Here is a 288,358-nt window from a genome sequence, read left to right as displayed (position 1 = left end):
CGAACAACTGTACAAACATAACATTTAACGTATTGGGTACATGACCCGTAGGTCTTACAAAAAATGTAAGCCGCCGCACATTTCTAAAAGGTCTATACTAGTATCACACTAGAACTACACTCAAGAGGTATACATAAGTTCAGTAACAGTTTTAGAAGAAAAGTGCGAAAAATGTTGCGTTCAAACTTATCATTATGGTTTGGTCTCGCTACCATAATGCTAATTATTTGTATGCTTTCACATAATATCGAAATGAAAATGACCAAACTTCATATGGGTATTTTGGAAACTCGTCCTGAATACCTGAACAACATGGAACAGGTTCAGTCGGGAGGAAGCGCACTAGAAGAGGATGAAGAAGGCTTTGAACGGCTCCAGTGCAGCTATGCCTTAACTGCATTGTATTACATGATGTTAATCGAAGAATTACTGTACTCGTATAGAAAGTTTATTTTCATTGATGAATATGACCACATAATGTTCGATGTTGAAGCCGCTTTAATGTTAGTAACCGTTCAAAGTTTGCCCTTCTATAATTACGCGGTGAATACTCCTTGGACATTATGGTTTTACTTGGACAAAGTACGTAGATTATTGGAAGCATTCTCTGAAGGTGTAGTAATTAATCCACAAAACACTCAGGTTATGACTAAAGTTCATCAATCCATTGTGGAGTCTCTACGACTTTTTGTGGAATCTAGAATGGGAAAATTTCAAGACGTGCAAAAAAAACTGGATGAAATAGATAACGTGAACACTAGTAGAATAGATATTAGGGCAACCATTTCCAAAAATAAACAGTTGCTGAACAATCAAATAAAATTCAACGAACAGTATGGATTTTCAACTGAAGGTATAAAACATCTAAAATTTAAGACACTATCAACATTCGACAAGTTAGAAAACTTAAAAACTATTGTTGTCGAATATTTGGGCACAACATACTGGACCTTTGTTGAAGTGAAATTTCACGAATTGTATGCTATCGCGACAAATGTGAACAGTACGATTAGCCAGGTGGTTACATACCTCTGGCATATTAAAAACGGAGTAAATACAATAATTAAACATATCCTATTGAAATTTATCGAAAATTTATTTAGTGAGAGTGATTTAGATGCTACATCAGAAATGACATTTACTGATAAAGTCGATGCCACGAAGCTCGTGTTAATGGAATTCTGCGAGTTTATTGGCAGACCGTCTGATTGTGACGGTTTAGTACTTAAATTCCTAAATGGTTATACTTCTCTAGATGTCATCAAAAAATATTTTACATCGGAAAAAGAATTTCACCCTTATTTGTATTATAATATCAAAAATAAAATGATTAAACGATATTATTTGCTCCTAGTTAATGTAAGAACAAAGGAAATATCGAATAAAATAAATACGTGGACAAATGTAGACTTTTTTCGCGAAAAAGTTAAAGATTTCTTTTCTAACGTCAACACGAATATTTTGAACGCTTTTTATAAGGTTCCTTATACCAGAGCATTCAAAAAAGTTAATGAAATAGAACACCCACGAGATTAAATCATTTTAAAGCTGTTATTGAAACTATTTGTTAACTGTTACATTTATATAGTTCAAGAGTCTGTTTGTATCTGTTGAGTCTGTTAAGAAATTTAATTTTTTATATGTTGCAACTAGTTTGCAATTTTTCCAAGAAAATTGTACCTTACTATAAGCTGTTATTAATTTAAAACATTATTTATATATTACATATTTACTCATTTCGAAATTTATTAATAAAGTTTATTTCAATTGCATTTCAAAAATATTTAGTTTTGTAATTATTGTTAATTTATAAACACTTTCAAGGTAGTATAAACAATTCTACCTTGTTGGTTCCTTTTTTTTCTACTCTTGAATTAAGATTTTTACAATAGTTTAATGATTTTATGGTATAACTAAGTAAAACTAGTTAAAATATTAAGAAAATTGTTTGTTACCGTTTAAGTGTCTAAGTCGGTTGAAATATGGATAATCCTAAAATAGTTAAACATTTAGTAATTTCATAATATTCTAACATGTATTTATGTAAAAATTTATTAATATTTAAAAAAATTTCACAAAATTGCAATTAGTTTTGTTGAGTATGCCACGTTATATGTATCACCCTGTACATCTCAAAATGGTGTCACACCGTTTAGTTGCTACGAAAAGTGATTGACTCCGCTTGTAAGCGTAAAGCGGTTATTTTGTGACCCAAAAAAATATATTTTTGGTAAACTTGTGTTTGAACGAGAGTAGTGCACGATATGACTTACACATGTATGTGCCTGAAAAGCTGACATTAAATCATTCAAATAAACGCATTGATGGTAGGTTTAGTAAATATCGACAAAAAACAATTGTGAAAGCTAAAATGTGCTTAAGATTTTATTTATATTATTAAGATAACAATATTTCATACACATTAATATGGTTTTTAAGTGAAATTTCTATGGCACGAGATTGGAATAATGTATCTACACTTGAAACATACTATACTTAAATAGTATAATTTCCATACATACAAAAAAAAAATATATCATTACTTTTTTTCAACAAAATTATAAATCGTATTCAAATTAAATTCGGTATTAAGTTCGAGCAATAGTTATTTTAGCTTCGATGCGAAGCAGGGAAGGTATTGGTTTTTTTCTGGCGTAGGCTTTTTTTTGTGTCTGGTAACACTGTAACTTTTTAAATACTGGTCCAATTCGTCCGAGTAGCTACTCTATAAATCACAATTTTTATCTTGTTGGTACTTTAGGGGGTGGGGGGGGGGGGTAAAAGTTAAAAAAGTTTACTTCTTCATAGTCAAAATTTGAAAAAACAAAAAAAAATGCAAGTTTTTTAATTAGAACTCTAATATCTATATAAGGGCACTTAATTTTTTTTAATTTTCCCACTAATTATAAAGTCGCCGACATCTTAAATATTTTTCAATAGACATCTATAATTAATTGTTGAAACATTTTTTTATAACAAACAAACAAAAACTTCATCATAATTCGAAATGAGATGCTAGTATCTTTTTTAAGATATTTTTTTTTTCAAAAAATCAACTCCATGCTGCATTGTTTGTTTTATTCCTAAATCAAAAAGAAAATCAAATTTTACCAAGACAAATATTGTTTTTCTTTATCTTATTTTAAAACTTATAATCATTTTTTGTATCAATTACATAGACATTTTTTTTTTTTGAAAATTTAATTGGTTTAAGTGTCAAAAAAAAAAGTTTTATCAATTTTAAAAACGTCTACTGCTGTGTATTCCACTCTATTTCTAAATATTTAAAATGTCGGTGACCAAAATAGAAGGTAGACAATTTTAACAAGTTAGGGGTCACATTTTAGGCCAATACAAACCAATGAGTCATGATAAGACATAATGATAAGACAATGACTTAGGTGTATAAATTATTGGAATTGTTGGGAAGTGAGGTTTTTCTAGAATTTCACACACTGGCACGTGTGTTTCAAAAGAAAACGATGATATAAAAATATGATTTACTATGAAGCATTATTTATGGAATTCTCGCCTAAGCGTTAACTCGAAAACACAATTTTTTTTTACTATAGAAAAACACTAGGGAGTTTTGATAAGCGTTTCCATTTCCACTGTTTACATAAACGAAACTATACGAATCGTTTTTTGCACGTTCAAAAGACATCAAGGTTTTCAGAAATTCATGCCCAACACACTTATTGACGATTTTCTAGATTAATAAAAAAAAAAACCTATGTGAACAATATTTGGTTTTTTTTAAATACACTGTTATGTCAAGGTCATTGTAATTTTCTCCCCTTGGGTAAAAGGACACAGGGAGGGGTGATTTTATAATCTCTTATTAAATTTTAACGACTTGTTTTAATTGTTCAGTTTGATAAATTGGATTATCATTTTTTAAACATAAATATCCACGTATGAAATCTTTTGGTTAAACGACGGTTTTGTTCATATCTCTAACAGTTTCGATTTTGTTAACTGTTTAAAATTCACTTGTTTATATTTACTGTAACTTAAAACTAATTTAACTAAAATATAAAATAAAACCGACAATGTAAGTGTTACAAAATATATATTTTTTTAAAATTCCATCAACATATTAAAACTGTACGACCACTACAGGGAAAATATAGGACACGCCTCAATTATTGTATTATTTTTCACATTTTTATGGCGACTAAATAATTTATTATTATTTTTTATACAATCTAATAATTTTTAGTAAACATTTGGCGTTCTTCTTAAAAATAGTCGAATTAACTCCAAATTTGTGTGGAATTTAAAAGGTTTACAATAAAAGGAGTAGAGTTTTTTTTTCATTTTTTCAAGCAGTTTTGAGTATTTAGGTCAGGGTAATTAGGCCAAAGGTAGATCTAGAATGGAACTATAACATATACAATTTTCTCAATGAAATCTTTGATCAAATTTTTTTTTTTATGAAAACCCCCAAAAAAGAGGAACATTGACCTAGTTAAATTATTTTAAGTCTCCGACGTTAAAAAGATTCTGATTATTATTATATTTTGGGTCCATTGATTTTTTATCTATTTATTTCTACATCACTCAAATAATGTTTAAAAATTAATATAAATGTTTAGCTAACAAGATGGATTATACAAATATAAATATTGTGATATAACATTAAAAAAAACCTCATTTTTTGTTATAGAAGAAATCCTTTCATCGACTAGTATGTAATTTATAACATTTTAGACTGGAATTTCGATAAAATTTATTCTTTTGTTTTATTTTTAAATAATACAGGTAGCTTAGAAAATCTAACTTGTGACATCACTAAGTGAATATAGCTACGGATGCGACGCATTACTGAATAGGACCTTTCACAGTATACACTTATAATTGGTATAGAGAAAGCTAAATTGGGCATTTTATACAAATTAGGAAATATCAATTGCTCAAAAATTACTTTAAAGGGAATAAATTCAGGAAGATTTTAAGAGGTTTTATACAAATATACATAAAACATCATATTTTATAGGCAATATTTAAGAAAAAAGAGATTTTAATATATTTCGACCATGTCAGTTTATTTTCCGGTTAATTTGTATAAGTCTTAAGATATAATTTTTAACTTGTACAATTTTTTCTACAAGTAAACGCCATTTTGTTTCTACAAATAAAGGAATCTAGACTTAAAAGCCTGAAAAAATTACGCCATCAAGAATGGCAATACATTACTTTCACTTAAAAATATACATTTTTATCATAACCCTTTTTTGTGACATACGACAAAAAAACACCAGCCTCAAATAACTTACATTTTGGCCCACTATAAAAGCTCAGCATCAAAAGCATTAGTGAAAATAATTAATTATTTTTTGGCAATTTATTGAAAATAATAATTAACTTCTCAAACATGTCAAAAGCCGTTATTATTTTTTAGGATGTACTGATTACTTTTTAACGGTAATATTATTATTTATTTTTATGGGACTAATAGAAAAAAATGTATTCAATACTCTTTTATTTGTTAAATAACATAATATATATTTTGAAACATTTTGGTTTTTTTTTACAATGCACCATACTGCTTATATATTTTTTTTGGTTTTGGTTTTTACTATCAAAACCGTATATTGTGGGTGGTATTTTTAGAAAAGGTTCTCAATTTACAGTATAAAATAAAAAACCGATATTTTATCGATGGGTAGGTTTTAAATGAAAAATCTATTCATGTACTGTTAAAACGGAATTGTTTTTGTGTTTTCTGCGGTTGTTGTTGTAACTGTTCTTATTTGTACAAATGCTTGATATTATGCAAAAATATTTCACTGAACAACAACTTATTTTTTTTCGATAAAGGTCGATATACATCTATTAGTTCTAATAACTTTATGCAAATTGTTGTTTTCAAGTTTCCACAATATGTTTTGTCTCTGAAAATTATTTTTCTCTTAGAATACATATAAAACCAATTTTACATGTAACAGACTTACACTGTACTAAATATCTTGGTTACCTCTAATTTAAGTCGAATTTTTATTCCAAAATCTACGATTAGGAAAAAAAACATATATATAGAACATTTTTCAGCCACTTTTATGGAAAATGATTAATTATTAATCTCACTTTTTTTCAAAACAAATATGCTTTTCTTAAAAGATAATTAAGTATAATATAAGTCAGCACTTTACTATCAAAATGTAATCTATAATATATACACTATCAATAAACTTCAATAGCAGTTATATTGTACACCAAATCTACACTACTTTCTCATATTAATTACACAAGCAAACAATTTTTTTTTTGTGACATTAAAGTTCCATAAACTCACCTGTTGTAAAATATAGCTTATAAGTATATAACTAACAGTTACTATAATATAATGAAACATAGCTCAATACATATATAATAATAGAGGAATGCAATTTTTTAATTTGCTTACTAAAACTTGAATAAAATATTTATTACACTGATTCTAAAAAAAAATTAACCTAAATAATGGTTGTTATTTTTTAAAAATAAATTTAGAAAATATTTTAATTGTAGTAGCAGGTATACGTCAAGTACACGTCGCATTATTACAAGATTTAATGTTTTATTAACCAAACTAAAAAATAAAATATGTAAACATTATTTTATTGATTACTGTAATAAAATACCTAACACAATTATACTTAAGCTGTTGAAAAAACAAATTATTATTAAAAGCTTTAATGAAAAACAGCTCCTCGCTTCCAAGCAGGTGCTACACCGAATAGGGAATTGCTTATATCATTTTACTCCTAAATCAAAAGGAAAATCAAATTCTACCAAGACAAAGTTTAATTTTATTTTTGTATTATACTCCTTATGAATATCAATAACATAAAAATAAATTGGTTTGTTAATTTAAAAAATGGCCATTATTTTGCCTTGCACGTGGACATTAAAAGTTAGTGGAACATTTTCAAAAAATTAGAGCTCTCATTTTATGTCAATACAAACCAATAAGCCCACTGGTTATCAGAATCCCAAGGGTTGTTCTTAATTTTCAATTTTTTCTTAAACCATAAATTATAGAAAGTCGATTCTAAGCTCATTTCAATGAGCTTGTCAATAAGACACAAAATATATTTACTGTTAACAATTTGACAAACACTACAATATATTATGGGGACAACGCTTACAATTTCTTGTAGACAGACGACCAACCCTAATGTCGCATCCACCCTAATACTAAAAATATAGTTTTAAGCACAAATTGTCATTGCAAGTGCCATCTCCGTTATTTGAATATGCATACGTTTTTTTTTTTGTATGTTTTTAAAAAATTTAGTATATTATAAGCATAACGGTTTCAAGTACTTTCGGTTGTTTTGTTCAAAGAATCTACAAATATTTATGAAACCTAAATTTCACATGCCGGAAAGTTTCGCCGTTTTATTTTTTCTTGCAGGCAGAAAAACAAAAACACATACTGTCGTCGATTCGACGTGATAATTTAAAGATAAGCAGCTCAATAAAAATATATACCTACATGTTTTTTCTTAAATATTAAAAATTGGTCGAAAACATAAATTTTATCCACCAAATGCATACTTAAAAAAAAATACTCTATTTCCCATCAGTTTTTATTGTTAAGATTTGAAGTATATCTTAACCATGAAAAAAAAACTATACTAATCTGCCAAAACAATAGTTCTTAAAAAAAAAATGATTTGGTCGAGAAAACGAGTGAAGAACAAACTATTTTGCTTTCAATCGACCCGTTTTATTTTAATATTACTTTGTCAGTTTGGTTTTTTTGTAGACAACCCTTTTTTTCTCTCTCTTGTTTCTTTTATAATACTTCAATTAGGTACTTCCTCAGTTTACTACAAGATTGATTTCAGTATTATGTTGTGGTTTTATGTTAAAATCGATTGTTGATTTCGAAACCTATTATAATGTCAAAAACCAGCAATAATCTTTAGAAACTAAAACGGTATAGATAAAAGTGATAAAGTTTGTTGAAACAAATTATTTTACACATAAAAACGTCAAATCACTTTTCTTACAGTATTGAAAAATATAGCAAATATTCATATTTTCCCAGAGAATGAGTGTCTTACAACAGATGGATCACTCTGTATATGGATGTACAACGTCAACAAATGATTGTAGACGGACGACCAACCCTAATACAAAACTACAATTTTAAACACGTTATTTGTATGTCACCATATTATAATTATTTTATTTTCGGCCATTTTTCTTTACCTAAACAAATTAATTGATTATCTGGACACTTTTCGCAGGATCGCAGACAGCTGTTAATTATGGTCAGCTATGTATACATAAGATCAAGCCCGGCTAACCAAACGATGGGTGATTTGGTAATTACTATTACCGGCTTGGGTCGACGCCAAATTATCGTTTTCATATCCAATGGAAATGATTATACTATTATTATTGTTATACGGAAATGAACATAACATAACATAACACATTATCAGCTAGTTAAACAATGACTAATTGTTATGGATTTGTGGTGTCAGAGGAAGTATTTATAACGTGCGTCATACAGGGCGACTACAAAAGAATAGCACAACTTTCATTAAACGAAAGCTGTGGTGTGCTGTTACAATCACTCTGTATTATCCAGCGTACACATTCAATACAGCCGTATGCGACGACATGCGGTGATTCGCCGTGGACATACGGTTATTCGCCGTTTTGCCCATTGTTCGCCGGCGGGCCGCCCAGCTCTCGGTCGGGGCAGGGGCGAGGAGGCCCCTGCGGGCTGGCGGCGGTGCGTGCGTAAATCGATCGTTATAGCGGCGTGCGATGCAGAACGGGACGGCGGCGGCGGCGGCGTCGGCAAGGCCGAAGATACGCAAAAGTCGGGGCGGCGAAGGGACGAAAAGCGCGCAAACGCCGCCGGTGGCCGCCCGGCAGCGACGGCGACGACGTCCACCGCGGCGGCGACGGCAGCAGCAGTAGCACGCACGTACAGCAGTCGGTCCGTCGACGAGTTTGGTACACACACGTCGTTGTCGTCAACCGTCAAACAAATATACCCGTCGTCGTCGTCGTCCCATCGTCCAATCGTCCCATCGTCCCATCGTCCCATCGTCCCTGCGCCGTCGACGGGACGCCACCGCCGCAAGACCCTGTTGGTGGACCTCGACCTAATCGCGTCGACACACGGTTTAATTCACGAGCACGGGTTTACGCTTTTATAGGGGCACGGCCGTTGCCGGGACGGGCGCGCGTAGGGCGTCGCCGACCGACATGGAGCCTGTCACCACTTCGACGACGTGGGTACGTATTCTAGCATCTAGACCTGTGTAAAAGTCCTCACCGCACTTGGCCTCGCCTAGCCTGACCAGGCTATGGCGGTGGTGATGCGATACACGCGTGATTAGGGTGAATAGCAAACGGTACAAAACGGGCTGCGGCCAAAAGTACAGATACATTGTACAGAAATTAAACTGAATTACGAATAAACAATACAAAACTTGTAAGTATAAACGAAGGTGGTATAAAAAAGGGACGGGGACGACGAGAATGAAAACTAGGCAACTAGGCTCAGTAATTCGGCACAGTCGATTCAGGACCTCGATCCTGTAGGAACTTTTAATTCGCAAGTTCACGCCTATCTGCATAGCCGACGGGCTCCGCTTAATCACATCAACGCGATCAAACCACCCGACTGACCTACATACTATTGTCTTTAGTTGAGCCTATTCTCGTTTGTCCAGCGGTACAAGTCCGCGATTTCGATCCAACGGTGAAACCAAATAAGGAACAATCCCATTTTTTTTTTAATCCAATAGTACACCGTTATCACCTGATGTATGGGTTCCTCCGTGGCTTAGATATACTAGGTTATTGTATCTTTACCCCCTCTGCATTGAACTGTTCAATGATAAACAAAAAATGGCAGCGTAAGGGTCAGCCAATCAAATTCGTTTATTTTATACAGGTATTATGTATATATTTATCAAAAAAAGCACAATTTGCCCTTATGCTGCCATTTTGTGAATTGATAATACAATACAATGGGGTTATGCAATAACCTAGTACACATTTAAGCCATGGGTTCTTCGATTATACTCTTAAAGTGGTATAAATGCATCTAAAAGGTACGACTTATCTTTAAGCCATTCATTGGGAAAATATTTGTATCTTAGGCCACAAAATTCTCAGCCATAATCTTAAATTCGGCCAAGTCACATGATCGATAAATCTAACATAAACCTAACCTAACCCCCTAAACTTACTTTGGAATTTTCATAGCAAGGTGGTCACCAAAAAAGCATATTCTATGTTAATTATCTATCCATATATATGTATTATTAACTGTCTAATTTGGTATCAACCAAAAATGTCTTAGAACAACGACTAAACGATAACAGCTGACCATCCCGTTTGAATCTAAAAATGAATACTTTCAGAAATAATTATATTTGTACGTTTTTTAACCGTAAAACATGCGATAATACGGTATTTAACCATTTTATCAATTGGTTTTTAAAATATTTACTGTTTAAGTAAATTCAAGTTTTACTCAACTTCTCTGTAAACATTTTAATATGCTCCAAAAATTAGTATTATAAAGCAATATTTTGTTCTTCTTTCTCGCCGTATCATAAAAGAAAGCTCGGTCACCCTTATCCTCTGCTTTCACATTTTCTGTCTCTTTTTTATTCATTCCGTATCCATTATAAAAAAAAAACATCTACTGTGGTAACTTGTCGCATCTCTGCTACTTAATTTGCTTCTCTTCATTCAATACCCTTCTAGCTTTATACTTTTACAGTGACGGGGGCGTTTTTGGCCTTCAAATATTTTCAAGTACACTCTATGGAATTCGTTTTGAAATGAATTTTTCAAAAACGCCTTTGACAACCGAACATTGCTGTGGTGGACGGCAGTAAATGAACGGCGATTAACAAAAATGAACCATAAATCAAATTACAGTTTCCAGCAAACAAAATTCACCGCGTGACATGAAAATTATATAGAAAATGTACAACTGAATTGCCTTGGCGTGACAAACAAAAATCATACTTTAAAAAAAAACCACAAACAGTTATGCAATTACATTGTGCAAACATATAACAGCTAAACAATAAAGCTCTGGCATCGTTCGGCCAGCAATAAATTATAATTATTGAAAACCATTATTAAATTATAATGTTTCCAACTTTCAACTAATAGGTTTATTTATTAGACTGAATATTGTTACTTAACGGTTTTCTATATTTAAATATAAGCTTAGTTTATATAAAAAACACCTGACCAATACATTCTCATTAGCATTGAGTTTTTTTCAAATGTTATATCTTACATAAAGAAAAATAAAACATAATTTTTTGTTTGTTGATTTGGGGAACTATTACTGGAATATGACGTTCCTTTACAGCATTCCTATTTAATTAGCCGCCTTCGTGGTTTGAGATGAATATGATGTTGCATTTTGTATGGTGTTAAACGTTTTCACATGAGACTATAGACTATAGTTAATAGTTATGGAACCAACTAGCTATTACTACTGTTATAAATAATTTAATTTAAACAGTCGTTAAATGTAAAATCGCGTCCCTTTGGATAACTCGATACAATACCGATACACCCAAAAGAATATTAACATTGAAAACTTTTCAATAAAAGCCAGGCTTTGTGACTCGGTAAACGGTCATGCAAGTTTATGAATAATAATAATGGTTGGGCAGACTCCACAATGTGTATTTACAAAGGCAATTTCGTGACTCAATTAATAATAATACTAAGTTCAAACGCACAGCTTCTCACGCCTAAGATTAAATCTTCTTAAACGGGTCTTGTGACTTTTTTAATGCATTGAACAAACGACAAAAGAATCTGAGAAAAAATGTAAACGTCTCATTTAAATGATTTTACAGCTTAATTTGTTTTTGTAATGGTAGTATATAAATAAGAGAATCCGCATCGAAGCTGAAATAATAATTTTAATCGTTTTTTACCGGACAAGAAGCCAAATTATTACAGTTGTAGGATAATAAAACGTATAGCACATCATGACACGATACATGTGTACAACAAGTGAAATTAACTAAAAAAATTAGTTTTAACGATGCAAGCCTGCGACTGTTGCCAAAAAGGCTGGCAAAAGTTGTTGGGTAAAAGGTCGGCCTTTACTAGCACTGGCTGGTACATTATATTGGCGCCAGTAATGGACTCACTGACAGTGACAGTGACTCGGGGCAAGACTAATTGCTGTGTTTTTTTTTTTAGGGGAATTATCGATGGTCCCTGTAAAGTATAGAGAGACTTTCTATGTGCTAAGGTCACAGGTTTAACACCTTTTTTTTAAACAGGTACTCCGTCGGTATATACATAAAATACAAAAACATAGGACTACCGTGGACTCTGGGGATGTTTATTTAGTCCCAAGATTAAGGTGCCTCCCTCGTTTACCACCTTATTGATAATAATTGTCAAACACAAGTACACAGAACATGAACATGAGCCATCCTGTAACGTTACACACTCTCGATTGTTGTCTGTGTCAAGCGGTGTATTCAAAATTTAATTTATTAGCCCAGACACAATACGAATATGCATATTTTAATTATTATTATTATTATTTTACATCGGTTCAAGGCTCGCAGTGGCTCGCAGCCAAAACGGAATTAAAAAACAAGCATGTCTTAAATTGTCTTCTAGTGTATTTTACTTCGGTCTCATTGATGTCAGACATGCCAACGCGGGTAATCCGTTTGAATTTTATGTAAATAATAATAATAATAGTCAAGTAGGACCAGACCTAGTTCCGACACGTTTCCGGTATTCTAATGCAAATTGCGATAAAAATAAACAAATTAATTCCATTCGCTTTTGTCCAACAAGACTTTTATCAGCATACTAAAAACACAATGAATCTTGTTCAACTTGATTACATACCTAAGTATCCGTGTCTTGGGAGGAATATGCTTAAAAACTTAGGTGGAAATGGAGAGGCTTATTACATCCCTCTCCCTCAAATATTTCTGTAGGTCCTTCAAACTGTTTGCATTGAAGTTAGTATGTTTTTTAGTGTACTTTACTTATATTAAATACATTTAATAGTTTAGGTTTTATAGAAAATATTCTTACTTTTACTGAAGTTTAGGCCTTCCTGAAATTATGAGTCAATCCTGTCAATGTACAGAAATATCAATTGAACGCATTGTATTTTACACATACGGTTGTGACAAATTCTAAAAAAGGTTACACATGAAAATATTGGAAAACCTTGGGAAATTATTTTTGGACCGTTAAATGTTTACTGCAGTCGAATGCAGGAAATTATTAGTCTTTGAAAATATTACTCGTTACTAATCGCCAATGAGTCAGCTATCAATAGTTTGTTGGGAATTTTCTACAGTCCCTCCACGGTCGATTATGTTGTAGGTTGATTTCAGTAAATATATAAACGTGAGTCGACAATCGATATAGCTTGCCAATATATTAGCCAGTAGCCAGTAATAAGTATGACCCAGAATGACCATTGCAGTCTTCAAATGTCCATTGTCCGTGCTCAGACAAATTCATTCAACCCATATAAACAATCGCTGTATACATGTTTTATAAAACCCCAATAAAGCTTTTAATGAGATATAGATTTTTTTATTAGTATTTTTTTTTTAACAGAAATAAAACGTTTAAACTGAAAATTGTTTGAATTATCAACAGTCATGGGTCTTACTATATATATATAACTATAAAGGATTTGTAAACCTATAAATAAGCGACAGGCCATCAAAAAACAAAACTAGCACGCATGCCAATACGCCCATTTTCTCCATTAAGTAGTTTTCATTTTATATTTATAAATCAATTGGCTCTCGCAATAGTATTCGACCGGCATATATTTTGCATAACTTTTTTTTATATGTATACATATATACGCGTTATGCATCAGTTTCTTACAAACACAACTTGCAAAATTCATAGCAGTATGTGTGCAGTGCCCGTGTATTAAAACTCACATATGTCAGGTATTTTGTCACAAGGAAAACTAATAAATCACTTCTTCTCTAGTTCATAAATAAAAAATAAAAAATATATTTATTCAACAGGATGTCATGCTCCATTTTTATTAAACAATACTGTACAGGCAAACGTTTGCAAAATATTATTTTAAAGCTTAAACGATTATGTATATTAATTTGTATGTATAGTCATGTCCGTTCTTTATTGGTAGTTAATTATTTTATCAGACCGTTACAGCGCCCTTTAAGTTTTACTTGCTCTATGAAAACGTTTAGAACAAAAAATAACCCATTACCATATCAAAAGTAGATGACATTTCAGAGAAAATTACATAATATCCTTTTTCAATATATTCATTATTTACCATCCCAGTCCCAACCTTAATGACTGTATACCTAAATTTAAAGCGAAAGCTAACCTAAAAAAAACTATTACCTATTTGATAAGGAAGGCTTTAGACAAATAGTAAGAGAAATTATTTTTTTGTGTTATAAAATCGTTATTCGCAACACTTGAAACTATTTTCGAATTTGTTTGTATAACATGAAAGAGATTTCCTGTATGTTTTACAATAAATCATTTCTGTTTCGGTGCACAGCAGATTACCATAAAAGGTGGTACTTTATACTTTAGGTATAACATAATATTTAACGCGTTTTAAACATATTATTCGATGCGATTCTGACTTGAATACATTACCGAAGTGTCAACTTTGAACAGAATATGTGGTATAATGTTGAATAATGTACTAGAAAATGATTTTTTAAGCTTTAATAGAAAAGACACTGTTTGGTTTTATCGGATAAACGGTGCATTTGTTTGGAATGATTTTGCATCTGAGCGTGGCAATTAGATACATATAAAAACTATTTGCAATTTAATAACTCAAAACAACAGCAGATCATATCATACATAAATTGTTTTTATCCAATGTATACATTTTATATTTCAGAATAGGTTGTTTTTGAAATATGTCTGTAGGTAAAATGTTCTAATAGCTGCTCATTTAATTTTGATACAATGAGTATAATAAAAGAAATAAAAGAGATTCCACATTTTCTTTATCATTTTACTGGGTTTGTTTTTTTGTTAGGAAAAAAACTCACCAGTAATGGCTGCCTTATAAAGTGCCCTAATAAATTACGGATAGCGTTCATAAATATATATATATTGACATCCTTCTTAAAATTAAAACTCATTTATCATGTTTTATAAGAAGTTAAGATTACGGTACGATCATAAGAATGAATAACATTTATGTAATTAAACAAACGAGCCAATTTGCGAGTTAATAATATATAAATGCACAGAGTGATTCATTAAGGATAAGAAACCCATTTTCTCTTCATAATTGGACTACCTACCATTCTCTTTATATTTTGGACACCCTTTATTTTATGCTGTTTTAAATATTGAATAATATTAAATTGTTTATCTTTTTTATAGTTTCTTCCAAAGCTCTATCAACTTTTAAAATTGAAACGTCATCGTATATATTTAATTAACTTTTTAAATTGAAAAGAATTTGCAGAAAATGTTGACTGATCATTTGGAAATTTTCAGCAAATCATTCTTAATTTAAAAAGTTAATTCAATATATAACCCATTTAAGTTTCAAAAGTTGATAGAGCTCTGGAGAATACTAAAAAAAGGTAAATATTTAGTAATTTTATAATGTTAAAAAATAACATAATTAAAAATGTTTTCAAAAAGAAACCCTGTAAAACTTTAAATATTTTAAGAGATACTGAGTGTCTTATTCTTTATAAATCACCTGTACATGTAGAAAAACCAAGAAAAGCTCTTACCGTCGCCACGGTTAAGTATAATAGCATAATATCCCTTCGTGATAAGTCTATTATTATTATAGTATTATACTTATAAAGTCAATATTACTGTATAAAAATAATGTAATGGTCTAAAGTTAGGCCACTCAATGAGTGCTAATAATATAATATTTTAAGTGCGATGGATACCATGTTATTATAGCCATGCTAGACATTGAAATGCATTTAATAAAAATTAATATAAGTATAAGTGTACAAAACAAACCAAAACTGTTAATAGACAAATATTAACGCCGAATTTAGAATGGTCTGGAAGTTAACAAGAATTATTGTACAAAAAAGCTGACAAGCACTCTTGACTTACAAAGTGATGTCTTAAGTACGCTAATGGCTATTATTTATTATATTATAAGGAACGCTATCGACGATCAAACCGTGTATAAAATTATGATAAATTAAAAACTATATCCATTTTGAATTTCATAGAAAAAAAACCCAGTGTTATTCTTCGATAGTATTTTTTCAAATGTACAACCTGTATAGTTAAAAATTATTACAATAATAAAGGTAAATTTGCTGTGTATGGCGTGTTTAAAGATATCATCCAATGATAGAGCTCCAATGACTGGAAGAGTGGTGTTATTTAGGTCAGCAGGTCTCTACACCACAATTTAAACGACGGGGTGGATTTTCAGGGAGATTGTTGGAAGCTAGGTCAGAAATCAAAGGATTAGGATGTCCCCAGAGACCATTTCTCTCGTTAATTAAGAACCATAACAGACAAAAGCGCTTAGACCGTTAAAATGGGAAGACCTATGACCTTACCAGCAATTATGAGATCAAACATAAAACGTAAAATTTAAAGTTTGGTTATTAGAAGTAAAAACTAAGCTAAGGATGATCCTCCATTGATTTGTTTTTCTGATTTTTTCATTAACAACGAATCCTTAATACTGTGTTGAAATGTGTTAACAATAAGTTGAGCTATAAATTCAGTTAAGACAAATTTGTTTCACTATTGCAACCGTGTAATACAAAACGTATGACTTATCAGTTATCATACTATCACTTTATCATATTTTAATTCGAATTTATTTATGGCTCTGTATAGTTAACGTAAGATAACGTTGCAGTGTTTAACAACCAACAAAATAAATATTGATTTTTATTTCAAGTGGTCACACTGTCGCTCATATTACGGGTATAAATATTTATGAGATAATCGAACAGGACTTTTAAAATATAGTTCTCTAATCGCAGTTTTTTTTTTTTTTTAAATAAGTTTTCAATAAAACCGACGTTTTTCCGTTTAAACCAAACCCCCTTCAAATGTGTTTAAATAATATTAACAATGCTACTATGGAATCGCGTGCCCGACACACAAAATACACATGTATGCTCAAATCTAATACAATAGTGTTACTAGTTTTTTTTTTGTTATCATTTAAATATTGTAATTAAACGTTCAATTAATATTCATGTTGGCTGTTAGAGGTTGTCGTTACACATTACACCGGCGAATTTACATGCGTTTTCACGCTATCCCGGGTTATGCCAACGTCTGAATTATCCCTTATCGACCGGGTCGACCGCCGACCGCGTTGCAAACCTTTCTACCGCCGAGTTCTCTCCACTGGTGGCCGAATAATTACAATTTAAAACACAACATTATTTAGGTAATGTACTTATTTTCCGTGCTATTTCGATGATTTTATCATAATAAAGTTTGTTGGGAACATTGTGCTATTTAAAAACCGGTACGTCAACAATAGCTCGTGTAAGAATCACACTGATAACAATTAACGCGGGAAAGCCTTTTCTTATCACACAAAAACCTGACGGCCATCTTCTTAAAACTACACCACTAGATCTGTACATTATTATTTTTAGTTGAGTATAGAAAAAATAAAGTAAAAAATAAAGTCACATATTATAACACTATATTAAAATCAGGGAGTAGCATAATACATAATACTAAATAGGTCTTTACAAAACGGTCGTCATTATTTTGTTTACATCGCTTTTATCTATTCTGCGGTAACATCGTATTATAATGTCTTGTACTCAGCAGCGAAGTAATAAAGAAGGCGAACGACAGTGTGGCCACTTTAAATAAAAATAAATTATTTATTTTATAATTTGTTAAACAGTACCATCCATATGGCCTTATCAACTAAATATTAGGCTAGATATTAGGATATTAGGATTAATAGATAAATTTTAATTTCATACGACAACATGAAAATGTGATTTTATGATGATTCAAATGTTTTGTATTTCATGGTTGTAGTAGTGAAACAATTTAAAAACATGTATTAGAGAAATGTAATTTCGTTATTCTGGCCACTCTGTAGCTCGCCTTTTCGCTTACTTCATAATATTTTACTTATGCTACTCCCTGATTTTAATATAGTGTTATAATATGTGACTTTATTTTTTTCAAATATTTCCCAGAGTACAATGGAAGAGTCAAGTGTACACCACAGTTCAAAGGAGACGAGTAGGGCGACTGGCCTCTTTGAATCAGCCAACCTTTTTTTTTTTTATCAAAAAGAGACTCAGCGTTTTTCCGGACCTTGTTTGCTTCTGGAATTTCCCTGTTAAATAATTTGTAAGTTAACAAAGGAATTTTCTCTGTTGGTCTATGTCAATATACAAATAATGTGTGCTTTTTAAAAAAGAAAACCGAAGACAGACTTGACTTTTTAAGACTTGTGCTTTCATGCATATAATATTTGAGATAAAACAGAGTAAATGTTGAAATTTCAACTACAAAATATGTAAAATATTAAACAGTGCATACAACCAGCTAAAGCTTAATAATTGTATCGACTGAATTTGGCACAGTTCCTCAACAATGAGATTATTGACGAAGGTCTAGAAAACCCCTACAAGAGTTCTAAGTTAAACTGTATCGACAGTAAACAAATATATTATATACTTAAATATATTTTAAGAGCGAAAAAAAACAAAAATACTCGTAGAATTATAAATTAAACTGTAAGGTTTCCCGGTCAAACGCACTTGTTTTAAAAGACAGGCTTTTCAGCGACAACAATAGGGTCAATTATTCTTATAATGGTGCCATCTATCTTAGTATCAGGATCGGTCTAGTTAGACATAGACTAACAGTGTAACTGATAGAAGCTAAGAGGGCTTTACACCCAAACAGTATTGTTTTTATAAATTAGAAAAGTAAAAATATGCTAAGAGACAATTTTTTCCAATTTAACTCTCGTGACGTGACGACTTGAAACCGGCCAAGGGTTCCATTTTTTAATTAAAATTCTATAGCGGGACTACAACCTTATTTATTTTCCATACTGATATCACAGATTAGATAAAACCAGATAGTGCACTTTGTCATTTACTGACAACCAAAACCCCCCTCGACTCAGTGTGACCACGTTCTGGAAATAAAATTATAATATATCGCAGATAAAAATCAATTCAAATTGCTTAGTTCTGAACACCATTTAAGACAATATGGTTGCCCAACGGCCAACGACAATACTCATATTTTACGGCGACAAAGTCAATCCAAAAGAACATCTGTTTCGATTAACTACTAACAACCATATCAACTACTAACAATCACAGATTAAATAAAACCAAATAGTGCACTCTTAAACAAAATTGAAAAATATAAACAGGCTTTAATATAATCTGAGCTCGGTGTGACTAAAAATGAAAAAAAAATAATCCTTCTGTTATACAGTGTGGTCAAAAACATTTTATCAAATATCTGTAATGTTATCACCATCAACCATTGTTGATCGACTACTTGCTATGTGCACAATACGTTCGGCACATGTAATTTGGCCCCACTGCATTGAGTTTCCGCCATTCAAAAGTGGTTATTTTAAAATGTATTGTTTTACTACAAAGTGCCCCGTCTGGTTTTGTTTAAACTGTGATAGTTTTTTTTTTTTTGTAGCCACCCGTTCCTAGGGTGCTTGAGCTTGGTTTGTATTAAGTGGGTACCGCCAGGAAGAAAATACGGGAATGTGACTTTCGACGTTTGTACTCGGTTTTTGGATAGGTCGAAATCGAATCGGCGAACTTGAAACGTCCGCCCAGAGAATAGAAGATAAGTTTGTTATATATTTTTTCGCGCTGTCAATGCTTTGGTACAACACATATTATTCGGGTCGGCTCGTATAGGAACCGTAAAGTTATTTATAAACTTAGGCGGCGGCCTTACGAAGCGAATCCGTTTATTAATGTCAGAAGCGGGCACCAGCAATAGCAGCAGCTGCAGGTACCCCGTGTGTGTGTATGTGTGTGTGTGTGTGTGTGTGTGTGTAAATGTGTTGGTATACTTATATATATATTTATACAATATATAGTACATGTGTATGCGTAGTGCGCGAAATGTGGCCGAGTTGTAGGTCGTTGTTGGGCCTTTTTACTGACGTCGTATCCGTCGAATCGATAACCCAATGCCACCGCCGCATGCCTATAATAATAGTAGTAGCACACACAAACACAGCTCCCTTTGGCCGACAGTTCAAAAGCCTATATTAACTACACATAGTTGCTGTTTAAAGCAACCATTTATTTATATACAATAGGTATTCGTGTACAGAGTTGTGCTAACTTCTTATTGGAATAATATTTTTGAAATTTTTCGAATAAAATAAAATTGTTCCTTATAATATATAAATAATGATTTTATACATTTTTTAAACGTAGTACATAATATTATGTTTAACCGAAATAATGTTTTTAAAATAAATTCCTAAAAAAGATATACTTATACAAACATACAAACTATTTTAATAATATGTTTAAAAAGTATTCGAATTTTTCGTTCAAAATTGTTTGAAATTTGAATAATTTTTTTTTTTTTATTATTCAAATAACTTTTACTTGAATAATGTGTTACCTAAATGATTATTTAGATAACTTTTTATTCGAATGATGTACATTATATTTTATTATATTTTTTTTTTCCTACGACTGCCCTTTAATCTCAACTCCAAGTATTTCACGTGAATGTTTTTTTTTTTACATTTGATTATCATTTGAAATTTTAATTGTTCATTAAATAAAATTCCAACTTTAAAACTTGTCAACATTTGTTTTCAATTTGAAAAAAAAAATCTCAAATTTGTTATTTTTTAGCAAGTTATCAATTTTTATCGAGAATTATCAGGGCGGTGATTTTGTAGTGTCATATCTCAGCTTTTAGAATCTGTTTTTTTAATTGACAGCATTTTGATTATTTCAAGATTTTTTTTTAATGAAAAATTAATATTATCTATGTGTGAATCAAGAGCAAAAAAAAACCCAGTAAAGTAAAAACACAAATTTTTTAGTCAGTAACATACAATAAACAAGTGCTTCAAGTATCAGATAGACTCTATACACACAATAAGCGTAATCAAATGAGGCGTCTAGTTTCAAAACCAAGAAAAAAGACATTTTGAAAACGTGTTTTTTTCCCTAAGTGGCGACACTGTATTACACGGTATGTAAAACTTTTATTGGATGTGAAATAAAGATTTGATAACTTACTCAAACCGTGTTGGGAACAACTTGGTCTGAAGAAACTATTTGTTGTTTGTGAAAACTATTTTCAAAAACTGCTTTTATTAGCTGATTTTGAAACCGGACGCCTCATATTATTGTAATAAAACAGTCATAATGGTAAAAGTTGTAACGATGCTATTGAACAGTATTATCTTATATATCATTTGGACTAATGGTTGACCGACAGTGAATGACAATATTTCTATAATAGCTACAACGCCGGTAAGTGCAAACAATGTCAAAAATCTAAGGTCGAAAATCGACTGACGGTGGTGGAGTAAACGTCTTAAATAGCGACAAAAACGTCTCAGCCGGTCTTTGAATTCGCGTCATTAAAAGTTTGCTTGAATAACGTTTACTGTGACACTTTGAATCCGGTCGTGCGTGTCACCGACAGAATGATTTAAAGGGTATACAATAGTGTAATTTATTATTCACCAGGACATAGCCGGTATTACTTGACAAAATATCCGGATAAGCAAAATACGGTGGGAATTTTAATTTTACGAACCAAATATCTCGCATCGTGTTGCTATACAGGGTGATCCATCCGTTGCAAGACACTCATTTTCAAAATATTCATATTTCCGATTGTCTTCTGATGCAGTTGGGTCACCCTGTATTAACCGGACGGCTGGTATATTATAATTTATATGGCCCAATGAAATCCCATGAGAACCACCGGTGTAATTTAATTAATTATACAACATTTTATGATATATTAAAACCTGTGATAAAAATTGTTTGTTTTTCACAATTTATTTGCTCTCAACACGAATACAAAAAATACTGATAATAAAATTATGCATCGTATATAAAATTATTACTGTTGATGAGTTCAGTCGACGTAATAAAAAAAAAAATTTATCTGATTTTTGTGAAATTATTCAGATAAGTTCCTGGCATTCCAAAATGCCTACTGGATTATTCAGTTAAATAACACAAAGTCTTCTTTTTATACCGAAAAACGTTTACAAATCATAACAGCATTGAGGAAACACTTTGGCTTAATTTAATATTAACAACATAATTTTCAAGAGTATATTGTTATTGTCTTCAACTACCAATTTCGTTTATCCGCGTTTCGTAACAAACGACAAATATTAATTTGGCTTAAGTTTTGCCATGTTGACAATTACCAAAACATAGAAAGACGAATGGCCAAGTGGGTAAGGCGGCAATGTGTTGCTACTTGGCGCTCACTTTCACTGGGCTGACACTTAGACTGTCTAAACTCTGAAGAGAGAAACTTCCATCCTCCTCCGAGATGACCTAACTTGCGCGGGTCTTTAAAGCTACTTCCGGTTAAAATAAGCCGATAAGTTATACATAGATAGATAAACAACATGCCTCGAATTATACCTACTTTGTCTATTTTATAATATGCTAGTTCATGTTTAACTGGAGTTTGAATTTTACCTTTACATTCGGTCTCAAGTAGATTTTAAATTGCACTCAAGTGCAGGGACGTGTGCGTTGTACTCAAAGGCAAGGTTACCGATCACTGGATAGATGTTTGCAAGCAATGTTTGACTGGTTAACCGGTGAATAATTTCTTTGGTTTCTCTTGCAGGCAACCGTGCCGTTAGTGTGACATGGACAAACGTGAACACGTGGGGAAATTGCCTCCGCTGGCCTCATCCGAAGACCTCAGTGAGGATTTATTATTAGACAGTCCAGACGCAGGTACCATCAGCAAATGTTTAGAAGATATCCAAGAGGTGCCCAGTACGCCAGCCAAGTCGCTGAGACAACAGACAATATGTTTGGGAATGCCCAACACCCCGAGGATAGATATTTCTCGAGCCAGTAGTTCTTCGCACCACGACGACAGTAGTCCTGAAAGAGAATTGTTTGTCGGTACGTACTGTCGGTTGCCATCGGTATTACATAATTTATTTTAATATAAACAGGTCTAAACCCAGTACGACCAGTAAAGTACATAATAGAACATTTTGATTGCAACATTGTTATTTAGGTAGTGTTTATCGCATTCATTTCAATATATTAAAACAGTATACCTATACAGTTGAGTACGTTATTATGTATATAAGAGATAAAGAGAAAGATACTAAAGTGAATCTGACTATTGGGTCAAGAGAAAGGTGGGACCTTCGTTTGCAAAACGCATGAGACAAGACAGATAAGCATTAGCGTCATAGTTACAAGAAGAAAACGGGATTAGAAAAGGAGTATGTGAACGTGAAAGATAATTAGAGACAAAAGAATGGGGCAATCTAATTTGTTATTAAGGAGATTAGAAGTAAAAGAAATATTTGCCGGGGTCTAGTCACGAGGAAATGAGAGATAGTATTTTTAAAAGCAATGGACCGAGCACATTTTCTTTGTATCTGTTCAAACATTATACTAGCAGCTGCAGTAGAAAGGTTCTAGAGAACTGAGCCATATTCTTAAATAGGTTGAACCAGAGAAGATAAGAATTTGAGAGGAGCAGATAAATGGAACTCGCGTGAAATACGGTGAATGAAACCAAGGACTTTTAAAAAATTGTAAAATATCTCAATAATCAGTGTATTTAATCGAAATAAGCAGAAGGTTTTTTATGTGATACGCAAGGGAAGTAATTAATTGCTTACGAGAAAAAGACATAACTTGACATTTAGGAATACTGAGATTAAGTCCAAAACTTTCATCTCAACTAATCAGACGATTTAGATCATTGTGTAGTGAGAAAGAATCGCTGATGGAGTTAATGCGAAGAAAGATCTTCACATCATCTACAAACATTAACAGTTTGGCGTGGCGAAGAACGGAGGAAGTGGAGTTGACAAACAGCACTTTGTAGAACCCCAGATGGTGGAGTGAAGGAACCCATTTATTGTAACCTATTGTTTGTTGTCAGTTAGATAGGAATTGAATCAGGATATCAGAGGATCACCAAATCCGACAGAAATGAACATTTTAATCAGTAAAGAGTGATTTACACGGTCAAATGCTTTTTGTAAAATCCTTATAAATCCCACCAACCTGACTACGCAATAACTCATTTCAATTTTTAATTTTTTGTGCATGACGTGTGGCCATTGTCGAGCCAGTTAAGTATGGTTTAGAGCAAATTTAGATAGTGTTCGTCTGTGGTGCGGTGTAGGCAGTTAGGGTATTAAAAATGAAATCTTACCTCATTGATTTAATGCCAAAACACAGCTCAAAGTTATTCGTTCGAATCAAAAGCAAAACATCGACCTTCTCTGTAATTAAAACGGTTTAGTAGGCTAGAGTTAAAAATAATAAAGCTCAAACGTTTACAGAACGAGGCAGATTTTCAGACATTTAACAGACTCGTTTAGCAGTCAGCTCTAAATGTTTATGCTACCGCGCGTGGACTTGGCAATCTTGAAGCATCCAATTAAACCGAAATATGCTTTAAAAATTGCTCGCATTTAACTACGGTTTTATTCTGGTTCAATATGTTAAAAAACAAAAATAACAAAGTGTTAAATATATATTTAAACAAATTCCATTTGCAGTGGCTTTAAATTGAAATTAAGCAAAGTATATTACAACTGAAGTCATACGTGTAAACAAATTATTCGCAAATTTAAACCGACTTTAAGATGCATCTTTTTTCTTTATTTTCATTTTAACCGGGTATGATATGTTTTTTTGTTTTTAGACGCCGACGGAAAATCAGTCGAATCAGTGAGATCCGGCTTCGGTTACACCGAAGAAATAATACCTGACCTTCACAGCAGTACCGAAGAATTAAATTTCCACGACTTAACTGAATCTGAAATAAGGAGGCGGCGATCAAAATTGCAGCCTCAATACGCGGTACAGTTTATCTACTACACACGAATCATAAAATAAACCTGAACTTTTGAAAACGCTTCGTTGCAATTGTATTAATAATTTTTTTTTTTTTTATCTTTAAAATATTTGTCATGTTATTATCCAATAACACAAATGGATATAGTCACGGCCCAAGAAACGACATTGACTGTTTCAATTAGTTAATTCTTTCACATTTAAGAGGACGTCAAACCCCGTATTTATTAAGGAGTTAGATAGAGAATTTTTTAGGTCAAATTTTAATTTAAGATTGTGATGTGTAACTATTAATTCAGTGATTAGGACTCTTTTTTTGGTAGTTTATTTTTTGGACTATCACAGCATCTTTGACAGTTAATTAAAAAAAAATGAATTTAAACAAAAAAAGGTCCCCTTCAAAGTGATTTTATAGATAAAGCACCTATAATAATAAAGACACAGGGCAAGATTTTCTAAAAGTACTAAGTATGTCGTATGTGTTTGGATTATCTACAACTAAGTACAACTTTTTCTCTTTGGTATTTTGAAAAACGCTAACGTGGTTCCTCGGAAAAGATTTCCGGCACGATGCCCTCTATCTTTTTTACCAGAAGTGTTTTACTCTAAAATCACTTACGCTGTACTTTTATCTGTTTTACGTAAACATGTTTTTACCATTGAAAATCATCGATAAGACGACCTCTTAATATGCAGCTAACAGTTGTAATTATACAGTTCACACGAATTGGATTCACTTGTGTCGGGTATTTATTTTTCGATTAAAATTATTTTCATACCACCATTTATTACATTGTTATCGGAAAAACTTTTATCTCGTTATCAGTCTAATAAAATATTATATTTTTATTTCGATGTATTAAAATGTATTTAAATTTTTTATTTAGGTCTCTGATGCTACTATGGATACGGATTTCGCGGCCGACCGAAGGGATACAGCTAGCGAATCCGGTTTTTTGTGCATAAGTGGTCGTAGCAGCCGTGTGTCTTCTGTAGGCTCTATACACTCTACTGCTTCCATAGCATCAGCAGCATCTCGATTATCCGCCGCATCGAATTATTCCAGAACTTCCAGGGGTTCCTCGCCACACAGAGTTCTCTTGGAGACATCATTCTGCGGACCAAAATCACCTGAACACTTCTCCAACCGTCAGCTACTTTTCAACGACGACGAAGAAGACCTTAGCGAGCCAACGGTTAAGCCCAAACTAGCAGACACGGAAACCCAAACGGAGCCTAGGCCCAAGAAGGTGCATTTGGAGTCGGTTAAAAGAGAAATTAAAAGCGAACAAGTCAAAGCCAAAGTAAAGAAAACGTCGAAGCCAAAAGAAAAACGCGTCATGGAAGAATTACCAAAAGAAAAGAAATCAAAGACAAAACCTTCGTCGAAAGTAAAAGTGGTTTTAGACAACCCTAAAACTCAGAAATTCGTACCTCTAGAAAGTCTCGACGACGACGATGTAGAAATCATTCAGGGCAATGCGCCCAAACAAAATCCGGTTGCCATATCGTACGAGCAGCCGAAGACGCAAGCGAAGAAAATAAGCGGAGAGAATCAAATTTACATTCCACTAAAAGGTGATCCGAACGAAGCAGCAAATCCTACAAGCCCGAAACGCTTGAAACCGTTTACAAACCCGACACTGTTGAAGTTCATCAACAGAGACCCGGCTACTATCGAGTCGTCCAGACGGATAAGGAGACCTGTGAGATCAGGATCACCGGGAATCAGGGAAGAGTTCCAAAAGTTTATAGCCTGTGCCGACGATGAAGCCGACGGCGTACCGGTCAATCCCGTGAAATTGCGAAAACAACTGAGCATCGAAATGACAAAAAGAAAATCAATAGACCAAGACTGTTCTTCCAGGTCCATATCGCCGTCGATATTCGAAGAATTTCAAAAGTTCATAGCGGAACCAGAAGACGGCGACGTCAACGTAACCCGGCTCGAAAACAAAAACCGTTCGTCTGCCATATCCATCACAAGCCGTGAGGTCCAATCAGTAGTAGGCTCGGGGATTGCTGCCACAGACAGTGCGAATATCGGCCGGTCGTTGTCTCCGTCCATCCACGAGGAATTCCAAAAGTTCATGGTGCAGCCGGACGACGAAGAAAAAGGCGTTATCCACAACGTGTTACCCCAGTCGGCCTACAAGATCCCTATTGAAGGAAGTCCGTCGCTGTCGGCTTCCGGCGTCAACATCCGGTCAATCTCGCCGAGCATCTACGAAGAATTCCAAAAGTTCATCGTCGAACCAGAAGGCAACGACAATTTACTACCGCCACCGCCGCCGAGGAAACACGACCAAGATCAAGATCAACCGCGCAGCAGGTCCGTCAGCCCCGGGATTCTCGACGAGTTCCAGAAGTTCATCAACGAACCCGACGACGACCTGACTGGTAGGAAAATATGCGATCCTCCGCCGCCGCCCAGAAGCCCCCAGCCGGTAAACGTGCAAGTCCACGACGCCCTGGCCTACAACTCGGTAGTGTCCACCAAAAACGGAGATGCCAGACCCAAATTTGATCCAAATCTAGTGAAAATCGTACCGCTAAAAAGCGTAGACGACCCGAACCCGACCGAAACAACGGTTACCGCCGCATCGTCACCGCAAGATCAGTACCTCAGGAGGCGATCCGAGTCTTCCAGGGAGGCCAGACCAAAAACCGGTAACCAATAAAAAAAAATACCCAAAAATCGGTTTTTGTTTGGCATCTTTTACTTGTTTTTACCTGTACATGACCTAACCAACCATATTATAATAACCCAGTGCTTTCTTAACCGCAATTTTTAGTGAGCGAGTAACAAATTAATATATATATTTTTTTCAAAAGCTAACCGTGATATCGTAAATGTAGCTATAACACTTGTTAATAAAGCAACCGATTTGGTCACATAACCATTTACCTGGAAGATATTCGCCATAGTAAATTTTCAGTCTATCAATTTTCGTAGTACCTATGTAGCTAGCATATTGCTAAATAAATTTTTAAATCTGTCAATAAAAACAATCTTACTTCTATAAGTGGAATTACTCATGTAAAAAAGTATTTTAAGCATTGACTATATTTCTTAAAATCATTTTTTGTTAACATTACGAAAAAAATGAATATGTATTTTTTTCAAAGCCCAAATTCTCCTTCATATATTTTCTATGAAAACAATAAATTTAAAAAATAACAAACAATACATTGTAACAATTATAGTAATTTTAAAAAAGATGTATAAATTTCTCGAATATCGCAAATTATTTCACGTCTTGTAAGATAGCCCATTGTAGGAAGACTAAATAGAGATGTGAGATTTAAGATAGTATTTTTATTTTTTATGTACACAAAAAATTTGTCAAGGAATAGTGGTACCTGTAAATAATTAATCATTATACATACGTAAACTATAAAGGCTGTCCATTGAGCCTTAGACAAGCTTTAAATGATGACTATACGATAGAATAACATGTATATTTTGTTGTATAATATTGTAATTATGTATCGGATGTAAGTCCTCCTGGGGTGTCGAAACGCTAGAGGATCCACCGAAGAAGAACGCTGTTCGTTGAAGACGTACAGAGGTCTACTCGTCCGTCATCCCAGTCGGTTTTTTTCCGTGTGTTATTTACTATTTAACTATTAACTGTCTGTGTGTGTATTCGTCGTGGCCGCGTCCGGTGGCGTTCTAAACGGTTCCCGTATTTTAGGTACCGTGGAAAAATCCGCCAAAGAACGGAGGGGCTCCAGCCGTTCGTTGTTCGGATCGCTACTGCAACGGGCCAGCAGTTTTAGGGGATTAAACAGAAAGTCCCCGAAGCACAAGAGCACGTCGGATTTCGCGGACATCGATCCGAAGTTTACAAACGTCGAGTTCAAATTCAGACAGGAAGTGGTAAGTACAACTAGTAGCTTATGCCCGTTTTCGACTGACAAGACATAGTGTAAATTCATTAGACGGAAAACGACTCCGTCATCATTCCTTTACATTCGCCCAACGACAGTCCTGACGAGCTGAGCGATTCGGAATCAAACGTCACTAAAGCGGTCGTTCACGTGTCGTACAATCCCAACCAAGAGGAAACGGATAAGCAGAGTACTCAAAACTCGCCCACTGCCTCAGGGAAAATTCTTCAAAGAGAATTTGCTACCGTCGTCAGTTGTCCTGTCGATATCCAAGTAGGCGACTACTCCAAAGAAATGACGTTAAACCCGAAACCTTTGTCACCGCTGTCATGCCTACCAAACAGGTAATGTTTGCTTCCAAACCCACCAATTACATTGCAAATGTTTGTCCAAACGTATCATTTATTTGACTAGTCCAAATCGCAAAAAGAAACATTTCCTTATCTATATCGTCATCGATCCTAACTAATCTCTAGTATTAATTTCAGCGAAAAACCTAGATTTTTATCAAGATTAATTAATTAACCAAGTCAATCGACATTACCCATTTTATTCGTCTTCCTGCTCCTTTCACAATGTCTGCCACTCCCACTGATAATAATTTAATTGACGTATGGCATTTGTATTGTAGATATAATTGAGTATACTCTTTTTAAGGTCGGTGGATCTGGTGAAATCCAACGATACATCACCTGATTCCGAATCCACGTTGACCATTATCGGAACCGAAGAAGAAAAGAAAAAATTGTTTGGTCAACCCGAATCGGTCGAAGAAGAACTACCCATCGTACCGACAACTCTTCCACAAGAAAGGTTTGTGTAATTCACAGTCCTCAATGTTAGAACTTAATTTGAAATTTAGTTTGAAAAGTCAAGTTTTCACTTATTACAATGGCGGTATAATTTTATAAAGATAAATTTGATTTACTTTGAACCTAAAAGAACAAATAATATTGGCTATCCTTCTTTCCTAATATTTCTCTTTAAAAAAAGTGTATATAATCTAATCATGGCTCAAGAATAAACGTTTGGAAAAAATTAACTGTGGTCGATATTATTTTGTGGGTGTTGATTTGAATACATTTACTTCTTCTCCATTCCTTTTGATTAACACCGAGTTTTTACACATTTTGCGATTACTTCCTCTTGGATAGATTACCTGGTCTAATTATTATACTTGCACATTCCATCTTCAGAGCTGTGGTTCGATGTTACTCGTACCGTGGTTTCCTGTAGACTGAGAAAAAAGCTTTCGAGGGCGTAGGTTATATTCCACCCCCCCCCCCCACCGCCTTCCCTGCCACCCCACGTCGTTGCAAGCCGTTTTCTTCAGCCACGCCTCTTCGCCTTGGCCGTCTATCAAACAGCCAAACATATATTTTATCGCTTAGGTCTATGGCCGCACCCATCGTACCCGTCAGACACCGAACCGCTGCCCCGAAGACCTGCTCGCTGGAGAGACCAGTCAAGTGCAGTGTACCTAAAGTTGACTTATCCGTTGGGCTGGAAACCTACGCTGTTTCGGCTGCATTCGAGGAGGCAACCGTAGTTTCGGGGAAACTTCAAATCAAACTTCCACAGTGAGTATCTTTTAAGTATAGAACAAACTTAAACTGTCCATTTTTTTTACACATTCCTTCTATTAGAACATATTCTGAAACGACTTTGAGTGAGAGAAACATACTAACTTGAGTTAGTTTATGGTTAATACCGTCGCTTAAGATGCAACACCTCATATTTCATTTTCCACAACTTTACAGGAGAACAAAAATATCAGTTTCAATTACCAGTCAACAACCAACTTGATATGGCCAAAAAAAAGAGATATGAGGTGTTGCATCTTAAGCGACGATATGGTATTTTACGATTAGTAATAAACAAATAGCACGATTTTTTATCACCATGTCAGTATTGGCAATCAAGCACTGTTTTCACTTATTTCACACAAAAGCTTAATTTTTCCATGCAACTATCACCTGCTATCGTTCTCTCTTGCTCAATACACAGACTACATGAAAACATATAGGTCGCGAAATCAATGTGACCACAGTTTCAAGCATAAAATTTCATAACAACATAGTCGGCTATCGTTTAAATCTTATGATCGATAAGGAGTTTGTACAATCATTCATACATTTATCTTCTCGCGACCGATTAGGGAGTCTTTTTAAAAATGTCAATTGTATTCGGCTGAGGCCTGAGCTATCTCAGTTTTCATATAGTCTGTGCTGAATACGTCTATCTCCGATATATCTCGCTATCACTCTAATAACAATGTCCATAGTCCTTATAGGTCATGATTATCATGACACCCTATGGGAAAAAGAGTGGCAGTGTGCGCTCAAACCGTAGACATAAAAATCCTACTTTGTTTTTTCCAGAAAATCGTTAATTTCGAAGATACACAAGTCTCCACGTTGACAAAAACGACGTACCTAATGTGTCGACCACCCAGTATTGTAGACAGTTTTTTAATTTTAAAAGGTACTTTCATTAGCTGTTATTGACAAAACCAATTTTGATATTACTCCAAACACTAATGATTACACTAATGATATTATACTTGTTTTTGATTTGTGTTTGTATTATATATAGACGAATAATTAATTAATTTCTATAGTCGCCATTTATATTTGATTTTAGTTTACCATTATTTAATAATACCTATAATACGATGTGCGGTGTTTGTGTTTGTATTTAATTGATTTGCGGTGGTGTTGATTGCTTATTTGTTTCCCGGCCAGGACGCGGTTGGCTCCAGCATGAACTCAAACGCTTAATATTTATATATATATATATTATATATATGTACACATATCTATCGCCTACGTTCGCCACACAGACGTCATAGGAAACATACGATTATAAATCACATGTACAGGGTGTCCCACAAACATTTGACAAATCAAGTAACTTTTGTTCTAGTGAATATTTTTAAAAAATTTAAGAATTATTTAAAACCCTTAAGAACGATACAAACCGTGGTGTTTATTGCCCAAATGAGTATTAATTTTAAAAAAAAAATTCTTAAAAATATTCACTAGAACGAAAGTTATTTCATTTGTCACAAGTCCTTGTGGGACACCCTGTATTTATATGTATGTATTTTTTTTTTAACTAGTATTGCCACCGACGTTTCTATAAATAATACTAGCGTGAGCTTGAACTTTACACGCACCACCGCCGCCGCTCGGTCTAATTTCAATGTGTATTTGTGTCTTTTTAAAATAGGTCCTATGTGAAGTTAGATTAAAATCAGTATGTTCTTTTGAATCGTAAAAACTATCTACATTAATAATTATAAGACCAGTTCTGAGTTGGGAAATTAAAATTGAACAGAAAAAAAAACTATTAGAGATAAATTTTAGAAAATTTAATGATCATACAGAAAACCGGTGTTTTAAACACACAAGTAATTAAAATGTAAACAGACTTGGCAAGTGATAGAGGAACTTTTTGAGGCCCGATACGGATTAAAAAAAAAATCATTATATTTTTTGGTTTTATTTTTCCAAAAACCAAAAATGTGTCCATTGTACAGTGTTTTTTTTTTTAATCTTTAATTGAAGTATTCGAAATACTTAAATGATAAACCATTTTGTCTTTGTGTGTGTTTGAAGGTTCAAAAAAACGCCCGTCCAAGTGATAATGTCGACGTGTTCCGTTGTCGTGGCCGCAGAAGAGCCCGTCGCTGGCCGTCGTCGAAGAGCCCGCAGTATGAACGCGGCGTTCACGTCGCCGCCGCCGCAGCCGCAGCAACAACACTGTGGCCGCGGCCGCTACTACTGGACGGATTTCAGCGACAGCTGTGGCGACAAGCCCAAGTCGCCGATGAAAATCACCGCCCTGCCCGCGTCGCTGCAGCCGCAACAACGCAGAACGACGTCGCACACCTTGGACGGGTCCGCCGGCGGACGGTGCGGGTGCGATTGCCACCACGACCTGTGGCCTGCCGTCTCGAGGAACCGAAGCGACACCACCTAAATGGGTGCATTCGGACAAACACCACTTTTGAGTATTACCAAAAAATGTACCAAACAGATACAACAAAAAAAAAACGTTAATTACCTCTTCAAAATCGTCGTCCCTATTTCCATTTATTTTATTTTATATTATATACATATACATATATATATATATATATATAAATTATTATTACATTACATTTGCAAGTAAAAAAATTTAAAAAAACGATTTTAAAATTCCATTTTGTGGTCATTTATTATTATAAAAATTGGGTCACGTTCAAACTAACAAAAATACAAAAAAAAACACTGCCAATCTTAAGTTTAAAAAAAAAAAACCATTTTATAGCTAAATATATATATTATTATAAAAACAGAAAGAAGAGCGGATGACGTTTTGTAAAATAAAAAAACATCTAATACACATTTTTATGTGATAAACACATGAATACACTCGTACTTACTCTTCCTGGTGGCAAATTTTCACGTTATCGACGTTGAGCCTATATTTAAAACGTTTGTACTCGATTTGGTTAATCGACAAAATTGGTATAGTTATGTTAACTAACAACATCTCTAATAAAATCACAAATTGTACAAAATATATTGTAATAAACGAATACATACATACGATTTACGTTATTACTTATTAAACAAATTGAATGTAATGATTTCATAGACTTTTTTTGTATAATAATATAATGTTTTAGACGCATATTAAAGGGAAAAAATTCATCCAATAGTTCTTTAGGGGCCATCGCGAAAAGAACTAGTTTTTTTTTTCTTTTTTGTATTAATGTATTTATTCTAAAATAATAATACAATACCAAGTGCTATATTATAATGTTAAGTGTACACGCTTGTATTCCAACCGGAAAAATTATTGTAATTTTGTTTGTTTTACAATAATATTAGAGTTTATTCGGTTTTTTTCATAATAATAATATTATATTATATTGTAATATTTTCTACATTTTATTCCCCATAGTTTTTATCTTTGCTCGTACGTTGTTGTTGTTGTTATTGTTGTTGTTGTTAAATGCATTTTACCCGTTAAGAGTTTCCGGTTTAAGAAAATCACATAAATTCCAAAAGGGGGTTGACTACAATACATTAAGGAGGGTCAGGGGTTGACTATGGTATAAGGCGTGGTCAATATAAATTCACTTAATTGGTTTTTCCGTTATTTTATAAATTATTATTATTATTATATTCTTAGATGTTGTAATAGAAAATATAATATAGAGTTGTGTGCCTACCCAAACGCTCTTTAAAATAATATGTAATTTTATTATTGATATTTTACTAATAATAACAATTTGTATTATTTTGTCGTTAAGTTTTTTTTTTTTTTGCATTCTAGACTTTCTAAACCAAAAGTAAATATACATTATATGCCTAGAACAATAGACGTTGATTAATTAGGACGTTAATTTTGTACTTGTTTATTATATTATTATAATAGATTTAGTGAATAACCCATTTTCCCTTGATTTACTATATTGTATTGTTATAAGTTTTTAATATGTAAGTTATTCACGGAAATACTTGTTGGTTTTTTTTTCGTTCACTTTATGAAATGATAAATATTATTATAAATAATAATTGATTAGAAGCTGTTGCGGGTGGCAAACCTCGCCTTGTATACCTACTATAAAATTGTGCTTTCACTTATTTTTCAATTATTTACTATGTAACCGTATATTAATTGTTATCTACTGACAAAATATTTACATGAACAGAGCAAAATCAATTAGAAATTCAGTGGCGCCCTTACAGATAATTAATTATTTGCAATGAATAGTTTTTTTTTTTAAGAAATTTGGCGAGGTAATATTATATTTTGTATCGTCACTTTTCTATTCTATAAAATATAAAATCATATTGTCTATGGGCTAGTACAAACAGTATTATGACTATCTATAATGATTAGTTTAAAAAGAGAAAAATAAAAGGCTTGTAAATCGAATACCTACATTTCTATTGTGGCACGCCCGAAGTAGAAATAAACGTTGAAATTTAAACTACACAAAATGCATCGTTGTAGAAAAATCGATTACTGATAGATAATAATATCTATGTGTATGTAATTGTAGTTTAAAAACTCAACATTTGTTGTAGAAACGTTGATAAGATGTGTATTATTAGAGGGAAATTGTTTAATGAAAAATAAACCCTAGGCGCCACTGAGGTCTTAAATTTGTTTTCCTTCTAATTTTAATCATTAATGTATTTTTTGTTATTCGTTTTTTAACTTACCGAAACAAAATGGTTATTGTTGGAATCGTCAAGCCGCTTCGCTGTTGACGGCGACGTGCACGACTGATTTGTTTCCATTTTTTTTTTTTTTAAACCTTGTTACGACGAAAAAAACCCTGTTATTTTATACTGTTGTTATTAATAATTATTATATGAATTACGTACGTGGAACATTATACAATAAAGCAAAGAAAATCTACTTTGACGGTATTTTTTATTGAAATATACCTAATTTGATCATTATATATAAAAATTAATAAACTAGATTGCCAAGTGTGGTAGGTACATGCCGCCAAAAGAACTAATAATTAAAGTTACCATTTTCCGCCATCTTTGTGGTAACTAGAACCTTATCACATGTTTACAACTGTTATCACTGATTATAACAATAATATTGTAAGTCAAGTTGATAGCACAATATCACAGATTTAAATTATGTTATTTTATACTCGCACACATAATTTCGGATTTCCACACAAATGTTTATTATACATACCTTTGGGTACATCTAAAATGTATGTGAATCCTAGTAAGCACACAATTGGAATTGGAAATCCAGTGAAACTTTCTGGACATCCCCGTGATAGAAGTCCTCCATTTGATAATCTATTACTACTTAAGCAGCTTAAGTAAAAATATTTGGAGCTTAAGTATGGCCTCAAATGCCTTACACCAAAGAGCTCCGTTCGTAGAGAAGCTCTGTCTGTAAAGTAACTCCCAAATAGAATTCAAATTTATATTATAAATTAATTATTCAGAAAACTGGTACTTATATCATTAAGTTTTAACATATGGATCCTCATTGAAATACTTACCTAGATCATAATGGCGGACCAGCAATTATTATTTGTTATTTCCAATTTTTAATAATATTTACTTCAGCAGAATATACATATTAAATTAACTATTCATTAACAAATTTTAAAAATAGTACTCAGTTCAGCCCGAAGATTAGCCCGGACAAACAGACAAACTAATTAGTAAATGAATAATTTAGAGATGTAGATAATAAATACTGTTAAACAAATCTTCAACTTTGATGAAAAATATCATTATAAATAGTTATTAAATAGTAAACAGCTAAATTTGACAAAAATGTGTAACAGAGAGCACCTATTACATGCTGAGTAGAAATAAAATTCTGCTTTTAGCAGCTTCCCAATTATTGTTTTTTAATCAAATTTAAAATTGCCTGTCTAGTCAACTTTGAAAATTACTTTTACTTGATCAACAGTTTATTTTCAAAATTAAGTATGGTTTATTATTAAAGTTATAGTCTAAACTATTCTTTAATGTTAACCCAATCTTTTATAAACGGCTATTCGTTAAACAATATAAAAAAAAAAACAAAATTCGGATATTTAAACAAAAATTATAACTATGTAATATTAAATTAAAACAACAAAATCAAAAATGCAATTAGAATATTAGGTGAACATATTCATGGTGCATAAGTATAAAGATACATTTTTGAAAACAAGAAACAACATTTGCTAATTTGTCTAGTTCATCACAGGCATTGAAACAGCCGCTTTAGTATCGGTAGCGTCTGATTCTTTCCAAAGCTGTGTAACAGTCTTTAATTCCGTAAAGAAATGATAGCCCTAAAAAAGAATAAAAAACAACAATAAACAATTTTCAAACGTTTTTCACAAAAATTAACCTGTTTTCCGTAAAAATGATTTTGTCCTAAAAATGAGGCTCTCGTTCCGGTAAATGAAAACATTGGTAGCGGCACTGGAATTGGAACATTGACCCCAACCTGAAAATTCAATAAAATTTGTATTATTTTTTAACTATTGTACACTTAAAGTACTACAAAATGTATCTTACGTTTCCACATTGCACTTCATGGGTGAACTTTCTTGCTGTCGCCCCGTTGGTGGTGAAAATAGCTGTTCCATTACCATATGGATTCGAGTTAATTATGTCTAAAGCTTCATCCAGAGTATCGGCAGTTAAGCACACCAATACTGGTCCGAAAATTTCTTCCGTATAACATTTCATATGGGGCTTTAGCAAAAATAATCATTATTAATTTCAACTACAATAACAGTAACGCAAAATGCAATCAATACCTTGACATTGGTGAGAATCGTTGGGCCAACAAAGTTTCCATTTTCGTAACCCGGAACACTAACGTTTCTACCGTCCAAAAGTAATTTCGCTCCTTCGTCGACACCAGATTGGATGAGGTCATGGATTTTCTTTTTGGCTGCAGGCGATATGACAGGGCCAATATCAGTATTAGGAACATGACCTGCACAATTAAAAATGTGTAATACATTATTCTGTAATTGTCTTAACGTATTATTTACGACATACCAGCATTGACTTTTAGAGCTTCAGCCCGTTCCTTTAATTCTGGAAGCCAATTTTTAGCTTCACCCACAAATACTGCAGTGCTTAATGCCATGCACCTTTGTCCGGCTGCTCCGAAAGCAGCACCGACCAAGGAATTGAGCATACTAGTTTTGTTTGCGTCGGACATAATGACACCGTGATTTTTTGCACCCATGTTGCTCTGTACTCGTTTGCCATTCTTCGAACCACGGCTGAATATATGTTCGCCCTACGTACAATTGATTGCAACAAGTTTTATGTAACTTGTGAAGTTAAAACATTACGACGTTCAATGTATTAATATTTAAGATGATCAATAATTACAGCAGGATTGGCTCCGACAAATGAAATTGCTTTAATAGCTGGAGCATCGCAAATGAAATTGACTGTGTCGACACTGCCGTGAATAACGTTTACCACGCCGGGTGGGCAGCCCGCTTCGGTTAACATTTCGACGAGCATCATGCAATTTCCAGGAACTCTTTCGGATGGCTAAAGGGATAAAGACAATAATTACAAAATATATTAAACATTTCAAAACAAAATATAATAACGATATTTTTACTTTAATAACAAAAGTGTTTCCACAAGATATAGAAACGGGGAACATCCATAGAGGTATCATGGCAGGAAAATTAAACGGCGCAATACCAGCTGTAACTCCGAGTGGTTCGCGATACGAATGTATGTCCATGTCGGTAGCCACTAGAGGGAGAGATTCACCCATGATGGAACTAGTGAAGTTACAACAGTTTTCAACGACCTCTACAGAAAATTTAAAAAAAATGTATTAATATCATGTGTTAAAAATTAATAATTGAAATTCTTACGAAGTCCACGTGTAACATCACCCTCGGCATCAATTAACGTTTTCCCTTGTTCTTTGGTGATGTTTTCTGCTAAATTTTTCTAAAATCACAATTATTAGATAAAAATACAATTACAAATACAACTGTTCAAACAACTAACCATATTAGTTTTGATAATTTCCTGATAACGAAACATAATTTGTTGCCTTCTCATCACTGAAGTTTTTGACCATAACTTGAAAGCTGCTTTAGATGACTCCACTGCGTGTTCCATTTCATCTTGAGTACATTTAGGTACTCTTGAAACTATCTATATTTATGTATAAAAATAACATTAAATACGTTCATATTTTTTTAGTGCAGTAAACGATGAGTGATAATAAATTAACATATTAATATGTTAATGTAAGTATTGTACTTCGTTAGTAGCAGGATTGTGGACATCAATCCAGTCATTTGTTTTTGAGTCTACAAATTTGCCATCTATATACATTGGCACATTGTAAATGGTACTACTGAATCGAACAGCTTTCCGAAGTACATTTTTCTAAAACATAAAACAAACATAGCGTAACAGTTTTAATATTTTTGTTTTTATTTTATTGATAAATGTAGTTCATTATCATGAGTGCACTTTGGTCTTGGATAAAGGTACCATTTTTTATTTGTGTAAATATATATATATACGTCAATAAAAAGATAATATTCAACAATGATAAGTTTTCCTAACAATTGATCAATATTACTACAGCACATTTAAATAGTTGTAAATGCATATTCAAATTGAACAAAATTCTTTAAATCTAAGAACAGGTGAACCCCGTGGAGAGGCTATACTTAAGTGATTTTAGTATTTTAATAGAAATTTGATAATGTGTGAACCTTGAGTCTCTTCTTAAGAAAGAAGGATTTGGTAGATTAGTAGTTCGGCAAGTTTCTAACAGTAAATTTACATAAGATGTAAAATCAAAGTTAATCCAAAAAGTGTCAATGATCCTGATTTTTTATTTTGTGTTAGGTATAACAAAATAAGTAATAATAAAAAATGTATTTGATCATTTAATTTATTAATTTTAGTTTAATGATTACGTTTTTATACTTATAACAGTTTGCAATGAAACTGCATACAACTTAAAAGTGTAATTATACCTTCTCTAATAGTAAACATCAATCGTAGTCATAGTGTTTTTAATTATGTACATAATAATCATTGATTAGTTTGCATTACAAGAGGACCCTTGAATTAAATAATAGTGTGTACGTAATTAACACAACAATGGCTATAATAAAAAAACATCACATTTGACAAACCCAATCATAAATAAACATAATACGTATTTGTTTAAAGTTGTTTACATTTTTTTCTTTTCTAACTTGGTAATTTACTAGTTTTAAATACACACATTTTTTCGGTTACCAACAATCTAACAATTTTCATATTTTAGTACAATAATTATTGGTACCCTACGAGTTTGCCAATTAGAAACTTGTTTACTGAGTATTAAGTTGTTGTCCACAGATGTGTAATATTGTAAACCAGCGATGATTACAAAAACTTATTATTTTCCGACCAGTAATAAAATATTGGAAAAAGAATTTGATTTTTATCATTCTGAAAAATTTCAAAAATTGGATTTATCTGATCCTACTGTTCTAAGCTCTTCGATTAGATTTTAGAATTTTGATCATTTTCATATTATTGTAATTATACTGCTTACGTGTACTAATAGAATCTACCTTTCTGTTGTAATTTATAATAATATTTTTATATAGGTAGTTTATACCTGTATTGTATGAAAAACAAATAAATCAGGTAAAAAAGAAATCTTAAAAGATTTAAAAAAAAAAATTACTGTTCCCAACTCATTAAGTTTTACAGTTTATATTCAATTTTTTTTTTTTTATGAGTTACATTAAAATAAATGGCAGTTTATTCAAAATAGTGGCTATTTTATTATTACACATCTTCACTAATGGCTATAGATCATCTATGATCTTACTAGGTATGAATAGTGATGTAAAAAATAATATTATTATTTTAATTAATTTATGCCAAATGTAAAAATGTTTGGAATAAATTCTCTACGATAAAACACATATCTAGGTAGTATTCAATTGACGAATGAATAATTCAAATGTTAAAAATAAAATAAAATACCTGTAGTATGTTTGTTCGCATCATTTTCTCAGGATTAAATAGAACTCTAAATATGTATAAAAATAATTTCTGTAAATATCAAAATACCTAAATTAGTTAGTTATTTATAAAAAAAAATTGTAATATCACATATAATAGTATATTTTTAAAAATAAATAAATATAAAATTATTATAATTTACTAGTTTGAAGCAAACTATTTTCAACAATTGACTAGTTAAATAAAACTTACCAATTATTAACTATAATAGTTCTCAATCCCACAAGCACCGGCAACGTAACAACAGGTTGTAACGGATATCACAAATTGACTAATTGAAAAAATAAAATAAAAATTATCCATACAGCAAAAAGATAACAATCGAGCAAATCCAGAGCCCTTTCTTCAAACTAACATAAACAGCGCTCATAGCGGTATGACTAGGTACTATGGCTTGGCCCTAAACATTTAATTTAAATGTATGTTTAACAGTTAAACATATATAATATAGTTAAACTATAACAATATTATACTACACTACTTAATAGCCACTACACAGTAGTCCACACAGCGCCCATTGTTTAAATTGGTTGTACCCCAGCAATGCTCTATATTCTGTAATTTTAGACAAGAACTAATATTTAATTAAAAATACTTGAAGGATTATATAAAAAAAAAATCCAATAAAGATGCCCCCAAATAGGATAATATTGTAATCTGCCACACCGGTGAAAATTGTCTAGTCCTGCCACTGTACAAAAGGTCAACAGAGTTCATCTTCCAAAAGTTATCATTTAGACAATGTTATAACCTAGACCTTTAAAAATCGGTAGGTACTTTTACGGTCTGTACGATAAACACCGTGGAAAAATGTAACGGTACATTGTTAACAAAGCGTCTTTTAACTGGTATCGTACTAATTAATTTATATTTTTTGTTAACTAATCAAATGAAATCAAATTACTTAACTTTCAATTATTGTAAGTTTGCCGTGCTATACATAATTTCTTATTCAAAATCTTAAGCCACAACTCAGTAAACACACAGACATCTATAAAATATTAAATATATGTCATTAATTAGATGCTTAAACACCATTTTACACGTATATGTATGATACATTGAATAATTCATAATATTTACACTATGACCCTAATTACAATTAGATGTACGTAGAGACGATAGAAGGTATAAAATACATGATTTTGTTACTACTAAGGTATGACTTAAATGACATTTTAAATTACCAACAATTAAAAAATATAATTAAAGCTATTTAAATGTATTGTCATTCATAACTACCTAATTAGAGACAACATAACCCAACTTTTGGCTTTTTAAGGATCAATAAAAAATAACAAGGCTAAAACTAGTATACAAACATTAAATTTAATAAACAAATAATATATTAACATCAATATGTTTTTTCTTTGTATAATTTGTTATATTATACAAAAAAGGCATAAGCTATCAACATGTAATTGTCTTATTAAGGAACTGTACAAACATATTTATGATATTTTCTTGATCGTTCGTTGATGATGGATGACTTTTGGCATACGATAAAAATTGTCTTCTGGACTTGGCGAGCTGTATTAGAGATATGTTTTTGTCGAGCTTACATAAATATTTCCCTTTGAAATCTGGAATTTCAATGTTTTCACCTTCTTCTCCTTGCTTTTTCAATGTTATTATAGACTGAAAAAAAAAATGTTGTTATTTAATATCCAGATAGTTTTTTTAAACATTTAGCGTAATCCAAGTTAAATAACTCTTGGCATCAAAAGCATCTAAGCCAAATAAATAAGCGTTAACACTGGATTATAACAAATTGGTTTAAACCACGCACTAATTTTGTTAATAGATAAAATGTTAAACTCACATTAATTACGTCTTGAGTTTTTTTATCCAAATCGTACAAGTATGAAGTCGAACTTAAAGGTGTCTGTTGAAAAATTAAAAGGTAGCAATAATTAAAATTACAAACTTAGAACTAAGACTAATAGTGTTGGCCAACATTATTTTTTATTAAACAGATAAATATATATTGTTTTAATTTTTACAATACTGATAATCAAAAATTCAAAATAAAAACTGGTGCATTCTTAAAAATGAGATTCAATAATCGGTTCGATACCACTATAAGTCGTTACCGATATTGTTGGCCAACACTAAAAAACATTATTGTATTTAATGTTTAAAAGTGTAACATTTAAAAACAAAATTCTAAATAGTTTATTTGTAGCTTTCCTATGATTTTTGGGATTTACTAACATTTATAGTCGCCTGATTGGGTTTAGGTGCGGCAACATCAAAAATAGCTTTCCGTATATCTTCTGAAGGCAATGTATCGTCCAACTGTAAATTTATTAAAGGTGAATCCCATCTAAAATCAAATTACGAAACACTTAAATTAGCTATACAGCATAAAATTTAGAATATGATGGTTCAAAAAAAACCTAACATTATACATGTTTGTTACGTACCTAATAAATTGTAATAATTATTATCAAACAAGTTAAACCTTGCTTACCTATTTGAATGATTGGGTTCTTCATATCTCATTACGAGATCATTGAACGTTTCTTGTTTATATCGATCATTTTCAGGTCTATTCTCATTTAACTGCCAAGCACGTGTTGAAGAAATATCACACACAACTAAACATTGTGGAGTACTTAGACTTTTCGATGAGCAATATAATTCATATCTGAATCCTGTAAAAATATCAACTAATTAATTAATAAAGTTTTACATTAACCAGTAATTAGTAACAAAGACGTGATACCACAAATTTACTAGAGGCGTATCGAATTACAATTTCTTATTGAAGAAATTAGGAATAAAAAAGGTATTTGTTTCTAGTCCTTATGTTAAAAAATAAAAAAGTTTATGTCATGTGATTTAACCAATGAGAAAGTAGTTATGAAAAGCCAAAAATAATTGTTAACAGCAATACAAACCAAGTATAAACTTGTATAGACATATTTCAATTAAGAAATTAAAATTAAATGTGAATTTTAGTACTTTATCACTGGTGAAATCACAATGTCAACTAAAAATATGCTGCCACAAACATATGTATTAAAGTACAAAAACATTTTAAACATTTTTATACGTAGGCATCTTTACTGAAAACCTTGTCTGAGCGGTAACAAATAAACTAAGAAGAACAAACCTTTTATAAAATTTCCGGAATCTAATATTACAATATTTTCTTTTGTAAGTTTCCTAAATGGAAAAATTATACATTAGTTAATAAATCAAAATAATATTACAATAATCATTTTAGAAAACTAACTTACTTAAGAGCTTCAGAATGTAATATTGAGCGTAGCTGTTTTTCTTTTTTCATGTCTGCAGCAAGCAATCGGTTTAATTAAAATTGTAGGTGTTTCATATAAAACATATCATATTATATTTATTGTATTATAGCTTTACAGTATGTGGCTTCACACAGAATAAATGCAAATTTATAAAACATAATATTTTTTAAGAAAGGATAGATCTCAAGCCAGAGCAATTAAATCATTAAAAAAAATAACTGGAAATATACAAATTAAAAGGATATTATAGTAGCTTATATGTAAAAAAGATTCAAAAGAAAAAGTTTGATGGAAACTATAAGGAATTTTAAAAAACAATGCACGTAAATATTGTAAGTTTCTAATACTATTGCCAAAATAGTTACTAAAAATATATACAGTAAGAATAATAATAATAATATGTACGAAAACCGACACCGGTTTCCGTTGTTGAGTGGAGTATCTTATTATAACTTTTAAGAGAATATTGCCATCCGAATTATTACTAATATTAGGAACATTGTTTAATTGTTTACCTAGGTAGGTACATGAATATACTTTTGGATAAATTAGTAAAGAATGTTTGGAAATATCAAATTTTTACCTAAAAATAAAATATTTTTGTCAACATCCATGTGTGAAATAATTTCATTATCCGATATCAAAATAACATCCTTGTTCAACTTTTCAGTAAAATATTTTTGAATCTCGCCGGCCCTAGTGGTCTTACCACTACAAGGTAATCCGACCATCAATATTAAAGGCATGTTTAATGCGTTTATACAAACAAATTTACCAGAATGCTATTGTATTAATTTAATACGAATTTAATTTAATAGTAAAAATTAAAATAAACGAGAAATGAGAATAATAAATATTGAATAATAAACATAAGATTATGGTCTTATCACGATTCTAGATAGTACTATCACGGATTAAAATGTAATCATTTAATAATTATTATTGGGATAACACCACTCTTACCAAAGTCTACAACATTCCATGGGACAGCTGTCACTTGTCCTAATTCACATTATTTCCCCCATCAGTAAGGCCCACCACAAAATGCCAGAAAAAAATCAGCCAGAACAATAGAAATTCAGAAAGTATTTTTAACAGAGTTTAAAAATTGCAGCATATAAGGTTATCCGTTATGGAGATACAATTACAAAATAAATTAATTAGGTACATAATATACAAAAATAAGTAATTAAAATTCCATAATTTTTTTTACACCGAAATACATCTAGTGGAAAGTATAGTACATAGTTGAGAAACTATTATCATGGACCGTAGAATTTTAAAAGTTTTTTAACTTGACTTTAAATCTGTAAGCTCCTCCTAAGACTTTGTAGTCTGCAAACCTAGCGAAGCCGTTTTCTTTCAGTTCTTGTTTCAAAATCATGTTTTATAGTATTACTATAAAAAGTCCATAATAATTACAATAGGCTAATTATGTACTGCATAAGAAATATACATACATTTTATTCAACAAAATTAACAATGTTTTTATAATACACAAAAATTGGTTCTACAAGTTACTATTATATATTAAACAGTTTTGGACTATATAATTTGGACAATAAATATATTCTTAGTACACCAAAAAAAAAAAGTTAACATAAATAATAACAATTATCAATATTTTTTTATGTGTTACTTATTAAGTATGGCTAAAACTTGAGGTAAAATAGGATTAAAGATTTTACGATAACCCAACTCTGACGGATGCAGAAAATCTGGTGCATCCTTTTCACTTAACGTACCATCTTTTTGTAAAATGTCAGGAATTATGAGATTTACTCGAGGAGTTTGCTTCACTTTTTCACTAAGAACTATGTTCACTTGTTCAGCTTTTTCTCTAAAAGGATTGGGATGTGGCCCACATGGTAAAATACCCTTATAACGTAATCAATAATTTGGCAATTAATTATCATTTCATACAATTATTATTATTATACTTATTATAACATAGAATATTGTATTAGTCCTTACTATAATAAATATATTGCATTCAGGAATTCGTGATGTTATTTCTTTTGTAATTGTCAATATTCCTTCGGATATATCAACAGGAGAATTACTATCCAAATTATTTGATCCAACATTAAGAATACACACCTAAAATAAAACGAGGGTTATTTTAATAGTTAAGGTTAAAATAATATAAGAGCAGAGGTTTGGAGTGTAATATTAACATATTTTTATATATATAATATAATTTACATGTATAATTATTAAAAGCACGTCTTATAAACAGCTTAAACAATATGTTAAAAATTTATCTTTTATTAATTTATTTATTTTTTGGTTGTTTACTACAAAATTATCAGTTATTCGTTAAACATTTTTAATGTTTAAATAATAATAATTTTCAATGCAGGAGCAGAGTAAATGTCTTTTTACAAACCTTAGGCTTTATATGGTCAAGAATACCGTTTTGCACTCTCCACAAAACATGTTGGGTGCAATCTCCTGAAATGCCAAAATTGACACTATTTAATGGAACAAACTTTTCTTTCCATATTGGACACCATTGAATACATTCTATTATTGATGCACCGATCAACAAGATATCGGGATTTTTTGATTTGGCTTCGGCCACATGAGCTTCGTGCTTAAAATTAACAAATGTAATTACAATATAACTAATAAAGGTGGTACCTATACTAATTAAATAAAACAAATTGTAGGCAAAATCGATTGAGTTAGGCAGTTGTTAAGTACTACATAAATATATAATATGAATAATTAATTTAGTTTACAAAGATACTATTATATGCGTACTTGATTATTAGTGACTATTTTTTTTTTATTTATTACATTTTTTTATATAAAATTTACCCACTTGCATTTTCCAACTTTCAGAGAATTCTGGTACAACACAAGGATTCATTTTTTAAAAAATATAAAATCCTGCTCCAAATGTGTTATAATGCTATAAGAAATTGTATGCTAGTATATTTAATATGGTTGGTCAATGTACTTATTGAAATTAAAATTAACGAACAGAAAGTAAAATCTATAGTTTCTCAGGCAATATATTAATACTTTGTTTTGTATTTTATCCTATTAATTCTTCTTATCGTCTACCATCCGGTAAGATAAATCTGATAAGAAACTGGCGATTGGAAAAAATGGTCTTTGGTAAAGTACGCAATTTGGGAAAAGTGGTGTTATCCCACAGTCAGGTTTTGAGTTTTAGACCTATAAAGGAATATTTTTAGGTCTATGATATTGTATGCATTTGTAGAGGTTTTTATCGATTATGTTACTATAGAGTAACTAAGTCATGGCTAATTGAACTTTGGATTTTTCAAAAACTTATAATATCTTTGTTGCAATTTGTTTTATTAAAAACCCCATATAAATATGTAAATAGACCCTTCTTATTTTTGTTTGCGAGTTAAAACTGTTCAGTTTTACAGACACACGTTTTATACAACAAAAAAGTGATTAGAAACTCTCTTCGGATGATTCGATACTGACCATTTTTTAGGCTTTAAAAAATAATCACTGTTTTGAGTATTTAATATTTTAAAATTGAAATATTAATGTAGTTAACTCAATTGTTGCAGTCAAATAAATATATTCTTAATAGTTTTTACATCTAGAACAATTAGAAATAAATAATGTATCGTCAGGATTTAATATAATAGTTCGATGACTACAGTTGTACGGAGTATTTGAGAAAGGCTCCATGTGCACCGATATCCATAAAGACTTGCCTGAATTTTTCATAAAATTCCTATGACATAAAAATTCAATAAATTAATTATAGGTACTTTGTATCAACGTTTCCATGGAAAAATTACAAAAACAACATTAATGCAATTTCCAGGAAAAGGAAACTAAATTTTTAATTCAACTTTTTTGTAACTTATTTACTATTGTAGTCATAAGACACATTATGCAACTTTAGAATTTATCTAATATGCTAAAATAGTACAAAACCTTATATCCCAGTATCAAAGCATCATTAAATAAATACATTTTAATTTGATTTGTACGCCCATATTAGTTATCTTAACAATATTTTTTTTGATTTAAACATTTGTTAGAAAAATTTGTCATCCACGTTAATATTGTAAAAAATGATAAACACAAAAATGTTGTTTACAACCTTTTGCCTTGGAGTTGATAAATAATTAGTATTGTATGTCTCTCGTAAATTACAAAAGAAAATTACAATCACATTTCAAAATTACCTCAAAGTATTTAACAATGATTTTACTTTGCTTTTAGTAAAACACCCTGTCCAATTTATTTGAATTATTTGGCTAACATAATTTGAATTTGATTTTATGAGTTTTCCATCTGGTAGTATACAGGCTGAATTATCGTCATCTCTAAACAATAATACATCAACAGTTTAGTACATAATTAATGAAGAGCTAACAAATACATTGACATTTTTAGTGGCACGATGTTATGAGAAATAATATAGTATCATCGGGTTCTTGGGTTTGATTTCTGCAACACTATACAGAAAGGAATGCACAAGGCCGAAACGCCCCCTGACTATAATACAGTCTTATTAATACTAATTTTGGATACAATTTGTGTAAATATATTGAAATTAAAAATATTTACTCAAAAAGTAATTAAAAAATCAAAACTGAATGTCTCAACTCAGTGTATATCGGATATCCATAGGTATAAGCGCTTAATTATATAATCATGCACGTAGATATGTGGCTACATCAAAATATTAAGTTTGCTATACTAGCAATAATACTTGATACAATTTTTAAATGTTTTATAACCTTACATCTTTATGTCTAAACTATAATATGATAACCAAGTATCGAGTAAGGTAGTGTCTTTGCCATTTGGTACAGTCATATTGTATTTCCTTTTAACTGTCGACCGAGGAAAACATTCTTTAACAATCATTCCTTTATCGTGAAAATAAGACGCTATTGATGAAGGACAAACATCACCACCTGGAATTTATATATGAAATATCATAAATAATAAATTTAAAATATTTTTATTATACTCTATTGTATATGCTAAAATAATATACAAAAATTTGTATATTATGAAAAAATTATAAGAATCGCTAAACCCCTAAAAACAAGATTTTAGACAATAATTTTTTCCTACACATCTTTTAAGATTTACTATCATCCTGTATCTAAGTATTTTTTCGAGTATGGATTTTTGTTTTTTTAATACATTATTTACTATTATTTTTTTATTCAATTTTACGAATTTGAACTGTACTATTGTTCACCAAACACCATTTTAAAACTATAGATACAAATTATAAGTAAATAATTACTTATAAAACAGAAAATAAATAAATGTAATAAACCTAGGGAAGCAAATCTGAGAAGGTATTCATTTTTTATTTAAAAATGATTAAATATAGACTATCTTCATACCATTATACCTTCTCTCTGAACCCTATTTGATGATCTATAAAATCCAGGCAATCCTTACAATCAGTAAAACAAAATAGTGCTTACTATGAGGTTCCCAATCGATAAGAATATCAAATTTAGTCTGACTAGCATCAAAACAATCTTTAATGCGTTGATAATGTTTACTATTCACTGATAAGTCCTTGAGGTTGAGAACTATTTCTGTAAACATATTAATTTAAACCAAATTAAAATTATATATATTTTTTAAAAATAAATACATCATAAAAATTGGTATATTAATTTTTTTAATAGCCATATTGTTACAACAACTATACCAAAATCAGTTGTCTATTATTTTCTCTTTACTATTTAGTATATTAATTCTCATGCTATATGATGCTTATGAATAATTGTTCTTGTTGTGCATTTCACTTCACTCTTTAAAAAGTCAAATTTTTAAGACGTTTTTCTTACTCAAGCATTATAATTTATAGCCAATTATATCTTTTTAGTTGTCTTATCACATTTTTACACCTTTTTTCATCGTCACAAAAAAAGCAACATTGGCTATACTTAACAATGCTGCTTCTTGCTATATAGTAAGCACACTTAGTATAAAAATATATAAAATAAAATAAATATCAAATATTATATCACATCAATCAAATATGTATCAAAATTAATTTTTAAAATACATTACTTACTAGAATCATTAACTGGTAAACAAATACTTTGGTAGGAATTTTTCGTTAAGGACATATGTAAAAAATTATCGTTTGTAATTGAAATACAATCATCAAGTCCAATACGAGTGTTTAATGAAATAGCTTCCACATTACCTAAACAATAGAAAATAAATATTATATTATACTATATTTAAGACATAGGAGATTGTATTAAACGAATCACCATTTTTAACAAAGGATTGAATAAACACTGGATCGATGATTGAACCTAATGTAACGTTTTGTACAAAATAATACTGGCTGTTATTTGAAAATACGGTTTCAAGATCTTTCGGAATGTTAATAGTGTCAGTTAATAGAACAGAGATCTAAAAAAGAAAAGTTACATTATTTAATACTGTGATTAATAACTGTAGTTTACTTACAGAATGTGTTAGTTCATATTTTTCAATGTCAGCAAACTGTTTATCCCATTGTTTCTTCAAGTAACTGTGCCTATTCAAGGGTGGATTAAATTTGAATAATTCTGGCTCAATCATGATCAATTTTTACGCTGTTTGAATTCAGATTTCACTTTATTGTAGTTAGTAGGTAGTTTATTTATTTGGTTTCAACTATATTTATATTTATGCCGGTATAGTTATAATTATTATTATTATAGTTATAATGAGAAAAGAATTGTAAAGTGATAACTATTATCACCTAAGCCTATATAACCCTGATTTTATAAATAACCTGTTAAATAATATGATTTTATGAATAAAAAAAATCACGGAAATAAGTCTAATTTGCATGTACATTGCAAGCATTTTTCATTCCTTGTTAATCAAATAATATGTACCATCTGGGGCAAAAAAACAAACTAAGGCAAACCGCATAGGATGCTGCAGCATACATATCTGCCACTCTACGCATGTTACCATTTAATTTTACTCTAATTTGAAAATACTAATGTTCCAACCTATGTATTTTATTTAACGTGGACATATTAAAAAATTAATACAATTTTGAAAGGTATACCTACTAAATTACAAGTATAATGGCAAACACGGTGTCAGAGAAAAAATATATTGTTCTCATTATTAAACAACCTTTGTCCTATGTATCTCAATGATTCATGCTAATAGTATTCAACTATGTTGACAACAAACCTTACACTACTTAGCATGTTTTTTTTAGTAAAACGTCTAGACTATAGTTAAAAAAAGAAAAATGTTGTTTGGCAGCATTTATTTATAACAAAATAATATACTTGGGTACACAATTTGTTTTTTGGAAATTAATATAAATTCTGAATTAACTAATATTTACTATAAAAATATATTGTATATAAGCTATTTACAATTACATTTTTGTTAAAACAACAAATATATTTGAATAATATTAAATACTTGTATTGAAAAAAAACCCCAACTTATTTTTGAAAGTTACATATGTATAAATAATATAAACGAACACATTCTAATCAACTGTCAATACATATTATATGTGACCTTTTTCTTTTAATTTTGCAACTAAACTATCTACATCCGGTAAAATTGACCCTGCTTGTCTTGTAGGCGGATCTTCAACACTCAGCACTTGAAGCCGCGGGGAAATATCTACGCCCACATCGCCAGGAGTAAGCTTTTTAATCGGCTTCTTCTTGGCTTTCATAATGTTGGGTAAAGTCGCATACCTCGGTTCGTTCAAACGTAAATCTGCGCTAATCACTGCCGGTAGTTTAACTTTGATGGTTTCTAAGCCACCATCGATTTCTCGTTTTACAGTTACATCGCTACCTTCAACCTTGACTTCGGATGCAAATGTCGCTTGAGGCCAATTCAATAAAGCTGCGGTCATTTGAGCCGTTTGATTAGAATCGTCGTCGATTGCTTGCTTACCAACAATGATTATGTCAATTTTTTCGTCTTGTGCAATCTTTGCTAATATTTTCGATACGTGTACAGGTTGCAAAGTATCATACTGCGCTTGCGGCACTTCTACATGAATTCCCCGATCTACACCCATAGCCAAAGCCGTTCGCAATGACTCTTGGGCCTGTGGTAGACCACAAGACACTGCGATCACTTCAGATGCGAATTTTTTTTCTTTAAGGCGTACGGCTTCTTCGATGGCGATCTCGTCGAATGGATTCAGACCGTGCTTGACTCCATCGGTCACAACGCCTGATTTGTCTGGTTTCACTCGAATTTTCACCGCATAATCAATTACTCTTTTGACTCCGACTAGTACACGAGCCATAATCAATAAAAAAAAAAGAAAAATCTAACTAAACTAACAGATTCAATTTAACAAATTGTTTTATTTGTAATAGCTTCAACACACTTTGCCTATAAAACAAAAATAAACCAACGGCGAGATTCAGGAAATGAAAATTAAAATCCGTGTCAATGTCCAATGACGATTTCGCGTATCGCGGGTAAGAAATTATCAGTAAATCATTCGTCTTATCAGAAATACAAATCTAACAGCTGAGTAATTAATGTGTGAACATCCAATCAAAACGCACTTCCTGGTTCCGTCACTAATAATGTCTATAATACTCTAATATTAGGTATATTTTTTAAAACATTTTATAGTACTTCTGAGTTCTGTAACGAAAACCCATATACAATAATAATATTATACAGTAGCCGTGTCCCGGTTTTACAGACAACAGTACAATGTGCAACCACATCAGGTAAAACCACGATTATAGATAAAATTATAACCCGACAGCCAATTAATGTCTATGCTAATCTACAGCAGTTAACGGCTGTACAAGTTCTTATCAAAGCTATGCAATACTATATATGCAATACTCGTGGATTATTCCTAGTAGTAAATGTAAAGTAGTATAGTTGTTCCTAGTAGTAAAATAAAAATAAGGGGATTGCACGCGGTCTGTTTTTAAGGAGTTTTGTATAGGCAATATTTAAGAAGAAAAAAAGGTTTTAATAAATTTCGACCATGTCAATTATGTCACCGGTTAATTTGTATATGCTTCGGGGTATTATTTTTAATTTAAATAATTTTTTCTATGAATAATAGCCATGTCGGTTTTTTTTTTACCAAAAAGCCATACAAAATTTCGACTACACAAGATGGTCCAATTACAATTCTGTAAAGAAATTCGTGTCTTCGGCTATTTTACCGTGTTATGTTGGAATTTGAAAGTTTTTCAATATTGAAACCCAACTTTTTTACATAAAAAGAGCAAAAATCTGTTTCCTGCATAACTTGGTAAAGTTGCCAAAAAACTCGTGTATCTTTACAGAATTACAATCGGACCATTCTAAGTAGTCGACATTTTTTCTGGGTTTTTGGTCTAAAACGTCAAAAAACAGACCGCATATTACCACAATGTTCTTACCTAAATCAAGTTATAATGAAGTAAAAGAAAAAACGTTTAAAAATAAACGCAATTTTTAGTGAAGTTATTAATATATTATTTATTTGGAAAATTAAATTATTTACTTACGCTGTTAAAGCTGTTTAACATAAAATAATAAAAACATATTATTATTAACACAATGTTCATATATCAAGTTGTAATCAATGTAACATTGTAATTAAAGAAAAATATCGAAATATTGGTTTACAAGTTCTTATTACTCATTCGCAAGTCAATTAATTAAGTTGAAACGGTTATAATAATATAACTACTATAATATACCTACATGCTCTACTAAGATTTTATTCTAATATATAATTATGATCTATAGTCTTCCTCCTCTTCAAGTAAATAGCGTGCTGCTTTGTCGGCATTCCGTTTTTTTATTTTTAACCAATCGCGAGCATAACGTACTCAATTTTTCACAACACCATGCATAGTAGTGCCTTTAGGCGACACTTGTAATATTGAATCTGAAAATTGTGCAGATAATTTCAAAATTAATCATCAGAAATATTTTCCATGGAAATGAATGCCTATACTCGTGAATTATTTACCCAAAACTAAATCATGCAGTTCGCAATTTTTGGCAGCTTTACCTGGTTTGCTTTGGCTTGTATTGGTTTCCTTTTCTTGTAATCTATCATTTCTTGGCCTCCTGATGCTGACTATACAGGGACCCCAATCTACTCTTATTACTTCGTTAGCTTTAACTCCTGCGACTTCTTTGCCGTTGATACATAACGCATCGCCAATAAACTCTAGGGTTACACTCCCTTGGGTATAAGCCCAATGTCCTGAAACGTTTTCAATAAATAAAATGTTATATAAGGTATGGAAATAATTCGACCCTGAGGCCGAATTAAATTTACTTGAATATTCACTGCCATTATATGTAGTGATGCCTACAATTACGTCTGGCGTTCTTAAATATGTTTTTTTGCCGACCTTAATGAGTCCACCTTCACTGGAGTCTGCATTTAAATTATGATCTCCTAAATGGATTAAACTATAAGTACTTTAAACAATATAATACAATGTGTCATTTTTGCCATAATAGCATCAATTTAGGATTTACTCAAAGATTTCTCAAATTTCTAAAAAATAAACAATTTTTTAGTGTGAACTAGTAATGAAATTCATACAGCTGTGTACGTGCGCTGTGTTGAAACAGTATGAATGTATTTCTATAATGTTTAAACAAGTTTATACAGCGCTTAACATGGACAAAAGTGAAAAAAAATTTCCTAACTTTTCTACTTCAAAATCGAGAATAATACATTAAAAAATGTACAACATTTTCAATCTAAAATTACGGAACGCTTTTTGAAAAATGATTAATGGTTTAATTATGAGGGATAATTTTTTTATAGTACAACTGAAATACAGTAAAATATTAAGGAAATACCGTTTACACTTTACCCACAAAAAAAATGGACAGCGTTGACCTATGCCGTTTTTTTCAAAAATCTATACCAAAACTTTTTTTTTTATTAAGAAAACTAAAATAACTGCTAAACCCGGATAACAAAAACACAATAACTCAATAATAAATGGTTGGCTTGTACTATTTAGATTTATATTAGTTATTTTCATTGATTTTAATAATTTTATTATGTACAGGACAATGAATTGCAAACTTCATATTTTAGAAAAAATTTGTATGGTTATTTAGTTGTAATTTTTCTTATAACATTATAATAATATACACCCAATCGACCAGTTCTATCTTTCAGTAGAATATTCTCAAAAAAGTAACTGACATGCAGAATAGAGAACTTTTAGTTTTATACATTTAATCTAATAATACAAAATAAAATTAGTCGTGAATAAAAAATTCACTTTTTGTAGGTATATACAGTACGTAGTATCAACTCTTTTATTATAAGATATTATTATAGTTACCTTCTTCTTTAGGTACTTCACCGGCATCACACCTGTAAAGCAAACGTATATATTTAAAATAAAAATGAATTCACGAAAACGCTATATTTTATGAACTATTTCCAAACGGTTCTTTTAAAAAGAAATAGTTAGAAAAAATACTTACGCCACGAATGCTGCCACACTGAGCAAAAGAATACATTTAATATTTATCATATTAACTGTTATAATATACGGTTTAATTCTACTGTACTGTGTTACGACTGAACTGTGAATATTCAGTGTTTTCAGTACTTAACAGACCAAAGTCAACGATTATGTCTACAATTTGGCGATGCAAATGGTTTTAAGTTTGTTTGCACAAATAAAATACATATTAATACGAGAATTTTATTGACGTTCATTGCAGTGTAAAAATATTACAAAAAAAATTGTATTTGCTTAGAGCATACAATTTTTGCTATGAATTTTTAGTCAGAAATCGTGCCCAAAAAGTACTATGAAAAGCAAAAAAAAAAAATTACTACTTTCTTACTAATAGTTTAAAATAGATAGAGATTTCAAAATACCTTTGTTTGTATACAATGATGTATGGTATAAACGTTTCAATAGTTATGCGTTGGCTTCATAACGTTTTTGTCTTTTTAAGTATTCTAGGATAAGTTACAATTTGATATTATAATAGGGTTACTCTTATAGTGAGTTCACTGGAAAACTGGCTACACTAAAAATCCCCCGTTATGTTGATTCCCCTGGACGTGTTGTAAGTAAACCTTTCCAAACTATTTTCTATAATAATCGTGTTCAGGACGTCGGCAAATAATAATAAAACAATTAATACAGACAGAGACTAACTATCTTAAAATAATTAGCTAAATTCGCCTGTACATTGCAAGCATTTTGCATTCCTTGTTAATCAAATAATATGTACCATCATTTTTTTTGGCTATTTGGTCCAAAACGTAAAAAAACAGACCACATTTCTTAATACCACAATGTTCTTACCTAAATTAAGTTATAATGAAGTAAAAGAAAAAATGTTTAAAAATAATTGCAATTTTTAGTTAAATGCAGGCATGTTTTTCTGAAAAGAATAAATAATTAGTACACCTGACATAATATACTGCGAGTTAGATGGAAATAGCACACAAGTCCATTTAATTGGCTTATAAAAAATAGTTATGTAAGATCGCCAATCGAAAATTGGTACCAATTTATTTTCAGAAAAGACATTGGTTGGAGCGAAAAAAGTTATTATTACTAGCTGATAATAAAACAAGGTGTAAATAACGACAGAGTATGAAATTGCATAATATTAATGTAAATTAGGATACAAAAGTTTATTATAGGGTTAAAGGGTACAAGCTTTTATTTATTTAATCCCGACAAGTAATCAATTAATAAAAATATGATGGTCATTGGAAACATGGCGTATTTGAAAATTAAATATTATTTGAAAGATGCCAGTTTAATTCAAAAAGGAAAACTATAGTTTTTTAAATTTAACAGTGAAAGTAAGAGGTTTTTTTAATTAATAAGAAATACTTGTTGACCTGTAAGATAATGTAAAAGTGCAATTCTCACACAAATTCACCCTTATACAAAACAGTATTCTAAATTTGCTTGAAATTCTTGAATTTATGATTTTAATCATAAATGCTTGTTGATTGAAATAATTAATTGAGTTGATACATCTCCGTCTAAAGATTATATTTTAGTTTCTTGTGCATTTACTTATTTTTATAAAAAAAGAAATTGTTAGATTTATTATTACGAATCTCTCAAAATGTCCAAATTGTTCACAAACTTAAAAAAAATTAATGGGTCAATGTGTGATTGAGTGATGGTAAAATTTATCGAAAGAATAATCGCCTGCAGGGCTAGTAGGGGGGGTCATTGCCCGATATTGTTTTTCACTGTTAAACCTAAACTTCTCCTGAAGAGAATGATATATTTGTTAAGTTTTTTTAAGAGAAATAAATTTAATTTATAGCAGATTTAAATCCAGCGTTCTTTTTGAGACACCCTTTACTTAATATTTATGTCGATTTGAAATATACTATGTCTAGCTACTATATTATACCATCAAATGTTGTATATAAATTAACGGTCGTCACGACGGCCGTTGTTTTATTGTTACCATCAACTTGTCTTGTTTTTACTGTTTACATGTTTTGTCTTAAGATTTTTGTGTTTATCAAATTCAACTTGTTTATGTAATATTTGCCTTGTTAATTAATTAATTATCAAAAAGCATATCACCAATGGCAGTGTCCCGGCCGAGGAACAGGTACGGAAACCGTGCTTACTTTGCTTCTCTAGGGAGAACATTGTGCATGCATTCAGGGTTTGTCCGGAAATGATAAATATATTGTTCCTATTGAAGACGGCAAGTCAATTTTATTCATAACCATCAAACGAATCAAACAGCTCAAACAGCTGTGTTAAAGGTCGAAGAATATAATTTAAATAATTTTTTTTTTTAAGTACACTAATAATGTAAGTATACCTAGATACTTTTTTAAAACAATTTAATTAGTCGGTCAAGTAGATACATAGATACGAAATTGGCCAAGTCTGTTTTATGCCTCATCCAGAAAGGTCATGTTTCATTTACATGGTATATTATATACACGTTTGTATACTTACTTAATTGAATATTGTTGTTTTCAATAGCCGTACAAACGAATTTGGTTGATGGAAGGAACAGGAAACGTCTCCATGTGGAAAATTGTACTTGAAAAGTTCAGATTACACGCCGGTCGCAATAATGTTCAAGTATAGTAAGTATACATTTAGGCGACCACCTGAGTTGACAAGCTGCCGGTAAGTGTATTATTAACCAAATATTTAAATTAAAAATTATAATCCATATAACATAAAATACAATACATTGATACTAATTAAAAATACAATCGCGCAATTATTGTCGAACGAACAAATTAGGAAACGACCGTTCGCTCGGTACTACAGAAGTTTAATGGTGAACCAAGTTTTTACTTCATTGTTACTGAAGTATGAGTAGATTATGCGAAAAACAATACTTGGGAGCCGAGTACTGGAAATCAACTGTGATGGACTTGGTTCGTTTTTGCTCTGAACCTTTCACAATTGTCATAAACGATGTAATTTAACTGAGTTTTACTTATTTGCATACGGCGAAGTTAAAAAAACCGTATATTACATACTATTATTATCTGTACACAGTAATTACAATCGGTCAAAAGGTTGGTATTTTCCCCCTCAAACTAAAACCGTTTAATATAAACGATTTTCAATTTTTTATATTTTTTTTTTTATTACACTAACTTTTTAACAATTAATACTATATGTTTTATGTACACTAAAGATATTTGCTGCGGTTTCCACGACGGGTCACTGTGGCTACGTGACGTTCAATACAGATAACTACTTGTGTTCAATTTACTTTTATATGCATATATACATATCTGCGGTTCGTAATGAAATATATATTTATTTCTATATTTTTAATTTATACTTGGTTCATTTTTGACATGGACATGTCTTGTCGGCCAAGACAATTTTGTATCCATATGCTCCTATGTACTAGTTAATGGTTCTTCTCTAGGCAAGAACAAAATAGATAGAGTGCATGCACCGAGCACTGTCAAGCGAGAGACCAAAGCCCGTGCCGAATACAAAATGCGTTACTGTAATGTATAGTATGTTACTTATTGGCCTTGCTTACTTTGCTTCTCCAGGGAAGAACGCAGTGTGCATACATTCAAGGCAATGGCGGCGCAATGATGGGTCACCGGCAAGAAACGGGCAACGTCTTAATGTGGAAACTTATAAAGTTCAACTTGTATGCCGATTGCAATTATATTCAAGTATGGTAAGTATACATTTATTTTAGGCAACCACCGGACTTCACAGGCTGCCGGTAAGTGTATTGTAAACCAAATATATAAATTTAAAATTATAATCCATATAACATAAAATGCATGTATACTAATTAAAAATACAAGCGCGCAATTATTGTCAAACGAACATATTGGAAAACGACCGTTGGCTCGGTACTTTTGAAATGATTGAAGTTTTGATAGTGAACCAAGTCTTTACTTCATTGTTACTGAATACATTATGCGAAGAACAGTATTTGGGAGCCAATTACTGGAAATCAACTGAGATGGACTTGGTTCGTTTTTGCTCTGAACCTTCCACAATTGTCATAAACAGTGCAATTTAATTGAGCTTTACTTATATGCATATTGTGGAGTTAAAAACCCATGTACTACATAATATCATTATTATCTGTCCATAGTAATTACAATCGGTCAAAAGGTTGGTATTTTCCCCTCAAACTAAAACCGTTTAATATAAATGATTTTTCAATTTTTTTTTTTTTTTTTTTTTATTATACTGTAATTTTTTAACAATTAATACTATATGTTTTATGTACACTAAAGATATTTGCTGCGGTTTCCACGACGGGTCACTGTGGTTACGTGACGTTCAATACAGATAACTACTTGTGTTCAATTTACTTTTATATGCATATATACATATCTGCGATTAGTAATGAAATATATTTATTTCTATATTTTTAATTTATACTTGGTTCAATTTTGACATGGACTTGTCACGTCGGCCAAGACAATTTTGTATCTTAAGACATTTCCATATGCTCCTATGTACTAGTTTTTGGTTTTTCTCTAGGCAAGAACAAAATTGACAGAGTGCATAGGTATACCGAGCACTGTCAAGCGAGAGACCAAAGCCCGTGCCGAAGACAAAATGTGTTACTGTAATGTTTAGCACGTTACTTATTGGCCTTGCTTACTTTGCTTCTCCAGGGAAGAACAGTGTGCATACATTCAAGGCAATGGCGGCGCAATGATGGGTCACCGGCAAGAAACAGGCAACGTCTTAATGTGGAAACTTATAAAGTTCAACTTGTACGCCGATTGCAATCACATTCAAGTATGGTAAGTATACATTTAGGCAACCATCGGACTTCACAGGCTGCCGGTAAGTGTATTGTAAACCAAATATATCTAATTTTCAACTATTATTAGCGCGCGTGCGTTTGTATTGTATCTTAAGAAATATACATGTCCCTTTATAATTCCCCTATGTACTGGTTATTGATTCCGGGGGCGTCACTTCTTTATATGTTATCAGCTATTTATATATTTGATTTAAAACCATCGTGTTCAGTGTAACCTAATCATCTTTTTTTCTGATGTAAAAATGTCTACTTGCAAATTTTCTTCTGCCATGCAATTTCAACAGCACGGAATAAACTCATTTACGGCATGGTGTTGTAAAAATTCTACTAATGTAAGTATTCCTAGATATTTTTTTAATAACATTTAATTAGTCGGTCGAGTACAGCAGCGGCCAACGGCAAATGTATTAAATATATTTCAGACGTAAGTAGCTCTTCCAGCTGCAGCCACGGTACCAACACCGTCGCCACTACACGTTGAATATTGGCCTTAGACTTGCTTAGTTTGCTTCTCTGAAGAAGAACAGAGTGCATGCATTCAGGGTTTATCCGGAGTCGATAAATTGATTGTTCCTATACTGAAGACGGTAAGTCAAAATTGTATTCATAGACATTAAACGAATCAAACAGCTGGTTTACAGGTAGGAGAATATAATTTAAACCTTTTTTTTTTTAATACTCTAACTTTTTATAATGACATTATATATTGTTGGGCTGGTTTTTGCAGGTTTCCACGACGGGACACTGTACCTACGTGACGTTAAATATACATAAATACTTGTGTCTTGTGTTCAAAAAGTATCATTAAGTATACATTTAGGCAACCACTGTGGACTACATAAGCCGGTAAGTGTATTATGAACAAAATATTTTTGAACAAATAACGTGTTCAGTGTAAACCTAAATTGTAATTTATTCACCTAAATGTTTTTTTCTGGCGCGAAAACGTCTACTTGCTAAACGCAAACGATTTAAATTGAAATGCAGACTTACAAACGAACGTGTTAGAAGCAAGGCAGAATAAATGTCAAAATTCAACAACACGGATTTTACCCATTTGAAGGTATCATTAGTAAAAATTCTAAAAATGTAAGTACACAAAAGCTGCCTATGCCAAATGTATGTATTTTATTCGTAAGTAAATATAGTGTGTGTGAGTGTCTACCACACAAGTTAAACCAAATATTAACCAAAATTTAACTTAAAAATATTTTAACTGTATTAGGGAAAAAATAAAAGAAGTGCTTTCCTCCAGCAACAGATGATTCAGACTTGACAAAAGTAAATTTTTGTTGTTGTTAAAGCAAAACCCATATTGACTAATACAACAGTTTATTCGTTTCCAGAGTTAGCAACCGATGAAGTTTGCAATCCTTAATAAGCAAATTTATTAGTAACAATAAGGATATTCAAGACATCAGGTTTCTAAAGATCATTTCTAAAGTGTGTAATGTATATAATATACGGTAAGGGCAATATATGGAATTTAGAATATATAACACTTTTTTAAGTAAATTTAAATAAGCTTAGCGAGCTAAGTGTCCGACGGTCAAGGCTTGAAAACAATGAAACGATTTGATGTCAAGACAATATATCTGGAGTTTATCGATTTTACTGTTCCCATTGAAGACGGTAAGTCAATTTTATTCATATAAAAATGTCAAACGAATCAAACAGCAGAAGTAAACGATTTTAAGTATCTAGGTGCCAACATAAGCAACATAAATCACTGACCAGTGATAATGTGAAATGTGGGCAGGAATATGAGAAAAAGCCAGCTGTCATGGAGAGAAAATTATTAGAAAGACTGAAAACAAAGATGCTGGATCGACAAAAGCAAGAACAAATTAACGCAGTTAGGGATAGACCATTCTAAGTAAAATAGCTCACAGGACAGAGAGAGAGAGTTGGTTTTATTTATTTATAGTGACAATATATACAGTAAGTATTTTAAAAATGTATAGCAATAAAACTAAACAAAAACTATAGTAATATAATTTAAAGTTGAAACATTTTAATGATTTAATCGTTTTGCAGCTAATGGTCTTAATGGTGGCCTCTAAAGAATAGAAGTAGATTTTATTCTACACTTTCAACGAAGAAGTTATTTAATATAATTCACTATTATCAATTATCTATCAATTGGACACGGTGGTAGAAATAGAATTGAGTGGAAATTCAAATGTAAAAACTTACCATAAGAGAAACATCAGCTAAGGCTTTCAAGCAACGAAAACAGGTAAGGACGAACAGAACACAGTCGTGGTGAGTAAAAGATGTACTTGTCAAGTTCAATCGAACACGGTCAGTACTGCAAGAAATATTTAGGTATAACATTATTAATTTAATTGAAAACATAAACATTAACGTTTAATTTAAATATATATATTTTCACAGTCGTGGACTAGGCCTTTTTAGAGACGTTTTGAGCGACACGCCGGACGTGAAAGTTAAACGTTTGGTTTGTCGGCAAAACTGTTCTAAAAGGGGAAACCACGCCAAAAAAAAAACGAGCCTTGTACTCTACCTCAAAGGTGGTTCGGAAAAGAGTATATAATATTAGTATTACACACAAACACCTCAATCATACAAGTACTCTGTAAGTAAGTCAGTCAGACTTAACAGACGGGCATCACCTATTTGTAAAATAGATTACTAAACAGACTTATACAAGGACGGGCTGTGGTTTGCTTGGTGTAACAATTGTTGCCTATACTTGGCTCCTGAATGGAGTAGTATATATTTTATTAGATATAACAAAATCGTAGGAACGGACTTGTGATGTTAAAAATAAAACACTTATAAAAGTAAAATTATAACTACCTCTTATTGATTTGATAAGTATAAGTAAACTGTGTAATCTTGGCAGTTCAGAGAAAGTGAGCGGTACGCTGTATTTTTTATGAATAAAATTGTTAATATTTATTTGTGTAATAATGTATAAAAAAAAATTGTTAAAATTTATTGTATAAAAATCATTATGACCATGTACAGTTAAGCTGATCCTAATCTAACCGGCGAACAGTTTAAACAATCTAAAATAAATATTCTGGTCATTTTTAATACAGGCACCAAATTGAAGGATACATAAACTGTATAAATTTTGCCCTTTGTTATAACTGTTTAATAAATTCGTCTTGTAATTTTTGTGTCTAAAAATATTCGATTTTTATCTATTAAAATTAAACTAATGTGTGTATAATAATTATTTTTGTATTCGATTTGCCTTGTTAATTAATATTGTCAAAAATCATGTCACTGAAAAAAGTGTCCTTTGTACACTCGTATCGTATTGTATTGTCATTTTTAAGTATTATACAATACTATAAAAATGTACGTCTAATTTGCAAAAACAAAACAAAAATGATGTAAATTATAGTGTTGTATTTGAATAAGAATTAATAATTATCATCATTAAAATCATAACTATATTCTACATATATTATAATGTATTATTATTACTACAATATGATCAAAAACTTAAATTTAATAAAATAAATAAACTATTATAAATATTGACAAGTGACAACAGTTACTGCTAATGGTAAACCTAGGAATTTGCAAAATCGACAAAAAAAAAACTGTAAAAGTTTAATATATTTTGTGTTGTAAATAATAATTAAATGATATAGAACAGTAGAAATTAAAAACACAATAATACATCTGTGTGTACAAATCCTAAAACAAATTAAAAATAATTCATGTCGATCAATTGTAGAAAAAGAATAATTATTACATTTTGTCTTTGAAATACTGTATCGACACACTGCATGGTATTATAGTCGAGTCAAATATAGTATTCTATTATAACAGTTGAATATTATACCTGTACGATATTAGATTTTATGATGAATATCAAGATTATTCTTTTACTTAGTCTTGCAGCGTGTGCTTCGTAAGTATTTTTTTTAAACATTATTTCTAGTTTAAAATTTGTCTTAATAAAATGAGTTTTTGTGTGTTAAATATACACAATGAAAATTAACGTTTACTTTTCAGGTGTGACAAAACTGTATCTTCGACAAATGGTAATTAAATATAATTTAGTTGTTGGTTAGAAAAAAACAATACGTTTTATTTAAATTTGATTTGTTTGGAAATAACATGTTGGTTGATTGAGCAGACAAATAATAATGTGTTTATATCACTATATTATTATATTGTATTACTAAAATGATAAAATTAAAGTTGAAAGTTGGAAAACCGGCAAGTTTTCGGCTTTTCCAGGTTTTTAAAGAAATTACTGTATTTACAGACACAAAACAAAATAATTTAATAACAAATCCGATTTTCAAATTTTGAGCTTCAGAAAGTGTAATCTAGCATTAAATAAAAAAACCCAATTACCGGTTTTAAGTTTTTAATTCAGCAGTACTTACAAGATGACCACACTATTTAAAAACTAGTTGACTTTTAACGCTAATAATATTATCGGACCCATTCAGCTAAATTATCCTAAGTTTTATGTTTCTAATGAATTTTAAGTTTCATGTAAGTTATCTTATCTTAAAATTCGAAGTAAGTATTCTGCATTACAAGTTAACTATTTGTGACATATTAAAAAAAAATTTAACTATGAAATAATTTTAGTTATGTTTTATTAAATTATTGGTAGTATTGTATTATATTTTTGTAGTTTTTCACATATTAAGTAAAACGTTAATATTAATACAAAATGATTATTGAACCTAAGTAACTACCATGCATAATTTATTATTTGAAAAAAATTGAAATCCACACAATATTTACACAGTGATTTTCTCTGTATATTTTACACGAGATTTATGAAAAGTTTAATATATTTAGTTTTGTAAATAATCAAATGTATAGCGCAGTAGAAATAAAATTATAATTTTTATTAACACACATCTGTGTATACAATCCTAAAAAATTATACCTGATTCGCGAATATTGTCAACTTAGTATAACCTATAACAGATATGCAAACATTATGTATTTAAAGTCAGATTGGCAAATGTACAATCACCTAATAAGAAGTAAAAAAAACATAAATAGTTGGTCTGACTAATAATAATAGTTCATGATTATTGTTTTCATTACAACATAATAAATGTTATGCTGGTTTTAGTTTGTTTCTCAATTCTTTATAAAACAGGCATTCGAAGACGTTAAAAATCATTATTGGTTTTGTCTCACAGTTTTTAAATTGGGCTTATAATTCATAGAATAATGCAATGTTTTTCAAGTTCTCTATTTTGTTGCTATCTTTTATTCTAGCTGCCACCTCTATTAATCTAGGCCGGCATCAAGTTTTAAGTTCTGCTGACCCTAGAGCTTCAAATTCAGCTGATCCTAAAGAGAAAACCGAAGCTGAGGTAATAATAATACTATTGTCTTAAAACTATTATGTTTTTGTCAATATTTTGCCGAATTATTAATGATATATAAATTTTAAAGTTTTCCTAAATAGACATTCTTATTTAGAAAACTATTATTATTTTAGTTTAAGGGAACGGAAAGTGTCAATATTTTTTTTTACAAATAAAGACTGAAACGCAAAATCACTTTCTGTGTAAGTGTCAACCGATCCGATTTGAACAATTTTTTTTTTTTGCTATTGAAAATGACTTCTACGAAAGTCCAATTTTTATCGAATTTTCGCCCATAACTCGAAAAGTAAAAATTTAAAAAGTATCAAAACTAGAATAACCTAATCTTGTATCATCTAAAAATTAGTCGGCATACTAAAACTGGCTGCTATATTTTGTTCAAATATTGCTATTCCTTTGCCTCTTAATAAAAAGCGCTTTCCATCCCCTTTAAATTGTTGTAAATATTTATTATCAAAATAAGTTTTTAATATTGTTTGTTAAACAGTTTTTATATTTTAACTAGGTTTTCTTTTTTCTTCGCCGGCTAAAGTATATTTCTGTTGCATTATAGCAATCTATAAAATAATGGTTATATTGATTTTTATTATTTACTTTGTTTAATAAAACATCAACTCTTGTGTAATATATACGACGTGCACTTGGCATACTTGCTACTACAGTTAAAATATTTTCTAAACTAATTTGAAGAAAAAAAACAACCGCTTTTTTTTGTACAGCTTATTAATTAGCGTGTAAGATATACGCATAAAATATATGGGTAATTCAATTGTATAATTGCATTTTCGACGGAATTAAACTTTGTACTGTGATGTACAATTTTCAGATTATAGAAGATGTGTTCATGGATTGTAGAAAATTGGTCAGCATCTCTTACAATTTCATAGTTGATACTATTCGAGTGTATGACTTTTGCGATTACATGAGTGACAACGATACAGATTTTGCTATCGCACACAAGAACTGCAAGATCCCTCGACAAGCATCGACAAATTGTAAACATTGACTACAGGCGTTACATAATATACCTAATTTGTATTTAATTTGAAAATGTTCGTTTTGTTTCAGATAACATAGATTTAAAAAGGTTTGGGGAACATTTCAAACACCATTGCAGAAAGTTAAAAATATCCATTAGCGAATGCGCTAAACAGAGGAAAGACGCTGCCATAAAAAAGACAAAAAAAAGAGTGGCCGAATGGGAAAGGACAAGACTGGGATCGAAATATTAAGCTGAATATAATATAATTTGTTTGAAAAATGTTTAAAAATACCTTAAAATGTGATTAAAAAAAATGTTTAAAATGTAAAATACTTCTTAACGACTTTTATGACTTCAAAATGGCTGTTTCTTGTCAAATAAACACCGATTACTACTAGTACATTTCGTGCAGTATTATTTTTATTTGTAAGAAACAAGAAAAAATTACTATAATTTTATTAGTAATATAAAAAGGCACATATTTGAGCGACTTTTTAATAGGTATAGCATTGTTAAGTAGAAAGTGCCCTTGCAGGAATTTAGTTATCTAAATGAACGTTACCTACTCCTATGTGCTCAGTATATTGTGATATATTTATCATAGCCAGTCATTAAATGTCAATCATTAATCATTGTTAATAGTGTTAATATCACTCATCACTCTTACCATCTTATGACTGATAACTCATAAAACCAAATTTATTAAATGTTAAATCAAATAACGTGTAAAAATTGCATAGGTAAAATAATTAATTCAATGTGCGCCGTATATCTTTATTTTGCGCACATTTTTTTTTATTAAAAATTTAATATATTTAATTTATGAATATTGGCATGTATCTCGCGAATGCTTAATAATAGCACTGTCAAAGTATATACTTTGCAAAAACTAATATATTGAGACATTTTTTCATCGATATTAACATTTAGTAAAAACATATATTTTGTTTTAGTTTAAAAAAAATCACCAAATCAAAGGTGATAGACATAAGGAATAAATTATTTTATTTAAAAGTGGTATAATCATTTTCAAACAGTTTGTTTGAAAACTGTGGATACAAAATTAACTATTCAATAAAAACTTTTAAAAAAAAAATACTATACTTGAAGGTTTGGTGAAATTTTGGTTGAGGTTATTGTGGCCTAGAGTATTCTTTCTATGAGTCAAAGCCATTTTGGTGGTACAAGAAATCAATTTAGACCTAAAAGAGCCTGATAAAATTACAGCTACTTAGAAATATCGTATTTGAATTCTGTAAACATATTTGATCTTATCGGTCTTTTTACCAAACCGATTTTTGAATAACTGTTTTATTTACCTAAAAATAAAAACAAGAAATGGCTCTGAATTTTTTCAAATTTACCCAAAATATTTTTGTTAAGACAATTGCAATAAAAATAATGAATTGTCGCTCGTATTCTGTTACCAATGATAACAGCGCAATATTATATTATAATATTACGCATGTAGTTTTGCATTATATATTATATAATTATTACATAGGTTAATAACCAACGCATCACAATAATAAAATTATCCGAGGGTCCGTGATTTTGCTTTATATTATGAAGGGGTCAGTCATTCAGAAAAGGTTAAGAACCACTCCTCTATAGGAACTATAACATAAATATACCAGAGTAAATTTAAAATGTTTAAGTAACTACTGAGCTGAATATTTCTAAAAATAAAGAATACATTTTGTTTTAATTGAATTTTATTAAGTTTACATTCACTTTAATTATTAAAACAAGTTATACATTTTTAGTTAACATCTATAATTATTAATGACGACAAATAATTTATAATAATTATTAACGAGGCATGTGCTTAAGGTCATATAAAACCCAAATAGGAACGATTAGGATTGAACCAGATGCTGCTCCTCCAATAAGCAGTTGTTTCTGAAAAAAAAAAATAAAAGGCCATTTATAAATTTGATCAACAGATAATAACATTTTTAATTTGAAATTAATTTACATCACAAATAACTGATTTCTGTTTTGTCTAAAGCGTAATCGTAACAAATGCGAGTGTATTTTATGCAATTTCATGTATTTAAAAGTTATTGAAATTATTAAGATTTTTAAAAATACGCATATTAAACAGATTCAATTAAAAAAAATATTGCTGATATAAACTTTAATAAAGAAGTGTTTACAGGTATCATAGATACATAATTATGTTTATATTATAATAATGAACTAACAAAAGATAATTATCATCCATAACATCAAAATAGTAAAATTTGTTATACAGGAGACAAAAGAAATTAAAACAGTTACTTACTGTATACATCAAAGTCAGAGAAACTATGGATAACTATGACACTACCATTTTTTTTTAAATATCTACATACTATCCATTGAATGAACACATTTACCAGAGTTTCACATTTCATGTATCACAAAGACCAACTTGTATGTAATTCAAACTATACCTGTATTTGTTTATGTACTTGTAGTACCTTAAGTATGTTAATTAGATGTGTAAATTATGAATTTCTACAAATATTTGTCAATTATACAAAAATAAACAAATTTACGTGACACAACGAGAGCTATGATGAATACACACAGAAGTAGTATCCTAAATATTTTCACGTCACTAAGAACATATTACTTAAGCATGAAACTCATGCACACAAATATAATATCTTATATTTTGATTTTAATATATTTTATAAACTATACCAGAGGATTAGTCTTACCCATTTTGCCATTCTCACTTGAGGCGGTGCATTTATAGCAACATTTGTCCTTTTCGGAATAACTTGTAAAGCTTGTCTGGCCAATGGCTGAGCTAATTTTGACAATCCGTACATAATGAAAATTTAAAGATGCCTTACTGGTGTTCAACAAAAAATGTATAAATAATACAAGCGATTTTTACAGAGTACAACCCTTTTAATACTTTAACACTAATATAAATAATTTTAACCTTCAGCAAGAAGTAACCTCATGAATTTATTCTATGGTATCAAAAGTAAAAACTCCCAAACATGTAGAATAAGTTTATCAAATGATTTCCAGATGATATTACAGTGTAGCCAGAAAGACGTTTACATACGTATAGTTTTTATCACAATATTAGGTAACACTGTTATCTTAATTTGTGTGTATATTTCAGAACCCTTCTTATCATGCATGTTAGGGTATTATCATCTAAGGCCGTGTTTTGAAATTAAATTGAAATGATAAAATAGTAATCAAATTCAATAATATTTTTATTGAAGACAAAATATATTCACAAATGTACCTACCTAATTAATTTAATTGATAAAATTTCAATCATGTTGGCATTTGAAATTTAGAACATTCGAATACCATTCAATTTATTTTCATGTTAATGTCGATTATTGGTTGTTTTTTGTTTAAATTAACAGTTTAAATAATCGTTATTAAAATTGTACCTAATCCAATTTGTTAACATGTCCAACTATTTAAACGGTGGACGTGTTAACGTAGGGCAGCTGCAAGAAAGTGCTGCAAAAAATTTAATTTTATTACTAGATAAATGCGATGGCCCAAAAGTAAATAATTCAATTTGATGATAATATGTTACTTGTATGTATTGTTTATTTCACAAATTTGTTTTTATAATGTATAGGTGATTATTTTGGATGAAGGTTTAACTAGGCCCATAGGATTAATTGCTACTTACAGTTTATTAAGAGAACATGACGTAAAAGAAGTATTTATTCTCAATGCAGGGAAATTAGGAAGTTTTCGAGAAAAAGTAAAAAATGTAATATTTATAACTAGGCCTTTTTTGACACACATGGATATGATATGTGAAAACATACACAAGTAAGATGATGTTAATTTAATAATTGTTTCAAATATTAGTTATAACCATAAGCCACGTTTACATTTCATCTTGACAACAAATGATAGAAACTAGAGTCTTTTTTAAAATCATTAACAGTGAATGAAATACTTGTAAGGCTATAAGTAAAATAAATAATAATTACACTTTAATCTTAAAGAAATTAAATCCAAATCAATGATGTTTCGAATATTATGTTCAAATCATTGATCAATTAAATTAAATTAAATCCAAATCAATGATGTTTCGAATATTATGTTTAAATCATTGATCAATGATTATTACTATTATATAATAAATGATAAATTAGTTTATAATATTAATTTTGGATATTTCAATATTTTCTGAGGTGGTTTCTCTTTACTAATAGTTAGGTACTCTCTTTAAGTAAAGCTTGCACATGCTATTTATTGAGAAGTGGTCTTTGTTTTTAACTATATTAATTTAGAGAGTATGTTTAATAAAACAGTACTTAATGTCTATTTTATCTTAGAGAAAATCAAGAAGACTTGAAACATAGAGAATATCATCTGTTTTTTGTTCCTACTCGAAGTTTATTATGTGAAAAACGTTTAGAAGTGAGTTTATAATTTGTTTTATCTCATATTGTGTAACAATTAAAATATATATAATTGTAGAATTATAGATCAGTGGTGGCATAGTGAACAATTATAGACAATGATACATTAGTATCCATCCTTGTATGAAGTCAATTTTTTGTGGCACATTTTTTGCTTTTTCTACCTGAAAATTGGTTATCATAACACCAAAATGTCATAAAAACCACCATGCCACTTATACCTAATAAGTACATAATTAATTGTATTTTTATCAACATTTAATTCTTCCTTTTATTTTATTTTTCAAGAGAAAAGGTGTATTTGGAAATTTTGTGTTGATTGAGGAATTTCGATGCTTTCTATTTCCCTTAGAAAATGATCTTATGTCTATGGAAATGAACGACTGCTATAAGGTGCAAAAAACATTTAAAATTTAACTTTTTTCTCCATAAATTAATTAACTGAAAATTTACATTTTGTCGTATTATATAAAGGAATTATCGTTAGAAAAAGATCCTACGTGTTTATATCGTGTAGCCCAAGCTATCGTAATGTTGGAGGATATTTACGGTCGAATAGGTCGTATATCTGGCAAAGGCCCCACTGTCAAACAAGTGTGGGACTTGGTGTCTAAAATATCGTTGGAGCCTCGTGCACCAAATTCTAAAGCCACCCGAAATTATAAGACTATTGATCATCTTATAATATTGGATCGATCCGTAGACTTGTTGACACCTATGGCAACTCAATTGACATTTGAGGGCCTTATTGATGAACTTTACGGAATAGACTGTTGTAAGAAATCCTAATTAAACAGTACACAATATGGTTTATTTTTGCATTAATTGTTATATTTACTTTGAAGGTACTGTCGAGTTGCCTGCTGACAAGTTTGTTTCCGAAGAAGGAAATTCAAATGTGCTATCGCATAAAAAAATTGTTCTAAATTCTAGTGACGAAATATTTGCTGAAACTCGGTAAACGTATGTATGCAACATCATATGATAAATACTAAATTGTTTATATCTGCAGGAATAAACATTTTAATGCAGTTTTAATGAATTTAAGCAAAAGAGCCAAACATATAACATCGGAGTATGACGAAACACGTAATGGTAAAACTGTTCAAGAAATGAAACAATTAGTGTCAAAGCTTCCGTACATGCTGACGCTTAAAAAACAACTTTCCACATGTAATCAGTTTTGTTTTTATAGTATTTAATCATTGCTATATTTAAATTGATATTTATTCTGTTGTTTTATGTTTTTTAAATAGATACTACCATAGCTGGATTAATTAAAGAATTAACAGATAAAAAAAATTTTCGTGAATTTATAAATTTACAACAAGAGTTAATTTTAGGAATAGATTCTGATAAAATACTACCTCAGATAGAAGATTTAATTGCTAATAAGCATAATATTATTTCTGTAAGTATGTGTGGTGTAATTTGACACGGAACTGAGAAGGTATTGTTTTTACAATGTGTTTTGATTTTTTGTGACTGGATTAACTTCTAAACCTCTGAATCGATTTCTTCATGTAACAAATACTTGAATGGTACTTAATTTTGCCAAAAATTTGAAAAGAACCTCTTTTTGTTCAAAATCAAAAAAAAAAACCCAACAATTTTATTTATTTTTTCATTTTAAAATTACGGCGCACTATAACTTCTTTGAAAATAGTCCTAATTAATTCCAAGTTTGTATGGAATATTCTTCTGATGATGTACTATAGATAAACATTAAAAAAACAACACCCCTTTTGTGTAGAATGGGTAGAAACTTTTTCTTTATTTCTCTTTTTCCAGCAAACATTTAGGACTTCTGGCCTGAAAATTAAGCTGAAGGAAGATCTAGAATGGGGCCATGACATGTATCATTTTCTCAAAAATCTGTAGACAAACGTTTTATTACAATTTGACTGTAGTCAATTTCTATGTTGCTGTGTGTGTGTAAATACGTGAGTCAAGAGGTATCTGAAAAATATTTTTGATTACGATATGTAGGTAACAACGGCAACAAATCATTATTGACAGACAAACAACCCTAATCGTATCTACCCTACTTCTAAAAATTCAATTTTAAGCTCATTTTTGTCATTAAAATACTCTTATCAATATTTGTATTTCACAGATTGGCATCACAGTATTTATTTGAAAGTGATTTTATTACTTTCAGTTATAATTCAAGCGTACTTCCTCGCCCCATCACCACTACGCCTGACCCCACTAAATGGCTTTTTTAAATTGTATGTGTTAATAACTTTGTATGTTCAAACAGGTACTACGTTTAATATGTATGCAGTCCTCTGTCAATTCTGGATTGAAACAAAAAGTCTTGGATTATTATAAGAAAGAAATAATTCAGACATACGGATTTGAGCACTTGGTGACAATGGCCAATTTAGAAACGTCAGGCCTTATAAAAATACAAGTAAAATGTATGCAGTTATAGACGAGTACAATTTTTTAAATATTATTTTGATTTTTTAGTCTAGTTCGAGGAGCTACGCTCTATGTCGCAGATTATTGAAATTAGATGTTTATGAAATGAGCGAAGTCGATCCAGATGATATTAATTATGTTTACGGTATTTACGCCCCGCTTAGTGTGAGATTAATTCAGCATATATCAAAATCCGATAGTAAAGTACTGTCTGACGTGTTGCCGATATTACCTGGACCTAATGTTGAGCATGTTAACTCGGCTATTGACCAAAGTAATTTTTTAATTTGTAGGTACATTGTTTAATAGATTCTTAACTAATTTATCTTAACTCTTTCAGCATCCAGTATGAGTTTTTTGGTAGACTCACAAAAAGTTGTTTTAGTATTCTTCATTGGGGGTTGTACTTTTGCGGAAATATCTGCTCTTCGTTTCTTATCAACACTTGAAGAATGTTAGTAATCAAAAAATATATAGTCAAAATTAACATATTATATAATATGTTAATTATTTTACTCGAAATGACAATTTTTTTCAAATTACAGGCACTACAGAATATGTAATTGCTACAACTAATATTACGAATGGTAATAGCTTCATTAAGTCACTTTTAATTCCAGAAATAAGTAAAAGTTTGAGTAAGTAAAAGTGTTCGACATGAGTGCTATGATTAATATTTACTAACATAAAAACTGTAAGCAAATTTCAATTATTTATTACTATTATTATTATTTTTTTTATTACATGTATAAACAATTTATTATATATTTATTTGTGTTTTATTGGTTATATGTCCAAAAATCAACACATGATTAAACAACTGTGTATTTATTTATAAACGCAATACTCGCTCTCCGACATTGTTTATACACATTTATAAATGCATCCATACCGCGTTCATAGTATGGATCTTCAATGATATCACCTCCTTCCGGATCATAGGACCCAAACAGTTCGACTTTTGCTTTACAATTTTTAGGCTTCATTGAATTTAATTTTTTGATATTTTCTTTATCCATACCAAGTATGAAGTCGTATTTTTGAAAATCCTCTGGCTTTACCTGTCGGGCGACATGTCGGTAATTGTTAATCTTGAACTTCCCGAGTACCGTCAAGGTTCGTTCATCTGGCGGACAACCTATATTATAACTTGAAGTTCCAGCACTATCAACAAACCACCTGTTGTGAAAGCCTTTTTCATGAGCTATATCTTTGAATACAGCTTCAGCCATTGTGGAACGGCATATATTTCCCAAGCACACAAACAAAACGCCAAGCTGATCATTATTCTGATCAGTCATGTTAGATTTAAAAAAAAACTATAATATTGCAAATTGAAACTGAAGTCGTACGGTTTTCAACGACTTAAAAGTGGTATATTACAATGTATTATTAATACAATTAGATTACTAAGTTTTATCACAAGGTTATCAGCTATTGATCAAATTAGATAACAAAATATAAACATAAATATTGGTGAGATAGTGTATAAATGGTGCACGTTGTATCACTGGATATACTGCGGTTATAATTTGTTCCCTGGTTTTGAAATTTTTATCCACTTTGAGATATAGTTTGAATAAAATTACTTGTTCTTTTTTTTTTTAAATATTTCCTAGAAAAAAGGTTTTTTTATAAAAAAAAAAAAAGTAAAATATTATTATGTTTTTTTTTCCAACATAAAATATCAAGCCAAATACTTGGATCTATTATCGAAAAACGAATACGACATTCTCAACAAAATATCATCTTTCGATTTCACAATAGGTATTTTTGCTCTAAAGAATACAGATATTATATTCATAGGCGGAGATTTCATTAATTTTTTGGGGGGGCTAGCATTTTTCTACCTAAAATGACCAGCAAGGGATTTACACTCCTAAATTATTAATATATAATACTATATAACATTACAAATGTATAAATAAAAATCATAATAAATATAATATAATATTTGTATATTATTTAAATAAATACATATTATTTTAAGGCAATGTACCTATTCTTAGATCCAAATATATCAATAATTTTTTCTACATCAATATTTAAATAGTTTTCAATGTATAATATGGATGAATTATTAAACCTGTCTTGCAACCATGTCAGGTAACCATGTCTTAATTTTGCGCATAGCTGAAAAGCTGTGTTCGCATGTAGCTGAACTAATTGGCAAAGACAAGGCGACTTGAAATAATTTGAATAAGCTGGGAAATACATTTAGGGTTGGAGCCTTTTGAATTTTATCAATATTTATTGCGTTTTTTGAAAAATGTATAACTTTATTTAGCACTTGAATTAAAGTTAAATGATAACATTATCAAAAACATTGTTATAATGTTTTGCCGTTTTGGAACTGAAATAATTTTCATAATTTATTCTTATTAATAATTTTAGTTTTTACTCCATTAATTAAGGAATTTATTACTTTGATGAGTGATCAAATAATTGGGGGGCTATTGATTATTTTGGGGGTGCTAAGCCCCCCCCCCAAGCACCCCCCAATCTCCGACTATGAATTTATATTATAATAATCTTGTAATTTACGTATGATATCTAAACAAAGGGAAACAAAAAGAGCTTAATTGTATACAAATAAAAACTATAACGCTGTCACACTCCAATATATATTTTTTTTTTATAAAGTTTAACATCTCTATGGAGAGTAAAGGTTTTTCTTGAAAATTATAGATACGCCAAAATGTCTGCACTTTCACCATAACTCTAAAAAAAAGAATTTTTAAATTAGTAAACCTTTTATTTATTTACCCATAAATTAGTTGTCATATTAAGAAATGGCTCCTAGAGAAGTTTTATCAAATATTATCTGTAATTTATCCCTTAATACTAAACCCTTTTTTGTTTCTCTTAATATAAATAAATTTGTATCGATTTTATGTTTATTGTATTATAATTTTTAATAAATGTCTAAATTTTAAATTAGCAATTTTAGTGTCGTTTTGTTTTTTACCACAAATGTTTATTTAAAAAAATTCGGTATAGGCTTTTTTCATTACAAAATCTTAGCTTTAAACTAAAGTTATATATTTATAAATATATTAGCACATTAATAAGAATTCTCTATTGGCAAACAAAAAGTAGCCTAAACCTGTGTATAAATATTTTATTTGTTATGAATATTTTTTTTCATCGTTTAGAATAGGATTTCATACTATGCCATTACACATTATATTACTTTTTTTTAAATTATTATCTAATAATACTCATTGAGTAAAGACTCTAGACTCCAGAGTCACATATTTATTCGTATTACCTATCTTTTTCAACGACAAACAACAACCGATAGGTTTTTTAAAGCTCATACCTATATAATATTTAGAACAAAAATATTACCAGTTAAACTAAATGTAACTCATGTTAATAGGTATTTAAACTATGTATTAATTTAATGAAACACCTTGAGTTTTCGATAGTACTGTATAGCAAATGAAGAGGACACTAAACATAAACCAAACGTCTTTATCATTTTTAACAAGTGTTTATTATTAAAATATTTGAACGAATTTCATACCATTACAATATAAGTAGCTGCGGCAAATTGTCATATTTAGGTACATCCATTGAGATTATAATAAAACAATTTTAATTAACGACACATATATGATTAGGTACACATAATAATAATAATAATAATAATAATAATAATAGTCATATTAGTCAAACATTAGGTTTTCTTGTGTTTATTTATAATTATCACAAAAATTGTTTAAAAAAAAAAATCATTATTAGAATTTAGATTGTATTAAATGGAAAGTATAAGTGCATAATAATGTATGATTTATAAATTGAATGTGGGCCCATTTTATGGAGTTGGCCAAATTAATGCTGCCACACAAGCAGCTTCGCATACACCAAAAGCGGTGTTGCAAGCGGCTAATGCTGGTGTAGCCGCTATTACGGCTCCGGGTACTGTCCCAAAAGTGAATCCGGCTGCAGCGAAGCATGCTACAGTGACTGAAGCACACCCTGCATAGCAGATCCCTGCTGCGATTGGGCCAGCTTGGACGACCGATGAAGATATCAGTGCCACGAAAAGAAGAAGTGCTACCTTGGCGGAAGCCATTTTTGCTGAAAACAGAACAATATACAATAATAAGTAAAACAAGCTAAATGAATATTAAACTTTGAGGGAAAAAAACATTTACTAGGAAAATTTATTTTTGAAGTAAATAACATAAAAATATGTAAGTAAAATGCTCATTTAAAACTATTGTGATGAATAAACCTGGTCTTTTTTTTTTTTTTTAATTATAAATAACAAAATAATTTTCAAAATAATAATTAGTCATTTAAATTCAATTCTTCATAGCAAACGTTATTTTTATAAATAAATATTTGAAATACATTTTTATTTACTGTTTTAAACTATAAATTATTTTGTATTTAAGTTTTTGTTGAAATAATTTCTAGGTCCGAGTACCTTAAGTGAATATAATTTTAAAATGTAATTTTTACTGTTGTATTGTTTATTTAAACTCTATATATTATATGTGTTTTAGTAAAAAAAAATGCATTGTATTTTGTAATAATAAATGGAAAAATTTCTATACCATTCTACTTTATAAATTGTATTTAAATAATGTTGTCTGCCTGAAAAAATGTTTGTATTTACCGCAATTATTTGTCTTAAATTATTTTGTCCTCAGTTAGTCTTAAATATACATTTTGTATTGCACTAAAGGGAATTACAATAATTTACCGACTCTACTGAGTGAACAAAAGGTCCGAAACATAATATACTACAACTAGGTAAAAGATCATTTATATTTTGAAAAATTAAAGACTTGAAATATCTATACTGAACAATAATAAATGCACAAATTAGATTTGGTTATGGGTTATGCACACAAAATAACTCCAATAGAATTCGTTTATTGTATTTATATAATTTTATAATGTTTATGAAATATGAGATTATAACTTTAAAAACATAATATTTTAGTTTTATATCAAAATATTATTTTGAAATATTTATACGATATTAATAAAATATATTGTAAAATGTAACAAAATTTATAAAATAGATTAATCAACTTTTTTTTGCTGTCTGGTATAGCTGCATCTATTAAATATAAATAAATGTAGCTAGGTAATAAGAAATTTGATTAGGTTACGTTATTTAATACATTCATTAATAAACTATATAATATATGTTTCAAAACATTTATCGATTAAGCTGTAGTTTTTCACTAATATTTCTATAATTTTAAAATTATATCCGAAATTAACGTACATATTTCTAATAAATTATTTAATGAGTTAAACAGCAATTATTTTTATATTAATAATATATTTTACAAAAAAAAATAAAAAACGTTGATTCTTATTAAAATTTGAGTTCATTTTTAAGTTATTAAGTATAATATTATAATTAGAACAATGTCTGACAGACACTATATTTATTTGTTTCATACTCTCTACACAAAATAACTTTTAATTGTTAAATATTATGATATGATAATAAGAAAAATGCAAACCAACACCTTTTATTAGGTATACCTGTACATAGATATAATAGAAAAATCAAAATTTACTTACAAATTTATGGTTTTAGACGAAGTTCTCTGTATACATGTTGACCAATGAATTTCAGTGATTCGACACCACGACGTTGGACGATTGAAATGTGTGTAAGCAGACTAATAGTGTTCTTGGTGGAAATTATGTCCTTTTATAACTGCCTGAGTTACAAAGGTATTCTTGAAAGGAGGGGCTAAAAGAGTGAGAGGACTGAAGCTAATATAGTGTAATGTACACACATATTATAATCGTCATTGACTCAAGTCATTAGTAATCTCTATTATTATTATTAATAATATCACCATCAGGGGAAACCATAAGACTAATTGAAAAAGCTTTAGATACCTAGTTATAAGAAAAATAATTAATATTATTCTACTTGAAAATCGTATATTTTATCTGTCGTTTAAATTGATATAGTAATCGAATTATTGTAAATAAATACTACGCAGTTCAATAAGAAATTAACAACAAAAATGGAACTATAATATTATGTAATTTATTTCACTATTAGAGGACAAACATTGTGTTTATTAACAAAAATAAACATTAAATTGATTTTAATGCTAAAATTCGTTTTTTTTTCTTTAGGCCACGGACAGATAAAGTTAGGTCAAGTAATTGTAAACAACAACAATAACTAATGTCTCCAGGCATTTAATTTAAGGGTTTGTATGAGGTCTGTTTTTAAAAAGTTTTGTATTGAGGCAATATTTAAGAAAAAAGATGTCTTAATAAATTTCGACCATATCAATTAATTTGTATGAGCTTCGAGGTATTATTTTTAATTTAAATAATTTTTTCTACGAGTAAAAGCCATTTTGATTTATTTTAGACAAAGCCAGACAAAATTTAGACTTCATGGCATGGTTACAATTTCAATTCTGTAAAGAGATTAGAGTTCTTTGGCTATTTTACTATGTTATGTTAGAAGCCAATTTTTATTTAAAAAATTCAGTTTTTTGTAATTAAATAAATTAAATTTGCAATTTTTTCAATATTAAAACCTATTTTTTGAGATAAAAAATCAAAAATGCTGATGAAACTTTTATAATATTTTACACTGCTTTGATTTAGGACTTATGTGCATTATTTTTAGAAGATGGTAAATTCCTATACAAAAACACAGTGTTTTTTATTTTTAATAATTTTTGTTATAATAAATAATGTTTGAATAATTACAAAGCTATAGCCTATATAAAACTAATTTTAAAATAACGAACACACACATTCTAACCGATTTACCAATAAAATATTTTGATAAACAATAATTAAAAAATGATTTGTATTCTAAGCTATATAATATCAGAGTCGGTTCAAATCACCTTATAATGCCACCTTGGTTGTATCTTATGGGGTTTTTTTTTCCAGGAAGTCAAATAAAATAAGTTTTGTCACAGTAATTCAAAAGCAGAAAATAAATGTTACATTTGAACGACGACATACTGCATACAGTGTATAGATTATTTTATCATAATATTAATTATACAATGTGAACAGCGGAGAATACCAACGGTTTTAGATGCTATAAATACAGCTAAATGCTAATACTCATTATAAAATAACAACATTTGATATAAATGTTATGGCATAACGAAAAACCAAACACTCAATATTATAATATGTATATACCTGTATAGCTAAAATAATGAATTGTAATAATATTTCAACGATGATAAACTTTCCCATTTGGCGTACCTATAAATTGTAATGTTATTTTTATCCTACTTAGTATTTTTCCATATTATATCAACTTAATTAAATGTTGTTTCCAAATTCCACGTAGAACATAAATAACAGCTATTATAATGTATAATGTAAATTCTAAAGAACCAAATTGTTTATATATTCAGCATGTTATAATTGCATGATGCATTTATAGCAAAATTTGAACCACATTTAACTTCTCGTTTAGCTTAAACGTAGTCATTTTTATCTTGTTTTTATCTTTATACAATAACAAAAAAACACCTAATTAAAAGTGAATGACATACACTTAACAATAACAGTCACTTTAATATTATAATAACGTTGGAGTATTCCTGTTGACGGGACTTACAATTACCAATTGCATCAATCTAGTATAAATGTTCAGTTGACTTTAATTAAAAGTTTAGTTAAACCCTAATACTAAAAATATAGTAATAATTTCTTTTTGAATGTGGTAAAAACAAACAAAATATGTGAAAAATTCAGATCAAATTGTATAACACGATGAAAAAATAATTAATTTCTTATTAAACCATATGACATATTGATTGTTTAGCGATAAAATGATCACCCCAGTATATATATTTATTTGAAACAAAACAATTCAATTATGCTGGCTTTTAGCTTAGATCTGCAGCTGAGAAGGTACTTAAAACCGCCCGCGCTCAATCCCCTTTGGCAATTGATATTTCCTAAGTTGTACAAAATGCTTGATTTAGCATTTTCTCTATACCAATTAATAGTGTATACGGGGTGAAAGGTCTTAATTTTTTTTTTCCATTTATTTAACTATAAAAAACATAGTTTTAAAATGATTTTCTGTTACAACTTTTATTAAGTTACATACAAAAATGTAGGTAATAAATTCTGCAATACGCCCTGTAAAAATATTTTATACCGTCAAACTACCAAGACGTATAATTTCTTATTTGTGTAGTCAGTCGTCGCAGATGTATCGATCAAAAGATTCCCTTTCAAAAGTATGAATAACTGTCAACAAATGCCACCAAATTTTTCCACTGTCCTATACAAATTTCACAAATTTCCACAATCGTTACACTAAAGAATAAATAACCAAACCGTGTATCGCATGAGAATTGTTATATTTTCTCTGCATTTTCGGCTTTCATAATTTCACACCACAGTCGTTTTCTGTACATTTCCACGGGATTTTTGAAAAATTCAATATATTTTGTTTCGTATTATTTACAAAATGGTATAGAGCGGTAAAACGAAAACGTATTAACACATGTGTGTATACAAATCTTAAAATCTAAAACTTGAAATGAACCATGTCAATCAATTGTAGAAAAGTCCATTTTGTCTTAAAATTACTGTAGTACCACACAGTGTGATTTTGCAGTCGAGTTTGACAAGTACATCGTTACAGTTGAATATTATACCAGTATCATATTAAATATGATGAATACCAAGATTATAATTTTACTAAGTCTAGCAGCATATGTTTCGTAAGAATTTTTTTAAACATTATTTCTGGCTTAAAATTGTATACAAAATGTAATCAAACTTAGAATTTGGTATTTAAAATATAATTTTTTAAATAAATTTTAACTTTTCAGGTGTGGCTTAAATGATTTAGCGGGAAGAGGTATTTATATAGAATTTAGTTGTTGGTTAGAAAGAAAACGTTTAAAACAAATTTAATTCTAATATAAAACCTAAATAAATGTTATCAAAACCTAAATATGTTACCTGAAACAGGCCTGGGCATTGTTTGAAAATAACCTGTTATTTTATTATGCAGTAAATTATATATTATATTTGTATATAAACATTTATTTTTATTTATTAACATATATTTTTATTTATATTTTATGTTTTAAACTATCTTGAGATGTTATTATAAAAAATGTTTCAATATACAATAAGTCTTAACGAAAAATGAATCCAAAATCGCTGATACTTTTCAAATAAACACCGATTACTTATATTTTGTGCAACATTATTTTTATTTATGAGAAAAAAGAAAAATTACTTTTCAATAGATTAAGTACAACATGTACTTGAAGGAATTTGGTTTTCTAAATGAACGTTATCTGCTTCTATCTGCTTAGTACTCAAAGATTGTTATACATTGAGATATATTTATCATCGTCTGATAGGTGTCAATTAATAATCATGGTTAATATAACTCATTACAATACCGTTTATTTTTAATTAATTTAATTATTTTCTGAACTATTTAGCTGTGTCAATAGCATGCTATAGCAGTCATGACCGTCAACGGGTTAATGTGTTTTCACAAAAGTGGCATAAACATATTCTTTGTTTGTTTTTTTTTTATTTGGAGTGTTAGGAATTAAAATTAGACTTAACTATGATGTAACTAAATAATAGTGTATAAGATGTAAAATTGGTTTAATATATTTTATTCAAACGGAAAAAAACCATTTAAAGAACAAAAAGTACTGTTACTTGAAATCAATGATATGTATGTGATAAAAAAAAAATAGTAGTATATCGACTTGTATCAAACAAAAAATAAATTGTTTTTCTGTGAAATATTTTTGTATTCGAAAAATGTGTACAAATAAGAACCACGACAACAGCAGAAAACACAAAAATAATATCGTTTTAACTGCAAAGGATTTAAGTTTTAAATTCGACTCTACGCGTCTATAAAATATCTGTTTATACTTTTTATTGAAAATTGAGAAAAATATACAAAAATACTTGGCTCCATGGGACCGATGCGATGGTAGGAATTATTATACTTGTTAGAATTCGGAAAAGAACGTACTATGCAAACGCCTTTTTACGATATTTACATGAATGTATCGAGTGTTTTTAGGTCATATACTGAACTTTTTATACTGAAGACTACAAAAATATTGACACATTTCCTAGCGTAGCATAAGGTATAGGTGTAATACATAGTATAGTATATGAAACCCATTTGAAAACGGTTAACGTCGTGTAGGTAGATTGTTCAATACATAATCGACTCACAATCCGTTTAGAAATCTACTACTGAAACTCAAGTCCAAATTGGATTTTAAACCGAGATTTAAAATTCGAAAGCCTAAAATATAGGTTAGATACATTATCAAAGAGGATATTTTTTTTTACAAATCCATAGGCGTAACTAGAGGGAGGGGACTCTTATCCCTTTAGATCCCCCCCCTATCAGTTTATAGAATAGTCAGCCTTAAAAGCTGAAAGTCTACACAAAAAAAATGTCACGTATTTTCTATAAACTTCAAACTTAATTTTTCTATATAACCAGATGGAATTAGTGGTTGCTGGTTAGTGGTTATACGATTCATGGTTATATGAGCTTTATTTATCAACAATCTTGATTGATCTGATTGATGGACTGATAACCGTGCAATAAAAATGTACTTATATTAGACTTTGAAGAAAACGCTCTTAAGTCGTATTGCTTTATATTAGCCAAAACTGTTGTAAAAATTGTATTAAGTTCAATTCCAGTGAATATCTTTTGACTGACTTTTATGGTATTGAAGTGATCAAAATATTTATAATACCTAATTTTGCTTATATAATAGCTAAGTGTAAATAATTATCAAAATTTTGCCATTAAAATTATATCAAGCGTTTACATGATAATAGGTCTAGTAATTATGTCTATACTCTACTCACTACTGTACTAGTCCTCTCGGATAAAATCACTTTCAAATTAACGCTTTGATGCTTATTTGTAAATACAGCACCTCAATTTAATACTTTCTAACTTTGCTGGTTTATACTGTGCTTGGTTTGGACTGTACTGGCATGAAAATACTAACCAACGATTTGCATCGAACATCACTTTCAAATTTATTAATTTCTGTTAACCTATGACCTCCTCATTCCCACTATGCCTTGACCACACTGTACTGGTTTTTTTATACATTTGGTAATATAGAAATAAAAAGTATTTTTTATAGCTAATCAATGTAAAAAAAACAGTCTATTTAGAACATTACTCCATTACTTTTTTCAGTAGAGCAACCAGAAAGGACCCTTGGGGGGGGGGTCCAAAGTCCGGTGTATAGTTATAAGGTCCAATGTTTATTATAAGAAAATGACAATATGTGATAACGATTTTTTATCTGCAGCAAAGCAGGCCAAAACAAAATTATTATATTGTCAAAATGAATAAATATTGTTTACTGTAAAATATAATTAGACAATAACTAAAATTACCTTAGCCAATTTTCCACTTTAAAAAAACTCAAGGGGGGAGGTCTGGACACGAGGACCCCCCCCTTGGTGGCGCCACTGACTCTTTTTTAATACACAAACTTTCGAATCTGTTTAATGTCTGGAACAATATAGGAAAGCAAGTAAAGGGTATCAAGTATAGTATTTCAGAGCTAATAGCTTCATTATATTACAGTAACTGTTAGCTATGCTTATAAGCTATATTTTATAGCAGACTTTATACAACTTTTATGGCACAAAAACTAATAATTGTTATTTTGTGTAATTAATATGCCAAAGTAGTGTAGATTTGGCGTAGAAAAAAAGAAAAAATATATATCTATTTTTGAAGTTTATTGATTTAAGTCATTTAATTTAAATAATTAGTTCTGGAATAATTGTGATTGCTCCCCTTAGGTATATGTCACCTTAGGTCTAATTTCTCCGACCTAAATCCCTAAAACTTTGCTTCGAAAAATGAAATAACGAAAAAAATTCTAGCTTTTCTATTGGAAACGGTTTAAATTCCATACAAATTTGGAATTAGTTTGACTTGGTAGTTGTTAAATCTTAAAATTGCGCCAACCAAATTTTTTAAAACTTTCAGCCTTTTTCCCAGGAGGAGGGAGGGTTGTTGGAATTTCGGGGTTTTCCTTGTGCGGTTTTGTTGATGATTTTTTTTATATAGTAAATGCTAAGGTTATAAGAAATCGAAAATATTTTCGAAAAACGTATACTTGTGCACACATGAGAATGTTTTAGTCATTATTTTTGCCATCGATAAATTTTCATATAGTTTAAGCAGAAAAATACGTCGATCGAACGACAATAACAATATATAAAATAGTGTTATCTTTGTTTTACTTTTTACTTCGAAAATTCGAAGGTCATAGTAAATCGTCTAAACTTGAAAATGTTATCGAATCGGATATACTAAACTTAGTATGGCTATCGACGAATATTCTCAAAGGAAAAAGTCATTACAATTGGGGTTGGGACTCGAGTTGGGCCGAGCTGACTGATTGTGATAAAGTCACTTTTTAAAAAATTAATTAAAACCTTAAACTAGTACTTGAGCACTCAAAACTTACTGGGGCTACTTTAAGGAGTATTCATAAAAATATTGGAATGATTTCATAATTTTTTTTTTTAAGATTTAACATGTTATGTGTACATAAGAGTTCTAATTCCAGACAAATTTTCAACTAAAAGGTCCTAAAAACCCAAAAAACAACTTGCATCCCACCGCAAAGGGGTGGTAAATGGGTCTACTTAGTTAAATCTCAGCCAGACACCACAATTTGAAGTTACAGCTATTTAGCAATAGGTTTTAACAAACCAAACTGCCAAATTTGTTTGTTGTGCCAGTTTACCATTTTTAATATTTTATAAGCTGTAAAGAGAAATGTGGCAATTTTGTTTTTCTTTTTAGGTTATTTGCCACAAGACAAAATGTGGCAGTTTGTTATTATTTCACCGGTGTCATCTGGTTAAGAATTATTATCAAGTTGAAAGTTCAAACACCCAGAAAAAATAATATTTCACTCCACCCTTCCTCCCGTCCTAAATTTTAATGCTTAATAATTCCCAAAGTAATTAGCCAAAACTGGTTACTGACCGGTATACTATTCAGAAAATAATTTTCAGTTTAAATAATAAATTAAATATGTAAACAAGATACTATTTAAGTTTTTAAAAGTTGATAGGCTTATAAAAAATAATAAGAAAAAAGGTTATTGTTTAGTATTTTTATAGTATTGTAAAATATGATAACCAAAAATGTTTTCAAAAAAGAAGTACTACAAATACTACCATGACGAAAACGTTCGGTTTGAGTTCAATAAATTATTTTTATCAATTTTAAAAATTCCCATTGCTGTTTCGTGTTCCGCTCAATTTGAAAATATTTAAAACGGCAGAGACAATAAAAAATGGTGGACAATTTTCAACAAATTAGGGGTTCCGTTTTAGGCCAATACGAACCAATAAGTTAATTAATGATAAGACCATTGCATAGGTGTATAAATTATTTTCATAATTGTTAGAGAGTGAGGATTTTGTAAAAATTCGCAAATTGGCGCATGTGTTTCAAAAGTTACACCCAGTTAAAAAGTAAATAAAGATTTATAAGTACGATTTTCTATGGAAGTATTATTTATCGGATTCTCGCCTAAGCGTTTACTCGAAAACACAATTTTTTTACTATAGAAAAACACTTGGGTTGTTCGATGTGCGTTCCCATTTCCACTGTTTGCATAAATTGAAGTATACGAATCGACAAATTCAAGGTCTTAAGAAATTCATGGCCAACCTGACTTATTGACAATTTTCTAGGATAATAAAAAAAAACAACTTACGTGAATTGTTTTTGGTTTTTTTTTTGTATAGCAATGTTATTTCAATGTCATTGTAATTTTACCCCCCCCCCCTCCCACAAAGTACCAACTAGATCAAATTTGTGATTTATAGAGTTGCTGCTCGAAGGAATTGGTCCGGTATTAAAAAAGTTACAGTGTATACAGAAGAAAAAAAAAGCCCACATCAGAGTAAAACCAATACCTTCGGCGCTTTGCATCGAAACAAAAAATCATAGGATTGGTCATAATCTAACAAAACACAAAGAATTTAATGTTTTATTCTTGTTAAATAGTCACAAGCATTTTCTGCATTATTATCATTAGACAGTACATTGTCAGAAATATTTTCTGGAGAACGTTAAATTTAGAACAGCTTAACAAAATCGAACAGTTTTTTGTGTTATTCCAAAATTTTAGATGTTTTATTTATTCACTTTTTGAATACCCATAACCCAAGTGATTCAAATAGAATTATCTACAATACAGGCTCGTTTCTTTATTTTATAATCTATTTAATTATAAAATAGATAGTGTTGAAATAACTCGCTGTTACAACTTTTATTAAGTTACATACAAAATTGTAGGTACTAAATTGTACAATACGCCCGGTAAATATATTTGTACCATCATGCTACCAAGACAAATAATTTCTTATTTGTGTAGTCAGCCATCGCAGCTGTATCGATCAAAAGGTTCTTGTCAAAAGTATGAATCGACAAATGCCACCGATTGTACGACTGTCCTATACAAATTTCACCATTTTCTACAATAGTTACACCAAGTAATAAATATCAAAAACGTATCGCATATCAATTGTTGTACATTTATTTATATTTTGGACTTTTTCAATTTCAACTCATAGTTGTTTTCTGTTGTAATATTGTAGTAACCCTCAGTGTGATTTTGCAGTCAAGTTAAACAAGTACATCGTTACAGTTGAATATTTTACCTGTATCATATTAAATATGATGAATAACAAGATTATTATTTTACTTAGTCTAGCAGCATATGCTTTGTAAGTATTTTTGTTTCAATATTATTTCTGGCTTAAAACTTATATACAAAATGTAATCAGACCTAGAGTTTTGGTGTAGAAAACATAATTATTTAAAATTAACGTTAACTTTTTAGGTGTGGCTTAAGTGACTCAGAAGATGGAGGTAATTAAATAGAATTTAGTTGTTGGTTAGAAAGAAAACGTTTAAAACAAATTTAGTTAAAAAATAAAACCTAACTATGTTACCTGAAACAGGTCTGGGCATTGTTTAAAAATAACCTGTTATTTGATTATGCAGTCAATTATATTATAATATTTTTTATTAAAATGTTAGACATAAATGTAGTGTCATTTCTAGATAAATTTATTATTTTTTTACGTTTTTGAGATTCGTGTGCTTTCTGCGCTAAAAAAGAAGGTGAAATCAGCGTGTCAAAAAAATGTAAATAAGATTTAAACGCCTAATAAATAATCGCAAGTTAATTTTGAACGTTAGAGAACCGACAAATTTTTTTTTCACCGGTTTCGAGGGGGAAGAAGTTGACTTTATCGACGTTTGGCCAACCAAAGTACCAATCGCATTTTGTTTCAGATTTATATAGCTGCTATTCCAGTGTATAGATCCAGTAGAAAAAAAGGTTATCATTATCCCCGTATTGACAAAGGTACTTCTGAAAATCATCCACGTAATATTTCAACCCGTAAAAGCTTCAACCCATTCATATTTTGTTTTGTAAATAGTCAAATGATGTAGCGCAATAGAAATAACAACATAGTGACACATTTTTGTATACAAATCCTAAAAAAGATTATCTGATTCGAAAACACTCTAAACCTATGGTATAATACTAGTACAAACATTGATTTTCTAAGCAAGTATAATAAGTGTCTACACAAAAATAAAACCAAATTCGAGCGAAATAATGATACTAGTTAAAAACGTATATTGGTGTTGCAATACACAATTTCTAACCTATTTTTTGTAAAATTAAAAAGAACAGTTACACACCTCTTTGTTAATAACATCGATGTGTTTGTTTGGTTTTGCAAATTTTCAATATAAATAATGAAGCAGCGTCTTAAAATTCAGTAGCAATCACATTCCATATACGTATGTACTCGTATAGCCATAATTTTTTTTTAATTCCATATAAAAGTTGAAAATGTGTATCAATCATATTCCCTATACTTATGTACTCGTATAGTTTTAGTTGTATTATCAATTCCATATAAAACCGGCATTCAAAGACAGTACAATTAATTAGTTATGTCTAACAGTTTAACTCTTAGTTTATACTTCATAGAACAGCACAATGTTTTTGTTGTTCTCTATTTTGTTACTATTTTATATCCTAGAGGCTAGCTACATGGATTTGAACCTACCTGAAGCTTCAGCTAATCCTGAACTGGAAATAGTAGCTAAGGTAATTTATACTATTAATTTGATAACTATTAGGTTTTTTGGAATATTTTTAGTATTTATAATATAAAGTAAAAAGTTTTCCTAAATAGCCATTCTTATCTAAGAAATTATATTCATTTTAGTATCAAGACTTACAAATAGTTGGAAAACCTGATGATCAGGTAATTAATACTATTATTTTAAAACTATTAGGTTATTATCGATATTTTGGTTAGTGTTTGAATAATTTCTAACATAAAGGTTAAAGTTTTCCTAAATAGCCATTCTTATCTAGAAAAATAATATTATTTTTTGTTTAAAGACTTAGAAATAACATTCTTGTCAATATTTTTGATATTGTTGTATTAGATTAAAGTTAAAATCGCAACTTAATCATTTGAGTTAATTTTAGTTGTTAGTTTGAGTAATAAAATAATGCAAAGTGTTTTTTTTTAAATTACAAATATTATTTAGGGTTAGTTTATTTTTTTAATCCGTGTAATGGAAATTTTTTTATATTCTTAGTAAATTAAAAAATTACATTCCTCCCCAAACAATAAAAAATGTATGAATAGGATTTTTTCTTTTATTTAAAATTAATTAATAAAAAGTATACATTTTTTTGTTAATTATTAGCACGTAAGTTACACGATTAACGATCGATACATACAGGAGACGTTTGCTGGTTAGTTCTAGCTCGGAGTGTTGTCCAACTAGCCAATACAGATTGCGCATTTTTTCTTTGATTTGCAACTTTTTCTGGCGTACATGATGTTTCCAGTTAAGTCGCGACTCAAGGTGCATTCCCAGACATTTTCCTGAATCATTTTGTGGGATTATCTGTTGATTTAGCGTCACTAGAATATATGCGATTTTACGTAGTGTGTAGTTGACGTGCACCGACTTGTCACTATCGATTTTTATTTCCCAACGATTTTTCCAGTCGTAAGCCTTTGTGCCACACTTTATCAAAAGCTTGGGCCACATCAAGGAATAATTTTTCTCTTCCAACGCCTTACTGATCACGCTCGCTACGCGATGAACTTGGTCGATGGTCAAATGTTTATGGCGGAGTCCAAACTGGTCATCTGGAAATGAGTGGCTGACATTGAGTGCTGTCGAGTTCAGAAATGATGTCGTTTGGCTGAAATACACGTTCGTGATGATGTCCGTATACTTCAGCTTTATCTTGTTCACTGCGCGACCAAGTGCCATCTTCCTTTCGGATGGGTGGTATATGAACGCGAGGTCTTTTTAACCGACTTGTGGCTTTCCATAACGAGTAATCGGAATCGCCTGTTGCAGATAAGCCACACAAATACGATTTTAATGTTTCATTTTTCACTTCTTTGATTTTATCATGTAGCAATTTGCTGACTCGGTTCCATTCGGTTTTATCGGATGGGTGTCGAGTTCTATGCCAAATTCGTCTTGCTCGCCGCTTTTGTTGAACGAGCTCTCTGATATCTTTCGGATAGTTGAACTCGCGGTCGTTGCCTTTTTGAGCTCCAGGTGTTGCCGTTTTTGCCGCTTCAACAATGTCGTTAGTCACTTTATGTACTGCCATTTCAATGTCTGCAAATAACCCGGTAAATTAATTGACATGATCAAAATGTATTAAAACCACTTTTTTCTGAAATATTGCCTATACAAAATTCCTTAAAAACCAACCGCATGCAATCGCCTTATATTGATTTATTATAACAAATATCGGTATGGTGTGGCGCAGTGGACACCGCAGCTGCCGCAAGGCGCCTGAGGTTAAGCTGCGATTGGTACCGCTTGATCCCGGATGGGTGACCACCCGAATTTTAAGCGGCAAACCACACCACTAGGCCGACCAGTAAGGACCTAGTTAACTGAAATCCCGGTCAATAATGCCATACGAATTTATTATTATTATAACAAATATTTCACATAAAATTGTATACACTTTTACTACTTTGTTAATGACTTAATATTATGTTCTAACACTCTTTGATTTAATAATTAATTATTGGTATCTGTAAATCCGAATGCAATAAACAATTTAGTCCAAACAAAATTAATTTTATTTCTAAATTAAAGTATACGAATTGTGTTGTATAAAAAAATTATGAAATAATATCTGGATTAATATTTTTTAATTTAGTTCCTAAGACATTAAAACTTATAAAAAATGTTGGTTTTGTTTTCAACCGCTGAAGTATATTATTTGTGTTATATTATACCAATCATTTAAATATTTTTTAACTTCATTTTTAGTTGTTAGTTTGGGTAATAAAATAATGCAGTTTTTTTTTTAAATTACAAACATTATTTAGGATTAATTTTTTTTTAGAATTCGTGTAATGGAAATTTTGTTATATTTTTAGTAAAAAAAATCGTAAATTAAAAAATTACATTCCTCTCCAAATCAATAAAAAATTTAGAAATTGGATTTGTTCTTTTATTTAAAATTAATTTAAAAAAGTATACATTTTTTTGTTGCTTGTTAATTATTAGCACGTAAGTTACACCATTGAGTATATAAACTCAATGGTTATACGTATATTTGAGTATATGATATATTTAAATTTTATAATTTCTTATGGAATTAAACTTTATAATGATCAAAAAATTTCAGATTATAGAAGATGCGTTCAATATGTGTAATGAATGGGCCTACCAAGACCAAAGAAGGAGACCAAAAAATATTTCAATTTATCAATTTAGCTTGTACATGGTAAAAGAAGACGAGGAAACTTCAGAAACCTTTAAAAACTACGCAATAAGTTTTGGGTCTCCAGAATCATCCAATCCCGAAGGTAAATATTAACTACGCACGTTACTTATCATTAAATAATATTTTAATTTTACTTTCGATGTGAAACTGTAAAAAAGTTAGTTTTAAGGAAATTATTTTCATACGCATTTACAAAAATTAAAATATGTATCCTATTTTTTTTTTTAACCACACCGCTTAAAAATGATGTGATGTTATCAAACATTGTATATGTCTTAAAAATGTTTAAAAATGGCCGTCCGGAAGATGTAAAAAGTGTCCATAAAAAACATATATGTAATAAACTATTAAAGAACCCAAAAGTAAGTTAAAAAAATTGAAATGAAAAAAGAAGGATACCGCCGGTTAGTCCAGACATAAATTGAGACAAATAAAAACACATCAAACCTGCACCACATCATGTCCCTATAATAAAAGACATTATATTTTATAATTAAATTCAAAATTTTCGTTTTGTTTTAGGTTGGATAGATTTACCAATATTTAGTAAAGTATTTAAAGACTATTGTAGTAAATTGGGTGTAGCCGTTGAAAAATTCGCTCAAGAAAGGAAAGACGCAATGATATTTCGTATACGAAATGATAACAAGGCAAGTGGAGTGTAGTATTATTTTTAGCTGTACGCTTTTCCAAACCGCACTTCCCCTCCCATCCTAACTTTTAAACTTTTAAGTTGGGAAGGGGTAAAAACAAAAAAAAATTGTGAAAATTTGAAATCACATTGTATAAAAACTAAATGAAAAAAAAAAATTCAATTATTAATTAAATTCAGTGAGATATTAACTGGTTCGTGATAAAACAATCACCTTGTATAAGATTAAAGTTAAATTCTCAACTTAATCATTTTAGTTAAATTTATTTATTATAACAATTATTTCACCTAAAATTGTATTTTCGTCCTAAAAATATATACATTTGTACTACTTTGTTAATTACTTAATATTAAGTACTATCACTCTTTGATTAGGAAAATATTATTTTTTTAATCTAAAGACTTACAAATAAAATTATTGTCATGCGTCTTAAAACTTATAAAAAAATGTTGGTTTTGTTTTCAACCGCTGAAGTATATTATTTGTGTTATATTATACCAATCATTTAAATATTTTTTAACTTCATTTTTAGTTGTTAGTTTGGGTAATAAAATAATGCAGTTTTTTTTTTTTTTAAATTACAAACATTATTTAGGATTAATTTTTTTTAGAATCCGTGTAATAGAAATTTTATTATATTTTTAGTAAAAAAATACGTAAATTAAACAATTACATTCTTCCCCAAATCAATAAATGAATATGAATAAATAATTATGAATTGGATTTGTTCTTTTATTAATAATAAAATGTACAAATATATTTTTTTTTTGTTAATGATTGGCACCAATGTTGAGTATACCGTTTAGTATATATTCTCAATGGTAAATTTTATAATTTCTTATAAAACTAAACTTTGTAATGATAAATATTTTCAGATTATAAAAGATGCGTTCAATGATTATAGAGAATGGGTGAGTCCCAGAAAAAATTGCGAAGCTATCAAAATTACCGTTTATCAATTTTGCACGTACATGGTAAAAGAAGACGAGGAAACTTTAAAAACCTTTAAAAACTACGTAATGAGTTTTGGGTTTCCAGAATCATCCAATCCTGGAGGTAAATAATAACTACGCACGTTACTTATCATTAAATAATATTTTAATTTTACTTTCGATGTGAAACTGTAAAAAAGTTGGTTTTAAGAAAATTATTTTCATTCACATGTATTCTATTTTTTTTTTTTAACAACAAAGCTTATAAATGATGTGATGTTATCAAACATTGTATAAGTCTTAAAAATGTTAGACAATTACCGTCCGGTAGATGTATAAAGTGACCAAAAAAATAATATATGTAATATATTATTAAAATTGGTAAGAACCCAAAAGTACGTTAAAAAAATCGAAATGAAAAAAGTAGGATACCGCTCCTTGGTCCACACATCAATTTAGACAAATAAAAACAATATTTTTCTGCTGTACATCAAAGATAAAAATATAAATTGCTCCATCGAAAACTGCACCACATCATGTTCCTATAAAAAAAAATTATTTTTTATATTTAAATTCCGTTTTCGTTTTGTTTTAGGTTGGATAGATTTACCAATATTTAGTGAAGTATTTAAAGACTATTGTAGTAAATTGGGTGTATCCGTTGAAAAATTCGCTCAAGAAAGGAAAGACGCAATGATATTTCGTATACGAAATGATAACAAGGCAAGTGGAGTGTAGTATTATTTTTAGCTGTACGCATTTCCAAACCGCACTTCCCCTCCCATCCTAACTTTTAAACTTTAAAGTGAGAGGGGGTAAAAACAAAAAAAAATTGTGAAAAATTGAAATCACATTGTATAAAAACTAAATAAAAAAAAAAAAATCAATTATTAATTAAATTCAGTGAGATGTTAACTATTTCGTGATAAAACTTGTATAAGATTAAAGTTAAAATCGCAACTTAATCATTTAAGTTAAATTGATTTATTATAAAAAATATTTCACCTACAATCGTATTTTCGTCTTAATGATGTATACATTTTTACTACTTTGTTAATTACTTAATATTAAGTTCTATCACTCTTTGATTTAATAATTAATTAATGGTATCTGTAAATCCGAAAGTAATAAAAAATGTATTCTAAATAACTTTATCTAGGAAAATATTATTTTTTTAATCTAAAGACATACAAATAAAATTCTTGTCATACGCCTTGTGTTGTAAAGAAAATGATGAAATAATGTTTAGATTAATATTTATATTTTTTTTTAATTTGGTTACTAAAACATTGAAACTTATAATAATTTTTTTTTTTTTATATTTAACCGCTAAAGTATATTTGTGTTAAATAATCACCCTGTATTATAGCATCAATAAAGTAATGTTTGTATTAAGTTTTAGTTTTTAGTTTGGGTAATAAAACATCAAAGCTTGTAATAATGCGACGTGTTTATATTGGCATACCTGTACGTAAATTAAAAATTTACATTCCCCCCAAATCAAAAAAAATGTATAAATTGGATTTGTTTTTTTATTTAAAATTAATTAATAAAAAGTATACATTTTTTTGTTGCTTGTTAATTATTAGCACGTAAGTTACACCATTGAGTATATATTCTCAATGGTTATACATACATTTTAGTACATTAGTATTTTAATTTTATAATATTTTATGGAATTAAACTTTGTAGTGATCAATCATTTTCAGATAATAAAAGATGTGTTCAACGATTGTAGAGAATGGTTCGGTCGCGACGGACAATTAATTATTAAGATTTCAGACTATAAATTTTGCTCTTACATGGAAAACTCCGTAGACGATCATTTTAGCGTTGCGAATTACTTAACGAGTTTTGATTTTCCAGAAGAATTCACATCAACAAGTAAATATTAACTAGACGCGCACTTTACTTACTCGATGCAAAACTGTAAAAAAGTTGGTTTTAAAGAAGTTTTTTTCATTCGCATTTACAAAAATTACAATAAGTATCCTTTATTTTTTTAACAACACGGCTCCCAAATTATGTGATGTTGTCAGACAATATATACGTCTTAAAACTGTTTAACAATTACAGTCCAGTAGATGTAAAAGTGACAAAAAAAAATAATATATAATATGAGGCGCTCAGAAGCCAAACCGATTAACTCCACTTTTTTCAAATTGCGAATAATAGCATTTTCAGTGGCCAAGAAAACTCCGTAGTTGAATTTTTCACCACTAGAGTGCGCTAAGTACATTGGCAATTGTACTTACATTGTTTCAAATGACTTTAACTGCCTGTCCTGAAAATGTCATTTTATGGAGTTAATCAGTTTGGCTTCTGAGCGCCTCATATGTAGTATACAATTAAAATTTGTGAAACCCAAAAGTACCCTCAAAAAAGTAAAATGAATAATAAGTTACCACCCCTTAGTCCCGACATAAAATTAGACAAATAAAAACAATATTTTTTCAGCTGCACATCGAAGCTAAAATAAATTGCTTCATCGAAAACTGCACCACATCGTGTCTCTATAATAAAAGATATTATATTTTATATTTAAATTCAACATTTTCGTTTTGTTTCAGATTGGATAGATTTACCAATATTTACTAAAGTTTTTCAATGCTATTGTAGTAAATTGGGTGTATCCGTTGAAAAATTCGCTCAAGAAAGGAAAAAAGCAACAATATTAAGGAGACAAAAAGAGATGGAAATGAAGCTTAGAGACATGCAAACTCGTATGAGTGAAGAAAGAGTAAAGAAAGCAGTAATGAAATTAAAGAATGGAGAATGAATGAATATTTATGGACGAAAATTAGCTGATTGGATAGTATTTTAATAAGAGTATAGAAAACATATGTATATAAATATATATATTTTTTTTTTAATGTTTTAAACTATCTTAAGATGTAATTAAAACAATTTTTCAAGATACAATATGTCTTAACGAAAAATTAATCCAAAATCGCTGTTCCTTTCAAATAAACACCGATTACTTATATTTTGTACAACTTTATTTTTAAATATAAGAAAAAAGAAAAATTACTATAACTTTTTTAGTAATTTAGAAAGGGACAAATTTGACACACTTTTTAATTAGCTAAAATTTTGAGTGTATTTCTGCCTCAAAATTTGCGGAATATAATCTACTCGTTTTAAAATTATGATAAAATTAAGCAGCTCATTTGAATTTATTATAGAGGAGAGTAGGGTTAGTTGTTACACTTTAGATACATTTTTTTCCTAAATTAAAAACCAAACTAATTGTAAGTAGCTGTGTCAATAGCATGCAACATGCTATAGCAGTCATGACCGTCAACGGGTTAATATTTTTTCCTAAAAGTGGCAGCAACATATTCTTTAATTGTTTTTTCAACTGTAGTTTTAGGAATTAAAATTAGACTTAACTAAGATATAACTAAAGAATAGTGTATAATATGTAAAATTGTATTTTTATTTTTTATTCTAGCGGAAAAACATTTTTAGAAACAAAAAATACTGTTACTTGAAAACAATAATATGTATTTGATTAAAACAAATAATGTATCTACTATACTGTCTTAATAGTTCAAAGTTTACACAACAAATTTAACCTATTTTCTACAAACTTCAAAATTAACTTTTCTGTATATACAGAAAGAAATAGAGGTTGCTGGTTAGTGGTTATACGATTGATGTTTACCAATCTGATATTTAATCATTCAACTAAAGGGAAAATCATTAGTGAAGATAATATAATTGACAATCTTGATGGATGTGTGTGGACTGATAACCGTGCAATACAAAAGTACCTATGAGACATGGTAGCAGAAAACTGTTGTAAGAATTATAAGTTTAAATCCAGTGAATATCTTTTGACCCACTTTAATGGTATTGAAGTAGTATGTTTTTTCGTTTGGATGATTTAGACCTAAAAGCCTGACATAACTATGCTAAATCAGGCTGGTTTGATTTCAATTCTGTAAACATATTTAAGTTAACCTGCTATTTTTCTAGGGTATTGTAGGAATCGATTTTGTATAATATTACATTGATAATTGTGTTTATATCGTATTTTATTTATTTCGTTGTGGAGTTGAGAGGCCATTAGTTACATTATGATGTGTGCTTTTTATGTGTTTGTTACGATTCCTTCGAGTAGCAACACTATAAATCACAAATTTTATCTAGATAGTACTTCGGGGGGTTAAAAGTTGAAAAAGTTTCCTCACCTTCATTTTTTTGTTTGTACCTCTTCATTTGAAGGTCGCCTATTTAAACAAGAAATCCCTAAAATTTCACGAATGTGAAGTTAGCCATAAACGAGCCAGTAATATTTGAAAACAGAAAGTGTCAAGGCGTTGGTGTATGTTGAGTTGCCAATACTCTAATTATTCTAAGGGGCAGTCCATATATCCCCATATACCGACGATTAATTATATGAAATTGACTTAATTAATTAAAATATACACTAATTATCGACAAAACAGTGAGAGTATATTATTTAAATTAAAAAAAATGGCACTTGGAGTTTTGCAGCCACCATAAGCCGCCACACCCATGCACAAAAATATAGTCAACCGACCGATACCGGCAGCAGTTATGTACCTAAAAATTGTAATGTTATTTTTATCCTACTTAGTATTTTCCCATATTATATTAAATTCCACGTAGAACAGAAATAACAGCTATTATAATTTATAATCTAAATTTTAAAGAACCAAATTGTTTATGTATTCAGCTGTTGTGGCCGCAAAATTTTAACCACATTTAACTTCTCGTTTAGTTTATAACGTAGTCATTTTTATCTTGTTTTTTATCGTTATACAATAACAAAAAACAACTAATTAAAAGTTTTTTTGAAAATATCTATAATAATGAGATACACATAACAAATAACAATAACATTCAGTTTAATATTTTAATAACGTTGGAGTATTCCTGTAGACGGGACTAACAATTATCAATTGCATCAAACTAGTATAAATTAAAGACAGCTGAATAGTTGAATTTAATAAAAAGTTTAGTTAAATATTAAAAGGTGGTAAAAACGAACAAAATATGTGAAAAATTGTATATAACACTATGAAAACAAAATTAATTTCTTATTAAACCCTATGAGATATTGAGTGTTAAGCGATAAAATATAGTACATACAATTATTTAAAACAAAACAATTATATTTCTAAGGAACTTACTGCATTTCTATCGAATTCATTTACAAATACCTAACTGAATATTATCACTTTAATAACTATGCAATAGTTTTATAACGAAAAAAAACTCTCACCTATTTGTATACCTATTTTGTCATCTAGAGATTCGCATCAAAGCTTTTTTTGAAAGTGATAAAATCCCTTTCAACTGTAATCATTTCTGTGACCCAACTATGCTGGCTTTTAGCTTAGATCTGCAGCTGAGAAGGTACTTAATACCGCCCTCGTTAAATCTCCTTTAGCAATTGATATTTCCTAAGTTGTACAAAATGCTTGATTTAGCATTCTCTATACCAATTAATAGTGTTTACGGGATGAAAGGTCTTAATTTTTTTTTTCATTTATTTTACTATAAAAAACATAGTTTTGAAATGATTTTCTGTTGCAACTTTTATTAAGTTACATACAAAAATTTAGGTAATAAACTCTACAATACGCCCTGTAAACATTTTTTGTACCGTCAAACTACCAAGACGTATAATTTATTATTTGTATAGTCAGTCGTCGCAGATGTATCGATCAAAAGATTCCCTTTCAAAAGTATGTATAACTGTCAACAAATGCCACCAAATTTTTCCACTGTCCTAGACAAATTTCACAAATTTCCACAATCGTTACACTAAAGAATAAATAACCAAACCGTGTATCGCATGAGAATTGTTATATTTTCTCTGCATTTTCGGCTTTCATAATTTCACACCACAGTCGTTTTCTGTACATTTCCACGGGATTTTTGAAAATTTCAATATATTTTGTTTCGTATTATTTACAAAATGGTATAGAGCGGAGTAACGAAAACGTATTAACACATGTGTGTATACAAATCCTAAAATCTAAAACTTGAAATGAACCATGTCAATCAATTGTAGAATAGTCCATTTTGTCTTAAAATTACTGTAGTAACACACAGTGTGATTTTGCAGTCGAGTTTAACAAGTACATCGTTACAGTTGAATATTATACCTGTATCATATTAAGTATGATGAATATCAAGATTAAAATTTTACTTACAAGGGGAGGTCACAGTGATGGCGTGACGGATTTTCTTCAAATTGCGAATGAATGTTATTTATGAGAAATAAAAAGACCCTTATTCGAGCGTTTGTGCCAATGCATCCTAATTCCAGAGATAATCAACTTTGAAATTTACATACTTTTTTGGTGTATCTTAAATAGACTTATTTTACAACCGTCGGTAAAAACTAAATGTGGTGCGGTCGAGCGTGGTCGGTGCGGTACCGGGTTCAACTCTGGCTACCGCCGCAGCACTTTTTGCATTTTTTAAAACTTTTTTTTAACTTTTATGGTAATTTATACTACAAGAAGTCTAAAAACTTATAAAATATTTATATTTTATTACTACAGAATACATTTTTACCCTTAAAAGTACTTGATAACCTATATTCCATTCGGTTTTTCGTCATTTATTATACCTCTCGTACTGATGATTGAATAACAATTTTTTTTGTATAATTGCACTATTGTATAGTGCAATTTAACCTGTAAAGTTGTAAGACTAAAAAAATAATTTTTTTCCATTTTTCTATAATAGTTATTGGTTATTACATCCCACCCGGGTCGTAATTTCCCCAATGAAGATAAATTATAATATCACCATCAACATTAATACACTACATTGCTTAACAGAGTATAAATGTATTTTTTTTGGTTGTAAAAAAGTTTTAATTATTAACTAATAACTATTATAGAAAAATGGAAAAAAATTATTTTCTTAGTCTTACAACTTTACAGATTAAATTGCACTATACAATAGTGCAATTATACAAAAAAAATTGTTATTCAATCATCAGTACGAGAGATATAATAAATGACGAAAAACCGAATGGAATATAGGTTATCAAGTACTTTTAAGGGTAAAAATGTATTCTGTAGTAATCAAATATAAATATTTTATAAGTTTTTAGACTTCTTGTAATATAAATTACCATAAAAGTTAAAAAAAAGTTGTAAAAGAATGCAAAAAGCACTGTGGCGGTAGCCAGAGTTGAACCCGGTTCCGCGCGCTACGGAGCACCGATCGCATTCGACCGCACCACACTTAGTTTTTACCGTCGGATGTAAAATAAGTCTATTTAAGATATACAAAAAAAAATATGTAAATTTCAAAGTTGATTATCTCTGGAATTAGGACGCATTGGCACAAATGCTCGAATAAGGGTCTTTTTATTTCTCATAAATAACATTCATTCGCAATTTGAAGAAAATCCGTCACGCCATCACTGTGACCTCCCCTTGTTAGTCTAGCAGCATATGTTTCGTAAGAATTTTTTTAAACATTATTTCTGGCTTAAAATTGTATACAAAATGTAATCAAACCTAGAATTTGGTATTTAAAACATAATTTTTTAAATAAATTTTAACTTTTCAGGTGTGGCTTAAATGATTTAGCGGGAAGAGGTATTTATATAGAATTTGAACGGACGAATTAGAATGGACAACCGACAAATTTTTTTTCACCGGTTTCGAGGGGGAAGAAGTTGACTTTATCGATGTTTGGCCAACCAAAGTACCAATTGCATTCGATTTCGGATTTATATAGTTGCTATTCCAGTATATAGATCCAGTAGAAAAAAACGTTATCATTATCCCCGTATTGACAAAGGTTTTCTGAAAGTCATCCACGTAATATTTCAACCCGTAAAAGCTTCAACCCATTCATATTTTGTTTTGCAAATAGTCAAATGATGTAGCGCAATAGAAATAACAACATAGTGACACATTTGTGTATACAAATCCTAAAAAAGTATATCTGATTCGAAAACTCTCTAAACCTATGGTATAATACTAGTATTAACATTGATATTCTAAGCAAGTATAATAAGTGTTCACACAAAAAAAACCAAATTCGAGCGAAATAATGGTACAAGTTGAAAATGTGTAATGGTGTTGGAATACACAATTTCTAACCTATTTTTTGTAAAATTAAAAAGAACAATTACACACCTCTTTGTTAATACAATCGATGTGTTTGTTTGGTTTGGCAAATTTTCAAAATAAATAATGATGCAGCGTCTTAACATTCAGTAGCAATCACATTCCATATACTTATGTACTCGTATAGTCTTAATTGTAATTTCAATTCCACATAAAACCGGCATTCAAAGACAGTACAATTAATTCGTTTTATCTAACAGTTTAACTCTTAGTTTATACTTCATAGAACAACACAATAAAAACTATTGTTCTCTATTTTGTTACTATTTTATATCCTAGTGGCAAGCAGTATGGATGATTATAAACAGGAAATTGCTAAGGTAACTTATACTATTATTTTAAGACTATTACGTTTTTGGTAATATTTTGCTTATATAATATTAAAGTTAAAATCGCATTATAATTATTTGAGTTAAATTGATTTAATATAACAAATGTTTCACTTAATTTTTTTTAGCGGAGTGCAGTGAAAAGAGGTAATTATATAGAATTTAGTTGTTCGTTAGAAAAAAAAAACATTTAAAACAAATTTAATTCTAATATGAAACCTAAATAAATGTTATAAAAAACTAAATGTTGCCTGAAACAGGCCTGGGCATTGTTTGAAAATAACCTATTATTTTATTATGCAGTAAACTATATAATGTATTTTATTAAAATGTTAAACATAAATGTAGTGTCATTTCCAGATGATTTTTTTACTTTTTTGAGATTCGTGTGCTTTTTGAGCTTAAAAAGAAGGTAAAGTCAGCGCGTCGAAAAAATGTATCTGAGATTTTTAAACGCCTAATAAATAATCGATAAAATTGTTGACTACATCCGACCGTTTTTGCTAAGTTATAGCAAGTTAATTTTGAAAGTTGGAAAACCGACAAATTTTTTTTCACCGGTTTCGAGGGGGAAGAAGTTGACTTTATCGATGTTTAGCCAACCAAAGTACCAATTGCATTCGATTTCGGATTTATATAGCTGCTATTCCAGTAAATAGATCCAGTAGAAAAAAAGGTTATCATTATCCCCGTGTTGACAAAGGTACTTCTGAAAGTCATCCACGCAATATTTCAACCCGTAAAAGCTTCAACCCGTTCATATTTTTTTTGTAAATAGTCAAATGACGTAGCGCAATAGAAATAACAACATAGTGACACATTTGTGTATACAAATCATAAAAAATTTAATCTTATACGAAAAAACTCTAAACCTATGGTATAATACTAGTATAAACATCGAATTTCTAAGCACGTATAATAAGTGTCCACACAAAAAAAAACCAAAATCGAGCGAAATAATGATACAAGTTAAAAATGTATATTGGTGTTGCAATACACAATTTCTAACCTATTTTTTGTAAAATTAAAAGTAACAGTTACACACCTCTTTGTTAATAACATCGATGTGTTTGTTTGGTTTGGCAAATTTTCAAAATTAAAAAAGATGCAGCGTCTTAAAATTCAGTAGCAGTATATTCAGTACTCGTATAGCCTTAGTTTTTTTTTAATTCCATATATAAAACCGGCATTTAAAGACAGTATACATAATTCGTGCTGTCTTACAGTTTCCTCTAGTTTTACTTCATAGAACATTATAATATTTTATATAACATTATAATATTTTTATTGTTCTCTACTTTGTTACTAATTTTAGCTAAAGATACGGTGGATCCTAAACTGGAATTTTTAGCTAAGGTAATTTATACTATTATTTTAAAACTGTTAGGTTTTTGTCAATATTTTGCTTAGTGCTTGAATTATTTATAACATAAAGGTTAAAATTTTCCTAAATAGCCATTCTTATCTAAGAAATTATGATCATTTTAGTATCAAAACTTACAAATAGTTGGAAAATCTGATGATGAGGTAATTAATACTATTATTTTAAAACTTCTAGGTTATTATCGATATTTTGGTTAATGTATGAATTATTTATAACATAAAGGTTAAAGTTTTCCTAAATAGCTATTCTTATCTAGGACAATATTATTATTTTAGTTTAAAGACTTAGAAATAACGTTCTTGTCAACATTTTGTATATTGTTGTATAAGGTTTAAGTTAAAATCGCAACTTAATCATTTGAGTTAAATTGCTTTAATATAACAAATGTTTCACTTAAAACTTTATTTTTGTCCTAAAATGTATACATTTTTGTATACATTGTACTAATGTATTCATTTGTATACTACTTTGTTAACTACTAAATAATATATTTAAATAAATTCTACATTCTTTAATTTAATAATTAATTATTAGTATCTGTAAATGCGAAAGTATTACAAAATGTATTCTAAATAAAACAATTTTTTTTAAATTTAAATTATATGTTTCGTGTCTAGATTAATATTTATATAATTTATTAATTTGGTTACTATTATAAAACATAAAAGTTTATAATAATATTTTTATTTTTTACAACAGCTTAAGTATATTTGTGTTATAATTGAGCAATCAATAAAATAATGTTTAAATTAATTAAACTTAAAAAAATTGTCCAAAACTGGTTATCAGCCAGTCGAAATGTTTAGTACATTACTCTACATTTAAAAAGTTAATGAAATATACCGGGTGATTGGTTAACTATGGACCACTCAATATCTTAGAAGATATTAGACTTTTTTAATTTTTTTTTTTTGTACTATTATAGTTATTAGGTGGGACAAATTTAATGTATTTTTCAAAATTTTAACACCATCCCTTATGCGTTAAAACCATATCAACTTTAGATTTTTAAATGGTAACCCCCAATTTTTTTTTGATGATCGTGTTTATTTTTTTTAAATTTAATTTTAGGCGTAAAAACTAGCTAAATCAGACAAGTACTTTTAAAGTTATAGCTTAGTACTACAATATTATAATATTAGCTTATATGAGATGCTTTTATAAGTTTTACAACTAAAGAAAAAAATCGTTTATCGCCGGATCTCACGTTTCACAAAATAAGATTGATTAACGATACGGTTGTAGATTAAAGTTAATAGTTGACGGTCGTCGGTCACAATGAAAACGAACTAATAATAAATCTATAATAATATTATATGGGTAATGTCTTCTTATCTGTTTTTTCTGTAGTGTTCCTAGCGGTGCGGTGTACCTGTACGTATTGAATATTAGGCATTAGCTGCTGTTAACAAACAATATTATAAGCCCTAGTAAATAGTTTTTTTTTTCAATTTCAACCATAGGTTACCGTGGTCTAATCACGGTGTTATATAAAGTGTATACCGTGGTTCTACCAAAACAATTCGTTACTAGCGTAGATTAATATCAACACAGAACAAATTATTATAAAAATACGACTACTTGAAAACTAATCAAAAAGTTCATTATTCTAATTTTTCAATTATTATGGTTATTTAGCGTCTTGGTTTTTACTTTAAATATTTAGCGTCTTGGTCTTAATAAGTATTACTTGTACTGGTGTCTTAACTAATCAAATTATTAATTCTGTTAGTGAAAATATTTTTAAAAAAACTAATAAATAACATTTAATTTTTTGTTTTTTTAGTATAATATTGTATTACATACAGTTAATAGATAATATGTACAGAATATATACAGAAATAAACAAAAACTAAACTTAATATGTACAGAAACTATTTTAGCATTTTTGTTCGAACTGGCTTATGATAGGTACATAAGATGTCAAACAACATCTTTATAAGGCATCTATTGTGTTTATTAAAATGTTTAGATAACAAAGGATTCCATAAGAAATACGTTCATCCAATACTTGTGCACTAAAATAAATTTTCATTTTTATAATTTAAAGTTGTAACGCGTCAATTTTAACTATTTCTAGTTCAGTATTTTTAATTATTAAAAGCTGTATTTATTTATTAACTCTTTATTATATTACCACCTTAAGCCTATACTGTACATATTTCATAGTATTGACTATTCTTACTTATTTTAATGTGTTCATATGAACAGTAAAAGTATATTTCTTATTTAATAAATGGTTGTTTTTCTCGTTGTACGAGGTATAAGCAAAAATTTAGAGTGAATGATAAAGTACAATTTTTTTTGTTTTTGTACGGCTTTTTTAACAGTCATAAGCTTAAAATTCAATAATAATATTACTAACAAACATTTAAATACTATATTATGTTATGTTTATTATGATAATAGTAAAATAAAAAAACAAGTAACAAGATAAATAATACGCTTATAAGATACAAATAAACATTTTTATTTGCTAAATCATATTAAAAAACTAAGACTTAATAAAATTAACATATCTATAATTAACTTGTAAATAATAGAGGTACAACATATTGCTGTATATAGTGATGTAGTTATAGGAAGTTACCTAGGGCGGTAAAGTTTGTTTGATGATTTCCCACTAGAAGAAATCCATCTCCATTTACATATTTAAGTTAAAAAATATTTATAAGTATATTCATTCAATTTACTTTTTTACACTTAATCCAATAGTTAACATTTTTTTTTTCTATTTTGTGTTTTATAATTTTATTTACTTTATTACTTATAAAAACTTAATCGTAAACCACTAGAAAATTGTCAATAAATTGTGTAATAGCTAATGCCAAAACTATGCCATCATGAAAATAATTTCAAGATTTGGATTAAGACAATAACATATTTTAGAAATATTAACATTCTCAGCAGCATTTTAGATTAAATTAATATTAAATAAAGAATTCATCATTAATAATTAATAAATAATGTATAATAATTATAGATATGTTAAGTATATGTGTGTTTAAATACTTAGAGTTTAAAAACTTTATGTCACTTTTAAAATGATAAAGTACTTTTAAATTATTTTATTGAATTACATTTTTAGCTGAATAAATAAATATATATAGTTGTCTAATATTTGATTTGAACTTGTGAATCCATCTTATTCTTCTTACTGACCTAATGGAAAACCGTTATCTGCAATAGTGTGCCACAGTAACTAAAAAAAAAAATAATAATAATAAATTGTTAGTGATGAATTCATAGAAATTAACTAAATTATTGTAAGCATCTTATATATTTTACCTTAAAATGAAACACCTATAAATTTACTGAAAATTGAATACCACAACATTCGACAATGTATTGATGGAATTAGTTTAGACTGATTAACTACAATAATATAATACACCAAATTTGACGTTGGTAGTAGTGTAGTTGTAGACAATAACAAATATCAATTTAAGTTGAGATAGTCCATATTAATATTGAACATACTAAAACATATAATTAAAATAAATTAAATAAGTTTCTTAGATACTTAAATAATCTTATGGTTAAGCAACAAATATCAGTATACACATATATTTTTTATAATTATACAAGTATGATAATTTTTAAGTTAAACGTTAATTTTTAAGTAACGCATTATAATTAAACATATTAAGTATGATAAACATAAGTAATCCAAAAAATGTGTTATGTAAAAACATTTTATATGTTCATGAATAATAAAAAAATGTACTTATAACAGAGAGCAGTCACATTAATATGTTAGCGTCTCCAAGATATTTAATTTATTTTTTACACTCCCTTTAATTTTAAAACTGTGTAGCTCGTTAACTACTCAATCGATTTAGCTAGTTTTTACGCCTAAAATTAAATTTAAAAAAAATAAACACGATCATCAAAAAAAAATTGGGGGTTACCATTTAAAAATCTAAAGTTGATATGGTTTTAACGCATAAGGGATGGTGTTAAAATTTTGAAAAATACATTAAATTTGTCCCACCTAATAACTATAATAGTACAAAAAAAAAATAATTAAAAAAGTCTAATATCTTCTAAGATATTGAGTGGTCCATAGTTAACCAATCACCCGGTATGTAAGTCGAGTTTTTGTCAAAATTGACTAAGTACGCTAGGATAAAGTCCGAGGCATCTAGCTCACTTTGATTAAATCGTCTTACTCGTTGGACCAACCAGAAAATCTTGAGCAAGATGTGAGTTATTGGCTTATGGCTGTTGACTTATGGCAGCTTAAAGTTTAAAATCGCTCTCCTGTAAAACCACTGAAATCGACTTACACACTTATTCACAGTTGTTACAGATATACGTTACCATTTAAGTTTCAAAAGTTCCTTACTAAGTTGAGAGGTGGATAAAACAAAAAAAAAAATTTGAAAGATTGAGATTATATTATATATAAAAAAAAATGAATTTCTTATTAAACCCTTTGAGATATTGAGTGGCCCATGATAAAATAATCACCCTGTATTATAGCATCAATAAAGTAATGTTTGTATTAAGTTTTAGTTTTTAGTTTGGGTAATAAAACATCAAAGCTTGTAATAATGCGACGTGTTTATATTGGCATACCTGTACGTAAATTAAAAATTTACATTCCCCCAAATTAAAAAAAATGTATAAATTGGATTTGTTTTTTTATTTAAAATTAATTAATAAAAAGTATACATTTTTTTGTTGCTTGTTAATTATTAGCACGTAAGTTACACCATTGAGTATATATACTCAATGGTTATACGTATATTTAAGTATATGATGTATTTAAATTTTATAATTTCTTATGGAATTAAACTTTATAAAGATCAACAATTTTCAGATTATAGAAGATGCGTTCAATGTGTGTAGAGACTGGGACAGTTTTTTATTTGGGACTGGGTTGGAACTAAAAAATATTTCACCTTATCAATTTAGCAAGTACATCGGAAAAGAAGACGAGGAATCTTTAAAAACCTTTGAAAACTACCTAATGAGTTTTGAGTTTAAAGAATCATTCGCCCAATCAGAAGGTAAATAATCAGAACATTCAGAGTAATCAGAATATTAACTACGCACGTTACTTACCATTAAATAATATATTTTTTTAATTTTCGATGCAAAACTGTAAAAAAGTTGATTTTAAGGAAATTATTTTCATTCGCATTTACAAAAATGAAAATATGTAACCCTTTTTTTTAACAACACTACTTATAAATTATGTGATGTTATCTAACGTTGTATATGTCTTAAAAATGTTTAACAATGACAGTCCGGAAGATGTAAAAAGTGAAGAAAAAAATAACATATAATTATATAAAATGTCATATACCACTAAAATTGACGAGACCTGAATATACGTTCATAAAATTAAAATTAAAATAAAAAGCTACCACCCCTTAGTCCAGACATAAATTAAGACAAATAAAAACACATCACTATAAAAACAATATTTTTTCAGCTGCACATCGAAGATAAAATAAATTGCTCTATCAACAACTGCACCGCATCGTGATCTTCTAAAAAGAGATATTATAATATTTAAAATTTTCTTTTTGTTTTTCTTTGTTTTAGGTTGGATAGATGAAACAATATTTAGTAAAGTTTTTAAAGACTATTGTGAGAAATTACAACCGTCTAAAACCGTTGAAAAATTCGCTCAAGAAAGGAAAGACGCAATCATATCAAGCGTACAACAAGAGGTAGACTATTGGAGAGAAATATTTAGGGATACGTATACATTTGAATGATAATATAAATGTATATATTTTTTAATGTTTTAAATTCTCTTGAAATGTTATTAAAAAAAAAAATTTAAGATAAAATATGTCTAAACGTCTTTAATGAATCCAAAATTTCTGATACTTTTTAAATAAACACCGATTACTTATATTTCGTGCAATATTATTTTTATTTATAAGAAAAAATAAAAATTACTATAATTTTGTTAGTAATTCAGAAAGGGACAAACTTGACAAACTTTTTAATTGGTATAACATTGTTAAGTACAACATGCTTCTACCTGCTTAGTACTCAAAGATTGTTATACATTGAGATATATTTATCATCGTCTGATAAGTGTCAATTAATAATCGTGGTTAATTATTTTCTGAACTATGTAGCTGTGTCAATATCATGCTATAGCAGTCATGACCGTCAACGGGTTAATATGTTTTCACAAAAGTGGCATAATCTCTTTTTGTTTTTTTTTTATTTGGAGTTTTAGGAATTAAAATTAGACTTAACTAAGATGTAACTAAATAATAGTGTATAAGATGTAAAATTGGTTTAATATATTTTATTCTAACGGAAAAACCATTTAAAGAATAAAAAGTACTGTTAAACTGTAAAGTACTTGAAAAGTACTGAAAAGTACTTGAAATCAATGATATGTATGTGATAAAAAAAAATAGTAGTATATAGACTTGTATCAAACAAAAAATAAATTGTTTTTCTGTGAAATATTTTCGTATTCGAAAAATGTGTACAAATAAGAACCACAACAACAGCAGAAAACACAAAATTAACAGAGTATTTAATACATTTTTTTCTATTAGTTCCATTCTTTAAAAAATAACGTTACTGGTAAAAAGTATTCAATACAACCTATTAAACAATAAAGGCTTTCGACATGTTTGAGAAATAATAATTTACAATTAGTTTTATAATTTGAGTTATTTGAGGCTGATGTAGATTTTCAATAATTATTAATCCGGCTCCATGGGACCGATGCGATGGTAGGAATTATTATACTTGTTAGAATTCGGTAAAGAACGTACTATGCAAACGCCTTTTTACGATATTTACATGAATGTATCGATTGTTTTTAGGTCATATACTGAACTTTTTATACTGAAGACTACAAAAATATTGACACATTTCCTAGCGTAGCATAAGGTATAGGTGTAATACGTAGTATAGTAAATGAAACCCATTTGAAAACGGTTAACGTCGTGTAGGTAGATTGTTCAATACATAATCGACTCACAATCCGTTTTGAAATCTACTACTGAAACTCAAGTCCAAATTGGATTTTAAACCGAGATTTCAAATTCGAAAGCCTAAAATATAGGTTAGATACATTATCAAAGAGGATATTTTTTTTTACAAATCCATAGGCGTAACTAGAGAGAGGGGAACCTTATCCCCTTGGCTTCCCCCCCCCTATCAGTCTCTAGAATAGTCCGCCTTAAAAGCTGAAAGTCTACACAAAAAAAATGTCACGTATTTTCTATAAACTTCAAACTTAATTTTTCTATATAACCAGATGGAATTAGTGGTTGCTGGTTAGTGGTTATACGATTCATGGTTATATGAGCTTTAATCATTCAACTAAAGGAAAAATCATGAGTGAAAATAATTTATCAACAATCTTGATTGATCTGATTGATGGACTGATAACCGTGCAATAAAAATGTACTTATATTAGACTTTGAAGAAAACGCTCTTAAGTCGGATTGCTTTATATTAGCCAAAACTGTTGTAAAAATTGTATTAAGTTCAATTCCAGTGAATATCTTTTGACTGACTTTTATGGTATTGAAGTGATCAAAATATGTATAATACCTAATTTTGCTTATATAATAGCTAAGTGTAAATAATTATCAAAATTTTGCCATTAAAATTATATCAAGCGTTTACATGATAATAGGTCTAGTAATTATGTCTATACTCTACTCACTACTGTACTAGTCCTCTCGGATAAAATCACTTTCAAATTAACGCTTTGATGCTTATTTGTAAATACAGCACCTCAATTTAATACTTTCTAACTTCGCTGGTTTATACTGTGCTTGGTTTGGACTGTACTGGCATGAAAATACTAACCAACGATTTGCATCGAACATCACTTTCAAATTTATTAATTTCTGTTAACCTATGACCTCCTCATTCCCACTATGCCTTGACCACACTGTACTGGTTTTTTATACATTTGGTAATATAGAAATAAAAAGTATTTTTTATAGCTAATCAATGTAAAAAAAAACAGTCTATTTAGAACATTACTCCATTACTTTTTTCAGTAGAGCAACCAGAAAGGACCCTTGGGGGGGGGGGACTGATAACCGTGCAATAAAAATGTACTTATATTAGACTTTAAAGAAAACGCTCTTAAGTCGGATTGCTTTATATTAGCCAAAACTGTTGTAAAAATGATATGAAGTTCAATTCCAGTGAATATCTATTGACCCACTTTAATGGTATTGAATTGATCGAGAAGTCATTCAATTTAAATAATTAGTTCTGGAATAATTGTGATTGCTCCCCTTAGGTATATGTCACCTTAGGTATATGTCACCTTAGGACTAATTTCTCCGACCTAAATCCCTAAAAACTTTGCTTCGAAAAATGAAATAAAAAAAAAAATTCTAGCATTTCTATTGGAAACTGTTTAAATTCCACACAAATTTGGAATTATTTTGACTTGGTAGTTGTTAAATCTTAAAATTGCGCCAATCAATTTTTTTAAAACTTTCCACCTCTTTCCCAGGAGGAGAGAAGGTTGTTGAAATTTCGGGGTTTTCCTTGTGCGGTTTTGTTGATGAATTTTTTTATCAAAGAAAATGCTAAGGTTATAAGAAATCGAAAATATTTTTGAAAAACATACACTTATGCACACATGAGAATGTTTTAGTAATTATTTTTGCCATCGATAAATTTTCATACATTTTAAGCAGAAAAATACGTCGATCGAACGACAAAAACAGTATATAAAATTGTCAATGTTCGAATTTCTCAATTTTTTATTGTGCACATCTTAGTGCTACTTTTTACGTTGGAAATTCGAAGGTTTTAGCATGTGATCGAATCGGATATACTATTTACATACGATTTGCGCACGTAGATATATTTTTAACTACTGTCATTAATAGTCCGTAAAACAAATAGTAACCTAACCTTAAGTATGGCTATCGACGGATGTTCACAAAGGAAAAAAGCCATTACAAGTGGGGTTGGGACTTGAGTTGACCGAGCTGACTAAATGTGATAAAATCACTTTTGAAAAATGCAATTAAAACCTAAAACTGGTACTTGAGCACTAAAAATTACTGAAACCACTCAAAATAGTACCCGTAAAAATATTGGCATGATTTGATCAATTTTTTTTTTAGATTTAACAAAAATACAGTTTTCCGACAATTAAAAAGACTGTACTCCGAATTATTACTTCGTCTAATATGGTATGGATACATATTATGAGTTCCGACTCTTGACAAGTTTTTTCAAATAAAAGTTCCTACAACTACGACTAAAAACCCAAAAAACTGGCATCCCCCGCGGGGGTCTGTCAAATGGGTATTATTTTTTATTTTTTTTTATTTATTATATTTTAATTGGGTATTATTTAAATTTGAGACTAATGGCTTATAGGGAAAAATCAAGTAAACATTCTTTATAAATTTCAACTCGATACGAAGATTTTTCTCGAATTTGATAAAATCAATTTCGCTAACCGCCGATAGTACATTTTATGTATTTAAAATATTAATAGGTATTGTTAAAAACACTGTAAAGAAAATGCACTTAAAATTAACCTATACCTATTGCATATAATTAGTAGGAATTATGTAGGACCCTTTGAGCGCGACTGCCACAACTCAAGTTCTGGGGAAATATAACTTTAAGATTAAACCTGCTCCCAAATGGTTAATTTTAACTTTTAATTTTAATACTTTGCAATTATTTTTGTTACCCGATGCTTGTTATTTTAATTTACAAGCAACAATTTAGAATTTCGTACTTGTTCCGTTTCTCTTTTTTTTTTCATATATTAAATTACAATAAAGAAGATTTTAATATGATTTACTGTTACATAAAAAAAAATGTTGGTAATAAATTTTACAATTTGCCGGTTGAATATATTTTGACTCAAGATGTAGGTATAGTTTTTTTTGTGTAACGCTAGCCATCGCAGCTGTATCGCAAAAAAAAAAAAAAAAGAGACTTTTTTTAAAAGTATAGTTTAATAACAACTGTCGACTAATGCCACCAGTTTTTCGATTGTTTATAAAAATTTCACTGTTTTCAAAATAATTATTGTTACTATAAGTAATTAGTATCGAAGAAGAATCATAATATCAACTGTTAGGTATCGCTCTAAAATTTCATCAAAATATTCTTTGTTTAAAAAGTTAGTTAAGTGTATATTTTGTATTGTCTAAGGCGTCCTATTATTAATGAATCGCCCTGTATATAAATATGCCTTAGCCTCATAGCAAATCATCTAAACTTGAAAATGTTATCGAATCGGGTATACTAAACTTAAGTATGGCTATCGACGGATATTCTCAAAGGAAAAATCCATTACAATTTTGGTGGGGACTCGAGTTGGGCCGAGCTGATTGAATGTGATAAACTAACTTTTTAAAAAATTAATTAAAACCTTAAACTGGTGCTTGAGCACTCAAAACTTACTGGGGCCACTCTAAGGAGTATCCATAAAAATATTGGAATGATTTGATAATTTGTTTTTTTAAGATTTAACATGTTATGTGTACATAAGAGTTCTAATTCCAGACAAATTTTCAAATAAAAGGTCCTAAAAACCCAAAAAACAACTTGCATCCCGCCGCAAGGGGGTGGTAAATTGGTCTAACTTAAATTTAAATCTCAAGTAAATATTCCTCTCTAGAAAATTCAACTCGATTCGACCATTTTTCTCAAAACGATAGCCAGTAAAAGTTGAAACTTAAAAACTAGTATGGTATTTTTTTAAATTTTTAATGTAAAGAAGTGAACTTTTTCAATTTTTATTCCCTTAAAGTTGCCAACTAGATAACATTTGCGATTTATAGAGTTGCTACTCGAAGGAATTGATCCAGTATTAAAAAAAGTTACAGTGTATACAGATAAAAAAAAAGCCCACATCAGAGTAAAATAAATACTTTCGCCGCTCTGCATAGAGGTTAAATTGAAACAAAATCAATAATAATTATAATTAATTTAGAATTATTCAACCTTTACAATACTGATTAAAATTTTTTTTTTTTAAACATTTTTAAAAAATTATTTACTTGATTTACTAAGTTCATTAAAAACAAACTAATGCTGTGACCAAGAACGAAACGTCAAAAATGTAGTCGACAGAAAATATTATCAATCGATATATATATATATATATATATATATATATATATATATATATATATATTTATGCGTATATTTTAAAAATATATAAAATGATGAGTTATGCCATTGTAATTTCTTATTTCACTTATAGAAAAAATGTGAAAAGTCAAAATTTGTTAGATGAAAGAGGTTAGGGTATGTTTAAATAGTATGCGATTTTTGTATAAACAATAAAATATATGGTTACTCGTCACTCAATAAGTCCGTGGTATCCGAGGTATTGTGTAGACACTAAATTGTCATCTATGATAACTATAATCATAAATAGTATAAATGCTGCCTTTTAAAAATACCAAAAATACCCTTTTTCGGCTTATAAGAATTGGTGATAAAGATTTTCAAAATATGGAAAAATATAGTACAATGTATACCAAAAAATCTTTTTTTCAAAATATTAATGTATTCCGAGAAAATGAGTGTCTTATCCTTAATGAATCACCCTGTATAAACCAGCAAGGTTAGAAAGTATTACATTGGTGTGCTGTATTTACAAATAAGCATCAAAGTATTTAATTGAATATGTTTTTATTGACTTTTATCGCTTTTATTTATAATAATTCCTGTAGACCTGTAACCTCTCTGTCCCCTCTATGCCCCGAACTCATCATGCTCCGTCCCCATTATGCCCCGACCCCGCTGTTTTGGCTTTTTTATGTTATTATTATTGAGGGTGTCTAAAATTAACGATAGCTGTTAAAATTGTCCTTCAGGTTATTTCTCAAATTATCCATAAATATTTGTTCTAAGCTTTTTATCGACCAGTCTTTTTTTTTTTTGCTGGATATTCATTATAAACTGAAAAAAATTAAAAACGATAATGTGTAAGATTTTATTTTATATAACAATAAATAATTTCTTTATCTGTTATATGTACCCAGATTTTCCATACTATAAAATGCGTCAGTGTAAATAAGACCGTGAAGTACTGTGTGTAAATTACACACAACTATTCGTCATTGTTTTTACCGTTTTATTTTTCTCGATTTCGTATCGAAGTGAATAACAAAATATGAGCAATAGCCCACACAAAAACAGCTATCTAAGTCTACACACAGCGCAAAAACAATTTTACAAATTTAGAATTTAGCACACAGTAACGCTATGAAAAATGCTTGGAAAACAACATACTTTTCAATTTAAAATATGTGGGATTCATTTTCGTACCCGAAACTGTTCTTATATAAACCGTGTTTAAGCCAATCCACTTTCAATGTAGTTGGTCAGCCAGGATATTTTTTTCCACAACTCTCGCCCTCGCTCACTTTAGTTAACTTAAAAAAAAATGGGAAGGATGGCTATATGAATATTAGGCGTCTATAGATATATTATATTACAAACTGCCCAGATCCGGCGTTTCCCGAGATTTAGTCTGCCAGGGTTGAGTAAAATCATTTCCACTCCCTCTCTCATCTTTAATTTCTTATCTCTTATCAGATAACAGCGTGACAGCGTTTTTGTGAGACTTTTGACATTTTCATGTCTTAGCCCTGGCACATAACCAAAAAAAGTGAAACAAAAATTAATAACGAAAAAAGCGTTATCACACGGAGATGGGGTTGGGGGTGGGAATGGGGATGGAGTGGGAATGAAGTTGGGGGTGTGTTGGGGGTGGGAATGGGTTTGAGGGTAAGGATGAGAGATATGAGATATGGGGTAAGTCGTAAGGTATAGGAGCTATGAGATAGGAGGTGGGAGATAGGGGTAAGATATAGGAGATAAGAATTATGTTGTACGTTCAACGTTCAAATTAGAACTAAATGATAAATTCAAAATAGTTTAAGGACCCAAATTCTCTATGAATTGTTTTAAGCCAAATATTAAACACTACAATATTAGCCAGAAACTTGATGTTTTAATATACTAGCTTGTTACTGCTTCTTAATATACTATATCATTATCTATAATTTCACCACAACTCTAAATTTATTCGGTACTTCAACGAGACATGAAAATGCTCTTTTGTGGTTGCAGACACGGCTGAAAATCTTTTTTCGGTTATTATGTCCTCCTCTTACTCAAGAGTCCCAGTCTTGGTTTCAGGTCCCGTTTCAACAGTTAAAAACTTGCCCAGAATCGTGGTACATAGAATCGGCCTGTTCCTTTAATCATCACCTACCATTTGCTCGAGTGCCGTGTTACGATGGTTACAAGCCGAGTGTTTATTTTGGGTTAACATGGTTACAAACATTTAATTTATTTATATTTCGTATTTAAAGTACAAAGTTCGTGTTTGAGGCCACCCTTAGGGGTAGAATTTTTAAAAAGTACTATGCCAGTTAGGTTCGCGGGAGGGTACTCAATAACTTCCCAAAGTTTCATGGCTATCGGATGAATGGTATATTAGTGCATAAAGAACAAACAAACAAAGAAACAGACAGATATTCATTTTTATATATGTATAGATGTAGTATATTAAGTTGTATGCAAAACATGAACGATTTACTAACGGTGCGGCGGCCATTGACTCGCTTGGTTTTGAAGCGTCCACCACTATGTGGACGCACATGGCGATTTTTTTAATTTTTACTGTGAAGAAGTAAACTTTTTCAACTTTATCCTCCGAAGTACCGACTAGTTGAAATTTGTGATTTATAGAGTTGCTACTCGAAGGAATTGGTCCAGTATTAAAAAAGTTACAGTGCATACAGATAAAAAAAAAAGCCCACATTATGATAAAACCGATAGCATCTCTGCTCTGCATCGATGCTAAAACATGCAATAACAACTTTTTCTTGATTTTGAATTAGTTTTTAAACTGAATAATAAAGCCTTTTTTAAAATTTACTTTTTATATATTCACTAAATTCAGATGAAAATTTTCAATTTCAGACATACGGTAGGGCACCATGAAAAAATTATCTTATTGCCATCAATAGTTAATCTCAAGGATGTAAGATATTCAATTTTATTGACATCTGGAAGAGGTTAAGTGAAGCAGAAGAGCTAGTTTTGATAACATGTTCCAGTTTTTTTTAACGCCCTTCCAAACAAATTTTTCAGAATGATATCCTTCTAACGAAGAATAACATTTTACACCAATATAATAGCTAATTAGCAATTGGTTAGGGCTCTACTTCGAATGCCTGTTGGTTTATTTGACCTTGATATAGTATAGATTTTATGCAAGCGTTTGCCAGAGTTTCGTTCCAAAAAAACATATAATATAATAAAATCCAGGCCATCATTCAAACTCAAGCTGTAAAACAAAATATATTTGAATAACCGTTTGCACGTTGTTGTGATCATACATGCGGCAAACGAACAGTACGTACACCGAATCCATGTTTGTTGACAACTTATATAAGCGTCATAGTCATTCATATTTATAAGTATATTATTACATATATTACTATATATGTAATATACTATTATTATGTATTTATTATATATTATACTATCTGAGCGCACGGCAGTGCGCCGGCCAAGTTCCAGCAATGCCAGTGTATCTTTACACGAACCAATTCACCCAGTTTTTCTAACCCACATAACTCTGTTTCTTCTTAAGATAAGCTTTTGAAATTTGGAACATAGATTAAACTCATGTAGCTTAGGACACTGTAAAAATTAGAACTCGTAATATTCAGCCGTTTCAAAATGGGAGGATTTCAAAATTTGCATTTTTGTTACTCACTCACTCACTCACTCACTCATCATCAAAATTATAAGACACCTCCAGTATAGGTAGAAACGTGAAATTTGGAACAATGGTGGGTCTTATAGTGTAGATAAAGGAAAAAATCTGAAAATTGCAATTTTCTCAAAATTAATGCGCTAGGCGGGGATTAATGATCTTCGCCGTGCTACAGCCGGTACAGGGCGCTGTTGATGCCCACGTCTCTAGTCAGTAGTGTTGTAATTTGGATTCGAATATTCGGGTTCGAATACCTAATTTTTAAAGATTCGAATATTCCAATATTCCAATAATTATTCGGATATTCGAATAATAGAAAAAAAACTATTTGTAAATTAATTATTATTACTATTTGAATATTCGAAGGATTCGATGTAATAATATTATGAGTTCTGACTGCTGAAAAATGTTTTCAACTAATAGGTCTTATAATTACGGCTAAAAACACAAAATACTTTGCACCCCCAAAAAAGTAGCAGTCTATACAGACAAAAAAAAACCTACACCATAATGCAAATATATTTCAGATACCAGCTGTTGACTTTTGATTTACCCTTACTCATTGCAACCTACAAACCTACTACCATAACATCGTAATTCCCCCCCTTTAGTTTGGTTTTTCCCTAATAAAACAAAGCTTCACTACAGATTTTTAAGTAAGTTTTATGTGCCCCTTTCTAGAAAAAACTTATGGTATACTAAGTAAACACAACTTTTTTTTTTTAATAAGTAAAAAATTTACTATAGCTATAATCGATCTCGAAAGTCTTTTCATATTCTTTTAAACGCCAGTAGTTAGAACCGCGTGTCTTAAAAATGTACTGAGTTGTACTAATAAAAAAAGTTTTTATTGATTTGCCGAGTCTGCAACCACGAAAGAGCATTTACATGTCTCGTTGAAGTACCGAATACATTTAGAGTAGTGGTGGAATTTTAAATAATGATATATTATATTAAGAAAAAGTAACAAGCTAGTATATTAATTCAAACATCAAGTTTCTGGCTAATATTGTAGTGTTTAATATTTGGCTTAAAACAATTCATAGAGAATTTGGGCTCTTAAACTGTTTTGAATTTATTATTTAGTTCTAATTTGAACGTTAAACAATTTCATAAAAAAGGCATAAAATTGTTAATGTGACATTTTGCGCCGATAGTATATTTTATTTAGTAGAACTATGAAATATGTATTGATAAAAGCACTGTGAAGGCAATAAGATACTTAAAATTAGCCCATAATTATTGCATACAATTAGTACGAATCATGTTTTTGAGGAAATTCAATTTAAAGATTACACCTACCCCTAAATAATTAATTATAATACTTTGCAATTATTTTTGCTACCAGATGCTTGTTGTTTTAATTTTAAGCTACTTAGTAAAATCTCAGCCAGACACCAGAAATTTAGGTGATAGCTATTTATGCCCACTCCACCTTTTACCCAAATTACGGTACTAGTTATCATGAAATTTAAATTATAACTTAATGTTATACTAATGTAGCGAGTGAGGATGTTATAGAAAATTGGCAATTCAAATTTAACCAGTATGACGATAATAAGAATAGTTTAATCACTAAAAGTTTTTCAGAAACTATTATTCGAAGTCAATAAGTCAAAAGCGACACAACAATGTTCTGCGTTTATATCGTTATACAATCAGTTGACATAAATATTTTCTGGAGATGATCAAATTATATTAAAAAATGTAATAAATTGTAACTGCTAATGACGATTTTTAATTGTTTAGCATTTTTCCATATTTTTGAATTTTTTTACTTATTTCTTTTACCTTTTTTTATGTATTAAATTACAATTAAGAGAGCTTTTTAATGATTTACTGTTACAACTTTTAGTTAGTTACATAAAAAAAAAATTTAGGCACTACATTTCACAATTTGCCTATAATATATATTTTGTCCCAAGACGTATAAATTTGTATTTGTGTATCGTCAGCCGTAGCAGCTGAATCGCAAAAAAAAAAAAAAGACTCACATCATAAGTATACTTTAACAACTGTCAACAAAGGCCACCGTTTATTTGTTCGACTGCTTATGACAAATTTCAATATTTTACATAATTATAGTTACTTTTAGTAGTTAGCATAAAAAATAATCAAAATATCAATTGCTAAAGATTGCTCTGTATTATCAGCAAAATATTCTTTATTTAAATAGAAAATCAAGCGTATTAGTTTGCATTTTAGTTTAAAAAGTCCACCTTTTTAGACCCCCAGAAAAAGTACTAAACTTTTTCAGCCGTTATTTGGCTATATTCGTTTACTTTGACTACTTTTTGCTCATCGATAATGAAAACAAAATAATATATCGTTGTAAAACATTCGAATTTCCTACTAAAACCCTGTAATTCTTGTAGTTTTGGTGATTGGAGACACTTCAGTTTGTGTATTAATGTATCATCCTGTATATATATATATATATAGATATCGCGTTTTCAAATGTAATTTTGTGTTCGGTAACGTGTGGGAACAACTGACGGTGGATTTTTATTCAAATAATTGGTGATCAATTGCATTTTTTAAATGTAATTAGATTAAATTGTTCGAACAAGTTGTATTATGAACATATTTTTAATGAACTCCATGGTATAAAGAATGGAATAACAAAAAATACGTAAGACGTTTTTACCAGATTACCCAATCAATAAAAAACTGAATAATTTTTGGAAACTCTTATTGGAATTCATTATATGTGATTAAAAATTACAGTCTGGCCAGTCAGTTGAATGACTCTGGAAGAAGTTTCACTTCATCCGTGCGTACTGGTTTTTTTTATTAAATTATTGTTTACTGAATTCTTGCCTAAGCGTTTACTCGAAAACATAATTCTTTTACTTTAGAAAATACTTGTGTGATTCGATGTGCGTTTAGATTTTGCACTGTTTGCATAAATAAAATACAATGCTCGTTTGTGTTAAAAATATTATGCAAAGCCAAAAGACTGTCTATTTTTTAGATACCCATGTTAAACTTGCATTTCAATAACGGTGTACGACAAATACTCATGGTCTTTAGAATTTCAAGGCCAACATGACTTGTTGACGATTTTAAGTTATGATAGAACCACCTATGTGAATCATTTTTTTATTTTCTACCATACAATGATATTTCAAGGTCATTGTGATTTTTCCGCCCTTGGGTAACAGGATTTAGGGGGGGGGGGGTTTGGAATCTCTAATAGCAACCTGCATATTAATTTAGTTATGCTTGTTAAGCTATTTTTTTGGTAAAAGAGAATTTGACTGAACTTTGAAGTTTATAACGTCAATCAAAAGTTCCGAAGCCTTTTGAAATATTTAAAAAAAATTAGATTTCTACAATAACCGTAAAGCATTTGAAAGACTTTAAATCAATTAGTTAGATAAATTGGGTTATTATAATTTTTATATAAATATCCACTGTTGAATTAATAGGTTTTAGTTGAACGTCGGTTTGTCGTTAGCTTCGTTTTTAATAATTGTTAAAACTATTTTTTTTTCTCGTTTTAATTTACAAAAATATAAAATTATTTATCTAAAATATAAAAAAAAAGATGTACATCGTGTAATACATTTTTTTAATTCCATCAAAATATTAAAACTGTACAACCACTGAAGGAAAAAATAGGACAATTGTTTAGTATTAGTTTTATTTATTCCGTCCAACGGCAGTGACTAACGAAGCCATATAATAATTATTATATTGTTTTTCATTTTTATGGCGACTAAATAATTTATAGCCTTTTCAACACAACCGCGGTTCTAAAAGATCATCAATGCTTATGGGTTTTTCAGAAACGTTTAAAATATATTCGGTATCACGAGAAAAACCACCAACATAACATAAAAAAAATATATATAAACTTCTAAAAGCATGACCCCCCACATTGGCGAAACAGCGCAGGATAAATGTTTCGGATATACCTTGGAATATTGGTATAACAGTTTTAATTAATTACTTTTAATATTAAAATGGTTTTTTCCCCCATACTTGTAGGTACATATTTTTCTACATTTTTCAATAGTATAGCGCGGTAGAAACGAAAACGTATTAACACATGTGTGTATACAAATCCTATAAACTAAACTTGAAATGAACCATGTCAATCAGTTGTAGAATAGTCTATTTTGTCTTAAAATTACTGTAGTAACACACAGTGTGATTTTGCAGTCGAGTTTGACAAGTACATCGTTACAGTTGAATATTATACCAGTATCATATTAAATATGATGAATATCAAGATTATAATTTTACTTAGTCTAGCAGCATATGTTTCGTAAGTATTTTTTTAAACATTATTTCTGGCTTAAAATTGTATAAAAAATGTAATCAAACCTAGAATATGGTATTTAAAATATAATTTTTAAAATAAATGTTAACTTTTCAGATGTGGCTTAAATCATTCATCGGGAAGAGGTATTTATATAGAATTTAGTTGTTGGTTAGAAAGAAAACGTTTAAAACAAATTTAATTCTAATATGAAACCTAAAAAATGTTATAAAAACCTAAATATGTTACCTGAAACAGATCTGGGCATTGTTCAAAATAACCTATTATTTTATTATGCAGTCAATTATATAATTTATTTTATTAAAATGTTAGGCATAAATACAGTGTCATTTCCAGATGATTTTTTTACTTTTTTGAGATTCGTGTGCTTTCTGCGCTTAAAAAGAAGGTTAAAGCAGCGTGTCGAAAAAATGTATCTGAGATTTTTAAACGCCTAATAAATAATCGATAAAATTGTTGACTACTTTCGACCGTTTTCGCTAAGTTATAGCAAGTTAATTTTGAAAGTTGGATAACCGACAAATTTTTTTTTACCGGTTTCGGGGGGAAAAAGTTGACTTTATCGACGTTTGGCCAACCAAAGTTCCAATCGCATTCGATTTCCGATTTATATAGCTGCTATTCCAGTATATAGATCCAGTAGAAAAAAAGGTTATTATTATCCTCGTGTTGACAAAGGTACATATGAAAGTCATCCACGTAATATTTCAACCCGTGAAAGCTTCAACCCATTCATATTTGTTTTGTAAATAGTCAAATGATGTAGCGCAATAGAAATAACAACATAGTGACACATTTGTGTATACAAATCCTAAAAAAGTATATCTGGGGGTCTAGTACTGACGATTCGGCAACGAAATTAGGTTCGGTAAAAAGAAATTACCGAATTTTGCTAGTACTGACAAAAATTACCGAAAAATAGTTCGGTTCCTCTTACCGAATTCGGTAAAGTATAAGTTATTTAACCGACATACTTAGTTGTGTAATATTAGTCTATGTATGGTGTCCCTGAATATAATAAATTACAATAACAATCCCCTCTCCCAACTTTTTTCAATAGGTCTTAACGTCAGGTGGTCGGCGCCAAGTCACCGTTAAAATAAAACATCAGAGTATGAGTACCTTACGTTTCCCATCTAGACTAAAAAACCTTAGCATTGAAATTTGCTAAGCGATTTTATTTATAATTTTTATCTATTTGTTTGTTTGCTATGACTTCGTAAGAATTTGAGTTTAAAATCAATATTTGTTCGGTTTTTACAACAGTAGCGCTTCTATTTGCCATTAAATGATAATAATATTGGTCTCCCATCGATATAATTGTCACCGATAATCAGGAATAAATAACACTCGCTATAATTGTTTTTTTTTAAATATATGGCCAATCGATTCTTACAAAGACACCTTGTACAACCGTTAATAGCTATATATATATTTTTTTTAATGACCGGGTCTTTGTAATATGGGACTTTTCGGTAAAATGTGGGTTTTTTTCGGCAAAAAAACGGTTATCAGGTATTGTTACCGAGTCAGTACTATTGAAATTCGGAAACGATTACCGAGTTCGGTAAAAAGGATTTCGGTAATTAGAAATTCGGTAGTTTACCGAATCGTCAGTACTAGACCCTCTGATTCGAAAACACTCTAAACCTATGGTATAATACTATATAACCATCAATTTTCTAAGCAAGTAAAATCAGTGCTCACGAATAAGCAAAAATCAGATTCGAGCGAAATAATGATACAAGTTGAAAATTTGTAATAGTGTTGCAATACACAATTTCTAACCTATTTTTTGTAAAATTAAAAAGAACAGTTACACACCTCTTTGTTAATAACATCGATGTGTTTGTTTGGTTTGGCAAATTTTCAAAATAAATAATGATAATAATAATAAGTTTTGTCTAACAGTTTAACTCTAGTTTATACTTCATAGAACAGCACAATGTTTTTATTGTTCTCTATTTTGTTACTTTTTTATATCCTAGAGGCTAGCTACATGGATTTGGAGCTACCTGAAGCTTCAAGTTCAGCTAATCCTGAACTGGAAATAGTAGCTAAGGTAATTATACTATTCATTTGAAACTATTAGGTTTTTTGGAATATTTTGCTGAATTATTTATAATATAAAGTAAAAAGTTTTCCAAAAGAGACATTCTTATCAAGAAATTATGATCATTTTAGTTCCAAAACATACAAATATTTGGAAAATCTGATGATGAGGTAATTAATACTATTATTTTAAAACTATTAGGTTATTATTCATATTTTGGTTAATGTTTGAATTATTTATAACATAAAGGTAAAAGTTTTCCTAAATAGCCATTCTTATCTAGAAAAATAATATTATTTTAGTTTAAAGACTTACAAATAACATTCTTGTCAATATTTTTGATATTGTTGTATAAAGTTAAAGTTAAAATCGTAACTTAATCATTTAAATTACGAGTTAAATTAAATTATTATAACAAATGTTTCACCTGAAACTGTATTTTGGTCCTAAAAATGTGTACATTTTTACTACTTATTATTAAATATAATTATCACTCTTTGATTTAATAATTAATTATTGGTATCTGTAAATCCGAAAGTAATAAACAATTTAGTCCAATTAATTAAAGTATACGTATGGTTTTGTATAAAAAATTACAAAATAATAACTGGATTAATATTTATTTGGTTCCTAAGACATTAAAAGACTTATAAAAAAAATTTCAACCGCTGAAGTATATTATTTGTGTTAAATTATAGCAATCATTAAAATAATTTTTAACATCATTTTTAGTTGTTAGTTTGGGTAATAAAATAATGCAAATTTTTTTTTTTTTTTAATTACAAACATTATTTAGGATTAAATTTTTTTTTAGAATTCGTGTAATGGAAATTTTGTTATATTTTTAGTAAAAAAAATCGTAAATTAAAAAATTACATTCCTCTCCAAATCAATAAAAAATTTAGAAATTGGATTTGTTCTTTTATTTAAAATTAATTTAAAAAAAGTATACATTTTTTTGTTGCTTCTTAATTATTAGCACGTAAGTTACACCATTGAGTATATATACTCAATGGTTATACGTATATTTGAGTATATGATATATTTAAATTTTATAATTTCTTATGGAATTAAACTTTATAATGATCAAAAAATTTCAGATTATAGAAGATGCGTTCAATATGTGTAATGAATGGGCCTACCAAGACCAAAGATGGATACCAAAATTAATTTCAATTTATCAATTTAGCTTGTACATGGTAGAAGAAGACGAGGAAACTTTAGAAACCTTTAAAAACTACGCAATAAGTTTTGGGTCTTCAGAATCATCAGAATCAAGTAAATAATAACTACGCACGTTACTTATCATTAAATAATATTTTAATTTTACTTTCGATGTGAAACTGTAAAAAAGTTAGTTTTAAGGAAATTATTTTCATTCGCATTTACAAAAATTAAAATATGTATCCTATTTTTTTTTTAACAACACCGCCTATAAATGATGTGATGTTATCAAACATTGTATATGTCTTAAAAATGACCGTCCGGAAGATGTAAAAAGTGACCATAAAAAACATATATATAATAAACTATTAAAAGAATCCAAAAGTAAGTTAAAAAAATTGAAATGAAAAAAGAAGGATACCGCCGGTTAGTCCAGACATAAATTGAGACAAATAAAAACACATCAAACCTGCACCACATCATGTCCCTATAATAAAAGACATTATATTTTATAATTAAATTCAAAATTTTCGTTTTGTTTTAGGTTGGATAGATTTACCAAAATTTAGTAAAGTTTTTAAAGACTATTGTATTAAATTGGATGTTTCCGTTGAAAAATTCGCTCAAGAAAGGAAAGACGCAATGATATTTCGTATACGAAATGATAACAAGGCAAGTGGAGTGTAGTATTATTTTTAGCTGTACGCATTTCCAAACCGCACTTCCCCTCCCATCCTAACTTTTAAACTTTTAAGTTGGAAGGGGGTAAAAACAAAAAAAATTGTGAAAATTTGAAATCACATTGTATAAAAACTAAATGAAAAAAAAAAAAATTCAATTATTAATTAAATTCAGTGAGATATTAACTGGTTCGTGATAAAACAATCACCTTGTATAAGATTAAAGTTAAATTCTCAACTTAATCATTTTAGTTAAATTTATTTATTATAACAATTATTTCACCTGAAATTGTATTTTCGTCCTAAAAATGTATACATTTTTACTACTTTGTTAATTACTTAATATTAAGTACTATCACACTTTGATTAGGAAAATATTATTTTTTTAATCTAAAGACTTACAAATAAAATTATTGTCATACGTCTTGTGTTGTAAAGAAAATAATGAAATAACGTCTAGATTAATATTTATATTATTTTTTAATTTGGTTACTAAAACATTAAAACTTATAATAATTTTTTTTTTTTCATTTTAACCGCTAAAGTATATTTGTGTTGTATTATAACTTTGTTAATAACTGGCTCTTACCGTTGAGTATATATTCTCAATGGTTATTCGTATATTTTAGTACACTAGTATTTTAATTTTATAATATTTTATGGAATTAAAATTTGTAGTGATCGATAATTTTCAGATAATAAATGATTTGTACGAAGATTGTAGAGAATGGGTCAATCGCGACGGACTTTCACTTATTAACATTTCAGACTATCAATTTTGCAATTATATGATAAACTCAACATATATTGAAGACGATCATTATAGCATTACGAATTACTTAAAGAGTTTTAAATTTCCAGGAGCATTCGCATCAGAACGTAAATATTAACTAGATGCCCACGTTACTTATCATTAAACAATTTTTTTTTTTATTTTCGATGCAAAACTGTAAAAAAGTTGGTTTTAAAAAAGTTTTTTTCATTCGCATTTACAAAAATTACAATAAGTAACCTTTATTTTTTTTAACAACACGGCTTCCAAATTATGTGATGTTGTCAGACAATGTATAAGTCTTAAAACTGTTTAACAATTACAGTTTAGTAGATGTAAAAGTGACAAAAAAAAAATAACATATATGAAGCGCTCAGAAGCCAAACCGATTAACTCCACTTTTTTCAAATTGCGAATAATAGCATGGTTGGATTACAAAAGTGTATAATTTTCAGTGGCCAAGAAAACTCCGTAGTTGAATTTTTCACCACTAGAGTGCGCTAAGTACATTGGCAATTGTACTTACATATATTGTTTCAAATAACATTAAATGCCTGTCCTGAAAAATGTAATTTTATGGAGTTAATCAGTTTGACTTCTGAGCACCTCATATGTAGTATACTATTAAAATTGGTGAAACCCAAAAGTACCCTCAAAAAAGTAAAATGAAAAATAAGTTACCACCCCTTAGTCCCAACATAAAATTAGACAAATAAAAACAATATTTTTTCAGCTGCACATCGAAGCTAAAATAAATTGCTTCATCGAAAACTGCACCCACCGTGTCTCTATAATAAATGATGTTATATTTTATATTTAAATTCAAAATTTTCGTTTTGTTTTAGGTTGGATAGATTTACCAATATTTAGTAAAGTTTTTCGAGGCTATTGTAGTAAATTGGGTGTATCCGTTAAAAAACTCGCTCAAGAAAGGAAAGAAGCATCAATATTAAGGAGACAAAAAGAGATGGAAACGATTCGTAGAGACGAGCAAACTCGTAAGAAAGAAAGAAAGCAGTAATGAAATTAAAGAATGGAGAATGAATGAATATTTATGGACGAAAATTAGCTGATTGGATAGTATTTTAATAAGAGTATAGAAAACATATGTATATAAATATATATATATATATATTTTTTTTTTAATGTTTTAAACTATCTTAAGATGTAATTAAAACAATTTTTCAAGATACAATATGTCTTAACGAAAAATGAATCCAAAATCGCTGTTCCTTTCAAATAAACACCGATTACTTATATTTTGTACAACATTATTTTTAAATATAAGAAAAAAGAAAAATTACTATAATTTTGTTAGTAATTTAGAAAGGGACAAATTTGACAAACTTTTCAATAGGTATTGCAATAGCATTGTTAAGTACAACATGTACTTGAAGGAATTTGGTTTTCTAAATGAACGTTATCTGCTTAGTACTCAAAGATTGTTATACATTGAGATATATTTATCATCGTCTAATAAGTGTCAATCAATAATCATGGTTAATATAACTCATTATAATACCGTTTTCTTTTTAATTTTTGACTAGCTAAAATTTTGGGTGTATTTCTGCCTCAAAATTTGCGGAATATAATCTACTCGTTTCAAAATTATGATAAAATTAAGCAGCTCATTTGAATTTATTATAGAGGAGAGTAGGGTTAGTTGTTACACTTTAGATACATTTTTTTCCTAAATTAAAAACCGAACTAATTGTAAGTAGCTGTGTCAATAGCATGCAACATGCTATAGCAGTCATGACCGTCAACGGGTTAATATTTTTTCGTAAAAGTGGCAGCAACATATTCTTTAATTGTTTTTTCAACTGTAGTTTTAGGAATTAAAATTAGACTTAACTAAGATATAACTAAAGAATAGTGTATAATATGTAAAATTGTATTTTTATTTTTTATTCTAACGGAAAAACGTTTTTAGAAACAAAAAATACTGTTACTTGAAAACAATAATATGTATTTGATTAAAACAAATAACGTATCTACTATACTGTCTTAATAGCTCAAGTTTACACAAAAAATTTAACCTATTTTCTACAAACTTCAAAATTAACTTTTCTGTATATACAGAAAGAAATAGAGGTTGCTGGTTAGTGGTTATACGATTGATGTTTACCAATCTGATATTTAATCATTCAACTAAAGGGAAAATCATTAGTGAAGATAATATAATTGACAATCTTGATGGATGTGTGTGGACTGATAACCGTGCAATACAAAAGTACCTATGAGACATGGTAGCAGAAAACTGTTGTAAGAATTATAAGTTTAAATCCAGTGAATATCTTTTGACCCACTTTAATGGTATTGAAGTGGTATGTTTTTTCGTTTGGATGATTTAGACCTAAAAGCCTGACATAACTATGCCAAATCAGGCTGGTTTGATTTCAATTCTGTAAACATATTTAAGTTAACCTGCTATTTTTCTAGGGTATTGTAGGAATCGATTTTGTATAATATTACATTGATAATTGTGTTTATATCGTATTTTATTTATTTCGTTGTGGAGTTGAGAGGCCATTAGTTACATTATGATGTGTGCTTTTTATGTGTTTGTTACGATTCCTTCGAGTAGCAACACTATAAATCACAAATTTTATCTAGTTAGTACTTCGGGGGGTTAAAAGTTGAAAAAGTTTACTCATCCTTAAAGTCTAGAAAAACAAAACAAAGTCTACAAGAGTTTTCAATTTTCTTCATTTTTTTGTTTGTACTTCTCCGTTTGATGGTCGCCTATCAAACAAGAAAATCCTAAAATTTCAGACCTTTATAGTTTAACACTAAAGTACTTTCTCGTGAATTTTGTTAGTAACATTATAACCGACTGTAATGTTTAAAACAAATAAATAACAATTTAATTGAATAAACTGAAAACCAATTTGGTGCACGTGCATTGTAATTTGTATATAATATTCAAAATAAATGTTTGTCTCGGTAATTTCATGGAAAAAGCCCAGCCTGCCACAAAACTAAAAAACAGTTTATTAGAAAAAGGTCTCATCTCAGAAACCACTTGAACGTTCAAAACGAATGCGCATTTTTCAGTCGACTTTGATTTTTTTTTTTTATTAGAACATTCATGTGGATTATAGATCCTTAATATTTTAATATTATATCAAATACTTGATCCATGAGTGTTTTTTATAACCAAATTTTTGGCTAGCGATCATTTTCAATGTAGTTCATACTAGTCCTACTTGTAAGTTATATATCGTCAGAAATTATAAACAATTCACACGAATCGTTACAAAATAATATAATATTAGATTTAAATTACCTGACTAGGTTTTCCTCGCTTCAAGATTTGTGCAAATTCCTATTCCGTTAAAACGTCATTTGAATGATTTTTCCACTACTTATTCGATTGAACGTTTTATCTAGATGGTTATTAAGATAGAAGTTTTATTCAATTAGTGCACGCCTCTGCTCGTTTCTCATAGGTAATAATGTATTTTATTAGGTTTCCTGACAACAAGTATAAAGAAACCCTGATGAATCTGATCTCAACGTTATGCTCAAAACACTTAAGGCAACTCGCCGGTCTTCCTGTCACAAGTTTGTCTAATTATAAAAACAGGTGACATAATTAAAACGAACTCACTGAATTAAAATTCCACATAAAGAATGTCGGTTTCTGCATCAAAAAATATGTATTCATTTTGTACAGGTGTACATTATTTAGATTAAATTGATGTATTCATTTAGTTCCCATAAGCCATATATGATATCACATCTTTAAAGGCACATGTTAAAATATTTTTTTACTTCAATAACTCCAAGAAAGGATCATAAAAACACCACCATGCTGGATATATTTTATATCAATATTTATACCTACTATTCATATTCATAGATAATAATTTATAGTTAATTTGTTTCATAAGGCGAACAACACGGGGGAAAAAAACCTAGTTCTAAACATATTTGATTTTGTTTAAAACCAATAATAATAACAACAGTTTTAGTTAACTATTAATATAAAATGCTATTCAAAGTTCAAGTTAATTAAGTTAGGGACTCGGTGTAGTCAAACTGGTGCAGCTGGCTACAACGTTAAGGGTCTTGCATCGTTGCATATTCCTAGACTACAAGTGCTGTTGTTCGATGGCATCACAACGTGTCCTTTTAAGTGATGGATACTTATCATGAAACCATATGATTCTCGTTACAACAAAAAAAGCTTTTGGAATCAAAGGCAATGAAAAATTAAAAAAACAAGATTTAAAAAATTATGTTTATATAGTATAAAGTCATTTTGGGTTAGGTTCCATATAAGCATTGATTTAATTCAATATTTATACTGTTTTTTCATAAAAGTAAATTCTTTGTATGTTTTAAATTTTTTTTATTTCATATTAGTAGAACATTACTAAAATGAAAACATCAAATTAATTTAATGAATTTTATAATTAAATACAACTGGTGTAGTACAACGGCTGGGCAATATGACATTATGCGTGATGATACAAGACAAAAATATATCACAATTTCAACACCTCATTCAGTTTGTCCAGTGCAAGCCTAAATAATAATATTTAATTGTTTTATACATCATAATATATAATTAGATTTCAAATTTATTAATTAATTTTTAGACTCACTTTGCTTGTGGTTGAGATTTATCTATTTCGATAGCCACCAACTTTGATTGATTTAAAAATGATGTTAATTCTTTAGGCGTAGCATTTCCATACGATAGCCATGATATAGGTAAGAGTTTGGCAACCTACGAAATTAAAATAATGATTTAAATTGTTTATAGCTAAAAATAATGACAAACATATTTTGAAATTACAAACCATGGTAACTTTAAGTATTGCTTCTAAGGGCTGAAGTGTTCTTATAGACATAAGCAAATATCTATTTAATATTTGATTAATTGCTAGATCTATAAGCACTGCATCTTCAATTATGTGATGCCAACAAAGGATATTACCTAATAATTTTACAGCTACATTAAATTGCCTTTGAAAAAATACATTCATTCTTCCAGAATTCATTACTCTAAAAAAAAAATTAGAATTATAATATACCGAGTCAGAATGTTACTAATATTCAGTGGCAAAACGTTTAAGGAGATAATGTGATGTATAATATTTGTTTTTATCGGTTATCCCACATTAAGCCTAACGCCTCGCTACTGCTAATAGTATGTACATAGCAGGGGTTTTCAACAATACTTTTTTGAATATTGATAATTCAAAAATATTACAAATATTTAATCATATACTTTTTTTTTAAATTTATGATTGTTCATTGGCGTAACTAAAGGGGGGCCAAGTATGTTTGAACTTTTTAAAAACTCTGAAAGCTACCTCAGAATTTTAGTAAAAATTATAAACTTTACTTGGGAACTGTGCCTAATAAGAACCCTCTCTATTTACGCCAATGGAATATGTAATAACATTACATATATCATAAAAAAAATAAATGCAATGTTATAATACATCGTAATTTTAATTTCAACTTTGTTTTTAATATTCAAATAGAAAAATTAGTGAAAAAAGTCGCGATATCGATAATATTGTTAACATCAAGAGAATATTCAAGTGTATTAATATTTGAAAAATTATCTTTGAAGACCACTATAAAATAAAAATATTTTTGTCTCACTGTTTTGGATAAATTGGAATAAAAACGTCATTATCAACAGCATCTCGTAGTCTATCTACTATATTTGTCAGTAGTGCCATTAATAGCTTACTATCAGGATCAATAGTAGGATAATTATCTAGTATATTCTTAATAACACAAGTAATTCCTTTTGTCTGTTTTGATGACAAAGGATCCCATTGTGTCAACACAATTTCTAGATAAAAAAGAAAAAAGAAAAGAAAAATTACAAATTAAATATAAATATTATTTTGGCATTGCTTAATTAGTACTTACGGTCAAGCTTAGTCAATACAACTTTTTCTATTATTTTTGGTATTAATTCTAAATCAACATTTTTCGATAGTTGTTCTATATTGGACATTCCATTCACGGTATACTTTTGCATACTTTTAAACCACAGCATGTCCTCAAACTTTTGATTATCCTATAAAACGAAAACGCCAACAAAATGTAATTTTTACAATACGCTTTGATTTCAAGTTTATTTACCTCTAGAGGATTCCAAAATAGCATTTCAAGACGAACATAAGGCCCAACTAATTTAGGCAAACAAACATTGACATAAGCTTCTGTGTAGGTCTCTTGATACTTTTTTTTCCATTCAAACATTTGTCTCAAAATTAATTCAACTGAAGCGAACTCGTCAAGAACATCATCCATTAAGACATTTGCATCATTTTTTATAACCTCTAAAACATACCAACATATTATTAGATATTGATTTCAACTTGTATGAGGTATTGTATTTAAAATAAAAACATAATATATTTGTTGTTCATTACGAAAGTTTCACAAAAAGTAGAAAACTATTTTTGTAGTTCTCCTATCAACATTTTTTAATTCTTACTCCTTCAAAGTACCAATTACATAACTTTCTGATCAACCAAGATGATATTTAAATTAATTGATTTATAGATTACAGAAATATTTCATGAAAGACATACACAGAAAAACAGCGATTGTATATTATATATATATATATATACACAATGTGTATCTATCAGAGAATTGTGATTTTATCTATATAAGAATGTTTTTTTTTTTTAAACAGTGGTTGTATATAGAGTGAACATTATATTTACTACCTATTTGAGATCTAAGAGCAGCTGCATCTGTTTCTGGAACTTCTTCGTCAGTTGACATGCCATCTGCATGTTTACTGATGGCTTTTAATTCTCTGTTCCTCATACGTCTTATACGACGACCTTCACGCTCAGCTGCTCTTCTTTGTTGTTCTTCTGACCTCGGAGGAACTGCTGAAGATGATCCTAACTCTGTTCCAAGTACATGATTTATTTTTATCAAATTACCTGAGATTTAACATTTATATATACAAATAAAATTGATGTATTTACTATTTGATGTTGGCATTGCTTCGTCAGCTTGATCCCTTACATCTAATCTTCGTCTGGATAATAGGTCACTACGTCTTTTTTCATACGCACTAGAAAGACGTTGTTCCAACATGACAAGAACAGGAATCTAATTAAAAACATAGACATTTTAATTTAAAAAAAAAACAGTAATGAGTAATTATTACCTATAAAATACATTTAATTTTTTTCAATTTAATTTAGTTTTCGATTTTAAGTCGAGTTGATGAAAACTTTAAACAATATATCCTAAAAAGTTTTCCAAACTTTAAGTTTCATTTAAGTTGAAGTAAATCGTTAAATTGATGAAGATTTAAATTTACATAAAAGTAATATAGGTCTAATTGTATCTACAAAAGTTACAATGTTCTAGTCTTTAGAAAAATACTGCACCATAATCATATTAAATCAGCCGAGTTGTCTACACCGTTACATCATTTAAGCAAACTAACACGCCTACCTTTTCATCGAGACATTCTACCAGATCAGTGACGTACCCACGTAAATCTTGGTAAAACTGAAAACATTCAGCCAACTCTGGAACATTTCTTTTAAGTTTTTCAACTCTATCTTGGATCTCTGGTATTTCATCTCTCATATCTTCAAAATATTTAATATCAGGACGCTGCTTTTCTTTAAGCTCGGCTAATCTAAAAATAATTTTTAAAAAAATGTGTGATGTTAAAAAAAAACATTAAGCAAAAACTGCCCCTGTCACGGCTTTGTCAATAATACAGAGTTCTGCATAGAGGTATAATGTTTTTAGAAAATCAATAAATCACTTATTGATAGTTTGGAACAAAATTAAATTTTTCAAACATCAATTACTTATTTCCATTTTGCTATTACATAAAAAAAAAAATTTGTCTTAATAGGCAAAAATAATGTTATCCAACCTTCATTTTGCAAGCACTTCCATTTTCCAGGGCACCTCATTTCACTGTGAGTGCCCCCATGATAACTTTTTATGGGGATACTTCAAAAGGAAGTAGTTTTGCTAGTAAAAGTAAGTTTTTTTTTGCTTAAGTCAAATTTAACAAAATGGCATTATGTAAATTAGCTCTGAAAAATTAAGTGATTTAGATTTATTTTTGAAAAACGTCGGACATCTCTGACAGACCCTGTACATTAACGGTAAAGTAGTAATACAACAAAAATAGAATAAACATACATTTCGTTGGTTTTTTTTACAATTTCATTTGGTTTCATTGTAGACGCTAAACCATGTGGAGCATAAGTGTTGATTATTTTGTCTTTTTGCTCCATCATTATAGTTGTTACTTGCGGAATTGCAGGATGAGGGACAACATTACTATACATATTCATACACGTAGACTCTTGTTGCGCTGCTGCCAACTGTGATCCTGTAACTCCTTTCCGAATTTGTTGGGTTTCCCAGTCATTATCATCTTCGTCCATTTCATCGTTATCTTGAATTTCATCGCTGTTAGCGTTGTCTAGAACAAGTCCTGAGTCATTTTAAGTTTATAATATGAATTAATACAATTTTTTTTTTTTACCAGTCATTGTAATATGCAAGCTTTTTTTCCGGTCTTCGGCTTGACTAACAATCCCAGACATAACAATTCTACCATCATCATCACTATCCTCCAATTCATCTTCTTCACGAGTCAAACGTCTACCAACAGTCGGTTCTTTTTCAGTATTATTGGTGTCGCTAAAAAGTAAAAATAGTTGTAACTATATCTTGTATTTTTATCTGTATGATAGCTTTAGTAATCATAATCGATTTGTATAAATACTTATCAGTATTAAATAATATATTAAGAACAAGTACAGTTACAAAATATTCTTCCAATAAACCTTTAATAAAACATTTATTTTTTCACAGTGGATAGATGTTCTATCTGAACAACGATTTATAGGAAGTCTTACATCAACTTAACCGAGTTAATTATCTTTTTGTTTATGGAAAAAAGAAAAATTATTAAATTGTAGATTTTAAATCAAGTTCTTCAAAAAAAACCTTAGCTTGATTTTAGATTGAACCCAAGTTAATCAACTAAAATTTTTTAATACATGGCATTGATTAATAATACATTGTACTATTATTTATTAATCTATATTTTCTTTTAAAACTTGTGTTAATAATTACCCTTGAGACTGCGATACAGGTATAAAGTCTTCTCCCATATCACGAGCTTGTTGTCTTCTTTTTCTAGCAGCATGAATTAATGCTGCGTTTGGAATTTGTCCCTCTAAAAAATTATAAATAAAAAAAATTGTTCTATATTTATATTATTAATATCTTTTATATAATTTTTTACTTTTTAACACTATTTTTACATCTTCTGGATTAGAAAAACGATGAACAGAAGGATGAAATGTGTCACGCTCTTCGTCAGATGATTCATATCCAGCCATTTCAGCATCACGTCCAGTAAGCATAATTTCTTTTTCAACGGGTTCTGACTAAAATAATTTAAAAAATGTTATAACGAATACAATTATACCACCTAAATTAAGTATATTTTTATCATCTACATACATTTTTTTTAGACTCTTTAATTATTACAGATTGGAATGTGTTATTAGTAGTAATTTTAGATTTTTTTTCAGTTTCAACCTTATTTCGTCCCATTTTCTCTTTGTTCATTTGCTTCTTAATTTTTTTACTGTAAGATGATTTTCTGACTTTGAACTCTTCACCATCATCACCTGTGTACATGACTCTATTGTAATATAAATCATAGAAACAAACATGAATATATGCATTATATTAGACTCAGATGGACCAAGTAATAATTTTTCAATAGAGGTAAAATACTACCTAAATACATTATTTTCGAAATTTGTAAATTCACCTATATTAACCTATTCGCCAATGTTTTTGACGCCATACACCTCTCATCTTCAGAGCTGCGCACGTGGTCTAGTATGTCTTGTAACATTACTGCCTGCAGACTGATGAAACATTGGAACGATACAAGGAACATGAGACCACTAGCTCAACCCTGAAGATGGAAGATAGGTTTCTACACAAACAATAGGTAACATTGTACAAAATTTGATATTAGGCAATTTTATTGATTGTCTGGAAGAGATATTGAGGGATCGCAATGTGATGCAAAGAATTTATAACATGTTTTAAACAAAATTGGTGTTTTATTTATTCTATAGCAATGATTAATTACTCACATTCATTTAACTCATCTTCAAAACTTAGTGTACTGACTTTTTTGCTTTCTTTGCTTTTATTTGATTTAGGCGGTGGTTTAGCGCCATATTCATTGTTAATTTTTTCTTCATTTTCGTCGTCGAACAATTCGTCAGAATCTCTGACTCGTAGATTTCTTTTAGGTTTTTTAAAATATAATGCCGCCATAGTCTCTATAATACCAATATAAAGGAGAATCAATTTTTAACTATAAACAAATTGGTTTTAGACCACAAGTGTTATTATGAAAACGATTCAATTGACATTTCACAAAGAACTAAACTGTCCGTAATAATAAATAAATTATAACTTATATTTAAGTAAAATAATTATAAAAAAAATGTAATTTTAAGGTAAATAATAATCCGTAAATACCTACACATGAATTTATTACTATACAAATTCAAGTTAAAATGATAACCTATCAATTCCATAATATCAATCGACAAAATACGACAGTTGGTATCACTGGTGCTTTAGATAGATGTCGGCCGAGCCGGGTGTAGATTAAACTAAAGTCTATAGACGTGGGATAGGCTTGTATTAATTGTCTTTTTTTTAAAAATCTTTTTTTCCAATAATTGCAGTTTGCTCTACATTTTAAATAAATTACAGGATATAAAGGAATATTATTTCTTATGTAATGTGCATTTTGTCCCAAGTCAATATTCCCCAGAACTTATTTTATATTATTACACAACAAATACATTAAAATATTTTTTTTAACTACAATTAAAAATATTGTACCGTTATAGCCAGTTCTAAAATACATTTCTCCCATAAAAAATTGTGTTTTGTTTGACAACAATTTTGTTTGTTCATTAAACATCCAAATGTCAAGTATTTAATATGTGAATTGTCATTTTCTATCTCCACATGCTACAACACATTAATATTGTATTCATTTGGCCCGGCACACTGATTCGTATGATTGCGGATTGCTATGTGCCACTCGGTATCCACTATCCAGCATGTTTACCTATAGAGAGTAGTCTATAGGATAAATTGTATTTACCAAAAACGTTTTTGACTAAAACTAAACGAGTTTACGCCAATAAGTGATTCGGTTGATTTGCTAAGTTCAAATACTTTGTATTTTGTAAACGGCCGACGTATAATACTTGCCTACTTTCGTGTTGTAAACTAAAAACGCATTAGATTAACCGTTCAAAATGCCGCGAATTATGATAAAAGGTGGTGTTTGGCGAAACACCGAGGTAAGGCACATCAATTTACAATAATTATTATGTCGATTTTAGTCTCTAGAAAACAATGGAAATATAATGCTAGCAGAAGTCTTAACACTCGTTGCAATTTTTTCATTGATTTCTTGGAGACATTTTAAATGTATGACAAAATTTGGCCTCTCCCATTCTCTGATCACCTTATATATATATATGACACTTGGGTGTTGTTTTTTAATTCTGTTTGAATCAAAGAAAATACAATTATTACCGATTATTTATTATCTATTAACAATAAATATTTACTAAAATTATGTATTTTATTTAGGATGAAATTCTTAAAGCGGCGGTAATGAAATATGGCAAAAATCAGTGGTCACGTATCGCATCATTGTTGCATCGAAAGTCAGCCAAACAGTGTAAAGCACGTTGGTTTGAATGGCTCGACCCAAGTATTAAGAAAACTGAATGGAGCCGCGAAGAAGATGAAAAACTATTGCATCTTGCTAAACTTATGCCAACCCAGTGGCGTACTATTGCTCCAATTGTGGGTCGTACAGCTTCACAGTGTTTGGAAAGATATGAATATCTATTGTGAGTATTTTATAATAATATAAGGGAAGAGTAATTATTTTCATTAATCATATTTTTAGGGATCAAGCTCAAAGAAAAGAGGATGGGGAAGAAGTTGGAGATGACCCAAGAAAATTAAAACCTGGAGAAATCGATCCTAATCCAGAGACAAAACCAGCACGTCCAGACCCTAAAGATATGGACGAAGATGGTATTTTGATTTAATTAACTTCTATATTTTAAAATGTTTTTTAGAACACAAAATATACATTTTGATGTATCCAAAGTGAAGGTTCTAACAGTGTGACACCACAGCTCACACTGAACCATGTTCGTTTGAAGCTAAAAAAAACTGTTTAATTTCATTACATGATGACTTTCCTTTAAACTTAAATTGTTTTATTAGTTTTTCTTTGGTGATTACAGCATAAAAACCTATTGGGGCCCCATATAAAATAAAAAATGTATTGATTTTCTTAAAGAAAAACACCACTTTTGAATTTGCCACGAAAAGATACAAAGATACACATTACAATTTAACTTATTAATCTTTAATCAATTAATTTTCGTGCTATAATATTTGTTGATTAATAAATAATAACTCATAAATTAAAAATTAAAAAATCCTTTTAACAAACATCGTAATGTTCACACCATTCCGACAAGACAGGCTGAAACCATATATTTTTTTTTTTTTGTCATAAAGTCTGTCAGTATGTTTTATAAGAAAAATTAAAAGTGCTAGTTTCATAAGGAATGTTTATATGTATATAATAACTATCTATCTCACAAAATGAAATTTATAATTTTATACTTTTGAAATAAATTAATATGGTATATATTTCATTGTTGTAGAATTGGAAATGTTGTCTGAAGCAAGAGCTCGTTTAGCTAACACTCAAGGTAAAAAGGCAAAACGTAAAGCGCGTGAGAAGCAGTTGGAAGAAGCTAGAAGGCTAGCAGCACTTCAAGTAATCATTCTCGAAATCATTAATTTACTATTGGAATAGAATATGTATATATTAACAATTAATTTTATAGAAACGCCGAGAATTACGTGCTGCTGGTATAGGCGTAGGGAGAGGGAATAAAAGAAAACGAGGCATCGATTATAATGCTGAAATTCCTTTTGAGAAAAAACCAGCTTTAGGATTCTATGACACTGCCAATGAAGAGGTCGACCCATTAGCACCTGATTTTAGGAAATTGCGTCAACAAAATTTAGACGGAGAATTACGTTCACAAGTAGAAGAGGTAAATTGTAGTATTTTAAATATGTCTAAGCAAAATTTAATAGCTAGATACATTGTTTGTAGAGAGAAAGAAAAAAAGATAAAGCAAAGCTAAAACAACGAAAAGAAAATGAAGTTCCTTCAGCCATGTTAAATAGTCAAGAGCCCATAAGAAAAATGAGCAAACTTGTTTTACCAGAACCACAAATTTCTGATCAAGTAATTTTGTCAAAGTATTTTAGGTATCATTATGTATTGTTTGTGTGTGTTTATTAGTAATTTTATTCAGGAATTGCAACAAGTTGTCAAGCTAGGTCGAGCTAGTGAAATGGCTCGGGAAATAGCGATGGAAAATGGCCCTCAACAGGCGTCAGATGCATTGCTTTCAGACTACACACCATCAATTAACAACATTCCTGGTCGCACACCACGAACTCCATCTGTGTCCACTGATAAAGTTTTACAGGTTAAATAATAATTTTTAAATGAATTAGGTATTTTTGATACTATTTAGTATATCAAATAACATCTGTGTCGTTTTATGGTCATAGGATGCTCAAAATATCATGGCATTAACACACGTGGACACTCCACTTAAAGGTGGACTTAATACTGAACTCCAGAATGTTGATTTTAATGGTGTAACCCCACAAAGACAAGTTATTACAACACCGAACACAATATTGGGCACTCCGCATACACAACACACTAATGATGGTTTTCAAACTCCTCAAAGTGATCGTTCGATTGTAAAACCTGGTTTATTGACTCCTACTCCTTTAAGAGATCAACTAAGCATCAATCGTTCAGACTCTATGGAAATGGACGTAATAAATACACCGCAAGCCATGAAAAACTTTCAACACCAAATGAAAGAACAATTAAAAGCTGGATTAAGTACTTTACCTCAGCCAAAAAATGATTTTGAAATTGTTGTTCCTGAAGATCACCCTGATGATGAAGAAACCGAAGTTCAAAAAGATTTTGTCGAAGATCAGTCGGATGTCGAAATGCGTAGTGCAGAAGAAATTTTAGCAAGGCGTAAGTTAATTATTGAATTATTGATCAAATTCATGGTACAAGAAACTAACAATTGAAATGTTTTAGGGAAATTGGAAATGAAGTTGAGGTCTCAAGTAATTCAACGAACTTTACCACGTCCACCTGATACTAACATTGTGTTGAGACCTTTGAATTCGGAGCCGCCGCTTACTGATCTTCAAAAGGTAACTTGGTTGTTTAACACATTCACTGTGGTGGGTAGTGCCGGTTAGGTTAGGTTTAAACCACAGTGGTTTTCTAAATAATCATTGGAATAATTTTTTCCTGGATGAATTGGAAGCCCGAAAATCGAACATAATTGTAGAATAACTAAATTATGTACTTAAATTTTTTTTTTTAGGCTGAAGAATTAATTAAACAAGAAATGATCACAATGCTTCATTATGATGCAGTTCGTAACCCTCTTCCACCAGAAGTAGCTACACTTACTCAAAGTGGTCCTAAAAAACAACCTATATTAACTGAAGCTCAGCATTTACAATATTTACAATCGCATCCATACCACCACTTCACTGAAGACGAAATTGAAATTGTAATTATTGAAAACGAATAATTATTAATTAATTTTTCTCCTTTTAACACAATATTATTTTTAAATTATAATTTAATATGATTTTTTTTTTTTAGGCACAGCAAGCCCTGAAAAAAGAAATGGAATTTGTAAAACAAGGGATGAATCATGGCGAATTATCATTAGATTCGTTTACTCAAGTATGGGTTGAATGTTTGGGTCAAGTTCTGTTTTTACCCAACCAAAATCGTTACACAAGAGCCAATTTAGCTAGTAAGAAAGATAGGATAGAATCTTTAGAAAAGAAGCTGGAACAGAATAGAGGTCATATGACCAAAGAAGCTAAAAAAGCTGGAAAAATGGAAAAAAAAATTAAAATTATTCTCGGTGGTTACCAAGTATGTTTTTTTTTTTAATTATTTAAAGAATGTTACAAAAATAAATTTTTTTTTTAATTGAAAAATATCAACATAAATAAAAATTGTTGTTAAAAATATTATGATGTTTTCAGACTCGTTCTCAAGGTCTCGTCAAACAGTTCCAAACTTTAGTAGATGAAATAGAACAAGCACATTTAGAGCTGTCAACATTTCAATTTTTACAACGACAAGAAGAAGCGGCTATTCCAAAACGTCTTCAGGTAAAAGAAAATATGTTTTAAATGTTGTTTATATATTAAATTCCCTTTTTGTTCTTCACCTTGTCTTTCTTATGTAAATGAAATCAGCCAGCCAAACCGTCAAATGTATAATTTCTTTACTCACATGTTTATTTTACGAATCTATCATATTTACTCACTTTTTTTTCGGTCTACCTTAACTTCCAAATCTCTATACTGTAATATTTTTAACTCGTTATTTTATTATATTTCAGTCATTAACTGATGACGTAGAACGTCAAAAGGAGCGAGAGAAAATTTTACAGCTCAAGTATTCAGACCTTGAAATACGATGGAAAGAACTGCAATGTAGGGACGAAGAAAATGTAAAAATTAAATAACATGCTATACTACAATTCATGTTTAATTTGTCTATTTATACTTAAGTTTCTCTATGCATAAAAAATAAATGTATTTTATCACAACATATGACACATTAAGTAAAACAATGTATAAATGTTCATAACAGTTAATGTAAAATTGTTAATTTTACTTAATTTGTATTATATATAAAACAACTCGACTATTGATAATAAAAAATAAAAAAAGACTAGAACGTTTGTTTTGTACAAATTATTAATCTCTGATCTTTTCTAGACCATTTACATTTAAAACTATACACATTGAAGAAAATTACAATTTTTTTCCTATTCTGGTAGGTATACTTTACGTATATGAAAATTAACGACATAATCATAATTGTCTCTTTGTACACTTATAGCAAAAGGGTCCGTCGGATGAAATGTAAATGCCACCAACCGTCTACGATCAATTATATTGGGGCCCTTTGACTCGCTGGTATATAAGCAAAAATTTAACAGACCCGATTCTCTTGAGTAGAACCTAAAAAAAAAGTATTTCATGTTATACTAATTAAACATAGAAAATTGTACTGAAATAATTATAATAAATGTTTAAACCTTATGGGGTATTCACCAACAACTTTGGGCCTTTCCATTGGCGACACCCACTTTTCGTCGTAACTAAACAGTGATGTATCCAAGTATGGGGAGCTGGTAAAAGATTGTGCTCCCACTGGTAACTGGCCTAATATTCGTTTATTTGCCTCTGTGGTACCTCCAAATTTGGCATTGATAATAGTATTTTTGAACTTTTGATGAGATTCTCTAGAAACCAAACATTGAGAACATTAATAAATATTGGCTAATGCTTTTTTTTTTTTTTTTTAGTTGACTCACTTTGAAAATATATTATTTGATGGAGAACAAGGCATAAATCCTTCTGGGTTAATTTTGGAGTTACGAAAAAAATCGCAAAAATTCTCATACACATTTAATAACTCATCGGATGTATTTTCAAAAACGTCTAAAACCTATAAAAAAAAAAAAATTTCAGTTTATAAATTGTGTTTAGATTAAATATATATGCCGATAGATTTGTCATATACATTTATAGCAACCAATTTTAGATACAATCCTATTTTAATGAGCTTAACCATACATCTAATACATCCATTCACTATTCAAAACGAGTTACTCAAAAATTATACATTGGTTTATCAATGAATGGTTATTTTATAGTTATTAAGTTGATGTACAAAAAAAAAAATTAACTCGGAAAAAATCATTCATATACATTAAAAATCTAAAAATCGGAGCCAATTTTTAAATAAGGCAAGTACAAATTATTAACTGGTAGTCTAAAAAATAAAGGTCTAATAATTAAAAAAAAAAATGTTAATGCTATAGTCAGGTATAGCATTGTAATTTAATTTTGAATAGATCAAATGAAAAATAAACTGTATGCAAATATGTTAGAAACAATTTCACCATTAAATTCTTATGTCCATGTAACACTTGCGAGGACCAAATTAAAATATAGCTATGAATTTTAAACACATTATTGTATTTTAAAGTGTTCGGTATTTTATAATTATGATTATGAAATTATTTTATTTGCTGCATTTTTTTGGGTTCTTTTCAAGACATAACTTTAGATTTAAATGTTCACCTTAGTAGAAACCATATTATAAATCATAAAGAATGACGCTTGTGTATTAGGCTCTTGAATTTTTATAGTAGCCACCTCTTCCGAAGCATACCTAACTAGTATATGATTTTCATCCAATAATTGCATTTTCCACATTCGCAGTGACAAAAACTAAAAATAAAAAATAATTTTAATACATTACTAGAAATGGTTAGTTTAAATATTGGTTAATCATAGGTCTTGCCTGATTAAAATATTGATAAAATTTTCTTAAAGGAAATTGAGAACCAGTTCTTTTCGCTTCATCTTGGGCCTTTTTATATAAAAATACCATTAACTTATGTTTTAATCCATTAATGCTACTTTCTCTGAATGGTCTATACATAGCTCTGTTCATAATTGTATAAACCGACGTTATCAATAACTGATCATCTTCATAACAATATCGTCCAATGCTTCTCAACAAATATAACTGCATATCAATTATTTTATAAATATGTATAGTTTGATGTTGAACAGAGAGAACGGCTAATGTATCTTTATACAAATATAATCCTTGATTATGTGAAAGAAATATTTTATCAGCCTTAAAGTGTATGGAGTCACATAATCGTCCAAGGTTTATATCAATCAAGTGCAACGTATAGTCTTCTAGTGGAAAAAGTGGATTAGGACTTACTGCTTCGTTGTTAGAATAAATTTCATAAAACTGTGGTCGTATATCATCAGGAATGATTGCAGCAGATCCAACTAACACATAATATCCATCATCTGTAAATAAACTACATTCTCTATTAAGTTGTTCTCCGTCGGGCGACACTCTTATTCGATGTTTTAATTTGAACAGCCGATCGAATATTTTCATGCGAACTGCTTCACCTTCTTTATTTTGGCTGATACAGTTCCCTTTATATTTTCTTAATAAATTTGCTGCTGCTGAACATCCTTGATATTCATATACTTCCACTGAAAGTTGGTCATGAGAGAAAGCTATGAAATGACGACCATCAGGAGTAAACTTTCTTAGGTAACACGGCGGTTTTTCTACATTTATTATTGTACAATTTGGGAACACAGTCTGGTAAAATGATTTGGTAAATTTCATTCTTGATTTTATTCCATTTGTTTCGCGGTCTATTAAAGAACGAATAATATTTTTACGCGGTAACCTTTGTCGAGTGATGGATCCAGGTTCGAAACGTACTTTGGACATGACTACTTCTAAGTACTATAGCCACTTTACCATCAATATAGTCTTCCTCGGACAAATTTAAAGGCAGGCAGACGGTGAAATATATTTTTTAAAAACATAATTTTATTAATTTAACTATACAAGTTGAGCAAACAAATTAAAACGCTCGCAAACACATAACATTTCTTGTTGAAATTACAATACAACTTGTTTTATAAGATTAAATAACTTGTTGATAAAATAATTTCTCATATTCTACAACTAAAAAACACGTAGCACATTCGTTATAAGCAATACAAATGGGTCCATTGTTAAAAACATATTGAATTTTTTTTTAATTTACATTAAATGTATGTTCGTTCAGAAAACGTCAACTTTGTATATTATTGTGTAGACACTAGATTTTTAAATAATTAAAATTTTTAAATGACAAATTGTCAAGTCTATTATATCAAATCTCAGTCCAAACAAATAGCAAATATTATTATCACAGATTACTGATTAGACAAAACCACGAATTAAGATAACTGGATAGCCACCGGTTAGATTATTGATTATAGTCTATTCTGTGATATTATTTTACAAACGTTTTTAACTGGGGAATTAAAAATAATATATTAACGAAAAGGAGGTATATAAATGATTTTAAACTAATAAACAACATTAAAAACTGATACATCTATTATGTAGCTCACTTTACATGTATAATATTATGTACTGTAACGTGTCTGTTTAGCGACAGTCGATAGGGTTAAATTTAAAATTAGTGTACCCTAAGACAAGAAGGATGGCCAAGCCGTATCTACACTTAAATATTCCTAAAGTCTCCATTAAATATATTTTGTATATCACCTGGGGAGCTTGACAGGCCATCGTACCTCTAAATAACTTAACTCTCAAGTGTACAACAAAATATATTGGTATACCGATTCACTATCAAATAAGTGTTTGGAGCGAAAAATGAAATTATTATTATATAGCTGATAATAAAACAACTAATTATGACATTTCATAATATTAAAAATATATTTGTTTCTTAGGTATATTGTTTTATTATTTGTACATAAACAGTTATTCTGAGTATTTCCCAGGGGGAAGGGCGCATAGTATTTTCTAAAAAACTTTTTGCAAATAACGGCTAATAAATAATAATTTTTAAATTTTTCTTGGCGGTTTATTATTGAACGATAGTTGTTCCCCAATGGACAACACTGGTAGTCGGGGTCCATAAAATTACATAAACAGCGGTCTACAAAATTAAAACAATCTGCTCACGCTAACAAATTACTATGGGAAATAGATTCTTTTAAATGCAGACAAGTGTAAGTTGTTGTGTTTTTATTGGCTATATCTAAACACGGTAGAAGGAAGACGGGTGATTGCAAAAATTGTCTTAGCTCGTGTGGGACAGGAAGATGTTGTTAATATGGTAAATCAAGTAAATAAAAAATAAAAAATCTATTACCTTGGAATAAAACCAGACCCGACTTGAATGAAAACCTCTGTGCAATTTCATATGAATATAGTCTATTAATTCTAATAAGATGACCCCCAGCCATATGACATGTTTATTTTAATGTACTCGTGAACAGTTACAGCAGTGATGACGACAAAGTTGACGATGACACATGTGAGGAGAAGACCGAAATAATCGACGTATATAAGATCAAAACCGAAAAAATCGACCATGGCTACGAAAAAACCTATCAAAATTGCATGTGTCAATACATCTCTGATCGTTCAACCGCCGATACTTCCTCCGGCGAAGACGAATAGAAATTAAAATAAATTACCACCGATGCGACTGTAAAGAGAGAGAAGTAATTTGAGAGAGAAGTAAAATGATATGATCTCTCCTCCAAGACTTAGTTGTTTAATATTTATCGATGAAACAAGGGAGTTGGATAGAAGGAGAGGGAATTGTTGAGGAGCTGTATAGGCAGATTTGTGAGAGGAAGAAGATGTACCTTTTTAAAAAAATTATCTTGAAATATTGTTCTATGTGCTGAAAATCTTGTAAATGTTTTTTATGCAACATTATTATTACAAATGCGTGAAAACCATTTGTAAGAATATTTTTGTACATAAAATGTAATATTTATATAATTAACTATGCACTTAGATAATATTTTACCTTTTTAATTTTTTCATGTGTTAAAAACCTTGTAAATGTTTATTTTGAATTTGCAAAAATTTTAAATGATTGATGAAATGTAATATTTATTTATGTCAATATGTGTGTACCTATTTGTAATAATATGTTTGTGTATAAAATGTAACATTTCTTTAACTTTGTATATACCTAATGCATGTGTCAATTTTTAATAACTATGTACCTATTTATAATATTTATAAATTAAATGTAATATTTAATATGTATTTGCAATTATATTTTTTTCTTTTTCTTAAGTCATTAATTTTTAATAAACAAACCAATAAATAGCTTAAATGTTTAATATAAATCTTGTCCCTCGCACAAATCTAATTATCGACCAGTGATTGCTTTCATTACATCGTTAGTTTTTTTCTTATATGTGGACCCGATACATAGATTGTAATTATCACCATTTAATATTACCATTTAAAATAATATTTATAACATAAGTTATAACATTTTATCATTAAATTTAATAAGTATTTTATTTAAACCTTTTTCGGTTAAAACAAATATGTTGTAAAAAAATGAAATTTGAATACCGCTGTACGTGTACTTTTGTTGTTTATTTAAGTTGTTGAGTTATTTTTTATTAAATAGTCAATATACATAATCTTATTTATTTCGAGTAGAATATGTGTATTAGAATACGTGTATTGTACAAACGTGTGTCTACAACGACTAGTATGTATCTCTATCATTATTACAATCGCTAAAAGCCGGTCAGAGTTATGAGTTGCTTCATTTATTAAAATGAAGTAAATTACATCGTGAAATGACCATTCAAAGTATTTTATAACAATATTTAATATAAAAAAAAATAAAAAATGCCGGCATTTTGATGTCAGCTGCTTGAATTTGGTATTTCGATTTTGCGCCGTGCAGCGTACAGGTCGCTTTAACACTTTCCGTCATGCATTTCTATTGTCAGGAAAAAAATTGTTTTTTTCAACTGTTTTGAATTAAACTGACATTTAAACACATTTTAATGTTGGTCCCATATCGATCGGACAGCCTGATCCTGAGATAAAATGTGTCCTCTCAAAAGGACAACATGACTTAAAGGCATCTAAGACTAATTATAAAAAAAATACTACATCAGTTGTATACTTATAACTAGCTGGGGTACCCGGCTTCGCTCAGGGAACAACTTTATTTCAAAATTGTATAATTTTTTTTTTTATTGAAAAAATATACAATCTATACAATTAAAAGCACAATAAGTATATGTGTTGATATAATACAAAACGTGTGATTCATTTAATAAAGAAGTCACCCATTAGTTACACTTAAATTTGTTATTGCAACATTTTTTTAAAAAAAATAACAATAAAGCCAGCTGCCTATATTTTGGGTTGCCAGTCGACACAGCATACTGAATCAATCGTGTAATTGATATAAATATCAATCTAGTGATTACATTTAAAACAAAATAATTATTGTTAAACTATAGAGTTCAATTTTAAAACGGGAGCAAAAAAAATTCAAAAAATAAATGGAAATAAGAATGGTTACAACGGAGATATAAATGTAGTATGCGGGTGACTATTAAATTATGAGTATAAGTGGTAGTTAAACTTTAATAACTTTGAAACTAATTATCCAAGACTGGTTATCGACCAGTCAAAATGTTCAGCAAATTATTCTTAATTAAAAAAAATAATAAAATATGTACGTTACCGTTTAAAATTCTTAAGTTCATACGGTTTTAACATATAAGGGATGGGGTTATAATTTAAAAAAAAATATTAAATTTGTCCCAACTAATAACTATAAAATTATTTAAAAAAAAGAGGTATAGAGGGCTACCACACCTTGAACGTACAGGGACTCGTTTTTTTTTTAGTATTAGCTGCACGCACATATTGTCGACTTTCTTTATATATTATATATTGATTAGGTATGTTCTATTAAGAGGGCGTCGCACCGCTCATTTTTAAGGAGTAAAGTATAGGCAATTGTTTACAAAATCTTAATTTAAAGGTTAAACTGTAATGTGTAATTATTAGTTCAATAACTAGGACTCTATTTTGGTAGTTAATTTATTTTTTGGACTATCACAGCTTCCTTGAAAGCGATTTAAAAATGTTTTTTCATCTCTACATGTTTAAGCAGACTGAAAATAACTCGCTTAATTTTGGTTTTTAGAGTAAAAGCACCCATTATAAAATTAAAAGAGAACAATATTCCGGAGGGCAAGACGGTAAATTTTTTTCATTATTCTAAGTATAACGCTCAATACATAGTTTAGAATTAACGACTATTTTAACATTTTTAAATGACTGTAACTTTTCAAAAAATTATTTTTTTTTAAAAAACGCACCGTCTTGCCTTCCGGAATATTGTTGTCTTTTAATTTTATAATAGGTGCTTTTACTCTAAAACCAAAATTAAGCGAGTTATTTTCAGTCTGCCTAAACATGTTTTTACCACTGAAAATCACCGGCGCGACGCCCTCTTAAGAAAACGTTTTAATTATTTATACAAATTATATGAAATTAAAATTATAATACATTACATGGATACAAGTTTAATATGTATTTAAAACGTTGTTTTATTTATAATGAAATAAAATTCGATATAATGATAGTAAGTTCGGGTCTTTGAACGTTTATATATATTTTTTTTTTTTTGCTTTTTATCGTAACGACGACATTGGTCAACCTATCCTTTACCACAAAAATTTGAAGCCGGAGCCACACTTGAACTATCATACTATCATTTTGTTAGCATCACTCCAGGCGTATTACAAATTATATTTTCCATGTAGCCTCTACCGTGGTGTTTTTTGTCATTTCTCTGTCTTTAGTAAATAGAGGTTTCATAAATCTGTCGACTCTTAATCGTTCCGGCAGCATAAATATTATGGTTTTTCAAACAGCCAAAAATGTATTGAAATAGTTATCGAAAAACAATATGCAGTTTGGCACATTAATTCTTTCGGATAATTGTATTACTACGGATGCACCTTGTCCAAATTGAGAACGATGGACGAATCATGTTTTTAATTATTTACACAATATATGAATAATATTGAATACTCCGTACAGAATACACGACTAAACCGAAGTACAACTTGTGATCGAATGAAGTATGAACGTTTGTCTTATACTCTTATCTAGCACGTTGGTTGATTTCACAAATACATATTATATTGTTTAGAAACACAATCAACAATTTTCAGAAGGGACGTAGATTAAGATAAACAATAAAACCATAATGTGTAAAAATAGTTTGTTCACTTATGCCGGAATAACGAAGATTAGTATTTAAAATTTAGTCGAAAATCATAATACTAGATAATCATAATACATAATTTGGCGCAACCAATCAAATATGAAATATTGACATTTTGAGTAAATGACTATGACCACAGATTACATTTATAAGGGTTTTCGCCAGTGTGCTCACGTTTGTGTTGTTTTGTGGTTCTTTGAGTGGTGTTTTTGAGAAAATGACTCCAAGCACACGTCACATTTGTCACCGTCAATATTTTGATAAGATAATGTATTCCTGTATAGCGTACCTATGTACTATGAAGTATAAATGCGGTCTTAATTATTATTACAGCAGTATTAAAATAAAAAACCTCCACTGTGTTGATAAGTGTAATTTTGGCAAGCTAAAGTTTTATTCGTAAAGTTCCATGTTTTGGCTTTAGATTTTTGAAAGCTCAATATGGTCCAGTAGAATATATTAACCGATTTTTGTATATTTTTCGAAAAAAACTAATTATATTGTAATACACGTACCTATAGTACATCTGTTTGCATTTGATTGCCATATATATTCATAATATCGTCTATACTCGCTTGTCAAGTATTTAATTATTTTCTTTTATAAATTGGCGTTTTTTGTAGTCTAGATAGGTATACACATTTCTGCGATTTTTAACAACTTTCAATCAGGCTGCTTTTGTTCTTCATCTACCTACCGCAGTTAAATTAATAAATGAACACCATTAGGATCACAATATCCCTTTCGACCCTACAAAAAAAGTATAATTATAAAAAAGTTGCTTATGCCGTTCGTTTAACACGTGTAGGTATATTTTAAATTATCTAACTTACACGATTGTTCTATGAATTGTTTACCAAATGTCAGCTGGTCGAAGAAAATAAATTTAAAAACGAATTTCTGGCTAGAAATACTACTAAAAAAAACCTATAAATACAGCGTAAACGGTCCGAAGAGACCATAATTTGTTATTTTGTGTTTTTGATTTGTATGTTTATACATTTTTTGTAAAATTGTGTAATCTTTATTATTTATCTTTATTTGTCATATATACTGTGTAAAAATGGCAAATAATTCTATGCAACCCGAAGTTCCTTATGTCGACTGGGTAAGTGTGTATTATGTATACTATAAGTTTTTATCGTACACATTTAATAGGGTTAGCACGTCGACGGTAGTTATACATTTTCGAGGAATATATTCGGGTTAGGTGTTTGTTTCGGCCATTTCTTTATAACTTAAAAGTGAAACGTAAAAAGGTGACGCTACTAAATAAAGACACAAAATGAGTTTATACTTAGAAATAAGTATAATAGAGCATTAAACACATATAAATACAACACGTTCTCCACCTAGTTAATGCTAAGCGGAGAGTTACTTTTGCTTGTTTTACATTAGCCTTTTATAGTAAAAAAATAGTTAATATTGTTTTGCTTATTTTACATTAAGTTAATGTGGGTCATTTGAATGATTTGCCGAATTAGCATTATTGTTGTACAGTACATAATATTTCATAATTTGAACATATAATTTTTTTTGCTTAATGTATTTACTTAAATTCTACTCTATACTACAGTATTAAATACAATTGATCTTAACATTTATCCCAAAGGGTAGCCGTGTAAACTACGCTAATATTGAATTAAATATAAATTATGCATAACAGTTGATAAATTATGATAATTTTAAGAAAATTCAAATATAAAATCGTCGTTTCTATGGGCTGATCAAAATGTGTTTGTTTTGAATGTCGACAAATACTATTTAACGTGGTAACGAATAACAATATATTTATTTACTTTGAAAATATCAATTCAAAACTATACCTAGCGACAGTTGGTACACATGTATGATCCAATAAACAAACTCTAAATATACAAATTATACTAAAGTCTAATTAAATTACTGTCGTCAGTACCATATTATCAGTTAATATTACTGATGTTGGGTGTTGTCCGTGGGTTCTTGCACCCGTGTACACACGATAAACCGTATCCAATATCCACAAATTGTATGTACATTTATATAATACTAATATTGATGGTTTTTTTTTTTTTACGCTTTTTTAGGCATACGAGCAACCGCCGGCATTACCGCCACCGGCGTTCCATGCGGCTAACAGCTCGGACCAGGCGTCGGTAAGTACACTGAAAATTTCTTATGCGGTATGTCGTGACATAGTGTTACCGCAGAATAGATTGAATCAGATTGGTTCGAGGGCCAACTTGTCGGACACAAAATTGTCATTAACTTTCAGACATTACTGTTTTTATACAAATTGTTTTTCTTCGTCTAATTTCAGTTAGACGAGCCACCACCAGTGCCGAAATGCAACAAGAAAACCGAGGCCAAGAAACGCCGACGAGCAAATAAAAAAACAAAAGCAGCCATCTTTTCCTATGTTATTAATTTACATAATATAAATAAATTAAATAAATTTAAATAAAATTGTTTTTTCTACGTCTAATTTCAGTTCGTCCAAACTCCACCGCCGCCAACTGACTGGACAAATGTGGAATATGTAAGTTGCTTATTGAAAGTCAATAGCATTAATAAATCTAACCTTTTTTTTTTAAATTTATCATAGTTTGTTAACACGCCGGCTCCGCCCAGAATACCGGTGGAATTTCTGGTTGGACTGGCCGAAGTTTTATCGGTTTCAACAACTGAGGCAGCCGCTAACGAGCCGAACCAGCCGTCGGTAAGTACACTGTAAATGAGTTATGCGGTATGCCCACCATAGTGTTACCGCAGAATAGATTGAATCAGATTGGTTCACTTCCATTTTGGCTAATAACGAGCTCGAGGGCCTTACACCTTTATTCTTTAGACATTTTGGTGTCCATACTAATTGTCGGACACAAAATTACTGTTTTTAAATAAACTGTTTTTTCTTCGTCTAATTTCAGTTAGACGAGCCACCACCAGTGCCGAAATGCAACAAGAAAACCGAGGCCAAGAAACGCCGACGGGCAAATAAAAAAACAAAAGCGGCCATCATTAGCTATGTAATTCATTTACATATGGTCTAACAATATATTATAAATATTACTGTTTTTAAATAAATTGTTTTTTCTACGTCTAATTTCAGTTCGTCCAAACTCCACCGCCGCCAACTGACTGGACAAATGTGGAATATGTAAGTTGCTTATTGAAAGTCAATAGCATTAATAAATCTAACCTTTTTTTTTAAAATTTATCATAGTTTGTTAACACGCCGGCTCCGCCCAGAATACCGGTGGAGTTCTCGGTAGGGCTGGAAGAAACGACGGACGAAGGCGACGAATTCGAAGAAAAAGTTTTATCGGTTTCAACAACAACTGAAACGGCGGACGACGGCCACAAAAAAGTCGACAAATTCGAAGAGCAAGATTTATTGGTTTCAACAACAACTGAGGCAGCCGCTAACGAGCCGGACCAGCCGTCGGTAAGTACACTGTAAATGACTTATGCGGTATGCCCACCATAGTGTTACCGCATAATAGATTGAATCAGATTGGTTTACTTCCATTTTGGCTGATAACGAGCTCGAGGGCCTTACACCATTATTCTTTAGACATTTTGGTGTCCATACTAATTGTCGGACACAAAATTGTCATTAACTTTCAGATATTACTGTTTTTATATAAATTGTTTTTTCTACGTCTAATTTTAGTTAGTCGAGATACCAGAGGACAACAAACCCTCAGGAATTGTACTACCCTGGCGGCCAAGAAAGCGTGTGACATGTACGTCACCCCAGTTCCGGCTTTCTTTATGGGACCGTACCAAGAGAGCCGTGAGCCGGGGGCTCCAATCTATAATGCCGTGTATTAAGTAAGCTAAGTGAGATGTGTCACACATATTAACATAAATTGATTCGGTCTGATTCGGTGTTACTCAAATTTCTTTAATAGGCTGTTCGACATAAATATTAAATAGAGTTGACATCCTTGTCTTACACCCTTCCAAATTATCGCTTTCTCTGTTTTGTCTGTTATTTTTATTGTAGCTGATTGGTCTTTGTATAAATTATATATTATCCTTTTATCTCTGTAGTCAGATCCTATTCCTTCTAAAGTATAGAATAGATCTTTCCATGGTATCTTATCGAAAGCCTTTTCCAAATCTATAAACGCCAATTTTTAATAAGATTTGTATGTAAAATGATTGATGAAATGTAATATTAATTTACGTAAATATGTGTGTACCCATTTGTAATAATATTTTTGTATATAATATTTTACCTTTTTAATTTTTCCATGTGTTAAAAGAAGACCGAACTAATCGACATACTTTCTCGTAACATCAAAACCGAAAAAATCAACCATGGCTACGAAAAAACCTATAACAACTACGTCGATGTGCTTAATACCGAAAGTCGACGCCAACGCCGTGAACAATTCCGCCTCGAACTGCCGACTCTGGTCCGTAGTGATGACGTCGGGCACACCGAAACGCGCTATCCACTGGTATACGAGCGTGAACGCGACGGTGTAGGCGGACATGTTGTCCACGGGCCATGCCTCGGGCCACCGCGTGAACCGATCGACGCAGGTCAACATGTAACAACGCCCTTTTGACGTGGGCAAGGGCCCGACGAGGTCGATGTGGACGTGACCAAAACGCCGTTCCGGTGGGGCGAAAGACGCGATAGGCGAGACCGTGTGCCTGTTTACCTTGGTCCGTTGGCATTGCAAACAGCATCCGACCCACCTGACAATGTCGCGGTTCATGTCCGGCCAGCAGTAGCGTGACTTGACCAGGCGGAGTGTTGTGCCGCGGCCGCCGTGAGCTTGGCCGTGCAAGACGTTAAAGACGTTTCGTCGGAGCCCTACTGGAACGTACAGGCGTGCGTTGCCTGTTGAAAAATCAGAGAAGATGACACCGTCTTTCGTGTCGCGGGGTTGGAGCTGCAGGGCGCATTTTTCGGAACCGGACAATATGTTCTGGAGCTGTTGATCCGTCGCTTGTTGTTTTGCCCACTGCGCGAGGTCGGACAGTCCTTCGAGCACTTCTGTGATTTCCAGCTGTGATAGAGCGTCCGGCACGATGTTCTTCTCGCCCCCGATGTGTTCGATCGCACAAATATATTGCGCTAGGAACGCGAAATATGACGTACTTGTCGGTCGCTACACTTATCGGACTTTTGTGTGAACATGTACAGCAGTGGCTTGTGGTCAGTCCGCAAGGTCGTCATGCGTCCTTCGACAGCGTGCAGGAAATGACGAGTGGCCGAAAACGCGGCGAGAAGCTCACGGTCGTACGCACTGTATCTGGTCTCGGTTTCGGTCAGTTTTCGTGAGAAAAATCCCAAAGGCCGCCACATACCACCAACCTCTTGTTCCAAGACGGCTCCCACGGCTATACTTGATGCGTCAGTGCTCAGGCGAAGCTTCGCGTTTGGCTCGGGGTGTGCCGACTGCGCCGTGTCGGCCAAACCGTCCCGACGCGCGGAAAACTTCTCGGGTATCATCCGTCCAAGCAATCGTCCCGTCTCGCTTTTTAATTTGTGCGGCCAAATTGTACAACGGCGCTTGAAGACGAGCTGCATCGGTTTGCATGTTTTTTAGCGTTTTGGGAACCCCTGGCTGCTCTTATCATACATTGCTAGCGGGACTGCCTTAGATAAACACGTGAGTAAATAAACGATACTCGATGTGATAACTTCAAATTTCAAAATAATATGTATATTGCTTGAAGACTTAGAAGTTGTAGGCTTCGTGGTACACATCGTTTGATCTTTACAGTTATTAACTAGATATAATTTCAGTTTAAAGTGCATAATATTGTTGGGTTTAACTTTTGGGAAAAGTACTTTTATTTATCAACATAAGAAAACTGATTACTCAACCAGAATTGTTTTGTAAGATGTGAGTAGTTGTATTTTTTTTTAATATTCAAATAAATGGTGTAGGTACATGTATTTACCGGACATCCTTTTATTTGCCTATTTGTAGTGTTTTTTTTTTTACGATAATTACTAATCTGAAGTAAAAAATCCGCGGACTACTCTAGTTCAAAATGTATAGCTACTTCAATTTGTTATTTTAGATTATATTAGATTTAATTTTTTATAAACTAACTATTCTATAAGTATGATTTATTATGTTTACAGGATATGTTTATTTGATACACTCAACTGAATTTAAAGTCATTCTCGGTGAGTACATTTTCAAACAATTCCATAAGTTTATGACAATAATGTCGCTAAATATTTTGTTTAAGAAAAAAACACTATTAAATATGCATAAATTACTTGTTAAGTGCTGTTTTTCATCAAAAAATAATTTATCTGAAATTATAAAACATTCTAAAAAAGAAATGCCAAACATACCAAATGATCTTGAAGAAAACAAGAAATTACATCCATGTGTAGAGCAGATAGATGGTGACTATAACATTTTAAAGTATGTAGGCAAAAAGCCTGAATTTAATTTTAAACCATTACCATTGGAGTCACTGAAAAAAGTTAAATTTTGCCTCAAAGTAAACAATTTATCTAATTATTGTGGTGATCGAAGTTACTATTTTCTTGGTCCATTAGCTAAAATTGAACATGCCTTAGTGAACTATACTCTTAAGAAATTAGTTGAAAAAGGATTTAAACTGGTCTCAGTCCCTGATATATTACCTGATGAATTGATTGAAAGGTGTGGAATGCATACTGTTGGTGAACGTACTCAAGTTTATTCCCTAGATCCTAATCATTATGGCAGTAAGTGGTGCTTGTCTGGAACTTCGGAAATGGCTCTTGCTGGATATTTAATGAATAAAAATGTACCTATGGATAAACTGCCATTAAAGCTATGTTCAGTTAGCCGTTGTTACAGAGCAGAAGTATCAAGTGTGTCCGAAGAAAAAGGAGTGTATCGTGTGCACCAGTTTACTAAAGTTGAAATGTTTGGTGTTTCTTTACCGGGTAAATCTGAAGAACTGGCTTTATATTTTAGAGATGTACAGGAAGAGTTGTATACTTCATTGGGTTTGCACTACAGGGTATTAGACATGGCCAAACACGAGCTTGGAGCTCAAGCTTACCGAAAATATGATATTGAAGCTTGGATGCCTGGACGTCAAAAATTTGGAGAAATCTCTAGTTGTAGTGATTGTTCCGACTATCAAGCTAAGCGATTAAAAATTCAGTCGGATGATATTTGCTTACATACTGTAAATGGAACGGCGTGTGCTGTTCCACGACTCATTAAAGCGTTGGTAGAAACACATCAGACCGCTGACGAATCACTCAAACTACCTAGTGTACTAAGTCCCTTTATAAATGGACAAAATTGGTTGAAAAGCATATCTAATTTTCCAAAATTAACTCCTATACAAGCGCATAGATATGACATGTAAATGTTTAGTCATATATTTAGTGTACCATATTTTAAATAATTTAAATTGTATAAAACAAATAATGATGTAATTAAATATATTAAATTATATTAAGATTTTTTTTTTGTTATTTTTTAATAAATAATTACTATTCAATTTTCAGTTACAATTATGGAAGAAATTACAATGCTGCAGTCAATGTTAAATATCTTGAACAGTAATAGTCCCATGAAAAAAACCATAGTTGAAATATTACCAGTTTTGCTTAGTAATTTTGACTTAAATAAGGAATCTAGTGTGTATCAACTGATCCTCGATAATGCACATAATGTTTGTAATCAGTTAATAAATAATCAAAATGAAAAGAATTCAGAAATATTATCCGAAAATCTTAAATCTTTATTTATTGCTCTAACTGATGTAATTCAAAATTGCAATATTAATGATATTGTACTTCTTTTAGAACACTGTATTCAGCTGAGTGTTAATGATGGTTTTAAATCATATAACCATAAACAATTTGAAAATAGTTCTTTTTGTGTTCAAAAGTTGTACAATTTGTGTAGGGCTCGGGTAGAAGATAATGAAAATCTCGCTGGATTAAGAAGTATACTGATTGATATTATAATTAATGAATCAAATATGAAAAAAACTCAAATAGACAGTGTTTCTACGTTTTTAAATAACATCATGTCTACTGATTACATGATTACGTTGTGGCAAAAAATAAAACATATAATTTTATCTTATCCTGATCGCGTTATAACCGTATTGTATAATTTGCAGTGTTTTTTACTAGATCCCACTTGTGCTAGTGTTGTTTTGAGCGATAGCGATTATTGGAATTTAATTTGTGGCCTATTGATTCATGATAATACTGTTGTTAGAGGTTATACCAATGCGGTTTTGAAAGCTTCGTGTACTAAATTTTTAAGTACAAACTGTTTATATCATCCACATGTGAGCAAAGATGAGTACATGTTATTGTGGAATGACTACGTTGTTGTAATGGAAACATTAGAAAACTCTCAACAACATTTGGTTTTACCGGTTCTGAACACTTCCAAGATACTTGCATTGTCCAACACCACTAATGAAAATCAAAATGTTGTTTATAAGATACCGTTAAACTGGATTACAGTGATGCAATGTAAAATGTCAAGACATCAGTCGAAGCATGTTGTTTTGGCAAGTATAGATATTGTTACAAATTTAGCTCCATCGACGCTGATCGAAGACGAACGATTAATGAAATCATTTGTGATTTCTTTGAATAACGTTTTTTTGTACAAAATGTCTAATGAAATTCAAGTCGATCAACCAGACATGGAAATTATACTTACAAATTGGTTTGACAGATTGACCGTGTCTAGTGATGGCATACATGTTATTGATTTGTTTTTATCATATGTACCAATTGTCCAGTGGTCACCGGTACCTTTGGTTTTTGTAACTAAGTCGCTTGCCAATATGTCAGTTGTTTCACCTTGTGAGAACTTCAACAGTCGCGTTTTGAAAATAATAGATATCTCTCAGAATATATCAAACTCATATCTGAAAGCTTCTATTCAATGGTTTTTATTTTTATTTGTTAGCAAGTTTATCTCTATTCCTAGCACACGGATATCTTGTGATCTGTTCAAATATAACATAATACATCGCAAAGGCACTAAATCGTGTAATTTTATAATTGATACTTTTAAGAAAATTAGCAATGTGACTGAGCTTGACCAACAATTGACGCAGCAAGTGATAACTTTTAAAAGCATATCTGCAACAACAGTTGGATTAGTAATTTTGTCGGATGTCTACAATGATAAGATTGACAGTGTACAACGTTTAAATCAAACATTGCACAACTGTGAAACTGTAACTATGCGAGTATTGAAGTTCCTGGATTGCTTGATGGAAAGGGAAAGTACTCATCGGGGCTGTGACGATAATTTGAGTAAGGTGTTGGACGAAAACGTTTGGCGTCTCACATCACTTTGGGTCGACCAGTGTTTTGCTGGAGAAGAATTTGAAGACCAAATTGTTTCCGACTATCTGGATAAAACTTTGTCTTTGAACAGAATACCGTATACTGCAAGGACCGTGGATTTAATGAATTCTTGGCTGATCAAATGCACGTACATGTTAACTAACAATTTGGGCAGTTACGCTGTTTTAGCTATTTTCAGTTTGATCGGTAAATATGCAGAAAAGTGTCCATCAGGAGACCAATTACTAAACGCATGGGTTATGTCGACTAACAGTTTCATAGATGACGGTTATTTTTCAAACAGAAAAAAACATTTTTATCATTCGAGAAAACCTGGGTCGCATACAATTCCACAATTAGAAATAGTCAGCACTTATGTCCAGCATTGCAATTCAGTATCACAAACTAAAATACTAGACTTATTTCAATGGATTATGGATAAAACAGTGGAGAATCGGGATTTTTTTTGGTGTTCTTATCTGTCGGCTGCTTCGATTTGTTTAAGTAAATATCCAGTCCAAAAACATTGCAAACAAGTAGTCCAGTTCGTAGAGGTTTGCTGGGATTTTTTAACTACCTGCAGGATATCCTGTTTTCCGAATAGTATTAGAGGTTTCATTCAATTGGCGTTTCAAGACTATCTGTTAGTAGAAAATGAATATACAAATTTCATTAAAAATCAGGTATGATACTTGTTTTGTATTGAAAGATCACTTCTTAATTATTTTTTGAATTTTAATTTATTAATAGATATTCCGACAACTTTTATCGGACCAGTATCGACACCAATTTTGTGTTTGTTTCTCTACGTTATTTTTAGATGATATAATTAACGGGAAGATAAGAATAACTGAATATTCTAATTTATATTCAGCTGCCACAGAATTATTTGCAAATTTTATTATGTATGGTACAGAGCGATATGGGGCCATTAAGTATGTCTGTAATTACAATTTAATGTATAATACATATGTCTAGATACAATCATTTTATTTTTCAGAATTGAATGGGATACCCTTGAATATGTTAGAACGCTGAAAGATTTTGAAATCTCCAATGATATTATCTCGTATGATACATGAATTATTGTCTATTAGCATAAATAGAGCTTTGATAAATAAGAGAGCGAACAACTTGGGTATTTCTCATCACTTATCAATGTTCATGAGCTATATTAACTGCAAGGTTAACCATTTATCTATTCTGAGGGTTAAACTTGTATTAAACATGCAAAATGGACGTCGAAGATATAGATTAACTTATAATAAACAGAAATGGCTGCTGCCCATTATTATATTTCCTTACTCTCTTATTAATCAAGGCACTCTAGTATAAAGTATTAAGTATTTTAAATTATGTGTTACTATAATGCAGTGGTGTTGTGGGGCTGGATAGGTACAAACCGTCACGCACCCTCTCCTCCTCTTAATGTAGTACAGGGTCAAAGGGCTAGAGGGTGACTTAGGTTTTAGACCTCTTAAGCTTCTTCGTTTTATTATTTCTATTTAATCTTGCCGAGGGCAGCTTGTTTTTTATATAATTAGTGGGCTAAATTGTATAATAGCCTAGTTCTAAACTTTACTCTAGTTATTCATTTTACAACAAATTTAAGTACAAACATATTATTTTAGCTTTAATTAATGATGTAAATTTTAACGTAATTACGAAAGTTAGGGTAACTAAACCACTCATATTTAGGTCAGTTGCTGTTGTTAAAGTAACATTCTCTGTATACAAGGAAGGAGATTAAGTATCGATAACATAAAATTTTAGGTGACGAATAGTTATAGTCAAGCTCAAACCTTACACTCACTTTTTCACCCTCGAAAAAATACACCATTGATTATGCTTATATTTATTATAAGTTATAACTACCTATTGTAATTTTTTTATTTCAATATAATTTTGAAAATCTCACCTATATTATATCATTAATGATTTTTTGAAACTTGTTTAAGTACAACCATAAACATAATAAAGAAAGAGTGACAGTTGTTATACTCTTTTTTTAATTATATAATACAATTTATTTATGTCGCAGGGATAAGAACATACCTGACGACCGACGTTTACGTTTTAATACAATCAAATGTTTGTTTAAAATAAATTGCAACCAGATGTGGAACGATGTTATAAATATTGTTATACAATTAGAAACATCATTACGGGATAGGAAATATTTTCATAATTCTAAAGCCTACAAGATTAAACAAAGAATTTCTCAGTTTTTGCTTATTGCTGTTAGCAATAATCAAGAGGTAGATTTATATATGATATGTTTGTGGCAACAATTAAGGTATCTAATTTTTTTATAACCAACTAAAAATGTATTATTTCATACAAAAGTCAACTTTAAAATTTAACTTATACTTTTCCTGCTTATAATAAGTTTAAAAATACTTTCTCAGCTACGCACCAAAGTTAAAATAAAATACTTGTTACATGCTTATTATTTTTACGTCCTATGTTGTTTCATTTATAAATCTTTAAAGATGTGAAAAAAATAACTATAAAAAGTTTGCTCATGACTGGTTTGAAAAATAGACACCTTAATTATATATTATAAACTATAATAATTGTTCTAGTACTAATGACATTTTTTGTTTAGCTTTGTTCTATACTAAATGATACTGTGTACATATGGTTGCTTTCAAGTCTAAAAGAAGTATCTCATATTCACAGTGTAGCTTATCAAATTATATGGTTGTTGGTTCTAACATACAATAATACACATATATCTACGGACCTATGGAATGATTTTAAAAATGTACTGCAGCTAAATTGTTAAATGAAATAAATCATTAATTATATTATTATTAAATTCTAGGCCCAAGAAAACCAAAACTACTTGTGTAGCTTCATATCAATAATTTATCATTTGCATAAAATACATAATGACCACCAATTTGCAAATCAAGCTATTTATTATCTGTTGCCATTATGCTTTTCAAATGGATATAAAATACGATTTTATGCACAAGTTATTTTCTTATAATTTCAGTACACATCCAAAACCACATTGAAATATTATTTTGAATGTATATATATTTTTTGGTTTTAGTCGACAGTATGTAAATTATGTTCAAACAAGTCTAATGAATGGTCAATTGTATGCAAAGCAATGGAAAAAACAATGGTTGAAAATGAACAAACAAAAAATTATGAGAATCCTTTTAAAGATTTTTTTTTTCAAAATGTTGACATGTTGAACTCTTTATCGCTCAAAGTAATTATAATAGTTTAGTATACATATCACTGCACACCTATACATTTTAGGGTTTTAAAAGTTTTATTCGTTTAGTATTTAATACTAAAAAATGTTTGTTAACAGAACGAGTAGATAGGACCACGCCATTATTTTTACCACGACTGTCTATACTATTATTTTGTCATAATTCATGAGGGAAAAATATTTTGCCATTTAGAAAATAAAAACTACTAAAATTTATATTTTGGGTTAAAAATGTTAGCAACATTCGAATTATTAAACATAATTTGTATGGAACAAGTCTCATTTTAAATAATTTAGTACTTATCATTCTAACAGTACACAATTTAAAAATAAATTGTTTTCACTTAAAATTTTAAAGTTTTTTTTTATTCTGAAAATGTTTTAGAAGACTGTTGACTGATAATGGAAATAAATCATTAATTTTTTATATTAATACTACTATAAAATTTTATGGTTGGAAAATTAATTAAAATTACTTTTTTTTTTTCTATTTGACTACACGCACACACAAGTCAGATGATTTGGCATAAAATAAATGGTATTCCCTGTTCATTTACAAAAATTATATGATTCATAAGTCAAAAACAAACAATAAACCTACAATTTTAGAAGCTCTTTATGAGGACGTTAAACCCCTTATTTATTAGGAATTTCGATGTAGGCCATTTCACATTAATTGATTGAGCTGAAATAAACAAACATTTTATTGTTTTCATCTGTTTTTCAATAACAGAAATATTAAATGAATAAATTGTAATATTCTTATAAATTAAGTACAATATGTTTTAACTAGGTATAATCAAATATGTATACAGGGGTGATTTGTAGGTATATCCTATTTATAGTTTTACTAATTTAGGTTAAACTTTAAAAAAATTGGTGGAAATACCATATATATGGACGCACAAGTTACTTTATGTCGAATAATACGTTTTTTAGGTTCGCTGACTAATAGCCTGCAGTTATTTACCAAGTACCTGCCTAATATTTATTTTGAACTTGCTAAAACTTTTGAAGTATTGACAAAATTATTTATACGAATACTTCTCGACCACATATTTATGAATAAAACTTTGGAAACAAAAATTTTTTCAAATATACTTATTTGATCATTTATTTTATTTTTAGAATATTTGTATAGAATTACCACGATTAAGTAATATAGTTTATGAAGAAAGGTTTCCACAAGAGTGGTTTAGTGACTTTCCGGTGAATATTGATGGCGATAAGAATTATGACTTAACAACTTGTTCTTTATCATCTTACATTAGAGAAAAAACTATTCCAGGTGTGTATTATAAGGTGAATGCAGATAAAAAATAATTTATGAATTTAGGTTTTATATTTATTTTGTTCTTATTATTGCCAAGTTATGTTGTGGAACTGTTAATAATGTTATAGAAATGCTTAAGCCAAAATTACATGGTGGGGTATTTGGTAAGCGGTTTGGGATGAAACATTACATTTAAATATTTAAATTGACAAAATAAATAAAACGTACTAATTTTAAGGACTAAGTGCAGTTTGTTGTTAGAGTATTAAGTAATTTATATTTTTTATTATTATTTTATTCCAGTTATAGTATCAAATGAATTAACTATTACGGAAAATACTCATCATGCTCAACGAAAATATATACCATCTCATCCTCAAGATGGTAAAAGAAACAAGTCGGCCTTAATAGTAGTTGCTTCTCTTATAGATAAGATAACAAATTTAGGTGGCTTGGCTAGAACAAGTCAAGTTTTTGGAGCTTCAACTTTAGTTGTTGACAACTTAACTTGTGTCGAAAAGAGAGAATTTACAGCATTAAGCATGACTGCTGAAAAACATTTAGACATTGTCGAGGTATTGTTATTGATTACTTATTGCATTTTAATTCATAACACCAATAATAATTAATTATAATAATTGTACTGTTGCGGTCAAATTGCGATATGATTTTATAATTAAATACTATTTAAATAATAACTTAATTACTATTTAAATAATATTTATAACTTAATAATGTATTTATATGTGTATTTAAATTTTAAAGACGGATAAAGGATTTAGTAATTAACAGTTATGAATAAGAAGTTATTTATATTGAATAGTAATTGGTTTTTACTTTTATCGCATTATACTAGTGATGCTAGCAGCTAGCTATAAATAATACAGAGTGATCGACTTAAAATTATCTATTCATTTAACATTTTATAAGAAAATAATCCTAATGCAGTTTGTAATTTTTTGTTTTGAGAAAACACTTTTTTTTTGTCTCTACACTAGCATTTATTAAGGAGCAATTTTTACTAAAATTAAAATTATTTCTATGTAAAAAATTGAGATTTTTTAAATAGTTTTTACATAAATTTTAATAACAAAAATTAAAAATGTATTTCGATCGATACATCGAACATTGTAGAATGTGTTTTTCAAAATTATTGTCAGATCAGAGTACGGTTAAAATTAGAATGAGTTGTTTTCGATTAAAAATACACAGGTGTATGAGGCTTCTTAACAATAGTGTACATTGTACTCACTACCCATTAAACTATTTTCATTGTATACTTATAGGTTAGAATAAAAAATCTTAAAACCTATCTACAAAAACTCAAAAATGAAGGATACCAAGTTATTGCTGCTGAACAAACGGTTAATAGTGTACAGTTGCACGAGGCGAAATTGTCGTATAAATGTGTTCTTGTTCTCGGGTAAAGAAATTATTACATAGCTCTTATTCTTTTAAATCTAAACTATTGCATCAGCTTTTTTTGGTGTCGTTTTAATTTCTGCCAAACAGGACAATGAATATACACTTTTAGGTTTTATGTTGTTTGATTACAGGAACGAGACATCGGGCATGCCACACGATTTGCTGTCTATGATGGACACGTGCGTAGAGATCAAACAATTGGGCATAGTTAGATCATTAAATGTACACGTAGCTGGGTCGCTATTTATCTGGGAATACACTAAACAGCATTGTCTAGATCCTATAAATTGATGTTTCCCTGTATTGTTGTTTATAAATTAAAAATAAAGAGTCTGTATAAACTACAACCGTCTTTATTAGGAGTACTTTTATAAACGGTGTTATTAAAATGATTAATAACTACATATTATTATTATTACACCAGTGCCGGATCCAAAGATGGGTGATCACCTGCCTCCCCCTTTTCATTAGCCGCCTATACCATACTTAGGGGACGTGTAGATCTCTGCAGACTGTATGACAAAATAGTTAACATTGAGTTCCCCACTTTTTAACATCCTGGATCCGCCCCCCCCCCGACTTACAGCTCTTAGTTCTTACCATCTATTTATTTTTTCATTCTCCCGTTGCAAGCAATCACCATAATCTATTAGTTATTACCTACTATTTATATACATATTAATTTTTTATAAGACATTTCAATTTAGATTTATACATAGGGTTTAGCTAAAAAAAGTATATTTGAAAATTAAGCGGCCAAACTACAGTTATACTGTATTTTTTATATTTGTATTTGGCCGTTTAATTTTCGTGTACAATTTTTTTTAGCTATAACTGCGTATAGCTTACCAAAAAAATATATTTTATAGAAGAAAAATTTTAATATATATATATATATTAATTTTTACATGATAGTTACTATAGTATATACCTTTTAGGTAGTACAAATAAGCTAAAAACAAGTTGACATAGTCGAAATTAAATAATTTTGCGCTTAATAATTTACTGAACATGTAATTTTTTCAAATTTACTAGTTGTATAAATTAATAGTGTATAATTATTTTTATAAGATTAATATAGATGACTCATGTTACAAGAAAAGACGATAGGTGTTGGGAATCAAATTGTCTTTTCAGCTCTTTCACTGGTAACCGATTTGATTCGACTAAACTTTGAGCGGTGACTCCAACGACGAATAGATAAAAACCCATCGAGTGAGTCAACCTAAAAATATAGTATTACGCACAGTTACATATAGGCATTCCACGAGCATGACAAAACAATTTGTTTTGTTATAATGATACTATATAGGACCTATAGGTAGGTAAGTATATTATGTTATAATAAACCGTTTGGGTCACACCGCAGTGACCGTAGGTACACCGTGTAGGTTTGTCATATTATATTATACGACACAATATTCTATTATGTCTATGTATTTTAGAGTATTGTAATATTATATTACTATAGTTGTGGCAAACCGATTAAACAATAATACTATTATGATCATTTTTGTACAGATACAAGCGTATACCGCGTATTAATATAATATAACAAGCAAGTATAATATCAAAATTTTCGACTTAATCGCGTTCTTGCTGCCTTTTCAAACATACCGACTTGTACCGTTCTTTTGTACTAATCGAGTTCGGCTGACCAATAAGATTTACATATTTTGATAAAGTTGTGGCAACCGACAGCTGTTGTTGTTCACGGGAGATGGCGTATCATCGCCGTTGAATATTATAAATATACCACCACAGAATAATATTTTAATCTGTTCTGTGTAAATACTACTATCAGAGATTAAACGACGTTCGCGTATTTGTTTTATCTGCGCTTTTTATAGGATTTTATTATAATCAAAAAAAATGGTATCATTGACTACGGAATATCATTCGAGCGTACCCGTGTGTATTTTGCCATGCATAATAACACAACGGGCATATTTTATTATACTTTATTCCATTGTCCATTATCAATCCGAAATCCGATCGTGATCGGTGATATCACGTCCGTGTGTGCGAATATCCCAAGCTCGTTGTCGGTGCTCGGTTGTTAAAGTGCGCTATCCGTGCTCGTGTAAGTTTGTGCGTGCCGTGTGTATTTGATCCGCCTGTTTAAAGTGGTCAATGGAGCTCCATTTTGTTTTCGAAACGTCCAAAGTGTTGTAAAGTTGCGGTTTAATAATAATAATAAAAAAAAAAGCAGCTCTTCGCCTTGAGCCTTCGAGTATTTGATGAGAGACTCGCGACGTCGATAACAGCTATATTATTTTATCATTTAGCGGTGTGCGTAGATATATAGTCAGCATTTCCCGGCACACGCACTAGATTATACATTTTTTTTTTTTATGAAATATTGGGAATCCTTACACGTGCCTAGTTTAATTAATAATAACTGTACAGTTTTCGAAGCGGCAACAATGACGAACAACATAACTGCACCGCTGCTGAAAATCGTTTTCCCAAGACGTTTGTGTTGACAATTTTCCGACACCGAGGCAACCGAATAAAAGTACTGGTGTTCGTTTCCAAGTCATTGCATTGTAAGTGAGTTTACATTCTCGGCTCCCTAGTTAAGTTATCCATTTCGAAACCCGAATAATTTTACACTTATGATGCATATAAAGTAGAATTTTACCAAAACTTGGCTTTCTTTTAATACACGGTAGTGTGCCTTGTTCAAGACACTAATACTGAATAGTAGAATAGTATCGGAATAGTAGGTTCCGATGATTATTTATTTATATTTAATAACATTTATTAGTCGCTGGTGTTCACAGAAGTTTACTCTATTTGTATTTGTGTATAGTAAAAAAGTATGTGACATTTGGAAGGAAATCTTTTGTTTTGTAAACAACTAAACTAAATATAGTTGCTAAATATGTGGCTAATAAGCCACATCAAATATTTCTGATTGTTCTAAAACATAGTTACAATTGTCTCTAAATTGCAATTTCAATGTTACACTTTAGAAGGTATACATAGTGGTGGGTTTACAATGTATTGTTATAAGTTTTACATTTTATCACTGATAATTCTTTACCAGTCAGATGTCAGAATATCTAAAGAATAAAATAACCGACCTTTTCCAAAATGCCACACTTGTGTCGTTGCGCTAGACTAGCTGCAGTCATTATTTCTAACAACCCAAGTCGGTGATTATAAATTAGTATTTAAGTTTGTATTATCTATTAATTAAACATGCAATAAATACTTTGAAAAAATCATACCCTAGGGTAAATTTGTTTAATTCGTTAATAATTTTCTTAACAAAAAATAGATGCCTATCAAGAACCCCCTTTACTATACATTAAAAATTAACCACAAATAATATTTTTAGCTCACTATTAAAAACTTGACTTTTAACAAAATACTGCAGTTTAAAATCTAAATTTTCTGGTGCTAAATTTCTCGATTTTCAAGTGGTAGGGATAAACTTTTTACTTTTCAGTCTTTAAAAGTAGTTTTAGGTAAGATTTCAGAATAATTTAAAATTGAGTAAATTCCAATTCGAAAATTTAAAAAATTTAAATATGAAGGTTTAAAATAAAATAAAAGTTACTATATTAAGACGGCTTCCCACGACGCGTGGCTCGGCAAGCTTCTGGCAGTGCGCCCAAGTAATTTCGAGCTCAGTGCAACACAAATTTTGCATAATAATTAATTACTTTATGTTTTTTGGATGTATCTATGTTGTGAATTTGATTGTTGATAATAATTAAAAAACTATAACAAATTTACTATAGACATATTATTGTTTACATTAATTTCAAGAAAGTATAGATAATTTGTAATAATACCTTAGCTGAAATATATGCTTTATAAAGAATTTTATGATTATCGTGCTTCTCTTAGAATGTTATTGTGTGTAAAATTTTCAGTGTGTTTTACAAGTATGTTAAAAATAATTATTCAAAATGTACTTAAAATAGAAATTTGTATATGCTTTTGGTTTTCGATTGTACATCTGTAGTGCTAAATAATACCACAATGAAATAAATTTTGTGGAGCAATGTTTTTATTAAATACTTTTTATGTTTTCTTGCTCAATATCAAATTGAAAATAAACCCGCAAGAAGAAATTTAGTTCATCTAGAATCACCCACACACTTCTTATTTCTTGTTTGTTTTATTATAAACTATAACCTACACAAAGTGTCAGTTAAAAATAAAATTTTTCTTAACTAGTATTACTGAATCAATGTGACTACAAAGAAAATATAATCTGTTGAGTTTTTTTAAAATTTGTGCACGTCATAAAAAGTTAATTGTGTATTAAATTGTACACGTAAAAAGTCAATATTTATTTTTAATATCAATGGAACCAGATACGTAATACAAATTACATTAGTGTTAAGTAATAACGTGTATCTACTGTTAAACTGTCACAAATGTAAATAATTCAATAATTATTTAATTGTTATAATTGATAATTATAACTTGAAATATGAACAAACACTATTTAAAATTGAATAATTAATATAATAATATGACAAAAGTACAAACAAGAATTTTTTTGCTTCTCTTGAAAAGTTGTCAATTTGTAGATACGTAAAATTGTCATTAGTGTAACGATTATTTAAACTTAAACTACACTTTTCTTGGCTGTATCATAATTAAATTAAGTGATCGTTTATCTTAAAAATATAAAGAGGAGTATTAAGTATCCACTCACAGTCGACCAATAGGATTATCTATTAAAGTACTTTAATATGCACATTTTCAAATTTATCTCAATTTTCCTATCTACCTTGTTGAGTTATTAGTAGCCAGTAGAGATTTTTGATTAAGTTTTCAATCCCGAGTTAATGAATCCCTATCAACATAGGGTTTAAAAATGGAGAATAAAAACAGATTTAATACTATGTGTTAAAACTATATACTACAGTGTTAAACTATTATGAAATTCAAAAAAAGAAGTATCAAATCAATATATCTCCATTGTTCATCTACACTGTACTGACTCTATTAGTTATTTAAATTTGTTTATATATTTTTTTAACTATTTTAATTTTCTTTATGTTTAAACAATGGTTTTTTGTTTTGATTTAACAATACATTTATTCTTACTTATTAAATTTTATTTAATTTTTACTTATTGTGTTTTAAATTATCTGGAAATTCTTTTGGACACCATAAATAAATTACTAATTAACCTTTTTAATTTTGTTTTTAGATAAAAGAAAATGGGCCGATACAGTGGGAAAAAATGTCGTCTTATTACTATGTTTTGGTTAACAACATTCTTTTTCTTAGTAGAAATTATTGTTGGATATATCACAAACTCCATGGCACTTGTTGCAGACAGTTTTCACATGCTTAGTGATATTGCAGCTTTGGTAGTTGCATACTTATCAGTTAAAGTAAGTTCAAAGCATTATTTATATCTACTGTAGGTGGATGATGTGGAGTCAACAGATTTATATAGTACAAGCTGTCCCGACCCGGTGTTGCCCGGGATTTAGTTTGCCAGGGCTGAGTAAAATAATTACAAATAAGATAAAAAAAAGTCAGCTCTCCAGGCTGTATATTGTAAAGCTTTAGCATACCCCATTTCGACTTATTTTTGGGTCTACATATGTCCAATTGTGAAAATGTTTAATACCGTCTCCAGAATAGTGGTACATAGAATCGACCTGTTCCTTTAATCGTCATCCTTTAATATTACAAGCCTAGACTATAAAACAAACATACCCTGAAAATTTCAAGTCGCTAACTATCATAGTTTAGACTGTTCGTTGATTATGAATCAGTCAGGACTTCTTCTTTTATATATATAGAGATTTTTATAGATACACATTACACAAGTATCCCTATGACATTTAAAAATTTTAATTTATGAATGAAGAATAATTGTTGTAGTGATAGCTAATAATACTCCTTAATATAGTTTTAAAATTATTAGGAATGAAATTACAGTATGGATTTTTCGTATAAATAAATAGCCTTACAAAATGTAAAATTGACTATTGTAATCATGAAAAAATATAAATCATGCAACACTTATTATAACAAAATTATACTCTTTAATGTGTATAATATTATTATTATAATTTTAGATGTCACCAAAAAAGTGGTCAAAAAATACATTTGGATGGGCTAGAGCTGAAGTGCTTGGAGCTTTAGTCAATGCCGTGTTTCTAGTCGCTCTATGTTTTTCGATTACTGTTGAAGCATGTAAAAGGTTAGTTATTTTCTTATAATTGTAATAATTTATTTATTTAATTTTGATTTATATATTTTAGATTCATAGAAGTCGAGACTATACACAATCCAAAATTTATTGTTGTTGTCGGAATTTTAGGATTATTTGTTAACATTTTAGGGTTATTTTTATTCCATGGTAAATGTTTTATTATTATTTTTTTTTTGTGATTTTATTACAACATTCAATTTTGAAACAATTTAAAATGTTTAGCTCATGGAGGAGGTGGTCATGGCCATTCTCATGGAGGTATATCACGTAGTCATACAAGACTTACACAATTGGTGAGTGCTGGAGCAAGTGCCAATGCTACAGATGATAATGATAATGACCATCGTTTTAATGATGTACCTACAATACATTCCCATGAAGCAGGTCATATGAACATGAGAGGAGTGTTCTTGCATCTCCTTGCTGATGCACTGGGTTCAGTCATAGTTGTTATTTCAGCATTGGTATGAAAGTATATATTTTCATAAAGATTTAATTAATATACAAATAAAAATTTTAGCAGAAAAAATAAATGAATTGTATGTGGAAAAGATTTTACTAGATATAAGGGTCTCAAAAAAAATAATGTAAAATTGTTTTAAATTAATTTTGACCTGCTATTGAAGGTACTTATACTTTATCCCCCTCACAAATATGGACAACTATGACAACATTGTTGCCGAAATAGGTGTACGCATAGAGTGTATTATTTTATGGTTAAGGGTTTTTTATTTTTATGATAATGGATTCTAGGAAAGACTTGGTCCCATGGACAAAATCCATGAGCGATTTAAAGATTTCATTTATTGGACCAAATCTGTCAACGAGTTCTGCTTGTGTACGGCATGTTATTGATACAAGTTACATTTAAGAGGAACGGAAAGGATAAATTTTATACAAAATACAAATCAAGACTAAAACACAAGTCACTTTCCAAGGTGTCTACCAGTTTTACAAAAAATAATTTTTTTGTTATTACGTTTAATATTATAGAGGCTAAAGTTGTGTTACATCTTTTACATTTAAATGGTTTTTCTAATTAATTTAATTAATTTTCTAATTACTAAATAAAAAATTGGCCTCTTAGCCCAATAGAAAATATTTCTTTAAAAACAAAAAAAGTTGATATATTAGTCTTTTTTTTATAAAACTTTCACCATGACTAAGATAAAAAAAATGTAAATATTATGCAATTCGAAAAATTCATTACTGAAGTGGACCATTGTGTATTGTACAAAACAAGTATGATCTGGGTAAGGTTTTTACTTAGCCGAATGGATAAGGTAGTAATATATTAGTGCTCACTGTCCCCGGTTCGAGACTCTGCATTAGATGGTCTCTCTTTTTGGACAGGCACCTGTCTAAAGAGAGAGACTACCTACCATCCTCCTCTTAGGCGACTGTACTAGGCGTAAGCTAACTATAGTAATAAATAATAATGATAAAAATAAGGAAAAACATATATATATATATAGACACTCTGATAGTTTGACAAAAAACGAATTATCATAAAGACTCCTCGTTATTGTGTTGATGATATGTATTACTGTTGACTTACATTTTAAATTAAGATTCAATAAAAAATTGCCTATACCAATTTCCTGTACAATTAGGGGTGTGGCGTCCTCTTTACTTACTTTTCAAAAATATTAGTGTTTTCTAAAATATAAGTTGGCCACCTTAATCCTCCAACTTTATTAAACTAACATTTTTATGAAATATTTTGATGTCTAACAAAATGTATTTTATGTGTAACTTTTTTTTAATTGATATTTGTTTTAGATTGTATGGCTAACCGACTGGAAATTTCGTGACTATGTCGACCCAGCCCTTAGCTTGTTGATGGTGATAATTATTTTGCATTCAGTTTGGCCACTGTTACAAGAATCAGCATTAATATTGCTTCAAACTGTCCCTACTCATATTCAAGTAGACGCTATACAAAGGCGTTTATTGGACAGAGTGGATGGCGTTTTAGCTGTACACGAATTTCACGTGTGGCAGTTGGCTGGAGATAGAATTATAGCATCTGCCCATATAAGGTAATTATTTTTAATAAGTATAAATTTATCTACTATAAAACATAAAAACAATTGTTATTTAATATATATATAAATAGGTGTAGAAACTTGTCAGAATACATGAAATTAGCAGAAAAAGTAAAAGAATTCTTCCATAATGAAGGCATACACTCTACTACTATTCAACCTGAATTTGTAGAAGTTGAGGTAGGTTCACTATAATCATTACTTGCATAAACTACGTGATAATTTAAGAATTTATTATTCTTTTTTTTTTTTATAATATATTTTTTCTAATAATAATTGTAGTATAATATATAACATTACAATTTAAAGATATTATAAATAATAAACAAGTTCAACATATGTCTTAAAAATTATGTTTCATTATTAATTCTGTACTATTTAAAAGAAAAGTTGTCGTATTAATTATAAATACTACTATTAAAAAAAAAAAAACGTAATTACTAAAATGTTGTAGTAACAGTTCTGTTAACTGTTGTAGTAACCAACAATGAAATATTTGTTAATCGACCCAACTATATACTATTTATGAACTAACCATTATCATAAACTCAATCTTAAAATACTTTTTCAATTTAAAGTTTCAATAAATGATATAATTCTATTAAAATATTTTAGAATCACAAAAGTATTTATGTTAACTATTCTTCAAAAACCTAAAAATCCCTTTTAAGTTTAATGGTACCATGTTTATAGAATAGTTAATCTGATGCTTGATAATTTATTCTAGGTAACTGAAAATAAAGATGAAAACCAAACACCAACAGAAGACTGCGTGTTGGATTGTCCTAAAACAGACATACCATGTCAACTACAAACTTGTTGTGGTCCATCAAAACAGGTATGTTTTTAGTAATGTCCCCATAAAGACAATATTTTATAAGTACACGCTAAAACATCAAATATAAATTGGATTTTAGGGTCGTGACACTCCTTCTCCAGTTGATACGCCATACATGTGTAGGCAACGAAACACTGCAATGACAGCTACTGATAGCACACAAGTAGGCAGTTCTCAAGAATGTGAAATGGAGAGTGGAGCACTTTTAGGTGTTAGAACTAATAATAGCTTACGGACGTCAGGAGGCTATCTCTCCGGTGTATAGTATTTTTAAACAATTTTTTTTTTTATTACATGTACACATGGTTTAATATTTTATCAATGACTATTGGTGTATAACAAATAAAACAAGTTAATTTTGCTATAAATGTATAGCAATCAAATTAATTGCATTAAAATAATCATCTTCCTAAATTTCTTGTTTAGGAATAATTTAAATAAAAAAAACCTTTTATTTATCAAATTAATAGTTCTTGAATATTAAATAACAGCAACAAATTTAGGTTCATACACTTAAGTAAATACACGTTTTGTTAACATTAAACATTTATATTTCAAACTAAACCGTTGATTTAGTTGTGGTTGCCTTCATAATTTTAACAATCAGATTTTATAATATATTAGTAAAATAAGGAAAACACAAATAGTCAAAACTTGATAATGTTCAAGTATAAGCTTACTATAGATCTGTACGACTAAGTATTGGTAAAAAAAAACTAACAAATTTTTAAAAGAAATTCACTATAGTTGTTATACATATACATATATATACAATTCAGTGTGATTATTTTATCGTGAGACACCAATTTTTAAAACTACACAATATTTAATTTTTGTTTAAAATACATTTTTCTTATGTTCTCCTTGTCTTGTGTGAAAATTATATAAATATTTTGTTTCAATTAATGTAGTCAAGTGTTTGTAATAATTGTTAAATTAACTAATAGCTGTTGATTTAAAATTTTTGTTTAGTAGAGAAGAGGAAAATGTTGCTCTTCTCAATAAATATAAAATTCATTTTCCTCTAAAAATCGGTGGTGTGTGTGTTTTTCATTACATAAAAAATGTATTTGCATAACACAACATAAACTCAAAAATTAAAGCATTTTTTTAATAAATGATACAGTTATTAAAACACATGACTGATATGCAAGTTTAATTTTTAAATTATTTATTTTAATTCTAGTGCATTATTTTATATTAGGCATGTAATAAAAATAAAAATACATTTTAAATAATGTATCACTTGAGTAATGCCTACCTAACAAAAGTCTTATAAGAACATTTGCCAAATCATTACAAACGTGTTTTATATTATTAAAATGTTTTATTTCATAATTTGAATGTAATCCGCGAGTATTAGTATAATTTAATATTAATGGTATTGTTTCTTATTTTTTAGTGTATTTTTAATATAAACTACATTTAATCAATACTTAACATTTCGCTTTTCAACTTTTGGGATATTTCCAATGACTTGTTTATTTATATTTTTCACATTTAAGTTTTCTACCATTTTTCATAAAAACGTTTGGTTCAATGGCAACTACGAATTTGTTTTTTTTTTAATTTTGATTAAGTATATATTTTCGGTTAGTATATACTTATGTTTAAAACTAGTTTGTACGTATTTTACATTTATTCAAAATGTTGTATTCGTAGACTATTTTGTTTTCAGCATGTATACTATAGGTACACTAAGAGGCTTTTATAATTGTTATAAATAATATAATATAAATTCAATTTAACTTTTAGCTAAGAACATTGTTTTTTTTTATAAAGTTAGTAAATTATAGTTAATTATGTGTTCCTTAAATAAAATTGTTTAGTTTCTATTAAACTACCATTGTTGCTTTAATAAATATGTTGTACTATTGATCTAGCTGTCTTTGCTCTTTTTGTTAATCTTGACCAAATTAATTGTTTAAAATATTCTTCTAATTTCATAATATTTATACAAATTAAGTCATTATATTTAATGTTTCACAAATTAAAAAAAAAAAATTGTATGGCTTTTGTTGCCTGTCGAGTCTTTATTACTATCAAATATAACTATAGAATTAAAGGTAATTATTAAAATCAATTCTATATTTTATTCATGATAGATACTAACAGTTCCTGTTACTGATGGATCAATTTTCATACTTTTAAGATACTACTTATCCTAAATTAAATTTATGTGTTTAGTGTAGACATACAAAAATATTAAATTTTTTATGTGTACATATTAAAGTATTTATATAAATTGCTAATTGGTTTTATTTAGTTAAATCCTCTTTAAAATTATTTACTAAAAAGTCAAAAAACATTAAAACAATACATGCGAATATTTCTGTACTTAATTGTGAAAGTATGTTGTTTTAATATACTAAGAATAATTTATCAGCTAAAAAATAATAATCTACATCAGTATACTTAATTAATGTAAAATATGTATATAGCTGATAGCAATATAATTAGTATATTTGTTGAGTATACCAAAAACTAAATCAATAGTTAATATGTCTATATAATTATTTTTTTTAATTTAATAAGGGCTTTTGTGAAGAACTATTAAAATAATAATTGTATAAATATTTTTTGTTTTTAGCTTGTATTAAAATAGAACAAATTTGGGTTCTTGATACTTGTACAATTTATTTGTAAAATATTTAAATGTATATAACAATATTTCAGTAAATAAAATTTAAAAAAACATTTTCGAAAAATCCACTTGTAATTTTTATACATTTTACCTTCAAACTTTGTCAATTCGCCCACTTTGTATTGTTTTATAAAATAACTTATAATAATAACTTCACGTTTCATAGTTAAATAATTAAATACTTTCAATAGTTTGTGATATAGATGTGGCCAAATCCTGTGTTTGATTTTTGTGTAAATACTCAAAGCAATTTTGCATACACTTTTTGTAATAGATTTCCGCAAATATATTCACCTAATCAAATTTATGTTAATGAATCCGTAATAGCTTAGAGTAAAATATGAACTGTTCAATCATGAAAGAATAAAGAAATCTGTACCATAGGCGTATGGTAAATATACATAGTAAATGTGAAATGGAAAGTGTAAGGATACAGTTTTGATCTCATAATTATGTTAGGGGCCTTTACACTTGAAATAATTTATTATTAGGGGCAAAAAGTAGGACATTTTTGAAAAAAGTAATCTAATAGCCATTTTAAATATGCCGACTAATTGTAAAGTGAAAAAAATGTTAAGATTTTTTAGTTATAAAACGTTTAAAGTTTATTTTTTTCTAAGTATGGCAAAAGTGATTAAAAAAATGACTTAAGACTCGTTTACTGGCGTATCTACTGGATTTATTAAACAATTTTTTTTATGTGAAGCTTACTATTTTCTCTATGGGAGCAAGACACTTGGAAAGTGACTTCATAGAATAGTCTTAAAAAAAAAAGTTGTATTCGTACATTATGTATACCACTAAGAATTTGCTTAGGTAATCTTTTACAAAATTTAGGTTAGTTCATACCTTACCTACTTTTAATAAAATAGTGTTATGATACCATATAACATTCTTGTGTATTTTCTCTAATTATTACAAGTTTTCTATGAAAAATTAAACAAAATAAAATAAATTGGATTAAATGGCGATTTTTTTTTTTAAATTGTTATGACAATGATGACTGAAATACAAGCTAACCAAAGAGTGCTAAAACGTTACATCAGAGACTTACAAAATCCTAATGAATTTTTAGAAATATTTAGATTTCCTAAATCTATTGTTCTATATGTCTTAATCATAGGCGCAACTAGTAGGGGGGACTTTAGCACCCCCAGACTAAAAATAGCACTTCCAAAATTGAAACCCCAATCATTGATTTGTACGCATAAAATTTTAATAGTGTACACACGCTGTTTAAACTTTTTATTTTATAATATATTTTTTTTTTTAAATATTTTATTTTATAACTTTAATGGTTTGAAGATAAGAGTTATGTTTATAGTCAGGTATACATAATTTTAGCACCCCCCAAAATGTAGGTCTATGATCTTAACATTAATGGTTTTTAATGTTGAACCACAGTCAACTCAAGCACAGAAAATTTCTATTGGGGGGGGGGGGGGTGCAACAATTTTGGGCCTTTGTATCATTTTTCATAATTTGTTTCCGATGAAAAACTTGTGAGGGGCTTCTCACTTTAGGCGGTATCCCATACCAAGAATTTTACTAATTAAAAATTTCCCTTTGGTTGGTTAAAAAAAAATCGTTTTAATGTATCGAGTGTACCTATTACAGTAAAACAAAAAAAAAAATGGATAGTACCTATGATAAAAAAAAAAATAATAATAATAATAAAAACAGAATTACTTACATCACAATCGGGATAAATTTTTTTATGTTCTGAAAAATAAATCTATTTAGAACATATAAGCTGATTTCATTTTTAAATAACTGTATTACCTAATATAGTAATCATAATATAGATTTATTTCAACGTGTATAAACCCTAGCACGTTTTCGATACTTTGTGAAAACATTAAATAATTATATTTTTAATTTGGGGGAGCCGGCCCTGGTAAATTAAAGGGGGGCCAGGCCCCCTTGGCTAAGTGCCTGAGTCAATTGCGTCACGAGCTAACGTGGTGTAAACGGACCTTAACATCGGTGACGTACTCCGTTTCCACCGATGGATATGGCGGCGGCGGCAACAGAGAATGCTATAAATACTACAGCAGCCAGTAGCCACTTGCCTTGGCCAAAAAAACCGCGTCGGACGTCGGATGTAACGCTTTTTCGCTGACGGTTAGGTTAACGCGCCTATTAAAAGTATACAAGTCTACTTGCCAGGCGCGTGGAACGTGACATTTCGGAATTCGGATTCGCTTACAGTTCACACACACAAACACATATATACACTGTATACACATGGAAGTTGCGAATACGGTCACAGCTGCTTTGATAGTGTACCTACTAAATCGATGATAAAAACGTTCGCTAGTGTCCATTTGACATCGTTCTGAAAAAAGTCCGTCAGTTTTCTATTTTACCCGTCTATCTATCTCGTAATATAGTACACAAGGCAATATATATAGGTACTATTATAGATGTATATTAGCTGTAATTGGTCGAAGTCGAGCACCGCGTTTTCCTTCAGGGTCGTCCGGAGCTAGTAGCGTCGAAATTGGCAGCGGAAAGTATACTGTAATATAATTATTATAATTAATAAAACATTTTCTCGACTGTTGAACGAAACGCTATAATGGTAATAAACTCGAGACGCGTTAACGTTGCGGCGGATAACTCGCCGACCATATGGAACACATTGATCTCAATACAGTGTCAATAACACAGCGACACTACTCGTTCGTAGTCTCTGCGAACAATTTTCTGGGTAACGATAACTATTATAATATGTATTTTTAAAATCATTACCATATCTAATATGTATAAATATATTATGATAATGAATTGTGTGTGTCTGATAGGTGTTACTGTTGGGTACCTAAAAGTGAAATGGTAACCCAAATGAATGTTCATGATCAATCGGATGGTTCGCTAAAACAAATGCTGTTATTTTTCAACTTGAGTATACGCAAGTTGGCCGTTGTTGGAGTGTCTTGTCCGTTGTTCACTTTATTAATATGCTTGGTCACAGCATGCATTTTTCAGTACGATGATGTCCACGAAACGCATTGCCGAGTGAGTTACTTTTATTGTTAAATTATTATAATATTGTAAATTGTCTAAAACCACACAAATCCAAAGAAAAATATTAACGTAACGTGGCGCGCTGGCGTAATATGGCGTCCGAATAACAATAAGTACTAAAGATATTAAGTTTGATTCCAGACACGCTGTTTGAAACAAACATTCATCCCCATTATGCATTTGTCTGCTAATTTAAAGTAGTTAGGAGATGAGTAAAATATATAAGCTGTTTTAGAAATTTTAGAGGGATAGGGAGAGGGCGTAAAATTATTGCCTCAGGGTGTAAAAATGCCTTAATACGGCTTTGAATTTTTTTCTCTTTACACATCCATAACATGTCGGGAGGAAGAGAGGTCACTTTAGAAGACATTGCTTCCCTTGCATTACAGATGTCACTTATTCAACCCAAAAATAAACATCCATCTTTGTTGGAATGACGGCTTACACAACCACATTATACAGTTATTAATAAATTATATATTTGTTTACGTTAATCCTAACGTAACACCTGTTGGTGGAGTCCCGATACTGCTATGTGTGAAATACACAAAAATTAATTGAACTTAATTAGATTGTCTGTTGTAATTTAGACCATAAGATTATTATTAAAATAATTAATTACATAAATATACAACTTTAACATTTTAAAGTAACTACTAATTTGACTTGATTATATTAAGACATTAAAAAAATACATTTTTTTCAGGTTTTTAATGTGCTACCTTCAATTAGCGCCATTACCGGGATAACTCCCCAAACGTACTTGTGGAGATTCGCTGTTGCATTTCATGTAGGACCACGCATAGTAATAGCCCAAGTATACTATAACTATTTTATCAGCTTGCTTTCAAAACCTGATCAGACTGCCACATCTGTGTTTGTCAATTTGTGTTACTGGCTTAATCTAATTGAAATAATTACAATCTGTGGTGTAACCTACATATCAAATAGAGAGAACTATCGTACGTATTATATTCTTTTAGTAATTATAAAAATATAGTCTTATAAAACATTCTTGTTATTTTGATATGTTTTAGCTGTTCATGAAAAAATCTTCATATTGTTCATGCTTAGTTCTTTGCTCTACATGACTGCTATGATAAAAACTTATGGAATGACGCACAAATCAATGACGGATTATCAGCGTAAATCATACAGAATCAAAAAAATACTTTTTACTGTGTGCGTAATATCAACATTTACGTTGATATTGTTCTTCATAAAACATCGATATTACTGTCATGATTTGGGTAATTATTATATAAATACTTTTTTTAAGTTTATGAATATTTAAAACTAATATTTTTCAACCCTTATTTTTAGCTTTTACATGGTTTGCACTAAGTGAGTATGTACTAGCTATATCTAATATGGCGTTCCACTTTACCATTACATTGGATTTTCCAAATGAGCAATTAATTGTCGCCAAAAACTTCCCTCTACTCAAAACAGATTGATAGCTTTGATTTTACTAAACTAAAAATTGACCATACCTGTGGTACATCCTACTTCCACTTTCCAGTCACTAAATACCGTATATTTTAGCATAATTTATTGCTTTTGTTAATGTTTTCCATACCAACTTTTATATTGTTGTCAAGAAAGGTACAGTTCCAATCTAAATCAGGATTGTTGAATATAAGTATAATTAATTGACTGTTAAACTTATAAAAAGTTAATTTGTTTTTACGTGCATATCAGAGTTGGCAAATTAAATTCAGCAGGTATTTTTTTTTGTTTGAGCGTACCCCAAAAAACTTAAATAGGTAAATTGTTAAAAAAAAAAGTCCGGGTTATACTAATGTTATTGCATAACATTTTATTAGTATGAAAATTAGTATTAATAATTTAATGAATTTTAACAGTCGTAAGAACCAATGAGATATGTATGATTTACCAAACTATTTTAAAATCTGGCTATACATTTATACATTATATATAAAATCTATGTAATTATCCGTTTGTGTAAGTACACTTATGTGTTTCTAAACCTATGGATACATATTAAATACGTATGTTTTTAGAGTTAATTTTCGATACAAAGATTTAAACGCACATGATGTAAAATATCAGAATTGTCATCCTCATTATTGTTACCAACAATTAAAATATAGATACAAATAATAACTATTTACCTATTTTAAAGTGTTTATAATTATAATGTGATACAATAAATAATAAAATGGTAACAATCACATACTATGTATAGAAGTACACCGACTTTAAAATATGAGATGCTTAATATTAGAAATATTTTATCGATTGTTTTAATGCCTAATTTTTAGTTTTTTTTTTAACAGAGTCAGTTATATCTGTTGCGATACATATTACATATACTAGGAGATTAGATATTCCAACAATACCTGTTTATGAGTATAATGTTTAGCAGTTAAGTTGTCTGTACTTCCTGAATGCAAATGTGTACCTTTTAAAATATTTTATACACACCTGAAAGTCTACCAATCTGCTATATATATATTTTTAAATTGACCTATTGCTAATTTTTTTATTTATCTTGGCCTTGTATAATTGTTATAAAACTATACCAAATTGTTTATTGCGTTCAAATTTTTAATTTACCTCTAAATTTGTTAATTTTCTTTTAACATAAAAAAAAAAATCATTAACGTGATATAGTTTATCTTTGTTTAATAATAGTTTGTGTTGTAACTAATTAATAGTAATTATTATTATTATAATTTAAAATGTTTTTTTTAGTCACGATCTTGGAATTAGTTGTGCAACTTTATTACGTATGAGTATGAGACTTGATAAGTTTTAATCTTCCAGGGATTTAGAATTAGTTCTTAATAATTTTACAGCTTCCATATTATGGTGTTTTCTGATTAATTTGAATCTTACAGACTAAATATTATATTGTTAACTAGTCATATTCTTCTCACAGTTTCTACGTTCTAGTCAATTTGTAAAGTCACACTAACAGTTTGTAATATTTATATAAATGGCATAGTGCATTCTTGTTGAGTATATTAAGTAGCATAGCAATAGATACCTAGTAGCATTCTACTCATTATATTTTCAAACCCTATGCTTTTGATAAATTATTATGTTTACTACCTATTATTTTGTTATTTTTATTGTTTACTTACACTTGTTATTTTCTAGTCTTTATTTTATTCATATTATGTTGTATTATAGACGAATTTGCTGACTAAATGTTTGTTTTATTTAATATTATAATGCCATTCAAAATTATAGAAAATGATGATGTGGTGCAAATCTATAGTTAGTGTAAAGTATTAAATGTACACATTAATAAACACTATATACGACAACAAGTATATGTGTGTTAAAGATTATTGGTTTTTTCCCTTGAAAAAAAAAATTGAACGGTCAACTATTTTATACATCACATGCTAGATTTACTTTCATTTAGGTTATCTAACCTGTCCTAAAACTGACCCTTAAAAAAGCAAACAATAGAAAATGTATCCATCTCTTCTGAGGAAAATGGTAAGTTGATGATATTTTTCAATATTTTAACTACAGATCAGTAGTTATATCTAAATAACATCCCTTACATATTTAGAACAATTTTGTTCACATTTTGAAGTTGAGAAGTATTATTATATTTAGGATTTCTCAATCTAACGAAAAACATTAACTAGTTAATTGTTGTTGGCGTAATTTTTTATTAATAAACAAGGCAAAAGAAATATTTATTTTGTTTATAAAACAAGTAACTGTATGATGTGCCTAAGCTAAATGGCTCTTATTCCGCCACATTTTTGATCTAATGCATAGAATTATAATCACTTCAGATGTTTAAACAAATCTTTTGCTATACATTTGTCTACGACCTCTAAGAAATCCCATAATTCTTCAGCACATGATTCGGTAGTTGCTTTTTTGGAATTGACTCTGTTGGTACATTCTTGTAATAAGGCGAATCTTTCTTGAGCTAACTTTTCTTGTTCGCATTTTTCCTGAACACAAATTGTAATGTTATAAAATGAGTTAAAAAAATAAATTGTTATCATACATACTCTTAATACTTTGGCTGGGTCGACTAATTCATCCTCAGCTTTTACAACGACAAATGGCGAATGCATATGCATATATTTGGTAACTGTCTCTTTTAAACTAGCGAACATTCTGTAAATAAATATCGACATCGCAATATTATTAATTTTTTTATATTTTATAATGATACATTTATTATTGACCCCAATGACAGACAAGGTGCAATCCCGCAAGTTTATAATCTCGGTGTCTATATAAATCATACATACTTCAATATAGGAGTTATTTTCTTGACAAGACGAATAAGTTAAATATAATATCAATAACAATAAGTGTATCGCACAAAAATTTACATACAATTTACAGAAAAAAACTTAAAAGAACGTCCTAAGACTTAACATACAACTTGAGTCTCTAATCAATCAACTAAGGTTAAACAGCTGAAGCGCCCTGAATGTTTACTTATCAATGATGTTCTCAACTAGTAACTACGGTAGGTCTAGAACTGTTTAAATTTTAAACCATGGTTCTATGTTAACTATGATAAAGTGATAACAAACCACAACTGCTGCGGCTATTCACTTGATATCGTATTTAAATTTCCTCAGTCGACTCGTCATCAAAAACCTTTCAAATTAAAAAAAATAACAGTAATTGTTTTTTTAGTTTCATGAACAGAAAAATAATAGTATCAACATTTGGTTAATTGCTCTTATACTTATTATACTTAATTACGTGTCACAAATTAAGTGAATAAAATGTAATGCTACTTCATTAGTTATGTATTAGTACGCAGTACTGAACAAAAAACTAGAGAAAATTATTAATCATGGATTCATCATTTTCGCGATACCAAAATCTAGCCGAAAATGATCGGAAAATCAACAATATGTTGGCTAACAAACAGGCGCAAGATTTTGAAATGAGTAGTGTATCTGTAGTACCTGATGGTTAGTATACCTGTAATATAATTTGTTGGAATCTGTTGTCCTGAAAAAGTTATAGCCAAAATTTACAATTTACTCTTAAATTAGAAAAGTAATATTTATACTAAATTAATAATGTTATTTCCTCAATTACTTATGTTTTTGTTAATATGTTAATAAAGTTTTAAACATTGACAAATTATATTAAATCGGTATAGGTAAATAGTATTTAATTAGTTAGAGTAAAATATTCATTTTGTCTAGAACCCCGGGGTTTGAATTATCATTTTTACCTTTGTTTGTTCCAAAATTATATAATTGGTTTATTGCGCTATTGATAAAATTAACTCTCGTCATAAAACAGTAATAAATGTGTTTAAGTTAAGACTATATAACTGACTACAATTAATTAAACTTTAGTAAGGATTTATACCATATACTTATACATATATGGTGGTCATAAATTATTTTTGATAGATACATGTTATATGTAATTTTTCAGAAAAAGTTTGTTGTTTAAAGAAACACAATCAAATAAGGCTTAATTATTTTATTTTCCCACCTTTTTAAAAATTATTGTATCTATTTAAACACGTAAATACCCCACTAATAAATTGGATAAAGGTATAATAGTTAATATAATATATAAGTTTCTGCTTGTAAGATTTTTTATTGCTAAGGGTTTTTTTTTAAGGATTGGTTAATTGTTCTAACCGGTTATACACTTTTATACACTTTTACAATCATGTGATTTCGTTACAGAAACATATACAGTTGCTCAAGCTGTAGATGCTTTTGGATTTGGCAAATTCCAAGTAAAATTGTCACTCTTTACTGGACTATGCTGGATGGCTGATAGCATGGAAATGACCATACTTAGTATACTTGCACCCACGCTACATTATGAATGGCAGATTACTCGATATCAACAAGCATTGGCCACAACTGTAAGTAAATTTATACTTGGAAGTTCTACTCATACTAGTTAATAAATGTATTCATTAATGGTTTTTTTTCGATTTCTAAAACAAATACTATTTTTTTTTGGTTTTTTTTGTGTGAACTATAATAAGTTTTGATCATTTTTGGATTTATCCATGTTTTACTATGTATTCAGTATAATCGTGACAACGGAACAGTCTTATGACTAGACACTGCGATAGGTATGAAACGTCAGCTAACCTAATGGCAACATGGATAGATAAAAAAATAATCAAACTTATTTAATAGTTCAATCCATTACATTTTTTATTTATTCATATAATAATTTTATTAATATAGCTTATTGGTTATTTTGTGATGGTTTTTAGGTTGTATTTCTTGGTATGATGTTAAGTTCTCCGTTTTGGGGATCATTTAGTGACAAGTTTGGCCGAAAACCAGTAAGTAAATTATTTCCATACATTTTAAAGTTTACGATAAATTATTTTCAGAATTTTGTTTTTATTAACTCTTATTTTCTTGTATCTCCTTCTGTTGTCTCATTACCCAAAAAATGTATTAAATTTTTCTATTTAATAAAAATTCTTATTTTTATAATTTTTTCTATGTTTCAAATTATGATTTTATAATTTTCATTATAAATTAGTATTGATGAGTTTTATTAGAAAATATATACATAATGAAATTTATAATTTAGTTTAGAATTAATAAAGTATAAATTATTTGTATTTCTTAAAACTGAAATACGATACTTAAAATTTACTTATAATTAATTTTTAAAAGAAACCTTTCCTAATTATTTATAATTTCACTGCTCTTAAATCTTTTATTTTTAATATTTTTTAAAATTCATCGATAAACATTTTAAATTATACCTATTGTTTTTATTCTTTTTAGGCATTAACACTATGTTCAGTTCTATTGTTTTATTTTGGAATTCTTAGTTCTATGTCGCCAAATTATACATGGTTGTTAATATTACGAGGATTAGTTGGTTTTGCCATTGGATGTTCACCTCAGTCGTATGTATTTTAAAAATTACACTATACATTTATTTTTGTGTGCACTTGTTATTTGTTTCTTAGTGTTACATTGTATGCAGAATTTCTGCCTTGTAAGCAACGAGCAAAATGTGTAGTACTGCTTGATGTAAGTTTAGAACATAAATTTATTAGTTTAAGCAATATAAATTATTAAAACAAGCGTGGATTTTATTTAGATAATTATTATAGTATTTATCTAAAGTATGTTAAAGTATTACTTGATGCAAATAATTTTTTTATTTTATATTTGAGATAATTTATGCCAAATCTCACCCAATTTGTTTTATTTTTTGTTCCTCTTCGAACCCATTAAAAAATGTTTTCCTGATTATTTTCAATTTTTTATCTCAGACCATTTACTGTTAAATTTATAAATGATAAAGAGGCTAATATGCTCATTTTAATGTGTAGACAAATGTTCTGCTTATTATAAAACCAATAATCATTTTAGGAAAAACACTAACTTTACAAAGTTTTCAAAACTAAATAAATTTAAATAAAATTTAATTAACATTTTTTAAAATTAATTAATAAAAAAAATGCTCAAAACAATGTTTAAAGTACACATTAAAACTAACATTCCACTTTTTTTTATGTTACTAATTTTTTTAGTAGGTAAACTAAAACAATTGAAAACAAAATATTCATATCCTAAAAAATCAATTTATCAAATCTTATAGAGAATATTTAAAAAATGAGAAAATTATATATCAGTTTACTTCAATGTTTTTAAGATTATTTTTTCTAAAAATTATTATAAAGATATAATAGTCATATTATGGTAACTTTTTGGTTCTAGTGCTTTTGGACACTTGGAGCATGCTTTGAAGTAGTTTTGGCTCTTATAGTGATGCCCACATTAGGATGGAAATGGCTTTTGATATTATCTACAGCACCGTTATTAGGTTTTGCTTGTGTCTGCCCGGTAATTAAACTGTCAATTTATTCTTGAATCATAATTTACTATAGTTAATAATTTGTATAAATAACATAACAAAAATGTATATTTATATTATTTTAGTGGTTACCTGAATCAGCTAGGTACTTGGTAGCCAGTGGACAAACAGATAAAGCAATAGACGTATTGAAAAAAGTGGCCTATGATAACGATAAACCTATGTTGTTGGGCAAGTTGGTCGTCGACGATGTTGTACTAGAAGAGAAACGAGGTCGTTTTTCTGATCTATTGTTGCCACAACTCAGATTGACTTCAATTTTACTTTGGTTCATATGGTAACTTTTTTAAAGCTGAAAACGATTGTGCTTGAGACGTTATAACTTTGTAATAAAAAAAAGGTTATATTTCTGATTTGTTGCTTTTAGGTTGGTGTGTGCATTTTGTTATTATGGAATTGTTTTAATGTCAACTGAACTTTTTGAAAGTGGCAACAACAATAAAATTTGTTTACCGAGTATGGAAAACGAAATTTTTAAAACAGTACAAACATGTACTGCTGAATCACGTTATTTAACCACAAGGGATTACATTGATTTATTGTGGACTACACTAGCTGAATTTCCTGGTATGTTATTTATATAATATAATATGTAAAACTTATGATCTTTTATGTCCTCATTAAAAAAAACTTTCGTAGCATTGAACTATTATAATTTGTTTGACAAAACGTATAAGATTCACAATGCTTAAACATAAAATTAAAAAAAAAATTCGGCAAAATCCGAAATGAAAATTGTTCTTAATACCAAATTATATTTATTTTTGTCTTAATCAAAATTAACCTTAATATTATTTTAGGAATATTTGCAACTATTTTCATTATCGACAGATTTGGCAGAAAAATTACAATGGTAGTACAATTTTTAATTTTTGCCATCAGCTTAAGCTTTCTATTTCACTGTGCAAAAAAGTAAGTGTTTTTTTTAAACATATATTTTACTACAAATATATTTTTAACTATCACTATCACAACGTTTTTAATTAGAGGCCGGTTTTATATTTTTTTACATTTTTTTTCTGAGGTTATGCAAGTCTAGTATGATATTACACCCTAATGGGATTGAGTAGAATAAAATAATTTTGAATCATAAAACCTTTTTTCAAATCTTTTTTTGTCATAAGAATATTTGGTCTCTAATCATAATTATAAATTATATTAATTTTCAAATTTGTTACTTTTAAACAAAAAACCAGACTAATTAAACTAAGAAATACCATTTCTAAGGTTACCTTACCATTTTTGTTTCAAATCTTAATATTTAGTATCCGTAATTTTAAAATTTGAATACAGTTGGAATTTTTTTTAAGGAAAAGAATATGTGGTTGTTAAAATTGTAACTGAGCTCAAATTGTTTTTAGAAAAAAACAATTGTATTTTAAATAATATTATAAATGTTAACACCGATATTATTCCCCTAAAAGATTAAGTGCTAAACAAAGGCTGTCAGTTTGTTGACACACTTTTTCCATTGTAAGCAATTATGTTAAAATATCAAACTTGGATAAAGCTCATGTTTTAATTTGCAGTCGAGCTCTTCTTACTATTGCACTATTTTTTGCCAGAGGAATAATTGCTGGAGTTTTCCAGGCTGTGTATGTTTATACACCTGAGGTATAGTAATGCCAATTTTTTTAAGTTTAACGTAGGTATCTTAATGTGTTTTATTTTAGGTATATCCAACGCCTTTAAGATCTATTGGAGTAGGCACTTGTAGTGCGATGGCTCGTTTAGGCGCTATGGTCACACCTTATATTGCACAAGTAATTATATATATATAATACACTATTATAATTATATATAAATAATAATAATAATAATACACTATTATAATTGTATTACTACTAACGTTAATTTATTGTTTGGTTATTTATATACAAGTTGTTTCACAAAAAGATTTGACAAAAGGAATAACTTTTATTCTTGCGAATATTTTTAGGATTTTTTTTTAAAAATATTTTTTGGCTACTTTTTTTTTTTTTAATTTAAGACAGCTATTTTATTAAGAATAATTTAATTTGCTGAAATTTTTGAGTGGCCAATAACCAATTTTTGGATAATTCCTTCAAAAAATTAATTAAGTTTAAAGTTTAGTTAAAATAATGCACGATAAACTTGGGGTTTATAACGCAAATGAGTATAAATTAATTTAAAAAAAAATTCTCATTAAGGTATTTCATTTGTCAAATCTTTAAGGACACTGTATAGTGTATATTATGTATATATAAATACACAATATATTATTTATAAACCAGTTTCATGCCATCAACAGTGAGGTAACCCTACTGTTACCAGTGTGACTGGGTCGACATTAAATTTTACAACAAAGCTGTAGCTAAGCCTTTTAAATTACCAGCATGTTTGTTTGTAGGTTTTACTTAAGTCGTCTATTGCTACTTCAATGGCAATATATATTTCGGCAGCATTGTTGGCTGCATTTGCAAGTTTACTACTACCAATTGAAACCAAAGGAAGAGAAATGAAAGAGCATGTGAGCAAAAACTAACATTCATCATCAGTATTAATCGGCGCTCAATATGTTCGTCACTATTATTTTAACAATATCTATGAACTCTTAAGACTGTTTTTAATTTATCGTGCTAAAAATACTATAAAGTAGAAGTGGTACGTTTAGCAATATTATTAACAAGGGAAATAACTAAAATTGTATTTTCCATTTTGTTTTGCAATATATTTCTATTGAACTTTTGCAGCCAAAGTATTTTTTTTTTAGTTTATTTTTTACTTTTAGTATTTTATTTTAAGTAACTTATTTTGTACAAATCCAGTGAATTATATTAATAAAAAATTTATATTTTAATAATTTTTTTCTTACTTCTTATCAGATTATTTACATTGTGAAAAGTAATGAAACCGATACAGAGTCAAAATTAAAACTAATCAAGTGATCAATAATTACTTTTTAATAATTCATAGAGTAAACAAATTTACCTTGTTCAAACGTTTATTATTTAATTACGAATAATAACCAAAAACCCAGATTATAGATTTAAAGGTTTTTTTGGTTGTGGTTATTTATTAAGGGGTTAACTGACAATTTTTAAGAAAAAAGTGGTTTTATAATACTTAAGGGTATTATTTTTAACATATACAATTTTATTCTAAGAGCAATGCCAATTTTGGTGTAATAAATGACTCGATAGAAGAAACTTCTCACGCCTTCTAGTGTCGCCCGATTTCAATACCTATTTTTTCGTTTGAACGAGGAAGACTTTTAACAGTCCACATCAAACTCTAATTTTGTATTTAATTTAAAGTACTGGGTTCGTTCCCCAAACCAATGTGCGAAACAAACATTGTCAGCCTCGTCTCAAACTTTAATACCTACATTGCAAGTCTTTCATAGATTACAGTGAAAGCAAATCATAATAAGAGGTAAGAAATATTACAAAAAAAAAAGGTGGTTTGAACTATTAATAATATAATAATAAACAACATCGGGTAAGTTTTAAAAAGTCTTACGTTTTTATTACTTTTACTCAGACAGTTAATGAAGAAGGAAAAACACAATTTAATAACAAAGTAAAAACAAACAAGTTACCTAAAAAGTCGTGCTCATGTAGATTTTCAGATATTCAACACCAATTAAAATAGTCTTAACTTTCAAATACGTTATTGCCTAAAAAATACAATCGAAAACTTTCATTGTTGCAAATTATCTAAATTTTTAAAAACTAGGTTTATGTATAACTACTTGGGCAGTGTTTTTTTTTTTTTTGTTAACATGAATATGAAATCTATAATGAATATCAAACCTAAGTAAAATGGTAAGAAATAACATGTATATACGTGTAATGCACTTTAAGTTCCAATTTTTGGGTCACGATCTTTATCGCCTTGCACAGAAACTGGCCCCCAAACAAATGATGTCCACAAGTTGTATCCAGGATCATCGGGTGAAAATGGCATCAAGTCAGTGGAGTTGTCAGCGTTTGGTTTTGTTATTGCATTATCTAAAATAAAAATACAAATATCAAAATTACACATTTACACATTTGTTTATCAATGGAATTTTAAACGCACCTGTAGATTCTTGTTTTGACGGCCCGGCTAAATCTGTATCTGTATTGGTGTTGGTAGTCTTGTCTTCTTGCTTCCTATCTCGACCAGAACCCACAGGACCTGCACAATAAATAAATGGGATACATAATATAATATATCGTACTTTCAATAAGCATAAGGTACGTTATGATAATTTTGGGACTAATTTGACATCACTAACGAATCGTTGAATGTCTTTTGTCTAATAATCCTCAAACTAGAACATGCCAAATATGACCTCTGATCTGATATATAATTATATATAAAAATAATATTTGGTCAAATCTCTCTGCGTAATGCCTAAGCAAGCACCTACTTGATTTCTACAATAAGTACGACTTACCGTGCTTGTTTGTGATTGCTGGTGTGATATCAATATGAATATCATCAGAGTTTTGATTTAAAACCGTAACTTTTTTCTCCACTTCTGGCTGCGGCGGCGGCTCAGACTTTTTTTTGTAAGTCAACAAACATTCTTGTTTATTAGTCATTGGCTGTGTCGTCACGTCTTTGATTTTTGGTTTTGCTACTACTTCGAGCGAATTACACCTTTCTGGTACTTTTGATTTAACAACATTGGGCACTGGAGTTGCGGGTGGCAATGAGGATTTCCTTTCGGGCTTGTTCTTTTTTTTCATGTATTTGTACTCAGCAAGCAATCCATCATCTTCACTTATACATTTCTTCGAAACAACTGGACGAGGCGTTATGGCATGTTCCTTTTCGATTTTATTTGAAAACGGTAAAGGTTTTGGCTTTGGCATATTGTATTTTTCAATCGCTCGTTCTTGCAGCATACCTTGTACAGAAGCTATGGCTGGCTTTTTAGGGAGAACAATCTGGTATGGTGCGACAGAAGCTATAGGCTTTTTAATAATGTCCGGTATGGTCGGACTCAACAACGCCGTATGTGATACTGGACTATGCGTTTGCTTTGTACTCGGAAGGTTCACGGCCGAAGACTTTTTATTGCTCTTTCCAAGAAACTTCATCATCTTTGTATCCGACACCTTAGGTTCTGGAGAGGTTTTTCGTGTCTCCTCTATAGCTGCTTTATCTGTAATGGCGGGTAATATTTCTTCAAAATATTTAGCTGCATTCATAGCTTTTTTATGTTTTCTCCAATTATCCACGGGTTTTAAGCCAAATTGTTTTTTTAATAACTTCTCAGCTCGTCTACGGTTCTCCATTTCGAATTTGAGCTCGTCTACTTTGGAACTTTTGTTAGTTTGAGAATCCATTGGCGATGTAGGTGACCTGTGCAAAATAAATAATGTTATTATAACTTAAAGCGATAAAATCAAAAAACTGTGAGGGTTTACGGGAAAAAGTTTGTGGTTTCTCTGTGTTTGCTCCCCATGCCGGCACAGAGAATATATATTCCAGCAGGGCGAGCCATACAGAACATCGTACTAAACATTATGCTTCGATGCGAATCTTCGATAAATCATTGTATTGGCAATAAAAATGTTTGAATTTTTTTCATACATTATAGGCACACCTTAGTTGTCCTTCAGTCTAATTTTCAACCTCAAATCCCAAATCTACCTGATAATTTGTGGGGTTTTACACCACTATATCTAAGCAACTTTACAAACTAATTCGACTATTTTTCAGAAAAGTATAGCGTGTTGAATTTCAAGTTTAAAATATTATCTACGGAGATAAAAAAAATTATATATACATATATCATTTGTAAAAACAATACTTTCTCAGCTTTGCATCGAAGCTAAACATAATCATTTACGTTAATCAGTTGGAATAATGAATTTACTTATTCCTGGTGATTTGCCACGAAGTAATATGAGTGTATTTTTGATTGGGGCTATCATCAAACGCTGCTTGACTTAAATATTTTCTCTTTATTTTTTCTTTAGGTTGACCGTCGACCAAATGCGACCTACTACGATCTTTTTCAGGTTTCTGAAAAAATTTTCACATACACCTCAAATTATTATCTATAAACAATTAAAAAACGAATAATAAATTTTATACATGTTCCGGTTCGGGTTCTGGTTCTGTACTTGGCAACATGAAACTCCAAATCGGTGTAGTATCTGAAGGTCTCACATAACTATTCTCACTTTGTGAAATACCTAGCGACGATGGATCGGGCATTAGTTCAGCTCGTTTTTCATCATTACCTTCTTTGTGCTTAGAATTTCTGTAATTATACAATGGTATATATAGTATTAATAAAACGTCAATAGTCATTTATATGTAAATTGAAAATTGTTGACATTTACTTGTATTCAATTTTCTTAGCATTTGTCGCGTACGTTAAGGCGGCAGCCTGCAAAGATCGTTTACCATTTGCTATTGAAGAACAAGCCTGTCCCAACGCATTCGACAACAAGTCACGATCTAGCGTATGCATCGCAGCTAATGGAACCACGTAAGAAATCAATATGAGTATTATAAATGAAAAAATTATAGCATGATGAGCTATAGGTTCCCATTTCGGACGATTCCATCCGTTTCCCATGTGAAATTCATTCCACGTATAATGATGACCACAAAGTTCCCATTCCGAAGGTACAATGCCCCATAATTGATATACAACGACACGAGAAAAAATTTCTGAATTGATATTTTCTTCGACAGCTATCTCCAGTTGACGTAGTACATGTCTTAATGATAAATCGGAAGTAAACTCCACAGACACCTGTTGAAATTATTCATATATATACACACTTGAATTCCATAAAGGTAATTCTTACAATTATAGAGTGAAACCTGTTTAAGACAAACCTATAAATATGTTTATTAGTCCATCTTAAACACGTTTTTTTGTGTGGCGTACACAGTATAAATTAGACATTACAATATATACAGGGTATATCTAAATTAAAAATTCCCCCCCCCCCCAAATAAATAGATGGGAGTAGTATATTCATTGGTCTTCACAGCCGTGGGTACATAATAATAATAAAAAAAGTTACGTTCGACTTAAATATACATTCTGTACATAGGTAATGCAACATTGTTATACGTGTGTAAACAATCAATACATACATTTTATAATATCGGCAAATTAATAATTAATAAAATTATTTTAATATAAAATCTGAATTTACTAAAACATACCTCTTTGGATTGATTGGGCAAAAGAACAAATTTCTTACACTCCGATATACTGAATCCATAACCTTTGCAAAGATTATTATTTATCGCCATCGAAGTGATTTTAACTGGATTTTTCCCAAAGTTTTTTATTAGAAAAATTCTGGTCTCTGAAGGCAGTTCTGTTTTATCTAAAAAGACAACATTCAAATAGAGAATAAAACTTATTATTTTACATTATAGTTGAAATATTTACTTTTGCTACATATAACTTCAGTCATATGACTAGATTGAAAATCGAAAACGAATGGAAGAGTTTTTCTAATAGGCCCCCCAATTGCTAGCACAGGATAAGCACCCATGCCCTTAAGTAAAATACTCTCAAGAATTGATACATCATTTCTGTAAAAAAAAAAAAAAAATGAATTAATATAAATACAAATTATTTAGGTACACAAATCTGTGTATAAATATGTATTTAATTGATATTAATTTGTTAAGGTACAGCAGAAGATGTGACATAATTATTTATTCTAGTTTTTACACCGAAACGAAAAACTAGTATACAAAAACTTACCTAATGAATAGAATAGATGTACTAACACCAGTTTTTTTCGGCTGAAACCTTACTAATATCTCAATTTCTTTCTGTGGAGGCAAAGTAAACAACATAGTTTTATTGTGTGGCACGTACACAGAGTTTTTCACATTCAATTCTTTTTTTCGGTAAGGACTAGTGTCATTTAACACTAGTTCCCAATCGTTTCGCGAGGACAATAAAGAGTTGACCCTGTAAAAATATTTATTTTCTAATCTCCGTACAATTGTTTAATTCAATATTTTGTTTTAGTAAAAAATGATCGTACTCGTGTTCGTATAAGTCAATGAACTCTGTGATGTTACACCAGTATGGGTCAGGATACATAGCCAAGTGCAACGTTAAATTTTGACTGTGAAATGTGTTCTTGATGACAATCTTTTGATAATAGGGACTACCATTCACTTCTATAGTGGGTAGTTCAAATGTAGTTTGCTGTCGGTTTTCGCCTGGTTCTTGAATAAATTTTGGCCACTTTAAATGAAGGTGAACACTAAATTGACAAGTCTCGGGACCACCTGAAAGGAATTAGTAAAAAATAGATACCGTAAATAATATCTAAAAAAAAAATTACAAAATTTTTAAAAAATTTTTTTTTTTAATGTAACTCACCCGTTTCCAAAGTGAATTGGTGTTTGAAGGTTCGATTGTCTTCTTCGGCGTAATATTTTCCCATCTTACGATAAAACCAAGAAAAATCCATATAACTAGTCTCGGATGAATTTGTTAGTTGCAAACTCGATAGCCACATGGCTCTTTCTAAAATATTTATCAAGCAAAATTGTTATTTTAATTTTATCTACTAATACAAAAGTATTCAAAATGTTGCGTCGCAGCTCCCAGGGGCGTGGCGTGTGTCGGTCAAGGGAGCAGTTATGAATTTATGTATACCGTAGTGGAGAATTAAGGGGAACGGAAAGCGTCAAAATGTACATAAAAATAAAAACTAAAACGGAAAGTGACTTTCTGAAGTGTCAAGAAATGTTTTTGTTTTAGTTTACTATATTCTCTCGATGGAGGCTAAGAGTAATTTTTTATCAAACTTCGCCATAACTCGGAGAAAAAGTTACTTTAAAAGTTTATATAACTAGAAAATCTTAGTATTTTTTCACTTTAAAATTAGTTGGCATAATTCAATTTGCAAGTAGATTCATTTTTTTTAAATATTGCCTACCCTTTGCCTCTTAATAAATAGCGCTTTCCGTTCTCCTTAATAATCTGGGTAAGGAGTCGTCGGATGAAGAAGTTTGAATACCAATGCACTACTAAGCAATGACTGATCGTTATGAAATATAATGGTGTATAATAATAACCGGCTTTATTAAACAGCCCAATCCAACTAGTCGAGTTCTTATGGTGTACAGGAATCCATTCAATGTGTCCTACTAAAGACACCATTTGAGGTTGAATCAACGAAGGTCTTGCTGGTACAAATCGGACGTTCTCACTGACAAATTCACTAGTAACCGATGTTAAGGCCAACGTTCTATCCATCCACGACATTACATTTACTTCTGCGGTACAAACAGCTCCCTTTAAAGAAAACCACAGTAATTAGTCTCCAAGTGTATAGTCTCTAGTGTAAATAATCTCTAATAATGCACTTACTGGATGACAGTTTTCAAACATCAGTGGTTCTGCAATTACTTGTAAATTTCTATCAAAGACAGACACCTTAAGTGGCATACTATATTGTTGGTGCTGAGATTGGATCCATATCTTTACAGTTAAATTTTGATCTGGATTGGGCGTAGACACCAATAATTGAAATATTGCATAATGATTCGCCAGCAATACCATGGGCTGTGATGATTTTAAAAATTGTTAAAAAATATAATAAAAGAAATAGTAGTTTTTTAAAACAACTTACAGGCGGTATGCGGTTTTCTCGTACCATGGGCCGCGACCAACTGTCTGCATTGCTGCGGCGCATGGATATATTGAATTCTCCTGTTTCAACCAAAGTTAGTGTAACGTGAGGCGCATATGTAGTTCCCCAATCTTTGATTTTTAGAGCAACTGGATTTTCATTGGCCACTACGATATAAGTGTGACGAGGAGAACTAATTCTAATAGGAGGTAACGTAATAAGGTTGGTAGCTGGTAAAACCTAAATTAGAAATTAAAGACGACGGTTGTTAGGTTTTTTTTTTATTAATTTAAAGCATAAAGTTGTATTGGAAAGCTACTATTTGTATCATCTATTGCTCACTTGTGTTAGTTGTCCGTCGTAAACCATCATAGGAATTATAAAATCTGAAGCGTTTGTTTTGAATTCTAAGTATGAAATTAAATCCATTTTAATGTTGTTAGGATTTACATAAGCAACTCGAAACAATGTTTTCTTTTGGCCCGGTTTCAAAACTACAGGATTGAAGTCTCTTATCTAAAATTTAAAAAGTCATTGTAACTATATTATATACAATTATACAGTAAAACCCATTGAAATTGTTTCTATTTTTTTACTTTTACAGTTTATTTTTGTTATAATTATATGTAGGTAAGTGATTTTTTTTTCCTCAACAAAAATTTAGTCATGTTATTTTTTTAAATGGGTAACAACAGGATTTCACTGTACATGAAAATAAACTACATAATAATATAATGATACATACCTTGAAATACTGAGTAGCGTTTTTGGGAACTGCTACGTGTGAAATGGCAACAGAAGTAGTTGAAAAATTATTAAACAATGAAAATGTTTTGATAATACTAGTCGAATGGATAGCTTTGGACATAACAAAATGCAAGGCGTCTTCCTCGTACTTTAAATCGCCTACAAGCGTCCTTCCTTGATATGGTATATAAAATTCACTGCCCTTATTGCACTTCACGGTAAACTGTCCGAAATATGTTTCCCCGTGTGAGTACCCCAAATAATCCCCTGTAATAAACAACATTATTATGAGTATACTCTATAAATAATTAATTATTAATATACAATAGAAACCAACAGGGTGTACAGTAAAGTATAAAGTAAGGAAAGATGGGTGGTAAAGACAATTGTTAAATCTAAAAATGATTTCATCACAATCAAACGTTTGTCTATGTGAATCTGTGCATAGTAAGAAACCGACATAGCCAAAAAACTAGTTAAGAATAATGAATTAGAAATCTAGACCATTGAAACAAAGAACAGTATAAACTACAGAAAATTCTAATACGTCTTCAATACTTACAGTAGTATCTAACATGAGCAATGTGACTAGCGGTACAGGCTTGCGCAGGTATTTCTATTTCATTGGGAAACTCCACGGTCACAAAGTGCGAATCGGATGTAACGTTCTTGAAACACAACACAAAAGGTAATTGTATAGGTACCAAAATATTTTAGGAATTAATGTACATGTTTAGAAAAATGTTTACCTTTACAATAATACTAGACTTGGCGGAATTACACAAATTTATCTCTTTTGAAATGAACAAGCCGTTTTTACTAGCAACGCCAAAGTCGATCATATGATCTGAGCTATACAGGCCCGGTTTTGAAACCATTAAAATATTTACAGGAACATTTATATAATCATCATTACTCAATAACAACCTGTTGATGTTGTCAAAATTAAATCAATATGATATTTTCTAACTATAATATATATTACGAGTATTACTCGAGCATAAATCATTTTTACTAACCCAACATTAGTCGTATGGTTTTTCTTTGAACGTCCAGAGAATATAAATTGAATAACAGGTTTTTTTTGAAATGGCATAATGTCCCAAACACTTCTTTGATCTTCCATTTTTGCAGACATTAATTTTAAACTAAAGCCTGGTCCACCTCCAAATACTTTCACAACCTAGTTATGAAGATGAAAAACGTTCAGAGTAAAACAAGTAAATTATATCGGTATACTGATTTATACATTTTTTTCTGTACTAACTTTTAATGTTTCTGGATATGGGTTAAATATTGAAATTGGAACTGCTAATGATGCTCTTAATGGTAATACTAGATTATTTAGTTTAGGAATTTTGTACAAATCTAATTTATCTTGGTATTTCTCCTGAAACACAAAATCAATATATTGTCAATATTTATAATTATATATTTTTTAATTCAATGTTTTATATTACCGGAGTATTTTTTAGTAAGTCTTCGTACAGTGTTATAGGCATTACTTGACCCATAATTGAACTTTTATTATTTTGAGGATTTTTCGGGGCGAAATAATAAATTTTACCTGGTCTACGATTACAACATAAGACAAAAAATAATAATTAATAGGTACATAAAAATAACAAGTTATTTATTTTTTTGAATTTTTTTATTGCACGCGTTAACAAAAGCTAACATAAAAATGTTAGAAATTGTCTAAAGGGTTCCGATGCCAGCCGATCTATTCAGGGGCAAAATGTAGACAAATTTTGCACAAAAACTTGTTTCACTACATTTTAATTAAGTGTACATCAACTTACTTTCAAGTTAATTTGTATTGACCATAATTAACTTTTAATGCATAAAATTATTTGTATACCAGTAACAGCAATTTGAATGGTGAAAATTTGCTCTAGACTTTAATTTGTCTTTTGTCGTTTTACCAAAATTTTTTTTTTATAAAATTCCAATTACACAACGGAATTCTATCTCTTTCCCAGGAAGACATGTTTTTGAGCAATTAAAAATCCACCGGCACCGGGTGCATTAACAATAATAATATGATAAAGAAAATAATTGTAATCTGGTAATTACCCCATAAATGATGTACCGACTTTGTAATCATCAGTTCCTGCTGAATCAGTGCTAATATTTATAACAATTAAATTTGGATCTTTAGCTTCATCTCTAGAACATTATATAAATACGTCATATTATTTCAAGCATAACTGAATTTTATTTCATACACAACATCAAAATATCGTAATTGGTGGATACAAAAAGGCGCATACATTTAAATTTACTTATTAATAAAACTATATTAAAAAAAAAAATTGTATTACATTCCCTTAGTTACTACCATGTTACATAGCCGAAAATGGTTCTTAGTCGCTAGGACAAGCCAAGTTACACGGTCTAAGCACTTAAGACTACAATTTATGGTTATAAATAAGATATATTGAACTGACATTGGTTAAATTTTATTTTATTTAGTAATTCAGTAACTGTATGTTTCAATTTATTTACAAATTAACAGCTATAACTTACTGTGATGATATAGGTTGATCACTAGAAGACGTATCCTAAAAAAAAAAAAAATTAATGATTTCTAAAGTTAATACATGAATAATTAAAAAAAAATAATAATCATAGGCAACTAGGGTTTCATAGTAAGAGGAGAGCAATAAGATAATACCAAGAACCAAAGTTTGGGGATCAGAAGGGGGCCCTTATCCTTCACACCTTTAATGAGAAAAAATAAATACCACCAAACTATATAATAAAATTAAGATATATTATTAATATGGTACAAATATACATCCACTGCCCACATCCTTTTCTAAAATTATTTTTATTTTGTATTTTCATGTTTTAAAAAAATATAACTTATGGGGAGGAGGGCGCGTTCACTTCTGTCGCCACTTCCATTAAATTCTACAAACCCCACCCCTCAATTTGAGTATGGAATTAAATATACTAAGTTTTTGGACATTTGAAAATCTAAGATAAAACTACAAATCATGTAAAAATGTAATTACAATTTTTTTTTTTTAGGAAAATTTAAAAAAGAAAAAATTATTTAATTATGAGCAAATGGGGAGATGTTAACCCTTTATCAGTAGACACTCAGTGATGTAGTGAACTATAAGAAAACATTTAAAAATGAAAAACTTACAAATTGACATGTTGACAATCAATATAATGACGTATTAAATAACCCTGAACAAAATGTGTCGTAAAGAAATTAAGATAGACCCTTTTGCTTTTCAAGTATTATTAATAAAAAAAACTTACTAAACATATATATATTCTGTTTCACTAAAAAATGCACACATTCACCACTACGACTCACTGTTTTCTGGTGCCTGTGCTATGTCCATAGATATGCCTATAAAAATAATATTTAGTGTACTTACTTTACTTGAATGCTGTCCAATATCTTTCACAACATAAGGAGCATGTTGAGACTGAATATACACTGAAAATAAATAATGAAATGTAATTATTCCACATTTGTTTGTGAGTAAAATAGATAATTATTACACCAGTTTAGTTAGAGCAAAGCAAATATATAAGTAACTAACCTAACGAAAAATCTAAGAAAAAATTCTTATTATTTCTAAAATATAGTATTTTTTTTTTTTTTAAGTTTACTTCTAACTTAATAAATTTTATTGTAGACAAAAAATTTTGAACATGTTCTTCGAAAAAATATACTCTTCGGTTTCAATTTATTTTTTTGCTACCGATTTATTTGAGACTATTTTAAATGTGATTGACTAAAACGACGTGGATCATAATATAAATTGGAATCGACAAATATTAAAGTATATGTGAGTCAGTGGCGTATTTACAGGTGGTGATCAGTGTGATATATTATCTTCCAGAGCCTTGATTTTTAAAAAATATATTATTATTATTAATGTTAAATAGAAATCTTTTCTTGTTAAGTAAAAGTTTAGAATGGAAGACCGCAAAAAATTTGTTTTTATTATAATATTAGGTGAAGTAGTATATTTTTATACTAAAAGGTAAAGAAGAGTAAATTTTAATAATAGTTTTTTACTTGATAATCACTTTTAGAAATGGATACGGAATAATTTTTTTTTATTAATTGAGACTTGAAATCAACTTTACTGTGGATAAAAATTTACCCCGATGATAAAATATAGTTGTGTGACTGACGCGAACAGTTTACTCGAGTCACACTTGAATTATCCGAAAACCGTCCGTCTGATGGAGGGTTCAAGAAAATAAATCACGGTTCACATTTTTTGTTTGGGCCACAAGGGAGCCAGGGGGAAATTTTTTTTTGTTGCCCCCATCATTCCCTAGGAGAAAATTGTAAATACGCTACCGACAAGATCGGTTCACCAGCAATCGGGGGGTTAGACGGTAACAATAAATAATAATTCTTACCTGAATCGTGATGGTAAGACAACGTAGGCGCCTGACTGCACGCCAACGGCACTAGACCGATACTTGAGTACATTACTACTACAACTACAACTAGACGAACACTGGACTTGAGTAAAATAGAGATCATGGTTTTCCGTACGAAGAGTAGTCTCGTCGACTGTCGTTGTGTAAAGAAGAAAATGAAAGAAGGAAAGAAGAGGAAACGGGCGAGAAGAGAAGAACACCGCTAAGTCGGGGGGGAAACGCAAAAAGTACCGAGCGTGAAACACCACAAAGGACCACCACCACTTGTAAGAAGTGTCGAACCCGGAATTGTTGGCAACATGAACGTCGCGCGACCCCGCGCAAAATGGGGCAGGGGGTGGTTTTTTTTTGGAATTTCAATTTTTGGGATTTACAAACGGCCGGAGCAAAAACAATTATTTATATCGGGTTCGGCGCGGCGTACAGGCCGAGTTTTCGCGCGTTACAATCGGATCCGAGAACGGGCAGCAGCAGCAGCAACACCGAGTAGCCACCAGGACCAGCTGAGTGTGCTGTGGATGTATATTATTGTGTTTTGCAGGAGTTATTGATCTGTTTGTGATACGGCGAGCGTGCGCGGCGCGGAGGCCACCGCCGGACCGTACCGCCGCGGCATATTTCTCCGGTAGACTCGGTCACCGCGCTAAGTCCACCTGCCGCCGCCGCCGCCGCCAAAGGGGGTGGTGTGCCAAAGTGGCGGAGAGACCGTTAATTATTTAAATACCTAATAAGTATTATCGTTTTTCCCGTAGTGATGTACTGCGCTATGCTTTGCCGCGGTGCCGATAACCGGATGTACACCCGCTGCGTAGAAAATATTTCAAATAACAAAATAATTAATAATAAAAAGGAAAAAACCGAAGCTTATAAAAATTTGTTTTTTGTTTTCCCCCGCACTACCTCGTACCAGTTGCCGCCGCCGCCGCCGACGCCGGTCGAAACGCACGTGCCGTTATCACACGGTTTTTATTATCACATAATATTAACAACAAACCACGGTTATTATCAAATTTTAATTGTTATTATTTCTTTCCCCCCCCCCATCCCTTCTTATCGTTTGTTTAAGCCGTCGCTGACCGTGATGACTACCTACCTATGTCGTATTAAAGATTTACGGGTTTAGCTGGACTTTGGTGTGTGGTATTGCTCACCGATTTCGTGCCTTACCCATTGGAAAACCCAAGATTAAGACACACGGCGGTGCGCTCTAGTGGAATTTTCACAAACCACACGGCACACGGCAGGCGTTCGGATTTTCAGATTCAAATTTTTGAAATCAAGGTGGATGCTGTAAATTCTTAGCTTGCCGAAAGCTAAGCAACGCACCTCGGCTAAGAGACGTGAGACACAATAATTTTGACCTTAAGAGGGTTAAGATGATTTCCTGATGGCCGGGGGGGGGGGGCAGGCAGGCGTGAGCCGGTACTAGGAGCAGAGTGGCTGTTGACAGGGAGTCGGTTTGGTTATGCCATTAATTGTAAATAATAAATGGTAAATGTGTAATAATCGACGGTTATAAATTATAATATTGTCACTAGGTCCTTAGTAAATGACCTCCCAATATCTACTGTCCGTTATTAAATACAAAATACAAAAATGCCAGCTGGTAAGGTAAAATAGCTAACCGAGGAAGCTGTTGCAGTCCGTTTCAAATGTTTACTCCTTATTCTTAAATCTAAAATGTACATATTATCCATATTTGCTCTGGAGTACATAAAAAAAAAATTTTTTTTGATGACATATGATGTTATCTGAAATTGTAACGCCTTTGCGATTAGATATATAATACCAGGAAAATGATAAAAAACCGATAATGCAATTATCGCAACTTTTGTAATTTGTATTTTATTAGTAATATTGTTTTGACAAGTGAGCGTTGCCGATGAGTAATACTCTGCCACCGACAAACAGTACATAATATACATAGTTTTTAATAGCTATATTATGTAATTTTTATTAGAACTTCGTGTACCGTTTTCTAGATGTTCTAGGCATTAATTAAATCTGTAGTCAAACTTTTTTATTTATTAAGGAAACCACAAAGAAACGGAAAATTACACTTGATCGTAGTAAATTGCAACAGGTGTATAAAAAATAATTGCATTATGTTGTTGACACAATATAGCTTATTGGTAACAATGGCAACTAACCTCACCTAACCTAACAGAAAATAAAATGAAATAGAATTTTAGACAAATTCTTGCCTCGTCTGTTTCTTTATTTTGGCTTTTTAGGTGTTCAATGCTTTTATCGGTATTTGTATTTTCACCGTTAAAGATTCGTATCATAGCGTTTGTTTGAAAATGATTTTAACACTTTCATTTGAAGGGTACAAGGAAAGAACCAGCAGTCACTTTTTAAAAATGACAATTTTTCGTTATAAAATTCGTTTTGACACAAAACAAATCGGTTCTTTATTTTTAAGCACGATTAAAAACAAAAATATACAATTTTTTTTTAAAGTTTTAAGTATTCCTTTAACATTTTTTAGCATTACTTAAACATGTTTTTCTTAGATTAGAAAAAAGTGACTGCTGGTTTTTTCCCTGTACCCTTCATTTATAATAATTCCTAAAAATCTATGACCCTCCCGAACCCAATTTGTTCAGTTATCGCTATGCCCCTACCCCACTGTACTGGCTTTTTAAAATTAATGGTCAATTTTTTTTTTTGGTAAAACGGCTCATTCAAAGTCTATCAGAACTCCACAATGTGTGCTTTGATTTCGATTCTGTAAAACAAGAAGTCTCTTGTGTCAAAGAGATTTACTTATTTACATAGCTCATCCGCATGTGATTAAGATATTTTCTGAACTATTATTATCTATAGGTAACTTCTTAGTAGATACTCAGATATTGCTAAAGTGTTAAAAATAAGTCTTAGACAGTTAGCAGTGTTGTAAAATATTTCCATATTCAAACAACTAAATAATAATTCAATATTATTCTTCTTCACATCTCTGTAAGAGTTTTGGTTGCCACTTTCACCGACTCCTAAAAACCTTTCTAAGATCCTTTCCTCCCAATCCGTTACTTCAAAATTCTAATCTCTTCAGATCTTGACGCACTCTATCCATCCATCGTTTCTTTGGCCTGCCTCTGTTTCTTCCCTTCTCATTGTGTGTCCAAACTCTAAACCACTGAATTCCTTGCCCCTTTACGTAGCTTGTTATACAAAGTACCTACCTACTTTGGTAATTTTCCTTATTTTCTTCTACGCCATTTATTTATTGAGGGATCGAAAATTGGTCCACATATTGTTCTCAGCACTTTATACTCAGTGTTTTTGTTCGATTTGCACTGTCATTGGCCATAGGTTGATGTTGGTCTTACAATAGTCATGTATATATGCGTACTTTTGTTCCTCTAGACAATAGTTTTGATTTAAAGTATTTAATGAGTGCAATAAAAGCCATTTTCGCTTTGACCAAGCGACTGGCTATTTCAGCACTCCAGTAGTTGTTACCAGTGATCATTACTCTTAAATACTTGAGCTTTGGGTTTTCTTGAACACATAATTCTCTACCATAAGATCTTCCTCATCTCTAACCGCCAACGTTTCCATTTCTTTCGTTTTCTCCTCGTTCACTTATAAACCAATATTTTTTTCTTCATGTATGAGTGTTTTTTTATTTCACACTGTTTTTTCTTTATTTTCTCCTACTAGATTCAGATCATCTGCAAATCCAGTGGTCCTAAGAATATCTTGGACAATACCTTATACGTTGTGGTGTTCAGTAACGATAATCCACTGAAATGATTGCAGCTCATCTTATCTCCTTACTACATTCGTCTGGCAATTCTTCATTCCGTATGCGTTTGCACGACTCGTAAATCGTTTAAATCGGACTTTAAGTGAGAAATGGGAAAATAATGTTAACGAGCTGAAATAATTGGGATAATGGAAGTTATTGAACAAAAAGGAGAAATTTGAACGGAGTGGACATTTTAAGTATAACATAGTGTACGGGATAAATATGGAGGATTAGGGGTAATATTATAAACTTCAGCCGATTCAAGATTACAATTGTTTAAGATCAACTATATGGGCCAGGAGAGACAAGCAAATTTGGCCATTTTTTATCTATAGAAAATGAATTAGTTGATGGAGATATCGATTTTGGCAATCGAATCGAGAAAAGTACAATTATTATTGATCTGATGCGGTCGAGTAATGCGCATCTAAACTGAATGATTGCATACAGAAGACACTGAAGGATGAGCAGGACCGTGGGTCACTGTGCTGCAGAGTAAATAGGGCTTTGACCAGGCAACGGTCAGGTCAGGTCAGCTCTCTCGAATTTTTGAAAATGGTAAATTGCTATAATATAGCATTCCAGAGTTGGGCAAATCCGAATTTTAAAAATCCTCAACACAAACGCTTTAAAATTTTGGAAATCCAGATTTTCCCAACTCGATGGAATCACTATAGTTCACATTTTGGGACAGACGCCGACCCATGAGAGTGGAGTGGGTGGAAAACTTTAAGTCTGGGTCCGACGATGAGGTGGTTGAGAAAAAAATACAAATTAAAATAAATCATTTTAACTTTGGTATATTTGTACAAATCAGTAACAGAAAATAAAGTTTCGATAAATATAGTATACTTCGAAATACAACTAGTATGTGTAGCACTTAAAAATATTTTAATGTAGAATTCATTAGAAAGTTTGCAAAAGAAAAATATACTTTCTATCACTTCAAAGATGATGAATTTCAATTAAAAAAAAATAAATAAATAAATAACCTAATACTAAAACAATTAGCTTAAACAGTCTTTTAAACATATCTTTTTACATTTTAAATAAAATAGGTCAACAAACAAATTAGCATTAAATAATTTTTAATTTCTCAAAGTAAAAACATTAGTTATACCTACAATTTTAATACTGGAATGAAATAATAATTAATAATAACTATTATTATAAGGAAATAATAATATGACAAAAAAAAAATCCATCAATCAGTCTTAATATCATCGTAATATGACACTTTGGTTACCTGTAAACAAATATAATATAACTATGCTGTACTACATACGAGTAGTCTATGCTGCATTTAGCATTGTATTAAACTGTTAACAAATATATCACATATACTAAAATATCTAGATTTTTAGATAGTTTAATTTTGTGAACAATTTAATTTGACGTCAAATTAAAATCTTTCCTTCTATTAGTGCAATTTGCAAACAATATGAATACATGAACTACGGACAGTTATTAGATGAACATCTTAAGAGCTTCACAATAATAATAATATAACTGCGATTAGTAAAGTCCAACTCATTATTACTCATTTAAACACGTATTGGTTGAACGCATTCAAAAGTTAAGTATTAATAATAATGTTGTGTTATGTTAACAGTACAAGAATATTACCAAATTATTCATCGTCTGAATCATCTAGTGTAATAACTTCACAATCAGTTTCTTTACTAGTGATTAATATTGTTGTCTCACGTTTTGCTTGGTTATTACTTGTACTTGGTGCCTAAAAAATTAAATAATAGTTAAAATTTTTAATTTGATATAGTTTATTATCTTTTACTTACACCAGATAATGTTGGAATAGTAATATTTTTTGCAGCTTTTATTTTTACTCGTTCTTTGTTCTGTAACTTTTCCAATAATGCAGTCTGATGTTTGATTACTGCGTTAACCTGAGAAAAAATATTCATTTATAAATCAACGGTAAAAAAGCCAGTACAGTGAGGGTCGGGCCATAGTAGGGACGGAGCTATGTAAAACTGTAGACATACAAATACCGATTACTGATTTACCAACTAAGTACCATCGTGTATTAAAACTAAATTACCCAATTAAATTTGTCAGCATCTTCTATTTTTTCATATTTCCCAAAATTCTTATGCTTTTTAACATGCCAAGCCATTTTCTTTGGAGATGTGGAAATCTCAAAACATTCCATACACTTCCATATGCTACACACACAAATTGATACCAGTTAGTTTTTAACAAATTTTTTAAAATAACGTAGTGTTCAATCTATATTCATTAGTGATTACGTTTTGTAGTCGATTTCTTTATACAAATGTTCCCGAAATTCCATAGAAGTTGAAGCGGAAAAAACGTTACATTTGGGACACAGGTAATGGCCGTTTGGCATAACTGTTCCCAAGCTATCTTTCTTGTTAAAGGTGTCAGTAGCTGTTCTTTGTTTAAAACTCCGAGCTGGAGAATTTTTAGCCGCTTTTGTTGGACTCTTAGATACAGCACGGGTTTTGGTCGACTTGCTTGTAGAAGGTACCGACTCAATGGGAATACCACGACACGTAGACGGCATATGTGCTAACTCAAGACTTTCTAACGCTTGGTGCTCTTGAACATATTCCGTAGCTAATGGAACACTGTTATTGAACTGTTCTTCGCAAATCTGTAGAAATACATTGTTATTTTTTATTAAAGAAATAGGTTTTTTTAAATTAAATATATGTTGTAAACATACTTTTTTGTACACTTGAAAACATTTAACCGGTGCTGAAGGGTGTTTGGCTTTAAAATGATCTTCCAATATTTTGTTATCATCGTCGTTGTATTCAAATGTACAATTGGGACATTTAAACATATTTGACAAGTCGTGAACATAATGAATGTGAGTTTTGATTTCATTTTCTGTAAATTTGTTACCAACATTACAGATATTGCACACCCATTCTGCAGCGGTTGATGATCCTATAATAAAAAAATAAAAATAAAGGTTTTAAATAAGCTTTTCACATTTGTAACCGACCAACGCGTTTAAAATATGTGTCACACATACCTTGGCTGTTGCTGGTGTCGTCAGCTATTTTTTTTCTTAAAACAATAATCTTAGATTCATCGCTTCTGTCGACTAGTAACAAATGTAACTTTGTCATATGTATTTTCATTTCGTTGCAATTGTAGTGCATGTATTCACAATACGAACAACGATATAAATTCTCGCTATGAAGCATCAGATGATATCCAATTTCACTTATATTCACCATTCTATCAAGTGTCGCCGGACAATGAGGACATCTACCATCACATCAGTTAGAAATAGTTAAGAAACACAATAATTTGTTTAGACTGTTTCAAAAGTAGTGTATTGTACTCACAAATAATACGGCAATTCTGGGTGAAAGACTGATAAATGATTTTTAAGCATTACTTCATCTACGCCAGTAAAGGGACAGTTTTGACCTGAACACTTGTATCGTTTATTTTTCGTTACAAATTGTGGATGGAACGATAAGTTCTTATATGAAGGTACTTCAACTATTTTTTTGAATAGTTCTTCAATCTTTATCTGGAAATATGTTTTATAATAAAAATACCATAACATATACTTATGAATGAAACATTAGAAACAAAAAATATGAAGTACAACATAAATGTTTGGGCGGTTTCTACAGTTAAGCTTAAGAAGAATGTGCATTCGAATTAATCCACTACCTTTTCATTAGACATAGCTTCAACTGAACTGGCAGCTAAATTTATCATTTTGTCAAACATCAGTTCTGTCTTGCCAACAGACGGTACAGGATTAACAATGTCTTTAGTTGTACTTTCTTGCCCTTTTTCGTGCTTTTTGAGATGTATTATAAGGTTTGACCGCACTTTGGTACTGTACCCACATACTGAACATCTGATGTTATCGGTGAATATATGCGTCATTGGAACGTCGTCAACCGTTTCAGGTGAAAAATACAAACATTTTGTTTCAATTTTTGAAATCTTGGTCGAGTTTGCAGATCCACTAATATTGGCTGCAATCTAATGTTTTTTCAAAAAAAAAAAAAAAAAACCCCAAACTGATTAAGATAACTTAACTATTTTCTAATTCAGAAATTACAACAAAATGAATCCAACTTTAGACGAGTTGTCGAAAGCACAAATTGTCATAGGAGTTAATGATAGTGAACTGCTAACACGTTAACTAAAGAAAGATTTTTGAAGTTAGAGACTATCGCAAACTACTGACAAGCAAAAAAAAAAACAAGCTCAAATCGATAGGAGGTTAGTTCAGAGGCAAGAACTTTTCCAGTCGATCGATGAAATGACAAGAAAGAAGTAAAGAAGGCGAAAGTAACGTGAACAATACAAGTTTAACTAACATTTAAATTTTCAGTCGAACATTTTCTCTTCGTAGCCGAACGCTGTCGACGTTGTTGAAAAGTGTCTTGTTGGTCAGTTACTTTGACAAGGTATTCACTTTGGCGACTGCTAGCTGTCGGTGGACTCGTCAAGAACATCTCGAATTTGATAGCATTATGATCATTTTTTACATGATCAATTATTGTGGTTTGAGTGACTGCAGTAAATGAACATTCGTTACAGTTATACTTGTTCTTCTTGTTTATTAATGTATTAGGGTATGTCACAAATTCATCTCGTTCATAATCAGAACAGTTTGCATTGACTGGCAGATTTTTAAAATCACTGATTTCGTGTTTGTCTTTCATATGTCTTTCAATACTACGTTGGGTTGGAACATAGAAATTACACATAGAACATTTGAAACGATTCGGACCATGCGTTTTTAAGTGTTCGATAAAAAATGCGATATTTTTGAAAGATCTTGTACAGTAAAAACACAGCTTTTCGGTTTTACTAGTCCAATATACACAGTGAATTATATGGAGTTTAAAGGCATCGCTTGTTAAGAATTCTTTTGCTGTAACAAAAAATGAAGTATTATACATCTTTCAGTCGATTCGCCATTATTATTAAAAGAAGATAATACCAATTTTAATCATACACTTACCACAATGTAAACAGTAGTATAATTTGTCCAAAGCCACGTGAGGTTTCGTAGAGATCTTGATTTTTTTCATTTTAGGAACACCGCAGTATGAATTTTTCCTTAAACGCTTCTGCTTAACAGAACTCCCAGTACTTCCGTAAATGCTCGTAGAATCAGATTCCGATATTGTTTTGCCATCACCGTTGTAGTTATAAACATCATCATCATCATCGTTGTTGTCGTCGTCTTCGATAACTATAACCTCATCATTGTCTGTTTCCGCCCAAGTGGCATTTACTTGGGCTGTTTCTTTTATATCATTTAACATGATAAATTCATCGTCCGGTTTCGTTATAAGCGATTCGTCATTCATCATAGAAGTTTGGTCAGGAACTGTTATAACAATCGGATTAGTAGTCGATTGATGGTTACTGTTAATATGAGCAGAATTCATTGCAGCTGCAAGGACGTCCGGACATTGCATTCGTCGTTTTTTTGTTCTGTGCGGCATAATTTCTGGCAATGAGTTAGTATCAGCAGGGAGACTCACTACTTGCACAATACCATTGTCTATGTCTTTATTTAATCGCAATATTTTCAGATTTTCGATTCTTGAAGAATCCTGAAATAGTATTTTAATTTTATTTAATATCAATATTTAAAATGATTAACCATTTAAAAGTAACTTACGCCATCTGTATTTATCAAAGATCGTTCTAGACATAAAGAGTTGTACTCGAAATGTTCCATTGCCAAGTGTATTATCATTGAGTCCAAATTTTCCGCTCCGAATAAACAGAAAATACATTGGTACAAATTTATAGTGTGAAGCTTAAAGTGCTAAAAAAAAAAATAATAAAAAAAATTATTTTTGTTTTCTCCACAAACATTTTTGTAACCTGTTATTACCTTAATCAAATTTTCTAGTTGCAAAGCAAAGCAACCGTTTCCGTTGTCATTATTATTATCACATATGTAACAACTAAATTTATCACATCGTTGGTGCTCGACATTTGAATGTGTTATAAAATCGTCAACCACATAACAAGAAAACAAGCAGTGACCTAAAAAAATGTTATTAGATTATAAAACCACTAAGTAGTTAAGTGCAAAGGAAACAAAAAATACCAAGAGAAATGATTGACAAACTTTTAATAGTTAGTCAAAGAATACTGAATAGCTATACTAGAATTGAAAAGATATATTATATGTCCGAGTAGAGGATATAAGACTTTTAATAAGAGTATTTAATGTTAATAGGAGACGCAAAAGAAATAATAAAATATAGTGTCCAATAAAAAAAATTAAAAAGAATAAAAAAACTACATACCGACGTTACAAACGTATGGTAATACAAATTTTTTGTAATCTACAGCCAACACAGATTCTTTGGAACTTAAGCTTTGATTGTCAAGTTGTAGTTGTAGTATTGAAGGCTTGGCTTCAGTATGGAATTTCGACTGAAATAAATGTTGTAATTAATTTTCTTTTAAGAAAAAAATATTCATAGAAAACATTGTTACTAATTTTATAGTTACCTGATGTACCAAAACGTGTGATGCTGTGTATGCACGATAAAAACAATACTGACAAAAATATAAACAATGAGTATACCTCTCGGAAATATGATTCGCTAAGGAATTTGCATCATCAAATGTTTTAAAACAATAAACACATTTTTTGAACTGTTCCGTGTTGTAAATTTGTTTTTCTAAAAAATAAAAATAAAATAATTGACAAAAATTATAATAGAATTAAAAGTCTATTGACTATTTAAAAATATAACATTAATTACTTTTCTTTTTTTCTGAATTACAATAATGCAACTCCATGTGTAACTTGAAAAGTTCTATACTGTTAAAAATTTTCGAACACGATCGTTCAAAACATTTGAATAGGCCTAAACGTGTTGGCACAACCATCATAGCTTGGAAAGCTAAATCAGTTTTCAACACATTAACTGGCAATTCACGGAACTGTTTTTCATAGTTTTTATTATAATCGGTCTCTATTAAATAATATGTGCCATTATTAGGATCCCCATAATTTATTATTTGCTGTCCTGGTTCAAGATGCACACTGTAGTCTGAATTCATACTTTCACAACGTGTGGGTAACATCATCCACGTGCCCAATTTATCATCGTCACCATTAGACTTATTAGCTTGAAGTTTACGTTTCTTTGTTTTGTAACTCTAAAAAAACATTTATAAATACCATCAAATTTTACAAGGTTTTAAACATTTAATGTATTCTCTACAAAAAAAGGTAAGCGCCTCCCCCTCTTAATTACACATAGACATATAACCTAAAAATAAAAATAGTAAAATTTGCTAAATTACAATGTAACAATTAAGACCAATTAAGAAACATATTTCTAAAGACAATTAATATCTTTAGAAATATGTTTCAAAATGTTTTTTTTAATGGAGTTGCTCATGTGTATGTTAAATTACAAATTATACCCTTTTTAAACTCTGAACATTTACTATCTTAATTGAAGGAGGTGGTTCTGTTGAGATGCTGTTAGGCTGATGTGTATTGAAATCCATTTCATTGCCTAAAATATAAAAAATACCATTTTTATTAGAGAAATACTTGTTTAGTGCCATATGTGGTAATTTTAAACAAATTAATCAAATATAAATGCAATTATTTTTAAATTAAATTCATTTAAAAATTGTATTTAATTAAAATATAAGCTTTTAATATAAAGTTTTTTTCTAGGCTATCTGTTTTATTTGCTAAGACTATACTGGATATATCGTACAGGTATTTCTTTGCAAACAAACTATAAAAAACCTACGTACAATATTTAGGTTTGCCCTAACCAGCAGACTAGGGGCACACTCTAAATCAAATATATTAATCTAACCAATCGGCCCTAATAATTCTTAGGGATAACACCAGCCGTTCATAATTTGATTGTCAGTCAAACAATTATTCAATTATTTTAGTGTGGATAACATGTTTATCACACAATTAAAGAAATCATTTATAAAATTGTGAAGAGTCACTCGTGGACTTGTGAATTTATATTATTAAAAACCAATGGTAATAAAAATAATTGCATTTTCCTAAGTGTGTATATTTGCTAAGCTTAGTCCAATATAGCGAAATATTTTCTTATTATCTTTAAATAAAATAAAAAGGAATCACTAAAATATTAAAAAAAAAAAAAATCTTGTTTTTTTTTTTGACTTTATAATATGTTCTTACTTGATGTCGAAGTTAGTGAAACATTATTGGCTATGGAATTTATAGCTATGTTAGTGTCGACAACATCAGTTCCGTGTTGGTAGTCTTCGTTGTCAATGACATCTAAATATAACATACAAAATATTTATAAAATAAAACATTTTTTATATTTTTTTTACATAAAAATAATAATATACATGCAAATATTCGTAATGAGAAAACAAAAATTCAGATTTCTAACAAACAAATTGTTCAGCCTTTTTAATTCTATTATTTTTTACCCGACTGGAGACATCGAGTATATTTATTTATTCTTACACGTGTTACTGACAGCTTGTGTTGATACTTTGGTATTAACCAAACCAATTTGTATCGAAATTAAGATACAAATTTGTATGTTATTGTTATTCTAATTATTGTGTTAACTACCCATTTAAATTCTCTCAACCCCGTTACACTATCTACTCATGTCCGATATAAGAAAACAGGTGGACATAAAAGTAAAACTATATTGAGACAACAGCTCAAGAAGGTGATCTTATCCCCCATATCCCCCCTGTAAATATGATACTTGTATGAGCCCTGGTAGTTAATCCATTTTTATCATAAAGAAGCGATGTTTAAAAATTAAAAACATAATCGAGTATATTTTGCTGAATAATTAGATTTATTAATTTACCTGAATTATTTTCTGTAATAGTTTGCTCAGCTAATACTTCATTGGTAATCGATTGATTATTTGAACTTCTTATATTATTTTCTACTGGATGATTTGCTGGAAAAAAAAAACAGTCAACCCTCAGCAAAATTATACAAGGATAAATGTTTATTTTACATTAAAGTGTATGTAGACTAAAAAAACAAATAAAATTCCATATTATTTATAATTTATGTTTAACTACTCTAACTAGATGGCATAAGTTGACATGTAATTTTTTGTTACTTTTGATGTGATTAATTATTTTAAAATAGGTATTGATGTTCATTAGATTTGTGTAAGCAACCGAGTAATTTGAGAGGATCCGACCAAAAATCAATTTTTAGTTGAATTTTAAATTGCAGGTATGGGTATTGGTTGTATGGAGAATGTTTACAATATTTATAGAATAACAAACATTTTTTTTAGAATTTTATAATCAATTTATTTTCCAAAAAGTGATATTACACCAACTTGTGCCACCCTACCACATAACTGTTGCTATGAAAGATACCATGAAGAAATAATATGTCTTAATTTAAGTAATTCTATTTCCAATAAAACCATAATGACACATTAGTATTTGATTTTTAAACATAAATTAAATTATACAAAAAAAAGCTCTATTTTTCTAGAAAAAAAAAAGTTTTCAAAACTATAATACATTTTAAGCCAAATTTCCAGTAGCCATAAAAAATATCTTATATCTAACTATAGATGAAATTGTTTGTAAAATAAAAGATTTTAAGCACCACACCACAGTAATTATGTACAAAACTCCCAAAGTAATAAAGCACTACAACCACATGTAAATATAATATTTAATACTAATATATATATATATATAGTACATGATCCACTTTCTGCAGACAACATTGTGAACATGTTTATTTTAAAATTATAAGTTGGAAAATGGTATCAAATAATAAAGATGTTGGTTTTATTCACCACTCACACTTTAGTCGAGGATATAATCGTATTAACAATACTATAGTAATCACCGATAATATAAATTGGTGGAAGGGAGGTATGGGGGAACCCCTTCAAGCCTCACATTCGTAATTTGTTGTGGGGCTCCAGCCTCCCAACGAACTTGACCACGCTTTGCTTACGCTAATTGTGTTGCTTAAATATGAAAAAAAAAAAAATATATATATATTGCAACAGTACTACTTTTAGTTGTTTGGACTGTTAGACCACCTGTCTTAATAATCTTAAAGTGTAATTATTCAAAACTTTTTGCTAACCAATCAAAATGTTAAGTAAGTTATTCCTCATTTCAAAAGTAAATAAAATCGATAATGTGTGCATTATAAGATTCAAATGTTAGAGAGATCTAGAAACAATTTAAAAGGCAAATATTTGTAAAATGGTCTAATTGAAAACGTTGTCAAAAGAGGTAGTTTACGTTAATTGGATCAGTCTATCATTTAAAGGCTTTTTTTTTAGGTATTTTACGTTCCACACAGTAGCCAATAAGTAATAACAAAAAACAGATATTTGTGAACAAAGTCATCTGGACCAACAAACCACCTTTTTTTTTTTTGTTTATGTATTAATCATTAAAAAAAAAATCTAGTTTACTAATTCAATAAGCTAATCAAAAAACAAAAGAGCTTGAACATAGAATTTCAAATGCATAATATAAAAAGTCCAACATATAAAACCATGCTATGCAATTAGTACACGATAACTTTGGAATTGACATAAATAGATTTTCAATACAAATAACGCATAGATACTGTGACAATTTACTTACTAGTAATAATATATCGCTTGTCCTTACAAACTATAAAATGATGGGATACCAAATGTTCGAGGGCATTTTCCAAGTACAGGCTACTAATACTTCTCCACAATCCATGGCCACATATATTGCACATGCCATCCCATGCAGACAATTCATGGTTTATCTTTATATGCTTAGCGAATTCTTTGTAGAATTTTGTGGAAAAATCATTTACACACGAGATCTCCATACATTTGTACAATAACGTGTTATTCACTATTTCACAATTGATATTTCCAACTACAGCTTGCTTCAAATTGTCTTTTAAGGAAAACACAGAATGGATCTGTTTACACAGATGTTCTTCCAGTCCCTCCGCAACGTTACTTTTTAAGTCATTACTATCACCTATTGTCCGTGATTCAAAACAATTCAATTATTTGTTATCGACTTCATACACTCCTTTTTTTTTTTTTTTTACTATAGTAAAATTTGTATTCATTCTAAATTGTAAAGTTTTTACACGCATTATATTGAAAAAACTATATACTTAAAATTGACGACCTAAATGTATAAAAATGTATTTACTTATCACATTTGTTGAACTTAAGCATTATGATAAAATTAGATATATTTTGCTATAATTTTATGCACATTAAACAATTAAAGGAATTAATTGTAAACTCTATACTATACCTTCAGACGAAAAGAAATATTAAAAAAAAATATTCTACCTTCTTTAAACAATTATTCTAAAATATAAAAAACAATGTTTTATGCATACACGTCATTATCAAAATATTTTTTGTTAAAATTATTGTAGTGTTTTAGGTACAATACTCGGATAACTCTAGCTATTGTATAATAGACATATTAAATTTAACATAAATATGGCTATAAAAAATCATAATGACATAATATTGTTAAGAACTTTTACATCGATGCCAAAGGTAAATAGAGTAGGTATAACATGTACCTTAAGTCAATAACCTCAGCAGCAGCAGCCAACAACAAAAACATTTTAATTTAAATTTAGAAAAAGCATGTATTACACTTTTGAAGTTTCAAAAATATGATTTAATCATATGAGCAAGGACAGACTACTTAAAAACTGTTATATTTTGTATACAATTAAAAAATATATTCTGTTTTCTCTTTTAAAATTAATTCAAAGTTGTTTAAAATTAAAAATTAAATTATGATTGTAGTAAATACAATCACTAAGATAAATGACACGATATTGAAAACCAAAAACTTGTGTTAGCCTATTTAAAAAAAAAAAAAATAAATTCCAGTCTTAAAATTTTTGTTCAATTTCTGTTGTACAGCATTTTGTAGCACAGAATATTTCAATAAAATAAATAACACTATACATGTGTACATTGAAGTCATAAATCATGATTTAGCAAATATTAATTTGTTATTGTTTACTCGTGTTATAATTTAAGTGTAAAATATAATACACAGTATGTTCGATAAGAAGTAATAACATGCAACCGTAGTGTGCATTTTCGAAACACACATCACCTGTTCAGTTAGAGATGTGTTCAAATATTGTTATTAAACAATCTCATACAAACTGTGATCATGCATAATCGTATAAGCTATAGGTATTAGTGCAAGCAAAATTATAAAGCTAGTAAATTGTTTTATTTTATTTTTTTAGAAAAAATTATCATAATGCTTAGAACATTAACGGGTTTTAAATTTTTAATGGCATAATAAAACATAACATTTTCTGCGCTGGCACCCAGCAATAAAACAATTTATGAAAAATGACTAGAACTCGACCCATCCTGTTAGGCTGTACATAAAAATGTGTGCTACTGTACAATAAACTTTAATTAGGACCAGTTGCTTCACCTAAGCTATGTGTAATTGGCGCCACTTATGTTTTGTAAATTATAATTTTACTTACAAATCGTTGAAAGAGTGTCGCCGGGTAAATGACGAACCCGCAACTTTACTAATGGCTTCTGCTGATTAGTCACGACGTTTTCAGTATTTGGCTGTTGATCAGTCGTGACGTTTTCAGTATTTGGTTGTTGATCAGTCGTGACGTTTTCAGTACTTGGCTGTTGATCAAGTAGATTTTGTTCATCGTCGACATCATCAATGTTTGCTGAAAAATAAGATGTTCCGTATAACTATAACTCGCAAAGCTATTTTAACAACACATACATATATCGAGTTGTTTGTCTTCATCCAATATCAAATGGCACGAAACCAAATGTTGCAGAGCATTGGGCAAGTGTGAACTTTTAGAATTTGTTTCTACTGTCTCTGCACAGATATCGCATACTCCGTTCCAATTTACTAGTTGATGACACGTTTCAATGTGTTTGGAAAATTCATTAAAAAACATTGATGAAAATCGTTTTTTAAAGCATGTAGGAACCATGCATCTGTAAAGCAGAATGGAATCTTTCTGTTCACAGCTTATATCGCCAACTGCACAGTTCGTACAATTGTTTTTCAGAATATATTTGGGACAAACTCTTTTTGGGTTACTTTGCGAGTTCGAATCACTGGCATTGCTCTCCAAACCTGTTGATAAAAAAAAAAACATTAAACAACACTAATGAACAATAAAATACTAATTACTTTACTTACTTCTATCTGTTAATTGTTCAACGTGTGAAGTGCTCGATACACTTATCACTTCTTGATCTTCACACGCTTCATTTTTTATAGATTTTGGGTTAGTGAGAAGTTGTTGCTTGGCTTCAGCAATAAGTTCCAACATCCTGTTTTTTGTTTTTGGATTACAGACTTCTCCGCTTTTAGTTTTTATTTTATTTCTCAAATCACTATTGTCTGGTTTGTGTTGAAGAGGAGGTCGACACCCTACCAAACTGCTATAATCTATATCATTATTGAGTAAAGAATTACTACTGTCTTCATTGAACGACATATTCACACGTATTACAGTCCAATAACTATTGAGCTTTTTATCTTCGGCAGAATGATGACGAACCATATGTCTAATTGTGTTGTTATAATTCAACTGAACGAAATTGCAAAATGGACATAGGTATCCAACGAGGGTGTTACTTTGGACAGGATTTGGGTAAATTAGATTAAAGATGTCATCAGACCTGTCATAAGTCGAATGAATTTTAATATGCTCCTCCAAGTTGCTTTCGTCGACGTAAACTTCATCACACTCTTTACATTTATACCGATATTCACCGGTGTGGGTAGTGATATGATCATAAAACTTGACGATATCATAGTAGGTCGTTCGACAAAAGACGCATGTAAAATAGTTATCGATATTTTGATCATGTATTGGTATTTTAGTTTCTTCGACGTGTTCACAATTCATGAAACCTAAATTTTCCCTGATTGACTCGTTTATTAATGTTTTAGCGCAACTATTGGGTAATCTAGATGGTAACACCTCCTCCTCCGTGTGGATTTGTTTATAGTGATGAACAATAGACTGATCGGTACTACAGTAATCGCAAAATTTGCATTTCATCATAACATTTTCAACGTCCTGGTAATATTCTTTGTCTGTGTAATCAACTTCCTGATCAGTAACATGAACAGAACTGTTTTTGTTTGTTGTTTCAGATGTTATATATTTTTTCTTATTCGACATTGGCTTTTTTTTCTTTATTTTTTTCGACAATTTATATTTAGTTAAAAATGTTTTGTATTTTTTAGGTTGACTGTCGTCATGTTCATTGTCCGTGGTCATTACTGTATCCTCAGACAATTGGCTATCTAATTCTTCACAAGCACTCTCAACAGTAGGAGCGACTTCAACGTTGATTATAGACATACTACCTTTAGGACCTGGTTTTCTACCTTTCTTCTTTTTTTTTGATTCTTTAATAGACACACGTTTGTTTGGTTCAACGTCAAACTCAGAGTTTTCCATATCTTCTAGCCTATTTTTTCCTACGGACGCTAAATTATTGGTACCCGTATAATCGACAAGTTTATTGGTCCGACAGTGGCGCTCATTAGACAAATTTATAATAGCCTTAACATCATACATATCGCTAATGTGTGCATGAAGTTTATCTAATTCGGTCTGGTATCTCATTTTCGGTTTGGTTTTTTTAGGATCACATTTATTGTCCACTACTATATTATGAGTGTTTGTAGAAGTTTGGTTTATAGTATCCTCTATACTGCCCGGTTCGTCCGACTTTTCATTTTGTAAACTTACTGTACTCTCATTCAAATCATCTGGTCTCAATGTTTCAGATGTTTCGTTAGAAGTATTTGGTAAATCAATTAATGAAGTAGAACTTGGTATATTTTTATTTTCTTCAGGCAGCGTTGATTTGATTACTTTCTTCTTTTTCTTACTTAACTTAGGTATGGTAAATCTTAATTCTTCATTGTTCTGTTTAGCGTTCAACATTTCTTTTTTTTTACTTAATGGCCCAACAAATACTATTGGTGGCTTTTTAGTAACTTTCTTTATACATTTAATTGCAGAAATATTTTTGTTGGAAGGTTCTCGATTAAAAATTTCACTGTTTATCATATTCTCATCGAGCTTTGGAATAACTATTTTTATTTCTCTGAATTCAGTAGTCTGAGATTTATCTCCTTCCGAAACTTTGTCATTTTTCGACAATTTATTTAAATCAAGCGAGTTTTGAAGCGACTTGGGGTCATGTTCTGGATGAACTGAACTAGCGTTGTCACTATCATTATCACTCGAGTCATTTAGGCAATTTTTAGTCCTTTTGACATTCATCATTTTACAATTAACTTTAAAGCTGTCATCGTCTGAACTATTAACATAATCGTTATCGTCGTTCGAAGCAGAATCCAAATGAGTCTTTTTCTTTTCTTTCATTTCATGATTCATAATTTTTCCACCTTCACTGTTTTTAGTAACTTCATCTTGAATTTCCTTGTTGTTCATATTATTTTTATCAACAGGCTTACTACAATTTCCACTTGAACCATTTTTCACGCTATTACAATTTAAACTTTCATCATCTGAATTATTAGCTACATCATTATCATTTTGTGAGGAACACTCCATATTGGAATTTACGGTTTCTTCTACATCACGATTAACATCTTTTTCACATTTATCATTTTTATTGGTAGTTTTATGACCTTTGGTATCTAAACATTCTTTATTAGAAGCAGTAAGTTCATCTTGAGTTTCCTTGTCGATTATACCGTCCCTATCCAAAAGCTTACAGAGCTTATCAATAACACTTTCATCTTGTAGCTTAGTGATTACCGACATAAGTTTTGGATTTGATTGAGCAATAAGATCAAAAAGCAAGTTTTTAACGTTAGGATTATTTATTAGTTCCCCGGTGGAATTAATCTCACTGGAAGAAATAACTTGTGACGATTGTTCGGAAACTTGGCAGTTAGATGCTGTCACTGAACAAGTGGAATCCAGATCTTTTGATGTTGATGATATAACATTTTGTCCTACATCTGTTGAATCACTATCAGAGTTTGACTTAGTAACTGACTCTTTATTATTTACTGTCAAAACAGAAGTTTTATCATTAACTTGTTTGTCAGATTTCGACATACTGTTTTTTTCAACAGATTTAATTTTAACGTCATCACTTTTCAATAAAGTACTTCTTGTTCTAGTTCTCGGTCCTCTTACATCAAGTTTAGAAATTTGTACAGCTTCTTTCACAATTTTTTCAAATTCTCTTTCCTTGCTATACTTTTTGGGTTTTTTAAGTTTACATGTATCCTTAGGTTTCTCAGGATCATCGACAGGTTTTTTCTCTTTGGCAACTTGTTCAGTTTCATTTTCACTATTGTTACTACATTTAGTATCACAAATCTGAGTATGCACAGATTCGGTTTCAGGTAAGTCACTTGGATTTTTTATAGTTTCTTTAGAAGCAACAACTTCTGCACTGGCAGTGTCATTTGTTACTACTACTTCCTTGTCAGTATCATTACCAATATTGACATCGGCATTTTTAACGCGTTTATTAAGTTTTGGTATTTTGAAACTTTTAATTCCAGATGAATCCTTTATTACTCCAAAAGTATAGTAAGGATTGCTGCATGAAGACTTACCTTTCTCACCGTCGTGAACGGATTTTTCTTGAACTTTACTTTTACTTCTATCATAGCCTTTAGAAGAATTTCTATTTAAAGATTCTTTTCCATATTTTGCTTCTCTATAATCTTTGTAACTGCGGCAATGTTTAGTTGCACCGTAATCTGTTCTCTTCGACTGGGAATCTCTCCAATTAGGCTTATAATCATCATAACCATGTACTTGTTCCCGAGGTCTCATTAAAACATCACTTGGTAAATTACTCATTTGTTTTTGTCCCGGAGAGTAACTTTTTGTGTGGTCCAAGTTCTGGTTATTACTATTTGGCCTATATTGATTAGATTGACTTGGATTTCTATAATTTGATAGATAAGTAAAGTTTGGGTCGTACAAAGCTTTCGGGTGTTGCTGATTAAATGGCATCTGCATATTTGTACAGCCAGGAGGCATTGTCAAATTGGTCTGTCCACTAGCCAGTCCTGATAAAGGATTAGTTTTACTATTATAAATCAACGAAGGTTGCATGAGCGGAGGGATAAGCGGTGGGATAAGTGGTGGAATCGTACTAGTTTTCATCACAACTTTATCAGAACTCGTCTGAGATTTCGCCCTTATCCGAGGATCACGAGGAGAGACTTCTGGGGGTGGCGGCTGCTTACTGATTTTAGATTCACTTGGTTTAGACATTGCTCTTAACGACTCTATATGAAGTGATGACCGGACAACTTTAGAACTTTCTAAATCAAGAAGTGTGCCAGGCTTTAATGCTGAAATGTATTTTTGTTTTGGTTCAGTCGATGGCTGTCCGATTTTATGCAGAATGTTTATGTCACTTGTCAATTTATCACGAATACTTAGCGGCTTATTAGACGATACATTAATATTACCAGAGCACGATTGTGCTGCTGGTTGTACACTAATAGTTATATTTTGAGATTCGACAATTTCACTACTGTTTGGTGATTTAGTCGATGTATTTGTTACTGATAATTTCAGCAGACTTGACGGTGGTAAAGGTGGCGGCTGCATTGGTAAATTACATGATTTATTGATGTTTACATTTTTTAAAGCTTCCTTTACAGTATTCAAATCAACACAATTTAATTCGACACCCTTCAATATATCCATACCAGCTTTTTTTTCCTTAACTAAACCATCTAACACTTGTTTAGCAAGTTCCTTGATAGTCGATTCACTCATCTTGTCAGTCGTATCAGTGTTGCCTAGTTTTTCCAAAGCTGCATTAGCAGCGATTCCAATGAATTTATTAAGTCGCAACCGACTATCTAAAAAACCATTCGAATCGCAGTCTTTTGAACTTTCAGAACATACATTAGAATCTGCATTCGTAAGTAAATCGTCTTTATTAACCCATTCAAGTTCTTGTTCATTGGAAAACGTGTTGTCTTTACTAGTACTAAACAATGTAGCCTTATCTAGTTTTTCATCAAGACTATTTAACATAATTTTTGAATCCATATGCCTATAAAAAATACATAAATTAAAAAAGAAAAATGAACAAAAATCATATATTTAAATAAAATAATATATCGATATCTTAAGTAATAAAGGAAATGTACATAGTATTTTTTTGTCCATCCTTTGGTTGGTCATTCTTCTCCGCTTTATTTTTTACCAGTGAATTTATATCCTGTTGAAACATAAAAATTTTTTTTTTACATTTAGCATTTTATTAGTTGAAATGACACTTGCATTCTTACTGTATTAACTAATAAACTAAATCATAAAAAAACATTATTTTCAAGACAAATAATTGTACATCATTAAATAAGTGACATGCATTATATTTAATAAAAAAAAAATTGGTATTAATAACACAAATTCAAATTCAGTAAATCATTCAGTACTAAATACATTTTTCATAATCCAAATTGCTTAATGCATTCTAAGTTTTTTTATAAAAAAAAAAAAAGTCAAGTACTAGAAAGCTAGCAACTTAATAAGTTTAGACAGCCACTGTTTAAAACAATCATTGGTCGGTGAATATGAATGAATTTTAAAGTTATCACTTTAGGATACTTAAATAAAATACACATTTTATCTAAATCTACATGCTATATTTAAAAAAATGTATAATTTTTAAAATTAATATATTTTTAAATGCCTGATGTGCTTATAAAATTTACAAAAATACTTCTCAGCGACCATAGAATGTTTCTTCTTAGATCAACGACTCAAAACAAATGTTATTTTTATAACCAATATATTAATACTATAGAAAATGTATATAATACTTGAAAACTAAATTTGCATTACTTAGGGGTTGCTGATTTTATTTGGAAAATTAATTTATTTTTACAACCCCCGAAAGAAGCTTGTGATATAGCAACTTAAAAGATTCTATCTACAAAACCAAAAAAATGCATATTACTTATAAAACCCATACCTTGAAATCTCCACTTTGAAGCTAAAAAAAAAAATGTAATATTAATATCCCAAACATAAAATTCATCACTATAATAAATTTGCAACGCTAAACAAGCTAATATCAAAATTTAACGATTATAAAAAATGTAATGTACAAATTAAGTGAAAAATTATCACGAAAGAAGAATAACTTAAAAATATAAGTCTATTATCTGATAAGAATAGTTGTATGCTTTCAAGTTTAATGTATTCAAATTATATTTTATTTTTAAAAACTAATAATGATGAATACAAGTAAAACTTGGATCGGTTAATTTATTAGGAGAGGAGCTACTCAGACATTTAACTAAATACAGTATACTCTTTTTAATCCCAGAATAAAACATACATTTATTTAAGTGTATTATGTAATAAATATTATATAACATTAATTTTTGTTATTGAGCTAAAATAATTAAATTAAATAAATTAACTTACTTCACGATACTTATTGTACAAATTGTCAATTACATTTTGGCAACATTTTAGTTTAGTAGCGGGTAACCTAGAAATGAAACAATACAATTATATTTCTTTAAAACAATAGAAAAAATAAGAGTTATGTAAAAAATCTGCTATTTAATATTTTTAAATAATATGACAATTTGTGTACTAATTGTATGCTATATAATGATCATCTTTATAACAGGAACCCCTTAATAGCTTATGTTAAAATTTTAATATACAAACAAAAGAAACATAGTAAATAGTCTATTACTATACTAACAATCATTTAAACTCATCTTATTAAACAAATACAAATTAACTTAAATTACAATAATTAGTCTTTTTGGGCAAGGAGAAAAGAATTTTTAAAAAAACCATATTATTGCTTTTTTTTTTTAATTTATATGATGTCAAACTGAGCAATAGATATTTTTAATTTATGAGTTTTTTACACAAAGTCTTGAAAAATGTCATTTGGATATCATTCTATAGCATTAAGTGGAGTTTTCGCCATTTCACTCTGAACTCTTTCAATATTTTATTTAAAATTTTAGAATATTATATTTATATTAATGATCTGTGAGGTTAAACACACATACAGTGCATATTATTGGAAGTATTTACCATAAATAACATGGCAAAGCCATATCACCTAATAATCTGAAACATTATACATAAAACTTTAAATTATTACTTAACAGCCAACATTGCAATGTAATATCATTTTTTTTTTTTTTAATTAAAAAATGAAACTAAAAATGTTGTTTCATAACCACAAAAACAAGGACTATGTTTTACATGTATTACTGTCAATCATTAAAGCCTAGCAACCCATTCATCGGAGCCAACCCGTGAGTCGTGACAATGAATCTCATTATTATTATGATTTTTAGATAACAAAATATGAAAACAAGTACTAGTTCTTGAAAGAACAAATTATCATTATAAATACTATTTCTTGTCAAATATATATAATTACTTTATTAAATGAGTGTAACATTTAAACTTTGAATTCATTAGAATTAGTTAATTAATAGATGGTCAGAATATTTAGTGAAGCTCAAAAACAATAACTCAGTCATGAAAAAATCACAAAAACAGTTTTTTCTAAAAATGTGTATTTATATTTGTTGTGTACATATTATAAATGTAAACAATAACTGCACATAAATTTTTACCACAATACACAATTTGTATTTTATTAGATTTTATATAATTGAAATTGTTGATTGATTTATATGCAATCCCATTTTCTTTCTCACACCAAACATAAATTAGCAGCTGACAGACTGGTTCAAAAAGCAGTTTTTTTTTTTTTAATTTCATTCATTAAGTTTATTCTATCACACCCTTTACGGACAGCCAAAACATACAAGAACAGCTTTCTATAGCACTATATCAAACGTACCAGTGTTTCTATAATTGGGGGACTACAAATTTGACCTGGGGGGGGGGGGGCCCATTAAAAATATTATGAACCCATAAGGAACTTCAGTATTCACCTAACTCAAGCCCATATTGGAGGTCAATGTCCCTTGTATCAACCCCCAAAGTCCGCCTATGGTTTTTCTTTTTAAAGATAAACTTAACTTCTTGACCAGAACATGTTTTCTAGTAATATATTTGCCAAATTTGGTTTTTCAGTTTCAATTTGCAAAACTGGAATAAATTGGTTTTTAATGCATATAGTTTGACTAATGTTGACTTTGGTAACCGGTTTGCAATTTTAAACATCACCTCGGTATGGTAATATAAATTACTAATTAGCTATTATCCATATGCTTGCATGTATAATTTTTACCAATATAATTGTACCTAAACTGTAGAATATTTCATTTGTACACAATCTCGGTTTGAATAATAAATTAGATATGTTTACACATATTAACCGTTCGTTTTAAAGAACGTTTTGAAGAAAGCAAAACACGTTCAAACGTATTATTTTGCTGGTTTAATGTGTATTTAAAAAAACAAATGTATTATGTAGTTTAAATTGCATGCTAACTTTTCTTTTTCCACCATATCGTACAAAGACCGGAGTTTGTCGAGATGCGAATCTTGTATGTCCAAATCCTTGTAATTGTTGATGATATTTTGCAAAAACGGCAAGTATTTCTTGAGGTCTTCCGCCAGCTCTTCGCATTCGCTGCCTGTCAATAATCAACACAACACGTCCAATTTGTTTTTCAAATCCGTCTCTCGCACACAACCGGCAGAATTATTAGCAAAATTCAACCGGAAATTAAAAAAACAAAAATAGAAAATACTTTACGTTTAGCAGGCGTTCCTTCGCCGTCTTCGTCCGGACCGGTACCGTCCATTGTGTGCGACTTAATTCCGCGTCTTAAACAATCATGACTGTACGGCGGTTGCAAGACGTCGAGGGCGGTAACGCGCCGATACTTGGACGGCAAGCGTCAGTCCCGACCGGCAAACAACGGCAAATGATGACAAACGTTGTAAGCCGCGGTACAAAACGGGGTGGGGGTAGAGGACGCGACCGCTGCACAAGTACACTCACGAGGAACAGAATGCTATACGATAGTTGTTACAACATACAACCTACATGACCACAAAGACGCCAATAATAATAATTCCGGTAGAAATAATCTCGTGCACGCCGGCCGGAATAGCCCGCAGGTAACCGAAACGCATAATAATATTGCACACACACACAATGCGCGAATATTGGCGATAAACAAAAGGGAACTGTTTACCGCGACGCAAGAGAGGCACAAACACACGTTGACTGTGGAGTTGAGCTGAGCCTAGACACCGCACCGCGAACAGTCGATCAGACAATGCACACTGGTGCCCGGCGGTGTACATACGCGGTACCCGGTTCGGTGTGCGTACAACAAAGCGTTTCGTTACACAACCGCGACGGTCAGCCCGATTGGTCGGCGGCAGGAGGGAGGGGACGAAACGATATCTGTCGTCGGCCGTCGGAACTGCGACACTGCGCGTTGGGCGAGCCTCGGCGATATTTGTTACGCGGCGGTTCGGTTCGGATCGACCGACCGCTTATTATTGCTTAGTCGGCGCTCGTTGTCTGAGCTCGTCGGTCGTGCCGCGTGCGCTCGACGCCGCCTTGTGTAAGTGTTCACCGCCACCAGATGCCACCAGTGCCGCCGCCACCGACCGGTTACATCCTACGTGGCACTGACAGTTTTCATCGATATACACACTATAGAATCTGTGACTGTTCCCACTTGCCGTCGTGTAAATACCGCCTTCGATTGGACCAGCAGCGGCAGTTGTTTTTGTTTTTTTCATAATTCATTAGGTGTAGTAGTAGGTACTACAGTTTTATAAATTATGATGATGTAACACGTTTTTTTTTAATATTTGTTTAATAAAATATACGATTTGGTTTATTTGTGATTTACTTTTTTTTTATTTTTTATTATTATGTATTTGTTTGCATTGATCGTGTTTTTCGGTTTCCGTCCGCCGCGCGCCACGCACACTTTTCGTGTCGGCTGACACATAAATCATATTACATAACGTGTTACCGACGAGAAAAACAATTTTCACATTTTTATTGAGCAAAACAGCCGCAAAAGTGCGCTTTACCACGCTGTTGTGTTACAATATCACCGTACCTGTTGTAACATATGTGTAACACATGTACTACATAATACGTTTACAGCGAACAACCCAAGCCGCCGTGTGCTTACCTTAACGAAAATGCAATAGGCAATAGCGCCAATCGCCGCGACGTGTAGATTGTACACACAACACACGCCGTTATGCGCTTACTGTACCGTAGGTAACACGTAACGTGAACAACAGTAAAACGTGTATGACGCGCATAGAGACCACCGCGTCGAGTTGATACATTTTTTTTGGTTCCATCTTGCTATAATCTTATCGAATTCAAATCGAAAAAACAAAGATAAACATTAACATATTTTAATGTGTTATGTAAGGTTTTCATATTTTTTTTTCTCCATTGGGAAAGTCATAATTATTCGTAACACGTTTTGTTAAAGATGATAAAAAAAAAAAAAAAATTCCCGCTTAAAATATACTGTATAATATGTCGACCATGGCCAGGTGTGCAATTTCGGTTAAAAAAAAATGGAGGGAGGTTAAAGGCCAAAAAAATAGTATAAAGGTCCCCCTCTTCCCAAGTATGGTTATTCAAAAGTAGTGACAGTGCTAACAACACCCTAACGTTGCCCAAATATTGCCCCTGTGACAATAACTACTTACACCTCGTTCAAAACTCTTGCCATTATTTGTTTATATATCGCTATTTTAGAGGTAAATTGCATTTAAAAGGCTATTGTGGAATCCATTGGTTTCAAAAAAAATAATGATAATATCAATAAGCTTTCAAATATGAAATTCAATTTTTTTTCAAGGTTATTCCGAATAAATACAAGCATATATAATATACAAAAACTAATTAACGATTAGCGTCGGAAACGCTTGATATAAAATGGAAATTGTTTTATTTTTAATTAAAAAAAAGGAATACTTTTACTGTATATTTTTTCCCAGTTTGTCGCCTTCTTCCGCCATCCATATTAATTAATTTAACGGATATTTATTTAAATTTTAATATTTATATAATATGTAATAATTATATTTGGTTCCGAAAAAGTCAAATTTTATTGTACACGATTATTATAGGCAGTAGGCACAGAAGTCAGAACTGACTATTAAGAGTGTGATTAGTTGTAATACTAAAGGAAACTAAGAAAAGTATAAACAATATTTTAATGACAAAAACAATTGAGTTCTAAACGGCGCAGAAAAAAAAACGTGAAATTATGTGCAAATCTTAAAAAAAATAATCATTTATGATTTGCTAATATGATTGAAAAATATAATTATTAAAAATGATATAATTAAAATATTATCAACTATTTCATTATTTAAAGTTGCACTCAAAGTATGTTTTTTTTCCCGAATTATATTTTGACAATCCGAACACTTTACTTGTCATATTTCTTGTTCTAAGACTAATTGTAAAAATTAAATAATTATATTGAAATGATTTTATTGAAAATTGACAATAAACAAAACAATTTACATTGTTGATGGGTAATCATTTTTTTTGTACATTCGAGCCGTTTTTTTTTTTTTTTTTGATTACCTATACTAAACAAAACCGAAAACGTTTTAGAAAAATCTATTCGTTTCAATATTTTATTTCTTTAATAACAACATAAATACCCGAAGTGGTGCTTGAATTTTTCCAAATCCATTCACTTTAACGGTACCCCAGGTATAAACCTTATATTTTGATATCACCAACTGAGCAGGGCCAAGTAACAGATGCGTTCTTGGTAGGGGTCTTCTCTTGACACTAGCTGAACAATTATTTTATACCGTTCGGTCGTATGGCCATGCTTTCGAATACCATGAAGATGGTATGACTCTTCTTACACGAATAACATAATAATATACCCACTGCGATAATTTATACCACTCGAATGTACATTCTACCGAGAGATAACGGCTAACGATTTCATATAATACCTATTCTCTGGTCTCTTAAAAATAATAACATTATATATAACAAGTATAAGTACTATGGAAAATATAAATTCTAGTGTATAAACGCATTTGACTATATTAAAAATGGTTTTGCGGGGGACAAGAATGTGAGAGCGGTATATTTACAGTGACCGTAAATTGCCTACACTTAACTCCTTAAAAATGGGATGAGTGGCGTCCTCTTAAGGAGTTAGGTATAGGTATAGGTATAGGTATGGCTTTAGATGTTAAACTGTGAAGTGTAATTATTAGTTCGGTAACAATTTGGACAGGGGCGACATTTCAGTTTTTCTTAGGGTGAGGCAACATTTTTATCGGCCCACTGTTCATTTACAAATATAAATATTTTTTCCAAAACACTTGCATACAAAACAGTAATAATACAAATATTATAAGCCTTCATACTTATTATACTTGGTAGTCAGTTCAGACGGTTTATTATAGGGTAAGTAAATGTAGGTAGTTGCATAAAAAACAGATAATTTACGGCCTTATGTATCGAAAATTTGACCAGCCCATAAAAATTAAGGGTGGGGCAAATTCCCCCGCCTGCCCCCCCCCCCAAAATGACGCCACTGAATTAGGACTCGTTTTTTGATAGTTAATTGACTTTTCGTGGATTATCGCAGCATCCTTAATGGGGAATTTAAATGTGTTTTTCCATCTAAATATAGCATATTCTCTATTAACTATTTTTAAAAGATAGGACGTCGTCCTGGGTATTATAGATTGCTCATTTCTATATATTTATTATAGATTTATGTTAAGTATGAATATAGGCGTACAACACCTATACTTAATAATAAATAATGTATTTTAAGGTGGACCAAAAATCACTTTATTTGTTCCTTGAGGCTTGGGGAAAAAAATAATTTCCCTATTTTTTTTCTTCAAATTATTTGTTTTTAATTTGTTGACACATATAAAATTTGATTGGCATTTATTTTTCTTAAAAAAACCAATTTTTTTTACGCTCGAATGAATGGCGAAAAGAGAAATTAAATAATAATATCATGCTTGGTACTTACTTTTAACGATATAAGCAAAAACTTCACTCATAATTTTTTATTTTTTTTCATAACGCGATAACAAAAAACTATAATTTATTAACTTTTTTTTTTGTGATAGTATTGGATTTACTTTCTTTTTGAGCTGTTATTTGGAAAACAAAATTGTGATGATTTCTGCGCATGCGCGTTCCATGCAGACGTGACGCACGCACGCAATGACGGTTTTACTGCAAGCCGCCATTCCATTGGCCCTTGGCTACGGATAGGCCATAGAGTACACATGGGTACACATATATCGATTATCGATACTCTCAATAGCGATACTATTTCCAGTTGTAAACAACAAAATAATATAATATTGATACAAAAATACGCAAAATCGTACGTTAATTAAAAACTATCGATATTTTGATTTCGACCAGTTTTCAAAATATGAAAAAAAAGTATAATTTACATTTTAATTTTATTCGGCACGTATTGTGTATGGCACATTTTCCATTTGTTTCTCCCAAAATATACAAAAAAATCAAATTTTATCCAAGACGTTTTATTTTTTAAAATTGAAAAAAAAATGAAATTATACATTTTTTTTCCTTTAGATTTTGAAAATAAAAACTGTGAAGATGATTTCTGCGCATGCTCGTTTTATGCAGACGTGACGCGCGCACGCGCGATGACGTCTTTTTCAGTTTGACGTTTTTTCAGATTTTGAAAATAAAAAAGGTTCATCACTAAAAAAAAAAGTAGAAATAAATCTCGGCACATTCCCATTATTAGACGAAAAGCTTTGATTTTAAGATGAAAATTTCAGAACTTTAATAACTGGTCGAATACGATTCTTTGAGAAAATTAACTTTAAAAAACCTCCATTTTAGGGGTATATATATATATTTGATAAAAAATCAAAAAAATTAAGGTCTTATATTAGATCAAACATTTATAAATATATATTTTGGTTTTGTAAGGTGCCACATATTTTAATGGTCACCCTAGTGCAGGTAGTGTGGGGAATGGTTGAAGTATTCAATAGCATTCTGTAGAATATGAATATAGACTTTCTCTCGGCCAGCCGTGGGTATGTATAAGCAACTTCTGTGTATTAGACAAAAAAAGAAATCTGTGACTCGTTCTGAATAATTGGAAGAAAATAAAATCCGTACTCGGACGTATTATTAAAAAAATTCACCAAGCCAAGCGGGTCTACCACGGCTAGTGTACAATATAAATGACGATAATGTGCGTCACGAGGAATTCTATAAAAAAAACGTTAATAACAAGTATAGTTTGTAAAAAACAATACTTAAATACTCTATACCGACGTAAAATTATTTTGTTTTGAACGATAACACCATAAACGTCAAGGCCAAAGTTCCAACTAGTTGGTTAGGTACTGGTATATTGATTATAAATAATTACAACCAATATAGTAATAGGTGGCCTCTCTCTTTGGGCAGGCAACTGTCCAGAGAGAGAGAGAGAGAGAGAGAGAGATAGATCCATATATAAGTATATGTTATATATATTAGAGAATATGCGTAGCTATGTTTAGATGAAAAAAACAAATTGAAATCGTTGTCAAAGTTCGGAAAATAAACTATCAAAAAATGAGTCCTAATTACACCGAACAAATAATTACACATCACAGTTTTACAAATAAATATTAGGATTTTGTTAAAATATATGCTACCATCCTTCTCTTTGGCAACTGAACCGCTATAACTAGGCCAGAAGCTTAAAACCTACTCCCGGTCAATAATAGCCATATTATGAAATAACAATAACTACACCGCCATCTAGGAGTAGACTGATCAAGTAAGATTTTTAAATAAGCAAACCCATCTCACAGCTCTTCTTGGCCGTCGTCCGACGATTATAATATGAACAGAGAGAAGAAATAAATGCATATACAGACAGAACGTTTAATTCACAGCATCCTTGACAGTTGTATTTTCATCTGCATAATTCTCTATTATTGGCTAAATAATAATTGTAGACATTTTTTAATCACATATTTAAAAACTTCATCTATCTAAGGGGTTTTCTCGTCGACTTTTGATATTATTCACCAAACATTCAAAATTTATACTTTAATTCTGACATTTTTTATTTACTTTGACCTATACCGCGCTTTGCCATTAACAAGTTTTAACGATTGATTTTAACGCGTTGACATCATCTTAAGGGCAATTGTTTTTTTTATATTTTTGTCGTTTAATGCCGGTCAACTTTATGAAAAAAATTTAAAACATTGACAAAGTTATCCTCTAGAAGAGTTGACGACGTTTTCATATTCCTTAGCGCATCATTAGATCAAGTACATCTGTTCGACTTATCGTGTTATCAGCAAATATTAAGATCTATAAATCTTAAATCTATAGCATTTGAATGTTGACCTATATAGTATAGGTTGCGTTGTCGAAACTAAAACCATAATATTATAATAATGGATAGGCCAAACTCCAAAGTGGTTTTTTTTTATGGGAATGAACGCAATACATTTGATAACCGGATAAATATGTTTGGTTGAGTAAAAGAAACCGACAAAAAAAACTATCCATAATATCATTAACTATTTGATAAATATTCACTATCGACAATAATATTTAATTTTTGTTGGTGTACTTTTCCTAGGTTAAAGATTGATGCAAGGTGGTGGATATTATATAAATGAATAAATCCACCTTGCATCAATTTTTGACAGCTATACCTCGAATAGGAATTAAATTTAAACTGGATAACACTATCAGCATACGGACATTTGTTTTTGTATTATTGTTGAAATGAGTTATTGTAATACTTTTTTATTATATTGTAATACCATATAAAACAAACTTAATAAAATTGTCCTCGGTTATTTTTACTTAAACATATCCATTGGGTAATTTTTTCTAGATTTAAAACATTTTTTAATACAAGGGATCAAAATGTCATATACAACAGCTATACGCCCTTGCCAGAAACAAACAGATATTTCCATGATTAAATAAACAGACATGATTGCTATATAGATTATACCGCTAAGGAAAATCGCCCCTAACTTGGAAAAAAAAGTATTCTACTACGTTAACTTATGATTTTAAGTATCTAGTGGATTAGCATAAAACACTATTAATCATTTAGTAAATCCGACTATAAAGTATGGGGTTTCCCATAATAATTAGCTTGATGCATACTACTTTATAAATGTATTTTTAACCTAAAATATTTATTTTATAAATCGACTAAGAACTATAATCACTATTCTTATTCTTCAGACTGTCTGTATTCAAAGAATGAAATAAAACAATTTTCAAACAGTTTTTGATTTATTATTTATTAACGGTAAAACAAACTTAACCAAGAAAAAGATTTCTTTCCCCATAACATCTTAATATAAAATACCAACAATAATACTATTGTCTTATATACAATATAAATAAATGGTGCTACCAAGACAAGGGTTGGTGGGGGGGAATAAAACGTTAATTACCACCCCTTGATTGTGCCACTCTATACTTAAACATAGGCACATGGTATAATAATGGTTAAATGCAGTAGGTCATCACCTTACGTAGGTATACCTTACGAGTCGATTATAGGTTTAAGAGAGGAGGTTCCCGGTGACGGGGGTGGTGCATACGACTTTTTTTTAAATCTAATTTTAGGTTCTTTCACACTGTTTTCTTCTTCAATGAGACTTTCGAAGTTCCTTAATGTATTTGTATCAGTTCGTTTCTTGTAACTCCCAGTACTGGATTGGGACTCGGCAATTGATCTCCCATCACCTTCGTCCCTTTTGTTAAGTTCTCCGTACACAGGTGTCTCTTGAGTAACATCGCTACCAAACCTCTTCAGCATAGACGGCGATAGCCAAGTGGTTTTGTTTTCGTTAGCCAAATTTTTATCCAGTGACAGGAGTTTCAACAGAGAAGGCGCTAATCCCAGACCTATTTTCCGCTCGAGATAAACTTCTGATATAGTAGGTTTTGGATCGTAATTCAACTGTCGCAATTGTGAACTTCTTATGGGGTCTTGAATATCATTGTTTACTTCAATGTTGGATAGCGCTTTACCAGGCTCATTTTTGGACATATCCATTACTTGCGCCAGATAAAGTGACATTTTTTCAGTGTCGTCTGTTTGGATTACATCACTTTCTACGACAATGTCGTCTAGTATTTCGCTAGACGGGTGAAGTTTTTTGATTGGTGCTATTGGAGGAAGTGAATAATTCCCCCGTCGAAGTATCGTAGAATGCCCATTACCTAAATACACGACAAAAAAATCATAGTCGAGTCCTAATATAACCATGTCTATATATAATTATTAACCATGTTACTAACCTTCCCAATCGGTCGCAGAACTTGCAGAACTCGATGAATCTGGTCTGGCTGGTGTTGAATATAAATTTCTTATTTTAGTCTGATGTGCTAGAGTTATACTAAGAGCATCTCCTAATCCAGAAACGGGCGGTGAAGGCGTGAATGCAGCATCACTTTCTCCACCACCGTTAGTTCCACCTGATCGTCGACACAATATTGTAGGCATAACTAAGGCTCCACCAGTAGTCTGTGTTAACATACAAATATAAATACACAATATAGCAACATAGCTTTCGTTGCAAAACATCAAATGTGATATTAGGATCTAGACAAAGCAGAATTACTTTAGTTATCTGTGCGGAAGCATCCGAAGCGGTTCTACCATCCGGTTCTCCTCTTTTCCTAACATAGCTAGTAAATGCTCCTGATCCGCTGATACCAGACACTTGGAAAGCAGACGCTGGACAAGGTTTAATCGCTATATCATTTGGCCTGTCATCTTCAACAGTCACTACACTTTCAAGAGAACTCGAAGAGCACATTGACAGGCTTTTGGGGACTTCCTGAGTGTCTACTTTTCAAAAACAACATAGATATACAATGACCGTACAGAAAGGTTAAACATTTAAATAATTGCATACCAAATAAGGTTAGTAAGGCTTGAAGTACAAACTGAACACTTCGCTTGTTCCCTTGCTTTCCAGTACGCAAAGTCACTTCTTCACTGCCAACTTCGATTAAGTCAAAACCTTAAAACAATGAATTACACATTGCAATAGTGGTTTTATTTTATTTCACACAAATAATTATAATTGTATGCGTACCTAATGATGCTAAAAGCTCATGACATCCGGGCGTATGCCATAGTTTTACATTTACAGACATATCAACGGGCTGCTCGTTTTCAGACAGAAGTCTACTGTTCAACTGTTCGCTCACATGACGTACAACAGCCATGACATCATCGGTGATCTCGGATGTTGAAATCAATTTCGACATGGCATTCAACGTAACACTGTTAAGACCTAATTATATCAAAAATAAAAATAATTACAATTGCTAATAAAATAGATATTTTACCAGTGAAAAAAAAGAGAAAACTAATATATAGCATTTTTAAGATAAACTTTTTGTTAAGGGTGTCATAAGGAAATACAAGCACACCACCTTATTAACGAGTTAAAATACTAATTTTTAATTCTGGGACTTCGATTAATAATGATTTAAACGATTAGAACTTTAAAAATATAAAAATTAACCATTTTCAAAATCGTCTAAGCAAGACATACATTTCCACCACAGCACTGTGTTATATTTTATGTAATTTCAAAAAAAATAAACAAATGCTTTAAATGCCGAAATATGATAAAAATTATGTTACGTATTAATAGATATAAAGTACCAAGTAATGCCTGTAAGCTTGCACTGCATTGAGTTAGCCTATCTTCTGGGTCACTTTGAGGGAAAAATACAGAGGACGGAATGCCATTTGCAGCAGGTTCAAAACGGAATCCAACTGACTGAAGTAGCTCTTTCCATCCACATACATCGCCAACCTTTAAAGAGATAAACAAATCTTAATTAAATCAAATTTAAAACAAATTAATAATGAAAAATGTAATTAAAACACAATATTGATTAATATTCAAAATTTTTAGTTGTATCCATATTTAACTTTGACATTTTTTTTGACACGTTTCAATGTCAATCTTCACAGACGTCGGACAATGAAAATCCTAGTTTGAACTAAAGATATTAGAAAATGGACACTCTCACGTTAACATCTGATATGTTAGATCTTATCAAAATCAATCATAGATTTAACCGAACAATTAGAAATTGTATTAACCAATCTATTAAAACTTCAATATTTTATGTCAATATTGATGGTTTAAGGAGACTGGCACTGACAAAAAACGATTTTTAAGACAAAGAATGACTTTTAAAGGATATATATTTTTTTTAAATCTGTTCTAAACTTTGCGGTGATTGACATGCGACAATACATAAGAGGTTGGAAACCCGTTGTATAATTTTTTGTAAATCCCCCCCAGATTTAAAAAAATCTAACAAGTTTTTTTTTACACTATACACCAAAAATTTAGTTTTTTTTTTCTAGCGAACCAGCATCTGCTGGTTCGCTAGAAAAAAACCACTATTTAATCTTAAAATAGTGGTTCTTCAAGATATAAAAGAACTATTCAACTCAAGTCGAGTAGTTTTTAAGAAAATATTCATCAAAAACCCATGGAAAAAGGCCTCGGTGCTAGCCCCCTTAAACATAGTAAAACTTTGTTTTCAAAAAAATCATTCCTATAGTACTTACCTTATTTTCAATACTTTTTTGAGTTGTATACATTGCATTCTTTTGTCCTCTGTGTATGCGTTGTAAAGATTTTTCAACCTGTAGCATTTTAAAATCCAGTTAAATACAATCGTCTTAATACTATTAAGTACAAGATATTTGACCAGAGGTTTTCCCTCAAGATATTAGAATTGGATATTATTACATATATGTGCTTACTAAATGAAGGGTAACTCTAAGAGCATCTCGGCACCTGTCTGGTGTTTTTATTATTTCACACAAAGCCTGACCCATAAGAGCAACTTTGCTTGACAAACGAACGTCAGACCCAAATAAAAAGTATCCAGCCCAGTTGGAAGGATGAGAAAAATGTTTTGTATGCTGAACCGTCTGCATTGCGTCACAAAGAGCTCGACACACTCTTGAACCCTAAATACGATTGAAAGTTTAGTAAGAGTACTAATAATTAAAAAAATAACCTACAAACGTACCTGTAATAAGGCCGAGTAAAATGCTCGTAATAAAATTTTAGCTGCAGTACTTGGAACGGGCCACAGAGGAATAAGTATACATTGTGCTCCAGCCATAAGTAAACCATTTGTAAGGTCGGAAAGACCTTTAGCTGAAGCCCAATCGTCTCGAGAATGTGACCAACTGAGTACTACTAGTCTTGCGTTTAACTTTAAAGACAATAGGTCTTCTACTGTCAATAATACTTCGGATATATTTACTTCAGCGTGCAAATTATTTTCCTATGATAAATGATTAGTTATACAATAATAATAATATATCTGTTATCGTAATTTTTCATTTTAACTGATTAATTCCATAAATGGGTCTTAATTCTTACATTTTCATCTGGAGATAATATTATAGCCGACAGTTCCCAACTGACATGAGTTGCTAAATGAATGCATTCTGCTTTGACAAGTTGATCCAAGATATTTTGTTTATTCGCCTAATCAAATCAATCACAAGTTAAATTGACATGAATTATTAAAAATGTCGACGTCTGTTAGCTACCTGTTCCCGTACAAACGGTTTTGTCTGTAACATTTCTGCAACCATATTAGCTTCTTGTTCTGTATGTGGTACTTCACTGAGGCAAAGTTGTTCATGGATATATTCTGGAAGTCGCGGATTGCCAACAACAAGTGTAGTCATGTTTGTTGAATCGTTAGCTATTGATTTTTTCAGTGCTCTAAATAAATAATACTTATTTAAGTAATGGTGTACATTATGGTATAATAATTAAGTTAAAATCAAACTCTACCAAACTTCAAAATTGTCATTGGTGTCTTACACATACCTTTGGTTTTCTTTGAACTTCATTAACGAGGATGTAACAAGTAAACAGAATTTTTCTGCTAGGTATTCCCCAGTCAGTAAACATTCGTTATCCATCTTTGGATGTAACATTGAAAACGGCACTAACATTAAATCTTCTTCCAAAACCAATAACAATTCTTTTCTGCCGGAACAACCTTTATTATGGGATGCTGTTTACAAAAACAAAATAAAGTATTAAAAGATATTTTGATTATCTCAATTTAAACGTGTATTTACCACACGATACAAATAGGAAATCTTCAAATGGAGCAATTAACAATTCATAAAGTTTGTTCAAACTGTCAGGAATCAACCACGATTTTGTTTTCTTAGCTCTTACACTGCCAGGCCGACTTACAGACCCAATCGTACTTCCACCAACACTTCCCACGCTAAAATTATGTCCAAGTTCTTAAAAATGTATTACAACACAAACAGAGTACAAGGTAAAAACCAATATTTCAGAGAATACTCCCGGGATACAAATTGAAAACTTATCCAAAACTTTTAAGATGCTGACTAGACTATTATATCAGAATGGATTAGGATTTTCTGCTTACGAAACTAAAAGGACTCGATTTATAACCTACCAAAATTTAAAATTAATAAACTTTGTGGTAAAATTAGATAATACATAAAATTAAATTCTAAATTTAAGGTTGAAATTCATTGAAACTGCATCTATAAATACCAGAAAAATGGTAGATTTGACCTCGGGAGTTGATGGCTAAAATATTGGTCTTATGTTAGGAACTACCTTGTATAATAAAAAAAAAAAAAAATAACAATGATATGATAAAAAAAATACCTAAATAAACTACTAAGACTGTAATTGCTGGAGTTGTACAAATGATTTCTGTTGACCATTCTTAAATAACTGCGTTCGTTGTCTTTGGTTAGTTTGTCTTCTAATTCATCTAAATGACAAGATTCACTCAACTCTGTATCAATTCTATTAGAAAAAAAAAAAATGATTATAAGACAGAAGATACTCTAAAAATGGTTGTATTACTGATTTACATACATAGGTTGTACAGTTAATGTGTTTTTCAAATCATTTAAATACTGCATCAATAAATTGTCAGTTCCATTTTCAGTTTGAATCAATGTTTCGTGAAATTTAACAATGCCTAAAAATGCATAAAAAAAAAAATATATTATGTATGTTTCGTTATGAAATATACTTTTTTTTTTATAATTATTTACCTTTGTTAGGAACAATTAGCCAAGAAAATAAGTAGCCAGACGCTAAACTGAAATATAGAACTGAAGCTTTTTGTTTGTTAACAATATCTAATAAACCTTCGACAGAACTTATTTTATGACAGTCGGAAGTTGATTTCATCTGGCTATTGCACATAGCAGTTTTCCCTCTAATTCTATACTTCTCCGTTACGAGAAGTGCTTCTTCGCATCTATTCAATTGTACTAATACTGTCTACACAATTAAAATAAAATGTCACACACAAACATATTATAAAATATTTTGTTTGTGTAAAAAATATTTACTTGTAATGCTTGGTAACACTGGTGTCTTAGATTTGCAATTGATTGGAAATTTTCATGAGTGGCTTTATTAAGAGCGTTATCCAGTAATTCTGCTGCTTGATCCAAATGACCTCTTGCCGCATCAGACTGCTCATCAGCCAACAGGGCCATTCCCAATTTGAACCTAATATGTCCTTCTTTATCTGACTTGCCCTTCATGTCTACACTTTGAAGAGCTTGAGTAAGATAAATTACTGCTTGGCTCGTGTGCCCCAGCGTATGATGTAATGATCCCAAACTACCGTACGCAGCTGCTTTGGCAGTTTTATCATCAATTTGACTGGCAATCGATAAATGTTCTTCTTGGTACTTGATGGCTTCATTCAGGTTCCCTAATAATTCTTCTACGTTCCCGATATTTCCGTAGGCTCTACATTGTAATAACGGTTGACTTAGCTCTTTTCCGATTTCTAAATCAAGTTTGTGGTAGTGTAAGGCAATACTATTTTGACCTAGTAATTGATGAGCGTAACCAAGAGAAGACGCTGAATTTGCTTCAACAACTCTGTTGTTTAATTCTCTAGCTATTGATATCTGATTGTGGAAACAAGAAACGGCTTGTTGGTAATTTCCCATCATTATATGATTTGAGCCCAATTCGCCGTAAATGGAAGCTTTCATTTCGGAGTTACTAAGTTCATGGGCAATGACTAGTATTTTTTCAAAACAAACTAGACTCTGGTCGAGATATCCTATTCGTCGGTAAGACTGGCCAAGGCAAGTATAGGCTTTCTCTAGGTCACGGACGTTTTGAAGTTGTACGGCTATTGTTAAAAATTGTTCGTGACATTTGATAGCTTCGTCAAAGTCTCCTAATGCATCGTAACAGTCTCCAAGGTTGCCGAATGCTCGACCCTGCACAATACAACAATTTTAATGTTGCATTAAAACAACTAAAATTATAGCCAGGATATATTTACTTTGTCCGTTAGTGACGTGTGGGTTGACAACTGTTCTAAGGTGGCCAATTGCTGTTCAAAGTACCCAATAGCACCTTCATAAATTCCCATATTCATTCTAGCAATACCTAAAATCAACAATACATACAATTTTTTTTTTATATAAATCACTGTTTTAAATCAAAGCATTCCCCATAGGAGTGGTTTTTAACTTTAAAATAGCGGTTGCTCAGATTAGTAGTTTTTTTTACCTAAATTTCCATAAGCTTCAGCTTCGATTGAATTATCTCTTAATTCTTTGGATCTTTCTAGTTGTAATTGGTAACATTTAATAGCATTTTTATAGTTTCTGAGCGACATATTAACAGCTCCGAGGTGACCATGAGCACAACACTCGCCTTTCAAATCATTCATTTCTTGTCTTAAAGCCAATTCCTAAGTACAAAAATGTTTTGTAAACACATAAAATGTAACATTTGTGTTTTAAAATAATTATTTACTTGACAATGATAAGACAGTGCTTTGTCATGACATTTAATGTATCTGTTGGCTAATCCAAGAGAGCTGCAAGCTGCTGCCTCCATGTTTAAATCTCTTACTTGTCTGGCTAATGTTAATTGCCGATGATACATCTTGTGAGCTTCTTCCGTGTTATTCATTTTCATAAGTATATCACCGATATTGCCCAGAGCACGAAGTTTGGCTTGTATGCTTTTTGTCATATGTGATATGGCTAGAAATAATCAAACAAGATATAAATAATAGAAAAATGATCATTATATAAATGTAAAGATTTATTTACCTAAAAAATATTTTTGACATTCCAGTGATGTTTCTAGATTGCCTAATGCTAAATGAGCTAAGCCCAAATTACAATAAGCTCGAGCCATATTCATTCTGTCGTGCAAATCTTTGGCCAACGACAAATCTTGATCGTAATAACGAACAGCTTCTCGATAATTACCCAAACAATAGTGAGCATAGCCCAAAAAATGACAAGCTTTAGCTTCCCCTTCAATATCATGTAGTTCCTATAAAAAAAAAATACTTTTTATCATATTGTTTTAGCAATGGTTTTGCTTCATTATATCACGACGAAACAACTCATAAAAATAATCCTAATATATTTTCATTTACACACCCAATCCAAACCGGGAACAAATGCAAATGCTTCTCTAACTCGAATACCTTAACACAATTCATTTCCTACTGCATTTTAATTTTCTATTATATTCAAAAATAACTAAACTATGAAGTATAAATTGTTAGTCAATTACCTGAGATAACATTAAATAGTTTTCATAATAAGGAATAGCTTCTGTAAAATCATTTCTAGTGCTCAGACAATTAGCCAAATTTAAAAGAGCACAAGCTTCCCCGGCTGTATCCTTTAAATCTCTGGCAATATTTAAATGAGCTCTGTAATGTAAAAGAGCCATGTCAAATGCTCCCAGTGATTGATAAGCTACTGCTAGATTTCCATGTGTGGAAGCTTCTGCACTCCGATCTTTGACTTCTTTCGATATTGTCAATTCTTGTTTGTGATATTTTATTGCCTGAACAACATAAAACGTACTATGTAAATATTAAATGAAGAAAATGAGTAACTTGATTTTTTTTTTTTGGAAGCTTTAAGCAATCAAATAATAAAAATTGAATTTAAATATATAATTATCGAGAATATAGTAATTATAATTTATCAAATAAAAACGTTACTTGTTCATAGTAGCCCATAGCACTATACGCGTTTCCGATATTTCCAAAAGCTCGTCCCATTGCAGCACGATCATGTAGTGATTTAGCAATGTTCAAATGAGCGTGGTGTAGTTTTAATGCGGACTCGTGAGCGCCAAGTAATTGATAAACAATACCTAAATTTGAGCATGCTCTACCCTCTCCTACTTTATCGTGTGTATTTAAAGCCATATCCAATTGTTTTTCGTGCCAATGTTTTGCCTAAAAAAAATTTTTTTTTAAAAAAACACTACAAATAAATTCTTAAATATTAACAAAAACAATGTGTAGAAAACAATAACATACTTGAGCATAGTTTCCAGCGCATCTAGCTGCATGACCAAGTCCTGCATATGCTCTGGCTTCGATAACCTTGTCGCCAAGTTCTTGCGCCAGCCTCAAAACATTTTCGTGATATGAAATGGCTTGTGAAAAATGTCTTCTATAATGGTAAGATGAGCCTAAGTTGCTATATGCACGAGCTTCTTCAACCTATCATGAAAAGGTTTAGGTTTTAGCAAAAAAAAAGCAACATTTACAACTCTGTTAAATCGTACTTTGTTTCCAAGTTTTTTTGATAATTTTAAATGTTGCATATGACAATCTAATGCGCTTTCAAATTCACCCATAGCCAAATATACAGCGCCGACATTTCCTATTTCTCTTGCTTCTTGAAGGACTTCTCCAGTTTGTTTTACCAGCTGCACACATTGTTTATGCGATGCCAAGGCATTGGGGTAATCACCAATAGCTGTGTACACATGTCCTAATAAAAATGTATTGAATAAATATTAACTTTCACAACTTGCTATTTGTTTGCATGAACTTATATGGATTTTATGTAATGCATGGTTGGTTCTGTTTTTATTGAAAAACACTTCTACCTCTATACTAACCTAAACTAGTAAGCGCAGATGCGGCAGATTTCATTTCTCTCGCTTTCATAGCAAAAACTAATTGATACCTGTGTGCTGTTAATGCTTCTTTGAAGCTACCTTTGCTAAAATAGGCAGATCCCAAATTACCATGAGCTCGACTCTCGCCAGCTACGTCCTTTAAAGACTTGGCCACCAATAAATCCTGTTGCATATATCCAATTGCCTAAAAAGAAACATACAAGTTTTTATTTTCAGAATGTAAAATTGTATATACTATTATTATAAATATATACATAAATCGTATTTATTTTAATATAATATATTTATACTTTATCCAATGAATTTAGTGCCCAATATGCAGAGGATAGTGCAGAAAAGACTGATCCTCTTAATTTAGGACTACTAGTGCCGATTCTTAGAGCAGATTCTAAAACAACAACGGCGACTGAATATTGTCCAGCTGCTAATAGTTCCTGGCCTATCACGGACATGACAAGAAAGGGAGATTTGTCTAATGTAAGTCCGTTATGATTTATGCTGTTTAATTGTTCAAACGTTGGCTCTAAAACACCTTAAACAAAAATACATACAAACTGTTTAATATTTGTGTTAAAAAAATATATAACTATAGAAATAATAGTATTCAATGCATAATGGTTGGGCTTACTTTTCAAAGGAGACTTGATTGAAGCCTCGATAAGGCCACCTAACAACTGGGTAGAATTTGGTTCAATAGACAGCCCTGTACTGAAAACAGCCAGGGCGTCTCCATGCCTACCCAGGCATTGCAAAGCAACACCTTCTCGGTAATGTGCTTTAGGCCAGTTAGGGTTGATCTGGCGCGATCGTGTGGCATCTTGCAATGCTTCTGTAAACCTTCCTGTTTTGAGCAGAGCAGCAGAACGGTTTGAGTAGAGAATATGGTTGTTGGGATAATGACGCAGAGCCTCTGTATAGAGTTGAATGGCTCGGGGATAGTCACCAGATTCACATGCTGCATTAGACTCTCGTACTTTTTCCATAAAATCTTCGCCGCATCCATTATCATGTTCCACCTTAATATAGAAATGTTATTAGTTATTACAATGTTGTTTCATATTAGAAAAATATTGATTCGTAAAATACTACAATGATTATTATTACCTCAGACAGGTCTCTTTGTGGCATGATTTTGACAACATTTCTAAATGATCATAACTATAAATAGGTTTTTACAACCTAAATAAAAAAAAAAAACATCACATCAGTTATTCAGTAAATTTATTTTTTAACTTTATTACAGTTTTGGGGACTAAGACCGTTAGCTTATAGGTTTTTGTTTATATAATAACACTGAAATTTTTTTAAAATTCTTTCCAACGGCTTACCCCTCTATTTGACGGTAGCTTTGTTTAAAAATGTTGATTCAAATTGTTACTATTTGAAAAAAATAAAGTTGTGTTTTTAGTGTAGGGCTCACACCCAGAATTGTATTGTTACTAATAGACATTAATAAATATTGCCAAAAATAGGCGAGTGCGATTTCACTGTTTTTAAAGAATTTTCACCACGAGTCCTAATACTAAACTTGAAAAAATTAAGAAAAAGTTTTTACCCTTTTCTAGGAGAAAAGGGTGAAAGTGAGAAAGTGAATTTTTACACTTCTGGTCTAATATAGAACTTTTTAGGGACTTAAATCTCACATCATACCCTACAAATATCGAGAAAAACACTATAATACTTTAAATATTTTCAACTAATATTTATTATAAAGGAAAATATATTCATTACATTGTTGATTACGATATTGTCTATTGGTAACAATGAAATAAAAATTATCAGAATAGACAGACTATAATCGTATCTACCCTAATAGACACTAAAAATACAATTGTGGTCCTAAGTGCTACACTAAAAGTACAACCCTCAGCTAAAACAAAATGCACCACAACTATTTTTTATATAGTAATGATTTAAATGGACATTTTTAAGCAAATTTTATACCTAGCTCTATAAAACAATCAATAATACCAATCTATATGGATATATTTAAGACAAAACAATTAAATAGCTAAACTGCAATTCTATTGAATTACAAGCATCTAATTCAATTAGTACCTTAAGAATTTTATGTTACTTTTATTGCTATAATAAACCCCTTACCTAATACCTAAATGTATAATTTTTCATCTGGATTGAAGCGTTTTTTGAAAGCGACTTAATCACTTCCAGTGATAATAGTTTTTAAAAACCTGTGATCTCTTTGCCCCTTCTGTGTTGTTTTTTTACTTAATTATTTTATTTCTTTTGTAGATAAAATAACTTCTAAATTATTAAAGGAAAAAAATATTTTTGGGGAGTTATGTGAAATCAATAATTTGAAACTTGAGTTGTTATATAAAGTCTATTAAGTTCTATTTATAATTTTTGAGCCTTCACATAGAATATCAAGCCGAGATAATAATGTGCTAGTGGTAAAAATTTCATAAAAAGAAAAAAAGTTAAATTAAGTTGGTCTAGGTTTATAGGTTTTTACATTAAAGCATTACTTTCATAATAAAACAATTATATAATTATCATTGCAAGAAGTGGAAAATGTTATTAAAGACTTTCTATAACTTTCTACTAGGGTAATTATTAAAGCTCGAATGTTTACGACTGCATTTTTTTTTAGTGAAATCAGAATTATACCCAAATATTATGTAAATTTGATTCACAAGGACTAGATTTCAAATTAGCAAACTTATGATGCATATATTTGCATATTTGAGCATATATTTGCTATAATGATTATTTCCAGATTTAGTAGCATATTTTTAAGTATAATTATTAGAAATGTTCTATATTATTATTATCTTTAATCAAACTTACGAGTATGAGCTAAAGAAGATTATACACAATATGAGAAAAGTAATAAATGAAAATTGTAGTTATAAAATATAGTCCAAAATTTCTAAAATAATCATCATTGTTCATATAAATTTGAAAACATCCCCATAATAATTGTAATTCAACTTTATCAAGATACGTGCAATACCTTTTTAAATAATTAACCTGAGTAAAATGTTATTTACAGTATATGTCAAGTCGGCCATTGGAAAGCTCGTCTAAAACTTTTTAGCCGATTTCAATAAAGGCATATAATTGCATAATATTTTGATATTTTCAAATACATATTTTATGGTCATTGGCATCCGAGCAAACCCTCGATAAATTATTATTATCGCTCTTATTTCGAAATTCAATTTAGGCGATATGTATATGTTGTAAAATTTTTTCACTCACAAAGGGTACAGTTCCGAGGCGACCATTGCCAGATGGGTTTGCATAACGTCCGTTGGCGTTGATAACGAGATCAAAAATAAGACAGACTTTCAGCCAGCTATACACAATATTATTATACTATAATAATAATATTTTTATTGTCGTGGAGACTTTAACGATCAGCAAAAGCCGTTGCAGGCACTACGCGAACCCATCGTCGTCGGGGTGGAACCGTGCGCCAAACGCACTGCCTACGTACCGCTGATAAAATACTCGTGTACTAAAATATATTGTCGCCCTACCGGATTGTCGCGAAATAATAATAACAATAATTTAAAATTTATTATTAATTAATTATTATCGCGGGCCGCAGCCAGAACACAACGCGAGTCACACGACCAACTGCACACAACGGCGTTTATAGTTAGTTATACACCTACCTGGTGTTCACTGGTTATCTCGGTTCGGCGGGCCTCGGAGGCGGTGCCGCCCGCTAAATTTCACTCGCCGTCGCCCGGGAGCACTGCGCCGCTCCGAGCGCAACGGTGAAACCCGGTGGAGGAGGTTGGCTTTACAAGATGTGTGTGTATATATATATATAAGAAGGCACGGGCAGGCAGGCGGAAAAACGTACAATAATAATATTATTATTATTATACATATATATATATATATTTTGTAGTAGGTATAGTATGTACAGCAGGTACTCTCTCACGCGCGCACACACACACCGCCGAAACGCACCGCATTCCGATGTCGGCCATATTGGAATGCGGTCGACTGACCCCGCGCGCAAACGGGTCCTCCCTTTAACCTTGATCCGGGGCCGGCTGACACGGAGCTGACGAATTTTTTTTATAATATAGCAAAACACACACACACGCGTGTAGTATGTAGGTACACTTGTGCGAGCCATTAATTTGAATATTATCTTATTAAGATCGTCCGCGCAGATATCATTGAGAAGTCCGATCCCCGCGGTCCGCCGAGCGGCAGCAGCAGCAGCAGCTGTGACGGCCGCGCAGACCTACGCGGTTCTCCGGAGCCTATATTTAGACCTCTATGGAGAGACTCGGGTGACTTGTTTTTTTTTTTTGTTAATTATTTATTTATTTTTTTTTTTCTCCATTTTTCCGTGTTCGTTTGTTGTTCGTCCAACACGAGCGCGCACGAAAAGTCACGGTACGTTAACTGCTGCAGCACAAGCTGTCAGAATATGTATTAAACGAGAGTACATAGGTGCCTGCCTTCCAGGGCCGAGGTGTTCACGCTTGTGCGGCAAAACGGCTGAGCGCATCGCACCTTCTTCCTAACATAACAACGCTGCGGTGGACGCGAGCCACGTACCTGTACCTACAAAGAAGGCTTTATAAATGGCATATGCATTGACTTTTTTCACCTCCGACGCAAAGCCGATACTCACGATTATACTTTTCAGTCGTTTAAACGGATATAATATCTTAAAAATATCCACAACCTATAGACCGCGTTTTTTAGACGGGCAAAAAATTAAATAACCTCTTCTTCTCCGTTAAAGGAAATATTGATAGAAACAGCCAGGGGTATTTCTTCCCATTGGCGTGTGCCTATGTATGGCTGCAAAATTAAAGGGGCCTCACGTTAATTATACATCCTTATACTCTTTATATCAAATAATAACCACAATCTAAGTGGTTTTTTTTTTTTTTTAATGTTTTTAAAAAAAACTGTAAAAGACGCAAATTATGGAGAACATAACAGAGGACAAACTACAAAGAGACATTGCGTTTTATAATAATATATAAGGATGGAAGTCGTAAGTGTCCTAATAAAATATATTATTCAAAATATTCAAGTTGCAGTTTTCCTTAAAAACATTTTAATCATTTAATTGTAATATTTTTGAAACTTACAATATCACCAAAATACATTTAGTATTTCTGAAAAAATATAATTGTATAAGTAATATTAGTATTGGACTGTAATTGCTATGGAAAAAAATAAATTGACAATTATTCCAAACGGTTAAATCTAAAATGTGTATTATTATAATTTATACAATTTTTGTCTTCTACGGACTACGCTCATTTCTTTAACAACAGTATTTTGTAAATAACGTTTGAGAAATAATTCTGGTAATAATAGAATGTAATTTAACCTGTGCAACTTTCAAATGTTGGATTTTAACTTTTCACAATGATCAAACTATAACTGAAATATAAGTACAATAATTTAAGAGGTCATATTCCTATGAATTGTTTTAGGCCAGATATTATAAAAACACTAAAATATTAGACAGCAACTTGATATGTTTACTAGCCACCTTAGATACTAGCTTGTTACGGCTTGTTAATATACCATTTCATTATCTCCATTCTATAACTACTCTAATTTTATTCGGTACTTCAACGAGACATGAAAATGTTCTTTCGTGGTTGCAGACTCGACTGAAAAATGCTTTTTTTTTATCAATATTTCTTACTTATGGAACATCACAAACTACAGTACTTGGCTCTCACTTCTACAAAAGACAGGGACCCATACGCTGTACGCTATAATTTATTATGGACATTTTAAGTTGCTTTTTTTAATTTAATATTTGATTGCATTTTGACTACATGCAATATATGTATACATACACATAGGCGCAATTTCAATCAAAAATTCGATGGTGCTTAAGCTCTGCATTTTCCAGGTATTCAAATTAAAATTTTAATTAATAAGGCTAATGGTTGTTGAATATAAATTTAACATTTAACACTTAGTTTACTATCTAGCAAATTTTACGCCTTATAATCCCGTTTCCTTTAGTTGATTTTTATGGCAAAATGTGTGCTTTATGCTTCAAATGAAATGTTATCCAAATAATCAATTATTCGAGTAACTTTCAATTAATGCAATAATTGCGGTTAAAAAAAAAACATTTTATTAAAAAACACAATTTTGTAAAATATTATACAGTTCGACTTTGTCTAAAAAGTAGTTTATAATCAAATAAGAAATTTCCAAAAATTCAGATTCTTAGCTCAACTCTAAGTGCTTTTTGCATTATTTTTTACTTGCATATGGATAACAAGGGATATTTTAATTTTTCATTTAAAAAAAAATCTACTTAAAAACTAATTAAAATTAAAAAAAAGAAATATTAACTACCAAAAAAAGAGTCCTAATTACTGAACTATTAGTTACACATCACGGTTTAACCTTTAAGTTAAAATTTTGTAAAAAAATTGCCTATTCTTTACTCCTTAAAAATGGGCGGTGTGGCGTCCTCTTAATAAAAAATTACTAAAATTTCAAAATGTAGTAAACAATCAATAAGTATAATAAACGAAAAAAATGGATGAAAAAATATAAAAATATATCCATGTTAATAGCATGACAACTTTTTTTTTTAACATTGTAGTACAAATAATAAGTAAGAAATATGCAAACAACAATGTTATTTGTAAATAATGAAGTGAACAAAAAATTAAATAGTGAACAAAGTCTAATACGACAAAAAATATGATAAAATATGTAAAAAAAAATCAACCAAAAACGAAGGTAAATAATAAACTTTGTGAATTAATCATCAAAAATGTATTTATATGGGAACCCGTATTAGAAAAAAAAACAATATTTTATGAAAATCAAAAAATGATCACTACAATTTTTTTGATTTAGTTAACAAAGTATAAGTGACAAAGGAAATAAAAAAATGCAATTCTATCTAAAACTTGAGAAAAACGTCCAAACGAATAGGAAACGTCCTACGGTGGCTATTCCTTGAAGAATCGAAGAAAGCTCTTCCAATGTAAGACCATATTTTTTTATTTTATTTCAGAAAGGATCCAAAGGATGTCACACGAATTATCCAGTTTCTTTCAAATCCGTTATAATCAATTATCAAACTGTGTATAGTGTATATAATTTTTTAAATAACCAAAACGCTAATTTCATAATAAACTTTTACTATTTGGTTAATTTCTAAATGCCATGTTTTTCGTTATTTACACCTATTATTATTGACTGAACACCGCAGATTTATTTAATCGTTTAGGAGAGCGGTTTTTTTTTATTGAAGAGAATAATACAATGGAAACATAATTGCGATGAAAGTAATTAGGAAAAGAGGAAAGAACAACGGAAAAAGTTAAGAATTTAACATTATTACAGTCACTGTGGCACGTTGACCGAGCTCATTGACAAATCTAATACAAAAATCAGTGCAAACTAATAACAAAAAACAAATGACTGGATGATTAAATCACTTTAAAAAAAATAAACCAAACAATCCGAACAACTGGTACAGCTATAGGTATAATATGTCTAAAGGGTCATACTCTCTCTACTACTTACATGCAAGACTTACGGATAGTAAGTACCTACAATAATATCCTTTTACACGACACATGCATTAACCTAGGAACATTATTATGTACGCATAATGAATATTGCATCAACTAGGACGGTAGAGTACCTATAATTTGTTTTTAAATGGGTTCAGACAATTTCGTTTAACCACTCGTGTACTCAAAAGTTATACCACAGTGTAGACTATATTGTAATATACAACATCATGAAACACATGTATCCGCACGGCTCAATATATTTATACTTTAAACATTAAATAAGCACTTCTATATCATTATCCCCTCTCCCCTATGCTATATTTTACCACAGAGATTAGATAAAACCTAATCTGTGATTTTTACCAAAACCAATTCCATAGACTTTCGCCGTGGTCGTCCTCAATAAGACATTAATTATATATTATAGTATTATTACCGTTATCTATACCTACTACGACTAGATATCATGGTATATATTGGCTAACTTACAACGTACCTCGGACAAAATGAAAAAAAAAAAAAAAATCACATACAAGAATATTGGTCAAACATAATGGTTACAATTATCAACTTTATAATCTAGTGTGTAATTAAGGTTAAAAATAAAATTGCTTAACCTCAAAACGATTTAACCGTTGGCAAAAACTGGGGTGGATACAAAGGGAGGGGGGGGGCTGAAGCCTCTCCCTTATGTACTTAAATTGTATGCATTAAAAGTGTATGTTTTTTTTAAAAATTATATTATAATATATTAGAATTTTTTTACCATGTAAAACGTTAACTCCATGCCTATTGCTTACATGTATTTAAATGTTTTTTCTAGCCTCTTTTCATCATTCCTAGATGCCTCCTCTAAGGCAAAACTTAAAAGCTTCAAAAACCAAAATTGTACAGGGGCCCAGAATTTTTTCAATTGCTGTATTAACAACAATTTTTGATCTTTAATAAAAAAAAAAAAGATCCTGGTGTTGTTATATGGGGGTAACGCCTATGCATTATATCTATGACGTCATGAAATTTGAATAAAAAATGTCCATTGAGGATTAAATACAAAGATAATAAATAATTTTACAATATTGTATTGTTAAATAAATCATCCAACTGAGAAATTTAATATTAAAAAAAAAAAACAATCGATTTGGTAAAATCGTTTACCGATTATTAATACTATTATTTATTAAGCGATTCCATACAATTATTAGAGTATTATAGACACTAATCACTATGCCAACATAGCTCGGTACTGAAAAGACATAAAAATACTTTGACATTGAACAATGTCTGTTAATAAGTATAAGCTAATTTGTGACATGCGTCGACTTACATATGATTTATGGTAAGAAAATGCATTCTTGTAAGACCGCCGACTAATTGGAAAATCGGTAAAGGTAATAATGTAGGTAGATATACAAATTTTAGCTTCGGATTACTTGCGTTAATAATTTTATTAATAAGGTCAAACATAGTAAACACTATATGTTCTCGCAGGAATTCCACTGGTGCTGCTGGCCGGCAAGAGCAATAACACATTAATAAAAATATGTTATGCCTCTATATTCCAACCTGAGACAGTATAAGTAAGTGGGCCACAACACAATTCAACCGACTAATTATTATTGTAAATACCGATTCGCTTTTTAACAGTGTTTACCGTTGACGTCACAATGTTTTACACTTGTACAGGTACATCTCGCCATGTTTAACCCTTAAGTGTTTACTTACCGCCATCATAATAGTAATTACACTAATTTATTATTCGTCCATTTCGTTAACTTATTGACTTGTAGCCATAAATAGCCTGTATGTGTATACATAATACATGATATACAGGGTGATCCACTATCGAAATCTCGTAAGGTCTTTAAGAAGTACATAATTTTATTTTTCTCAGTGTATCCCCCCTCAGATTTTTTTGAAAATTATACTGCATGTCTGTAACGATGAAAGAAATATTTTCAAATTTTTTTTTGGATTATTTTGGCCATAATGAAAAAAATGTATTAAAAATCAGTTTCTCGTGTAAAATAAGCTCAGCTTTCTGAAAAAATATTGATTTATTTTTTCGAGTTACAGGAAATCATAAAACTGAGTTTATAATCTAAAAAGTTGGTTTTTTTCGTGTCGCCCAAAATTAGAGAATTTTGCTAATATTTTTTCCAGTGAGCTGAGATAATTTTTTTATTGAATTCTCCATAAAAACAAAAAAACAGTAAAAAAAAAAAAGGAAACTATCCTATTTTTACACATATTTACCTTAACTTTTTTGATTACTGTGGTCGTTTTTTCGACTTTTCTACCTTCGAAAATTGACCTATTTTTTTCATGTAAAATTGATCTTAGTTTTTCACAAACTTTTCGAACTTAAATGGTAACGTATACATTATATGTATATTTTCTCAAATGTTTAAACAAAGAATAATTTACTAAATATTTTGACTGGTCGACAACCAGTTTTGGATAATTATTTTTTTAAGTTATGAACAAAAGGAAGGACGGAGTGTCTTATTATTTTAATATGCTCGCATTACTCAACCACACTTTCCCCTCCCGTCCTAAATTTTAAACTCTTATAACTCAAAAAGTAATCACTCAAAACTGGTTTTCGGTAAGTCTGTAAACAATTAATATCACATTGTATAAAAACACTACTAAAAAATCAAATACTAATTAAACCATATGAAGTATTGAATGAATCGCTTTAGAAATTCACCTTGTACACAAATATATATATATTTGTATAATATGTTATAACACAGGTAGGTAGTTAGAAACATGAGAGCAAAGAAAATGAACGTCAAATCACAGACAATATGTATACAATATAGTCTGTGGTCAAACTATCAAGAAAACAAGTCTGAGAAACACAACACTCGACACTAGTTTACCTTTGATTTTAGAATACACAGGGTGTATTACAAATAATGATTGAATAAATAATTATATTCCTATATATATATAATAATATTTTTTACATGTACTACATTATTCAAATTAAATTACAATAAAAAGCAGAATAGATATAATTTGTTAAGTTACGCGTCTATTCACTATCGTATGCATATTTTATACATTTGATATCAGTTATAAAACTTATCAAATATTATAATATTAAATTGGATAACTATAAAAAAAATTGGTTAATTGCATTTAAATGCTAAATGTTAAGGTAGACAATTTTTCATAATAATGGTTGACAAATAAAATGAAATAGCAAATATCGTCAATCCAAAGATTATAATTTTAGTCAATAATTAATGTCTATTTCAAAAGGAAATTAATAAAACATGAAAATGCGTCAATAGCTTATTTAAAAAACCCCAAACCATGATTGATTATATATACATAATATATAATTTGTTTTATTTCTGTAAATATATGTAATTACTTTAAAATAGTTGTTCTTTTCAGTAATAATTTAAAACAACAAACATAACCGAATAATTATACTGAATATAGATGTGTCAAATTCTCATGACCTATATACATTTTATATCCATAAAAATAATTTCAAGAACAATTTTAAGCAAATTTTAAATAAAACTTTGTTATTTTTTCACTTTTAATAAATCAAATAAATATTATATCATATTTTTGCAACAAATTAAAATGCAGCAAAAAACTTGGATTATCGTAATGAAGAACTCGAAGGCAAGAAATGTATTGAAATACTTTAATTGTTAGTAAAAATATTTCCCAAATGAGAATATTTTTATAATGACAATTTTAATTTTAATCATAATATATTATTAGCTATTAATAACTATGAGCTATTATAATATACAAAAACATGCCATCTAATAAACTAAATAATAAAAATGTCATATTTACATACCTATTTACATTCAACAACAAAATAATGGAAGACAATAATATGCACATACAAATTTTATTTGGTTTTATTTTACAGAAATTTTAGTTGTATAAACTTTTATTTCCTTTTAAAAAAACAACATTGTTAACCCAATTATTACATAATTTTACTATTATACATATTGGTTTGTATATTACAAAAAAATTACAGATTTGTAACACATAAATTTAATATTTTCATAGTAGTATAGTAGAAATACAAGTTACAATAAATTGGAATCTTTATTTGTAATTTTAAGATCTCGTATAATCGCTTTGCATATTTATTATTATTAATTTAATATAATTTTATAGATTAATAAATTACATTTTTATAACTTGTATACACATATACAATTTTGGAATGTTTGAATTTAAAATTGAATGTTCTAAAATAAAAAAAAAATAAAAAAAATCAAATCAGGAGCTCAAAACAATTTTGTTACTGGAGGTATGGCATTGTAAGACTAATTTCTGATAAAATACTTAAAACAAAAAATATAATCCTAACCACAAAATACCATAAGTAAAAATAGGGCTGATATACAAGCTAACAAGTTCAACAAGTTTCGATATTGATAAACAAGAGAAACATTAATTACTAATTAATAACATTTATTTTAAACCCAAAGGTTAATTGATAATTTTTTATGTTAGATACCTAAAAAAGTTTAATAGTTATGTAATATTATTATTTAAAAAATTGGTATGTATATATAAGTTTACACACATTAATTAGGAGTCTAATTACATAGATAACAAATATTTAATCGTAATAAAAGTAAAGTAATAAAATTGTAATTTTAACTTAGAATTGCTTTGAAATTAATGTTTTTTTAAAATAACATTAAGGCTTTTAATATTTTTCTTAACTTTATTTGTATACTCAAGTATGCCTTTTTGTATACATTAAATCGTTTTTTTTTTTTTTTGCTATATTTGTCTACAAAAGCTTAATTATAAAGATTTTTTTAATATATTAATTTATTTCTCATAAAAGATGAACCTGATATATTTAAATAATTTTTATACATATTTAAACTATAAAGCAATATACCTGAAAATATTATAAAATTATCACATACCAGCATTTATTTTACTTGTATAAGGCAAGATGTAAATATATTTCATTTATAATGTTGACATAATAATTCAGCACCAAATTGTTGGAAAAAAAAAAATTATAACTAACAGAGTATGTATGATTATAATGATCATATAGTATTTTTAAATATTGTAACTAATTAAAAAAAATGAGATAAATTCAGTTAAAATTTAAAATAGTATGTATTTTTTATGTGAAATAAAAAAATTGAGCTGGTGTATTCACATATTATAAATATATATATAAAGTGTATGTGGTAACATAAAAAAAAAAAAAAAATTATAATAATAAAATAAAATAATAATAGTAGTTTGTAAAGTTATAATTAATTAATAACTGTTATAATTAATTATAGCATAAAACTTGGAAAAAAACTTACAGAGGCAGAAACAAATTTTAACAACATTTTCTTTTTGCTCCTTTAGAATGTCCTTTTCGAAGGTACACTACATCATCGCTTTGATGAACTTGTCTTTCCTTGGTTTCTTTTTTATTCCGCAATACTTGTTTAGTGATCGACATAAACATCTGTACAATAAAAATTATAAAAACTATTATAACTATCTTATATTTAAAATTGTTTTAAATATGATAAGGTAAGGAAAAAAGTATTAATAGGTTTAATATTTCAAAGAGAGTAATTTATAATAATCAAGTTCATACAAATAAAAGCCAGGACAGTGGGGTTAGGGAATAGTGGAAACGGAACATATTGGGGCAGGGGTGGTTACAGGTCTATATGAATTATTACAACTGAACGTGATAAAATAATTTTCAAAAAATAAAAGCTTTAATCAGAATCTTTAATGGTAGAAATATAAATATCGATAAGAGCATTGTACCTAAAGACAGTAATGTGATTAAAAATGTTTTTTAGTATTAGGGCAGTTACGAATAGGATGTTCCATATATCGTGATTAACAAACTTAAACACACTTAGAATAAATACACTTTAGTCAATTTATTAGAAATGACAAAAAAAAAATACTACAGTATGTAGTGTTAAGTAATAATCAGGATTTATCAGGGATCAGATAATTAAATTACGTAATTAATTTATAAATTAAATATATCTCTGTTACCTGTTCAACATTTATATTATCTTTGGCGCTAGTTTCATATAATTGGATGCCCATTTGATCGGCAAATCTCTTAGCATCTTCCGTGAGCACTACTTTTCGATCTGGAGCATCGTTTTTGTTTCCCACTGTTAAAATAGTAAAAATAAAACCAAGTTAGCTACTATAATTAACATTGATCATTATTCGCAAATATTTACTACATTAACTACCTAGTATCCTATTAACGACCTCACAATTTTGGTCAATTTCATGTAGCCACCGTTTAACGTTTGCAAATGAATCTCCATTGGTTACATCATACACAACTATGACGCCGTGTGTTCCTCTATAATATCTATAATTGATAAAAAAAAAAAAAAAATACATATAACTAAAAATATCATTACAAAATGTAAATATTCATGAATATTACGTGGATGTGATAGTTCTAAATCTTTCTTGACCGGCCGTATCCCATATTTGTAGTTTAACTTTTTCTCCGTCAACCACGACCGTTCGGATTTTGAAGTCGACGCCTATTGTCGTTATATAACTACCCGAAAATGTATTGTCAGCAAAGCGGACTAGCAGTGAACTTTTACCGACACCTGTAAATTTAAGTACGCGGTGTGTATAATTTTTGTCAGGTGATAAATTTTTTTTTTTAATTACGACACCTATGATTCAAGGGTAATACAAGGTTTCAAACGTTCTGTGTGTTCTTACCACTATCTCCAATTATCAACAACTTGAACAGATGGTCATACTCTTTAGCCATTACGTTTTTGGACAGTTATATTGGAAAACAAAGGCGTTACTTTAATGATTTCGCGTTCAAATCTACGGGATAAAGCATCTGGTATTGTAGGTATTATCTGACAGTGCAAACCCGTCAGAATAGCCACCGAGAGTGTAGAGTCCAAGTGTTATTGATGTGTTGTGTACAAAACCGGTACCTGTAGTTGAATTGTGAATTGTCACGCGCAATATAGGAACAATTTTTTTATTAAAATAAAAATAAAAAAACGGCGGTCAGCACAAAACTAACGAAATTATCACGGTGGAAAAATTAAATTTTTCTCATCACAATCACAACATGAATCATCTATACGAAAAACGGAAGACAAAAACCGTTCTCTGATAATGGCGATGAATACACACCATGGTCAAAATAATACGGTCTGGTAACCATCAAATTATCATTTGTTATCAAGTAATAATTCCGGTTTTCTTTGCCCTTCGAATATTTGTAACATTGGATATCGGCCGCTGCACTCTGCAATCAAATTATTCAAATACCTACCTATTGTACACTAATAATAATATTTTGTGATATTTTGTTCTGTTTTTTCAACATCTGATAATACTACCGCGCATTGCGCGCAAACTTCATTTAAATTATTATTGTAATCCAATAACGAAACACTGAATTTTATGACACATCACATGTAGTGATTATATAAATTGTTGCACCGAACGTCTCAGTAATAATAATATATGTTATTATTATTATCATCATCTGATAATAATATAGTTACAATGATTCGAATCGCCAACGTCTGTTTGGCTATATTAATTTTTAATACGATTTTACTTGTAACTCACACTAACCAGGTTGAAACCGTACCCACACCTGTTGTTTTATGGCACGGAATGGGTAAGATATAATATTATCATCTCGTGTAAATATTAATAATTATAGAAAAAAAACACACATTAAAATCTAAATCGTTTTGTTTGGGATTACTAATTATAATAGTTTTTTTTTAAATAATGCCGAATTTCCCATTTAGGCTATTGGGTACCCGCCAATTTTTTACCATTATTGGGTACTGCCTGAGTTTTGTATAGACAGTATTAAAAAAAAAATGGTTTTAGTAAATTTCTACCATGTCAATTAATTTACCGGTTAATTTGTATAAGTTTCATGGTATTATTTATAATTTAAATCATTTTGTCTATCAGTGAAAGCCATTTTAGTTAATGTAATATACATTTTTTGTTCCATCGCACAGGCTGAACCACTGATCCGATAAGTAATCTGAAATCGGATTTGAATTTGTCTTGAAGTGTACTTTTGAGATCGGTCGGAGTACTTTTTTGATATCTTATTCCTACTATGTATAAAACACGTTTGAACATTATATAAAATTCCAAATTTGGAAATCAAATTTAAAAAGGGTTAAAATTAAAAATTGAAAAAATACTCCGACCGATCTCAAGTAGAATCTACTTGTCTTATCGCTTCAATACAATGATCGGACCGATAGAAGTTAAATGGGTAGTTTTTGACTGAAAAATTGGCCAGTACCCTATAGTCTTAAGGTTTCTTTGAGTAAGTTTCCCAAAGGTTTTGCATTTTTTTTAAATTCTTCTAAAACGATTTCAACATAAGAAACGATTAGGAATAGTTTTGACTTGAAAAATGAACATTTTTCTTATTAAAATTATAATTCTATATTTTAGGTGATACTTGCTGTAATCCAATAAGTCTTGGAAGAATCAAAAAAGTATTAGAGAAAAATTTGGGACCAAATTCTTATGTGAAATCGTTACGAATTGGGAATTCTATTGAACAGGTTTTTGTAGTTTTATTTTATTTAAAAAAAAAAAAAAACTATAGGAAAATTCTAGAAACCGAGGCAAAAATTCAAGATTATAATTTATTAAGTATACAAGAAAATATTATATTTATTATACAGAGAGGATCTACTACATATCTCTTAAAGTTAAATTAGGTAATATGACATTTTTTCCCCCCATATTGATTATATATAATCTGATTTGAATTTTTTTACAAACTTATGTTTTTAACCCCCTTCCTTTTCAATAAAATTATTCTTAATTTTAAAAGTCTAATAAAATATGAGTATCGTTACTGTTTAAGTTTCAAAAGTTGATTTAAAAATAAATAATTTAGAAGGGGGTTAAAGGTTTGTGAACAATTGAGATCACATTGTATAAAAACAACATAGGAAAAAACAGAATTCAATAACTGATTTAACTCTGAGATGTTGAATGGATCACTTAAAAAAAAAATCACCCCGTATACGATATTGAATATCTATAGATATTAGGTATAGGGTAGTTTTTAAAAAAATGAATTAAAAAGGTATCACATTTATATTATCATATCTTTATTAAGTTGCCATTGATTTTTTTTTCATGTTTTACATATATTTACAACTACAATTTGAAATTTCTTTGTACATTAACCGCTATATGATCATGTACTGACTGTTTACATTACAAGCCAAGATGTTGTGTTTTTCTGATGTTATTCAGAAATTGCTCATATTGTTTATGGCGGTTAATGTATTAAAGAGCTACTCTTATTTTACCAGAGTTATACATTTTGGTACATACCACATTTTAGAATAGTGTCGTGTCGATTGCAATTCAATTACTAGCTCTTATTTTTATGATTTTTAATACTTACAAGTTATAACCAATTTTTAATTTTATAGGACGCTATAAATGGTTTTTTTAAAAATGCTAATCTTCAAGTTAAAGAAGCGTGTAAACAAATAGCTGCCGATTCAAGACTGAAAAATGGTTACAATGCTGTTGGATTTTCTCAAGGATCTCAATTTTTGTAAATTTAAAATCATCTTAAAGATTTAAAAACTCATTACTTATTCACATATATTTTATTTTTTTTGTATTTTAGAAGAGCAGTTGCACAAAGGTGTCCCAAACCTCCAATGTTAAATTTGATATCGTTAGGTGGTCAACATCAAGGAGTTTTTGGTTGGCCTAGATGCCTTTATCCTAATATAAAATGGTGTGAATATGTTAGACAACTTTTAGATAAAGAAGCATACGTAAGGTGAGAATATAAACTAAGCAGTTTTATATTTATCTTAATAATAAATAAGGACAACGATAAGATACAGTGTGCAGCATACTAATACTGTTTAATTATATTATGAAATAATATTAAAGCTTTAAAGTAAAATAAGTTTTATTTTTCTTAGTTGGGTTCAAGATTCATTTGTCCAAGCAGAATACTGGCATGATCCAATCAAAGAAAATGATTATGTTGAGGGCAGCTATTTTTTAGCAGATATTAACAATGAACGAACAAACAACACAAGTTACCGTGATAATTTATTAAAATTAAAAAATTTTGTATTAGTAATGTTTACCAATGACACCATAGTAATCCCTAAAGAAACTGAATGGTTTGCATTCTATACACCGGGCCAGGATATACAAATTACACCTCTTGAAGAATCAGTCATATACCTCACAGTAAGTATTCTATATTTTATGGAATCGTCGAAGATTGCACGGACCATTAGATTATTTCTCGAGTTTTCAGAATTATCTATGTTGTCTATATTTCTTAAAAACACTGACGTATCTGTGTAAATCTTCAGCCAACTGTAATGTGTCTGAAATAACAGTTGTTTTTTTTTCTTCAGAAAATTCCAGAAATAAATTGTATTAATAATTTTTATTTTTATTTTAAGGATCGTATTGGCCTTAGGGCGTTACAAGAATCGGGAAGATTACATTTTTTGTCAGTTCCTGGTAATCACCTGCAATTCACTGAAGATTGGTTTTTGAGTGAAATTGTCGATAAATATCTTAAGTAATATTTTATTAGACAAAATAATTAACATTTAAAAAAAAGGTTATATTGTGCTTATATATTTGTTTTTAAATGAATTGTGTTTTTTATCATGTCTAAAATAATGTGTTTTTAATTTTTCAATACATTTCATTATTTTTACAATATAACAATTTATAATGAATTTTATGAATTCTCAATCTTAAATAACATTAAAATAGTAGACAAAAAGAAGTCTTAATTTTGACGTTAACATGCACTCCGAAGTTACTCGTTTAAAATATTGGTTTTTGCACCTTTTTCATAAAGTAAAGAGTACCCAATAACTTCATCGTCAAACGAATTGGTATGTCATTTAAAATATTTAAAATGCAATTTCTTTGAAAAATAAAAATTATTTTGTGTTAATTGTTAAATCTATTTTTAAAAAATGTTGAGTTACATTACATAACTCTGTACTCTACCCTTTCTTCCGTTCTAAATGCTTAACTTTAAAACTAATTACTCAAAACTAGTCATCAACCAGTCAACATTTTCGGCAAATTATCTTTGATTAAAAAATGCATTTAAATATAATAAATATGTTACCATTTAAGTTTAGAAAGATGACAAAGTTCTAGAACATATAGGTCCTAAATATGATAAAAATTTGGTGTAGGGTCTTAAAAGAATCACCCGGCAAATGTGTATATTATTAACTGGAAGTTGGAACACATAAGTTCTTAACCTGGTAAATTTTTTCTTGGAAATTATTTATAACTTAGAGTAGATATATAAGGAAGGAATTCGGATATCCTTGCGAGGGAACTTGGATGAAAGATATTGACTACCTGGTTAACCTAAACGGTTTTTTTTTTTTATTAAATTGAGGTCAATAAAATAAAGTAATTAATCATAGGATTTATTAATTTTTTCGAAAAATAAACCTGCATGTTCCAATTGATGATGAGTCAAACGAATTGGTATGTCATTTAAAATATTTAAAATGCAAATGTTTTAGAAATTTTTTTTTTTGTTGATGATTAAATGTAGTTTTAAAAAATGTTGAGTTACATTAATTTATTGAAAAAAAGTTGGGAAAACATTACAAATAATGACAAAAAATAAAATTTCATTAGTTTTTTCGACCAGTTGACAAAATAATGTTAAAATCTACCGAATATTAGAATTAAGTTATTAAGTAACTTTTTTAAAAATATTATAAGAAATTAATCATTTGTCGAAATACTGTAAAATTTATTCAGGAAGTAGATTTGGAAAAAATTAAAAGTTAGGTAAATTATTAAATAAATATTTTTGGTTTTTTGTTTGTGCCGTTGTCTGTCATTTTCGTCTATGGCCCCGTATTATAATCCTGTGAGCTTATAATCGTATTATTTATATAATATGTATAAAAATACAAGTATTTGTCTGTTTGTTAGCACTACCAAAAACATTACACACAAAATCATGCATATTTTACAAGTTGTACCCGGATAGGAAACAAAAATAAATCGCTGATGATAATATTTAAAAGTTAATTCATAATAGTGAACGTACTATTCGCATGGTGTATAGTGTGCAATGAAACCGGTTTAAAAGATACATTGCCTGTTCTCTCTGCACAGCACTTTGTATTGCACTAACTCTATAGATATACTTAAATGCTTCTCCAGAGAAAGCCCTCTAAATTAAAATTAGTGAAAACAATGCTTCAAAGTACCACGTGTGAAGACAAGCTTGAAGCGCTTATGATATTGTCTTGTCAATGTGATATTCCAGTCGATCCAGACAATATTATCAAACGTTTTGCACCTTTTAGTACAGATCTAACAAAAGTGTTGTAAAATATCAAGTAGGTATTGTAAATATGAGTTATATTAATTATTTGTAAAACCAACATATTTTTATTATATATGATAACATGTACAAAACCTAATTGATACTTATTACATTACTTATTATATGAAAAATTATCCTGGTTGGATTATAAATATTATACAAATTACTACTTAGTTTTATTTCATTTGTCATATTTGGTAATAATGTTTAGAGGGATGGAGGGGGGGGGCAAGACAAACATTTAGTTGGCACCACTGTAAGTCTGAATTTAAATATAATTTAAAAATATATATTGGTTTTTGCACAATTCCTTGTTCAAACTAGATTTTTTTAAGATGCTTTACCTTAGACACAACGAATCATTGTAACTAAATATTTTGTATACATTTTTCATTTAACGCAGTTTTTTTTTTAGTTTGAATAAAAACTCAAAATAATATGTAAAAACGTTGCGTTGTAAGCGGCCTATACCGTCAATTAAAAAATAGCAGGTACAGCTATTGATTGATAGCATTTGTAAACATGTCGTCAAGGTCTAAAAGTTCTTATGTACATTGCTTACCCGGATTCTTCTATTATTTCAAAGAGGGGTAGGCATGTGTGTGTATAAATCATGCAACCGTCCACCGGCATAGAGTGACCGCTGTGTGTACTATTTTTGCATTATTTCTGTTTACTCGTTTGTGTTCAGACCTAACTTTGATATATCTTGTTCGATGCTAGTGTACTTAACCATACTTGTGGCACTGTCTGTGTCTACCCGTTCAAGAGCTCAGGATATTGATGTCTCCGGGCAAAAGTCTACTACCGATAAGAACGACGACTATGCTTTCCCCTCGTCACGGATTTCGGATTTGTATTACAAGGCATTTGCCAACTTCACCGTGCAATCCACCAACAGCTCAGCTTGTCGCGTCCAGACAGATCTATATGTCAGACACCTAAGAAACAACACTTATTGGGCCGTCCGAAGTAAGCGCTTCAATAACATAATATTATATACAACATGCCATTTATTAGAATATTATTCGTTAAAATTAAAAAAAAAAAATTGTTATTAGAATTTGTTTTGCACTTAAAATGTACAACGAGTGCGATTGAGTAATGTGCTAACAGTAAACAATAACTCTGCACTCCGCTCTTTCTCCTGTTCTTAAACTTAAAAACTATTTAACTAAAACTGGTCATCGGCCAGTGAACATTTTCGGCAAATTATCTTTGATTAAAAAATGCATTTAAATATAATACATATGTTACCATTTAAGTTTCGAGAGTTGACAAAGCTCTAGAACATATAGGTGGTAAATAAGAAAAAAATTTGATGTAGGACCTTAAAAAAATCACCATAATATGTGTGTATTATAAACAGGAACACATAAGTTCTTTACCTGGTAATTTTGATCTTGGAAATTATTTATAACTTAAAATAGATAAAGGGAAGGAATTCGGTTATCCTTGTGAGGGTACTTGGATGAAATATTGACTAAAAAATTATTAAATTGAGGCCAATAAAATAAATAATTAATAGTAGGATTTATTTTTTCGAAGAATAAACCTGAATGTTTCTACTATAAATTCAGTCTCTTCCTATATTATATTATTGAATTTTATAATACAATAATAAATTGTTGTTGTACAAGTTATAATATATTATCCTAGAAATGTTAAATTATCAATATTCCCAAAAAATATTTATTTAAAATTTTAATAACATATATGTATCTAATAATAATTTTTAAAAAATGTTAATTGTAAATAGTACAGAATATGTGATGTAACATAAAAATGTAATCTGATGCTGATGTTGTATCAGAATAAAACTAAGTTAAGGCCAAGCAACAGAGCACTTGTCTGTATTCAATCAAAAGTCAAAACTCTTATTAACTATTACACTTCTACTAAACCGGTTAGGTTAGGTTTAGATGACAATATTAATCGGCAACACACTACAACTGTCAAACGTATAAACAATTCCTATTTGTACATTTAATTGTCCAGAACAAGATATAATAATAGCCTTCTACGCTATACAAACAAGTAGTCGAAGATCTAATTTTCTTATACACTAGGAATCATGTCAAGTTCATTAAATACGTGGAATGATTTAGCGTTATACATTTTAAACGTCGTTCCAGTAAAACCAATGCCATATTGTCAATATTCGATTTATAACAAATTGTATAATAAAGTTTTAAATTGTTGTTTGTACTCAAAGATATTAAAAATGATTGGTATTTTGTAGTGGCCGAGTCTTGGAATCGATACCCAAGTGGTCTGCTGGCCGGAGAAATTTATCAATTGGGCATTTACGACGAATGCATTGATGTCGCTACACCGGTTCAAGGCCAATATTGCTTAGCTGATATAAGATTATACACAGCAACAAAAAAAGATTACACACTGACAAGACCAGATTATCCGGAAAATATGGATAACGCTTGGCATCAAATACTAGGGGTAAATTTTGTACTGTGAACTTACCTAATTATTTTGTTTTTCACAAAATAATCAGAGCAATTTGGTAATTAGAGCATACAAATTAGGAAGGTATTAATATACTTCATAAGTATATTTACAATCAATTGTCGTTTCAGTACATCGGCCATCATTAAATATCCATTAAACATATGTATATGTTAAATAAATTATTACTATTATTCTTATTCTGCAATAATCACAATAAAAGACTATATTTTGTGAAATAATGTCTTATAAAATAAACATAGGTATACAGCATATATTAAACCAAATATGCACTTACTTGCGGGTTGACTTCTTGGGTTAATTATGTAACTTATAATGAATGTTTATACTTAACAGTGGGTTGATTATTCGGATCAAGTGCAACGAAATCTTTTGAAAATTGGCATCTGCATACCTGCTTCTTGTTCAGCTCTTGATCTGCAAAATTCTTTACAAACGGAATTGAACAAAGTATTTAATCCAGAGCAAGTGAATCCTATCGTTCGAGTCGATCCAATCATGTGTACCACCAGCAATGATTCATATCCTTACACTAGAGGATATTATATAACTTGGTAAAAACATATATAATACTAGTAGTTAATAATTGTTTAATATATATTTTGTACATTTTCTCCGCGGTTCTGGCTAAAAACTTTTTTTTTAAAGTTTTTCATTCCGGAGATTGATTTATAAAAAAATGATTTTTCATTTTTTACTCTATTGTTTGACATGTCTTTGAGCTCTTTATAGAAGGGCCTATGTTATTTTTTCAATTTCCTTATTGAAACAACTTTTTTTTATCTTTTGCTCTATTAATCATGAAATACATATTTTATTTGATATATTTGCGGGAAAAGAACAACAATTTTACTACTTTATCTCATAACAAATGTTTAAAAGAGAACAGGTTTATTACCCCTACTTTATCTTAGAAGGTTTACCATAAATTATCAGTATTATTAAGAAAAATGAACTGGTTTTTGATTTTATTACATTGAAACGTCGGATTTAGTTTTCGCCAGACGCCAAGTAATTGTATTTTATTAGTATTCTCTAATTTTTAAGTACACAAAGATCACTTTTCAAGTCACAAAAATCAAAAAAAATTTTTTTGTCTTGGACATAAGTGAAGTTGAAGGTAATCTCAGATTATTACTTTCAAAAAACTATCTTATTAGTTATTACTTATTATTAAATAACAATGTTTTTCTTTTGATATCCTATTTTTATAATGTTATATAAAAAGGAGAAAAAAAAACTGATAAAGTGAATATTATTTAAATACAGAAGTACATTTTTGGCATAATTAATCTTTATTTTTAATATTTTACCACAACTCTTGCTTTTATTTTTTTTCAAACTCCACATTGTGCAGTACTTTTTAACTCGGTATCATATAGATAAGATTTTTAATAAAAATAAAATGTCGATGGAGTCCCCAGTGATTTGAAAAAACTTAAAACCAGTTTTATTAGTCAACATTGTAAGATGACTATTTTATTTGATTGTATATTTATTATTTACAGGGCTGTGATTGCTATCCTCTTATTTATTTGCTGCGTTGCAACGTTCTATCATTTGGTGATCTTGTTTAAAACACAAAGCAGTAAAGGTAAGCAAATTTAGTTAGTGTACTTAATTATAATTATAACAATCATAGTGATACTATACTAGATAAATAATAAATGTATACTATCTAAACTTCAAACAATATCTATTAATACATTTTTTTTTCATTATGTAGAATCTCAAAAAGTTAATGAACCCCTAGTTCCAATAATCTTATCACAGACAGAACGTGTTGGTAATCATAGTAAAGTTATACCAGGTAAATAAATAATTTATACTAATCAATGCTTCATTATTAGTGTGAACAATATCTTAAAAAATATTATATTTTCAATATGTAGAATCTCAAGAAGTTCGTCAACACCTTAGTTCTAATAATCTTACCACAGACAGAATGTGTTAGCAATCATAGTGTTACAGTAACACTATGGTAGTAGCGTTTCTTTGGTTTCTTATTTTATTGTACATTAAGAGGCCTCTTAAATTGTATTTTTACCCATTTAACCCTACGTTAGTTTGTTGGCTAGAAATATCACATGTGGTTCAACATGTACCCACACACTGACGAAGGGATAATAGTTTTGCTATTGCACAGGCATAGATTAAACAACACTTTAAATGGGCAAGTACAAAACAATACTGGTAAACTATTTTTGATTTTGGACTACTATGCGGCGCTCAGTATAGGCAATTTAGCTACACTTATGCGTGTGAGTGCCAAAATAAAGTATCGATGCAGTATTATAATTATTTATAACTTAACTTAATCTCAGTGGCTTAGCCATGATTTCATTTAGGGAGGTCTAAACTCTGACACACTCCACTGTAATTAATAATTTATGTTTTCTGAAATTTCAGTTCCCTCAGCCTCTTCCTTAAATACAACACTGTTTAGCAGTAATGTTAAACTATAGCTGTTAATTTGTATACTAAAATGCCTGACTTTTTATAGATGGAGAGTATAAAATTTACGAGTCGTTCTCCATTATTAAAAACGCCAAAGACATATTGAAGTACGACAAAAATAACGAATTGAACATTTTTAATGGATTTAAAGTGGTGGTGATGATATTCGTACTATTTGGACACCGGTTTATGTATTTTGTAGGAAACCCTGTCAGCTATCCCGAGCCAATGGAACGAGTAAGCGTTATAATCTATATATATATATTTAAGCTAAACCGCTTATATAAAAAAAAATGTTTATATATCTATATAATTAGATTTATATATTAATTCTATTATAAGTTTTTTATTTACTCAAAAAGTCTACAGTAACAAGACTTAATACCAAGAGTAAATTGCTTATTTATTGTTAATATTCTTTAGTTTTACACCTTTCTATAATTATAACTTCTATAACTATAAAGGTCCACTGTGATTATTTAGTCGATAAATCTTCTTTTTCTCTTCTATCTTATCAGCTCAAGAGTCCGTTCAGGACATTCAGAAGCCATCACTAGATTTCTCTATCCATATCGCCTTGATACGCAGTCTGGTCATTGTTAAATCTTTGGTAGCTATGTCAAGACATTCAAGGGGTCTTTATTATATTTAATTTTTTTACAAGTACATTTGTAGTTCGATGTCCATCCGCTCTCCAAATACCAATCTAACCGTTTTGTCCTAATAAAAGAGAATAGAAGTACAACAGACGAGGCTTATTATTTAGTCTCATTACTCTTTCATAATACATTAGTATCTCCGGTTTTAAGTTTGGTCCGTATATATATTCTAATACTTTTCTTTCAAACGTCAAACGTGTTTTCGACTATCTCTTTTGGTCAATGGCCACCTTTGACTTTCTAGACAAATACTTAGACTTTAAAACTTTAATGATACCGAAATAACATATATTCCCAATAGCATCTATCCCATATCTATTATTATTATTATTGATATTACTAATATCTATTCCCATTTAGCTTTATGTCGACGGTCCCTCTATTGTGTTGACTAGCATGAACTTAGTCGATCCATTTTTCTATATGACCGGGTTTTTAACGTACGTACTACTTAAGTCAACATTTCAAAAACCAGGACCGTGGTGGCTGAAGTTAACTTTGCCGTTAGCGTACCGATTTGCCAAGTAAGAAGTGTTCCTATTAAAACTTACTCTTGAACTCTTGGAGTCAAATAATATGCCGTTTTGCATTTCAGACTGGTACCTTCGTATGGTTTGATGATGGCATTTACTGGTCACGTGTTACCTCATCTGGGCAACGGTCCCTTTTGGCCTTCAAAAACGTGGGATGAAGTACACAATTGTCAAAATTACTGGTGGACAAACTTGGTGTTCATTAACAATTACATTGACGTCAAAAATCAAGTACTTATATCTATCTAAATCTACTACTATGTATATTGCATACAGAAGTCCCCAACTCACACCAGAGGCGACAAGTTCAAACTTAAATTGTTTCTAAAATGATGTTTGAAAACTGTATAACGAAATATTAGGCAATGAAAATGTGCAAATGCAAACTTACTTAATTGTATACTTACAATTGTTACAGTGTCTCATCATAAGCTGGTACGTTTCGTGCGACTTCCAGTTCTTTGTCGTTGGCGTTATAGTCATATTGATCTATATGAAGAGACCCAAATTAGGCGTTGTATTGCTCACGGTTCTTTTGATTTTATCATTATTCGTACCATTTTACATGACCATAGTCAATGAATTCGACGGCCTGTATAAAGTACTCATACCGTAAGTTATCAATATTGTTTTTTCTTTGTACCTACCGACAGCAAGTTATGTGTTGTAAAAGTGTAATGTTTGTTATTATTGTTTTATTACATAATATTAAATTATAGTGCTTTGTAGGCTAGAGTGGTCCTTATTTTGGATTTAGAGGAATATAATTCGGTACACTACCCTAAGCCGGTTCAAAACGAATAAAAAATAGATCACCAAAAATGTCAGGTCTTGGTTTTTATGGTGACACGAAACCTACCTACCACATAACTGTATAAGCCATAGAAAAAAAATAAAAACAGTGAATACAGTCAACATTTTGTTGGATATCGTATTACTGGATATTAATATAACAGAGTATACTAATTACCTATTAAAAAATTCCAAAAATATGAAAAAACTATTTTTAGAGTAATTTTTATTATAATTATTTGAAGTAAAAATTCAACTAATAGTTCTAAATCGATCAAAATACATAAGTAAATTCACCCTTAATTTGTAAGATTTTCCTTCGAGATTTCAATGTAATTTTTGCATTCCATGGACCATGGTAATTTATGTCATAGACAAATGTCAAATAGTTGTTTGAATAATTCCTGTAAAGAACTTTTAGCAAATTAATAACTATTAGTTGGAATACTAGATTTTTATTTCGGATTAAAATAGTAGGGATTTTTATAAAAATAGATTTTTCATATTTTTTAGATTTATTAGTATCTTATTATTTCGAGTTAAAATTATATGAGCAAAATATATTTATTTTGTTTTTATTCAGGTCCCAATAAACTGACATCCGACATTGATTATATTCACAGTTATAAATCGTTGTTATGTACGTCAATATTATATAGAACCATGATAGGTATTTCGAAAGAGTGAGTAAGTGGGGCATGCCCCGTCACGTGACGTGGCGTGATGTCACGGGAGGGATGGTGAGACGAGTATTATCAGCCAGGTCATCAACAAGGTCAATTTTTGGAAAAACAAAACACAAATATATTAAGAACCACAAAAATGTGTATAATAATAATAACATTGAAAATGCGATCACGTGTGTGTCAATTATAGAACAATTGGATTTGAGGGGTCGTTTCCTGGTGATGGAGACGGCCACCGAGATCTTAACAACGTTGACCGGGTGTAATTGGCCACGCATTGCGGATGGTAGTAATGAGTCGCCGGGCAAGTGGAAAATTTGCCACCGTTCGCCCTTGTGCACCTGTCGAAGCACACCTTACATTTTTGTTGGTCCTTTGCAATATCAGTGTTCAATTTGTAAGTGAACACTTGCATGGCAAAACCCACACAACTTTAATGGATTATTTCGACAGTTTAAAATCTGTACGGTGTCAGGGACGACCAGTGTCTTGAGCATGTTATAATTGCAATTCACCTCCGCCATGCCGCTATGCAAGTTGAGCGTTTCCAGACGGTTGTGAGACACGTCTAACATTCTACAATAACAGTTCACATTCATTTTACCTGTCCTGTAGAGCCTTCCTCCTAGTCGCGAATATTCAAGCGAACCACTCGATAAATAATGTAATACTTACGTTAGATTGGAGTCCGGTGAAAACACTATGTGGCGAAGACCACACGATGCAGCCTTTAACCCGACCAGAGGATTTGAACTACAAATCAAAGTCGCTATTGCGGCTTCGAATGCCACGGTCACAGACACAGCGACATTATTACATTGTAGTTCCAACGAGTCCAGGGGCAACAAGACTTTTACGGGAGATGCGCGCCGCCAGACGTATACCGGTCGCCGCCCGGTATATTCTCTTTAGGAACGGGTAATAGAAAATATCGAAAAGGATAACAAGAGCTTGCGTCTTATATAACCCTAAGGTTACCCTCATCTTCCACAGTTATATATATGGCAGCAAGCGACACACGTTTCTCGGCCTTGGTCTGTCAGATGATAACGTTTCCCTAAACTCATGGCGCCCGTTCCCCACACGCAAGGCGGCAACTATGGTATATTGTGCGTCACCATCACTCACGTGTCATCACGTCACGTCATTTGAAAGACGTTAAAATAATATTCAAGGCCTGAAATATATTTTGGTGACCTATTTTCAATCCTTTTCGAACCAGCTCGGTGGGGGGGGGGTGTACCACTAAACCCAAAATAAGTTTACAGGTTAATATAATGAAAAAAATAATATTTCTCGGTTAAGATTTCTCGAGAATCCCAGAAGTTATAGGACATTTGACGAAGCCTACAGGGCCAGCTACTTGAGAGCCGTACCCTATTTAGTCGGTTTGACCGTTTCTTTTCTCGTGGAGAAGTTGAGGGCAAAAAAAATCAAATTACCTGTGGTAGGTGGTTAGAACACATGCAAACAAATTACTACAGGCGGTTTGCGTCGATTAATAATTTGTTTATTCAATCAGGCCGTAGTTTATATTGGAACATTTGTTGTCACGGCGTTCAGCTTGTGGGTACAATTCTCCGGAGCTATTTTCTACCAACGGCATAGGCCGTACAATGCTGTGGAACACGCTTTGTACGCGTCATTCAACCATTGTTCTTGGACTCTGATCGCAGTCTGGGTATCCATTTGCTATTATACCACCGGTTACGGTAATAATAATATTATTGTTAATTATTATACTCGCTTGAAAACGCCGAAAGCGGATATAATGCGACCAATTTTCTTCATCATCAGGTCCTCTGACGAAGGTGTTGAGCAACCGTTTCATGGTGATATTGGGCAAACTTTCATACCATGTATTCATGGTCAACCTCGCGGTCATGATGATATCGTCTGCCTCGCAGAGATTACCCGTCCACGGGTCGGCTAAATCATTAGTAAGGCGTGAAATATATATTCAAATAAGTAGTAAAGAAAATGCTCAACAGAATATTGATGACGGATAATAATTATTGTTCGTTAAAATGTGTTACATTACATACTTTATAAGTACTACTAGGTGCTTGTGTAAAGCCCAATTTTGTTTACTACCAATATGGTTACCTAGGTAACCTAGGTAGCCACATGTGGTTTGACCTGGTTATACTTACAAAACTCTCATACAATTATTATTATAATTCGACGGTGTTCGGAAAAACTGGCTAAATCTAAACTTCGGAATTTGTATTATTAAAAAATTAAAATTCAAACTTAAATAATAATTAAGATAATTCTCTTCCGTAAACTTTTAAAAACAACAAATTATTGTATTCCCGAGCACCATCGAATTGTATTGTAGTAATAACTTGAAACATATCAAGTCCAGTAGTGTTTAATTTAATAACCGATGGATTTTATTTGTTATAATATACAGTTTGATGCTTGGATATATGATACTTTTAAAACGTATCTAATGGCTGCTGCGTTGTATTTGATCGTGGATGCGCCTTTTTCAGATCTAATTAGACTTGCGTTTGGCAGAAGGTACCTAGTATTTACAAACGATTTTTTACTCTTCTTTAAAAACAAAATCTTAACAACATTTATCAATTGGGTTGTCGTTATGAATTGCGTTTCTGACATTTCTAAACTATGTACCTACCAAAAAGTCATATAAAGATAATATGTTTTTCAGGAACAATAACCATTCAAATAACAAAAACCAACAAAACGAACCAAACATGGTGTCTGCAAATAACGAACCAGACGAGTCTATAGAGGTACAAGGCGAAAAGCTACAAGGCATGACAGTTTTGTGTTAAAGTTTACTATGCTGTTTGTACCGACACTAAGTGAAATATATTATTTTTTTGTCTTTAGCTAAGTATAAAAAAAGTATGATTGTTAATAGCATAGAGCACCGTCTACTCTACTGGTACTTTTATTTATTTAAAAAATAATAGAAATTAAGTATAATGTACATTTGTTATCAATAATATTTATTACTATAATATTTTATGTCATTTATTATTTAAATGAGATAGGTAGGTAGGTAGGTATATATTTATATATATATATATATATACACATGAAGACATGCAAATAAAAATAAAACCTAAATCGTTATAAGTCATTGTATTGTAAATATAGTAATCGAACAAAAAAAAAAAAAAATATTCTGGTATACATAATTCTCAAATATTGATATGGAAGGCTATACTTATTTTCGATAATATTTTTTACAATACATTATCGGATTTGTAACTAATTATTAAATTTAACTGTAGACAACTTTTTTTTGGAAGTATGTAATTTCAAACAATCAAAAAGTTAGATTGAACATCTTAAAAACAATTATAAATTATTATTTTCGTTATAAAAATTTCAATTGGTCATAGTATACAATAATAGAGTCACGTAAAAATATACTCTTAAAACATAAATAAAATTTAGAAAACATCACAACAGATCATATTTAAAATTTAATATAATATAGGTAATTGTATTTTTAATAAAATATTTATAATATACAATAGTATATAGAACATATTCATTGGATTTGTTCATAAATATTTATTTAAACACTCTTAAGAGCGAAATATAATCATTTTCCATTTGGCAAGATCAATTTTAAGTAAGTAACATAAACCTAAAGTTAAATTCCATATTACACATAGCTGCATTTATTTTTAGATAGGTGGGCGCCGTACATTGACAGCCGTTTTTCCTTATTATATTTGTCTATAACATTAATGTAATATACACAATAATGATTACAGTCAAATTTGAACTTGAGTTTAAAGAATTAATACTTTTCATAATATAGTTAGCACAAAATAGTTTTAAACACAAATTAATCACACTTGAAAATTGAAATAATCACATAGGATTGAAAGACATAATCTTAGATAAAACGTACAATTTATTAAGACTTTGGTTTGACATAAAGTACTTTAGAAAACTTAGCTTACGGTTACAAGGCCAATCCTAATTTGGCCATCATCATTTGTTTTCGTAGCTTAATGATTTCCCAGTACATATCGTTTTCTAGGGAAAAAACAACAACATTAGTTATTGAAAAATTAACTGTGACACATCAATTATTATTGCAGTTATAAATACAATTTCACTGATATTTATGCTATACAGTAGCTCAGTCAGTTCGACCAACAAACGAGTAAATTCACTTAATTGTATTTAGATTCGAAATAGTGATTTGAGGCGTTTGAAATTTGGTAAGTAAGTTCTTTACTTTTGATATTTCAAATATTTTGAATAATTAAAATACTTTTAACTCTTTGAGTTCAAAATAATACACTCAACATGCCCACTCTCCTTTTTTTTATGTACTTGGTGGTACTTCTAGCCTTGCCGATGGTTATCAAGCAGCACAACTTGCATTTATACATTTCACCCCTACTTTTCTACTAGCCAATGTCTATAGTCTTATACTACTAATGTTAATTTAGAACTTCAGTTTTTATTTTTCGTGACTGGACCCAGAATATCGTGAAAACCACTGGACCAAATTCTTTGATTAGTGTCTTTAAAAATCAAATATCGTATCCATAAATTACGTTATAAGGTCAAAAATTAAAAAAAAAAATGTTTACACCTTTCGCTTAATAATTGTATTAAGGAAAACCGAAACAGAACATAAGAAAAACAAAAACAAAATCCCAAACACATTTATAAATGTAAAATGTACTATTGATGTGTTAAATTAATTTAATACTTGTTGTTATTTAATTATGCGATTTTAGTTGATAAATCACAAGATATGATGCACAGAATGAAATATTTAACATAAGAGGCACATTATTTTTTTTGTTAGTTTCTTTTACAGTATTATAAAGTTTCCAGAATACCGGTGGAATTGTTAAGTAGACTATAAACCACTCAAAAAAATGTAATGAATTACACATGGGTATGTTACCGTATTCACAATTTTGTTTTTTTTATTGAGGAATACCTAAAAAAATAAATTACCTTATCATACACACATTATTTTTCTTCTATGTAATGGTTCAATATTGATTTTTGATAGTTTTTATATTATTTTTATTAAGAATTTATTTTTGTTTTTTTAAACTAAATTTTACTCAAACCAATAATATGTTTTAAAAGTTTAAGTATTTTCCTATTACATAAACTATTGAAATAATAAATAAATTATTACTTTATTTTGTACTAACCTGGACTTTTAACTAGTCCCCTCTGAATATACTTGAGGTAGTTGAGGAAATCGCATACAGCAGTTATCTAAATAAAGAACCATTATTATTATTAAAATTAATAACATACAAAAATATAAAAAATAAAGTAATGTGCACTAAAGTGAATTTATTGAATGCACATCGTGTGTAGTTTGCTCGTAAGAAAAACGTGCCACTAATCTATATAAACTACAATTTTGTTTCCGATCTATAGAATAATAATTAACTTAAAAAAAACTCTTTGTGAAAATTTGGATCAAATAATAAACATTATAACCATTAAATCAGATAGTTAAGGAAATCTGATGAAAAGTAGAAACCACTTTTTTTTTTTTGGCTACATACGTCGAGTTATCCTAGAAAAATATGAAGTTAGGAAACAAGATGGCAGCTTTCCTGCTAGAACATAATTTGTTCATATATTCAAATCAGTGGTAATGTTTCATTGTACACAGCAAAATTTACGTTAATAAGTCTGCAATTTGTTTGTTTATTCATTAGAAAATATATTTTTTTTTTGTATGAATTGAGAAATTTATATTTTATCGTAAACTTACTTTATTTCGGCAAATTTTGGATATACAGTACCAATCGCCGTTTGCTCCTCCCAAATTCATTCTATACAAACACTGTAATGGTAATTCCATCAGGGCACATTTTCTAAAATATAAAATGATTTATTACACGTTTTTTTTTTCACTCTCCCGATTCTGATACGTAATACAGAGAACATTATAATGTGTTACATACTTGGGAAAATGGGCTTTGCTTTTGTCCATAGATTCAATGAAAAGATTGCCAGTTTCTATTGCCTGCCTCACGTCCATGGCTAATGTGGAGTTATTAAACTCTAAACACTGATCAATATCCTCTCTGTATATTCTACTGATGAAAGCATCCGATTTATCCAAGGTTGGCGATTTCATCCATAAAACAAATTCTCGATGTACATTTGGATCAACCTGTGGTGGATTGTATTAAATCAAATTAATACACAATGTGTTCCTGAGCAAAACAAATTCTCTATTTACTTCGCCGCATTCAACTGTATTCGAGTTTTCACTGTCTGTAGCCGACTGGTTAGGTTTTTGTTTCAAGGGAGAATCGGGTGGTGAGTTTTCTCGTCCATACTTCAAACTATTATGCGAAGGAGATCTCTTATGTTTTCGGTAGAATAAACCAACACCGCTTAACCCACCTAAAAATTGAAATTACATATTAGTAATATAAATATAATACGAGTTTACTGTGTCGAGAGCTTTCTAAATTTAATCTAAGAGTGTGTACAACATCTATAGTACTCTAGTGACAGCCACTCCGATAAGTCCTTGCTAGACCAATTCAAATTAACTACGATACAGATAAGACGATATTGAATTAGTCTAAATATATCTACAAAGTCAAATAGACTTATAGAGGACCAGCATTGTGTTAAATTGTTCTGTGCTGTTTGCTTTATTTACTGATTGGTATTTTTCTTTTACACCAATTGAAAATGCAATATCAAAAATTAATATTGTAACAAGAATAACGTTGTGGAAATGCTCGATGAAAGTGTTTTTGATTACGAATGCATGCAAATTATTATAACCAGGATGTTTAATTAAATGAACAGTCAGTGATAAAATTTGACTATAGCTGAACAGCGCAAAAAGCGATCATCCCTCAAAATGGAAAATACAGAATATATTTCAATTATTAAAAATATCAAAAACAAAGAGAAATAATTGAGATATTTTGCATAACAGCATTTAATTGTGTATGAAATTTTTTTTTTTTATGTATTTAACAACCACTTTTTACATATTTTTAGATTTAAAATACAAATCTAACACAGACTTGTATAGAACTTTTCGATTAGGAGTTTCAATTGAAACATTCAAGTGAATATAACGATAACAAAGGACAACTGTGTATTAATATACCAAAAAAAATTAATTGATTAATTACAAATATTTGTTTTTCGAAAGTGAATCTTTCAAATCACAAATAATTCAAAATTAAATAATTTAGGTAGGTAATAATAAAAAAAAAAGAATTACTTAGATGACAATTTATTCTTAACAAGTTTTAAACTAAAATGTATCATGTAGTTTCTAGATTTTTAGTTTTAACATTTTTAGCAAATGCTTTTATCAATTAAAAAGAAAAAAGGTGTAGTTAAGAAATTAACCTGGTAATGAGACGCTGTCCTCTCTAGATAAATTAGGATGACTCGGTGTAGATGTTAAGACCAGTGTCTTTAAAGCTGCTACTTCAGCAGACAATACATCCACTTTCATCGAAGACTCTTTTAAAGCTCTTGTAGCGGCTGCTTGTCGCAAGTTTGCCTCTTTAACCATACTGTGAGCTTCCTAAGGTTATAATTAAATATAATTATTTAAAATATATAAATAAGTTGTAAAATAATTAATTTGACTGGATAAGATTTATTATAAAGAAGATAATATTTACTTGAAACAAACTAGCTGTTAACTCTTGCAGTTCGGATTCAACATCTGATCGTATTCTGTTTAAACGCGACACCTCTTCATCTCTTAGTTTAAGTGTTTCGTTTGCTTTTCGCAACTCTTCTTCGAGCCTAGCAAATGCATGTTCTTTTACTTCGTTGACTGACCTATCCCAGCTAGACGCTGACGATTCCATTCCACTGTCGATATCAGAATCAGGAACTGGAGATTCAATAGTTTGATTTATGGTTGGCTCTTCTTTGTTTTCAACCATTCGTTCACTAAACAAGCACTCTTTAATTCCAGCGTACGAAGCACCGTTTTTCGATACAATACAATCCCCTCTGACAGTCGCGAAACAAACCAGATGTTTTTTCGGCGATAAAATTAACTCGTTATCATTCGCCATTTGGGTGTTTTTAGGAACATTAGGAGATTCATCGATAATGTCTGTTTCAGATAATGTGTTCATCACAAAGTGTTATCAAATTGTCGTCGCGTACAAATCTAAATTAATTAATAAATAAATCAATTAATAATAATAAAATTGATCAAGCCGATTACTGAATCCATTAGATTACCTATAGCTAACATATTACTATTATACACTTATAAATACAATAAATGTTTAATTAAATTTGAGAAAAAAAACCTATTAAATTAATAAAGCCCAGTGTACACTTAACAATTTTAAATTTACAAATAAATATTGTGTGCAATTAATAAAATAGAATAGAGAAAATAATTTGACAAATACTTTAAATGGTTTCAAAAATATAATTTAAAATTTAATTAGCAGGGTTGTTTTTTTCCATGCGTACTGTACAAATCACATAATCGTAGGATAATAGATCTTACTAATACGAATAAACACAAGTCCCAGCAATAACCTAGTTCTAAGTAAACTCATCGACCACTAATAAAAATATACACCTAATATTGTAGTTCTGAAACTTATGTTACCATTGAAATTTACTACAACAGACTTCAACTGTATTTTAATTTTGTTTCTTTGCCATCGTATGAATCGAACACTATCAGTATCTATTGCGACCCCAAGACACACAAAAAGTATAATCATATTATGTATGAAAACTAAAAGAGTTTTTGGCAGTACCAGCAACTTAGAAAGTAATTATTACAATTTCACTGGTCGTACCGACAACTTTCACCTTTGAAGATAATAATTTGCCTAATTGTGTAAATGTATGCAAACAGCGAACAGACCCAACAATGATTGCAACACTGCAATCAGCGTTTTAGTCACATATTGTATAATAAACTCGAAGAAAATTATACGACCGAAAACAAATTACTAGACATAAGTCTAACATAAGTATTATGTTGTACAAAACCTTATAGTAAAAAATCGTCGCTCACGCATATTTTTGTTGTTGTTAAAACACGGTTGGTCACGTTGGATTATCACTTTGACACAATATTGGTAATTAATTTAAATATAAAAGAACGAACACTACAGTAATATATTGGTAAAACGAATAATTATTATTTAATTATTATATTAATAAACGTACCTACATACTACAACAACAACGTAGGGGAATAATACTGAATAATATTGTGTTATGTGACCCTGATAACGACTGAATGATTTATCAATGAAAACAAAGGGTCTTGGACTGTGGATGTGAAAGCGGTAGTGGAGTCAGAGAATTGGTAACGGTAGGTATGCCTAATGCACGTTTGGTCCCCTCCATAAAATATAATATTACATTTTGTTGGATTGAACTGTTGCAACCCAACCGAAGTCTGAACAATTATTATTATTACTGACATTACCTACTGAAAAACCTCGAACTTGAAAAAAAAATTGATATTGTTCTGTAAAAAATGTATAATATATAAATGAAATACAATAAAATATTTTTATACACATACATATCATTTTGTATGTGGTGTAATAATAGTAACATACCATTATATTGCAATAGCAGCAGCTGCTGGCCAATGCCCCCCGGTAGGATCGCCTGTATAGTGTTGCTTTTAGCGGGGAACGTCCGAACTAACTGATACAAAGTGATCCATCTATGATGTACCTAACACACAAAACGCAGTAACCTAGTGTATTTAAATCATGACTATAATATTATAGCCGTCACGGTGTTTGAATAGAGGTAGATAAAAGTCTATCATTATCTCAAGACGGGTAAAGAAGAATCGGTATAATAGGTATAAATATATGTGTAACCATTTTTATAGTGTTATTGTCGGAGGTCAATATTATATTTTAATGGCCACTCGTTGGGCTACCGTTTTGAAAAACCCAACGAATATTGAATATCTTGAATTCAAATCTTTACAAAGTCTTAGGTGTAGGTTAGGTTAAATACCTTATTGTACACCTACCTTGCCAGTCAACCTACTTAAAATTACTTCAGTATAAACAGATTTGAGTGAAAATAGGAAAGTTTAAAGCTTCGGATATCTACAAATATAGTTTTTACAAACCGGTCTGACAACCACAAAATGTCAATAATTCATAAAAACAAATGAGCTGATTAGCAGTTGTCAGTTACAGTGACAACAATATAGGCGTTTGTAATTTTTTAGCCTGACTTGTTGTCGACAGTGTTCATTTAGTTATGCATTAGTCATATATTAGTACTTAATATTTACTTTGGTTTAAATCAACTAGAATATTTTTAGTATTGTTGTCGGTGGAAAGTTGAATTTTTTTTCGAACCGCTACATTTATATTATTGTATTCAGTCACCGAGTTTGGTTTTATCTTCTTATTGTATACATACAAAAATATAAATTAACTAACGCATAGACTAAAACACGTCATATGCTATGACTTTTACATAGTATTTTAGAGCAGACTACTGACTAGACACTAAAAATATCGATTCTGATTAATGGTGACAGTCACTTATGAGTTATACTTTAGGTATGCGATGATTTTTTCCCTATATTTACTTGACAACTGACAAAATGTGTGCTCTGACTAATATATTATTTCTATACTGGGGGGGGGGGGGCGCTTATTTGAGAGTTTATTTTAAAGGTGCATTTATAAAGATAATACCAATAATAAACCATAGATTCTAATAGAACTAAATCTATAGTATTTAATAACTGATAATATACTTTAATATACTTTAATACCTATTGTTCCAACACAATAAGTGACCACCCAAAGCGCACATTTAAATTAGGCTTGTTTGAAAAAATATTGAGATTTAAATTGTATGGAAAAATCTGTAGAGGTTTATGTTATGAATTTTTTCGGTGTAACTAATTTTTTACAACATGACTAATTATTTTTTAACGTGCACCCACGAATCTAAAAAATATATCTATACATATATACAAACTATAAATTAAACCCAGAGGCGATTTTGGATTAAGTAATTTACATTTGATTACTAATTGTTAAATTTTTAATAAGCGCGATAATTGTTTCGAAAGCCGAGAGATATACAAATTTACTATATTATATTCTTATAATATTATTGATGTTATTAAATGCGCAGAAATAATATAATATTATCTTATTCGTGTACACTTAATTGGTGATTTTTTTTTTATTACCAATAGGCAATACCGGTTATTATATCAGATTAATTAACTATGCGAATAGATGTGTTGTACGCACTATCTATATTAACACATAAATATTATGCTAACAGCTAATTGACAATTGTACATGGTAAATTCCCCAATGAAGCCTGAAGGTCTAGTTAATTCGAATACCGTACTCCTTGGTACTAACTTTGATTGCACAGTGAATTTACATTTTATAAACTAAATATGTTTAAAATGAATACAAATATAGGTGTAGCATTTATACTGACCGGTCGGCCGTCGCTTGTATAAATTAATAATATTGTAAGTAGATTTTGGCCGCGGTGTTGTTCGATTTGAAAAACGTTGATCAGTAAAAAAAATCCTTAACAATACAATTATTTTATTCAGAAATCAGATTAAAAAAAATGTTGTTAAAAACCTATTGTTGAGCTCTGACATAGCACCGGGCACACACTGCCACTAACAACGTGTGTGTAGATATTAAGCAAAGCACATCCGTCGCGGTTAGGTTATTTTTTTGTTGGAGAAAAAATGTATATATGGACGTGCACACTACACAAAACTCGTTTGCTCTTCATGCATTGACCTCTATAGTTAGAAACCAGAAAATCACACACATCGCATTATTCGAATAGCAAAAATTACGCACAACGACCAAAAAAAATAATATAATTAAGCATACAACCGAATGGTCAATACATCTAATAAATTTTCAATTGTTTGGTAATTAAAAAAAAAAAATTTTCTCAGAGCAGTGGAAAAAGTATAAATTTTCAGCGAGAGTCATAACCGCAATTAAGTGCAGTAATTCTAGCAAAACAAAGCATGATACAACCGATAAAATGTTAATATTCCTATTTTAGGAATATTAACATTTTAACAGTTGTTTGACCTCAGTCAAAATAATCTAATTTTCGTTAAAAATTATAATATATACATGGCGAAAGTCAAACATCATAAAAAAACACCAGCAATAAAAGATAAGTGGAGGTAGACTTGTGATGGTAGATAGCAGGGAACTTTCAGGTTAAAATTTATAAATGGGGAAAATAAGAAATTAAGATACCTATCGCCTTAAATCACTACATTATCATTGTGTATTTATTTTTGATAAATTAGTAATTACTTATAGACATTATTGATATTTCTCGAGTAGTCGGTTTGTGGTTATCGCAGTGCTGTTGCTTTTCTAATCGGTTATAGACATTTACAATTATATTGTGCTTGTAGTATATTATTTATTTTGCAACTTTATAATATGAGATATGCTTTTTAAAGTGACAGTACTACTATAAAGTGTAGCAGTAGAGTCAATATAGAATTTGGGGAACTGTTTTCAGAAGTCAGAACAAAACTAGACAATAAATGTACCCTAGACACAAATGATTTCTTTTAATAAATAGTATTCTTTTCTAACTTGAATGAATTTTTAAATATCAGGTATCCCAGATTGAGTAACTATCCTTATTCTCGAGTTCTGTATGTGATGTATGTAACCGAAAAAACAACCAAAATATGAACATTTATTTGAGAGTAAAATAACGGCTTTGTTATGAGAATAACTTTTTTTCGTCGAATTGTAAAAATTTGTATAAAACATAATAAAGATAAAGTATGATCAATATATAGTATATATTATATACGTTGAAAAACCAAATAACATCATTTGTTCATACAAACATTTTCGTATACAATGATTTACTTATAGTTTTTACAATTTAACACAATGAAAACTTTAGCAAACGCTTAACGTCTTGCGAGTATAACAGTTTAGTATTAGTTACACCATATCTTGCGAAAGATTTATTTTTACTATAAATTAAAAGTTAAAAAAATAACAATGATTGCCAGCGTTTGTGCATTTATGCTATGTTGTTTTATTATAACGTCAAGTATAAAAACAATCGAGTCAGTAGACCACCGGGTGAGAATTTATTTAAAACTATAATTTTTCTGTGAAATAATTTCGTTCTCATATTTTGCGGTTACTAGCAGCTGCACATTATACAAATTATTTTTTTACGTTAAAATGTTTTGTAATAATAAAAAAAAAGCTTCTAAAAATATATATATAAAAGTACTGTGTTATTTTGTAAAAATACACATACAACTAATAATATTTTTTTGTACAAATGGGGTGTTTCTATTCATTTGTAGTCTTAATAATAAATGTTCAGACATTATAATAAAAAAAGCCAGTACAGCAGGGCGGGGCATAGTAGGGACGGGGAGATCACAGGCCAACAGAAATTATTCTAACTAAAACTGACAAAGTCACTTTTAAATAAACGCTTAAGCTCTGCATTTTCCATGTATTTAAATTTAAAGTAATGAGGTTAATATTCTTCGAGCGGGTATGTTGTTTTATTAATTTAACATTTAACACTTTAGCTTATTAGCATTTCTATTTTGTAACAAAAAATAAAATAAAAATGTATGCAATATTACAGAACTTATACAGGTATTTCATACAAGAGTATTACGCTTTGCTTGTTCTGAAAATGTGTCATATTTTTTGCTATTTATAATATTGGCAAATCTGTAAGTCTGTCTGGTCTCATTCAAACCCTTGGCCAAATCTTTATGTTCTTAAAGCAAAAAACGAGTGTTCACAAAACGCAGAACTGATGGGAAGAGTGATAGCCACATGAAATAGATAAATAATACGGAATAATAAGTACTGTTACCAACTCTGCAAAAAGCTTTTGGTTTTTTTTATTTTAAACATAAGACAGGAAAAGTATTAAAAATTAAAATAATAATAAGCCTCCCAATAGCGCCTATGGTTCTCAGATAAAATATAATATAACGATAATATTTAAAAAAAAAGTTATAAAGCATCAAAATTTTAAGTTGAAAAATAGGTAAATTGTTCATTTTTGTTTTTAAATAGTTTAATAACACACATACATATTATGTTTCATTAAACAAATATCTAAATTATTGAAGTTTCTTTATTTTTAGTTATATAAAATTTATATATTTTTATAGATTTATCCTATACGATTTTTGAGAAAATCATTTACTGAAGACTATGTAAGTATCGTACAA

The 288,358-nt window shown here is 30.0% G+C and overlaps 25 protein-coding genes across 45 annotated transcripts; 11 read left to right on the top strand and 14 right to left on the bottom strand.

Moving 5' to 3' along the window:
- Nucleotides 1-8,916: 8,916 nt before the first annotated feature.
- Nucleotides 8,917-35,373, top strand: LOC126838203 (uncharacterized). Of its 3 annotated transcripts, XR_007685676.1 has the most exons (10): nt 8,917-9,249; nt 22,843-23,129; nt 24,904-25,061; nt 25,943-27,725; nt 28,754-28,938; nt 29,001-29,293; nt 29,607-29,762; nt 30,341-30,529; nt 31,331-31,433; nt 32,570-32,691. XR_007685676.1 is itself a non-coding variant. In XM_050572403.1 (9 exons), the coding sequence occupies exons 2-9, from the start codon at nt 22,865-22,867 to the stop codon at nt 32,931-32,933; spliced, it is 3,393 nt and encodes a 1,130-aa protein (XP_050428360.1). In that variant the 5' UTR covers nt 8,917-9,249; nt 22,843-22,864; the 3' UTR covers nt 32,934-35,373. The 3 variants fall into 3 exon arrangements, 2 of the variants coding, with proteins under 2 accessions (XP_050428360.1, XP_050428361.1); XM_050572403.1 differs by lacking the exon at nt 31,331-31,433 and having other exon boundaries at nt 32,570-35,373; XM_050572404.1 differs by lacking the exons at nt 22,843-23,129; nt 31,331-31,433 and having other exon boundaries at nt 32,570-35,373.
- Nucleotides 35,374-36,525: 1,152 nt separating this feature from the next.
- Nucleotides 36,526-40,793, bottom strand: LOC126838791 (probable methylmalonate-semialdehyde dehydrogenase [acylating], mitochondrial). Of its 2 annotated transcripts, none has more exons than XM_050573498.1 (12): nt 40,715-40,793; nt 40,484-40,552; nt 38,744-38,872; nt 38,486-38,635; nt 38,347-38,425; nt 38,082-38,281; nt 37,841-38,008; nt 37,499-37,745; nt 37,252-37,433; nt 37,007-37,186; nt 36,837-36,935; nt 36,526-36,777 (listed from the first exon to the last, which is right to left on the bottom strand). In XM_050573498.1, exons 2-12 carry the CDS (start codon nt 40,505-40,507, stop codon nt 36,676-36,678), a joined length of 1,560 nt encoding a protein of 519 aa, XP_050429455.1. In that variant the 5' UTR covers nt 40,508-40,552; nt 40,715-40,793; the 3' UTR covers nt 36,526-36,675. The 2 variants fall into 2 exon arrangements, with proteins under 2 accessions (XP_050429455.1, XP_050429456.1); XM_050573499.1 differs by having other exon boundaries at nt 40,484-40,529; nt 40,715-40,773.
- A 1,103-nt stretch (nt 40,794-41,896) lies between these two features.
- On the bottom strand, nt 41,897-44,678 carry LOC126838867 (protein KTI12 homolog). Its single transcript, XM_050573631.1, has 7 exons — nt 44,372-44,678; nt 43,768-43,819; nt 43,641-43,693; nt 42,996-43,179; nt 42,737-42,848; nt 42,345-42,407; nt 41,897-42,160 (listed from the first exon to the last, which is right to left on the bottom strand). Exons 1-7 carry the CDS (start codon nt 44,532-44,534, stop codon nt 41,933-41,935), a joined length of 855 nt encoding a protein of 284 aa, XP_050429588.1. The 5' UTR covers nt 44,535-44,678; the 3' UTR covers nt 41,897-41,932.
- Nucleotides 44,679-45,266: 588 nt separating this feature from the next.
- Nucleotides 45,267-47,131, bottom strand: LOC126838868 (platelet-activating factor acetylhydrolase IB subunit alpha1-like). Its single transcript, XM_050573632.1, has 4 exons — nt 46,616-47,131; nt 46,178-46,384; nt 45,763-45,888; nt 45,267-45,666 (listed from the first exon to the last, which is right to left on the bottom strand). The coding sequence occupies exons 1-4, from the start codon at nt 46,661-46,663 to the stop codon at nt 45,424-45,426; spliced, it is 624 nt and encodes a 207-aa protein (XP_050429589.1). The 5' UTR covers nt 46,664-47,131; the 3' UTR covers nt 45,267-45,423.
- Nucleotides 47,132-47,336: 205 nt separating this feature from the next.
- LOC126838866 (ribonuclease P protein subunit p40-like) lies at nt 47,337-50,456 on the bottom strand. Its single transcript, XM_050573630.1, has 7 exons — nt 50,251-50,456; nt 50,049-50,193; nt 49,844-49,978; nt 49,242-49,358; nt 48,539-48,713; nt 47,976-48,116; nt 47,337-47,515 (listed from the first exon to the last, which is right to left on the bottom strand). Exons 1-7 carry the CDS (start codon nt 50,362-50,364, stop codon nt 47,362-47,364), a joined length of 981 nt encoding a protein of 326 aa, XP_050429587.1. The 5' UTR covers nt 50,365-50,456; the 3' UTR covers nt 47,337-47,361.
- A 582-nt stretch (nt 50,457-51,038) lies between these two features.
- On the bottom strand, nt 51,039-52,262 carry LOC126838298 (electron transfer flavoprotein subunit beta). The gene has a single exon (XM_050572619.1). It carries the CDS (start codon nt 52,067-52,069, stop codon nt 51,308-51,310), a length of 762 nt encoding a protein of 253 aa, XP_050428576.1. The 5' UTR covers nt 52,070-52,262; the 3' UTR covers nt 51,039-51,307.
- Nucleotides 52,263-53,412: 1,150 nt separating this feature from the next.
- On the bottom strand, nt 53,413-55,348 carry LOC126838954 (uncharacterized). 2 transcript variants are annotated; one of them, XM_050573771.1, is made up of 5 exons: nt 55,252-55,348; nt 55,107-55,138; nt 54,074-54,196; nt 53,759-53,998; nt 53,413-53,674 (listed from the first exon to the last, which is right to left on the bottom strand). In XM_050573771.1, exons 1-5 carry the CDS (start codon nt 55,299-55,301, stop codon nt 53,616-53,618), a joined length of 504 nt encoding a protein of 167 aa, XP_050429728.1. In that variant the 5' UTR covers nt 55,302-55,348; the 3' UTR covers nt 53,413-53,615. The 2 variants fall into 2 exon arrangements, with proteins under 2 accessions (XP_050429728.1, XP_050429729.1); XM_050573772.1 differs by having other exon boundaries at nt 53,801-53,998.
- Nucleotides 55,349-63,875: 8,527 nt separating this feature from the next.
- LOC126838926 (uncharacterized) lies at nt 63,876-66,688 on the top strand. The gene is made up of 5 exons (XM_050573719.1): nt 63,876-63,952; nt 64,057-64,085; nt 65,296-65,393; nt 66,235-66,403; nt 66,477-66,688. Exons 1-5 carry the CDS (start codon nt 63,903-63,905, stop codon nt 66,638-66,640), a joined length of 510 nt encoding a protein of 169 aa, XP_050429676.1. The 5' UTR covers nt 63,876-63,902; the 3' UTR covers nt 66,641-66,688.
- Nucleotides 66,689-69,610: 2,922 nt separating this feature from the next.
- On the top strand, nt 69,611-128,252 carry LOC126837975 (vacuolar protein sorting-associated protein 33A). The gene is made up of 20 exons (XM_050572020.1): nt 69,611-69,920; nt 69,998-70,197; nt 70,710-70,794; nt 71,085-71,189; nt 71,271-71,571; nt 71,642-71,753; nt 71,809-71,969; nt 72,053-72,207; nt 73,060-73,212; nt 73,272-73,497; nt 73,564-73,677; nt 73,769-73,861; nt 122,442-122,547; nt 122,659-122,687; nt 124,551-124,624; nt 124,747-124,785; nt 125,716-125,893; nt 126,324-126,451; nt 127,155-127,338; nt 128,077-128,252. Exons 1-20 carry the CDS (start codon nt 69,819-69,821, stop codon nt 128,250-128,252), a joined length of 2,721 nt encoding a protein of 906 aa, XP_050427977.1. The 5' UTR covers nt 69,611-69,818.
- Nucleotides 73,923-74,642, bottom strand: LOC126838045 (low molecular weight phosphotyrosine protein phosphatase-like). Its single transcript, XM_050572139.1, has one exon. It carries the CDS (start codon nt 74,522-74,524, stop codon nt 74,036-74,038), a length of 489 nt encoding a protein of 162 aa, XP_050428096.1. The 5' UTR covers nt 74,525-74,642; the 3' UTR covers nt 73,923-74,035.
- A 3,259-nt stretch (nt 128,253-131,511) lies between the features above and the next one.
- On the bottom strand, nt 131,512-137,780 carry LOC126838270 (PAX3- and PAX7-binding protein 1). Of its 2 annotated transcripts, none has more exons than XM_050572567.1 (15): nt 137,392-137,780; nt 136,742-136,911; nt 136,521-136,665; nt 136,349-136,451; nt 135,753-135,910; nt 135,404-135,701; nt 134,693-134,882; nt 134,215-134,341; nt 133,945-134,133; nt 133,349-133,548; nt 133,133-133,283; nt 132,857-133,052; nt 132,043-132,247; nt 131,845-131,969; nt 131,512-131,764 (listed from the first exon to the last, which is right to left on the bottom strand). In XM_050572567.1, the coding sequence occupies exons 1-15, from the start codon at nt 137,576-137,578 to the stop codon at nt 131,725-131,727; spliced, it is 2,484 nt and encodes an 827-aa protein (XP_050428524.1). In that variant the 5' UTR covers nt 137,579-137,780; the 3' UTR covers nt 131,512-131,724. The 2 variants fall into 2 exon arrangements, with proteins under 2 accessions (XP_050428524.1, XP_050428525.1); XM_050572568.1 differs by having other exon boundaries at nt 131,514-131,764; nt 135,404-135,689; nt 137,392-137,778.
- A 575-nt stretch (nt 137,781-138,355) lies between these two features.
- LOC126838387 (cell division cycle 5-like protein) lies at nt 138,356-143,190 on the top strand. The gene is made up of 13 exons (XM_050572768.1): nt 138,356-138,627; nt 138,923-139,188; nt 139,248-139,378; nt 140,023-140,138; nt 140,209-140,421; nt 140,484-140,618; nt 140,689-140,865; nt 140,951-141,440; nt 141,507-141,625; nt 141,802-141,993; nt 142,089-142,370; nt 142,484-142,612; nt 142,846-143,190. The coding sequence occupies exons 1-13, from the start codon at nt 138,583-138,585 to the stop codon at nt 142,969-142,971; spliced, it is 2,421 nt and encodes an 806-aa protein (XP_050428725.1). The 5' UTR covers nt 138,356-138,582; the 3' UTR covers nt 142,972-143,190.
- On the bottom strand, nt 143,099-146,219 carry LOC126838388 (DET1 homolog). Its single transcript, XM_050572769.1, has 5 exons — nt 144,825-146,219; nt 144,602-144,751; nt 143,830-143,963; nt 143,551-143,757; nt 143,099-143,473 (listed from the first exon to the last, which is right to left on the bottom strand). The coding sequence occupies exons 1-5, from the start codon at nt 145,791-145,793 to the stop codon at nt 143,278-143,280; spliced, it is 1,656 nt and encodes a 551-aa protein (XP_050428726.1). The 5' UTR covers nt 145,794-146,219; the 3' UTR covers nt 143,099-143,277.
- A 9,622-nt stretch (nt 146,220-155,841) lies between these two features.
- Nucleotides 155,842-166,869, top strand: LOC126838365 (uncharacterized). Of its 2 annotated transcripts, none has more exons than XM_050572725.1 (13): nt 155,842-156,779; nt 157,262-157,306; nt 158,642-161,142; nt 161,210-161,394; nt 161,460-161,528; nt 162,501-162,717; nt 163,068-163,226; nt 163,287-163,439; nt 163,521-163,685; nt 164,820-164,979; nt 165,268-165,539; nt 166,251-166,387; nt 166,521-166,869. In XM_050572725.1, exons 3-13 carry the CDS (start codon nt 158,650-158,652, stop codon nt 166,678-166,680), a joined length of 4,170 nt encoding a protein of 1,389 aa, XP_050428682.1. In that variant the 5' UTR covers nt 155,842-156,779; nt 157,262-157,306; nt 158,642-158,649; the 3' UTR covers nt 166,681-166,869. The 2 variants fall into 2 exon arrangements, with proteins under 2 accessions (XP_050428682.1, XP_050428681.1); XM_050572724.1 differs by lacking the exon at nt 155,842-156,779 and adding an exon at nt 156,796-157,016 and having other exon boundaries at nt 166,521-166,868.
- Nucleotides 157,891-158,499, top strand: LOC126837959 (serine--tRNA ligase, mitochondrial). The gene has a single exon (XM_050571995.1). The coding sequence runs from the start codon at nt 157,891-157,893 to the stop codon at nt 158,497-158,499; it is 609 nt and encodes a 202-aa protein (XP_050427952.1).
- A 1,405-nt stretch (nt 166,870-168,274) lies between the features above and the next one.
- LOC126838640 (zinc transporter 1) lies at nt 168,275-176,790 on the top strand. 2 transcript variants are annotated; one of them, XM_050573231.1, is made up of 9 exons: nt 168,275-168,942; nt 171,572-171,758; nt 172,455-172,579; nt 172,641-172,738; nt 172,814-173,055; nt 174,374-174,633; nt 174,711-174,819; nt 175,367-175,477; nt 175,557-176,790. In XM_050573231.1, the coding sequence occupies exons 2-9, from the start codon at nt 171,582-171,584 to the stop codon at nt 175,740-175,742; spliced, it is 1,308 nt and encodes a 435-aa protein (XP_050429188.1). In that variant the 5' UTR covers nt 168,275-168,942; nt 171,572-171,581; the 3' UTR covers nt 175,743-176,790. The 2 variants fall into 2 exon arrangements, with proteins under 2 accessions (XP_050429188.1, XP_050429187.1); XM_050573230.1 differs by having other exon boundaries at nt 168,277-168,938; nt 175,557-176,788.
- Nucleotides 176,791-180,221: 3,431 nt separating this feature from the next.
- Nucleotides 180,222-184,296, top strand: LOC126838326 (post-GPI attachment to proteins factor 2-like). Its single transcript, XM_050572665.1, has 5 exons — nt 180,222-180,834; nt 180,929-181,142; nt 181,858-182,113; nt 182,189-182,401; nt 182,475-184,296. Exons 2-5 carry the CDS (start codon nt 180,957-180,959, stop codon nt 182,606-182,608), a joined length of 789 nt encoding a protein of 262 aa, XP_050428622.1. The 5' UTR covers nt 180,222-180,834; nt 180,929-180,956; the 3' UTR covers nt 182,609-184,296.
- Nucleotides 184,297-185,731: 1,435 nt separating this feature from the next.
- On the top strand, nt 185,732-191,785 carry LOC126838325 (synaptic vesicle 2-related protein). The gene is made up of 12 exons (XM_050572664.1): nt 185,732-186,085; nt 186,824-187,008; nt 187,372-187,443; nt 187,901-188,025; nt 188,089-188,152; nt 188,846-188,971; nt 189,068-189,279; nt 189,370-189,569; nt 189,803-189,914; nt 190,532-190,616; nt 190,676-190,765; nt 191,374-191,785. The coding sequence occupies exons 1-12, from the start codon at nt 185,965-185,967 to the stop codon at nt 191,506-191,508; spliced, it is 1,527 nt and encodes a 508-aa protein (XP_050428621.1). The 5' UTR covers nt 185,732-185,964; the 3' UTR covers nt 191,509-191,785.
- A 684-nt stretch (nt 191,786-192,469) lies between these two features.
- LOC126838621 (transmembrane protein 131-like) lies at nt 192,470-204,688 on the bottom strand. 2 transcript variants are annotated; one of them, XM_050573172.1, is made up of 26 exons: nt 203,744-204,688; nt 202,741-202,802; nt 201,872-201,906; nt 201,419-201,511; nt 200,803-200,914; nt 200,610-200,732; nt 200,362-200,525; nt 200,092-200,269; nt 199,905-200,010; nt 199,341-199,609; nt 198,938-199,111; nt 198,596-198,835; nt 198,334-198,528; nt 198,039-198,258; nt 197,338-197,484; nt 196,994-197,243; nt 196,705-196,917; nt 196,384-196,529; nt 196,152-196,318; nt 195,311-195,729; nt 195,060-195,228; nt 194,839-194,987; nt 193,408-194,321; nt 193,047-193,145; nt 192,813-192,976; nt 192,470-192,642 (listed from the first exon to the last, which is right to left on the bottom strand). In XM_050573172.1, exons 1-25 carry the CDS (start codon nt 203,868-203,870, stop codon nt 192,825-192,827), a joined length of 4,923 nt encoding a protein of 1,640 aa, XP_050429129.1. In that variant the 5' UTR covers nt 203,871-204,688; the 3' UTR covers nt 192,470-192,642; nt 192,813-192,824. The 2 variants fall into 2 exon arrangements, with proteins under 2 accessions (XP_050429129.1, XP_050429128.1); XM_050573171.1 differs by having other exon boundaries at nt 192,470-192,976.
- A 3,645-nt stretch (nt 204,689-208,333) lies between these two features.
- LOC126839351 (uncharacterized) lies at nt 208,334-229,991 on the bottom strand. 6 transcript variants are annotated; one of them, XM_050574632.1, is made up of 28 exons: nt 229,286-229,991; nt 229,019-229,163; nt 227,005-227,071; nt 226,547-226,567; nt 225,720-225,790; nt 220,731-225,622; nt 220,299-220,664; nt 220,036-220,239; nt 218,148-218,525; nt 216,371-216,466; nt 215,713-215,814; nt 214,959-215,053; nt 214,289-214,688; nt 214,032-214,204; nt 213,824-213,953; nt 213,403-213,557; nt 213,184-213,333; nt 212,515-213,115; nt 211,865-212,424; nt 211,203-211,523; nt 210,866-211,056; nt 210,547-210,785; nt 210,232-210,458; nt 209,792-210,159; nt 209,584-209,707; nt 209,321-209,428; nt 209,148-209,259; nt 208,334-208,767 (listed from the first exon to the last, which is right to left on the bottom strand). In XM_050574632.1, exons 1-27 carry the CDS (start codon nt 229,332-229,334, stop codon nt 209,152-209,154), a joined length of 10,341 nt encoding a protein of 3,446 aa, XP_050430589.1. In that variant the 5' UTR covers nt 229,335-229,991; the 3' UTR covers nt 208,334-208,767; nt 209,148-209,151. The 6 variants fall into 6 exon arrangements, with proteins under 6 accessions (XP_050430589.1, XP_050430592.1, XP_050430590.1 ...); XM_050574635.1 differs by having other exon boundaries at nt 214,983-215,053; XM_050574633.1 differs by lacking the exon at nt 226,547-226,567 and having other exon boundaries at nt 229,286-229,990.
- Nucleotides 229,992-236,849: 6,858 nt separating this feature from the next.
- LOC126838454 (tetratricopeptide repeat protein 28) lies at nt 236,850-250,245 on the bottom strand. 3 transcript variants are annotated; one of them, XM_050572864.1, is made up of 30 exons: nt 250,212-250,245; nt 247,672-247,746; nt 247,196-247,583; nt 246,858-247,099; nt 246,547-246,751; nt 246,208-246,416; nt 245,957-246,142; nt 245,633-245,872; nt 245,194-245,472; nt 244,719-244,947; nt 244,417-244,649; nt 244,168-244,351; nt 243,938-244,044; nt 242,979-243,872; nt 242,676-242,907; nt 242,494-242,599; nt 242,278-242,421; nt 241,707-241,861; nt 241,450-241,639; nt 241,164-241,341; nt 240,991-241,098; nt 240,632-240,892; nt 240,360-240,569; nt 240,162-240,239; nt 239,238-239,391; nt 238,660-238,860; nt 238,477-238,584; nt 238,180-238,409; nt 237,857-238,082; nt 236,850-237,778 (listed from the first exon to the last, which is right to left on the bottom strand). In XM_050572864.1, exons 2-30 carry the CDS (start codon nt 247,693-247,695, stop codon nt 237,096-237,098), a joined length of 6,684 nt encoding a protein of 2,227 aa, XP_050428821.1. In that variant the 5' UTR covers nt 247,696-247,746; nt 250,212-250,245; the 3' UTR covers nt 236,850-237,095. The 3 variants fall into 3 exon arrangements, with proteins under 3 accessions (XP_050428821.1, XP_050428820.1, XP_050428822.1); XM_050572863.1 differs by lacking the exon at nt 250,212-250,245 and adding an exon at nt 249,793-250,200; XM_050572865.1 differs by lacking the exon at nt 250,212-250,245 and adding an exon at nt 249,793-250,200 and having other exon boundaries at nt 238,180-238,406.
- Nucleotides 250,246-258,830: 8,585 nt separating this feature from the next.
- LOC126838390 (ras-related protein Rab-35) lies at nt 258,831-261,457 on the bottom strand. The gene is made up of 5 exons (XM_050572772.1): nt 260,826-261,457; nt 260,533-260,707; nt 260,330-260,454; nt 260,121-260,245; nt 258,831-259,566 (listed from the first exon to the last, which is right to left on the bottom strand). The coding sequence occupies exons 1-5, from the start codon at nt 260,875-260,877 to the stop codon at nt 259,435-259,437; spliced, it is 609 nt and encodes a 202-aa protein (XP_050428729.1). The 5' UTR covers nt 260,878-261,457; the 3' UTR covers nt 258,831-259,434.
- LOC126838389 (palmitoyl-protein thioesterase 1) lies at nt 261,338-265,004 on the top strand. The gene is made up of 6 exons (XM_050572770.1): nt 261,338-261,756; nt 262,566-262,678; nt 263,567-263,694; nt 263,770-263,928; nt 264,077-264,353; nt 264,575-265,004. Exons 1-6 carry the CDS (start codon nt 261,597-261,599, stop codon nt 264,698-264,700), a joined length of 963 nt encoding a protein of 320 aa, XP_050428727.1. The 5' UTR covers nt 261,338-261,596; the 3' UTR covers nt 264,701-265,004.
- A 2,131-nt stretch (nt 265,005-267,135) lies between these two features.
- LOC126838915 (nose resistant to fluoxetine protein 6-like) lies at nt 267,136-277,087 on the top strand. The gene is made up of 14 exons (XM_050573701.1): nt 267,136-267,468; nt 268,739-268,953; nt 269,317-269,534; nt 270,489-270,574; nt 270,707-270,790; nt 271,484-271,674; nt 272,457-272,620; nt 272,692-272,860; nt 273,048-273,241; nt 275,413-275,554; nt 275,630-275,819; nt 275,905-276,047; nt 276,524-276,633; nt 276,785-277,087. Exons 1-14 carry the CDS (start codon nt 267,213-267,215, stop codon nt 276,909-276,911), a joined length of 2,289 nt encoding a protein of 762 aa, XP_050429658.1. The 5' UTR covers nt 267,136-267,212; the 3' UTR covers nt 276,912-277,087.
- Nucleotides 277,088-277,373: 286 nt separating this feature from the next.
- Nucleotides 277,374-285,766, bottom strand: LOC126838932 (guanine nucleotide exchange factor for Rab-3A-like). Of its 6 annotated transcripts, none has more exons than XM_050573724.1 (8): nt 285,574-285,766; nt 281,760-282,262; nt 281,479-281,659; nt 280,337-280,503; nt 280,056-280,267; nt 279,863-279,965; nt 279,285-279,351; nt 277,374-278,136 (listed from the first exon to the last, which is right to left on the bottom strand). In XM_050573724.1, the coding sequence occupies exons 2-8, from the start codon at nt 282,225-282,227 to the stop codon at nt 278,063-278,065; spliced, it is 1,272 nt and encodes a 423-aa protein (XP_050429681.1). In that variant the 5' UTR covers nt 282,228-282,262; nt 285,574-285,766; the 3' UTR covers nt 277,374-278,062. The 6 variants fall into 6 exon arrangements, with proteins under 6 accessions (XP_050429681.1, XP_050429683.1, XP_050429682.1 ...); XM_050573726.1 differs by lacking the exon at nt 285,574-285,766 and adding an exon at nt 283,692-283,803; XM_050573725.1 differs by lacking the exon at nt 285,574-285,766 and adding an exon at nt 283,291-283,423.
- Nucleotides 285,767-288,358: the final 2,592 nt, after the last annotated feature.

The sequence above is a fragment of the Adelges cooleyi genome, unplaced genomic scaffold (assembly GCF_023614345.1).
Source record: "Adelges cooleyi isolate 19-005CV unplaced genomic scaffold, UGA_ACOO_1.1 ACOO_flye_CR_arks_rails_tigmint_CR_PRNA_30, whole genome shotgun sequence".
NCBI lineage: Eukaryota > Metazoa > Arthropoda > Insecta > Hemiptera > Adelgidae > Adelges > Adelges cooleyi.
The sequence above is the reverse complement of the archived record's forward strand: the minus strand, read 5'-3'. Positions and strand labels throughout refer to the sequence as shown.

Excerpts from the sequence above, each read along its gene's own strand:
- LOC126838390 (XM_050572772.1), bottom strand. The coding sequence starts at position 260,877 with ATGGCTAAAGAGTATGACCATCTGTTCAAGTTGTTGATAATTGGAGAT. Across the intron at positions 260,708-260,825 it reads GTTGATAATTGGAGATAGTG|GTGTCGGTAAAAGTTCACTG; the intron begins GTAAGAACACAC and ends TTAAATTTACAG. Across the intron at positions 259,567-260,120 it reads ATAATATAAATGTTGAACAG|ATGTTTATGTCGATCACTAA; the intron begins GTAACAGAGATA and ends TTTATTGTACAG.
- LOC126838868 (XM_050573632.1), bottom strand. The coding sequence starts at position 46,663 with ATGAATCCTTGTGTTGTACCAGAATTCTCTGAAAGTTGGAAAATGCAA. Across the intron at positions 46,385-46,615 it reads CTGAAAGTTGGAAAATGCAA|CACGAAGCTCATGTGGCCGA; the intron begins GTGGGTAAATTT and ends GTTAATTTTAAG. Across the intron at positions 45,667-45,762 it reads AATGCAATATATTTATTATA|GGTATTTTACCATGTGGGCC; the intron begins GTAAGGACTAAT and ends TTACGTTATAAG.
- LOC126838045 (XM_050572139.1), bottom strand. The coding sequence starts at position 74,524 with ATGACTGATCAGAATAATGATCAGCTTGGCGTTTTGTTTGTGTGCTTG.
- LOC126838932 (XM_050573724.1), bottom strand. The coding sequence starts at position 282,227 with ATGAACACATTATCTGAAACAGACATTATCGATGAATCTCCTAATGTT. Across the intron at positions 281,660-281,759 it reads TAACAGCTAGTTTGTTTCAA|GAAGCTCACAGTATGGTTAA; the intron begins GTAAATATTATC and ends TTATAACCTTAG. Across the intron at positions 279,966-280,055 it reads AGCAAAGCCCATTTTCCCAA|AAAATGTGCCCTGATGGAAT; the intron begins GTATGTAACACA and ends TTTATATTTTAG.
- LOC126838203 (XM_050572403.1), top strand. The coding sequence starts at position 22,865 with ATGGACAAACGTGAACACGTGGGGAAATTGCCTCCGCTGGCCTCATCC. Across the intron at positions 23,130-24,903 it reads TGAAAGAGAATTGTTTGTCG|ACGCCGACGGAAAATCAGTC; the intron begins GTACGTACTGTC and ends TTTTGTTTTTAG. Across the intron at positions 30,530-32,569 it reads CTTCAAATCAAACTTCCACA|GTTCAAAAAAACGCCCGTCC; the intron begins GTGAGTATCTTT and ends GTGTGTTTGAAG.
- LOC126838866 (XM_050573630.1), bottom strand. The coding sequence starts at position 50,364 with ATGATTGAGCCAGAATTATTCAAATTTAATCCACCCTTGAATAGGCAC. Across the intron at positions 49,979-50,048 it reads TCAATCCTTTGTTAAAAATG|GTAATGTGGAAGCTATTTCA; the intron begins GTGATTCGTTTA and ends TCTATTGTTTAG. Across the intron at positions 49,359-49,843 it reads TTTACCAGTTAATGATTCTA|AAATAGTTCTCAACCTCAAG; the intron begins GTAAGTAATGTA and ends ATATGTTTACAG.
- LOC126838926 (XM_050573719.1), top strand. The coding sequence starts at position 63,903 with ATGATGAATATCAAGATTATTCTTTTACTTAGTCTTGCAGCGTGTGCT. Across the intron at positions 65,394-66,234 it reads AAGAGAAAACCGAAGCTGAG|ATTATAGAAGATGTGTTCAT; the intron begins GTAATAATAATA and ends TACAATTTTCAG. Across the intron at positions 66,404-66,476 it reads TCGACAAGCATCGACAAATT|ATAACATAGATTTAAAAAGG; the intron begins GTAAACATTGAC and ends GTTTTGTTTCAG.
- LOC126838389 (XM_050572770.1), top strand. The coding sequence starts at position 261,597 with ATGTTATTATTATTATCATCATCTGATAATAATATAGTTACAATGATT. Across the intron at positions 261,757-262,565 it reads TGTTTTATGGCACGGAATGG|GTGATACTTGCTGTAATCCA; the intron begins GTAAGATATAAT and ends TCTATATTTTAG. Across the intron at positions 264,354-264,574 it reads AATCAGTCATATACCTCACA|GATCGTATTGGCCTTAGGGC; the intron begins GTAAGTATTCTA and ends TTTTATTTTAAG.
- LOC126838298 (XM_050572619.1), bottom strand. The coding sequence starts at position 52,069 with ATGGCTCGTGTACTAGTCGGAGTCAAAAGAGTAATTGATTATGCGGTG.
- LOC126838915 (XM_050573701.1), top strand. The coding sequence starts at position 267,213 with ATGCTAGTGTACTTAACCATACTTGTGGCACTGTCTGTGTCTACCCGT. Across the intron at positions 267,469-268,738 it reads CACTTATTGGGCCGTCCGAA|TGGCCGAGTCTTGGAATCGA; the intron begins GTAAGCGCTTCA and ends GGTATTTTGTAG. Across the intron at positions 272,861-273,047 it reads ACATTGACGTCAAAAATCAA|TGTCTCATCATAAGCTGGTA; the intron begins GTACTTATATCT and ends CAATTGTTACAG.
- LOC126838325 (XM_050572664.1), top strand. The coding sequence starts at position 185,965 with ATGGATTCATCATTTTCGCGATACCAAAATCTAGCCGAAAATGATCGG. Across the intron at positions 188,972-189,067 it reads GTTTTGCTTGTGTCTGCCCG|TGGTTACCTGAATCAGCTAG; the intron begins GTAATTAAACTG and ends ATATTATTTTAG. Across the intron at positions 190,766-191,373 it reads TCACACCTTATATTGCACAA|GTTTTACTTAAGTCGTCTAT; the intron begins GTAATTATATAT and ends GTTTGTTTGTAG.
- LOC126838388 (XM_050572769.1), bottom strand. The coding sequence starts at position 145,793 with ATGTCCAAAGTACGTTTCGAACCTGGATCCATCACTCGACAAAGGTTA. Across the intron at positions 144,752-144,824 it reads TTTATCAATATTTTAATCAG|TTTTTGTCACTGCGAATGTG; the intron begins GCAAGACCTATG and ends TTTTATTTTTAG. Across the intron at positions 143,964-144,601 it reads ATAATATGGTTTCTACTAAG|GTTTTAGACGTTTTTGAAAA; the intron begins GTGAACATTTAA and ends TTTTTTTTATAG.
- LOC126838867 (XM_050573631.1), bottom strand. The coding sequence starts at position 44,534 with ATGCCTTTAATATTGATGGTCGGATTACCTTGTAGTGGTAAGACCACT. Across the intron at positions 42,408-42,736 it reads CCAATCAGGCGACTATAAAT|ACACCTTTAAGTTCGACTTC; the intron begins GTTAGTAAATCC and ends ATTTTTCAACAG. Across the intron at positions 42,161-42,344 it reads AAACTCAAGACGTAATTAAT|TCTATAATAACATTGAAAAA; the intron begins GTGAGTTTAACA and ends TTTTTTTTTCAG.
- LOC126838621 (XM_050573171.1), bottom strand. The coding sequence starts at position 203,870 with ATGATCTCTATTTTACTCAAGTCCAGTGTTCGTCTAGTTGTAGTTGTA. Across the intron at positions 200,526-200,609 it reads CATATCCAGAAACATTAAAA|GTTGTGAAAGTATTTGGAGG; the intron begins GTTAGTACAGAA and ends CTTCATAACTAG. Across the intron at positions 194,322-194,838 it reads TGGCAAATCACCAGGAATAA|GTCACCTACATCGCCAATGG; the intron begins GTAAATTCATTA and ends TATTTTGCACAG.
- LOC126838365 (XM_050572725.1), top strand. The coding sequence starts at position 158,650 with ATGGAAGAAATTACAATGCTGCAGTCAATGTTAAATATCTTGAACAGT. Across the intron at positions 163,227-163,286 it reads TATGGAATGATTTTAAAAAT|GCCCAAGAAAACCAAAACTA; the intron begins GTACTGCAGCTA and ends ATTAAATTCTAG. Across the intron at positions 163,686-164,819 it reads TGAACTCTTTATCGCTCAAA|AATATTTGTATAGAATTACC; the intron begins GTAATTATAATA and ends TTTTATTTTTAG.
- LOC126838640 (XM_050573231.1), top strand. The coding sequence starts at position 171,582 with ATGGGCCGATACAGTGGGAAAAAATGTCGTCTTATTACTATGTTTTGG. Across the intron at positions 171,759-172,454 it reads TTGCATACTTATCAGTTAAA|ATGTCACCAAAAAAGTGGTC; the intron begins GTAAGTTCAAAG and ends TTATAATTTTAG. Across the intron at positions 175,478-175,556 it reads GTTGTGGTCCATCAAAACAG|GGTCGTGACACTCCTTCTCC; the intron begins GTATGTTTTTAG and ends ATTGGATTTTAG.
- LOC126837959 (XM_050571995.1), top strand. The coding sequence starts at position 157,891 with ATGGCTCTTGCTGGATATTTAATGAATAAAAATGTACCTATGGATAAA.
- LOC126838954 (XM_050573771.1), bottom strand. The coding sequence starts at position 55,301 with ATGATAAATATTAAATGTATTCTTTTGCTCAGTGTGGCAGCATTCGTG. Across the intron at positions 55,139-55,251 it reads AGTGTGGCAGCATTCGTGGC|GTGTGATGCCGGTGAAGTAC; the intron begins GTAAGTATTTTT and ends TTTGCTTTACAG. Across the intron at positions 53,675-53,758 it reads ACTGCATGATTTAGTTTTGG|ATTCAATATTACAAGTGTCG; the intron begins GTAAATAATTCA and ends CACAATTTTCAG.
- LOC126838270 (XM_050572567.1), bottom strand. The coding sequence starts at position 137,578 with ATGGCGGCATTATATTTTAAAAAACCTAAAAGAAATCTACGAGTCAGA. Across the intron at positions 136,666-136,741 it reads TTAAAGAGTCTAAAAAAAAT|TCAGAACCCGTTGAAAAAGA; the intron begins GTATGTAGATGA and ends AAATTATTTTAG. Across the intron at positions 133,053-133,132 it reads TGTATTGACTAAGCTTGACC|AAATTGTGTTGACACAATGG; the intron begins GTAAGTACTAAT and ends TTTTTTATCTAG.
- LOC126838791 (XM_050573498.1), bottom strand. The coding sequence starts at position 40,507 with ATGATGCGAACAAACATACTACAG. Across the intron at positions 38,873-40,483 it reads TGCGAACAAACATACTACAG|AAAAATGTACTTCGGAAAGC; the intron begins GTATTTTATTTT and ends TTTATGTTTTAG. Across the intron at positions 36,936-37,006 it reads ATGAAGTGCAATGTGGAAAC|GTTGGGGTCAATGTTCCAAT; the intron begins GTAAGATACATT and ends TTGAATTTTCAG.
- LOC126839351 (XM_050574632.1), bottom strand. The coding sequence starts at position 229,334 with ATGGACGGTACCGGTCCGGACGAAGACGGCGAAGGAACGCCTGCTAAA. Across the intron at positions 216,467-218,147 it reads CAAGCGATATATTATTACTA|CAAATCATCCAGTAGAAAAT; the intron begins GTAAGTAAATTG and ends TTTTTTTTCCAG. Across the intron at positions 213,558-213,823 it reads ACCATACGTTTGTAACGTCG|GTCACTGCTTGTTTTCTTGT; the intron begins GTATGTAGTTTT and ends ACATTTTTTTAG.
- LOC126837975 (XM_050572020.1), top strand. The coding sequence starts at position 69,819 with ATGTCCAACTATTTAAACGGTGGACGTGTTAACGTAGGGCAGCTGCAA. Across the intron at positions 122,688-124,550 it reads AAATCATTCATCGGGAAGAG|AGGCTAGCTACATGGATTTG; the intron begins GTATTTATATAG and ends TTTATATCCTAG. Across the intron at positions 125,894-126,323 it reads TTCAGAATCATCAGAATCAA|GTTGGATAGATTTACCAAAA; the intron begins GTAAATAATAAC and ends GTTTTGTTTTAG.
- LOC126838326 (XM_050572665.1), top strand. The coding sequence starts at position 180,957 with ATGGTAACCCAAATGAATGTTCATGATCAATCGGATGGTTCGCTAAAA. Across the intron at positions 181,143-181,857 it reads TCCACGAAACGCATTGCCGA|GTTTTTAATGTGCTACCTTC; the intron begins GTGAGTTACTTT and ends CATTTTTTTCAG. Across the intron at positions 182,114-182,188 it reads ATCAAATAGAGAGAACTATC|CTGTTCATGAAAAAATCTTC; the intron begins GTACGTATTATA and ends GATATGTTTTAG.
- LOC126838387 (XM_050572768.1), top strand. The coding sequence starts at position 138,583 with ATGCCGCGAATTATGATAAAAGGTGGTGTTTGGCGAAACACCGAG. Across the intron at positions 140,139-140,208 it reads GAAGGCTAGCAGCACTTCAA|AAACGCCGAGAATTACGTGC; the intron begins GTAATCATTCTC and ends TTAATTTTATAG. Across the intron at positions 140,619-140,688 it reads AACCACAAATTTCTGATCAA|GAATTGCAACAAGTTGTCAA; the intron begins GTAATTTTGTCA and ends AATTTTATTCAG.
- LOC126838454 (XM_050572864.1), bottom strand. The coding sequence starts at position 247,695 with ATGCCACAAAGAGACCTGTCTGAG. Across the intron at positions 244,352-244,416 it reads CACTGTCTTATCATTGTCAA|GAATTGGCTTTAAGACAAGA; the intron begins GTAAATAATTAT and ends TTTTGTACTTAG. Across the intron at positions 241,862-242,277 it reads AGTCTTAGTAGTTTATTTAG|CGTGGGAAGTGTTGGTGGAA; the intron begins GTATTTTTTTTA and ends ACATAATTTTAG.